Genomic DNA, 217,809 nt, shown 5'->3' on the forward strand with positions numbered 1-217,809 from the left:
AGGGGCTTCAAGGCAGGCAGGGCATATCAATCAACGTTGTGAAAGAACTCCATTGTGCGTTAACAAGTGGCACGTTGTCGGATTGATACACTGACTCGAAAGGGCGGTGGGAGGAAATGGGGCAGATCCACGACAAAACCCAAAACCTGGCCAACCGTGATGTATCTATAACTGGTGCACAACGTTTTCCTAGCTGCAACATTGCGCCGGAGAATCCCCCTACAGCTCACAACCATCGCCCAACTATCATTCCTTACACTTTAGGAAAAATCGATTAACTTTCACCAGGAAACTCAATACTTTTTAAAAATTAAAAAAAGGTCTTAATCCATTTCCCACTTAAATTATTTCTGAAACGTTTATTTTTGTTATTGTTATATTTATTTGTACATGTATATAATTCTTCCAATTTCATATAAATAAGTATAACAGATGTTTATTTCTAGTGTAAGCATCGGTTCCAACTCAAACATCAACAGTTGCTTTACTCCTTGCTGGCTCCTTCAGCTTCTGGACCAGGACCTGGACCTGTTCCTTTTCGGCGGAATATGTCACCGACAACGTGGCTAGCACACATGAGTTTGGCAGGACAAAAGATTGAAGAGCGACCGGGATCCGGGGAGCAGAGCTCGAACAAGTCATCAGCCATGTACAGGAAGTTAGTTAGGCGGGGCCCAGATTCCCATCCCAGCCACACTCATTCCCAGTTGAGGCTCTGCCAAAATGTCACCAGCGACAAGTTGTTCAAACAGCAAATTACATGCAGCCTTAGAGGGGTCGAGAGGGATTGGGATTCGGGTTGGGAATGAGAATGGGAATGGGGATGGCATCAAGGACTGACTTTTAAAGTCGCTCTGAAGCCTGCTCTGAAGACTTTTTTCTGTCATTCCCCGGGCGAGACAGCATTTTGAATATGATTTCGCCTCTCATTTTCCACTTTTTTGGCCCGTGCATATAGTTGCCATTGTTACTGTTGATAATACCTCAAGGCCCGCGCTCCCGAGTGTTACTTTTGGGCTTGTTGGGGCACAAAAGTGCACTCGGCTATTGAAAATCCAACAACTGATAGCAGCAGGCAAACTGCATACAAAGTAGCCCAGGGAAAAACAACTAGAGTGGAGTAACAAGCTCACCCTCAGAAGGACGAACATCTAATGTTCTATCCGTAATATAAGAAGGAACTATTTTAAATACAAATCGTAAAAGTTGTAAATTAAAAATGACTTTTAATTTCTTCGATTCCATAATTCCAATGCTTTATTAATATTTACTTTTGTTTAGTTCAATTTAAAGACTATAGTTTTGTGTTGTATTCAAAGGCTTCAGGGAAAGGACTTTACTAAATAGTCCAAATTCCCCACTACCAAGCTAGCTCCCATCCTTATCCAGCTGCATGACACAAAACGAGAGCTGGGAAAATTGGAGGGGGAGGAAAGGCGGGCCATGGAAAAATAGAAAATGCCACCAACAAAAAGGCGTGATAGGCAGAAAAACAACAGCAATCGGGACTTTCCTGCCGCCCCTTTGGGGACCGGCTTGCCATTTATAGTGAAGCAAAAGTTGCTTCCTGTGCTCTTTAAAAACGAAAAGTTTTAGGAAAAATAGTCAGCTCCATTCATTCATCATCGTTTGCTGACTAATTGATTTAAGTTTCCTTTTCGAACTCATTACGTTCTCTAATGTCCCCGAAGTTGTCAAATCCAACAAATACATGGAAATAATTTCTACTATTGGTGTAGGCGAGGAAGAGCACATGTGAAAAGTTGACTCAAAAGTTTATGGATAATTGATTTGCATGGGGAATAAGCCAATTTGAGGACACACAATATCAAGCTTGATTGCACATATTTTGTGGTAAAAGAAAAATTAAAATAACAAAAATATGAAAGAAGAAAGCGAGGTGATACTTTGAATTAAAAGCTGAATAGTTTCAGATTCGTTAAATCATTAAAAATGTACTCTAACATTTAAAATAACAACATTTAGCCTGAAGTACTGTTAGATTTCTCTATTAATTATTTCATAAATATCGATTGGTGTAGTATCCTTTAAGTCCCAACTGCAAATAAACACGTCATATAATTTTATTGTGAAAATTGCGCCAAACATTTCTGATAAGCATCAGGCAATGTACATACGCCAGTAAAAAAAAAAATACGACAAAAACAGAAAAAAAAATGAAACAAATTGTCTACAACATTTTTGACAGGCAATTTGCCTACACACATTTTTGCTTCTCAAATATACATATATATCTATATGTACTTATTCCCCATCCACATCCTCGGCCTCGGTCTTGCTTTTGGAAACATTTGAAATGAGCAATTTTCACATATTTGTACGACAGCATTTACGGCACACACTCAGACCAAACTGAAGCAACATTAAGTCATAAAAATAAATAGTTGGACACAGGGAGCGGCGATACGGAGCAGTTATAGTCGAAACGGAGTCAAGGCAACGCCCCTCAAAAAGGATCTCTGTATGTCCTCCCATCCTTCCTCGCATATGAACATTTTTCCCTCCTAATGCTGATGATTCTGACCCGACACCCGCACATCTCCCCATACTTGTCATGTGTTTGTGGCAACATTTTCAAGGCAAAGGCTGACTGCAAAATAACGTACAAAATATGTCCTGGCTTAAATTGCTTAAATTAATCAAATCCTCATTAAAACCATTCATAATTTGTACATTAAACTATACAAATAATTCTCGAGCTTTTTGCTTAGGAATACCAAAGTTTATTTTAAAGGAAAAACTAATAAGCAGCAGTTAAAAAACTTTGTGGAACTTCATCAATTCATTTACAATATGAAAAGGAGGAAGTCAGAGAAAAAAATCTCAGGACAAACTTCTCGATATCGCAGACAAATTAAATGCTGCACAGCAAAGTTTCGAATATCAGGCAAAAGGAGTTGCAGCGCAAACTTACAGGGAAGACAAGGAATTAACTTTAAAATAATCCCATTCAGCCAGACAAGACAATTAATAATCTTCGGGGATCCGGGATATCCAGGCAGCGGGTGGCAAAATGTTTGCTCTCCGATCCAAATGAACAGGCCATGTCAAAGTTGCACGGAGCGATGCCACTTGATAATTTTGTTTCGCCTCCCGTTTAATCCTTTCCCCGGCAAACGGTGCATCCGGGCAGGTCCTGGCCCCGGCCGGCGTCTCCAGAGCAGCCGGCTGTGTCGGCACCATCACCGGATAACTGTCGAACGAATTGATATTGTTTGCTTTTAATTAAAAACAATTTGCTTCGCTGGCCTTCTAGCCGCAGCGGATCGAACAGCTTCAGCTGGGACACCAGCTCACATTGGTTGACAAGGATCCAGCTTGGAGCTTCAAGTTGCAGTGTGCACGGGGAGAAAATACTGATGAATGCCTTGATTATCCTTATCCTTCCTTCTTATTATTTAAATCTTATATAACGCAAGCTTGCTCTTTTTAAATCTTTACATAAATTTAAAGTCATAGAATGCGAAATATTTATTATTATTATTTTATTACAAGCTTCTTTCCGTGACCTTCTTAGATTTAGCCAACCCAGAGACCATTTGAAATAGTCAAACCTCGAACCTCCTCCCAAAGCCATGAACACTGTCAGGGCAGGAATTCTACATATTTTATGACCATTTTCCACTGCCTTCTAATTAAAAGGCCGAAGCCAACGCTTAAACCCTTTTTAAACGGCTCAAACGCAAGTTCGCCCGCCAAAGTGTTTAGTTGTGAAAAAAAATTTACTTTGGAATTTATGTCGGGGAAAAGTTCTGTCGCGCTCTCAAAGTAATCCAAAGTCTTCTTAAGACTCAACCGAAAAGTTACTCGTAGTTTCTGGGCCCCTATCTCTTTAAAGTATCACCTGCCCAGAGATAAAGTCTAAAACTTTCGCATTCATTTCAAAATTAATTAAACGTTTAAGTCTGGGACGACGCGACAGGTGAATAACGAAAGTTTATAGAGATTTCGATGGCCAAAGGACAATGGCAACATTTAATTGGGGGTTGGTATAATAATTGGCCACAAGCGGCTTAATATGTGTCCCCGAACAGGACGGCAGGGAATCTTAAGCTCGAAAGTGGCAAATTCAAGGGAAAAATCCACGAAATTTCGGCTGAGACTTCTCTATTGTTTGATAGATCTTTGGGTCAAACTTCTTGTCTTCTTACATGCACACATATCAGGTGCAAAATGTTACTTATGTTATACTTATAATTCTGTCGCAAGGGAATTTCGCGTTACTTTGTTGTACTCTAAGCTGCTTACGGCTTAAACCTGTCTGTGCTTCTGTCTGAAAATCGACTTCATTTATATCAAACTTATAAGTCAATAAATAGTAATAAGTATATGAAGAGACGACGAATGTGACAATTACATAAAGTCTGAAATAGTAATATATTATGAACTGTTGTATATTTCATATAAATGTATCAACTTACGAGGTCTACTTAAATTAGTTTAATATACATAAATCTAGCTTTAGTTGTTTATAGAAATCCTTTTGAGATTATTAAGGGTTCCTTGTTTATTAGATATTTTATCATACGTTTAACTATGACGTTCTCCCCACCTTAATCCTCTGCCGTAAACTATAATGGTAGATGGTCGTCGCCCTACTTAAACCCGTCATTCGACTAATTAGTCCGCCCTGCCAATATTAAACTGACCGAAAGCTTAATAGGCATTATCCGAGAACTAAACAAATCAAACCATAAAATTAAAATGCAAACTCGACAAAATTTTCATACTGAAAATCGACAATGCCGTATGATTGATAGAATCGCTGAATGGCTGCACTGGATAAAACTATAATGAAGTAACCCGTACCCCGTACCCCCCAGGAGCACTTGTGCAATTTGCAGAAAATCATACTAAGCATCCTGCGAGTGTGCTGTGCAAATAGTTTGCGCAGATTTTAGCAGCAAAATAAATTGCAATAATTATGTTGCAATGTGGGGAGGGGGCATGTTGGGATAAGGTGGGACTAACCTGCGGCAACTATCGGAAAACTGTTTCAAAATAAATACAACGTAATTATTGAGCCATACACTGCACTGCACTGCACTGCCCAGCATAGTACACTCGTCGGTCCATTCACATGCATTTGCAATCAGGACTTTCGTAATTGTATTTGGGTAGCTGTTAATCACAAAATGCGCGGCCTATGCAAATATCACTGCCAGGTGAGCTGCAAGTTAGCCCCGAACACAATCCGAACTATGAATAATTGATGCCCTGCGACCAGCGGTTAATATTGGCTTGTCATTAACTTTGTAGCAAATAAACAACAAACTGAAACGAGCGATTCATGCATTTGTTAAAAACAATACAAACGAATAAGTTGAATTTAATATTCATTTCGAATGGTTAAATTGGCTTATTCCCCGAGCTCAATTAATCAGGTTGGCCTGAAAGAATTTTAATAAAAAAAGCATAAAAGCCATTTACTATGAGTTTTGCAAGTGGGATAAATGCAACTTTTAATATATAATAATTTACTTTTAAAGATAATAATTACCTTAAGCAAGATCTGATGACTTAATTATTATGATAGTAAAGCCACAATTTTAATCATTTTTGCATAGAGTAGATAATTGTCGCTTAGGTAGATTTCGAACCTAAAACTCTCGTGTTTGCATAAATATTTTATCACTTTATTATACAAAGTCCGGTACAGACTTTTGGCAGTTTGCATATGGTGTTGTGTAGCCCGTTAGCTGACATATTTGGAAATTAACCAAATATGCCGCTGATTTGTTGCAAATTCTGTTAATTTATTTGTTTATTAAATTTAAAGTGGGTTCTAGAGTCTGTGTATGCAATTTACGATAGCTCTTTACATGCATATGTAGGTATATACTTTATGATTGACATTGGCATCCAATTTTAGTCTAGTGACTGCTACTGGCAATATCGTGACAGCAAGCTTACATGCTTACAAATTTTAATTAGAATATCTGTAAAAATATCTCAGCCCCCGCACATATTCCAATTATTGGCTGATTTTTGACACCAAGTCAGGAAATGTCATAAATGCTGACAGGATATGGCCAATAAAAAATATTTATGATGCGAGTGAGGTTTATGAAGACAATCAAAATGCAGCTAAACGTGGTGATAAATATTTTAATTGAAGTATTTGCATTAATTTAAAATTCTTTATATGAAATAAAGCAGAATGTTTGCATTATTTTAGTACAGGGGAAATTAAGTATGTATTATATTAAATAATTATAATTATAGTAATATAATTATCGATAGGACAGACTTTCATAAAACAAACTAGATTTTGCTGTTCCAAAACATATGTAACTGATATAAATTGGTTATTAACTCAAGTATCTAAACCCTACTTGATTAATGTGATATCTTGCTGTCGAATTTCAAGTCAATTGGCAAAATCCCCCTGTGCATGATGACGAAGACCCACGCTGAGATGAGAATTAAGCCTAAGATGCCGAAAGGTGTGAATGGGGTATTGCCGTTGATGTGAAGGGTTTACCACGCCCCCGTAACGCCTCCCTTGGGTGGCATATGCCTAATACTGCCGTTGGTGTGGTGATGTTGCCACAAAATTCAATCAATATAATTGCAACACTTTAGCAAAGGACTTCGTCCTGCACACACACACACACACACACACTCAGAGGCGTACTCAGGGACTGTGACTGCGACTGTAACTACGGCAAACTACGTAAACAATGTAAAGCGTTTCAAATTTATACGTCGGCCCCGAAAACTTACCCCAAAGGAGCCGGCGACAGGAGCAGCAACTGATGACGGCACAAAAAGGAGTGAAAGGACACAAGCATAAAAGTGTGAACGGTATATATATGTATGTATGTATGTATGTAGGTGTGTATGATGTGTCCTTGCGTGGGAGTGCGTGGGCGGAAAGGTGTAGCAACACAGATAGAAAGGGACGACACGCGTGTATTTTCGCTTAGAAGTTTATGCACTTAATTAAGCCCCAGCTACTAGAAAGCATATTCGAGTGAAAGAGAAAGGTTCACTGAGGGAAATTGGCTATAAAACTATATTTAAAACTATTTATTTATTATCTTCATCTATAAGAAATGACTTTTAGAATGGATTTTAAAATGTAAAGTCTAGGTATATATTTAAACTTCCTTTCTGTAAGTTACTTCTAGTTCACAGATTTCTTTCGGTGCCAAATAAAATGGAAGCAAAGGAGACGACAACTATGTTGTGTTGAGGCGGAAGTACATCCACCTTAAGGTCCCCAGTACAAAGTTTGTCATTTCTTTGGCTGGGCGGAAAATGTGTTCACTGTGTCGCTGAATTACTCAAAACTCAAAACTTGAACTTTTTCGCCCACACTTATACACACACACACACACTTGCATATTGGGAAAAGGATGTGGAAAGTGCGGTGAACTTGTAGCCACAGCTGTGACTTTGAAAACACATTCAATCATTTTCGGAAAGTTTTCCGGACTCTTGTTTTATTTATAGCCGCAAACTCATGCCTGGTCCTTACACCCACATTAGTAAATCCAATTAAATGGGAAATTATCAATCAGCCAGGCACATAATATTCATTGTTTATTTGGTATTAAGGTTAACTAACTAATTTGCTTAATGGTCCCAGGTCGCACGGTTCGTTTTACGCTTAATTAATACGGCCAATTGGTATAATTTTTGTGGCTGTCAGCATTAAATAAATTTCGTTTTCAGCGTGTAATAATTCTCGCCAAAATTAAAATACTCATTTTAAGTGGCAGTCCGATCGGCGTACACAAACAATAAAAACTAGTTTTATTAATGAAACTATATAAGGTAATTAGCAGGTCAAATAAATGCGAAATCCAAACAAAAAACAAATATGAGATGTCAGGCAAAAAATACAGCTATTTGCTGAATAAAAATTTGTGTATTAATACGAAGAGTGATCTCTTCTTTTGTTTAACAATTGCCATTAAGCAAAACCCCGACTAACTTTAATGATTAATTTATTTTTTTCTACTTCTATATAAAAGTAATTTGTTCATAAATCCCCTCCTTCAGCCTTTCGCTGATTAGGAATTGCGACTCTCACGTACTACGCTTTCGCCTTGAACCTTTCTGCGAAAGTGCTGTTTCTACTTGTGTTATTATGTCCTTATTTTTTATATAAATCCATTTGAAATGCAACTTTTGCGCTAACGCATAAATCTTCGACACAAATTGCAAGTCAGAAAGAAGGCGGCAGGGCGTAGCTGCGAAGCATCTGAAGCATGTGTTGTGCCCCACTCCATACATACTCTCATCTATATGTATATATATATATATAGATATATGTATATATAGATATTCGTATACTGTATAAAAGTGTGTATCCAGATGCCTGCTTGTATATATTGTCGCAACATCAGTCAGGATTAGTTGTGGAACTTTACCAGTGCGACTACGACTAGTGCCCCCTCTTGTTTGCCATGCTGTAACCGTCACGCAGAACGCTCCAACATGCTGCCGGTTGTAGTCCCCTCTCCGGACGCCCCTGCAAAACACACATCCCGGGAGCCCCAGCCTTGAAGCACCATCCGTGTCCTTGCGCTGCGTCTTGTCCTGCGAAGTTTTCCCAGGCTATGCTGTTTTCCTTGTCTATTCCACCGAATGTGGAATGTTGCGAGGAAAGTTGCTCGCATTCTGTTTGCCTAACTCATTCTCGTTGAAAAGGCCATGGGAATTAGTTAAGCAATTGCGCCGAAAGTTCCATCAAATGCAAAATGCAAAATTGAAATTCACATTCGTTTCGTATTCGTAACCCGATTAGGTCACACTTATAATTAGTCCTTTTTGACGGCAGATATTACGATAAGTAAAAGCAAAAACAGAAAACAAATTAAATAATATATAGCGATAATATTATATAATAACATTGTATGGCGTTAAACATATTCGTATTTATGCAGTGTCCTCTTTTAGAAAGTTGTAACACCGGCTTTGATTTAATGATATTGTTTAATACATTTAACTGGTAACTTGTAACTTAATTCAATCTTAATTTAACAAAACGTGGTTATCTTAATTTAGAACGTCCAAGCAAAACGAGATTCTGGCGGCGAATGCCTTTGCGAGGAGATGCCAGACTTATCTGCAATCGATTACTCCCTTTCAGTATATTCTATCGAAGGGAATCAGAGACTTAGTATGTGAGTCCGCTTCTGGTAACTTTAGCCACCCTACCAACACTACCGGATCCCACATTCGGCCTTCCTGATGCTTGATTCGACCCGAATGGTTTCATATACTCTGCAACTGTCTTAGTCCTATATGGCCCTTCTCCTTGCCCTATTCTCTCCACGTCGTAACGTCCGTGATTATTGACCTTGACTACTTTGTATGGTCCTAAATATTTTCCTTTCAACTTCAAGCCTGTCCCGTATTGGGTGCGTTTAATAGCAACTAAATCATTCAACTCAAACTTACGTTCTACCTTTCTTTTAGAGTCGAATGCCCTTTTATTTTTTGTTTGAATATCCTGAATATTCTGCCTTGCTATCTCTCGTAGCTTTTCCCTTTCATCCTGTAGCTCAGAAATCAGACAATCTCCGATAAGTTCTTTCAATTCCTGATTACTTGAAACACGCATATCCAATCCAGTTAGCAATTTGAACGGGGCGACTTTCGTGCTCCTCGGCTCAGTGTTGTTAATCGCCTGTTGCACTCTGCCTACCTGCTTATACCAGCACCCTGGATTTTCCTGGCTCAGTTTCGATAGCAGCGGGACCACTATCTGATGCATACGCTCTACCTGTCCGTTACCCCTGGGAACTCCTGTCGCGATTAGCAAGTGCTGTATTTTCTCCTTTTCGCAATACTCCTTAAACAGGTGTGAAGTGAATGCAGCCCCTCGATCTGACACGATTCTGTATGGGTTACCGAAAAGAACTGATTGGCGCTCCAAACAACTCAAAACTTCTTCAACCCCAGTGCTCCGTGTAGGGTATAACCATACATACTTTGAGAAAGCATCAACTATGACGAGAATGTGGTTATAGCGCTTCTTAGTTACTTCCATCGGGCCAACATGGTCAATATGGTATGTAACCAACGGCTTGTCCCCTTTGTCTATCGGAGTTAAAAACCCTTCCTGCTTTCCAGCTTTTGTATTCACTAAAATGCACTCTACACAGCTCTCAACAATCTTCGCTATCTTCTCTCTCACCTTGGGAATGAAATAAGACTTCTCGACCAATTCTTGCGTCTTTTTTGATGAAAAGTGTCCTTGCTTGTGGGCGTTTCGTATGATTTCGTCTTCCATAAGCGATGGAACTACAAGCAACTCCCTATTCGGATCTTTGAATAAGATTCCATTTGATATATAGAAATCTTCATACTCTTTCGTTTCGACAACACTCTTCACGGCCTTGGTCCAATCATCTGATAGCTGAGCTGCTCGCAAACGGTGTATTAAGCTATCTGTCACAACGAAACAAAACACCCTGCTCAACGCATCTACATGTCTCATCTTATTACCTGACCTATGTTCAATTTCATAGTCGAAGTCTTGAAGGTACATTGCCCAACGCGAAACCCTGAGCGGAATCTCTTTCTTTCTCATAGTCATGGCAAACGCATTGCAGTCTGTGACTATTTTAAATCTTTTTCCAAGAACGTAGACTCGCCACTTAACCAAAGCTCCAATAACTGCAAGCACTTCCAGTTCATAAGAATGGTACTTCTCTTCGCACGGCTTGGTCTTCCGACTCATATAGAAAATTGGGTGCCACAAGCTATCTTCCTTGTCACGCTGAAGCAACACAGCTCCGAATCCAAATTTTGAAGCGTCAGTATGAATTTCCGTTTCGAGTGAAGGGTCATACAACTTAAGAACAGGCCCATTGATTAGCGCTGTTTTTAATTTATCGAACGCTTCTACTTGCTTTTCTTTGAACTCAAACTTAGCTTCTTTACGTAACAGATCGGACAATGGCTTAGCAATCACAGCGTAATTTTCTACGAACCTTCTGAAATACGAAGTCAAACCTAAGAACCTTTGGATTCCCTTTTTATCTCGTGGGATCGGAAAATTTGCAACCGCTCTTGTTTTCTCTTCACCTGGTTTTATTGTTCCCAACTCCACGATATATCCTAGGAAATTTACTCTGTCCTTCAATATCTGACACTTGCTCCAATTTATACGCAAGCCACTTTCTTCTGCCACTTTCAATACTCGCTTTAATTTCTCCAAGCCCTGTTCTACACTTTTGCTGGCAATGATCACATCGTCCATGTATACTACTGCATCATCGTTTCTTATCGCCTCTCGAAGAACAGCCATTATAAACCTGGTAAACACTGCTGGAGAATTTGTGATACCGAAAGGTACAAACATGAACTCATACTGCCCATTCATGGTTACAAATGATGTGTACTTTTGAGATTCTGGAGACACAGGAACATGAAAGAATCCATTTGTCAAATCCAAAGTTGTGAAAACCTCTCCACCTTGAAGTTTTTCTAAAACGCAATCCATGTGTGCTGTTGGGAAATTATCTCTGACAATCTTTTCGTTCAGTTTCCGGTAATCGCAGCATAAACGCTTCTTCCCATTCTTTTTATCTACCAAAACAATTGGTGAAGCAAACTCTGACGTACTTGGTTTGATTATTTTTTCCCTAAGCCATTCCTCCACTTGATCATCTACAATCTTTTGATCACAATAGGCCAAACGCCTTGGATGTTGAAAAACCGGCAACTCGTCTGTCAGCAAAATTTTCATTTCTACAGGTGAACGATGGTTTTTCATTGGTTTGTAATTTTCCACCAACAACTGTACTTCAACAGCGACATTTTCCTTTAAATGATCCAATTCCAAGCCTGACTTATGATCTTCGGTACTAAACATACAAAGGCTGCCAAATTCGTTCATAAGCTGCATGCAGGAACTTTCCCTTCCCTGAACCTCTGCTGGCTGCACACTTTGAACTCTCTTTGAAAACACGGTTCCTTTCTTTGTGACCATCATATCTACGTTTTCTAAAATTGTAGTGCCTAAAATTGCATCAAACTTCATGTCCTCATCTGGAATCACGTGGAACTCGATCCACATTTCTATGCCATCGATACTAACTGGTGCTTTGAAACTGCCAAAAGTCAGCACCTGACTTTCTCCAATTCCAGTCAAAACTCTTTGCCTGCCAATCAAACTGCCAACGCCTATATCAAGTTTTAAAAATACACACCTACGCATCAAACACAACTCTGCTCCGGTATCTACAAGTCCTTTGAATTCAACATTCGAACAAAATACGGACTTTACTTCTAAACCACAAGATGTATGAGAATGCTTCGGAATTATTTTCTCCGCCTGAACCACGTTAGTTCTTTCTTCCGTTTTGACTTGAGTCCCTACTTTACACTGCGCTGCTCGATGCCCTGGCTGATTACACTTGAAACATTTCGATTGTACTGGACAGTCTCTCTTCATATGAGACGGATCTCCGCACCTAAAACATTTCCTAACCGACTCTGTTGTCTTTTCGTTGACCGACTCTTTAAATACCTTACTGCTTTGGAGAGTGTACTTGTTGTCTGGCTTATACGAGCTTCTTGCCTTCTGGTATGCTTCAATCTGCCACTTCAACTCTTTCAGATTTCTAGCCTGATATAACATCGATTTATTCAATCTAGCATCTGGTATACCTTCTACGAAGTACTCGATTAGACTTTCGTCTTCCAACCGTATAGGCTTAGCTATCTCCATTAGGGCATATAAATACTCCTGTAAAGATTCACTTTTTTGCTGACGACGCTTTCCTAGCCTGCGATGAATCTCGGCTGTAGAAACCTGCACTCCGAACTCTTGTAGGAGAGCTAACTTCAAACTTTCCCAGTCCTTAATGTTCCTCTGGCTACGTACAAACATTTTGGCTGCTCCACATAGTAGCTGTTTTGCATAAACATACTGCTGCAAAGGGCTCCACTCTACGGTAGCCGAACAATCTTCCATCTCCTCAATCCACAAATCTATATTTGGGACACCTGAGCCAGAAAACTGAGAAACACTTCCTTCTACATCTTTCAAAGTAAACCACGATCTATGTTGGGAAACTTGGCCATGTTGGTTGTCTACTCTGTTGTGGTGGGTGGTTGGTGTGGCTACTGTTGACCTAAACTGTACGGGCTCACCCTCTGTCTCTGACTCACCCTCATCCATTAACCCAAAATGAGTTAGCAATCGTTGTTGTAATTCAGCTTTCAATCCGGTTGTATTCAACTGCAGCTCTGACAGCATCCGTCGCAATTCCTCCACTCGCAATGCCAAGATCTCGCTTCTCTCCATTTTACAAAAATATCCTGTTGAAAATTACAGTTAATATGATGACAAAATTGTGTTTTAACTCTAATCTTTCTCGATACAATTGTAAACAAACTAACAGTCCTGCTTTTGCTTCTTCACACATACATACAATCAGACTGTTACATAGCCTGCGACGACCCTGTTTCGCCTCGTGCTGTCTCGCTTCTTTTCACGTCCACCGCCTTCTGTAGCGTTCGCCTTCTTCTTCACACATACGATCAGACTGCTACTTAGCCTGCGACGACCCTGTTTCGCCTCGTGCTGTCTCGCTTCTTTTCACGTCCACCGCCTTCTTCTTCTTCACACAGCTACCTACTACTTCGCAATGCCTCCAATTGGAATCCAATTTCTGAAGACTTGCAAAACCATGTGCCTTTGCTATGGCCAATAAGGTTCTGCTGATGTTCTACTGCTCCTGCTCCGCACCTTATCCCGCTTCGCCTCTGCTTGTCGAACTCCTGATCTTCTCTAGCTTGATCTGCTGCTTGATCCTCGTGTTCCAGCTCTCTTCCTCCAAGTCTGTGTTCCAATCTTGACATGCACGTTCTTGTCTGCGTGTTCCTCGAACGCCACCAAGTGTCTTGCCTTTCCTCGCCTTGCTTCTATTTTCTCCAGCCAATCCGCTGCTTCTTGAATCTTTGCTCTTTACCAGCCTGATTCGATGCAATCTACATTTAGACGCTGCCACTCGGTTTCGTCGTCGTCACTCGCTGCTTCCGTCTCACTCGCCCATGTGTGTGTCTGCTTTCCGCCTTTCGAAGAATTTCCTTACGCTTTGTGATGAAATTCTTTGCGCGTCCCTTGCTGTCTCTGTCACTCGTTGACCAATTTGCGTGGCTTTTCCGAACTCTTAACCAGTTCCAAAATGTTCTAAATTTGTCATCCACCTCACTGCACAATGTTTCTCGTTGACCAAATTGCGTGTCTTTCCCGAACTCTTAACCAGTTCCAAAATTTTAATTTGTCATCCACCTCACTGCACAGTGTCTTGTTAATTATATTTTATTAAGGTTCAAGTTGTCAAATGCTGGGCAATATCCTCGGTCGAGCCCCTAAAATTGCAGTGTCCTCTTTTAGAAAGTTGTAACACCGGCTTTGATTTAATGATATTGTTTAATACATTTAACTGGTAACTTGTAACTTAATTCAATCTTAATTTAACAAAACGTGGTTATCTTAATTTAGAACGTCCAAGCAAAACGAGATTCTGGCGGCGAATGCCTTTGCGAGGAGATGCCAGACTTATCTGCAATCGATTACTCCCTTTCAGTATATTCTATCGAAGGGAATCAGAGACTTAGTATGTGAGTCCGCTTCTGGTAACTTTAGCCACCCTACCAACACTACCGGATCCCACATTTATATGAATTCAGCAGAAGCAATCCCCAAAAGTGCTTACATAAACCTACAAAATACACAAGAAATACTAGAAATATTACCAAATCTAATGTACAAAATCAACTTTATAAGTATATATATATATTGTATATTAAAAAGCCTTTGGCTTTTCTTTCTTTCTTTTAAGTAGTTGCAAGGATTCTCCCAAAGGCTAAGTGAGAAGAAATTATGCACATACTGTAAGTCCTGGCAACTTTAAGACACCATTCCTAATGCCACACTCATCCATTAAAATATCCTGTGCAACACTAAACTGTATCTTAGCGTGAGAACATAAGAATTAATTAGCTCTCCGTTAGCTAGTTCATGTAACACGGAGCGTTTGTCGCGCTCGCCTTGGCTAATTGTGGACTTGTGCGGGTCGTTTCATTGATTTATGGCTGCTAATTTCAACTCATGACGTTCAAAGTATTAAATAATAAACTCCAGTCCGTCCAGCGCCTCTCGATCCTGCCGGCTTCCCGGATCCACAGCCACATTGGACCCCATGCTGGGGCTTGTTGCAATGTGGGAGGTGGCGGTGGCGCCACGGAACATGAGCCCGACCGTATCTTCTTCGCCGCGGCTACTCGGCAGACTTTACAAGTGTTTCGCTCCGTTTTTATGGGCCAACGCAGAGAATGAGAGGGGCTTCCCCCGGGCTTGTAATGAAATTAAAGGCGTAATGCAATACAGCTGGCAAAGTTTTCGCAGCGGTTATTTCCATGGGTTCTCGTTACTCGGCGTTACTCTTTTGCGTGGCAGTAGCCGTCGCCGCTCCTCCAGACAGACATTAAATTTAATTAATATCCTCCGTTTTTCGAACCCAAAGCGGTCTTCAAGAAAAATGCAATACCGTTATTAGATTTTCTCCTGGTATTTAGACTTGTTAAATTTGTTTCACATTTTACTAAAGTATGAATGAATTGCTTAAAGGCAACAACAATATATTTATTTTTACTATACGCTATGTAGTAAGCGTTGAAAATGGAACAACAAAAAATCAGTTTTATTCTGAAACAATTCATAAATCAATAATTAATAATAATTGTATTACAATCTAAACAAATCATTATACAATTATACAATTACATCAAGAATTGCTTTAGAACAACGCTGAAGTTTTATTGTTCTATTTCCATTTGCCATTCTAAACACAACAATTTTGAATTAAATAGTGTTGAGACTGGAATAGCTGAAAATTGAACAACGCTTAAATTAAATTGTTCAGTTCCAGCTATTCCAACCATAACAATTATGAATTAAATAGTTTTGAGTCTGGAATGGCTAAAAACTAAACTCAAAAGTTCAGTGTTTTTTCCGAAATAAATCGTGATACAGTTGAAAAAATCGAAGCAAGTGGTTTTAGTATTAATATCGTGACTGGTTTCAGTACAAAGCAAAACTTTTTAGTTCCGTTTTCAGCCATTCCAGATTCAAAAATTATAATTGTGTCATGAAGCAAGTGTGTCATGACATTTCATAAAGGCTTTGACAGGAAAAAGAAATACATTTTAACTTGAAACTTTGCAGAAACCAGGCGTCCAGCTAGAAATCGAGTGAAATTTGTATCCTTTTCAATTATGAAGCGTTATTCTAATGGTGGTATAGCTCAACCTTCTGGCGAAGAGCCTTCGACCAGCAGGGCCCAACCAATGGCTACCTCCACACCGAGTACTAACACTAACCGCACCACTATGCGGAAAGTGCAGGTATCGTCGTCACCATCGCCATCGCCTGCAATCTGGGAAAATGCTGGATCATCATCGGGAAAAATAGCAATGGTGATACCAACAGTAAAAACCAAAGATGTAGCCAACAGTTCCTTGCCCCAACGAGTGCCAAAGACTTTTAAGCAGATCACAGGACGTCGGCCAGTCCACTTGGTGAGCTCTCCTAGAACTGCAAAGACGAACAGAAACAAATCGATTTCTCCGATTTTACAGGATTTAGTGAACTATGCCAAGTGTCCTTCGGGACGCCCTAACGAAAAAGTTCCAATGGCACCAAAAAATTACATCCCAAAACCGAAAAACGCGTGTCTATCTTCTCCAGAAGACACTATATCCTTGGCACCCTCTACTTCGGCCGCGGCAGCCAGGAACAAAGACATGTTCTCCCCGCCACCGCCACAGCCGCCGACCGATCCATACAAGGTGCTCGTGTTGAACATGCCCAACGGTCCAATTGGCCTCCTTCTTCTTAACTTTGATAAACTCAAGGAGCAGACACTTAATGGAGAGATCCCGGCTAATCTGGGCCAGGGAGACTCACCCCAAGTTGCGATTCCAAAGCCAGTCACAATTGGGAAGACCAAGGATAAGGGTAAACCACCGCCGCCAGAGACTCCTGACAACAACAACACCGACTCGCAACCGGAGGAAGAGCAGCCGAACACCAACAAAAAATGCTTGATTATGTAAATTATTGATATTTATGTGTTCTTGTTTGCGAAGCACTATCAGCAATCGCATTTAATACTAATTTCGATTTGTTTGCACTATTTTTTTCAACCTAAAAAAATTTAAAAAATATATGACCAAATAAATACGCAAAGTGACTCATCTATACACATTATTCTCGTTTAATCTCTTAGCTTTTCGTATTAATTCCGACTTGACTCAGGGTTCATAACTGATAAGGCTTGGGGACTAGATTCTTTGGCGAGCTATATAAGTGCACCATTTGAGCTACGGAATTTGAAGAGTACGATGGCATCTATTTGGACAATATTTTCTGTGATTTTTGCTTTTCTGGGAATCTGTTATTCCGTAAAGCCAAATTGCCCGAATAATAAAATACATCAATGTGTTCCAGCGCCTTATTGCCCGCGAGACTTAAATTCAACCACTACTTATAGGTGCTCCAATAAAGGTGAAGTTTGTTGTAAAGAGGAAAAGGTGAGTATTAAAAATGCGCTTTTTGACAGATTATATTGATGAATGCAAATAATTTAAGGTAATCTTTGGAGTACGGTACACTGGAAATAAATACGTTCCTGGACCATATATGCAGGGCGGCTAAGCTAACAAAGAAATCGTCTCTGTGAAAGTTACTATGTGAACACTATACACTATAACACTATATAAAATGCTAATGATTGTAATATAGTTTGCAAGATTCATACAAATTCAGGAGAAGGCTTTATTAGTAGGCATACAAATTACTTTGCTTTGAAATGGCTTATGGAGTATTTTGTATTAAGCTGCCCTGAGCCTGCACCAATTTTCCCATCTGCCGAGCACCAGCACTGGCATGATTATATAATCTAGACTTTTGCAGACAATAAAGTTCTCCAGCGCACTTTGTAAGCTGGCAAAATTTACAGAAATGGCATTATCACGTTGCACACAGCTAATTTGCAAGCGAGAGACAGAGATAGACACAGAGAGAGAAACAGAGACGGAGGCTGGAAAAAGCGGCCAAAGACAAAAAAAAGAAAACTGAATTATATTTACACAATAAACTTGGCACCCGCTGCCTCTCTATACTATTGTGATGCCGGTTGTTTTTATTTGTTTGTAAGTTTGCCGGCATCTACAGATATCTGTGGGCAATAGTAATAAGATGCTACCGAGGCAGCTCTCCCCACGACTCAACAAGGTAGACTGCGAGAAATAAGTTAGTATATTGAATATATAATCTACATTTAAGTCTTGTTTGTGTATAATTCTACTGCCTGCAACAGCTTGATTTTAAATTTTCTCCAGGGTCCCGAAAATAATCCTTTATTGACTCTTATCTATGTATGCATGTTTCAAAAATATCATAATTAAGATATTCGTGATCGAGACTGGTCAGGGAGAAGTGACAGAAAAGTTAAAGAATCTGTTAAAAAAGTCAAGGCATTTGTAAAAAACAGAGTTTTCGATTCATCTATTTGAAGACGTTAAAATTAGAGTTTTTCCAAATTTACCAAGTAAACTTAAATCAGCTTATATTCAATTATTTATCAGAAAGGATCCCCTAGATCTACCAACTGAGATTTCAATCTCAACTTATTGTAAATTTGTGTTGATTTGTTTATTTTTAAGCTTTCAAACATTCAAACAACAATTTAAAGAATATGTCAAATAATTCAAAGGATAAATCAAACCCTATAAGATTAAATTTAATTTGTCGCAAAATAGCATAATTACAGAGATACAATTCAGTAGGAATTATGAACCGCTTAGTTCAAAATTAAAAGATTCCCTTATATCCTTTCAATTTCTTTCAGCGTTCCCTGGGAAAGTAGCAGCACAAAGGATATGCAGTCCTATTTGGGCTAAAACTACTGCAAAGAAAGAAATTTGCATGGATTTTGAACCTAATAAGCAAATTGTGACTGCAAAATCCAATTTGTAATGAGAAAAGTAGTGCGAATTGTCTGTGTGAGCGGCTGCTACAAAAATATTGCAGCATATTTCTAGGCGTATTTATGAGTCGCGCATAGTTTGCCCCGCACAGCCGTGGTTAGGAGGAGCTCAGCGGGGAGGACCCTATGTGCGCGTGCTAAAATTATGCAATAAAATTATGCGAACAGGCCTGCAACTGTATGCGACTGCGTGTCTATGTGCATTTGTGTCTGTGTGTGCTTTGTGCCCCAAAACGTGACTTGTTTTTCGGGAGGCTTACGCCTGGAATCCTCCATTTATGTTATTTGCGGCAATTCTTTGTCTTTCCTTTAGCATGAAAAGTGCATGCAGAATCCTATTTTAACCTACAAATGTATATTATTTACGAAATGGTACTTGTTGTTTTAGGAAAAAAATTTAAAGGTTTGAAAACAATTAAAAAGGCATCCAAAAGCATGTTTTGAAATATTATTGCCATATTTTTAGTGACCCGTTAAAAGTTCTGGTTGTAGAAAAACTCCCCCGTATCTCTCATTTAAAGGACTATAATTTTCAACACGCGCCCGCAAGTATGCTATAATTCACACGTAGACCAAACAAGCCCAACGACACACCTGCTATTGTCATGGGCGGGGCAGGCCTTCCTGTTTACAATTCATAAGCAATTTCGGACTGGCGACAGAGGTCCGGTTCAGTGCACCCAGGCTCGCCATGCTGGGAAATCAACCTCAGCAGCACACGATTTTTAATTATTTTGTTTCATTTTCATTTCAGTTCTGTGCTCTGTTTTGTTGTGGTTACCCAAATAAACAAGGTCCGGTGGTCACCAGCGTCTCCTGTTTTTCAGAAAAGATTCTCAAGGATGGCATCTACCACTACCATTTCCCAGCCTGTTTATTCTCTTCTGTGTAATTACAAAACGTGATTTTCCTTTTGTTTGGTTCTCCTTTTTTTGCTGTTGCCAGACAACATTTCACGGTTTATGTTAATTTTCTCTTTCTATTTTTTTTGTGTATGTATGTGTCTTCTTTAGCTTACATTATAGAAGGGAGTCCCTGTTGTCCAGTTTTCTGCTTCCGTTTTTTCGTTGTTTTCCTTGCTTTGGGGTCGGTGTATTGTTGCAGCTTGTATGCTCCAAAGGTGTCGTAAAATAAAAATTCATAAATATTTAGTGCACGTTTTATGATATGCCACCACATTTATGCCGTCAGGCCAACCTTGGGCTAACTATAAAAATCATTTAAATTTGATTTTGTTATTTAATTGGGATAACAAAATATACATTTAAAATTTCTGCTTATTTTTATTTATTTTGCCTTAGAGCGGGCATCAATTCCAAAAGTTTATTTATAATTTAAAATGTAAATGCAGAAATCTTAGGAAAATATTCAATTTGTAATTTAAATTACTAATGATACTATTACTCTTAAATCTGATGATTTGTTTTATATTAAATTCATTTCATAATGCCATAGCATTTTTATTTCCGATAAAAACTGGGATATATAATATACTGAATTATGTCGGATTATTAGTTAGAAATTAGTGTAAAATTAAATTAATCATACGCACTGTGTACCCACCTTATTTGAATTTATTTTGCCCCTAAGCTAATACCAATTCTTAAAATTTATTTATAATTATATAAGTAAATTTAAAAAAATATTAAAATAATATAAAATTTATAACATCATTTACTACTGATAACATTATTCATAAAAGAAAATAAATCTTTTAATTTTTTTTATACTAAATAAAGCATTTTAAAAGTTGTATAAGTACACCACTACAACCTTCTTTATAATTTCGTGCATTGGGTAAATTTGTATGTGAATACCTGAGATATAAACTGATTGATGTCAAAGAAGGAATTGCTGTCAAATTAAATCAATCATACGCACTGTGTGCCCTACTCAGACACCGTTTAACATATTCGGACCATCGTTCGCAGCGCTCACTTGATGGAAGCTAGAAATCGAACCCATTGAACCGCAAATGCAATGTCAAGCAATTTCATGCCAGCGGAAATCTTTCAAAGTTAATTTTCAACACACGGGCAAACCTGAGGAGTCAAGACTAGGCTACTCTGTTAGGGGCGAGAAAATTGTACGACTTCCACAGACTTCAAAGCGTCAATAAGCAGACAAATATGGGCAAAAGGGGGGGGTAGACTTTGTGTGTGTCTGGGGGCGTGGCGTGGGGCATGTCGGCCAGGTGGGCGTGTCCGTTGGAAATGGCCCGACTGTCTGGCAAACAAGCTGACTGATAACGGAAGCTGGCAATGCACGTGTTTACCTCTGGATATTTGCTGTCTCCCATGGAACAGGATGCCCTCTGCCCTCTGTGTGCTCTGTCTCGCTCTGGCCGTTTGTGCTGTTGCAGGACGATAATGATGATGATGGTGATGCAGGGGAGGGGAAGTGGAGGGAGGGAAAGTGAGAAAGGGATGCGGGGGCTATAGCCCCCATCCGCTGCTGATGTCACACATTCATGGTCATTTTGCTGAGTCAATCGTTTGAAAAATTTATGTTGCCTTCAAAAGCAAAATTTGCCATCGCCGTCGTTTGATTCTCGGCAATCGACCACACACAGTGGGTTTAGGCTGATTAGGTCCTTGAATTGGCTCTCTTTGTTATACAGGAAAATAAGAAAATAGTTCTAGTTTTTCATTCCATTCCTCTACCTTTTGTTTTAAAATATAAACCCTACATGAAATAGGCATATCAATAAAAAGTTTTCATTTGTATGCGAATTCATAGAAATAAATATTAATTGCATTTTTAATTTTTATATATTTAGTATTTTTACATAGACTTTCAGACACTGTGCAGCATTGAGGGAGATAGTCAATAGATGCGGTTCATTTAACTTGACTGAATGCTCATCGACTGCTAACCTGGCTCCACAGTCTGCGATGGCAGTGTCTGGCCGGATCGGGTTTCGGCCAACTCGCCTCTGACCCGGCCCGAACTCAATTCAGGTTTATGAAGTGCTGATGTGTGTCTGATTTAATTGAAATTTGATGCACTTTTCAATGTCTGACGTTGAAGTCAGCAAAAGTGTTTCATTAAACTTCAGTCATGTTTAACCACTTAATTGTGGCACTTTGGTGAAACATGAGTATTTTTGTTGACTTACTAAAATGAACATTGGCAATGACATTGATAATGCATTTGAAATTTTTACTCTGGAATGTGAAAGAGTGTCTACAAATGTTTAATTTTCTATATATGTTCAGAGCTTATACTGATTTGTTTAAAGTTAAGATACTGCTGTGTTTCGACATATTTATCTAACATCTTGTTAAAATTCATCACAATAGCAAGGCATTCCATTCCTCTCTAGTTAACTATGTAGACTAAGAATCTCTGTTGGTTCCATTAACAGATGTCCTATGAAGCTACTACCTTTTATGTATACTATTTCTAATTACATATAGATAATTTTTGTAAAGCTAAATTAAAAATTTCCTGGACCTTATCCCTAGTCGCCAAAGAGTTCCCATTTTAATGCGCTTAAAGCTGCCAGCGCCACAGAAAAACACGAGATGTGGGCAGCAAAGTGTCAGCGACAGCCACGGGCTAGCCAATCCTTGCAGTTTCCACCAAGGACTCCACCCCGGGCTCCAGATGGGAACAAAAAAATAAAAAAGGACGAGACGAGACGCGAACTAAGGAAGAAGAGGAGGAAACGGCGAGTAAAACTTAACAAGTTCACTTAGAAGAAATTAAGTTTTCAGCATTTATGTTAGGAAAACTGTAAAGAAAAACTTTCTTAATGAAGCGACGACAATGTGGTGAGCAATGAAGAAATGTTCGGAAAAAATAGCAGTACTGAAAGAATAAAGGGAAGCGCATAAGTTTGCAATGAAAGTATATTAAACGAGGACCCAGGGAATTAAAATAGGAAACTTTTAAGAAAATATACAAAACCTTTTTTAATTATCCGAGAATACTAAAAGTATTAGAAAGAAAAATTTGTCGATAAGTAATGAATTTTGGAACCAATATTTCTTGGTATAAAGACTTGTATAAAATAAGTAACACGATATAGTAAGTATATTTTCACATTAGGTAATTTAGGGTGAAACCTTTCTTACCAAGGTTAGCACCAAGCTTCCGTTGTTTATTAATTATTTGCCAAGTGCTTTTGGATGGAGCCCATCAATCCATAGCACACCTAAAATTAACCTAATTTTTTACCCACTCAATGTTCGGGAGTGCGATTCCAAAAAGGTTCGTCCACAAACACAGGCGCAGCATCCCTGTTTTTAAACTCGGAGCAATTTTTTACCTTTTGTAACTCACACACAAACACAGCGAAGCGACTTGGACCCCTGGAGTATATTTGTGAGAAAAGCAGCCACAGTTGGAAAACTTTTGCAGTCGCCTCCTTGAACGCTAGCGTCTTTACTTTTTCGGTGGGGGAAAATTTACTTTCTTGAAGATAAATTATATGAGCATTTCCCAAAGGTTAACGTGATAAATTTTCGGCAGCGTAAGCAAAATATCCCACAGAAAAATCCAGAGTCTGGCTTCGATCTTGCGGCCAACGTGCAGAAAAGGACTCGTCGCATATGTGTGCGAGCGAGAGTGTGTCAGATAAATTGTTTATGTGTCTGTGGGGAAGCGATTAGTGTTAATGGGTTCCCCTTTCTCCCTCCCCCCCTTCAGTTCTTAAAAAATGTGTGATTCTTGGCCCTATTTTTTTGCAGGATATTTGATTCAAGTTTTCTTTTCAAACACTCCTGCAGCGCATATGAGCAATCGATAAGTGCACGCAGACAGCAGGACAGTTGGATGGACAGGCAGCCATATGGGAAGCAGTCGAACCCCGAACGTACATTGGGATATATATTTTCAATTTCTTTCTCCAGCAGAAAGAACGCATCTAAAGTTTGCCCCGACCAGTGAGGCGGTGCTGAGATTGCAGTCGGGCAGGGATTGCCAGGACATCAGGCGGATCGGGACGGACGCCGCACGACTCCGCTCCCAAAAGTGCCCCAGCCATTGTCATTGCATCGACTTTTGCCGGAGTTTCATGTTTAAATGTCAATTTCTCAACGAGCCAAAGTGACCAACGAGGAACCACTATTCTGGGCATCCAGTTGTTGTTGCCAGACATCGAGTCCTTGCGCATTTCGCAGACCCAGCTGTAATGCATGGAGGAGGCCAGGGCACATATTTTTTAACGCCAGAGCATTGCCATGGTCCAAGTTATTTTTTCAATTACTTCATTGTTGATAGGGGCTCGAAGGGAACCAGACGGAAATAACTGGACAGAGGATATGTGCTGGCTTTGTGGTCAGCTTGGCTTCTCTCTTTGTTTACCGGACTCGATTAGGGGGCCAAGGTGTTGGGATTTGGTGTGCGATACGATATACGATTAGATGGGTAAATATTTCGAATTTATATTGGAATTATATAGAAGTTTTGAAAGGGAAGCCAAATAGCTGGGAACTAAAGTTCTTCGGAGATATTTTAAAACCCTGGAAAAATAAAAATTACGATATCTGTAGACTCTTATCTTGTGGTGTTGATTATTAACATATTAGTTATTAAATTTGTTGTTTGCCTCTTCAAAGAAAATTGTCAAATACATTTCATAGAATATATTTAATTCTGCTTTCAGAACCAGCTAATCTAGCACAAAAAAAAAATACAAATAGAAATCTCTTTCGTCCGAAATCGGACAACCTAAACAACTCAATAAATCAGCTGTCGATTGTGGCGTTTTTCCTGCCCCTGTCAGAAGGAAATATAAGCAAAACACACAATTGTCAATCCTTTTTGGCGGCGGGGCACGATGGCCAGGGCAGGACAATTAGTCCTGTCAACCGACCAGAGTGGGTGGGGGAGTGGGGTCAAAGGCTTACAGCAGCTAATTTTCAATTTGCATGACACGCCGCCTGCCATCGATAGGCAGTTGATGGTGATCCCCATGACGACGATTACATCGGGCGGCGAAATATAAATAAGTTTGGGATTTTAATTGAAATGGGTGGGGTGGTAACGGAGTCCGAGCCGGGGGCCAAAGCTCACGGAAACGACTATTTTGAATGAATTAAATGGCCGTTGAAAATCTTTATTTATAACAGCTGCGGGTCGCTAGCTCCAAATACCCGTCGCGTAACCCCTCACCAACCAAAGATCCCAGCTCTGTCTGCTGGCATCGGAAATATTAAATGAAACGAAGCAAATCCCATTGTCACCCGGTTTCGGGATTCGAAATTGGCAAATAATTGACAAGCTATTTGGGGCGTGTTGATTGGCAAAAACTAATGCCAGCAGGACGACACTGCGCACAGGGGGACAAAAAGGCGGCGAGAGAAATCGATATACATTTGACTGATGGACAATGGTTGGTCCAGGCGAACAATGGCACTCTGAATACCCTCAATTTCAAGCGAAAAAATGCCCCAAAAAAGTCTAAAAGCTATTCCAGGAGATCAGTATGTAAAAGATGCTTGAAGATTGCTAACAAAATCATTTGAAATTAAATGCAAAGGCAGGCTTAAAGTTCCACCTAAAATAATACACTTTGTTGTTTCTAAATCCCCACCTAGTCTTGAAAATAATTTAATTACATTTAGGCAAGTTTTATTTTAGTCCACAAATATTTAAAAAGTCACCCAATAAACCAATATACCCTTAAATAAAACACTGGACACAAAAAAAAAAAAGAAAGACGTGACAAGACCGCATGAAACAATGTGACATTAAGCCATTTCAACGCAAAGGGGATTTACCCTGCCCTTCTGTTTCCACTTTCTTTACTGGCTGATGGTCTTTTTCGGGCCAGCACATGGCGGGGCACAATATGTATTCAATATGTATTCATATCAAACAAAATCTGTCTGCGGAGGGATCCGTGCACCTCAGGTGGATAAAGCGGAATGTCCGGCACATTGCATACATTTTCTGCTCGGAACTCGACAAGTCCGTCTAAGCTCCAATACCGGCCCAATAAAGTCCGCAGTTGATGCGTTTCGTCTTATTAAAATAATTGACAGGTGGTTGTGGTAGCCAATGTTCTGGTCAGTCTCAACCAGGAGCCAGGAACAGAGCATTAGTGCCCCTTTATGACAATATCGAACAAATTGCGGGCATTGAAATTGATTGACCAGATTGTCCGCGGACAGGTGGGCTGGCGTTTAAGTCCATATTGAATAAAATACTCTCAAAACTTAATAAAGCAGTAACAAACATCTTTACTTATACTATTTCCTTTATATTTTATATGACAATTTAGAAAACGATTTTATAGTCTATTTACATTTTATTCTTAAATAGATAACATTCCTAATGCAGAAACTATCGATTTATAGGTACTTTTCTGACATAAATACATATTTTATATAATATAAAACTATTTTTTAATAATACATATAAGAAAAATTTTAACGATATAAATCTATGCGATATAGCGATATTTTGAATGGCTTATTGATAATATGTATCCTAAACTTGGTTTAAATTAAAAGTATTGGTAATAAATATAAAATGCTAACCAGAAGTTATTTTTAAATAATAAAAAAATCATCCAACAATAAAACCAAATGAATTATATAATAACTTTAAGATATTTTCGATAAGGTGTTCAAGGTGATATATTTGTCAAAAATATTTAAAATATGAAAAATAATAGTAATAGTTAAACGTTTATTTAACATTACCATTTTGTGAAAAAAAACTTTCAATGCAAACTCCTGCCACAATATCCATAAGCCAAATATTTATTCGAATTAAATTAGATGTCATGCGGGGCAAGCAAATGAACAAACGATGGTTCCCAGGATAAAAGGACGAGATGAAAGATTTGACCAAACGAACTCCCCATAACATCGAAATCAAATGTTTTCATTGAATTTCATTCGAGACGTGTTCATGAAATTTTAATTAGTTGGCAAGCTATAAATTATTCAATGCCACGTCGCTCTATGGCCAGTTGTAATGGATCTTTCTTTCCCTTGCTGGTATGGCCCCTTTTCTCAGTTCCTTTTTCGCTTTATAGAATTTGGAGAATATAGACATAGAGCAAACTATACATAGGAAGGAAAACTAGTGGTAAAATAAGAAATTATAGGAAAAATACAACAAACAAATAACTATAATAAGTAATATTTGTTTAACTATTTAGTATCACCATCGATTTAATAATATTACTGAAAATATATATACTTCTAAGAACCTTCCTCTTTTGCCCTTCGAACTATGATTTCGAATTTTTGTAATTATATTATTATCCCTACATCCTGCCACAGCTTAAGTCAATTAGGAATTCAGCTCAGCATTTCAATTTTCCCTTGCCACTCATTCGGCTAATAACATATTTTCAACTGAGGAAAGCCCAGCCGCTGGCAGAAAAGGGCAAGTTTTAATTGACTTGCCACATGCGGAATTGTTTTGTTTGTACCTGTTGTGTGTGCCCGAATGCTAGAATGCCACAGTGCAGAGCTTCAGATATGGCCCTGGGAATCCCGGCGAGCCAAGACAACTCCACATATCCCTCCGACGACGACGGACAAGAAGCCAAACGAACGGGCGGGGCTGCACCGGGAAAATAATGATATATAAGGTAGTATGATAGTAGAAATGTTGTTTAAATTACATTTTTATATACTAAAACAGTTAAAAACTGGTTTTTTTGGTACTTAGAATCACTGGGCTGGCTGGGAAACAAATTGTCTTAACAAATTCACTCAAAAATAGGAACCGCAGAAGTAAGAATTTCGAAGTGAAACTAGAGTTTTACAATAGTAAAAATATGTACCAAAAATTCTCTAAAAATATAATTTAAAGAAAAACAAGAAAATTATTTAATGCGTAAGACCAAAGCCAGTTACTTCTTAAAATCCAAAGCCACTTTAAAAATATTTATTTTCTGTACTCAAGTGTATTGTTACCAGAAACCTACGTATATCCTTTCCCTACTGTCCCTACTTTTAATATTATTTTTTAATGTTTACATATTTTAAATGCTTTGAAGTTAAGCTGTAAAATTTGCAGTGCATTTGCGGTTCCCCTGCATGTGTGTAGTGGTGCGTATTTTATGCTTTTGCGCCCTGCGCCAACTTAAATGCTAACTTATGTTTAGATTTTGCCCGAGAAGCCCGAGAACCAGAAAAAAGACGCCTCCAAGGACGAAATGGACGAGAGAGGGAAAAGGGGCAAAAGCAGCTAAGCCGGCTGCCACATTGTTGGCCTGGTTGTATGTCGGGGTTTTTGGCAACTGCAACTGCAACTGCAACAGCAACAGCAGCAGGAGCAACATCAGCAGCAGCAGCAGTTGCTGGAGCAGCAGTCAAATTGCAAAAGTTTCTTGCTTTAAGCATAAAATATTTATGTCTGCATTTAGTTTAGTTTTGGCTGGGTTTTTAGTTACTTCCCCGGCTGAAGGAGATTTCTTTGTTGCAAGTTTGTCTGGCTGGTCTGCCGTTTTATTAAAACGATATTTGCTTGGTCAAAAGGAGGCAGTACAAAGCCGGTGAAAGTCATGGCCTAAAATGTTCAAAGAGGTTTTGTTCTTAATTAAATGGTCGGAACGGATAGACAAAACAGATTCCTGATTGAAATGCGATTGCCAAATTGAAATTTCAATCAATGTTAATTACAGAGAAACGAATGTCTCGGCGTTGACTAAGAAATAGTTGTGTAATTGTTCAAGCTACCTGAGCCCCTTCAAGTTTTGTTTACTTTATTCCCAATTTATTTGGGAGAAAATGGCAAAAAAGGTTCTCAAATTAAATCTTTAACAAACGTAAAGTTCCTTATGTGTAAAACTAAATTAATTAATGTAATTGTATGTTGTATTGGACAATAATTTATGATCTTAGGCATAAGTATATACTGCACAGTCTGTGTTAATTAACTATTGACCTTGAGTAGTGACATAAATATATATTTGGTACATTTTTCTTATGGTAAATAATCAAAATACGAGAAACTAATTGAAATGAATTTGGTATATTAATTAATCAACCTAAAAGAGCCTCGGCCCAAAGCAAAATATGTTATCGGAAGGCTAAGAAAACATTTGGGTATATATAGAATATGTACATGAAACAGAATGTTATAGAATCATATATAAATGAAAGAACGAATTATATTACTTTAATTGTGTTTCATACCAAAGACATTACAAGGTTTTGAACAAAATTTCCTTTTGGGTCTGCTCTCCTCAGTTTTCACCAACTTTTCTTTAGAGCATTCTTCTCTGTGGGCTGTGACTGCCCAAGCGATTAATTTACTAGCCACCGTAAGTCCCATTATCCAGATTCTTGTGGTTATTTTCGCTCCAGGCCGTTTGTCAAATCTATATTTTCTATTTCCTATTGCGCTCCATTGCGGCGCTCTATTGCCTGGCGCCCGAAAAACTTTTGCGAAAACAAATGATTTCTGTTTACACACTCATTTCTCAACATGTTACCTATTTAAACTTTTGTGGACAGGAAAATTTAATTAAAACCAAAACACAGCTGCTCCTCAAGTGAACCCCAATAAAATCAACAACGGTTGGAATATGAAGACGTAACGGAGAGCAGTTGAGGAGCGGCAGGAGAAAAGCCCAGACACTCACAAAAATATTTTCAATTATAACTCAAGTTTATAACGGAAAACTTGTGAGGAAAATCCAAGGAGGAAGGACCGGAAAACCGGTAGGGGAACGGGCTAAATAGAAAAGCTTTAAACGCTTTCAGGTTCGCATGGTGAGGGGGAAGAGAAAAAGAAAGAAAATATAAAGAACAAACTCCACAACAATAAACTGTAAAATGAAAACTGTGCGAACGAGATATTGACACAAATAAAAATACAACTCAGTTCGAATTTCAGTTAATTTGAAGAGTTGGTTTTCCGGCTTCTCGAGCAGAGAATTTCCATTGTGAAATAAATTTACTAAAACAAATCAAAACTTTTCACATAACTTTCGCATCAATCGAGGACGAGGTCCTCGGAGGTCTTGGGCAGCATGCATGGCAAGTAAATCGAAACAAAAAGCCCCAAAGAGCCGGAGCAAATTGCTGGATTGTGGATTTATAATAGTACAATCTCATAGGGAGAGGGAAACCTCATGAAGACTTCGCACAAATTTCAAGCTCAAGTTTAACCAACATCATTTTGTCCTTGAGCATTGTTATTTTTTCTTACATTTTCCCATTCGCATACCCTTCCCGAAGGAAAGTTAACAAAAGGTTCTGAAAATCATTGAGTCAGGGGAGAATTTTAAATAATAACCGGGTTACGGATTAGGGCAGAAAGTATTTAAACCGATATATTCAAGGCTATTTTAAATTTGCGATAATAACATATTTGATTTGAAGGTAGGTTTGTATTATATATATTTTGTAGAAAAATCTATCAGTGAACAGGAGGAAACCAATGATATTGAAGTCTTTGAAACAAAATGGAATGTAAATAGAAATAAAGTAATATCAAGCAACAGTATATCCGATAAGTAGGTATTAAATTAAATTCTAGAGCATCCCGACATCGGTTTTCTATATACAAATAAATTTTGTTTTCCAAAGATCTATCAAGTGACTTGTGCTTTATGCATTTCATTTTCAATACAACATTTGGCTTTTCCAGGAAAAGCTAGAGAAGGGGGAGTGCCAGTGGGCGAGACGAGAACTTCTTTGTGTTGATGACGTGTCAACTTTTGTGGAACTGCAAAGTTTGCGCAAAATGAAGCGACAAAGCAAAACCTTCGCAGCATAAAAAACTCGACAAAAAAATCCTACAAAATGGAAAGGGAAACTGCACGATAAAGTTTTTTCTTTTCCTTTAAATTGAATTAACGTGAGAGCAGACCGGAAGAGAGAGGGATGCCCTTTACACCGGCGGAAAACTTACGATGATTTATTTGCTTCACATGGCAAAGTTGAGTATCACTTCTTTCTCATGCTCCACTTTTTCCTCCGAAAAGCGACAAAGCAAGAGATGCTAACACACACAAAAGAGTCCTGGCCTCGGAAAATAGAGGGGGGTGAAACACCTGGCTGACCGGTTAGTGAAAAACTCTTTAAATAAAATAAAATAGATAGGGTGTGTTTTTCACATAATAATTAAAGCGCGTCGTAGAATTTTATTACATGACCCTCGGCTTCTGGAAAAAATTGCATTTTACTTAAGTAAATAGAGTCGAAGAGCTCTCTTTGTTACTTCTAGTGACCTAAAAAAATATACAAGCACATATAAACATAATTATTTAAATATCGTTAGTTTTTAATATTTCACACTTAGTTCTAAAATATTAGAAAAAACATCAAGCAAATTCCCTTTCCAATGAACATTTCTGTTGAACATTTCTACTAATCAGAGCATCAAGCATATCAATTAAAAGTGAAAAGCTTGAATTATAAGAAATTCGCTTTCTTGGAATTCTCTCTGAGATTCTTATTTCTTGCCTGATAAGGCAATTTTTCTGTCTTCAGTGCTTTATATACAGAATTCAGTCGGTGGCACAGCTCAGTCTTGATTAATCTCTTGTCAAACTAGAAATGTCTATAAAATTCGTTCTTGCAGTTTCATTTTTCTGTTGTGTCTTTCTGGCATCCATAAATGCCCAGAGACAGGATTTTGTTGATCGAAGATTTCAATTGGCAAAGGTAAAATAAACCAAATTCCTTATACCCAAGAACCTATATTAACTGGAAACTTTTACAGGAGCGCGATAGGAATAGGACCCCAGTCCCACTGCCGACCCTTAGTCCTGAAAACCAAAAACAAGACGACACACGGAATCCGCTGCAAAATGTGAGTTAAAATATATATTTATTAGGGGAACATAAGTAATTAGTAGTTCTTAAAGGGAAGCAATAGACAGCCAACACCTAGGCCCCACTATCAGCAACAAGGCAACCAAGAAAATTTGCACCAAAATGTAGGTTAAAATATGCTATTAATGTCGAATGTTTTCGATTATATTGATAAAACTTAAAGGGAACAAATAGGCAGACAACTCCTAGGCCTCAAACTCAGCAACAAGGCCACCAAGGAAATTTGCACCAAAATGTAAGTTAAAATATGTTATCAATGTCGAAGACCTTAAATGATTTGATAAAACCTAAAGGGAAGCAATAGGCAGACAACTCCCAGGCCCCAAAACCAGCATCAAGGCAACCAAGGAAATTCTAACCAAAATGTAAGTTGAAGTAAATCACGAATGGAACAATAATTAACTTGCGAATACTTTCAGAACTTGTCACAAAATAGACAGCCATTAGTGGCACTTTATTACTACTCACGACTTACTTATCAGCAAAAGGAAACCGTAAGTTAAAGTATTAATGCCTGAGTAATATTTATAATAATCCAAGTCCTTAAAAACCAGCAACAATTTACTACCTGTGTGAGCGGTTCCTGCCAGCATCAAGAAACTGTAAGTAAATGGAGGTTTATAATGCCGAAATCCATAAATTAATTGGTCATTTTAGGGGAGTGACTACGAAATGAATTCCTTGGCTTCAGGTAATACCGACAGATTTAGTAGACGTCACTTTTAATTTGAATGTAATAAGAAAAACGTAAGCCGATAAACGAATATTTTGTAGATTATCTAAACAAAATATATAAGTATGCATAAACACTTGTATATATTTTGATTTTAATTTATTGATTTATAAAGTTTCTGAATAACTTTAACTTTTCAGTTTTCAGTTTCAGTTTTGAAATTAAGGACAAAATGAAAATATTACTTATTATATGGGTTGACTAGAAAGAAAAAACAATGCAATTTCTGCCGCGGCTTTGATAAGCATTTCGGACTGCATGTCTCCATGGAATTAAAAAAATTAAGAGAGCATAAGAAAATATATTGACCGTCATTATTTATGACAACAGCTCCAGGACTAGAGCGTTTACATAAACCATCTACACCAATCGAAAAAAATGTCGAACAAGAGCCACATATGTATCAAGCTTGGCTGGGAGCAAAGCAACAGCCTCGACTTTTCCGGCTTATCTGCGGAAAACTAATTTGCTAAAATGTTGCCTGGCTTATTTGTCGTCGTCGTTGTCGTCGTCATTCGGGAAATTTTTAAAGCTGATGCCAAATCCAGTGACAAAATCCAGCATCTCCAGCATCCATCATAGAGCTGGCTTCTGGGGATGGAGTGGCTCAGACTGCGGACGACTTTTGGAGTCTGCATTTTTTGGATGGAAAATAAGAAAAAATTCTTCATCCACGGACGCGGTGTCGCCATCAAGGCTTGAATGAAATGCAATCCAAATGCTTTGTTGATTTTGCAAAATTTTCATACTTGTAGGTTAAAAGACCATTTAGAACAAAACAATTGTTCCGTAACATATTACATTTTTAAGTGGCCTTCGCTTCACAACTCCCAAAGGCGCCACAACCGAATGCGGTGCGTTAATGGTTCATGCAACATTGGCCCGGACGAGGTCATGGTGGTTAAAGCTCAATGAGGTGTTGCCATGATTTAGTTGGCTTAGCTTCCTTTTAGCTTCCAAACCTCTCAGTTGTTGTTGCGGTTGCATTTTGTGGTTAATATGAGGTAAGAGGTTTGCATCCAAAGGAATAAAGGGTGACTTTGCCACGCACTTGAGCATTTAAATTATGACCACATAGCATTCGAACATTTGCATTAAACTTAAAGAAGGCAGGAAATATAATTTTTTAACAAAATACTAAATGCTTAAACACAAGAGCCTTTAAACTTATTTTCATATTTGCTAACGCATTCCGCGAAAGAAATTATTCATTAGATCAGTCACAGAGCAATCAAACCATAACAGATTAAATATTTATATATACAAAGCGCATACATTTTGCAAATGTAATCAACTATATATTTTTTTCACAAACACGAGGCATCTGAAATCAGAAAAGCAACTTAAATTTTGACTGCTCTGACCTTCGGCTTCTGTTATAATAAATTGTTGGCTCCAAGAAAAAGTTTTGCGCTTGTCAGCGAGTTATCTACGTGGCGGCTGCCTTTGGTGTGGGTAACTGTGTATCTGAGTTTTCACTGTTTTCCACTGTTTTGGAAAAACTTGCAACTGGCCAAATCCCGAAAATAAAAAAAGGGAAAAACTTTTCCATCCTGCAGACATATCACTCTCTTGTGTGTACGCGTGTGTGCCAGCTTTGTTGTAATATATTATGGTCAGCGGAGAGTTTCATCCTTCCATGCCGGCCCGGAAAAGTTTGCCAACAATGCCACATTAACACATTTGTTGAACGTATAATCAATTTGTAATTTGTAGCCGCAACAAATTCGTGGTATATAAGTTTTTTAAGGTTGAACTCTTCCGTCTTAATATCGTTCGATCATAGAGTCTCTTATCCATGGTTCCGACGAAAATAGAGCTCAAGTATGAGAACGGTTCCAGCAAATATCACAATATACATATATTATGGTTTTCTTTATTAATTTTTCATCAACAACTTTGGTCACCCTTCCCCTGGAAACTCAGGTCTCCAAACTTTATGTAAATTTCTGCCATCGCGGATTCGGTTCTTTTCAAATTTCCCAGTATCCTGACAATGACAGGCTGGAAAAGAATATAAATCCAATGTATAGATAACCTGTGACAACTTCACAAACTGATTTTCAAAAAAGTTTCATAATTTATATTGCCATGTATACACATACACACACATCCAAGTGCAAAATTCGTCGCATATTCGAGTGTATAAATTTGAACATTTTCGCTTTCACACTTTTTTCCACCCGAAGCGTGTGTGTTATGCAAATTGAGTGCAGCTGTTATCTCCTCAGAAGCCGCAGAGGGGAAAATAAATATAAATAAAGAAAGTAAAAAGGGAGACGGGCGCAAGCAGATAATGCTTGATAAATGTGTGTAGGCCCCATATACAAACAAACAAACGCACAACAAAACACAACACACACCCAAGTCAATGGCCACCAGATGACAATCGGGATAAAGAATTTTCCTCTTCACATTTTTCCTGACAACATAAAGCGTCTTTTAACAGCCTGCCTGGCCGCCGCCCCTCAACTCCCGGCCTCTTTATATGCAAATTTGCGAAAGGGTTAACATTTGACTGAAGGTCAATTGGCATTTTGTTCGACTTTTCCACAATATATAATAGATTGTATATCATTTTTTTTTTCAGCCTCCCACCCACAACTCTGTCTTTCTGGGTTGTTCATTTTTAACGACAAAATTGATTGACATTTTGCACCCTCGAGGCGGTCGTATTCAATATTCCGAATGAACCGAAACGGAGATGAGTTTGCGCTGATAAACCCTTTAAGCCATTCTTAGTTGATTGTTGTTGGGCAACCGAATATATAAAGACCAGGCTATGCATAACGACCATGATACCCATGGAAGTAAGTCTCAAAATCTTACAATACAATCTTAAAATATTACAGAGAATATCAGTTTAAAATCATAATATTAAAGAGAGAAGTAAAGCATTGTTTTAAAGAAGATTGAATTGATTAATTTTTTACCTTTTTTTGAAAATAAAGCTTTGAATAGGTATTAATAAACATTTCAAAAACTTGTAAATACAATTTAAATTGCAATAATATATAGAGGTATATAATTAAACCTATAAAAAGTCAAAGTAATTCTTATTCAATGCCCATTTAAACAAATATAAATAAAAGCAAATTCTCATAAAAATAAATACCATAGACGACACAGAAGTATTCGTATAGGATTTATTTAAAAAGCTAAGGGGAAATGGTAAACTTAAATTGTTTTTGAAATATTTTTTGAATACTTTTAACAAATTAAAAACAAATTAATAAGAATATGTAGCTAAACAAAGGTCTTAAAATGACCTATTCTCATTGATCAAACTTTATTTAGTTGGGCTCCAATGTTTTTTTATCAATAAAATTCATAAAATACCAGTAAACTTCAATTACTTGAATATTTTATCAAACCATACAATGACTTGTTGTTGGTAAATCCACAGAGTTCTTTCACATTGTTCACCCCCTGCATATCGCAATATAATCGTCATATCCATCAATTGGCCAGATATATATATATATATACATCTCGCCCTGGGCCAGCAGCATTCATTTAGTTACAGCCATTTGCCGCTTAAGCCCATAAACCAGGTCCGGAACCGGACCTAGAATAGAATCCAAGCCAAGGGCGGGGCGGACCACCTGTAAGCCGCATGCCAATCGCTGACAGCCAACGCTTAACGTGAAAATCCCCTAAATCGCTACAGCTGCAAACGAGTTTCGCCCCCAGCCTCCAGCTCCAGCATCAGCTCTTTCTCTTGGTCTGGATCAGGATCTGGTCTGTGTTCGCGTCTATATCTGTTTCTGTATCTGTATCTGTGTCCAGCCAGAATCCAATTGAATCGAGTCCAAAGTCCAGTCGGGTCGCAGCTTTTGCGGACTTGAGGCTGCCCCACTTGGCTTCCTGCTGCCATCGGCAGAGAGAGGTAAACAAAAATGTTTTCATGGACACAACCGGAGCTCCCTCTGGGGTGCCATTAGCACTGGATGTTATAAATACTGTCTTTGCGGTTATTTGTGGGTCTGTGGCTAACCAATTGGTGAGTAATGCGCTTGGTTAGATTTATAGAGTCAATGGGAGCCAATGCTCCTTGATTCGTTAACAGTTCTTACCTGATATATTTGAGGGTATATTTTCAACGGAATGCGCCCTAGGGTGCTCTCAAAAAATACCTAGAAGTTCAGGTTATTTTTCCATTTGCTACTTTTCAAAAATTTCCATATAGGTTTCCTTTTTGAATTTTAAACATGACACATTAAAGAACAAGTTGAATTTTGTTTGTTCTTCTTTTTTTTCAACCCACTTTCTAAGTACTTTTTCTTATTACACACCAAGATATGTGGCTTCTTTTTGTCATTTTAAAAAGTATTCTCCAAAAAGAATTGATAGACATATGGTGTCTGCCTAACAAAGTCCCAACCATATGCTTTTTAACTTTCTTTGTTTTTATTTCTTTGGCTAGCCGCAAAAGTTTCCCACTTGTGACGAAACTCGTTTTTTCTTAAATTTTTGAAAATATTTCCACTGTCTGGCATTCTAATTGCTCATTAACTGAATGAAAAACAGACTGGGGGGTGAAACAACGTACTCAAAATAAGAACAAAAAGGGGCACGGCCATCGAGAACGCGCAAACAGCATTCAAAATTGCACACACATACGAAATCCGAAATGCAATGAAATGTAATGGAAATGCAATAAAAAGAGGAAAACGATTTGCGATTTCCGGGGCCCATCTAACTATCCGCATATATGTACATATATCCCTGTGCATATAAAGTTGTAAACGTCTATATAGCCCTGTCCTATCGAACTCTGTGTGATAATTCATTAGAGGGTTCAGCGGGCCGTAAAATTGAATTATGCTTTTGTTGATGATTTTATTTCGTTTTAGCCAGCTCTCACAGTTTTCATTTACGAATTTCCATTTCCACTAAAAGTTTTGTATAATTAAAATTGGGTTCATCTTTGTCTATAGGACGAATGTGTCGTTTTTAAGGTTATTCCAAAATCTGATGTATTGAGGAGATTTTAAAGATTTTAAGATTTAAAAACTAAATAAAATAATATACCTTTCTTTGATTATGTTATTAATTATAAGTTTTTTGTATATTTTTTTCCGGGAACTTCAATATTAATACTAAAATAATATTACTTTAATAAATTTACAAAAAATTTAGTTACTTCAAAGTATTGAAGTATTTCTTGAACGGATTTTGGTAGTTAGTGATAAGCATTCCTTGATATTTAATATGCTCAATTTTGATTATGTATTCCCGGAAAATAACAAAGTATAATTTATACAAAGAATAAGTTTAAGATAATATTTATTTAGTATCTAAATTATTGTATTTTACACATACATGTATGTACATGTACATCTATTTACATTTATAAGAAGTTAGCAGCTACACTTATTTTTTCTATTTTATTCAGAAATTATCGTCCATATTTTGTATTATATTTGTGAATTATCTTGAAAAAAAGTGTTGCTCTCATATTTTACTTGAACTTGTGGTATTTCTGAATTGCGTTCTCATGAAATTACTTGTTTGCTAAAATTCTTCTGTGAAGAAACAAAGTTATGTAAACGAATAAATGAATAACTCAAAGAACAATTAAAGTTGAGTGTTTTAAGCCAAAATTGTTCCCTATTTTTAAATGAATACCACTTATAAAAGGCATTTTAAATTGTACTTAATCATAATATACAATATATTTCTTTCTTAAACGAAAGCTAATACGAGTAAACATTCCAACATGAGACCTTTTTAAAATTAAGCTACTTTAAAGCTGTCTAGCCCCAAACACGTTTAACGCAACATTTACCGAACGGATGTGCCCCAAAAACACCATCGACCCAATGAGGCCAGAAAGGGGAAAAAAAACCATAAAAGGCCAATTGGATGATGGGAGAACGAATGAAAAAAAGGGTAGCAGAAAAGGCCAAAAAGCAGCTTTGATGTTATTGCCGCAAATTAGCTAGAAATCTTTTGCCTACAGGTCAGCTTTTCCCACACCAAATTTCCCCATTTTTGGCTCATTCGACTTACCTTTTTTTTGCACTCTGCCCAAGCCAGTTTTCCCAGTCCAGGATGAACGATTATTTTTCTTGTACACCTGTGGGGATGCGTAGCAAATAGAAATTTGCCAAGAAAATAATTTAACTTAAATTGAGTGCGAGCATGTGCAGAATTTCAAGAAGTATTACAGTCTTCCCATAGACGAAACACATAAAAAAACGAAACAAAAATAAAATAAAATAAAATAAAAGAAAAACTTTTTGATTCTTCGACTTTGGCCAGACTCCATGCTCAAGTTAAAGCGGATTCCCATTTTGCTTCCTCATATTTCTCCTTCTGTGGAATCGAGGACGAGCAGCAGAACATTTTTGCTGCTTCAATAGTTCAAATACTATTTTATGCTTAGTTGATTATTGACTGCAAGTGGAAATTTACTTTTGCTTCAGCTGCAAGAGACCGAGAGACGGTGAAGGATAGAGAACTCGCTTTTTGGGTTAAGTCTGCCAGAACGTTAAAAATTGGCAGTCGAGAGAGTCGATTTTGTTTGTTTTTCAACTTAGCACGGAAATTGTATTTTTGCCGGCACAAACAAGAGCAGAGAAAAAATATATAACGAAACTTGAAAACAAATTGTATGCACAAAGGCACTAACTAACAAACTACAGACTTGATTTTATATATTTATATATGTCTAAAGTGTTTGCTTATGTTTTAAGATCAGTAATTGGCAACTGGCCAACTTGGAGGTGTCTCATTTGAAAAGTTCTTAAGTAAAATATATAAAACTTGGCTTAGGTTGAAATGGAATGAAATGGATGAGGAACTTCTCGAGTTGTTTGCAAATTATTTTCTTTTTCCCGCTCTCTAACAATGCAAATTGCATTCGTTTTCCCAAAGAATTCTTCACTTTTGTGGCCAACATGCATGACCCTCTCCTTTCTTTTGGAGGTCCTCTGTTTTTTTTTTTTTTTTTTTTTATTTCACATCCAACTGGCCCACACTTCAAACTTTCGCTTTCAGTACGCTTTCCATAGAAAAGCATTCGCAGCATAATCTGGGTTAACGAAGGTTCCTTAGAAAGCCTGTTCGTTGGGGTGGCAGAAAAACCAGAATCAGGGCTTCAAAGTATGACCTGTTCACTTTAATGATTCATTCTGAAGGCCAAATAAGTTTGACCTTAAATAGACCAAACATAATTATAGCCACAAAAAATAGTTTAAAGTAAATATAAATTAATCATTCTTGTGCTGTGAGAAATTATTGTTAAGCCTCACACTGCCGGTGAGCAGAAATTAATCAACTTTGAAGTGGTGAACCCCAAGAGACAGAATCTTTAAGTTTGAATTGAAAAAAATGCGTTAAAGGTCTAGGAGAGAACCACTGGGGACTTCAGACCGCCGCAGCTGTCACCATTGACAGGAAGTCAAAAGTTGGCGTCCCCAAAAGCGGAACTGAAACTGACAGCAACAACAAACACACCCGGGATGCGAGGCAAACCAAAATAAAGGACACAAATCTGTGCTAAGAAAAAAAGAAAGAGAAAATTTGATTTCCACAGACAACTAAAATATTTTTTACCTCACCCGCCGCCGAGTCCGTCGAAGAGCAATGCCAGCTGCTGGAACCGAAAGAAATCAAATTTTAATATAAGAAAAAAGAAAAGTAACCGGGGAAGAAAGGAAACGAAAAGAATAAGGAAAAAGGGAAAACAAGTGAAGGCACAAGACCTTCTTCCGAGTGCGTTTTCCAGCTGTTTCCCTTCAACGAGTATTTGTCATTCCTCCTCGCCGGCTCCTGTCTCCTTCTAAGCTTGTTTGCATGTGTTTCTCTGTCTGTTTGTGGTTCGTCCTTCCTGTGTTTTTATTATTGTTTTTTAACACAGGAAATTCGTTTCCGCCATTGTTTTGTTTTCTTTCGTATTTTTGGTAACAAGTTTTTCTTCTTTCCATTTTCCAATTTCTTCAACTGTCTGGTGCTGATTTGGGAAATAGCCGGTCGAGCCTTGCTTTCCCCTACTTAAAGTATCTCCTGAAGATCCCTTTAAACTAAATGAATTTTCTAACCTTAATTAAAGTGATTTACGTCAAGCTTTCGAAAATCGTAATCCTATTGATTTCACCTCAAGTTCCGCCCCCTAAATTACCCAAAAATCATTTAATATATAAGTCGCTCTCACACTCAATTAAATCAACTTATTTTTGGTCAAATTATTTTGCATAATGCCTGAGGGAGGAACAAAAAAAACACACGAAAACCGGAGATGCTGCGGGGCAGCAACATCTTCGAGCTCATTAATTTAACTTACCGAAAAAAAGGAAAGTTGCCGGGGAATGAAAAATTCAGGCCAAACAATACAGAGATAGAAGACCAGGAACAGGATGTGCGGCCAGGTAAAGATGGAGGTGGAGAAAGATGCGGACCCGAAGGACGAACGAAGAAAAAGTAGCACAGAAGCGGATTTTCATTCAAGGTAAAAGCAATCAATCAATATTCATGAAATCAGATTTAATTTTAAGCGCATTTAAGTTGCCGTCTCCCAGCAGCTCCTCCCCTCAATTTTCTTCTTGGTAATGATTCAGCATGAAATTCGGGTGACTGGCGAAGGGCAAGAAAAACAACACAAAGTCGGCAGCAAAATCAGCAGCAGTAGCAACAACAATAAACAAAATCAGTAAAATGAAACGATGTCGACGTCAAAGCAAATGAAACTGAAGATGAGGCCAGAGAGGAAATTTTCGGACGAACATCATTAGAAACTTGGCGGATCCCCGGACTTGGAGTTGGATAGCCTTGTATATATATAAATCCATCCGACCCTGCTAATTGTATGACAACAGGGTAGAGGGAAGAGTGGGAGCCACCTGGCCATGGGTGGGTGTGGACCACCTGCCTTCCATCCATCCGCCCTTCAAGGAGCTCTGAGCGCATAAAACTAAGCTGCCAATTCAATTTTGTAATCAGAGTGGCATGAAAAATTAAATAAAACATGCAAATAAAATTATTACGCGTAATTTGTGTGCACAGGGGAGAGAGGCCCCGGCTGATGTGGGTAGGCAGGGAATACGATTTTCCACCACGCATTTCCTTCCGGTGGTTGAGGCAACGATTTCATTTTGGTTGGGATGATTCTTGAGTGATTGGTGGCGAGATTTTCCCCCCAGGATGGGATCTTTTTTTCTTGTCTCTTTTTTCGGGTGACATTTTATTTTTAAATTTCACTGGAAAATGTTGAGATCAATAATGAAGTTTACTTTACTGTTTGGTATTAGGCTTAACATTATACGAATTTGATTAATAAGATACAAGTAAAGGCTAAGCCTATGCCTGAAAACCTTTAATATAAAAAAATATATTTCAATCGGAGTTTTACTTTATTTAATTTTAAACAACATATTAAGAATAGATTTAAGTTAGAAGTTATTCCTTCTGAAATTTGAATACAAGAAACTAACAAGAAACAGCTAATACAAGAAGTTTGCTGTTAATTAAGTGGAAAAATACGATACAATATATCGACGAAGATATGAATATGATATCAAACTTATCGTAAAGTATCATGAATCGAAATTTGAAAGAAAAAAAAAAAACAAATAATATTGCTTTTAATGTTAAAATATCTATCATATTTATACAAGTTTTGAAAACGAATCCACATTAATTAATTAAATTATTAAATATTTGTATTTCCGATTTATATATCGGATTTCCCCTCAAATATCGATAAATCATAAATATATAAATATTTTTCCCCTCCCTACTCTCAAGTAATAAAACTAATAATTAAGAACCTGCCAAAGGACATAGCTCTACAAAACTATGAACAACAAACAAATGTTTAATGAAGTCTTCAATCAAGTTGTATTACATTTATACACCCATCTAGATATATACAAACGAAAATAAACATATGTACTCTCGTGTGTGGAAATGTTTGTGGGGAAAATGGTCTCGGTTGGAGAGGCCACAGCTATTTTAGGTATTTCAGGAGAGGAGGAGGAGGAGTAGGACCCCTTAAATTCGAAACTAAAAAATCGTAATTGCGCAGATTTCATTCCGAGTTGTTGGTTTGGGGCTAATCTAATATGTGCATCTGGGATTGAGGTCGGGGCGCAGGCCATAAACCTTTGTACTGGCTCATTTTTCAGCAACCCTTGCCCTTGTCGTTGACCTTTTTCTGGTCAATCTACTCTGTGCCCCGCCCAACTCCCTCTTAATCGGCCATTTTATCTCTGCCGGAGATTTGTAAATTTGCGAAGCATTTTTTAATGTGCTTAATTTTATTTCAGCCTCCGACAGCATCCCATGTTTCTCGCTCACTCTTTGGGCCCCGAACATGTGTTGCTGGATAAACTTTTTCCATTTGTTGTTGTACATCACGCAAGCGGCTTTATTGGTCAGCAGGGGTTAAAGTAGCCGAGTTAGTTTGTCAGCCTTGGCATTAAGCCACCCACCCGGTCGTCCGCCTCATTTCCATTTGCCAGCGTTGCCGCGCCGCGGGTTATTTGTTGGGTTCAAAAGTTCTGGTCTAGTCTGGTCGCCGTGGGATTCGAATTGGGGATCGGAAGGATGGCGGGGTCCGAGCCTGGGACAGAATCTCTGGGTCTCCGGGTCTCTGGGTCTGTGATTCCAGAGTCTCCGGGTGGCTCTTTTCCCCCTGTCTCCCTTAAGCCACCGTCGCTCTATGCTCCCGCTGCGGGGTTTTGCACCATTTTTCGCTTATTTAGAGCTCTAATGGGGCATAAGTGTGATTTAGCAAGTGTTTAATGAGCTTTTCACTTTTTCCCCAAGTTCTTTGAATATCATTATTAGCATGTATGCAAACAAAACTTTGCTTCTCGTTGCAGGGACATTATTTTGACAATTTATTGTCCGAAAATGGTAACCATAGGTACGAGATATGTAGGTGAAAAATGTATACATACATATAAAATAAGGAACATTAATAACAAGTCTTGTATATTGGTTTAAAATCTTTAAAATAAACTAAATTAAACTTGCAGTATAACTCCTTTTGCTAATTTTATATAAAAATAGTTATATAAATAAAATGCATCGCTCCTATTAATTTCTATGAAAACTAATAAAAACATATTTTGTTGTGTTAAAATAAATCTAATATAAACAAATCAGGCGAAACCACATTAGTGGCATAATTGAAACTACAAACAGTGCGCATAAATAAAATTATGAATATAAAAATTAAAAAATATATTTATTTATATTTATTTAGAGTTCAGTTTCCACTCTGTATATAAATATTTATATTAAATTTGTAGTGTGTAGTATGCCACATGCAAAAGTTTTTATATAATATTTTATGGACACTTTACTTAATTTTCAATTAAATCTCTACTGCAATCGCTTTGAGCCAACTCCTTGGAAACAGGCTCTGACCCACAGTCCACTTGAGGAACAGTATTCATATTAACTTGGCTCAGAGCAGCAGCACAAAAGTAGCCCGCAACCTATCACAACAGTTCCTGAAGTACGTAACGCTACTCAGTTTCAGACTTGGAATCGCTAGGCGGCTATCGGCCATGTTAACAGCGGAACTGCCGTTGTAGGTCACTGGGAAAAACTCGGGTCACGAGAGAGAGAGACGAGATGTCAGAGAACGAGAGAGAGAGAGCATGGAAATGAGAGAGCCCATTCTGGGCGGTCCGAATTGTAAAATGCCAAAAGCTTTTCAGACTTTTTCGAAGTCGAACCAAGAATTTCCCACGTCAATGGGAAATTGTCCTAAAAATGTTAGGCTCAGGGAAATGTTATTTTCTATGTTAAGAAAACAGTTACGAAGTTGTAAGAAAGAAGGTAAATGTTAAGAAATTCATATAAATATAAGTCTAAAATGCTATGATATTATATAATACAATATAAATAAATAAATGAACACATAATATTCACTAGCATTATAATGGATGCTCCAGAAATCATTACAGTATTTTAACCCGTATAAAGATGCAGTGCCATATATGAGTTATAAAATTTAATGTAAATTTCTTTTATTTTTTTTTTACAATGGTAATTTGTGTAACCTGATTTTGTAATTCCTATTGATTTCTGTATATAGCAATCGCTGAAGGTTATTGTTGGTAAGACAAATTTTGATGAGATTTCGATTAATAATTGATGTCACTTTTGTATATAAATGCTCATTATTTATAATTTTCTGCAAGTACAAAAAAGCAGTTCAATAAAATTATAAGCTTTCAATAAACAATTTTATTTTATTTTAATATTTATATCGATTTCTTTCAAGCTTTACAGTATTTCTATTTCTACTAAAATGGTGCACAAGTCACAAGAAATTTAATTTGAGAACTATTTTATTTGCATGTTATCCTAGTTTATATATTTACTTGTTTTGAACATTGATTAATATTTAATATTTCTTCTTTGTTAACTCTTCTTTGTATCTTTACGTGTGTTGCAAAAGTCAGTCTAGAATCAGTTTATACAACTCTCTTTCACTAGTTTTCTAACATAGTGCTTACTTTTTCAATTGATCATGAAAAACAGAGTTAACAAACTTAACTAATAAAGAATGTGATTTTTTCATATCCTCATCTCAATTATGCTTCTCTAAACTGTTAATGTCCAAGTAAGTTTATATAATCTCACACACTTTAAATTCCTTAGTATTATAACTATTTACTCTATTTATTTTGTGTTACATTTTCTTAACTTCACGTAGTCTCTCTCATTAAATTTAATTTTAAGTTGCCTTGAAGCGACTTGATGAATTAGCCCATTCCCAATCTGTGAACGAAGACCCGATTGAGTTCATCTTCGTAAGGAGAAGCTGCCACCTAAAACAACCATCGGCATGCAGCTGGGGAAGGTCTGCGCCGTAACTCTATACTAAATACGCTAATATTTGCACTAATTTGATTAAAAGCATTTTAATGGCTTCAAGATTCGGCTGCCTCGCAGGTAAATGCTCGCACATTCATTTTGTTTGGGTTCCTCTGGCAGTTCTCTCTGCCCCAGCAGGAAGTTTAGCCTGCTGCAGCGGAAGTACACACACACAAACACACACACCCAAACACACACATCCTCACACACACACACCCAGCACCTTTCAAAATGGCCGCCCATTTAACGCATGTGTTTGCACGCCACAACTCTCAATTCCCAAAGACGAAGAAGCCCGGAGAAGGCCAGCGAATACACCAAGGAATTTTGGGAGCGATGGTTTACGGCTGCCGGAGCAAGAACCCAACTCCAAGGAATGTTCGACCGTCTTTTCAGGCTTCGCCTCCTTTTGCCTGCGTTTTTTTTCTGCCATTTCAGCAGAAAGCCCGAGTACCCACCATCCCACCACCTTCCCTTAGCCAAAAGACTAAAAGTTCAAATGCAGCAGCAGCTCTGCCATTTCACCTGACTGCAAGAAAGTTTTTCATTTGATTTTTCACTTCCAACCAGCACCGGAGCACCCAAAGTCGAGGTAGAAAGCATTTTTCTGGTATTTTGGCTGCCTGCGGGCACAAGTTCTCATTGGCTCATACCACTCGCCCTCCCCTTGCTTATCGTTTTAGCCAAATGTTCGAACAGTTTGCATTGGATTACTTGCGGATTTGTCCATGTCGTTATTTCGCCGGTCAGCTAAGGTCTCCATAGCTCCTGGAGCCGCTCCTGGCGCAGGCCTGGCCCACGTCCCATTTGGACCCTTCTCATTACGTAGCGAAAGGGGACCCCTCCAGCTCCATCTCCACCTCCACCACTACAGGAGTCCGTCATACTTTATTTGTTTTTCGAGCTAAGCGAAGAAGTTCAGCCATCAACCAAAACTTCAACTGCAGCGTAAAGTCAAATTTTTGACCAGACCAGACCCAGTAAGTGGCGTCAAACTTTCAAAACCGAGCGTCTTGGCACTTTTGCATATTTCCGCAGAGGACTGCACAAGGGGGCATCCAGGAGCGGTTGGTTAGGTAAAGATCGTTAAAAGGAGAATAGAGGAAAATACTTACTAAAACAGAGAGAAACTGGAATACTCTAATGGAAAGGAAAACGTTACTAAACTTAACCTAAAAATGCAAGGAAATAAATATACAAGATATACGTGATGCTACAGATATCACTAAGGTATTTAAAACCCTTGAAAACTAATAAATATTTCTTCGTAAGAAAGTAAACAGGCCACAGTAAATTTGGTAATAAACGATTTGTTGCTCAATTTTTTAACGATAATCATTAAAAAAAAAACAATTGAAATTTCATAAGCATCCTATATATGTAGTTATAAAAATAAATATTTACTTAAACATTGAAACAACAATAATAATTAATAATAATATGAATATGAACATTGTTGAAAGGTAATAAAGAATAAGTCATTTATAAATTTAAGTTAACTATCAAAATATATAAATATTATTAATATAAACATCGTAAACAAGATAACAAGAAAAGAAAAAAATGTAAGTATTAGTAATCAAGGCACATATTTAATAACAAAAACTAAAGGTAATTTATTGTTGAAGGTTATTTTTCTTGGTGTTTTAAAATGCAAAAATATTATTAAATACCAAGAATAGTAAGTAAATTAGAGAAAAATGTTTTCTGTTTAACTAATTTTAACATCTTAATCATAGTAATTTCGATATGTCCATGTACTTCAAACAAAAATGTAAAATAAATCCTATATTTAAAAAGTTTGGTTGAAGCTATTTAAGTACAGTAAAATATCAGTAAAATACAGAAAATATCTTTTTCAATAAATAAATTATCCCTTTACTTACTCCCTATGTTAATAACAAATCCCCTATTAGCACAAATCCCCTAACAAAATCACTATACCTGCAGCTTTGACCATTTTAAGGAATCTTTCGTAGGAGCCCTTTCCCTTTTATTCTTATTTCCTCAGACATCGTTTATCAGATTTCTGGTGCTGTCTTCGCTCGGCTGCATCTTTCTTTTAAACACTTACTTAAGTGGAAATTTATGTTGTTTTTCCAACCGTTCCAACCGTTCCCAGCAACTGGCAGGCTATTGGTGCGCAAATGTTGCATTTGATATGTGCCAGACAGGGGACCAAAGCCCAACTGAGCCCGAGTCCAAGTCCTGGCCATTTGTTGGTGCACCCAGATAAAGAATTTAGTATCTGCGTGAGGGTAAAGACAAGTTGGCAAAGTTAAAGTTTTCCTTTAACAAGATAACACGCACCAGCATGAAAAAACTGTGGCCAGAACTTTTTCTACAACTCTGGTGCAAAAAAAAACGAAAAGGAAAACTATCTTAAAAACCGGAATGCAGGCGCAAAATAGTTCGTTTAAATGATAAAAATGGGATAAGGCAAAGAAATGTTCACTAAAAAGCTAAACATTTCCTTAAATTCAGGTCAGTCTTTTATAGTTAATTAGTTGATTAACCTCGACAGCTAATGAAGTGCTCACAAAGAGGCACACGAAAATTGCACCTACAGATCAGCGGGTACTTAAAAAATAACGAAACACGATCAGAACTCATTGAAAAAAGAGTGGCAGCAAAAAACCCTGCCTCTCGTGGCTGACAGTCAAAGTTACACCTCGTTGGCAGACACAAAAGTAACAAAAACATCATCATCATCATCAGAAGCAGCAACGGCAACGGCAACGGCAGGAAAACAACTAAAAACAAATCGCAAAAAAATACAACAGCCGAAAAAATCACAAAACTTCACACAAAAAGTACTCAAAATATTGTTGATTATACCAGAGCAGCAGACACACCAAGTACACAAAGTCTCTGGAACATTCTGAATTTCAAAATCGATAACTTTGATAACTAAACTTGAAAAGAATACAAGTTAAATATAGTGGCTGAAGTTAATATTGTGCAAAACATTTTTGGTAAAAAAAAGGACTAAAGTTAGCTTAATAATTTATAGGCAATATTTCAACAATTTTTTGTTACGTTTTTTATAAAAATATTAAAGATTTTAAGAAATTTTTTAGGAGTCGTCATAAGCTTTTGACCATCGAAAAGTAAACGACATTAGTTTAACTATATATAACGTTGTATATTTTTCTTTGATTAATGGAACCTTGATAAATTAGCATTACGATATTGAGTCATTATAATTCTACTAAATAATATTTTACAAAATAATTTATTAATTTTTAAAACACATAACTGGCACAAGAACCTGTTTTAAAAGCAAATTAGAATTTGTAAAGCCTTTGGGTTAATTTTTAGGCAATTTTAAATATTAAACTTAGTCTTTGATTCTTTTAGAATACTTGTGCTACAAAAAATAAAGTTTTTTATAGATATATATAGGTTTTCAAGTAAATAGCAAAACATATTGTTTGCTTTTTGCGAAGATGTAAATTCTTTTCAAATAAGATTTCTCTGATTAGCCTGTTTTATGTTACCAAAAAGAGTTTTAGTAAGCCGGAACTGTCTTGATAGACGCTTTCGGCTCGTTCCGTGTGCCTCAAAAAAAAACAAAGAAAAAATGTGGAAAAAAAAATCTGAAAACGTTCGCAATGAACGTCGTCATATGGCTCTATTCCCGTTCCTCTTTTTTTTTCTTGTGTGGAAAGCCCCTCCTGCACAACCATGAAAAACAAAACTGAAAATGCCGCGCAAATGTTTTTTCTCCGTCCGTCGCTCCATTCATTTTTTGCTGTTTTTCGTTTTTTTTCGAGTGTCTTCGGTGTTTAGTTTTGGGTCATTGCGCATTGTTATTGTTTTGCCAGGGTAGAGGGCATCGGCTGCATATTTGCCCTGCCGCCTGCACCGCCCCCAAAAAATAGCCCGAAATGTGTGTAGTTAAGGGGGTGTACAGCTCGATACAGTGCAGAGCAGAGAGTCTCGTTATCCATTGAAAACTTTGTCCCTGTACCAATTCTGTTTGCATTTCTTTTTCAAGCCTCTTCACATTCAAGAGAGCATCCTTTCGAAAGTGTGTCCTAGCCGAATTTTTTCGGGAATAAAAAGATTAAATAAAAAGAATATGGTAAATAGAAAATTATTTTAGACAACAGTTGAAGCAATTGAGCAGATATTTCATTGTAATTTTTAAATTGTTTTAAAATGTATAAAGAAAAGGGTATCAATAATTCGCCTTAACCTTCTCGATATGTTCTTTTTGGGCTCTTTTCCAAATAACAGTAATTGCTGCCGCCATGTTTTGCCCTGTGTATGCGTGTGTGTGCTTGAGAATTAGTGTGAGTGTGTAGTATGGCGGTTCCTTGAATTGCATTTCACAAAATGGCGATAATTGCTGTTGACTTTGTTTTTTTCCAAATTCTAAATTTCGAAATAACCCAAAATCCTTATCGCCCCATTCAGGCCAGAAATCGCAGACAAACTTGATAAGCTTAAAACTATATTTTAAGCCTTTTGTTTGGGCAGACACACTCTAATTAAAGGGGAAGTTGAGAAAGCTTTTTAGTGAGCGTCCAACCCGTCAACTTAGTTAGAAAGCCAACTTGGCTTTTAATGACTTTGACTTTTAATTTTATTAGAGCACCTGAAAAGTGCTCCCGCTCCCCTCCCCAAAACATTTTCCATCCAACTCCGCTGTATACTTTTCCCTCATTGCAATAAGTTTACAAAATGCGTTTTCATTAAAGCTCACTCGTAACTCGCAAGTTTTTTCCAGAAACTCTATGCCAACATTTTCCAAAGCCTTCACTCTTTGTGCTTAAAATATCAACAGAAAGGATATGAACGAGAACATAAAGTCCCGTAACTCAAATTAACTCAAGCTGCTAAGACTCTCAAGACTCCACTAAAATACAAATTAATATTCCCAAGTAATTACAATAAAATCAATAATTAAAAAAATGTCTACAATTTAGGTAATTTTAAGTAAACAAAATCCTTTTTATAGAAATTTCATGTTCTCTAATCGGATTTTAATGTATTTCAATCATTTTTATACCCACCACATTGCTAATTTAATTTACGTCCCATTTTTTTTATTTTGAATGCATAAATTAAAAATCCTGAAACAGCTTCAGTTAGGCGCCTCAGTGCTTGAAAGTACCTGAGAATGTCCCCCTTTCACCTGGCACTCAATCACTTTCGCTTAATCAGCGGGTTGTGTCCAACCCCCCTGAAAATACAGACCCAAAAATGGAAAAATGGGGTTGTCCTGAGCCCAAAACAGAAGTTGATTGCTTAATAATATTTTGTGATGATGTGAATTTACTTTTATTTCTCATTTGGGAGAGGGCCAAACTCCCCTTCAAGTCAGCTCCCAAAAGACTCCTTTTCCCTGCCCCCCGTATTCATTGGCTTTTGGGTTCAAATCAGCTTAGAGACCCAAAACAGGTGACAAAAAAATTTGTGTTTTTTCCAGAGTGTGAAGAATGCTGCAGTGCCAAAACATGTGTAAATATTCATACGGGTGTTGTGCGTGTGTGTGTGCTGGTATCTGGGTGTGTTTTCGCTTTGTTTTCTTACATGTTGAATTGGTTTTCTGTTTCCGTTTTGGGGTTGCGATTTCCAGACCCCAGTTCCATTTCTCTTTCATTTTTTTTTTTTTTTTTTTTTTTGCCTTCTCTTGTGGCATTTGTTTGCCTCAGCGATAAAAATGTAAATTTATGAAGTTTTAATCAATTTGGGGAATTCCCGCTTTCTTTTCTGTGTCCCTCTTTTTGTGCTTTGTTTTGCCATTTGTTTGTTGGCCCCAAAAGGCACACAGACACAGCAGTAAACAGAGAAATTCCATTTTTTTTATTTTTTGAAACATTTAAAACATATTCCCAGGTTTTTTCTCACTTGATCTCCCTTTTCGCTCCCTGCTTTATTTACTTTTTTTCTCTCTTTGGGCCGTCGTGTAAAGCGACGCACAATAAAGACCCTAATAAAATTTTAATTTAGTGTTATTTGTCACCAGAGGCCGAGTAGGAATATATATATATATTCTGAAATATAATGCAGATGAATGTATCTCACTTTGTAGGTCGCTTTCTGCTTAGAGTAAGGGTGTTAAGTGGTAAATGTTCGCCCCAGATGAGTTGTGAATGGGATTCGTTTTTTGGCGTAGGAAATATCCTCCGGGTACTTGGAAACTCAGCTCCTTAATGCCCAAATACACCCTATTTTGTTTTATTGAACTAATTGACACACCAAGGCACAATACATAAATTTTTGGCCACGTAACATAGTATTTATTATTTAATTACCATAAACCAAATGCAGAGACCTCCAGCAGGCTCTCGAACAAATTGATTGTTTATTGCGAGCACACATTAGCTCTCGCCCTCACACTTCACACAGTTATTGTTATTCGCCATTGTCACACGCTGCGTATACGCAATGTTTGCGGCCCACCTAAAGGCAAGCCAAAAACCACCACAAATAATCCCCAAAACAGGCGGAAGGACATCGGGGTGTGGGAAACATGGGTTATGAAACATGACCGCAGGCCAAGGCGAATTATGAATGCGACCTGGGAGGAGGGGATGAGAGAAAGCTGGGGGGAGGGGAAAGGGGAAAGCTGTAAGAGCAGGAAAAGCGGAAGCTCTGGGACCCTGACAGCCGCGGCAACGGTAATTGCCAATGTCCACTGTCCAAGCGAGCGGCAGCAGCAGGATCCTAGCCCTTTGGACCATTTGGAAAGCGTTGCCTCTCCCTTATTTATGTTCTTTACACTCTAAACAAATATTCGAGGAATTTTAGAGAGAAAATCATGTAAAATAGCGACTGACTTACTATGTAAGTATTTTATATATTTTTATTTGTATTTATATATTTAACATTTCACATATATTCGTTTTCCAAGTTCATAAATTATATTTTTAAGTATAAAGGAATATTATTGGTGTTCAGAAACAGTAAGAAAGGTGTCCAAAAGAAGGTAATGCAATCTATGAAGTACCAATTTTAATATACTTTTTTTAAGGATGGCAAAAAACTCTAGTAATTTCTGTTCCACAAGGTTTCATTAAATACCTTAAATATTTATAAAATTTGTTACCCATCTACCTTTAATTCTGTTCTTTAAACTTTTTTACTCAGTGTATGGCAGCCGGAAACGAGGAAAGTGAGGCACCATTGAGTGTACGGAGGATGGCACTAGGTGCGGACTATATTACTCCGAGCATAATTTTAATGTGCGTAGTAAGCGACAGCAGTGAGAACTAACTAAACAACAAACATAAAACAAAGCCACTGGGGAACCATGGAAATGTATAAGAATTTTAAAATGCTCTATAAAAAGTATGCGAAAATAAAATTTAAATAAATTACTTTGCTTTGCAGTCGGAAATATATACATATATTATAAAAATTTAATAATTATAAACTACAATTTTTTTACAAAACAATTTCGTTCATTTGTTAATCATTTAAAAATTAACCTTTTTCTCTGTCACACAATTTAAGTAAACTAATGCTTAAATATTTAGTGTACAAGGTCAGACCCGAGGTACTGGTCGTGTTGTCACTTTTTGGTTAGTTCTTGTTATTTATGTGCCATTAGTGAGTGCCGAAACGCATTTGGAGGCCTAGAAGGACTCGCTTCTCTCGATTTATGCCCTTTGAAGCGACAGGACGAAAATGGATCATAAATTCTTGGCGGCGCGCCGAAAAGTATGCAACTGGTTTCAATATTTCGCACGCTTTTATATCAGTGGCAATCATTTATACCTTTCAGTCGTCTTCCTGTTCGAGTCCTTCGTTTTTTTTCCATACACTCACTCACACTCGCACACGCGAACGTGGGCCTGTTTTATCGGCGTTTGTTTTACTTCCGACATCGGAACCAGAAACGGAAATTTCTCATTTCAGTACATTTCCGCCTCGCGCACTCTCACACACACAGATAAACACTCGGTCTGTGTGTAAGTGTGTTGGTGTGTAAGTGTGTGCGTGAGATATACATTTTGGGGTTTATGCGAAATAATTTTATGATTTAAATTAAGAAACTAAAAATAAATAAAAAAGGGTTCTTAAGTAAGATCAAAGATACATAAAAATATAACCATTCTATACTTACTTAATTATTTTTATTAAAAAACAAGGATTGATTGATTTCTTGATTTGATTTGATTTTGATTGATTGATTTTTTTAAATAAGCAAATTTATTTTAAAAAATAAAAAGGTAGGAAATTCCAATATTAATTTAACATATATATGAAATTTACTAAGGGTAATATATATTAATTAATTCGTAAAATTAGTTTATTATCAGTAAACTATTGAACCAGCATAACTTACAAATTCAAGAATTCACAAAGGCATAAACGTAGTAAGAGAGAGCAGTACATATGCAGATCATATGCAGAACAAGTTGGATAGGTCGGGGGCCCGGTTTCAAATAAAAAATAAACAAGGACATCGTATCCAGAAGGGAAGGCGAAAACATTCTATAACAAATATGCGAGTAATAGCAACGATAAAAGGATACAACCAAGCTAGAGTGAAACACAATGGCAACAACACCAAAAGGAAATCGCCAGCAAAATGTTTTAAAAAGTGCCAAAGGCATAATTTTTCCTTTCATGTCTTTTTCTTTGTCTTTTGCTTAGGAATTTACCCAGAACTTTGACTTGATATTGCAAATGATGTCGGCGAAGGGGCTTTGGGTTAAAATGGGCTGGCACAATGGGTTCTTTAGTAGGTTGACGGTAGTTGACATCGGTTTTGCATTTTTTTTCTTCTTATTTATTGTGATTTCGACTTTGTTGTTCGTTTGAGTTTCAGTGATTTGTCTTGTTTTGTGTTTTACCGTTTCTGCCACAAAATGTTGACCACGCGTTGAGGTTGTCACAAATGGGTGCAAGTTTTCGCAATTTTAAAGAAATATCTAAATAAGGTCGCATTTAAGCTTTACTCTACCCTTTGAGTTTGTTAAAAACATTATTTTATTAAAACGAAGGCTCAACATTCGTAAAAGCGAGTTGTAGGAAATACAACTTTTTAACTTCCATTCACTTGAACTCTTTGGACATTAATTAATTTAAATTCAAATACCTTCAGGGAAATCCCAAATTCCTTCTGCTGCTTTTGAAAAAAAAAGGTCTTCCGAATGCGCGTTAATTTGACACGAATATTGCCATAAAGGTATACCCTCTCTCACCTGTTCAACTCCTTTTATTTTGTTGCCAAGAACTTCCACTTGAGTGAGTTTCTGTGAGAAACAAATTCAATTTGCATATTTTGACAGCAGAGCCGAAGAGCTGAAGAACTGAAGAGCACAAAAAAATGTTGCCCCAGAAGAGAAACGAACGCCTGGCGCTAATTACAGGAATTTATTGAAATCAAAAGTGTCGACTTACGCGACGCGGAGCGGTCCAAGGAGATGAATGAGAAACTGTGGAAATCGGCTTTGCAACGGATCGAGGTTTTTGGGAACGGGTCTCCTTTGGGTTCCAATTATTGACACTTGACCAAACGGCCAAGCGACCAAAATGGTAATTTCTATTAAAAACTTTACGAACAATTTTTTGTTGAAAAGAATTTTTTCTTTTTCCACTTTTAGGGTCATTTTTGTTTGAAGCCATCGAAGTAATGAAAGTGCTGGGACGAACAGAAAAGTTTTCGATTTCACTGCTTTTACAAATTGGCATTAATTAATTTTCAATGTTTTTTCTCGCTTTTTTTTCGTAACTCTTGAGAGTTTTTTGGTGAAATTGCATTTCATTTTTAATGAAAAATATTTAGCAATTAGTAAGGCAAAGTGAAATTGTTTCTAATCTTGCTTAAACGTTTGCCACTCCCATAAGCTCTGGCGCATGCAGGATATAAAGCCAAGATCATAAATGAATATATTCTGGCTCAAAACTGATTATATTTTTAATTAAAACCCAAGGCTTTGCCCTATTTAAAGCCACATGGAAATGTGTTTTTCTTTTTATATCATTACTTATTTGGTTGGTTAAGCCACAGAATATAATATTTCCTTTTTCCTGGAAGCCTTCCCTTTAACTCTGCCGTTCATATAAATAATTCCTTTCATTATATTTTTGAATGAAATTTCGCGCGTGTTCATTTTTTTGTACTTATTTCATATCTTTCCCCGCTGGCCTTGTGCCTAATATGAATTTTATGCAAAAACCGCTATGGGTGGGCAGTGTGCGGCTCGGTTTTGGCCATAATGCTCACCCAGGTTGGGTTTACCCTTTTTCCCCGGCGTGTGGCATTAAAAAATTTAATGTTGTTATTATGGCACGCGAAACTGTAAAAAAGAAATTCGTGGGAAATATGGGAGAGTCACAAAAAGGATAACATAATTTATTTGCACTTGCATTTAAAAAAATTTAAGGTCTTAATTTGGAAAAAATTTACCAATCTCTCGCATCTTATTATGGTTCTTTAAAATATTATTTCAGCTGAGATACAAGTTAACAATTTTGTTTAAATTCAAACCCATTCCTTAGCATCATGTCAAACATTACGAAAATTTTCAAAACTAAGTGGAAACTTTTTCTTTTAAATTGTATCCAACATCAGTTGGGCAAATATAAAAACTTTTCAATACATATATTTACACATATATGTACATAGAAATATATGAAAAAAGTGTCCAGCAAAGTCGTGTGTAGAAAAGTTATTTTCACCCAGATGAAGGGCAAGTGGAGGTATCCAGGACGAAGACGGAGGACGAGGCAATAAACTTGAGTTTGCCGAGTGGTTTTTGTTTTTCCAACACGCCGCTCTCCCTGAAGTTCGATGTGGTCAAGTTTTGCGCACTAAGCGAAACTAATGTCGAAGTGGCGAAGCGCGAAAAGAGCTCCTCTTGCCCGCCAACGCGGCCCCGGGAAAATGTTGGAAAACTAAGAAAAATGAGACGATAATGGTAGCGATATTACTCCGAAGGCAAAGTGCTCTCCGCTTCCCATAAAGAAGTTGGTTTTATTGCACAAACTTCGACGAGACAGCCATAGAAATGAATCCGCTAATAATCGAAATTGACTTGGCTAATAGATAAAGGTATAACGTAACGAAACCAGGATTAACCAATGATAAACTTATATATAGGGCTTTTCTTTTAATTATCGTAGTTTTAAATTTACCGATATTTAAAATATTTCAAATATCGCGTTTTAAATAAGATTATAGCTCTTAACTTATCTATATCTATGATATCAAAAATAGACTCAAAATGCTATTTAATTTAGTCTTCTTTCTATCGATTATTTTACTAAGTCTATACTATCTTTACAGCTCCATTTTTCAAAGCCTATTTATTATTATTAACACCAATGTTGGTTTAAGCTAGGATTAAGCTCTATTATCAAAGAAAATTAATAAATGAAAATAAAAATGTTCTGACATCTTATTTTACCAAAAGCTCCAATAAACAAAACAATTTTATAAATGAATACATTTATTTATTAGAACAAGTTTAACTTTTATTTTCTAATTTCACTTTTGTATGTCCATTGGCTTTGTTTAAAAATAGAATTCAATTTGAGCGATTCGACAGAAGGGAGCTGATAAGCCAAGTCTTAGCAAACAAAGCAAAACAATAAATAATATTGGAGCTGTCTTTGTATTTGATTTCAAAAGAGCCACGTTCGAATTCCCCGAAAGACCCTTCGGTCTGAGTCTGGCATTGTTTGGACCTCCTCCGATGGCAATAACAACTTTTGCAGCAAATTCCACTTCGTGGAATGGCTAAATTTTATTGATGAGCTCGCAATTGTTTGATATGACAAATAGCATGGTACGAAAATAACAAAATTGTACTTAAAACGATGCTACTATTTAGTTCCACCAATAATGTTTTAATGTTATTTTCTTGCAAGCTTAAGTTTTATGGTATAGAAACGGGCTTTTTTCCACGACCATATGTCACAAAGACCAGGCTTAAAAAGGTGTAGCCAAAAACAAAGCCACATTTTTAGGCGAACATAAATTTCCAATGCCAAAAGTCGAAAACACACCAATTCCATTGGATTTTTTGTTGGTTTTTTTCGCAAGATGACGACGCAATGCAATGCAAACGTTTTTACTCAGAGGCCAAAAGAAATGGCAGGCTTTTGGGCCAACTGCCCGGCTTTCTGCATACCGACATGCTAATGCCAAGCCACTAAAACACACATTTTGCTAGACCCCAGACCGAAAAAAAATCTCTGGCCAAATTGAAAAGTACGCGCTGCTCGCGTTTCTCGGAAGTTTCTCATATAAATCTGGAACAGCTGGCACTATAGAAAGGAGGTTATGGATATACGTATAACCAGAGAAATATTTAAGGAAATTGAAAGTAAGCAAATAAAATAATAAAAGTGCCAAGTCCGACTGGGTAATGGCGATTTCGCTTAAAAAATGTTGGTAAAACAACTTAAAATAAAGGTAGCAAACATTTAAATATGTATTCTAAACACTCTTACTGTTAGTTTCACAGCTTAAAATTTGTTATTACAATTAACATTCCCTATTAATTTAAGTATAATTACTTTCAAATTAATAAACATATTCATTCATATCTCGCTAAATGTTCACTATTTTAAATCTTAAAAATATTATTAATGTTTCAAATCACATAATTAAACATAATGTGACCATTTTCCCCTCTTTATTTTATATTTTTCCGACAGCCAAGCTCGATCTCCTGCGGAATCCTTTCAATCATGGTCGCACTTTGTCAGCTAATAATATAAACTAAGGATAAGTCCTGCCAATATGAGCAGAGAGTTAAATATCTTAAAACCAGGCCCAAGTGCCATCAAAATTGCTGCCAGAGTAACACGATTGAAAGCCCCGGAGGGCTCATATGGCTTTAAGCCGACAAAGAGAAAAGCCCGCACACACGCATATCACATTTGAGAGGATGTACCCAATTCTTAAGACTTCTCCTGTTTTCTTTCTTTTTTTTTGTTGTGTCGGGAAAATAAATAAATAAGAAAAAAAAACGCTCAACTGAATTTAAGCGCTTTTCAAATACGCCTCCAAGCACCACCCATTACCAAGTCCCCACTTAACGCATTTATGTTGAGAACGTGATATAATAAAGAGAAACAGGCGAAAAGGAGAGGAATTCTGGTGCTAAGAAAGCCGGGGCAGAAACCCTAAATCCTTCAAAGCGGACTTACTTACTTACTTATTCTTCTTTTGCTCGCGACTATCAATATCAGCGATTCCTGGGCAACCCTTTGCACAAATATTACTCATACACCGGACCACGCCTCCACGTTCGAAGGACCTCCTCCGTCGTCTTCTCCTCTCCTCCACTCAAGTCAAACGCGGCGCTCGAAAATATGCTATAGAAATTTTTTCGCACCCTTAGCGAATGCCTCGCCTCGCAAATTGAATTGAAATTCGATGGCACTTTAGCTTTGGATTGGAATGGGGCCCGGGAAGGTCTTGTCGGGGGTCTTTTGGGGCATGTCTTGTGCTTGTCTATATTAAGGTCCCTCAAGCTCAGCTGCCTTTCGCGTCATCATCATCATCGTCATCGTCATCGTCATCGCCATCATCGCCATCCGAAGGGGCGCATTAGGCGCGCATTTTCGAGTGCCTTTTCAAGGATAAACGTAAATTTTATTAGTTTTTTTTTTATGCCACCATCCCAGGCTGCCAGAGCCTGCCTGCTTCTTCTTTGCATTAGCGAAAATTAGTCAGTTACATCTCAAAGGTTATTCGGGGCAACCTATGTGTATTCCGAGCTATTTTAAATTCTTTTGCTAGTTCAATGGAAATTTCATTGAACGTACAATCTCATGTTGATCAAGGTCCGAATAAAAGCGATTGGAAATCGGTCTGATTTTCCCGGACACGAAATTCAGCCAAACAAGCTTTGTCAATATTTGAAAGAGGCGGTCCCCTGCTCCACCAATGCGTGAAATCCAATAAAGTAGTAAGCTAATAAAATTTAATAAACTCCAAAACGTCAGGAAATTAAAAATGGAATGTGTGCAAATAAATTGTGGAGCACAACACGGAATATGAGATGGGTATATGGCTCTGGGTATGGGTATGAATAAACAAATTTAATGCTTGGAATACATTTTATAGGCCACTTATGTATTTAGTGTTATAGATTTAAATACTCTGATTACTTTAAATATAGCATATTTTCCCATTTGGTTGTTCTAAAGAGTAGAACCTGCTGAAAAAGAATCCAAATTAATGTAATTTAATTTGACACTTTAGCTTGTCAAAATCAGTTGAAACTTTTTCCTACCGTTTAATGAATTGAAGGAAAGCACATTTTTTTCCTTTTATCACAGCGAGACTTTATTTTAATGAATTCCCTTCGAGACAAGTGTCGGGAATGTCGCTGAGTGCGTGATTATAGCAAATTGATATTGGATATCAAAATGTAAGCCTGACGTTTATTAGACAGTTTTAGGGGAGGCGGCAACGGGCTCGATGGGATGACAAAGTTGGGGAAAATGCAATAGCCGGGAATCATTTCATTTGAATGGACTTAAAATGATTCGTATATGTATTGTTTAAATCGAATGAAGAGACTCAATTTCAAAGCAAACACCTTGAAACAACCTTCCCATCAAGGCACCCTCTATGTCAGCACTTGGCAACCCATTGAAACTAAGACTGGCTACTCTACGCACACTTTTACCCCTTTTTTGGTGGTGAAAAACGTGTAGCATAGATTAAGGAGCTGTCCTCGCCTGCATTTCCAAGCGCTTGGCAAATACAAGAAATTCCAACTAAGACCATACACAGGGCAAGGGCTGAGATAAGCGGACGTACGGAGAGCAAACATTACAATTACACTTTTGCGGACAGTTTTCCTATGGCAATTGTGAAATTTATTACGTATACGCAGCGTGCACCGCAGCCAGCAACTTCGAAGACGTTTCTCCCTAAAGTTTGCGGCGGAAGGGAAGGAAGTCAACCGTGGGCGAACTAAGCACGAAGAACGAATTTCCCCGCTGACAGGTGGAGAAAATGTGCAGCGAGAAAAAAAAATAACAAAAACGAACAACAAACTTTACTCGGGATTTGTTAAGTTTATTTTAACATTTTGATTGCGTTTTGGGGTTTATGCTGATTGTCCGCCCTCCTCGTAGGTAAACACAAACTAAGCTGAGCTAGCTTTTACATACCATAAACTATGGTTAGCTTTCAAGATTTCTGAGCTCATTAGGAGCATGCTCGTACGCGTCCTCAAGCACCGCAGTTGATCCTTGAAGGAGTGTGATTTAAGAGTCGGGTTATGATTCCACACTCAATTCTGATTTACAGGAGTAACACTGCAAAAATTTGACTTAGATTTATATCAAGTTACAAAAATAAGAGACGAAATTGTATGTAACAAATAAGGGTTCGAGTTTTTATATTGAAAAATATAAATAAGTATTTACCGCCAATCCCAACATTTTAAACAATGAGTATGTTTAACTGACCACTTAAACTGTAATTTAAGGAACTCTTAAAACTTAATCGTACTCTTAGCATGTTATGACCGATACAAAGTTCCTTTAACTGGCCATAGTTACAATTGCCGTTAGAATAAATTAGCCTATTTGCAACGTAAAAGATTTCAGTTAGCCCAACTTAACCAAAAAGCCTCCCCATGGTGTGCTTTCCCATATATACCAGGCTCATTATAGTTAACCGCACATTAATGAAATCTCCAAAGAGAGATGTGTGTGTGCAGATGATTATATAAGGGAAGGGGAAGCTTGGCAGAAAGCAGCTGAAATTTATATGCCACAAGATGCACCCAGCAGGGGGTTTGGTGGAGATAATCCGAAGCCCCGGGAAGTGAACTGAAGTGAAGACGATGCCAATGACTTGTCCTCTCCTTTCAAAAGAGCCTCGGTCTTTGTCCTCGTCTCCGCTTACGTCTTTGCCACCGCCAACGCCTGCCGTCTGACGCTGATTGATTTGAATAAACGCGTGCATATTTATCAAATTAGCCACAAGCACCGCACAGCGAGACATATCGTCTTGGCCAAGTTGTGGATAGGGGAACTACACACCCATTGAGGCGTATATATTGTAGTGCCAGGACTCGTTCCCTCACCCAAAGTGTCATCAACTAATCAAGGACACTCAGAGAAAACCATTCAAACAACTTCATTGTAATTAAATTTTTTGAAAATGAAAAAGGTTTCTCATTATTGGGTGTATTTAATAAAACAATAATGTAAGATAGTATTAACTTAAGATAAACTTATATGTTAAGTACAATAATTATTTAAGGACATTTTAAAGAAGTTTCAAATAATGTTACTAACAGAATGTAATGTTATTCCAAATGTTCAATTAAAATATTTAAACAAATATAAGAGCTATAAATAAACCCTTGAAAATGTTTTGTAAATATAATATTTAAATAATAATATAAGATAATATTAACTTGCGAGAAACTTTTAAGTACAAGAACTGTTTCAGGACATTTTAAGAAAGTTGTAAATAATGTGACTTTATAATGTAATAATAATGTTTGTTTGTAAAATAGGTAAACAAATATAAGTAATACAAAGAAAAATTCAATAAACCTTTGAATATGTTTGGTAATTATAGGTCTTAAATATTAACAGCAAGAATTCAAAAAGTCATTCTAATACCAAAGGAGTCTTCTTAAGGAAGGTCATACCCTTTCACATATGGTTCCCATTTAGCAAACATTTTTTCATAAAGTATATAAATATTTTTCGCTCAGTGCATTACGTGGGGTTCGACCATTGTAGTCGGAGCATGGACAGATGAAATGAAGATGAATCTTTCGTGGTCAGCGAAGGCATAAATTTCATCGGGGACGGGGGGTGAGATACTCGAGCGGTGAAAAGTACAAACATCATAATAAATAGGCATATCAAATTGATAAAATGTTCAGCATTCTTGCCTTGATTTTGATTTAAATGCCAGGCCATAAATCAATAAATAAATAAATAAATATTACATCTTTTGTTCTCGGCCGTGGCGACGTCAGTAATAAATAATATTCACCGGAGCAAACTCTTTTAGCAATTCGCGCTGTCCATTAGCGCCTGGCATAAATAAACAGCCCGAAGCAAAACCACCACATTGTCCGGCGTCTGACGCCATTAACTCGCATTGTTTAGTCGGGGTAGAAATAATAATAATAATAATAATAATAAAATGGGTTAAGCCCCCCGCTCTTTTCACTCGCACGCAAGCCTCTGACAGAAATTTTAATATTTACTTAGCGCCTTTTTAATGCGTTTCCTAAGATTTCCCTTTTGCAGAGCGCCTGGGTTGAGTTTAATAAAAACTTGGGATAAGTACTATATTGTTAAAAAAGGCGGAAAATAAGGCGCAGCTCCCACACACACAAGGGTTAAGCTGGACACCAGCCAGAGTTGGCCCATAATTTTGAATAATTCTTTTATTTATTTCTTTTCCTTTTTTTATGTGGCCAAAACTCGGCGGCCACAAAGGAAGACCAACAAATAAAAAGAGGCCCATGGGACAGCGGAATGGGAGTTCCTTTGATGGGCATTGCATTATATTTTCATTAAAACCCATAATATTTAATGGTCTTTTAGCAGCACGAGCAACTGTTAAAGCCTTTTCCGTCTAATTAAACGGGTAAGTTAATATATGTAACAACAAAATAATGACTAACTTTAAGGCTCCCAGAAAGTTATTCTTTGTGGGGTGTTAAGGCTTAAGAAAATTTTGAAAAAGTTGCTAAATCCTTGATTAGCTATTTTTAGCTTAAGAAATATATTTTATTTTAGATAAGCAAGGAAGCTAAAGTAGCATATTAGTAGCAAATTAACAATTTTCCCTTCTTTTTGTAGATGTTTTTGCCATGATACTTCTGTAAAAATAGTTCAACAAGAAAAAATAAGTTTAGCAATCACATTAAAACTAAAGAAGTGCAACAACAAATGTAATGTAAAGTTATGCTGACGAAACAATTAATGGGGTCATGGCGCGGTGGCGTATACGTAATGCCAATAAAACTTACAAGCCCCACACACAAACACTCAAATACAAAACTACAGGCGAAATAAAGGGAAATACCAAAAATGCCATTTTATTGAAATTTATGGCAAAAGTTTTGCCCACTTTCCCTTCTAGTCGCAGCCTGCTGCCACCATATATTTCAATTAGTTTCAATTTGGCTAAAAAGCCAAACACTCACACAAACATCTATATATGTGCACATATATAGTGGTATGGGGTTTTTTGAAAAAGCCAAAACAAGCGTTTCAATTGTAGAATCAATTTTTGATCGCCACAAATACTGGATAAATGAGGATTATTGTGTAGGCACTCAAAAAATGATAATAAAAATAATAATCGAATATTACGCATACGCACCATGTGCGCGGCAAAGGCAAACCCCTTTGTTGTTCACACAGTCGGAATCCAAAAAGTATATATATGGATATATATTTATAGATATATAAATGCACGTATGGGAGTATCTATGTCACATGGCAACATCCGATGAGGATTCAGAGAGACGGCCAGCTGCATTGGCCATCGGAACGGAAATGAGAACTCAACGCAGCGGAAATTTAATAACGACCAACAATTTAGCCAGAACGAGGGGAAGCAGAGGACTGGGGGCCACAAGATCGTTGGCAGGACCAAAAGGACATATTTATGCGGCCATTTTGACTGACCGCATAACTGTGCGGCAGTCAACCCATCTCCGAGCTCCCAGCATCAAGTATCCGCCATCGAGACCAGCTGCGACCACGCCCTCCAATTGTTGTTCATTGACAAATGACCATTTCATATGTGAAATGGCAATTCAATTGATTTCTCTGCGCAAACCGTTTGCAATTGAAATGAAAATAGTTCAAATATGTTCGAGCCATCGGTCGCCGGGCCCACGTTTCCCACACAGCCCCGACCTCAGTAATGAGAAGTATTTCATAAAGCCCGCCACATAAATTGCTTCATGTTTGGGCGAGAAAAACTGACAACAAATTGTCAATAACAATGGGAGGGAGGGAGGAGGCGGTGAGGAATTGTTGAAAGCCAAAATGGAGACTTTGTATTGGAATTTATTGCCTAGAACAGTTCAAGCATGTCAACGGGCATAATAATAAATTTTACAGTTTAATTTGACATTGAGGACAATGCGCTTGATGAGTCAAAGATAATGTCACTGATATTGCAATTTGCCATTAATTAACACAGAAGCTAACAAAAAAAAAGAAAACAATGTGGTCAATGTGGTGGGAACTAATTAAATCTATCACCTGATTTTTAATTACAATTTGCTGGAAAGTTAAGCCACAGAAATAGAACAGAATATGACTTTAGTATAAAATACCTAAATCCGCTGATTGCTGATTTATTTCTTCGCTTTATTAACTCCTAAAATTAATTGTTTGCTTATCAACAAAGAACGCATCCGAGGGAGGGCAATTTTCCTATGAAATTAATTTCCCTAATCAGCAGTCGAGCAAGTCACCATGTTAACATTTCTTTTTTTTATATTTTTGTCGCCAAGCGCACGCACGTCAGGACCTTGTCAACCTTCCCCCGGGGTGACACTCCTTCGCATCGCCCGAATCAAGTTTATTAAATGCCTGCTGCCTGGGCTCAATTATCTTCTTGACATTCTTTTTTGAAGGAAGCCGGTTGTGCTTTGTAATTCATCCAGCTCGAAGCTCCGAGCTTCGAGTTCTGAGCTCCGTCGGTGATATGTGGACGACTTCTGAGATGACTGCCAGCTGTGTTTGTCAGATAACAAAGGAGCTCAACTGTGGGCCATCCTTTCGCCATTGTTCATTTCAATGGCAGAGATTCGGGGGGACAGATATTTCCATGCGGATTCTCTGGAAATTAAGTTATGCAGATGAGAGCTGTTATAAAGTGTTGGCATAAGTTGTTAATAAAAAAATATGAGAAGTGAGGACCCGAATTTGATTTAATTTGCGCCAAGCAATTACAATTCACACGACGAAAAGTTCTCCCCACTCGAAGCAGCTGAAAGTTCTATCTGGACAAAGCTTAAGCCAAAAAGTAAATTTTCCATTATTATTTTTAATTTAAAACGAACTGACAGTCACTCACTCGGATTGCCGCCTGCCTCCTTCGTTCCAAATTCGCACGGGACCACAAAATAAAGGACATTTGCATAACAAAAGGCTTTCCCAGTTGCTGCACAATGCAAACATTGCTTAGTCGATTCTTAAATTTCAATTAAAATCCAATTTATATAAAGACAAAGCGGCAAAAATGGGTTTTATGTATATCGTGTATGTATATCCGCTTTGCTAAATGAATAATAACTCTTGAATGGAGTTAAAAGTGAATAATACATTTATTCCTTGAATACCAGCAGATGCATAAGGATTTTACACAGACTGGGGATACAACTTTTAAGAAATGTATTTTAAGCTTGAAAAGAAACGTTATTTTAAAACCAACTAAATATCACATAATGTTTATGGATAAAATCTAAATGATTTATTTGATTTGTAACTGCAATACAAAAACTTTTATTGTTTGCTATAATGGGTATTATCTCTCTTTCTCTTAAACTCGAATCTTTGTACCAACTCCAATCTTTCGTCCATTCGTTCATAATAGCCATTTCGATCCAACCTTTGAGCCAGTCTTCTAAATGATTCTATATCCTCCAACTGAAGGCTAAACAGAAGGTCGAGCATTGTATTTTGGAATTTGTCCTTTAGGATAATAAGGACATCTATGGAATCCCGGCAGGACCAGGCAAACTCACGCTTTCGATCTGTTAACTCATAGCTTGGTAATAGAAACTGATTTACACCACTCGTTTGTCCACCATATCTGGTCAAATAGTCCCTAAAGTTCTTCAGGATGCTGTGGAACCTCTGTTCTTGAAAATCAAGCTCCATAATGCCATCATAGAGTTGCTCCAGATACATGTTACATTTGCTTAGACCTTTTGTTTGAAAGCAACCCAGACTTACGGTGTGGAGATAGGTTCTATTGGCATTTAGCATATCATCCAGGGTGTTGGCCTCTTCACATCCCAGTCTCAGCTCGCTGTAAGCCGGTTCCAATAAGGTTGTTAGCAGATAATTCTTCAAAACATTCATTGCATCCAGAAAAAGGTCGATAAGGATGTCAAATTGCTGGTCCACTTGGTCTATGCAATCAAAATGTGTGGCTCTGGTGTGCTTTTTATAATGCAACTCCCAACGAGCTACCATTTCGGAGAGCACATAATTAGCATAATGGAATTTCCACAATCCTGAAAATATAGCCTCGTACTCCTTCATGTTCTCACCCAGAAGAGCTCTCCAATAGTCTGGCAACTTTAAACGAATCAGAAAACATGACCAGCACTTGGATCCCTGGCTTTCGCTTCTATCTATATAAATATCGGCGACCTGTCTGGGCAACATCTGACGTAACATGATATTGAACAATTTGGTGTTAAATGCAGAAGCCGGCTCTCTGAGATGACCTTCCAGTGTCTGCATTAGCTCCCTGTAAAAATGCATATCCGTGACCATCAAGTACTTATGCATCTGATGGAATAGAACCTTCGGCGAAGGGTCCTTGTCTCGCAGAAAACTCAACACCTTTCCAGAGACATCAGAGTGCAGTTTGTGAAGAAAGTTGAAGAGGGCTTCCTGATCCCCATGCTGATAGAAATGACTAAGCAGGAGAAGCAACTTTTGGTTGAGATCTGTGATACTCAGTGGAGTCTCCACATTGCGATCCAAGTACTTTTTTGAGTAGGCTACCATTTTTCCTACACTGAGTATCATTTCGGCAAGCTGACTATTGAACAATTTGGCAAATGAGGCTGTTAGTCGATAGCGTTGCTGCCAAAAGTCATCAGTGACTGCGTTCAAGTTACGCTGAACGATGAACTCATCGTTAACCGAGACAGTGAGCTGACCCAACGTTAACCAACAGCAAAGACTTGAAACGAAGGGTTTGCTCGCTTCCGACAGCCACATTTGTAGTAATCTCCATTGTTCTCCAGTTCTTCGGCATGATTCCCTGTATAGCGTGACGATTATAGCCTGATCCTGACTCTGGTTAATCTTCATAAGCAATGCCTGAAACCACTGGAAAAACAACTGGTATTCACGAGTCTGCCAGTACAGGCAAAGAAGGCTGCAAGGTTGGTTCCTCCTTCGGTCCAGGAACTCCGGAAAGTTCTGTAATCTCTTTCGCATATCTCGCACAAGGTAAGCACCTGAGTCTCCCCGATGTTCAAGCTTCTTTAGCTGATCTTTCACCGAGTGATAAAGGTACCCCAAGAGACCCAGAGTTAATAGGAGGTAGGACTCACTTACACTCTCCTGGTGATGTGGCGAGCGTATTTGCAGTCGGCCAGTTACGGATGAGGCCTTCAGATGCGGCGACTCCTGGCCCATCATGCCACTCAGGGCATCCCTGAATCTTGATTCTTCACTTCTGGGGTACTGACTGCAGTCATCTTTATCATCCCTTAATTGCCGGCACAAGGACTCGTAGGCACGCATTTCTTCGGAGCTGAAAAGCTGACTCAGCTGGTATTTTCCCACTGCTGCCACCCATCCGGAGTAGCTTATATTTCTGGGTAATTCTCGTTTCATTTTATGTAGCATTTGGATTAATCGCGACTGAATCGATCGAGCCTCAAATGGAAGTTTCTGAGTCGAATTCCCCTGGCCTATGACCTCGAATAATTGGTTGACTTGCTCGTAGAAATTTTGAGGTTTGATAGATTTGTAAGCTGGGTTTGTCTTGAAGAGTTGAATCACAACTCGTGGAGCTATTATGATGTGTTGCTGATGTTCCCAATGAACCTTCTCTAAAGAGTTAATTTTAATGGTTACTGTTAACGAATGATCCACTTTGCGTTTTAATTTTCCATGTTCATAATTATCTGGGATGTTTTCCATAGAGACCTTGAAATTTTCTTCAGATAATTCAGTCCAGGATTCATCATTTGTTGTTTTGTTTGTCTTAGAATTACTTATCGAATAATCAGTAAGTAACTCACTCTCACTTGTTTGCCATTGCTCTTCAGGATCTTTTATGTTAGATTTGATTGTTTCATTTTCTAAATATTGAATATTTTCCATAAGTGTATAAATGTACTTTTTATCATTATTTTCCGTTGTACGAGTTGAAGAACTCAATGTTTCAGTATCATATTCTTCGTCCAAAAAAGAATTTATTGAATTTGTAGACGAATTGTGGTTGAGTGTTCTATGAGAAAGGTTTGCGAAATCGTCGTTCTTTAAAACATATTTACCAAACGATTTTTTTCTACCCAGTTTGTAATTTAGAATAGAATTTTCATCGTTGTCAATAGTATAGTTACGAGTATTATAAAAAGGACTTTCAAATGAAATTGTTTCCTGTATTTTATCTTCTTCTGAGTCTATTAATTTTGTCAAAGTTTGTTGCTTACATATTTGAAAGTCTTTGGAATTTTGCAAGACCAGTTTTTCATTTTTCTTGACACTGCTACTCTCAGCAACAACTTTTTCGCATATAATTCCCTTTACCTTTCTATAATCTTTAATTTTTTGCACTTTTATGCTATTTCTTCCATTCAGCTTTCCCGATTTTCCAAATGTCTTGATCTTCTTATGTTTTGAGTGTTCAAAATCGAAGAGTTCATAAAGGAGCGACAACTGCTGGCATCGCTTACCCTCATCTGGCTCGAGATCTTTCAGCTCCTTGTACAGTTGCATTAGCCTGTTACTCCTTGCTTCGTACTGGACAATCTCCTTAGCCGTCGCTCCTTGCTTTAACTGCTCGAATTTCTGCTGGAATTTTGCAAGAAGAGTCCTTTCGGAGTCACCGCCCAAAGGTGTCGGGTGTTGCGCTAAGATCTTCGTGGACTTGCACACATCATGGGTTAAATTACCCAAGGAAACGCTCAGCTCACAGACATCTATCAGCAGGTCATTATCAACATCCTTATTTGAATTTAACAACGGATATTCTTGATCCATATCGGGGTTGTAATAAAACTCTGAACGATCAGGAGAATATTAATCATTCAAAAAGTTTTGAAAATCTTTTAACATTTAAAAACAAAACCGTATGTACCTTGAAACTCTAATAAAAACTGACTGACTATATTTTCAATGCTACATGTATGCAAAGGAATTATATTTCTTACTTCTTGATTGCCCCTGCCTGCTACACGGAACAGCCATTCACAATAATTAACCCATAAATCTGTCGCAAGATTGTCGACAAGTACAAAACTGAACCAAGCCATTCAGCAAAAATTGCGGCATCGCCTTTGCACCTTTTGCAGGAACAAGAGCATTGCGAACATCCCATGAACAGGAGTTGCAGCCGCCGCAGCCTCCGCAACCTATGGAGCTCCCCGGCAACTTTCCATTCATTACATGGCTCTCAACGCGCCGCGAATCTCGAGTGGCTGTGGATGTGAAGGTGCGGGAAATGTATGACGCTACTTTTAACCTCAGACCGTAAAAAGTTTTGCTGCAGCAAAGGGAAACTATGCAAAGATAAGTGAAAAAGATTATATATGCATTGTACTAATATTTACCGCCGACATGAGTGAGGCAGTTGAGCGAATTCGGGGGGAAGTCCCCATTTTCTCTCGCACAAAATGGCACAAAATTTACGTGCAGGCAAGTCAAACGTAACGGAACAGGAAACGGAAGCAGCCATTTAAAAAGGCAGCTCAGCAGGCAGGAAAGGACAGGCAGAGGCAGAGGAACAGCAAAAAAAAGTGATCAAAATGAACTCCACTCCCCCCTTTTTTTGGCAACAGGCCTTTTCCATCCTGAATGGCATTGCAAATGGCAACTGCAACAGGGTTTCGGGTCAAGCGGAGAACATTTATTTCCATTTCAAGATTCGTGTGAGGAAAATTGGTTGCGGCAACCTGACAGTCACCAACTTGGCAAAGTGATTTCCTTAAATAATGCGAGAAGCATTGTTCAGTAATCGCATTAGGCTGAGGGAAAATTTTTAGACTCCCAAAACCCCACTTAATACGCCACTGATATTCATTCATAATCATAATATAGAAGGAATGCTAGGCTTTGCATTTTCTTAAAATAATTTGCTATTGAGTTCGTTAATGCTAGCACATCAATTAAAATGAGTTGTTTAATTAAATGTACTTTAGGGAAGACAATCAAGAGGTTAGTCGAACCTAAATCCCTAATATCAATTTAACTTCGATTCGCAAAGCCTCAGTAATTGCAAAGCCAGGCCACTGGTCTTAGACTTAAACATTTTCCATACCATTTCATGTTTAACCTACTTTTCGGTCTATCTCAGTATTAACTCCCACTCTAAGCACCCGGGAAATTCAATGGACAGTGCACAATGGCGACGGGCTCCCCGGCAATCCCTGGGGGAACTATAACTACGGACTCACTTATGTTGTAGTTACCGATTCATGTGCATGTTGAACAAACGACTTCAGTGAACAATGCAAATAATTGTCAAACTTAGCCGGGCACAAAGAAAGTCAGCTATAGATGAAGCTGCAGAAAGACGGAAAAAAAACTAAAAGCCAACCCCTTGCAATGAAGGGAAGCATATGATTTTTATAGCCCTGCCGCCAGGCATTGTGCAGAGTTGTTGGAAATCGCGAGCTAATATACTGAGGGAAAAGATTGGTTAGTACCTTAGTACGAAATAAATTATACATTTTTTATTCAAAATATTTTATACCCAAAATTCAACACCAATAGGTGTTGCTCAACGTAATTAGCAACATTTGTCCCTATGTTGAGTGTTGCTCAACATGTTTTTAGGTTTCTTTCCCAACATATTTCTCTGTGTTTTAGCCTGTTTTAATTTAAGTTTGTCGTAAATTTCATCCACAAAATCAGATTGGTGTTTATAATGCAATTTCTAGACACATATTTTTCTCGGTGCATGAAATCTCTGTACCAAAAGGCAGAGTGAGAAGAAATCTGCGCTGATTGTCTCTGGGAGTCCTGAAATCGGATGGCAGGCATTCAAACGTGCTAAGCGGCGCTTTAATCGCGCGCAAATACGAATGGAAAAGTGCAGGACAAATCGACAAGTGCCACAAGTAGAAGCCAGACATGATCGAGCGACAGACAGAATATAAAAAAAAAGGTGCACATTGTTGGCCCGTCGTCCGCTGTCATTGGCTTTTCACATTTCAATGAGCCCGGAGCTGGAGCTGTAGCTGAAGATGGAGCCACTGCGTCCCCGTCCCCTCCGTCGAACAATGAAAGTCAATAAATTTGATTTGACATTTCCTTGAGAGACGCCCCACCGTTTTTTGCGCTGATTTTGCACATTTCCCTTGGATTGTTTGCCGCCAAGCCAGCGATTGTAATTCTATTATTATGCCTGACAAAATGTCACACATTCCGTTTTTTAATGATCTGGGCGTTCTTTGAGCCATGTTTTTATCAATTGGAGAAGCGGTGTGAGACCAAGTATTGCACTCCATTAAGCAGCCACAGAAGTGTTTAAGGAATAAGGAGCCACCAAATTTCTATTCCAACATATTAGAGGTAGTATACGACTTCATCTTTAAAGCATAGCCGAGATGAGCTTGGTTATTGAAAACTAATATTTATCAAATTGGCAAGCACAGGGACTTGCTGATCAGACCGATAGTGGCTCACCTGAGTTGGCTTGATTATAGGCATCCTTAATGTCCGTTTGCTAATATCGAACTGCACACCACACAAAATTAATCATTGATTCCTGCCCCAACCTGGGACTGAGTGTGTGTGTGTATTCTCGAAAATTTATGCACTGCAGCAAGTTTGCGATAATTGAGACTGGAAACGGGAAACTGGAAACTGCAATTGCTGCATATGGTAACCAGGAAATTAATTTACATTTACTACGAACTTTTGATTGCCCAACATCGCCGGCTGAAGAAGGGATGGTATTTACTGAGCACATGTAGAGAGAGAGCGCTTAAAGAATCAAAACACCGGCTTAGAACCCTAATACTAATTAAAATCATACAAACGACGAGGCACTGCCGGCAATTAGAGAATTGCAAGACAAAGGAGTAAGGACTAAGGACTAAGGGCTAAGAGGACCCGGCAATTACGTGCCACATTTTGAGCGTAATTTTATGGCAGACATTGGAAGCCAGCTCATATCGCATCGTATATTTACGGCATAAGCTGCTGCTGGTGCAGCACCACCTCATGCCACTAATCCTTTCGGGGCGTTCTCACATTTAGACATTTGCTCGGCACATACAAAATTTAAAACGTCTTGCGACTGTGGCTTTTAATTGCATTGTAATGGCAACTAGCTGTCTGCCTCCGTTTCCACATTCCCTCCCCAAGCTGCAGCAGGTTGCAACAAAATTTAATGCTTATTACATTTTGGTATTTAATATGAAAGGAAAACACGCATAGAGATTGTGGACATGGCATATGCCCTAAGTGGGCTTGTCAGCACAGCTTTTCATTCTTATCTCGATTTAAATTAACAATATTTATAGTAATTATTTAATTTTTGAAGAGTTTTTAAGTAACAAATGTGTGTATAAATTTAAATACCTTTACCTTTTGCTTGGGAAATCCATTAAAAAGGAGAGAGAGGGTTAAAGCCCTAGGGTATTTTAACTTTGAGTCATTGCCTGGCCCAAAACACACATCCTTTGATGTGCATTATAATAGCAGGCGCATTTGGGATTAGCCATATTACCAGGCCTAAGGACAACAACATGCTATACTTTGATATTATTTAAGTATTAAGCCTTTCGGCAATTGCATAAAATTAAATTGCAATTTACTCAAGAGCCGAACAATTCGAATACATGTATAGTTCACATTGCACACAAACAAACAAATGTGAAGTTTGTTTTGTTTTGTTGTGTTTTGTTTTGTGGCCAACTGAGTTATTATGACGTTGTTTGCCATTCGACTGCGTGAGCTAAATATGTGCGGGCTAAATATGTGAAAATTGTGTGCTCATTTGTGGCTAGTTGAATACATTTATCGGAGTCGAAAATATCCAGGATTTGTGACATAATGCCGATTTAATTGGAGCAGGAATGGCCAGGGATTCAGCTAAATACCAATTGGCGAGCCTAAAACAATTATTAAATTCCAAACACGGCAAGTGTCGGAAAGTGCTTCGCATTCCAGCCACCCACTTTAGATTAAAATTCCCAAGGCGATGGATGTGCAACTCTTGCGTTTCTTTAGCCACGCAACAAATTAAAAAATTGTGCAACAATTGAAAGCAAGCACTCAAAAAGCACGAAGAAGCAGTAGTAGCATCACCAGCACAACCAGAAAAAAGCCGAGAAATTGTCAAGAAAATGCAACGATGTTCATGCCACTTACAGGAAGGACTAGAGCAGCCAAGATAACGGCCAAAGTGCGACAAGAAATTAGAAAAGGAAACCAAGAGCATGTTAAATTGGAGTTACAATCGACCAAGAAATACCTAATAATAGACATAATACAAAGAATATATAGGAAGGCATTTACGAAAAGCATTATTGGACTTTATACAGAACCAAAAAGTTTATTTAAGAGCTTCTTAAAGTGATGTATAGTTCACTAGTAATTCCGAAGTCTAAATTGTCGGAGAGACTAGTATATAACCCCTTGAAATGATGTTCAAGTTTGATCATTATCTAAATTTACTAAAGATATAAGTGGTTGTAAAAGCTATAGTATATAGTCACAATAGTCAATTCTCGATTTCTGTGCTATGAAATCTATACTATAGCCTGAAGACTTCGACTTGGGAAAAACACTCATATATAAAGTTAAAAGTAATACTCACGGCACTTCCTTGAATACAATATACTCGTCCACTCTCCGGTTATACTGGGCATAAAGAGGGAGAAATTGGAAAGGAAAGCCAGGCGAGCAAATGCCAAGGAACAAGGAACACAATGAGATGAGCAAGCTGTCCTGCCTGGATGGTGAGACCTAAGGACTTCCAAGGTGCCCGGAAGGGGAGATCCGAGGAGTAGATGTCGGTTCCCGGACCGGATCGGTGTCGGTGGCACGTGCAACACTTGCCACAGTAATTGATAGCACGCTAGAGTGATTCGTAGTGCAATTCAAGGCAGCTTTTGCTTCTTTGCAACGCTGCGCGACAAATTTATTTGTTATATTTTCATTTCAGTTATTTTCATTGTTGTTTGTATGAGATTAGAAGGATGCATTCAATGTTCAGAGGATTTAGGAATGACAGTGGAGATGGACTATTAAATCCTAAATTAATTTACCGTTCTCCTCAATTAATCTAAAATGCTAGCTAACATTAGCTTTTTGTAATTAATATTAGATAATTAAGAAGGTTAGTTAGCTTCGAAATTTAAAATTTCGATAAATCGAACTGTACGATATTTTCGATATGATATTGAGCGAGATATTTTTATTCCGATATATATCGAACATCCAACGCTACTTACAAAACATACAGAATCAAGTCAACGCTGGAACTGTAGTAGATTAGTAAATTTATCTTTTTTCTTCTCTTTTACATATGTCACAGGATAAAAGCGTATCCTAGTGAAATATTCCTTGACCGTATCTCGAGCAGTTGATGATGATGACGGGACACTGATTACGATCAGATCCATTGTTGTATGCACAATCAAGTCCGCATGAATAATTCCCTTCCACAAGCAAATCCGCTATGAATTACACACACTTACGTAGACATTCCGCAGCCAGCATCCTACTTTAGCTTTTGGCATACTTTTCCTTTAGATTTTCTTTTTTCTTTTATGACTCTGTATGCCGTCTTGGATAGAGGAAAGCTGGATGTGATTTACCGTCAACATCTTGGCAATGGAAATCATCTGTGAGCTGAATAGACAGGAAGAAAATGTGTAATGATAGTGAAGTCCTTTTTAAATAAAAAATATTGTTTGTAAGATTAAATTCCTTTTTATAATACTAAACTTTAATTCTAAATTTAAAATTTGAAAATATATTTATGGTAATGTATTCTAGGTTTTTGTATCATTATTAATATAAATCATTTTTGCTTTATTTATATAATAAAATAAATCCAAGATGGGAGGTTTAGTTTCTGTTGCACATCTTAAAAAGTTTAAAATAGAAAAAAAAAGAATTGGAAATTTAATTAATAATCATTTTAGCACTTTAAAAAAGATAAAATAATTTTTGATTTTATTCAAATTGTCTCAGTGTAGTTGATAAACCATTGTCTTTGCGTTCAGAGTGCACAAATCTATTTTAATATTTTCTTATTTGCCACTGACATTTACGAAAAAATCACATAAATTGCTGCACACAGCCTTTTTGCCTCCAATGATGGGGAGTGAGATGAGATGAGATGAGGTGAGGTGATGCTGACTACCTTAGGAGTTCCTTCGTGGATTTTGCCCAGGGAGTGCGATGCCACTAAAAAGGTTTTTTTTCTCTACTATTATTCCCACGTACTTAAATTTCCTTTCCTTTTTTTTCTGGCTGCAGGAGCTCACACGCACACACACTTTAGCACACGGAGGACAACGACGATGACGTCGACTGAGAGATATGCAGAGATATAAAGCAATTTTCTACGTAAATACTTTGTAATGGATTTAGTAAGTAGTAAAGTATGACGCGCTTGCCATCTAGAGCATGTCGGCATATATCTACGGGGAGTACGTGTCCTGTGAGTGAGTGTGTGTGTGTGCTCAAAGTCCTTCCTGTCTGTGTGTGTGTGTGTGTGTGTGAGCCATGTTTGGTATTGTAAATCTCAGCATATATATTTTTGCGCATCATATAATTGATGAAAAAGTATTACAGCGATTTTCAGCGGCATTTGTTGTTGCATACTTATGTGCCCAGACAGTAATGCGCCGCCTTGTGTGTGTGTGTGAGCGCGCCTTCGTATAGCCTTAGTAAATGGAGCGTAGTGAGTGAATTATATTTAATGCTTTGTGTAATTTAAATATAATAAAACCGTCGTACATCTCTTCCTCTTCTCGGGCGGACAGGCAGAGGAAAGAAGTACAAAGTATGCAAACACACAGCCAGTCAGACAAATAATAATTTTACATACTTTGGCAGACATCATATAACGCAGTCGTAAAATGTATTATGCTTATGCCCTTATTCTACCCATTTTGAAGTGTGTTGCGCCAAAATAAAAAATATATGTAATATCTTTTAAGTGCCGCTGTATATATGTTTATGCATAAATACATAAATATGGTAAGCGAAATGTGGATGTTGAGGTCTATTTCTTGAATTACTTGGTATCTTACTGATTTTCAAATCTTTTATAAATTATCATGTCAATGATTGGTAGAAATAACATATTATGTTATGTAATGTAACATACCATATTAGTAAAAACTAACATTCACAAGTCTTTAATTCTTTTTTCTCTTCCTAAGACAATAAATACAATGATTTCTTTGTTATTTAGATATAAATATTATTGAGATAAATAGGTGATGTATAAGTTATATACAAGTAATGATCTTTAATTAGCATTACTGGTAGACTTAATTTAGAAAGTATACGCTCTTTTAATACACCTGTTTAATTATTACAGCGTCTGTTTAACATTCGTTTAGGTAAAGTTGGTTACCTAAACTAACGTTACCTTTTATGAAAACAGAAATTATTTTTGTGTATTTGTAAGCAAAACAAAATACATATGTATATATTTTTGTATAACCAATATACGTATTGATACCGTTATCTCTATTTTTGTTAAGTTTTTTAATTTCACAGAACTTTTAACTAGTAGAAAATGCAATATATTGCCTTCGTTTTGCATATTGTTGTTGCAATTGTTTAGTATTGCATTCCAAATGAATGCTTTTCATTTTATTCAACCTTTTGTTGTTACATACACACACAAAATACACCCTTGAACGAACACACACACATCCCTCAGAGCAATCGGTTTGCCAAAATTTGTTCGCATGCCACTTGATTAAAAAACCACAATAACCCCTATTGGGGAAAAAAGGGAATAAAACAATGGGGGGAAAAAATGGTCAATGAGCATTCGATTGTGGATTGCGGGATACGATACAGTACCAATATGACGCCACCGCCATGTTGTGACAAGGAGGTCAGCCACAGGGTAATTTAAATGAAATGAACAACAAATGCACTCGCACTCGCACTCGCAATCGCACTCGTAAAAGAAAAACAAAGCCAGAGCCAGAGCCAGAGCCACTCCATGCGACATGTGCCGCAAATGTTGGCCAAAAATAAATAGCTGCTGTAAATTCGAACCATCTCTCGATGTGGCAGCAGCATCCGGAATAACAGGGAACGGGTTGACTGGTTTGAATCCCTCTGATTGGGGCCAATTCGCCCCACATATTGCTCTTCAAATTGGTCATCGACTACAATAAAACGGAAATCAAACGAGAAACAAAACAAAAAAAAAAACAAAGAAAAGAATAGCCGGGTCAAGATTTTATGGCGTTAACAAATTGGTTTTTATAACACAATTTTCGTTGAGAACCACACAATAATACTCACCCATTTGCCTATATTATTTTTTTGGTGGATCGAAAAAAGATTTCCCATTTCATTCTATTGAAATTTAATGTATAAAAGAGTGGGGGAAAGAAAAAATGTATATTGTTTTAATTTTTTATTTATATAATCTATGATACTTTTTAAAAATAATTAATCAGAAAGGAGCTTACCTCGGCCGTGTTTCTTCTTTAACACTCCATACATAAATTTTAAATAATACTTAATATTGATAGGTATCGTTTTATAATTTATCGTTTTTCGATCAATAGCTATCAACCCTACTGCTTAATTTCAGTTTTCAGGCATTTTCCACACCATCAAAGTAGCCTTTTATTAAATTATCATATTCATACAATTTATTATTCTTTTTCAATTATGAAATTGGCTAATAAGAACTTGTACAGCATTTTCAAAGATGCTGGTCTCGACCTGGCAGCTCTTACATTCCGTCGCCAAGTGGAAATTATTACGGTGTATCTTACCTGGATACACCTTCTAATATATACATGGCAGGTGACTTTCTATTGTGTGGATGGCATAATGTCCTTCTTTCATACTATTATGTTTTGGATTGGTCTCTTGATTGTCGGCCAGGTTGTATTTTTTGAATCCTTAGCTTTACCTGTGTTGATACGATAATTGTACATTTCAGCGTGAATTTGGTGAGCCAATTGATGGGGATGCCAAAGGAGTCACAGATGTTACTGCTGACTATATATCCCAACTGGCTGAAGGTCAAGTTATTACGCCCTACGATTTTAACTATATTCTGAGGGAATTCACTCGCCCAAATAATCTGCAGAACTACCAATTGCATTCACACCAAATAAGTCTGGTCCTCGATTGAGCCTGGCCGAATCTAAGAAGTTGAGGAGGCTGCCAGGAGTTGCCTTTTTAAAATATATTTTTTTATTTAAATTTAGCCCTCTAAAAATTAAATAAAAATTCTTATTTTAAACTTCCATCATCGCAGAATCGCCCACAATTTAAGATTTAATATTTTAAATGGCTTTCATTTCGTCTTATGGCACTGCATTTAATCGGACTTTTGCCATTTTCGACAGCTCTCCGGGCTGTGTGCTTTTTCTATTATAAATAACAAATCCCTAAATACGCCACTCAAAATTCAATTAAAACTCTCGAAGCACCATCGCCGGCAGATTTCGTGAACCCCACAGCCACAAATCCATTTGGGGGAGTCTGTGTGGGCTTTGGGAATATGATGCTGCCCGGGGGATAATAACAAAAACCTCCTATTCCATCAGCTCTCGCGAAGACAACGCCAATTGAGTGGCTCTGGGTGTTATTTTCTTTTTTCTATTCTTTTAGATTTTTGAATTGTGCTATTTTATTTTGTTTTGGCAAATATTTATCAACTGTGCCCAGAGGTATGTTGTTGCTTAAGCAATAAAAAATGCCCTGGGTATCGTCTTCCACGGCACTTAGCATAAATTCAAGCAATCTTTGCTCTCGATTATCACCAGTATACAAAATTATAATCGAAGTGACAAAATAAGACCACGTTTAAGTCCAACGCAATGAGTCCTCAAAGTGTGCCAACTTTGTGTACCAGAAAGTGGAATGGAAAATTGGCAAGCTTGGGGCTGGGTTCCATGGAAGGTAGAAAGAAGTCTGTGGAGCAGTTTTTGAAAGCTTTGTATTTCAGATCCGACAGTTGCACATGTCTGCAGCGGCAAACAAATGTCATTAGGAGGGAGGTCGCAAGCAAAAGAAACCTGATTGTTGGCATGGAGTTAGCGATGACACCGTGATGTGGTTCAAGGAGTTCAAAGTTCTTGAAATATTTTGAATTTACTTTCAAATTTCAAATAATTTTCTATATCTTTTTCGAACATTTTAAAATACTGAAAAATGTAGAACTAATTATTATTTGATAGTAAGGAATAAACAATAACCCTAAACCACATACATATTTCTAGAATGTCCTTTTTATACTGAATACAGAAATAAACTGCTCCTAACGAAAATGGCAATACGCATCTTATTAATCATATTATCTTCAGTATATAAATGTTCCGATCCTATAAATAATGTAGAATTTTTATTATATTTTTATTAATGTGTATTTAATAGCAATTAAAATTTTTTAATATATTTTTAATTTATTATACTTTTAGTAGATGATATTCATATAATTTTTTAAATCAAATTGCAAGTCCAGCCAGGTAATTTTTAGTACATTTCAGTACAGAGCTATGGTTAATCCTAGATCGGCTATATCCTTTCTTAAGTTTGAAACTTAGTTACCTCTAGAGGTTCATCGCTAGCGACTCGGTTGTCCTGGCCAGTATGCCGGCGTAGTTTGAGCCATTGCGAGCAGCTGTTTCCCCTGCTGCTTTTTTTTTGTGGGCCTGTTAAGTATGCAGTTTTTCCACCAACAGCATCCCGCCCCGGGGTCCACTGTGTGCGTGTTAAATGTGTGCGATTTGTCGTGGTAGCTCTTTAATGGCCACTGCTGGAGGGGGGTCCTCAGTCCTCAGTCCTCAGTTCTTGGCCCTCGGTTCCCGGATCCTGATCCTGTACGGGGTGATGTGGGTGGGTCCCCGTTATGCTTATGGCTTTTGCATGGCGGCACGTGTGGGGCATGCAGATGGTCGGTCGCTAGTGGGTTGAATTTCGGGGGTCATTCCATCGTTTCCATCCATCCCGGACCACCGCAAAACTAAAATTGAACAAATTCCTGACAAATTGGAATTTGGTTTAGTTTTTTTTCTGGTTTCCTCTGCTTTCTCGGCCATTTCTTGTGCCAGCGAAATTTGCTCACATTTTTCTTGTTTGCTTTTTTCCCGCAGTTCTTTTTTTTGTGTGCTTGTCGTTGCTATTGTTTCTACAACATTTCCACGCAAGATTTCGTCTCAAATATGCGCTCGGCCATTATGATTATTTCTACGTTGCGTTCACCGACCCTAGCCCCCCCCTCCTCGCCCAGTCGTCCTGTTGAAAAATGGCACTTTACAACACTTGTAATTTGTTCTCTACTCCTGGTTTTTTTGGTCTGGAATGGTCTGGGAGTGAGCAGGAGGACTGAAAAGACCATACCCAGTGGAGTACAAGAGTATATTGTGTTTGTTTAAATCATGGCAATACATGGGCATGGTAGGATTGCATTTGTGTGGTTGAGAAATAGTACAAAGTGGCTAGAGATGAGAGAAAAAAAATTTATTTGTAGTAGTATTATAATTTTTGTATTAAATAAATGGGTGCTATCCTATAAATATCTCTGGATTGAGCCAAATTCTGCATACATTCTATTCTAAATAGTTTGCTCTGATAGGCCGGGCAGAGAGCAACATTGATAAGAACCTATTAAACATTAAATTAATTAATTTAATTAAATAAATCCCAAAGAAGTGATCAAGAAATGTTTTTATGCTCACTGAAATCTTATTTGATAAAACATATATTTCCTAGACATAAAAATCAAACTTTTAATATGTAAAATATTTTTATTTATTAGTTATTTAAGGAAAAAAATATGAATAAAAAATCCTTACACTGAAATTGTAAATTAAGGATAAAAACTTTTTATAAAAAAGTAATTTTTATTAAAAAGTAATTATTTATTTATGCCTCCCTATACATAGCAGATGTTCTGGTTAATGTAAAAACCACAAGCTTTCAAGAGTATCTAGAAGTCGATATTCCTTAATTAGATTTTTTTTCTGTTGGTCCCACAAATATGTGGCTTCGAGAACGGAAGAGGAAGTGCAAATTGTGGGTGCCATTGTGATTTGTTACTCGCCATGATGACGTGGGCGTGTCTGCGAATTCAGTGCTATTTCTGAAGATGAAATTAAATTATTCTAACAATGATTTGAATATTTTTAAAATTTGTTTCTCTTAAGACTTACTTATGTAAATACAAATGTTGTCTATGATTTGGTTTTTATTTTATTCTAGATCTTTGTACTGGTAAAGAAAAGAAAGCAAATAAAAGAAGCAATTTGTTAAAGCCTTCTGACTGTATGTGCCATAAATAATACATTTTTAATTGATAATAATTTCTAATGTAATTATTTTATTTTGACATTTAAAACTCTGTGCAGAAATCAAACTACTTACATTTATTAGTTAATTTTGTTAATAAACAAAACTATTGCAGAAATTAAATGAAACTCTTGGTTACTGTCACAAGGACCTCCCATCCTTGTAACCGCAATGTAATCAGCATGCAACACAATCGCCACTCAGAACCGAATTTCCAACCACACAAACCAAATGTTTATTATTCAGCATTCAAATTAAATGCATTATTTATAGATTTTGGATAATTACAAAAAGTCACTGCCAAAAATATCGGAAAACTACCAATTTAAATAAAATCAAATGCTTGAAATCAAGAAGAGCGACCAGTTTTTGTGGTTATTTATTGACTAACTCCCAAAAGAGGGGGTGAAATTAGTGAAATGGATTAAATTGCATTTCACTAAACCAACATTTTATGAATGTCAAAACCAAAAATTGATTGTTAGCTCATTTTACCAACTAAATATATTTTATTATATACAAAAATAAAAATTGTGAAAAGGCATGCATTTGTCAGTAGTTGTCAGGGTTACATAATACATATGATGTGATAATGGCTTAATATATAAACAATTACAAATCATTTAATATGCCTATACTATGTAAATTTGAGCAGTTACAATGCCACCACGATAGCAAAAAACAATTCTTATAAATTAGCTATTCGTAGTGCAATGTTAATTTAAACATTTCCATCACATTCACGCTTTAAGCGCCTATGGAAACTGCTTTTGATGGACATCACCCCATCTTCCTCCCTGAGTATGATCACATTTTGCTAATTAAAATAGTATCTAGATTTTCTTGGTCCATCTTGGCTTTTCCTAGCCCGTCGATCGATAAGCCGTAATGAAATGGAAAATTACAAAAAATCCAAGAAAAAACCGAAATGAAACTGTAGAACTTCCGGCAAACTGTGGCAAAAAGATGGGCCAAATGCGGAATGGCTGTGGGAATGGAGCAACACGTTGTGACCGTTATTATGAACAGACAAGGGGCATTATTAAGTCACGTAGCAGCGTGTGTAGCTGACATTTTCTTCAATTATCGTACTTATAGTTTCCTTTCGCGTTTTGTTGACTACTTTCCGAGTCGACTTTTTCTCCTTTGCTCACTGCCTCTCATTTTTTTGCCGTCTTTCGGGTTAAATGAATTGTGGTCGGAGTACGTGGTAAGGTCAACTTGATGGCTCTGCTGAAGATGGTACTTTAAGACGTTTCACCAACCGGACACTTAAGGAAAATAAAAAACAGACATGGTTCCCATAATTTTAAGCAAATGTTTTGTTTACACTTTATCCTCACATGGCGAGTTTTCCTAAGAGCACTTTCCATACAACTTGTATCGAAAATTCGATATTTTTCGCATCTATTTCAGAGCTTTACAATCGGAATCTATTGAATATCGAATAGTATCGAACTTTTTTCGATGTATTTTTAATAGAATTGGTATCATAATGGATATGTGAGTATAAAAATAATAACAAATAGAATATTTCTTGAGCTGAAATAAATAACAAATTTATTTGGTATAAAAACCATAACAAATTACAACTTTTCGAATATTAAAAAGCTTAAAAAAGGGTAAACTCTTGTTAACGGAAACTAAAAGGATAAATAATTTAAAAAGTTGTTCCAAATTCAAGCTTTTCACAATTAAATAAAAACAAATAAAATAATTTACCACAAGAATTTCTATATAATTATGTATGTAACTTAAACTCTCTTTTTATGTTATGTACATTTGTTTAATGTTAATTGTTTTCTGATTTTTTCTAGTTACATAATTCATTTTCAATCCCAAATATGTCAGTTTTAATCAACAAAAACTTTAACAAACACAGACATACACAGACAGCCAAGTTCAAGTTGACAAGACAATTTCAATATATATTTTATTTCTGATTGGCGTCCATTAGAATTTTGGGCACGCGCTGGTTATAAAGCCAATAAACAGTCTGCACCAAAACAGACTTCATGGCTACCTTAGTCAGTGAGTGACGGTCGCGTTGTGAGTGCGGATCGTCAGCGGGTGGGAATTGAAAAGTGAAACTTCGGTCGTTGCAAAGCTAATCAGTATAGAATCTCGATACACAGTTTGTAAAAATTCCAAATCAATATGCTGTTCCTCACCAGCCGGGTGGAGCACACGGCCGAGCAGGTCTTCAAAATCAAACAACTAAGACAGCTGGTGGAGAGTAAGCAATTCTGTGCCAGATCCCAGATCCCTTGAGCTCAGTGTCAACTTTTTCAGAGTGCGACGAGCTGCGAGTGGGCACGGAGGACACGTTGCTGACCAAGTTCCTAAACTACGCGCACTGGGATACAATCAAGGCCTACCAGGCTATCCACGCCTACTATGACTTCAAGAGACGCCACCCCACCTGGGTGGCGAGGCATCCCATCGAGCATTATCGCCAGCTCTTCTACGGCACCCACTGCCGCTACGTGATGCCACACGTCGATCGTAACGGACGAGTGCTGGTGGTCTTCAAGACGGTGGACGGATTCCAAAACTACCCCGACTACTTGCAGAACCTTGTCGAGATCGACGATTTGATATTCGAGTCACTGCTGCTCCTGCCGCGTGTCCAGGAGAACGGCATAACGGTCATCTGTGACCTTCAAGGGTACGTCTATATATTTGACACCTCTTAAGGTAACAAAAATTAGATTTGCTTCGAGATCTCGTCCTATTTTCAGATATTATTCAAATTCACTTTCAAATCGCAATTAGATTTAAAAACTTAACCTTTAAATGTTATATAAAAAACAAACAATTTCCTCACTTCTTTGACTCTCTTCATATACAAAGCAGGACCACGAGGAACTTTCTGCGTCAATTTTCGCCATCCTTTATGAAGGTGGTGAACGAAAAGAACGGAGTCCTGCCCTTTAGCCAGCGCGTCGTCCACATCATACAGCGCGGCTTCCTCATGCACATCACCTCAACGCTTTTTATGCCCTTCATGAACAAGGAGTTCAAGGAAAGAGTATGCATTTTCGACCAGAACATAAATTAATTAGTATTAACTTTTTTATTTTCAAAGATATTCACCCACGACGGACGACATCTCAGCAAACTTCGAGAAATGGTGGGCTATGAGTGCCTGCCAGCGGAATATGGTGGTCCTGCTACGAATGTTCTCGACACGAATTTGATCTTCAACCACTTGAGCCAAAATGCTAAGTACCTGGAAAAGATACAGCACTATGAGAAGCTATAAAGTATTAGAATTAAATATAAATTTAACAGAGACATATGGGGATATAAAGATTAAAATGAATGGATACAACAAAATAACAGTTTTTTTATTAAGAAAAATATATTTTTGGGGACTCCCAAGATTCTATTAATTTACAATAATGAGAAGAATAACTTATAAATTAAATAAGAAAGTATTCAAATATACCGGCATAGGGTAGTTTTGCCAGACTATGCCTCTGCAAGTTGGCAACGCGAGGTAAGCTTGAGCACTCATTTTGTTCAGAAAATTTGTTGGGGGGGAATTGGTTCCGGAAGGTTTCCATTAATACTTTTTGCTTCGCATAGCCCTCAGGATACCAAACACAGCCCGAAAGTATTCCAGGTACACCAAGACCGGAAATTCAAGATAAAGTTAAACATTTTCTTACTCAGTTTGGCAACGCTAGTGGACTTCAGTGTGACCGGTCGCCATTGAAGGGTATAATACAGTTGGTTGGAATTTGCCTCTCTATCGTAAACGGTCATACTGTTGTGAAATTTGTACGCCGGCCGCAATTCAAAATCGCAGTAATTCTTTAAATAAACTAATTGATGGCTTCTAACAAGGTAAATACTCCACATATTTATTGCCCCAAAAAAGCGTTAATTTTGTTGGTCCCTAGGAGTGCCTAATTATCGTGCTGGATGTGCGCACCTGTGCCGACGAGGATGTTAAACTGAAATCTGTGAAATGTGCAGCGGAGATTCTTAAGGAAAAGGTAAGTACAATCGTCTGTTGCCTTGTGGACTTCAATAATTTTTGTTCCCCCAGATCGTGTGCGACAAGAAGGATCTGGTGTCCTTTGTTCTGGTGGGCTGTGACAGCAGTGTAGACGATTTGACTGCGCCAAATGTAGTGCAATTTGGAAACGCCCGACTGTGCTCTTGGCATCTTCTCCTAGAGTTTTTCCAATTTGTAAACAAAACCGCCTGTGAGGAGGGACAGTGGCTGGATGGACTGAAAGTGGCATTACAACTGCAGGAAGAGGCTTTGATGTAAGTGGAACAATCCTGGACTTGGTTTAGTCCAGCTAACATGGACAAACATTCCCATGCAGATTCAAGCCCGCCAGACGGAGGATCCTCTTGCTCTTCGATTTCAATGCCTTTCCGCAGGACTATGAAAAGTTCAACACGATCACCGACACACTGGTCAACGAAGAAATAGAATTGATTGTGGGGTGAGTAGCGCGAGAGCCACAACTGAATGTAGTCTTTCTATATTCTCGAACAGCACCCACAATATAGCCTACATAGACAACTCGGAGAGCGGTCTGCCTCAGGCCATTTTCAATTTCTCGCGTAAGTGCAGCCCCGAGGAGCTAGAGAACCAGAAGTACGCCCTCAGCCTCGTGCCCCGCTGCAACGCCACGCTGTGCAACTTTAAGGAGGCCCTACGCACCGTCTTCAAGGTGACCAATAGACGGCCTTGGTCGTGGAATGCCAAGTTGCATATTGGCAGCAAGATCAGCATCAACCTGCAGGGTGTGATCGCCATGAAGAACCAGACGACCGTCAAACTGAAGAAGGTCTGGGGGGAAGACAACGAGCTGGTCTCCCGCGAGACACGGCATTTTATCAAAGGCACTGAGGTGACGCCGTTGCCGGAGGACTTGGTAACCGGTTACATGCTGGGTGGCACCCCGGTGCCTTATGACGACGCCCTGCTTGAGCCGAAGGAGCCGCATCCGCCGGGTCTGCACTTCTTCGGATTCATCAAGCGCGATGCTGTCCCTGATGAGTACTATTGCGGAGATTCTCTGTATCTCCTGGTACACCAGAAGGGAAACACTGCCTCTGCTAACAAACTCGACGCCCTGGTTCGCGCCTTAATTGCCTCGGATCGGGCTATACTTTGCTGGAAAATCTACAGCTCCAAGTTCAATACACCGCGTATGGTAGTGCTGCTGCCACGTTTGGCGGACGACTCTAATCCGGCCACACTCTACATGCTGGAGGTGTCCTACACGGCTCAACATCACTTTTGGGACTTTCCAGCTCTGCGAACCGCCAAATCGGAGTGCAGCGAGGAGCAGCTTCAGGCCATCGACCGGCTGATCGACAGCACGGATCTGGAGTGCTCACTACGAGACACACAGCAGTTGCGGCAGTGGCCCGAAAACGATTTGCTGCCTTTCGACGGACTGCCCAGCATCTTTGAGCAGAACGTGATGGACGTCCTGGAGCGAAAAGTGACCAATCAATCTAAAGTCATAGACAAGAACTTTGCAGATGTGTTTTGGCGAGTCCCTGAGCCTCTGGAGGAGAAGTCCAAGCAGGCTGCTTCTGCCGTCAAGAAGCTCTTCCCGATGCGTTACAGTCGCGAGTGGCTGGAGAAGCTGAAAGCCAAGGATAAGGCTGAAAATGGCATGCTCGTCAAGCAAGAGCCACCAGAGAAGGAGAACCCAATGCCCAGCGACGGCGTTGGCTTGTCCACTCCAGCCCAGGACTTTACCCGCATTCTGGCCAGAGTTCGCTCCATCGCAAATGCCACCCAGAAGGATGCTCGCTTCCAGGCCCTTGCCGCCCAGGTCCGCGTTGTCATTTTCACGCTGCTCGAACGCAAGAAACTCAACAGCGAACAGCTATGCGAAATCATTGGTCTGTACCGCCAGAGCTGCATAGACTTTAACGCGTTTCAGGAGTACGACAAGTTTGCGGATGAGCTTAAGGCTGTTGTGCTAGCAAAGAACCTCAGGGCGTTCTGGCAGGATGTCGTTATGGACAAGCAATTGGGTCCACTGGTACTAGGCGAACCCACGCTGGATGATGAATTGGCTCTAAAAGACTACTATGCCATCGAAGATCGGAGAGAAGCGATGGAAGTTGAGCAAGGGGATGTTGAAACGGAATCCTAGTACCTAAGCACAAATTATATTTTATGTTTTATCATTCCTTGTTTTTAATAATACAATAAACTTGTTAAAAAAAAAAACTCCTTTTTTAAGTAAAATTAAAATCTTTGTTGTTTTAATATTTAAAACAAACGCTGAGTATATATCTTAATATCTGAAAACATTTTAAATATCAAATTTAGTTATATTGCTCTAGAAAATTGGCGTTGAGTCAGGATTAAATAATTGATGTCTTTTATTCCTTTCGTCGTATTTTCCAAAACACACTAATTTTGCAATGAAAAATGGCTAATGAGTCCACGGTGCAGCCGCGGAACGCTTTTATGGCTTTATAACAACGGCACAAACTCTGGTCACACTACCGGAACAGGGGCACTCTTCTCAACAGCTGTAGCATCTTTGGGCAGCGTTCAAATTATAAATATTTCGTCGAAACTTAAACTTTACCTCGAGTTTGTCGTATTGGCACTTAGCTATGGGCATTCCCAAGAACGAATGGCTTTACTGGTGCCGGCTGTGCGCTCGCGACGATGCCGGCATTAAGGTACGGGATCCGGACATAGTGGCCATAATAAGCAAGTGTTTTGATGTGGAGGTAAGCCGCGTAATTCCCACTTAACCGGTGATCTTGATCCCTGATCCTTGTTTGCCGTAGATGACCTACGAGGAGCCGGAACTGGGCAGTATGTTGTGCGATGACTGCTTCTCGGCGATTGGACAGCTGGTCACCTTCTCAGACAGCGTCAACAAGGTACAAGCCATCTTTGAACTACTCCGCCACTCGGAGCCACATGATAATTTGGACGTAGAAGCTCTACGGAGAGAATATGGGCTTTCATCAACTACCAGCAGACGCGATCAGGAGCAGGAGTTTAGGCGAAGGGAGTACGAAGATGACTTCAGCTCTGACGGAGGACGGATATCCCCTGCAACCCAGGATTTGAAGGAAGATCTCAGCTGGAGCGAACAAGAGATGGAAGAGAAGAGGGAGGAGAGTGTTGATTTCGATGAGGAAGTCGCTAAGCCGCCGCTGCCTGTGAAACGGAAACGAGGACGACCAAAAGGCGTTAAAAACCAGCGACGAAAGGTGGTCAATAAAAGAGACACAGTGACCTTAAAACCCCAGTGCATTCTGCCAGATCTGGGAGACGCATCAATGCGGTCTTCACCAACAGGAGGTCCTTTTATCAGCAACAGGTTTGCCTGTGAGCATTGCAACGAGTCCTTCATCTCCAACGTGGCCTTGCGATCACACAAGCACGACATGCACGGCGGTCCCAAGCGATTCGTTTGCGACTGCTGTGGCAAAGGACTAAAGACCCTTACCTTGCTGGCGGAGCACAAGCTGGTGCACACGGATGCCAAGCCCTGCATCTGTCCGGTTTGCAAAGCTGGCTTCAAAAACAAGGCCAGACTAAGAGTAGGTTTCTCCCTAGACAAGTTTTTCCCTCAATAAAAACTAAATCTGCTTCCAGGTGCACCTTGAGACGCATGGAGAGCCTAGATTTAAATGCACCATTTGCGGTAAAAAGCTACAGACCCGTGCCAACCTCAACAAACACAAGTTCGTGCATGTAGAGGAGCGCCGGTTCAAGTGCGAAATTTGCGGCGCCGGCTGCACGAATTCCACAGCCCTGAAGGTTCATCTGCTCAGCCACACGGGTCTCCGACCGTATGTCTGCAAGTACTGCGGCAAGGGATTCTCTAGCAACACCAACTGTCGGTCGCACAAGTGGAAAAAGCATCCGAGGGAGGCAGAAAGGGAGGATGACAAGGAATCATCGCGTATACCCGTGCCAACGCTGGAGGAACTGCGGGCCATGTAAGTTGAAGTTTTTTATACACATTTAAATAAATTGGGAAGTAGAACTGGAAAAAATCTATTCTGAACGCATCGATTTGTTTTTTAACTGTCGACCCCAAAATATCGATGTTAAAATCCATTTTTTCTTATCTCTATTGAGAAACCCTGTGGGGGAAGTTCGATATATCGAGACTATGTCAATATTTGACGCAAAATCGTGTATAAAAACGAATGTTTTAACATTGCAAGAATTATATCTTGTGTAATATTAGATACATCAATTAGTAAAACTAATAAACTAAATTATTTATAATAAGTTATTTCCAATTAGAAATTGTATATATCACATTTAAGTATGTACCGGAGTTTCTCTCCCTATATCTATAACCTGTTTTATCTTAAAATCTCATCCAATTTTTTTCTAATCGTATTTTCAGAACTCGTGAGATGGCAAAATCCAACAACGAAGAAGTTTAGTACATTATACATATATCTACGTACACTTGAAATATACTTTTAAATTTTAGTTTAAATATCTCATGAGTTTATCTGTGACACTTCTACATAAATTAGAATATAACAAAAAAAACTAAACAAGAAGTTTTTGTTTTTCTGTAATTGAACCATTATCCTTGGTAAAAGCATTTAAATAGACTGACGTGAAGTACTCATCCACAATTCCTGTAAATCAAGACCCGCTTAAAACAGGCTTCTCAAGCATTAATAAATATATCGTATTGAAGTTTTCCAATTACGTTTTGTTTTAATTAATTTCAAAATACATTTACATTTTTTCAATGCACACAAAAATGGGGAATGAACGTACGATTGATTATAAAAGAGCAAATGTAAGAACTTGAAGAAAACCACGCAATTAGGGTATAAATAATTTAACAAGAGAATAAGGCTTAAGGAAAATTAAAAAACAGTTTACACGTAAATCAACGCACATGTGTGTGAATGAGTGAGTCTGTGTGTAGGTTAATTTAAATATGTTTCCATTTCGATTGTTTTCATAATCTTTTCTTTAAGTTTTTGTTAAGTTTAACACGTTGAGAAGCAAAAAACTTTTGGCATAACCTTCCTCCAGACAGGATTCCACTGGCTCCTCCAACGCTCTTAATCAATGTTCAAAGAGGACATCAGCTCCTCCACACTAGGGGAAAAAAAGAATAGTGTTTAATATAAAGGAAAATCTTATGCTCCCCGCGAGTCAGACACGAATTTTTACACTGGCACGCACGTGATATCTATATCCTGGAAGGCCACGCCCAGCCAGGCCACTACCAAGCAATAGTGCTGGAAGAGCTGCAGCAGCAGCTCGCCCTCATCGAGCATCTCCAGTCGCTCTATGCGCTGTCGCTCGGCCGCCGAAATACTTTCGTACACCTGCACCATGTCCCAGGCCCGGGCACCGCTCCAGCCACTGTCCTTGAAGCGGTTTCGCTGCGTGTCCAGCGACAGGCAGGACTCCACGCCGGCCAGGCTGCAGCCCCGTCCGCGCAGGTTGTTGAGCATCACCTCGCCGAAGCGATCGTTCATGTTCACCTGTGAAAAAATGCGAGAAAGATGGACAGGATTGCATGGCTTTCTGCTGGAACACCTGTACATTCAAGGAACATAACGTACCTGCTCATAGTTGACAAAGACGGCGGCCTGGAACTTTTGGGCTATCCACTTGAGCAGATTCCGACAGTTTTGCGCCTCAATATATACGAGCACGCACTCGGCGAGGAAGATGGTGGGCAGGGAGAAGTCCACTTCGGCCTGCTGTAGCTTATTGTCCACCTCGTCGAGGTTGCGCAGGTCGACGCCCATCAGGTGATAGCTGGGCCCGTGCAGATCCGTGGGGCTCAAGCGCACCTCGCCGTCCTCGTCGTGAATCTTGGCCAGCAGGGCCTTGTTGCGTTTGATTGTGTAGCATTTGCGGGCAGTGACCGTGGGGAAGTCCAGCTCGATGAAGTTCTTCACCTGGTGGGCGGTGTCCCTCAGGCGGAAGTAGAGCGTGTCGAAGCCGCAGCCCAAATTGATGATCTGGCAATTGCCAGACGTTTTCTGCAACACACATAGAAGGAGTTGGATTAGGATATAGCATCAAGGCCATCCAAGCCAGCACGGACATGCGCATGCCAGTGGCCTTGGGGTGCGGTGCAACAGGACGCGGTGGCTTTCGTGGTCGCGGTCTCGCCTTGGCACTTGACCTAGGCACGTGCCAGACAGCTGGGCGCCCGCTCCACCCCTTTCCACTCTCAGTGACCGTTGCATCCCCAGCCTCCCCACACTGACCTTCAGGAACTTCTCGACGCACATCTCCACGCCCTTGACGCGGGCGAAGTAGCCGCGATTTATCTCCGGCGCCTTCCGTTCCTGGTTGCGGACAAAGTAACCGATGTAGTCGTCCTTCCAGTAGCCCAGCCGCACGGCACAGCGCTTGCAGTCACTGGCATCGTCGTTGGTGGCTATTACCGCCTCGTCGCAGGGATGGAACTTGTGTGTCGAGTGGTTGCCGGCACCTGACGCAATTCCGCCCGTCGATGGCGGCTCCATGGCTCGGCTGCAGCTGTGCGATGAGATATACGGTCGAGACTTGGTCCGCAGTGAGTCCTGCGAGTCCTCCCAAAATTTGTGTTTTCCTCGGTTCGTTTTTTCTCGAATAGTAAACAGCTGCAGGAGTCGATTACGATGTGTATCGTGCTTATCGATGTCAGTGCTTTCGATTTCGATAGATCAATGCTTTACGTTTGGCGGCGCAATAATTTAAAATGAGTATTTGAAAAGCAAGCAGAAACTAAGGAACGTTAACAGAAGTTTTACTTACTTAAGATTAAAATTTAGATAAAAGTCTTACCTTCATTAAAGTCATGCCCTAATAAAAATATATAATATTAATCTTGATTCCTTATTGAAACAAATGCGCTATACTTAAATAATATATTAATTGATTTTTGTAGATTAGGGCTTTTTAAAATTTAGTTGTGTAATTAAAATCAACTTAGGGGTATTGAATAATATGCATTCAGTAATTGTGAAAAATAAAAAGCATTTAAGTGGCATTAAATACATTTATTAATTAATAAACATCTTAACTTACCCAAATGATGTTCCACTTTAAACTGCTAAAGGTTGAGAGTAACTCAAGACCCAATCAATGATTGATATTTTCCACAAGGCTTATGATCATAAGCCCAAATCCACCCCTTCTCGATAGTTAATTTCAGTTTTCCTTTAGCCTAATTGACTTAAGCACTTCATTAATAAAGAAAGGGTCAACATTGTAAGCAAAGCGTGTCCACGTCCAAGTGCTTTAATTGCTTCCCGCATCTCTGACATCGGAAGCATCGCCGCCGTCGTTTGACTTCGCTCATAATTAAAATTAGCAGCTACGCCCAACTGCGAACGGACCGCTCAATAAGTCGGGGTCAAAATGTGAACTGATCTCCAATTGCGCTTGAGCTCGGTGAATCACGACCCTTCTTCTTGCCAGCGACAAATACGTAGACTCCTAATAGAAATTTATTGGAAATTATGCAAAGCACATTTAGGTTTTGTCATGCAAAAAAAACCCATTACTCGTTAGAACGGAAGCTGCTTAGATGTTTGAAATTATGTCAAAAAGGTTAGTTGCTTTTATGAGCATGAACTTGTGATATTTTGAAATTAAAGTGTTTAATTATGCTTTCAAACTGTTTTCTTTTTAATGTTTCCAAATATTATTTACTGGAAAATTATGATTAATCAATATTTGTCCGTTCACTGTATCGAGCGAACCCAGTGTTTAATTGGTCGATCAATTTCGGTATTGACATAGTAATGGAATTAATAATCCCAATAAAGACTTTACCTTGAGTTTAAATAGATTAAATTGATTAAATAGTTAATAAAGTACGAAATAAATACGTTAAAGTTTGTTTACTAATGGAGCAACGAGTAAACTATTTTCTTCTTTTGGAAATGAGTTCCTATTTGTTTTTTTTACAAAAGGTGTGTTTTCTTATCGTTTCGCAAAGACATACCTGCCTGTTTTTAAATTCAAAAGAAACTTGTTAAAATGAAAAGGGATGACCGTATTTCTTTTCGAAAACAACAAACGATAAAAACTTTTGGAAGTAAATAATGAAGCTCGATTAATCATTTTAATGAACCCAATCTTTAAGCCATTAACTAATTAACATGAAATAAAATATAAATAATGTGTTAAGTAAAAATGTATTTGTTGTGTTAAAAATATTGCTGAGATTATGACCATTCTTTATATTTTATATATGTGTCGTCGGTCAAATCGTTTGTCAAAGGCTTTTAAATATATACAATTATTTCAATATCCCCATAGAATGCTCATGAAGCAATATTATTCTCTCAAAATGTTTAAAAAATGTAAAAAAAAAATAATAATAATTATAACACCATAGGTAACTATAATTTAATTGACTAACAAAATCAAGAAATTTCCGCTTTATGCTGTCATCAAATGTGTATAAATTGCTTTCACTTGAAAATTTTGCGATTTCTTAATAATCAAAAAAAAAAGTAAATCGAAGAAAAGCTACCTAAGAAAGTGCAACCTCAAGCAATATAATTGAAGGCGGATAAAAAAATCAAACAAGAAAGAAAAACAACAAAGTAACCAGTATAAATGCAAGTGCACTTTTATAATTTTGAGAACCACTGTACGTATAGTGAGTTGTAAAAGTATTTGCCGTAAAAGAGGTTATGCCAATTTTAAGTAACTAATAACTTTAACTTTAAACACATTTTAATTTTTTTGATATTTTATTGAGCCCTTTTTAAAGTTTCAAGAAATTAATAAATTAATAGTTTCAAAGATAAAATTTGTTATACAATTTTTTTCGAGGAAGAGCTGGAAGAGATATTGCTAATGGAATTGTTAAATATATCCGAAAAGAGGTGTGGAGTCGAGTAGTGTCAATCCCAAGAGTCATTCCAAGATATTTAACAAATCAAAGGTTTTACATAAAATTTTAAAATCAAAAATTATAAATAAATATGTAATAGAATAAGAATAAGAATAAGAATAAGAAACGAATGACACGACATTGTGTAGTCCGAATGAGTTAGTTAGAAAAACCAGCAATTCATGTACTTAAAAAAAAACTTTCGTCCTAAAGTTAAATATCGGTATATATAATATATAAATTTGTTCTTTCAACGAATACTTTAGTAACTCATTGTAGATAGGAGTGAACGTGCTCAGAGGCCGGCATCTGTTGGCTCGCTCTATTCGACTCGGTTCGAATCGAGTTTGGTTTCTGGCCTCAGTTCAGCGGCAGCGTTCGAGAGAGTCGGTCGTTTTTATTCACGTGGAAGTAAAAAAAAACGTTCCAAGCTGCGCGCGCTCCATACTGCGACCAATACAGGTGTATCTGTGTGAGCGTTGGTAACAGCCAGCACCTGAGTGTGAGTGTTAACAAAGCGGCGGGCGTGTTTGTGTGTGTGTGTGTGCGTGAGCCGTCTTTTTGACGTTATTACGCTACCTGGCCTACCTGGGCCTGTGACTCAAAAACGGTCATTTCAGCTGCGTTACGTTTTTTCTCGCTGGCTTTATGTTTTTTTTTCGTTCCTATATCTTGCTACCTTTTCGGGGCGTTGGCTAAGAAAGTTATTTTGTGAGTGAAACATTGAAATATCGCGATACGAAGATGGTGGCAGTGGTAATGGTTGGAAAATCGCGATTAGATAGTGAAATGAAGGCTAGAAGCCGCAACAAGTTGCCACGGCAACGTCATCAATTGGAGCATAACTGTAAAAAGTAGTGAGATTAAAACACAGAGAAAAATATAATACAATATAAATGAAAACTAAAGAGTTAACTTGTCAACTTAGTGATCGTTCTTAAGGAATAAGTTAATAACAAATAAACAAATGTGTTTATAGAGACGTAATATGAATAAAAATATCAGTGCCATTAAATACAAATTCACAACAATGGATATATAAAATGATCAAATGAAACAACCCCAATTATTTCACTCAAAGTGCCTGTTTCTTTCCGTGTAGCATCAGCAACAAAAACAGCAACACCTGTGCAGTGGGCCAACACACACAGATACAAAACGCACACCAGAAGCATTCATACCTGCGCTTCACTTTCAGCGTTATCGTTGCGTTTTATTTGTTTGCTTCGGTGATTGCGAAAAAATAAAGAAAATAATCTAAAAAGTGGTACTACGAATCCATGATTCACTCACTCACTACTCAGCGACAAACAGAACGACAACAAACGAAATTTCGACACGAAATTTGATATGAAAGTTCCCAGCCAGTCTCGAGTTTGGAAACTAAACTTGGCGCATTTTTTGTGCAGGCGTTTGCACTTCCGTAAATTAATAAGAACCCCTTTTCTAGAGGGTTCAGCAGCAATCGAGGAGTAACTTGAGGCGTCCGCAAGCAGGTTAATGCACTGCACTCACACAGGGGTCTCGTATCTGTGTGAGTCCTTGTGCCAGTTAGCAAACAGCCGCCGTCAAGATGATAGCATCAAAGAAGATCCAATGCAAATATCCATTACATATGATCAGCGGTTTTTTTTTCACTAACTAAAATTAAAATTTGATATAAATAATATTTTTAAATTACTGATACATTTAACTTTCGGCGTTGCCTTACTTACTCTTCGAAATAATAGAGTCGTCGTAATTTTTTTTTTAAGAAAATTATACTTAATAAATATTATTCATAATTAAATATTGACATGAACTCTTAATAATATTTATAAAATTTAATATTTAACATTTTAAACGATTCAAAATTCAAAGCGTACAAAAGTGTTAGACTCTATAAATGCAATTCATTAGCTTGGAACTTTTCCCAAGCGTTTTATTTAATGCTAATCTATGCTTCAGTAACTTAATTAAAAAATTTGTTTTACTTTTTCTATATATTAAAAACAAACTTAATGATGAAAGTAAGCAACTCATATTTTATGGTGTCATATTTTAATGATCATCATTGTATATGTACATGTTTTGTAACCGGGGTAACGACATCAAAGTTGCATCGATACTGCATTATAACTGAATAACTGCCAATAAAGAAATTCAAATTTTAACAGTCTTTAAAACTACCAGGTGTTTCTTCCTTCTGACTTTTTCTTTTGTTGCATTTTTACATGTGCCAAAAAGTTGGAGCTAAAGGAAATACCTTGCATTATTTAAATTAATTCAGTTTTATTTACGGCTTAAAGCTTTGTTTCTTTTCTAGTTGAATTACAATTTAATAATATGTTTATCATTGGTGTATTTGTACACATTATTGAAATACACGTATACTTACGAGTTTCTATTTTCTCTGTGTAATTTGTGTAAACTCTTTATAGCCAAGTTGTCTATCCGTATGAAATAACAGATGTTAGAGACTATAGGTTGTAAAGGTACGAAATTTGATTGCAATGCAATTGTTTTAAATTTAGTTAAAATTACAGAAAATTAGATACTTGTGTGAAGATGTACTTTGTCAATTTGAATCCAATCTTATCATCTACTTGAACTGGACTTATGGGAGTTTTCAAACCACAAAGACTCTTTCTCGCTTGCCTAGCAGTGACTATCGAACCGAGGTTTTAAGATGGGACGGTCTAAAATTAAATTTTTAACAAATTTCAACCTAAATATTACTACACATTCAAAATATATAAAAATACAAATAATTAAACATAAATGTACTTGTACACATTGATAAAACTTTGTTAACATTTGAAAAATGTTATCAGAAAGTGCTCCCTCCAACATCAACCAGAAACACTTGAACTTGTTGGAACTTCAACAATCCCTTTTCTTTCTTGCTACCCTAGTTTTCCCCTTCGCGTTTGGTCCAATTTACACCGATGACCTTTCTTTGCTGCAATTAACCCATTGACGCCGATGCCAGCGCCCCAGACAATGCACACACGTAATCGCTCCCCATTGGAGTAACTCCCGATCACATTGCCACCAAATTGAAGTCGCACTTTGTGCTGTAACTTATTTTTAGCGCATTTTTTCGAGCCAACATTCAAACGGGTTTGAGTGGGTCTCTCGGCTTTTTCTAATGCCGGAGAGTCAAGAAAATTCAGCGAAACAACGTCATGGAAAACCAGTTTGGTCACTCTTACTCGTACCCAAAGCCGAGATCTGTTTTTATTCTGTTTGTTTATACATTTATGGAGTTGAAGATTTGTTTGCTTGGGGAAGCCAAGGCGAAGATCTTAAACATTTCTGATACTTTACTTTACGGAATTTTGAAACTGTTAAGCGCTTTTGATGATTCATAGAAATTTGGAACCAAGAAGGAATACTGTTTAGTCAGCAATTTTAATCAATTTTTTATGTTGAATAGCTTAATTTACTTTGAGAAATGTTATATTCTGATCTATTTTATTAACTTGAAATAAATGTTATTATTTTATATTTTAGATAGCCATGATGCACATATTAAAATATCGCGACAAGTTAAGTTGGCTTGTGGCCCTTCTCATTTTAATTTGCATCTGTCTTGGCCAATTTGCTGAGGCTCAAACTAGGGACCCCAGATTTTATTCACGTCCCGGCGTTGACTATCATTGGCCCAATCCAGGCGATCCAGACTACAGGTGAGTCAAGGTAAATACCGTGTCTTATCATTTTTGATAACCCAAGTCACTTCCTTTCAGAACTTACACGTTCAACGATCGACGATATGGTCATTATCAGCCAAATGGTTTCGGTGCCAACTATCCGGGAAGAAATCCACCCGGACAATATCCGCAGGGTATGCCGAACGAGGATCGTTTTCGATTTGATCCGGTAATAATAGTTTCTTAATGATCATACTTTTATTTATCTAAAATCGCTTGCTTTTTTGTGATCACTGTATTGATCGGTTCACCTAAACCCCAACTTGCTCTTAATTAATTAAATTCTTTGACACGAAAATCGGTCATCTATGGTTAAGATCTTAACCGGGGCAATCTTTGGACGAACAATGACCAGTCATTGAGAGATGGGGAGTTCACCCCGATCATCAGATCGCTCCAATATCAAAGCAATAATCTTAATTAAGTTTCCATGCCATCGCGAGTGGAGCCAAAGGCGACTTAATCAATTACACATGTTTCCCATTCGCTGATCGGCTCACTGTCCCCCACTTTTTCATCCATGGAATGGTGCTAATGATTCCCCTTCTCCGCAGAACGACCCCAATGCACGGACCCAGTTCCCGGGAGTTTTGGCCGGTTGGCGAGAGGATCTCCAAGGCAAACAGCGTCGCGACTCGTTGACCCTGGAACGAGATGTATTTGTGACCACCAACTATGGTCAGGTGCAGGGCTTCAAGGTGTACATGTATGACAATCCTGATCCCAAGTCCTTCTACCGTCCCTATCACTCCACGGTGGACCGTGTGATGGGCGAGTGTTCCGCCTTCCTGGGCATACCCTATGCCCTGCCGCCCACTTTCGAGGGTCGGTTCAAGCCACCCCGCATTCATCGTGGTTGGCAATTGCTCCAGGCAGTGGATTTTGGACCCGCCTGTCCCCAGCCCGTGCGATATACGGGAGCCACCAAGGGAGTGATGGACATGGACGAAGATTGCCTATACTTGAACGTGTATTCACCCAAGGTAAGGCGGATTTTAGAATAAGGTTTTAAAAGAATTACAATTATCCTTATTCTTATACTCGTTTTTTTCCTCTAAAGACTGGAGCTGGCGTGGCCCAAAAATACCCAGTGATGGTGTATATTCATGGCGGCGAGTTCATCCGCGGAGCTTCTAACCTGTTCCAAGGCCACGTTTTGGCCTCCTTCTACGATGTTGTGGTGGTCACACTGAATTACCGCCTGGGTGCCCTGGGATTCCTCTCCACGGGGGATGAGAACTCGCCCGGAAACTACGGTATCCTGGATCAGGCAATGGCCCTGCGTTGGGTCCACGACAACATCGAGTTCTTTAACGGCGACCGTGATTCGATTACGCTCTTTGGCCCGGGTGCTGGTGGAGCCTCTGCCGGTCTGCTGATGGTGGCGCCAAGGACACGCAATATAGTGAAGCGAGTGATCGCCCAGTCAGGATCAGCACTAGCGGATTGGGCCCTGATCCAGGACAAGTACAGGGCAATGAACACGAGTCGAGTACTTGGCCAGGTCCTAGGCTGCTCCATCGAATCGTCATGGAAGCTGGTGAACTGCCTGCGCACTGGCCGCAGCTTCTATGAGCTGGGAAATGCCGAGTTTGATCCCCAGGTGGGCAGTTTTCCTTGGGGTCCAGTGCTGGATCACAACTTCACGCTGCCCGGCGATGACTGGTATGAAGGCTGGAGGGAGCGGGACTGGCGGTTCCTCACCCAAACACCTGAGACCCTCATTCGGGCTGGCAAGTTCAACCGGAACATCCAGTACATGACGGGCGTGACCACTCAAGAGGCAGCCTTCTTTGTGGCCCAAAACGAGTCCCTTGGTCCGTACTATGAACTCGATGGACGCTTCTTCGATCAGAAGATACGCGAACACGTCTTCCGATACAACTACACACTGAACCCCAATGGGGTGTACGAGGCCATCAAGTACATGTACACATTTTGGCCCGATCCCAATAATAACACCATCATCCGGGACCAGTACATCAATATGTTGAGCGACCTTTACTACCGGGCACCGGTGGACAAAATGGTCAAACTGATGCTCGAGCAGAAGGTGCCAGTGTACATGTACGTCCTAAATACCACTGTTGAAGCTCTAAACCTGCCACAATGGCGCAAATATCCACACGACATCGAACGATATTTCCTCACCGGTGCCCCCTTCCTGGACACCGAGTTCTTCCCCAAGAAGGAGCACCTGCAGCGCAACATGTGGACGGATAACGATCGCAACATGAGCCACTTCTTCATGCAGACCTACTCGAACTTTGCCAGATACGGGTGAGCCCTTAAGAAAAGGCCTTAACTGATAGTTACTTACTTGGTCAAACCCTCTTTCCAGCAATCCGACGCCCCAACAGGTCCTGGGCATGCACTACCAGCGGGCCTATCAGGGCGAAATTCGTTACCTAAACATCAACACCACTTTCAACTCCTCCATCCTTCTCAACTATCGGCAGACGGAGTGTGCCTTCTGGACTCAGTATCTGCCCACGGTGATCGGGGTCCTGGTGCCCACATATCCGCCCACCACAGAGTATTGGTGGGAACCCAAGGAGCCTCTGCAGATTGCCTTCTGGAGCATGTCGGTAACCTGCTTCTTCCTCATCGTGCTGGTGGTCATCTGTTGCATCATGTGGCGTAATGCCAAGAGGTGAGTGAAGGGATAAGAAAAACGTATTTAGTAAGATAAAACTAAACAATATATGTGTATTTATATAAATTTATCAATCCTTATAAATTATAATTCCATAGACAATCCGATCGCTTCTATGACGAGGACGTCTTCATAAACGGCGAGGGCATTGAGCCAGAGCCGGAAGCTCGGGGCGTGGACAATGCCCACATGGTGACCAACCACCATGCCCTGCGCTCCAGGGACAACATCTACGAGTATCGTGACTCACCATCCTCCAAGACACTAGCCAGTAAGGCGCACACGGATACCACCTCGCTGCGCTCGCCAAGCTCACTGGCCATGACCCAAAAGTCCAGCAGCCAGGCATCCCTCAAGTCGGGGATCTCGCTGAAGGAGACCAATGGCAGCCTGGTTAAGTCCAATGAGCGGGCAGCGACGCCGCGATCCCAGCCAAATGGAAATGGCAACGGACCAGCGGTCAAGGCAGCGGCATCTGTGGAGGAGAAGCGTCTGCTGCAGCCCCTCTCCAGCACACCGGTGCCCCAGCTCCAGGCGGAGCCAGCGAAACGGGTCCCAGCAGCGGCCAGTGTCTCCGGCAGCAGTCGAAGCACAACGCCCGTGCCCTCCGCCCGGAGCACCACCCACACCACGACAGCCACGTTGAGCTCACAGCCAGCGGCACAGCCCAGACGCACCCAACTGGTGGAAGGTGTGCCGCAGACATCCGTCTAAGTAACCGCTCTCTAAGCGCGGGATGCGCTTAGAGAGTACGCCGAATCGTCCAATCACACAGCCTGGAACCAGGAAGTAAAAAAGCAGGTAGGTTCAGTGTTTGTTAAATAATAAAATCCAAGTTTAAATGCAACCATATTCTTATGAGAAACTTAATTAAATATTTTATTTATTTTACAGATCTTTCTGGGAATCCAATTTAACAAAATTTTTGCATAAATTATATTCTAAGTTTATGTTTTAGGACGTTTTTTCAAACAGATCTTTAAGATCTCAGTTTTGAGTTGTAAGTTTTAGAAACCAATTTTCTTAAGTTTCTTAAGTTCACTGTAAGTTTTTTTAAGTTCGATAACCCAACGAATACAAATCCATATCAGACATTCCATAGCCTTAGAATTGACCATTAAGTGTACATATAAAATAAGTTTTAATAAATATATGTAAATTAGAAATGTTTAGATAAGCTTAAGGCAAATAATTGTTCATATAAAAAAGGTCATTTCAAAGAGATTAGCTAGACAAAGTTTGTATTGAAGTTTATTCTAATATTCTGTAACTAAAATTATAATATTAAGACGATACACATAATACAAAATCATAATTTCTGTATATTTATATTAATCAGAAGCAATTCCCTGCTCTCTGTAGTATCGAATCAAATCATCATATAAAGAGAACAAAACGTTGAGCTAAAATAATAATGACAAAAATTAAATAAAATATATTTAAATTATTTAAAACATACTTTATTTAAATTATCATAACTCTCCATAACTTATAGTTTATCATTAGAATTTAGCCACTCCCACACATCATCAAGAGCAATACCTAAAGTGCCTTCATTATTGTAAACGTCTTTGATGGATAAAACCTAGTTGTAACCGAATGGTGCCACCATCCGCGTGTGCCTTTCTTATATGTATATCTATATTTTATTATATATTTTAATTTTGTATATGTTTTATGTGTCGCATATAAGCCAATAATGACCATACAAATTCAGTGTGAACCGTCCAATAACTTTATGTTTTCATCCACATCGTGTAAAAGTTAGTTTTTTGTATATATCTCATAATTTTGCATGATCGAAAGCATATTGTATTTACATTTTATATGTTTTATATGTATTCTACAGTTAAGATTAATGTGTTTTGTCCCGAAATAAAAATTATAATGTAAATGTACTTGGGGAGCTGTCTTGTGATGTCTTTTAAATGTCTTCTTTTAGTTGTCTATTTTATTTCCTAATTTCGTACCAGGGATTTCAGAAAATTTGGATTCATCGATTTTTTATCGATATGAGACGAAAATCTCGATAAATTAACAAAATTTCTGAATTTTTTTAATTTAAACTTTACGATCTTTTCGATTTATTATGAACGATATATGAATTTGAATAGACTTTGACCTTTTTTAAATACTGACATACCTCTCTATTTATAAATTGTCTTAAAATAATGAATTAATATATTAATATAAAATATAATTGATAATGAGTGTTTTTTGCTGATGAGCTTTAGTAGTGGAAGCGAAAAATTCTGAATAAACAGCCGATAGACTTTTGCTATCTGGCATTAATGCATTTAAAGAAAACACTCACAAATTAATTTGAAACGGGGTTCTTATTTATTCTGGTATTTCGGTAGTCATATAAACATAAAATATACAAAGTAATTCCAGTTTTTCAACAATCCATAGTGGGACTGCCACCTCTTACACTAAAGTTCGTCCAACATAACTTTTTTGCTTATAAATGTATATAGAGGGTTTGCCAGTCTCTTCCTTCATAATAATTCCGACAGATTAACTTGGGTGCACATAAACTAGCTTTCTCTAAGGTCCTACAGATACAACGAGGCTGCGAATACTATGTCGCGCTTGAGCAAACGGATTCCCTCCGAAAACTTATTTTCCAGGTCCGTATTGCCGATGGTCTTGGAGGCCTGGCACATCTGCCGCAGCAGCTCCTCTAGTCGGCGCATGCAGCGAATGATGGAACCCTCAAAGATGTCGGTCATCTTGCAGACAGTCATGAAGCTGGAACCCTTGCACCAAGCTAGCACAACGTCCATCAGGAAAGGCTTGAACTTGTCCACATATGTGTCCTCGTCCAAATCAAGCTTACACTCGGTGGACACCTTGGCAATGCGTCGGGCCAGGTCCTGCATGGAGCGCAGTGGTCCCGATAGCTCTGTGGCGCTCTTGGGCGACTCGGCGGACTTCTCGTCACAGACAAAGCAGGAGAGCAGGGCCACCGCCTGAGGGGCAGTGAGTTCGTTGAACACGCCGTTGAAGATCATCTCTGTCATCAGGAGTTCGTCCGCAGAGCTCAGTTCGCAAGCTACGCGGCCCTTGAACTCGATGACATCACCCGGCTTGCAGTAGCCCATCCGGCGAAGTACACGTTTCCGGTGCTTCAGCTCCTCCATTTGCAACAAGCTCCTGGCGGCCTTCAGTTCGGCCTTCAGGTCGGCCAGTTCTGTCTGCAGCTTAACCTTGTCCTGGTAGCTACGATGAATTTTCTCCAACTCCGGCGACTGGTGCAGTGGATGATCCTCCAGCCGCTTTTCGAATTGGGCGATGCCGTCCACAATGTCCCGAAACTCGCGTTCCTTGATGTTCATGTCATCAATGGGATTAAGGACTGGCGGCCCCAAGGGAAACCGCTTTTTGGCCTCCTGGATGGTCTTAAGCACGGCTCTCCGATTGTCTGCACTGCGCAGATCGTTGGGGAAGTACACGCGGATCGAACTGATCTGAGTGATGAGTGTATTGGACACCGGAACCACTTCCATGCAGCCACGTTCGTTGGGCCGGCACGGCTCCGTGTCACCGGATTTGGCGGCCGCTTCGCTCACATGCAGCAGCACGTCGATGGTAACGCTTGGTTCATCCTTCAGGGGGTTTTTTCGTTTTTGGTCCTGCTTTTTAAAATTCAGAATGATGCCCCAATCGTATTCCTGTGTGCCTACAGCCACCTTTACCAGCCGACCGGGCTGCAGGAAGGGCAGCAAGTAATTTGGCTTTGTGATCCACTGTCGGAACTGCTTGCCGCGGAGATCCAGCTCGGAGCGAATGTGGTGATAGGAGGCAATATTGTGCTCGTCCTTAATATTCATCTTGTTCAGCTCTTGAGTCTTCTTCTTCACTTTCTCATGCAGTCCGGGGAGGGCGGCCTGATTCTGAAACTGGTAGAAACTCCGCTCCAGCATATATTCCGGATTGATCTCCTCCACGCGCAGCAGGTTCAACACCATGTTGTATGTAAGGTGAAAGGCAGAGTTAATGGGATCAGCCTTGCCCTGCACAATTTCTCGACCAACGGCCGGAGATACCTTCTCGTCAATCATCAGGATCACAATTCCCTTGTCATCCAAGCCGCGACGACCGGCACGACCCGCCATCTGGATGTACTCGCCGGAACTGATCCAACGGAAGTCCTTGCCATCGAACTTTCGGGGAGCTGTGAACAGCACCGTTCTGGCCGGCATGTTGAGGCCCATGGCAAAGGTTTCGGTGGCAAAGAGGGCCTTGATCAGACCCTCACCGAAGAGGATCTCAATGGTCTCCTTGAGAATGGGCAGCAAGCCGCCATGATGGATGCCAACACCTCGACGAAGCAAGGGTAGCACATTCTCCACCTGCGGAAGATGACGATCCTCCTCGCTGAGCACGTCCATGGCGTTATTGAAAACCTCGTCCACCAGCTTCCTCTCATCCGCCGAATTGAAGTCCAGCTTGGCCATCTGCATCGCATAGACCTCGCACTCCTTTTTGCTGAATGAGAAAATAATGACCGGAGCAAAGTTGCGCTCCATGATCATCTTGACGATCTTGAAAATGTTCGTCTGATCCGCATTCGCGCCTTTCATGCCGCCCTTGCGTCCCTTCTGATCGCCCTTGGCAGCCTCACCTATTGGAGGAGGGATTTAAGACATGGCAATCTGATTAATTAGAATTTTCCTACTCACCCGCAGTAGAAAGCACCGCCATTGCTGTGGTGAAGTTGTCCTCCTTGAAATGTCCCTTCTCGTCGACAATGAGATGGATGCCATCGCCACCGGCTGGGAACATGTAGTGCTGGAGCGGTGTTGGCCGGTAATCGGTATAGACGACATGACACGGCTGCTTGTGCAGGTGGCAAACCCACTCGGCGAACTGGCGGGCATTCGGAATGGTGGCCGAAAGGAACACATAGCGCACATTGTCCGGCAGCAGGATGAGGGTCTCCTCCCATACGACGCCACGCTCCTTGTCGCGCATGTAGTGAATTTCATCGAAGATCACCCAACCCACTTCGCGCATGATCTCGCTGCCCCGATAAAGCATGTTCCGCAGAATCTCAGTGGTCATGATCAGGCATGAGGCTGACGGATTGATGGTTACGTCGCCCGTGACCAGACCGACGTCCTTAAACTCGTCGGTAAACTCGCGGAACTTCTGGTTGGACAGAGCCTTGATGGGCGTGGTGTAGATAACGCGCTGCTTGGCGGCCAGCGACTTGGCGATGGCATACTCGGCCACAACGGTCTTGCCCGCCGATGTGTGGGCGGAGACCAGGACGCTGTGGCTGTTGTCGATGCACTTGATTGCCTCGCGCTGGAAGGGATCGAGCACAAAGGCGTATTCCTTGGCCGGCACACCGTTAAACGGCTCCAGGGGTATGAACTCCTGGTCGGGATGGACGGCCACCTCGTGTGTACACGATTCGGGTGAATCTATCACGTGGGTCACAATGCGCGTGCTTAAGGCCTCCAGGTTAGCCAAATCCTCCTCTTCTTCATCCTTAACGCCATCGTCCGCCTCCGCCTTCGACTCCTCCTCCATTTCCTCGCTGCTGACTTTGCCTTCCTGCTTCAGCCGCTTCGTGGGCTCCTCCTCGGTCTCCTCTTTATCGTCTGCCTTCGCATCACTCGCCTCATGTTTTTCCTTCACTTGGCGTTTGCTCGCCTTCTTCACGTCTTGGGTGCCGCCAGTCTCCGCCGGTTGCTTCAGCTCCTTGGTGAACGCCGGTGGAGGATCTTTAAGGCTCTCCGGTGCCACCTCGTTGAAGCAGTCAAAAAGCTCGTCAATGTCCATGCCTTTCTTTGCGCGTATTCTTTATTTTTAATAAACTATTTCAACGCACGCCGCAAAACATGTGAACCACCGATTGCCGATAACGCACGTTATACGTTTGTAGAAATTATCGATTATGGTTAGTGCTGCCAATTTCACTGGTTTAATGCGGGTTCTAGCTATTTCTAACTTAATATTTTAAAAGGGTGGGGCAGTCAGAGCAATATATTTTTAAATAATATTTAAATTTAGTAAAACTAAAGCTTTAAAAAAAATAATTAATTAAAAATAAAAAGAAGACTGTTTCAAATACATTTATTTGTATTTCCACTGCTTAAATCTCAATTACAACTAAAATAGCTAAAAAGTAGGCATTTCTTCCGAACTAAACAACGGCCACACTACCGAACAGCTGTTCTGGTTTTTCCATTGCACGGTGCCTGGTAAAATTATACAATTTGTTGCCGTTTTTAACAACAATTTCCGCAGAGTCCCAGAAACAATAAGCTAAAAATGGTGGCTGGTGGTGCCTCAGATACGGGCGGCGTGAAGCCGATGGCCATTGCGGGCCGTATGGTGCGCGAGCGGGAGCGCCTGATCGGTATGTCGCCCGAGGAGCGCGCCTGGCGCAAGAAGTGGCTGAAGGACCAGGAGCTGCACCACGGACCGCGCAAGGTGCCCGCCCTGGAGCTGGAGCTGAACAACCCCATTAAGCGTTTCTACCGCGCACCGCTGGACAAGGTCTGCAACATATTAACGCCAGTCCTGGTAAGTTTACGCGCTGAGCCCGCTTATGTAATCAAGACAAAAACGGGCTGAATTGTTCGATCTGAGGCGGATCTTAGGTACAGAGGAGTAACTGTTGCTTGCTGCATTTCAGGGCTTCCAGCGTGCGTACACGGTGCGCTTCTGGACCGGAAAGGCGCTCCTGGCTCTCACCGGAATCTACGCCACCGCCTACTACTTCAAGTACAATCAGAATGTGAGTAAATGGCGCTTATTTTGACTAGGAAGGTAGTTCGGGAGGTTTTAAGATCTCAAAGATATTTTTATTATGTTTCTCTGTCCTGTCTCTGCTCACAACGACAGATAAAACTTTACTGTACATTGTTAATCATGGAAATGTAGTTCTTATGTGTAAATGGATTGTCTAGTCTTCAGTTAAGGCTAGGTTTTGATAGATTGGCAATACTTACCCGAAGCTTATTTAAATATTATAGAAGTCTGAACAACTAACCAATAGGATATAATCTTAAACACCCATAATTCTTAAAGTAACTTTAAACTCAACTAAGAATAATGAGATCTAAGTAATTTTCCGATGGTTAACAAACTATCTAGTTTTATATTATTATACCCCTGCATTTTTAACATTATTTTAATAATAGAAATAACCGATAATATATTCCCCTCTTAGGATTGGACCCGCAAGGGCGGTTGGCGCGTGATTTCCTCCCGCAAGGCGTGCGTTCCCGGAGATGAGGGATATCCCAAGGTATCCGATCGCTCGGCGCCCTCCGATTACGCGGCCCGTGGTTTCAAGCAGTCGCCCGTATAGGCTGCAAATCGTTCTACTGCTGGCTTAGTGATTTTTCTTAAGTTTGAAACACGTAAATTAATGATATCAAAACAAAAATCGCAATAAATATGGAAACGAAAACACAGATGAAGACGAATGAGAAGTGATGGAGTGTGTGGATTGGAGATTTGTCATTACCGCGGCGTTGCTGTGAAAGAGGTTTTTCTGCTGCGTTTGGCGGATATTCTTTTTTGTTGGCTTTTACTTTGCCGAAAAGCTTCCCCAGCACTTTCCGAGTGTGCTCAATTCGGTTGAATTGTTAATTATCGGTCACTTTCTTTTATTTGCATTTTCGAGCTTAACCAGGCACCAATGGTGCTGATCAAGCTCTCACAAAATGTTAATTTCTAATAAAAGTGTGGTGTAAGTAACATACAAAAAAATAATATATAGACAAATTTAAATCGGATTAAAAAAAATCTTTTATTAGATTATAACGCAACTTAATGTGTGTTTACATTTCTAAAGTGTATGTATCGGTCTAAATTACAAGGAAAAATAAACAACAAAATAATAAATTTACGTATATCCGAAAATTTATTGAAAACTAAAAAATATATTGATTTTGTAATCATTTTAAGTGAATACCTGAAAAATATAAATTACTAATAACAAAGCAATATTTGCATATAAGAAAACAGATTAATAAAATTAAAGAAAGAATGCCTTTGAATTAAAGTAAGTCGTATAATAATTAATAATCCTTTTAAAAAGCATAATTTCAAGTTAAACCAAGTTAATACAAGCATAATAATAATAATACAATGTATTAAATATAACACATTAAAATACCACATTAAACTAATACAATGGATATGTTTATAGTTGAAAGATGATATAAAAATAAAAGTTGTAAAAACAATTGGCAAAATGTGAGCTTAAAATATTCAATTTAAAAAGTGATATAAAAATGTTGAAAAAATCAACAAATTAAAAGAATATACAAATATATATTTAAAACCCATTATGAAAATACATAAAGCGTCGCTTAGTGCGTCTGTATCTCGTGTCGATATGATGAATAATCCAAAAATGAAGTTTTTATAATACAAAAATGGCCTAATGAGTAGGTTTAAATAACAAAATTCAAGCTCGGCTTGTTAAAAAAAAGAAGAAAAGCCTTATCTGACTTAAGTGGTTAAAAATATGTTTGTATGTGCTACAGTGAAAACCAAAAACATAATGGTATTACTGTGTTGTAACCAATTGTCAATTTAAGCTGCGCGCTTTTCCATAAGGGCGCCACCTTCTATAAGGTGGCAACGCTGGGCGAAACTGAGCAAACGCGTAGAGCACATTGGAAAACATGTCAAAATACTTGTTTATTATATTCAAAAAGTTAATGATAAAGGGTATAACTATTCTAGTACATCATGAAGTTGATTGTAGGAATTTTTATTTAATTTCATTTACAAATCAGATCGGAAAAAAAGGTGGTAAACATGGCTAATTAAAAACGGCGGTTGTTGAATTTCAAATTTCGATCTATAGTAGCTTCGATAGCCGCATGCTCGAGACTATCGATTGACTTATAATCTGGTTGATTCTTTGAATCGGCTCTCGCAAGGGTATAGCTCAGTGTTGCCAACCGTTATAAGCTAGATTCTGAGAAAAATAAGCTAAAACCTGCTAAATTATACACTTTATATTATACATTTTGTATATAAATTATACAAATTACACAGTATACATTATTATTTATCTTAATTACGCCAGATTCGGTTCGAAAACAGCACAATTTGGAAACGAAAAAACAATAGATTTGTTGAAATATCTAAAGAAACTCTAGTCGTAACCGCTGCATTACATTTGTTGCCCCAATTATACATAGTATTTTTTGTCTTATTTTAAAAACTTTTTCTTTTTCCTTAAGATAAAAGTCTAATAGTAAAGTAAATGACTGTATTTACATACATATTTTATAAAAAACCCACGTAGTATTAATATTATCTATATTTTTTATCTATATTTGTCTGATATAATATATAATAGTATATGCTCTACAGGAGCATAGAAATAATTAGGAACAAAATATGTTGCATGTAAATAAGTTTTTACTTAGGTAAAAATATTATACATATATTTCAAATTATATATTTGGAAATAGTTTGGCGGGTAAAATATTAGGGCTTTCTAAGTTTCTTCATGAAATAGAGGATCTTATGCATAGCTGTACACAATTAAAATTGTTTTTATATTAAATTTTTGTTTTCAAGAAAGCTTTATATTCATTTAGAAAAATAAAGTCTTCAGCGATAAATGGGTTTTTAGTATAGGTAATTTAATATAAAATTTAGCGAAAATTCTCTTTTGTTCATCATCAGCTTGAAACGCTTCTACAAAAACGACCGAAACAATCATTAATAAACGGTTAAGCATATGTGCCGTTTTATCAAAACAAAAAATTATTTAAAGTGAAATGCCTATGGCTTAATATAAGTAGAGGGCTAAAATAGGCAATTTTTAAGGCTACAAGCTAATTGCTTTGTTGTTTTCAAATATGCCAGATATAGCCAGAATCAAGCTAAACTGGCAACATTGGTATAGCTGTAAAGAGAAAAAGAGTGGGGACCACGATCAATCGATTCGCTCTCTCTCGTCGCACGTCGCCAATAGTGTGTTTCGTTTCGTTTGAGTTTGCTGAAAAACGGGCAGAAACCACTCCGGACCGCAGGCGGATTGCTCCGCAGACAGACATAAAGAACTCCCTACGATCTGGCCTTGACTTGCCGGAGGTTAAGCTGCCGAAAAACTGAAACTGCGGACGGACGTGGCTGTGTGTGCTGGTGTATGTGCGCGGCGGTGTGTGCAATTTTTTTCATCATCATCCCCAGTCTGAGATCCGAGCCGCGTGTGTTTGCTATATGCCGTACTGTGTCGTGGAGTGGAGCCCAGGAACAGGTGAGTGATCGCCACCTGGCAGTTAGTCGTGGGGCGGGTTCGAGGAGCAGGTGCAGGCCGCCGGATTCCCCAATATTCCGTTGGTTTTAACATTTTTTCTTGCCCTTTATTCCACATTCTACCAGTGAAAAAACGTCGACGTCGCTGCTGCCTCACGTTTTTATTTTTTCCTCTGCCACCGTTCGCTCTCTTAATCTCGCTCACTCGCTCTCTCTCGCCGCTCTCGCACCTCGGCTCTGCGCGCGCAACTCGGCCTCAGCTGTCAGTGCTCTGTCAGCAGCGCGGCATTCCCGCGCGCGGGAAATCGTCAACTTTGAATGTTCCTAATTTCTCTGTTTTTATCCTGATTTTCGGTTTAATTGCAAAATCTGATTCTGTGGGTTTTCCGCTTTCCATTGCATATAAATTCGGCTGGGGCTTTAGTCATTTTAGTGGTCTGGCAGGCGTTCGAAGTTGGTGCCAAAAACGATGAAATCGTAATCGATGACAACAACAAAGTGGCAGCGGTTTGTTTGGGTGTCGGGCAGAGTTGCCACCTGGGTGACACTGAGAGCGGCAATCATGTGTTCTTGCAGGTTATATTTTGACAAGTTCATTCAATTGATTAAATATTAAATATTTGCTAAAATTTGTAAGGGCAAAGTTTTACGGGATATTTAATTGATTCCTCGCTGGCACGTTGGTAAGGATTTTAATGAATTAAGGCGTATATTTAGCCGTTTCTGGTTGATTGTAGTTTTTGAATTTTAAACATTTTTTCGAAATATTATATTCTGGCCATGTCTAGCAATTTAATACAAGAAATGTCTTCAAGTAATTTTGTATCAGTTTATAATCTTCAATCTTCGTGGCTTCTATTTCCGCCCTGCTGGCAGCGCTGTCAGCTGTTTAACCGTTTACCCCCATCCAATTGGAGTCTGGTGGCTGGCGTCCCCATTTTTTTATGGCAGGCTCCAATTGCAGACTCCATTCAATAAAATGCGAAGCCTGCCACCAGCGGAGATGGCTCTTCCATCTCGCTCTGCCCTACGCATTCCTTCGCTTTTTGCGGCTGCTTCGCGCGGGAGAATCGCCCGCTCTCACTCTCTCCGCCGCTCTGCCGCGCTCTTCCTCTGGAAATGTCAGTTGAGCTACCAACAACTACAACACACGGCCGCCGTGTGGTTGTTGCAGTTTTTGGCGCTTCTGATCAGCTTGTTTTGGCGCGTTCCTCTTGCACACTCGCCGCAGTCGACGTCGCCGCCGGCAGAGCGGAGAGCAAGCAGCAGCGCCAGCGACAGAGGCCGGCAGTTCCACCAATTTGGGGGATCACTCTGCTGCCGTCGCTCGTGAAGTTTTCGTGGCCGGCGTGTGACGACGACGACGACGGCGAAAAATCGGTTCAATCTATCTGGAATCCGTTGGAAAAGCAATCTAACGCCTTTTCCCAACATCGATTATCTGTTCAAAGGTAAAAGAATTGCACAATTCCGACCAATTCTACGGTGAAAAAGTGAGGAAGAAGTAGAAAAAAAAAACCTATGACGCGAGTGTGTGACAAGTGTTCGGGTGTGTGTACATGTGTGTGCAGAGCGAGGAGAGTGTGTGAGTGGGCGGTACGTGCGGGGGGAAAGTGGGAGAGAAGGCTGCGTGCGGTTGTCGTCGTGTCTTTGCATTTTTTGCTACAAATACAACACATTCCGGCGAAGTGGAGGCTCATAAGAAAATTGACACGCTAGGGGATTTAACCGTTGGATTCTGATTGGAAGCCCACGGATGTGCAGTTTCAGAGACCAAAAGTGGTGGGAGATATCCTAATAAGAATACAATTACTAGAAGTGTTGACCAGATACTAATAAGAAGACCATTACAAGTCCAAGTGGGTATATCGAGTTCAGTGAACTGGTTTCTCGTCTAGTGGAGATGCAGGCCCAATTGTCGAAATAGTGTGGTTGTGGCTAAAGCTTGCTGTTTGCGCCGCAGCGGCCGGGGACGGGGGACAACTTTCTAATCTTTCTCCCGCCCGAATTGCACTTTCCCGCCATTCGCATAGATTTTGGGCGGTAAAACAAAACTGCGCCAGCCCAAACGCCTAATTCGCGCCACTTTGTGCTTCTCCATTCTTTCCCCCATGCTCATTTCATTTATATACGCTCCTCCAATGACACACACACACTGGGATCCGCTCTCCCACTAAGAGCGCGCGGTCTCTCTCTGTCTTTCTCTTTGTCATGCACACACGCACACTGTGAAGAGCGCTCTTCCGTTCTATTCCAATCAGAACAGCAGCGAGTCTGCCTTTTTTCCCCTACGTCTTTCACCATTCTCCAGCTTGAATATGTTTGTGTGTGTGTGAGTGCGAGCTGCAGCAACAACAAACAAAAACCTTTTGGGCAGCGCTGCTGTTGTTGACTGCTACAGCGCTGTCGCTGTCGCTGCCACTGCCGCTGCCGCTGCGACGGCGGGAAAAGTTCAACGCAAAACTTGGAACCTTTTGAAAACTTGACGAAGACGGCAAAGAAGCAGCGAGCAAAGCGGGCAGAGAAACAGAATTATGTCAAAAGTGGCGCAAAAAAACGTTGGTAGTAACTCTATGTACATACGAGGTGGGAGCGAGATGGCGCGAGGGCCAGAGCGGTGCAGAGTCAAGAATGGAGTTCATTGATATTTCTCTGTGCTTTTGCTTCGCTATTGCTTCTCCCTCGCCCACTCCCTCTCTGCCCCCGCCTCTTGTCGGGTCCTCTTCTACTTCCATTTACCTGCTACAATTTCTTTAGGTGTTGTCTTTTTTTTTGTTGCTTCTACTTTCTACTCGTTTTATTATTATTTTTTTTTTTTGTGTTATTTTTTGCGCGCTTTTTCGCATTCTTTTTGGCAAGCTTTTTTGCGTCTTTGGTTTTTGCGCTGCTAAAAAACTTGTTGAATTTGTGAGTGGTGGCGTGGAGAGCGGGCGGGGGTGGGTGGTAAATTGTTGATGGGGTTGGTTTTTGTATATTTAATTGTTTTGTGTTTCGTGTTGGATTATGTCATGATCGGCCGAAATTTGGCTTTTCGTTAGCCGTTAAAGAGAGATCTTGCCAGTGGAAGATATTGAACAAGAACTGAATAATATATAAAGTAATTAGTATATGAAATTATAGTATTATTAATATCAAAAGAGATAAGTTAGCTTATTTACCTGAACCTGATTTCTAATGATTGATCGTTAATAAATATCGTTTATAAAGTTATAATAAATTACTAATTTAATAAATAATTTTTATTATTCCCTCGTAGGGTATTATAATTTTAGTCAGAATCTTGTAACGCTGTGAAGGAGTCATTTTTAACTCTATTAATTATAAACATTCTTGATCAGCATCAGCAGCATCTTCGGCAGTAAAAAATACCAATTAAGGTTAACAGTTAATATTCCTTAATTTTGTAAAATTAAAATTTATGCTTTTTTGGTTTATATTTTAAGCTTAGTTATCATAAATTATAGATTCCACTTTCGTATATATATTATTTTATAAATTAATTGCAAGCTGCAACGAATATAGTTTCATTCTTTTTTTTTCTAAAGAAGTTATTCGGTTACAGAAAATGTTACTTATTTATATTCTCAAAGAAAAGATGGTGTGTGAAAAGCAAATAGAAATCCTACAGCTTTGGCATGTGAATTTTGATTTTTCAATCAAAGGTTTTAAAAATACTGAAATAATTTCTTTTTTTCTTAACCTTTTATTTTCCTTCATTATATTTACATACTTTTTCACAATTTTATTTGTAAACATTTGAAAGTGCTCATTTGTTTTCCCCAAGTAAACATTTCTGGTATACAAAAACTATTCAAATCCTGGCCAACACCTTTTCCCCCTTCTTTTCCATGTGGAGGCTTGACCAACACTTGTCCCAATCAAGTGCTTCTTGCCACCTTGGCCAGCGGCAGGATTTCAAAAGGATTTGTGGATGATATGGGAAGCAAAGAGTCATTTGTAATATTTTCTCATCATACTCGAGATCCTCATTCCTCATCCTTTGTAGTCACACATATCACCTGCCCATATTAACCCGAATTCCTGGTAAAATACCAAAAATATTTCTCAATTACAAGTGCGGAATGGCTGGCCAGATATTACAAGCTATCCAAGGATGAGTTGTGACTACTGAGTGCCTCCTCGTACCTAAATGGGAGCATATATGTAGGCATTTTTATTTATTGTCTATACGTTTATCGAAATTTATGCCGCATTTTTGTCGCTCTCCGAGGAGATCTTCCAGCAGAAGAAGATCCGCTGGAAATCAAAAGAAGCCCTGCGACGACGACGACGACGGCGGAGCAGAAACAACAATGATAAACAATTTCCAGTTATTCCCAGGCAAACAAAGGATAGTCGTCTAGTCCGGCCAGGAGAGTTGGTGGGAGGGGTGTGGAGGGGAGGGGATATGCAGGACAGGACGCAGGCCACTTGAGCTGGCAGTGGGCATCCTTTTAGACGCTGCTAAATATAAACTAAATAGTCAATTGAGCTCGACTGTGTGTCCTAACGGCTACTTCAAGGCCGTCGATTCCTGGAACTGGAACGCCGTCGCCGCCGCCGCCGCTGCCTTCGCTCCATTCAAGAACTTTGATTCGCTCTCCTCGCAGTCCCTTTCCTTGCTTTACTTTCACACGCCGTTGCCCAGACGGCGCTCTTTTTGGATGCCGGACGCACAGATACTCAGATACACTTACACATAGATGCTCAAATACACAGATACAGATACAGGAGAAGACCTCAAAGAGATCGACTTTCCTGTTTTCGATTTCTGTTCCTCTTACTTTTACGAAAGCAGGGTATATTCAAGTTCCTTAGACAGTTGGGTTGCTTTAAATAAAGCTTTAAAATTGTATGTATTTTGAGAGATTTAAATTGTAGATTTGTTTTACAATGTTTAAATGGAGTAAACCTTGTATAATTAAGTTTGAAAAGTCCTTAAACCTTAAAATGCTATTGAAAATTGTTAATTTGCAATGCACCCATAATGAAGTCTTGAAATTACCATGGAAAATAAGGAAGTCAATTGAAAAATAGGTATTTTCTTGGAGTTACTAGTACATTTCGGGATTTATAAGAATCATAAGATTTAAAGAAACATATATTTTTAAATACCTATAACCTTAATTCTCATCTTTTATCGATTCTATCGATAAATGTTCCAGTTTATAATAGTTATCGTTGAAACTTGCTCCCTTGCCCCCTACAGTATGCAACATTATTTTAAACCCTGATCTGTTCATTGTTTAAAATCGTAAACCACTATATTCGTTCGATTCCGTGATGTGTAATATACTAGATGTTCGATCATATTCCCTTTTGGTTGGAATTGGAGTCCCAGTCGTCGGCACTTGGACTTCCAACTAATTGCAGAGATGTAGCCAAAACCACAACAAAAACACAAAAAGGCAGAGGGGGCAGAGTGGCATTGACAACGCAGCATTTACTCATACCAAGACACAATGTGCATTTATCTCGAGTATCTCTGGAATGTATCTCATCGTGTATCGCATGTGCACAGCCCAAAATGTAACTCGCACTCACTTCGCCCGACCCGAAAAAAGGACGCACAAAAATCGCAGGCCCAGACGGACTGAGGACGAAGGACAGAAGGCGTCTCAAGAGGGACCCCCGGATAACTCGAGACCTGTTTTCCTCCCTATATACAGATACAGATACTCAGATACATACATATTGTTTTTTGTTTTTGCGCTCTCCTTTGCACATTTTGCGCATTCTTCTTTGCATTGCCTCAAGTTGCATTGCATTTCAAGAGAGAGAGAGAGGAAGAGCGGAGTCTCTTTTTGTATCTCAGCTTCCTTCTGGTCCATTTCCCTGTGGGAAATCTTCCGCGCAAAACAAATACAACATTTTGGTGGAGGAGCTCCTCGGATTTGCCGAAAATCCTCCAGTTTCCAGTTAAATCCGTTCGCGTTTCTATTTGAATGACCTTGGACCCCGGCCAGGTACACAGATTTGGCTATGCATCGCTTCATAATTAGGCGCTGAGAGGAAGCCCTGGGAAGCCTGACCCGGCTCTTGAGATATCTTACCCAGCGCTCGATTTGCCGGCATTATTCATATTTGTATACCTGTCGCCGCGGAATTCTTCGGAACTCGCAGCGCTCTTCACTTAATCTTCATTAGAGGAAGCTGTGCCAGGGGTTCCTTTGGATTGCATAGCCTGCGTGTGGGCAGTTCATGCAATTAGTTAGTCCTTTATCCATGTTAGTCGATGGTATTTAGACCTGACGTTGTCCCTAAATAAAGTCATTTGTTTGCAGCTTACCCCTGTCAACTCGGGAAGAGTGTTCCTTACATAAAAGTATGTAGATACATTTTCTATTTCCTATATTGTTTATGTCTGTTTAGCAGCATTTAGTTTGTTAAATCTCCTGTTAATTGATTACTTTTCTTTTAAGATAAAGAATCTAGGAATTATTAAGAAAGCATGAGCTCTGTTTATGTGCTTTTCGAAATATGTATCTCAAGGGTTGATCTTAATCTATATTAACCCAATTTACATGCACACAATATATGTATCTGAGTTCTATTGCACATTATTTCAAGAAGATATATAAGATATAAGATGTATTGCAGATCTTTGAGCTCTTCTTTAGTAGAAAACATTCTTTTCAACCTTTTTTTAAAAAGAAAACTAGCCCATGAGGGTTGAAAACTCAAAAAGAAAACACGAAGCAGAAACAACATCGGGAAGGAAGAGAGAACCCAATTAATTAGAAGGCATATCAGCAATTAGTGTGAAAATGATGGTTGGAAAAAGCAAAATATTGTGCATGGGAAAACCCGAGAAAAACAAGCGAAAATAGAGAGAAAAATATAAAAGATCGTTTCGTTGCATAAGAATAAGAAAGCAAGAGAAAGCAAGTCGTTAACTAAAAAGCATTCGTTTATGGGGTAGGAAAAGGTGTCGAACTGAATGGCAGGCCGAAGGGAGGTCCATAAATCGTGGCAAATATAACGCCAGGCCCATATGTCACACAGCCGACTGAAAAAAAGAAAGAAAGGAAAATAGAATATAAAAAAGGAAAATAAATGAAGGAAGTAAAGGGAAGCTAGGAGGAAGGAACAAGGAAACGCGACAGGATACAATTAGCGAGGGGGAAGTCAATTGAAGTTACAGCAACGCGTTGCAGAGACACAAAGCCGGGAATCCTTTTAAGGTGTGGGGTAGGTCCCCGACCAGCTGCCGCTGCCACTCTCTTCCCCTCTCACTCGATACTCACCTGCCCGCATCCCGATCTCGAACAGAAGGCCAACGATCAACTCCTCTAGCCACAACAGGTGCATCTACGGGGATCTACGGGCAATGGGATCCGACTACTCGATATAATTAAGCGCGTTGTGTATAAACCACTGGAAATGGTTGACGTTGCGCATGCGCCGAATGCACCAAGCACCTGACACTCGAACACTGAGAAAATGAGCCCCCAAAATATATGTTTTTGAAATATCCTTCAAGAAAATAACAGCAGATGCACAAATAGTTAGTTAAACATTCCCAGAAATCAACAAAACTGTTAATATTCATATAATTTTTGTTTATTATGTACAAATTTCTTGGGTGTATTTTCACATATTTTACAATATAATATAATATATTATGTTTCATACATTTTCTTGAGTGTAAAGGAAACTCTAAGGCAGCTGTAGCAGAAGGCATCAATTGAGACTCGTGGAAATTCGATTATATTAAGGAAAAATGACCATCACATGTCTACCTGTCCTAGATGACCCAACCCCAAGGCATTTCCTACCAAAACTCAGGTCCCATAATTTGAATATCTTTGCACCCATTGGAAAATATTTACTTTACGTTTGTGTTGCTAAAAGCAAAAAGTTCTCTCGTATTGTTTTTCAAGAAAAACTCACGTAAACAAATTTGTTTTGGGTTTTCGAAAAAATAAACTGGGAAACTCCCTGAGACCACATGCTGTGTGTGTTCGATCTCTACTCTCTGCTGCTCTTAAGGATCATATGTTGTTTTTCTCCTGCAAGGACCTATAGAGATAATGCGGGACTAACTGTTGATAGGTTATGTCAAGTCGTAAAAACTAAAGTAAGGATCACATGTGATGACCATATCCTTGGCATTTGCTGGAAAACCATTTTGATTTCAACTGTATATTATTACTTTTGCTATTCTTTCAACTCAATTAAAATTTATTTATTTTCCTTGCAGATTCTTTAAATAATTTTAATTTCACAAAAACTATAGTGCTTTTGGAGAGCACTTTACTTAAAATACAAGACTAAAAAACCTCAACGGCTTATCAAGGCCGTACAATTATGGGTGTGGATACCAAGAGGTAAGTAATCACTAATATTACATAAATATTTATTTATTTGAATATTTTAAATATTTCTTAATTGATAAATAATCTTTACTCCTCTCTACACTTAATTAGGTAAACATTATACCCAAAAAACGCTATTGTAAAAATATTTAAAAGCAATAAAGATGTTTCCAATGTTGCATATAAAGAACAACTAATTTCTCGTAAATCCTTTTATAAATATCTCTATGATTTCAGAGTTTCAGGAAATTTTTGGTAAAAAACCATACAAATTATATTGAAGCCCTTAATCTTGAACCTTTCTTATAGTTTTCGTTCAGCAACCTGCATGTTTTCCCTAGCCTTTTGTATTTCCCATTTCCCATCAGCACACATTTTCCTGACTGCAGTTTCCTCTTCTGTCTTGGCCAAACTAATTAACACCCCACATGAAAGCCAAAAAGGCGACTATCTAATACAAAATTTCAATGCCGCTGCGCGACTTCCTGTGGCGACATCCGATCGACTTCGACTTCCTTTTTACCACCAACTATCCTGGTAGTGTCTCCACCATCGGGTCTCTTTAATTCTCCTAACCAAAAGTGATGTTTATCTAATAGCCATTTCGTAATTATAAAGTGACAGGGCCCACAACTGGTTATGCCCGAATACCCCCCGGGAAAACCGAGAGACGGAGAGACCCGCAGGAGCTATAACCTTCGGGATCATACTGTTCCAACTCAAGTGCGATAATCTAAAATGCATTTTCACTGTCAATTTCAGAAAAGTTCTGCCTGTCCCGAAACAGATGGCTTCTAGGTGTTGATAACCAAGTGTCGCATTCCTCTACACTCGGCATACCTTTACAGGACTCGAATGTCCTGCGTGTGATTAGTAAATAATTGCGCGCGAAATGTCATTAGAAAAGTGTTTAGTTGTGGGTCGGTTCTGGTCAGTTGGGAGTTTCCCTAAGAGAGGGTTGCATTTGCCTAGGGGGTTGCATGGGTTGATAATGTTGTCATTGCCGAGCACTTTTCTGTGTGGCTTTTTCAGGCAAAATGTCCTGGCGGACAGAAATTAATTGAGTTTAATATGTTTCACTCGCCTTCTCCTAGTATTTTCCTTTCCTTTTTTGCTCGTGGGTGCCTGCGCATGACCATAATTGCATAATTGCCCAGTCATTTGGTTATGTCAGTTGCGTCCCCTTAGCATTCTACATCATCATCATCAGCAAAAGCACCCACTGCCGACCGATCACTTAAGTGATAGTCCATTTTATGGACATATTTCGTGGTTAAAATGTGTGCGACATAATTATTGGTATGTGTTGCGAAACTATTTCAGAGCCATCTATAACGGAATTTATTAAAAAAGGAAGGGGAAGCTTGTAAATAAACTGAATGATTTTCCAAGCTAATATGCTATCTCACCCGATTTCCATAATTTGCTTCTTATCACTAAGCATCTTCTAAACCTTAGTTGTGTGTTTTTGAACTGAACTAATAAATCAGTAAATCCTTGCCTCACAGTTTGATATAATTTATCATGTGAGAAAGATCGATCCTTTGATAGTTTGGACCATATATTCCTGGAACTACTAGTAAGGGTTTTCCCTTATCATATCACCCTAAGCCCAATGCTACCTACAGGGATTCGACCTGAGTTAAAGGGGGAAACCGCACTGAAACCAGGTTTCCCTCTTGAAAGGAAACTTTCACCTCGAAATGACAAATTTCAGTTTGAACCTTTAGCCGCGGACATGAGCAGGAACCCTGACCCCGAGCAGCGGAACACAAAGACAAGAAGGGAAAGGATGGAAAAGCGGGAAAGAAGAAAAAAAAAAACTTGAACTCCTCGTGCACGTACGCTCCATTAGTCCTTTCTCCTTTCTCTGCCGGATGAGAAAAATTTCTCTCGCCATAACTCATTTTTAAGCGATTTCATTTCCTCGTAATTTACAACGTGATTACTTTTTCTTGTTCATTAAACCATTAAACGCGATCGATAGTGCAGGGCCCGCCGGGGCAAGGATCAAAACAGGAGGCTGCGATCCCAATGGCTTGGCAGGCCTTTTTAGGTTTTTTATCCCCTTAGCTCGGCTTCCGTGTTGCCAAAGAAGGGTTACAATCGGTTCCTTTTCTTGCTCCTTGCTCAAATTGCAAAAATTCGCGCATCGAATTGCTTGAAGTGCAGTTCCCTGGCTAGGCGGCACTTGAGACGATGTGGATGGAACATCTGCCTCCGTTCAAGGAGGGAAACTCTATTCTTTTCTTCGTCCTTGCCAGCCTTCTAATGCATTATGCATAATGTGCATGCAAATTTGCCAAAATTGCTCAATCTCTCGGCTTGAGGAGGAAAGGCTTTTCCTTGGTGAACCCTCGCGATCTTATTTCCCTCGATCAGTCATCTCGATTTCAATTTCCCGGATGTTAAATATTAATGTATCCGCTGGGCGCCTTAATCTCGAGCCTTGCATCGCGATTCATCGAAAGCCGTGTCAAAATTCAATGAATTTATGTTTCATTTGGTTTCGTTTGTATCTATTTTAGAAATGAACGCCCCTATGTGATTTGCTGCCTGCCTCCGTGGCATATTGAATTTCTCTATTTCGCAAATGAGGAGAAATTTCCAATGGCAATTCTCTGCAGTTTCCCTGGAATTTTGCACAGTGGTCTTACTTTGGCATAAATAAGAGAGAACATTTCATTTGGTAGACTAAAATAGAAACTCATTAAACATGTCTTATCAGTTTGATTATTAAATTAGTATACATTTCTTTGAAAACTGAAGCGTTTTAAAGTGTTTATTCTGATGTATTTTAATCTCCTCTATTCTAAGTAAAATATATACGCTTTTAGTGTATTTAAAAACCCCTAAAAACCACTGTTAATTTAGTTTACTTTCTCTTTGTTTCAGTGTCTCTTCTACCAGCAGCACTGAGCCCAATGGAAGCATAGCCAGCAGCAACATTGTCGTCGTCGTCAGCAGCAGCAGCAGTGGTATTAGTTCAATCCCATCGTCATCCGTTGCCCCAGCCACCAGCACCGCATCATCGGTTTCATCATCTTCCGCTCAGCATCAGCACCAGCAGCGGGGAACTGTGGCGTCCACCAATAAAGGAGTCGAGATGTGCTCTTGTGATAACCAGAACTTTTCACCATCCGCCGCCACCACGTCCAATGGCAATAAACGTAAACGGCGTTTAACCAGCGACTCAAATGATGATGCTAAGGTGAGTTTTCATACGCAAATCCGTTGTTCAAATGTCTGTATTTGTACGCGATAAGTTTTATGAATGAAGTTGCATTATCATTGGTGTGGGGATGTGACCTCGTTGAATGTTTGCAATCTTATCAAGGAAATGCCTAAGAGCGATAGAGAGGAGGAGGAGAAGAGTGCCAATGACCCAAACGATCTGAGAAGAAGATGATCAAGCTACTTAGTTGCAAAATTATTCGTGTCTTAAATAAGCCTTTGGACTTTAGTTTGGAATCTCAAATTGATTTATAAATTGATGTTGGCATTTAATGCTGGTGGCACTCCTTTGTAAGTTTTGGGTATACGATCAGTGATCTTCATAGATTAAAATATAAGCTTGAAGACTGGATTAAAATAAATAATTTAATTTAATGTAAAATAGTTTAAAATTTCATGATTTTAGAGACCTTGGTGTCTCTAGGAGACGCCTTGGCACATGCTCCCAAAAGTATGCTATGCTTTACAGGACATCATTCTTACTTTCTTGCATTGGGATTGCATGGATTTTAGCTTATTTAATGGTTTACCATGGTAATTTTGTAAAGACAATTAATACTTGGGGAAAAATAACCCTACCTCCTCCTTCTCTTACCTTCTCAGACTTCCTAGTTTGTTTTCATTGATCTCTTCAAATAACAGGATCTGATATTTGTTTGGAGATCGATCTTTTATTTGATTGCCCAGCCCTTTCATGGCTTCCATTCGTTTTGGTTTGCCCGGGCGAACCTCATTTGATCTTTTGATGCTTGAGTTAGCTGGCCAAATAAGCCATTGGGCACGTAGTTGCTACTTGAACAATCCAAGGATGAGCCCAAAAATAAACGCTACTTACCGAAAAGGCTCATTTAGCAGCAGCACATCCTTGGAAATCGGTAGTTCCTCCCGCTGTTCTGCCTCGAGAGTCAGAATATCGTCTCTCAAGTAGCTGCAATCAAAGCGGGAAACAATGGTTTCTTCTCCCTGCGACAGGCAGCTGTGTTGGTGCAAAGGATTTCTTTCAGTGCCCAAAGAAATATTGAAGGGAGAAATTAACTTGCTGAAAAAAATATAGTTTTGATACCCTAGCTAAGGTATCTACAATGTAATATATCATAAAATAGGGATCTGATGGTGATTAAATTATAAATGGTTTTATTAAATAAACTAATTTAATAGTAACTACAAGACACTTCTACTGCTTGAAATTACTCACATTCATATATTATTTTTCTTATTTTCAACATAAATTCCATTAAATTAAATCTCCCCTCAAGGGTATCTACTGATTCGACCAAAGAACTCTCCGATTGTTTGTTTTTTGCCATCGAGTTTGGGTTGTTTTCTGTTTTTGCAATATTTCCGAGCTTACTTCCCTGCCAAACAAATGTCATTTTCATACGAAAAAAAAAACGTATGGCAAGGTAATGTTTGCCCCCCCTTGTCAGCCGTTTGTTGTTGGGTAAGAAATTCCGAAGGGGTCTTGGCAGTTATGCTGAGCATATGCACGGCAGGACAAAGGCGACCAAGGACAGACGGCGGCGTTGCGCATGCGCGCACACCTTGAGCCGGAGTCGGACGTCTCCCGATGGCCAGGGGTGGGTTTGCCAGCGCCAGAAACCGAAAGTCAAGGCGCAAATGTCCGTTAAGGAAGAGTTTGAAATTGCGATAGTTATAGGTTAGCTTGAGGCAGAGGAACTAGATCAAGACGGGATCGGGAGTCGGGATGGGTAAGGGATCGACGGCTACCGGAATGGGACAGAGCTGAAACCGCAGACACGAACGGAGAACGGAGGGGTTGTGCAACGCCTTATCCTTTTCAAGGATCACTGGCCCGGCAGTTTTTCCATCGTCTTCCCTAATTAAATATTCATCGAGACGACATTTGCTTCTGCTCAAAGAAGAAGTTGTGCGCGCCATCCCAAAAAAAATGGTTACCGACCCGGTTGCATTTTGCTACCCCGTTTCAGGACATGTTATCCTTATGCAAATGCTCATTAGATTTCCGTTAAACTTTTATGCAAATCATCCGGCTGGGCTCCTTGCAGCAAAGCCCAGTGTCATCTGTTTTCGGGACACGCATAATGCCGCTGCTCCTGCGGAATGCGGTCTTGAAATATTATACAATATTTGTTTTGCTGCTGGCACAAGGATCAAAATTATGGTATTATTTTACCAATTTGTCAGTGTAATGTAAACCCTTTTTCTTCCATTTTTCGTTGTTTTTTTTTACATGGCAAGCATGAAATCGCTGAAAGTTTTCCCCTCTTTTTTTCTTGGGAAACTTCATTGTTTCTTTTATCTCGAAACAGTCCAGGAGCGAGTTGCCTTCAAGGGTAAGACCAGGATCCTTGGCGATGCAATCAAGTGCGGGGCTTGATTTCTGTCAAGTCAGTTTCGGCAGATTGTGGGAAATTGAAATCTAGTTTCCCAGAGTTTCCCAGATTGTGCATCCTGACATGGGATCTGGGACAGCTTGTTTTGTAATTCAAAGTTTTTGTATAATTTCAAATCGGATCTAATTTAGCTGATGGTAAACAAGAGATATAGACGAGATTGGTTAGCATTGAAGTTATTGATTCGATTGTAAATGGTGCAACCTTAAAAGATATTCGAAGATTTAAAGTAATAATACAAATCTTTACATTTCTAGCTTAACGTTTTTGAATTTCAGCGATTTCTTTTCGTAGACATCATAAGAGTTTAGTTTATTTGGCTAAAACTCTAATCGGTTCGAATTAATCTATAATAAACCGAAGCTTGTCATATCAAATTCTTTCATATTTCACCCAAAGGACAATCCCTATAAAGGACATGAAATTGTACTTCAGCTAATTTATCATTTAAATTTTTCGCATCCAAAATTCATTCGCGGTTTGTCCCTTGTCCACTTACCCTCCTATGGTTGGGTTATGCTTTAATTCCTTTGGTCATGGATCTAACCAATTGAATGATTAATTACATGTCCGAGAGTTCTCAACATTTATATTTCCCTAATGAAAAATTCAGCCAAGTGACCGCGAAAGGATTGTGTTGGATTAACCCCTTCCGAACTGACCGAGGGTCAGTGGCGCAGCTAGGAAATATGAGTGTTTGTTATTATCCTTCTGGGATTTGTCCGTTGGCATGTTGTTTGCATATCATTTATTAAAACGAGAGCAGTGAGAGAGGTCCCAAAAGAGTGGTCAGGATACTTGAGCTAGTTTGTGACGATCATCAAGGGATGTTGTAATTTGTCAGCTGTGAAGTTGATTGAAGTTCTGTATCTAGATTCAGAAGTTCCAGGAACCTTTCCTCTTATCTCTTAAGATAACTTCTTTTAATTCCTAATGCTTCTCCCCTCTACTGAATATAAAAATATTAACAATTATCGAAGGCTGCCATAGAAAAAAATGAATTAAATGTTATCAAAAGACCCTGGCGGGGGAAGTGGAAGGAAAGAAAAAGAAAGGAAAATAAAACGAAACAACAATGCAGCATATTACACGACAACGGCGAAAAAAAGTTACACCTGGACCCACGCCAGGGTCTGAAAACTAAAGGTGTTTCGGTTTCGAGCAGACGGCGGCAGTCGAAGATTACGACACATAAGCGCAGGACTTTATTGAGAGTGTGAGGGGACACCAAGTGAGAGAGAGAGGGAGATGGCACAATGGGGCAGCAGCAGGATATTGTTGAGGTTGATGTCGCATAACAATCGCTTCTTGACTGCTTTGTATGTATATGTACCCATAACTTGAGGCATTGCATCATCTGCTCAGCTCCCTCCCAGCGAGATCTCGAGAGATGTTTGGGTGTCTTGTGGGCTTCAAAGATCGAGATTTCTGCTGCAGCTGCCGCTGGACTTGGGCCCGAATCCTTAAGGCGGCTTAAGGGCAACAACCCAGTTTAACCCTTGTTAAACTTGGGATGCAACCCTCTCTCTCGCCTTGGTCCAGATTCCAGCCCACTTTACAGTTCACTAATTTCTCACACTCCCATTCACTCACTCGTCTTCAGAATCCGTCATGTCATAAAGCGAAATCGTAGTTTTCTCCCGATTCCTTAACGCTTGACCAAATCCCTCTGGCAGATGCAATGTCCACGCACCAAAATGTAAGGAAAGATGTGAAATAATAAGGCTAGAGGAATGCCCCGTCCATTGGCCATTGTGTGTGGACCATGGCTTCTTAGGCCATTGCACGCTTTGATTTTAATTGCATTGCATCTGGGTGCCTTGACATGTGTCCATATCCATGTCCATTTTCGTGTTCATTGCCATTCTCTCTTACCTACATCATCTGCCTCGACTCTGGAGGGTTGTTGGCCAGAAGAATAAGAAATTAAATTTGTCATGCGTCTTGGACCTTCTTCCTGTCTTGATGCCAAAAAAAAAATTTATTTACTTGGACTCCGTGGAGGGAAGCTCTATTCCTCCCTTCGCTGGCGGGAAGGCAAACCTACTCAGGCAATTAAAATTGTCACATAAATATCGTAAAATTTTCCCTCATTTTTACGCAACAAATTATGTGAAAATCTTTAATGAGAATCTGTCTTCTACGCAGGAGGGTTGCTTGCCACACATTATTGTTAAGCTTTTATGACGTGTGAGATTGTCAGTTAAGAAATTGACGAAAATGCATCTAGTTCGGATATGTGCGAAATGTGATAAAAGTCACTATTCTATACGACTTGCATTCCTTTCTCATATAAAGCAAAGATCAATTGCAGTCGTTAAATAAAATAAATAACAGAAGGAATAATAAAAGTTCACAAAATTATTGATTCCGAATGGATGGGCATTATGATTGAAAGTCCAAGATAGACAACAAGAAATGTATTACAAAAGCACTAAAAATTTGAATGAAAAGTAACCCCTAGGATTTAAAATAAACCACTATGTGCCTATCTCTGCAATGAAGCTACGAGATATTCTTAAAACTCCATTAATATGAATGTTTATTTAGCTTTATTTATAAAATATAACCCAGTACCCAATCTAGTACCATTTTGATAAATTTCGGTACAATTATTTACCATGATAAAGGTGAATACCTTTATTTGCAATATAATAAATATTAGGTCAGACATGATATATTCGTTTCCACTAACAATTAGTTTTTTAATAAAATTTATGATTTTCCACTAAACGGAATATATATAGAGTAATTAATTAATTATAGAAAGCATAGTAATTAAAACTACACAAACTTTTGTCATTATTTGATGCCCAATTCGATATACATATAACTCAATTTCTTAAATAAATCGATATTCTTTTTGACAATTGTAATCTGGAAAACTGAATGATAAAATAACTTTTCTCCAAAATATGTTATAAGATCTATATTTATAGATATTTTTAATTTGATATATAAATATTTGCAATATTTTTATGTGGTAAATTTTGTCGATAAATCATATCGGACTTTTATCAGACAACCGAGCGAATTGTGGAAGCCAATACATGTACATGTTAGAATTTATGAAATAGAATAGATACGAGTTAAAAAATGGCAAACCTTTATTTTTTATATTGCATTAAAATAGTTATGTTTTAAAAAAGTAGCTTTTTAACGGAGGAAATCTCTAGATTTAGTTACAAACTGCGAGGCCAGGCAGAGAAATTATCAGACTCTTGAGTCATGGCTTTGGGCACCACTATCTTAGGGTACTAAGTGCAGAATTTCTGCTGGATAATGCAATCTCTGAGCACAAAATACCATATTGTATACATTTTTCTTACTTTATGGACTTTCTGATCTTGGCTTCTGTTTTCCATCATCTGTCTGCAGGGAACAATGGTCAAGGATTTCAATTGTTTTGGGTTTTTCGTCTCCATTCCATTCGTTTTTTCCCTCTTTCTTTCTTTGTGTCATGCTGTAATCTTGCGATTCCGCAAAGGAGTCTGGGCCGAAGGATTCATTAGCCTCGCTCTACATTTGGCTTTCGCCCCGCCCCATACCACATCACAATCTCAGATTCATGCCAAAAGATAATTTATTAGAGAAGTTTGCCTCCAAGATGCATAAGGCGATTTTAATGCAGCCGCTGGCCAAAGTACTAGCAGAAATAATTCATATACACACTACCTACCTAAGGTAGTGATTTTTCCAAGCGTCTTGTCTACCTGGGGACACACACACAGTCACAGAAAAATGTTGACAAAAATAATTGTGAAAAGGATCGGGTCGGGGGGATTTGTTGTTGGGCTGATAAACACCCAAAGGCGAAAAATGCAATGCAAAAACAACAACGACAGCGTCTCAAGAAGTCCCGGATACCAGATCGACCAGATCCCCGGGAACTACCCCTGAGCCAGAGCCTGAGCCTAACTCTGAGCAAATGCCAGAGCAGCGAAAAGAGACGGCTAGCTGCCTGCCAGCGATCCTGTTTTTACCGCTGTCGTCGGGCTGCAACAACCTCTGTCGGGGCAAAAGCAACCCCTATTCGAGGCCGTTGCATTCGGCGGACAAGGATAACGACGATCGGGGACCGGGGATCGGGGATCGGCGATCTGGAACGGAGCACAGCCAGCTTAGTTGCACAGCGAACGTCAACGCGATTGGTACTCGAACAAGCCAAGAGCGAAGTGAATAATAAAATTCTATAAAGTCGAGCTCAAGAAGCTGAGAAGTAAAGACTGAAAAATATTTATGGATCACAATTGAGTGCAAAGAACTAATTTAAGAACCGGATTTGCCAAAATCATCATCTAACAAAAGCAGCAACAACTAGCACAACAGCTAAACGAAAAACAAAACCAAAAATGTTATAACCAAAAATCACGTTGTACAATTATTTAAACACACCAAAGAAGAAACAAAAAACAAGCCAACAATTTATAACCAAAGACTGCTGCTACTCAGTTATTTGAAACATCAAAGCAAAAGTGCAATACAAAGATTAAATTGAGGGATACACGAAACAAACTCCGCTCCCACGAGAACAAATCAACCAAAGTGTTATTGTTATACCTCTATATATGCCAAGACTGATCCCGAGTCCTTGATCTTTTGTGTGCAATCTCCCTGGCTCAAACATTTTTGTGCGGGTGCGAACAGAGAACCAACGGTCCATCTATTAAGGATTACGAATTTTGACAGGCGTGCCCACATAAATTTCCACTCGACGTTTCATCCTTGGCTAATTATATTCGAGACACGTCCTTAATTCACCGCCACTCGTGTGATCCTGTTTACTGACTCATATATCATTTTCATTGTGCTGTTCATGTTACTATGAAGTTGGAACAGAAGCGCAAATTTATTGAAATGGTAATGATAGGTTTTATTTACTTTATATATCATATTTACTTTAGTATACTTAAAGAGAATAAGGAAAAGTTATACTAAGATATATAATTCCCTTTCTAAAATAAATATTTACTTTGCTATTGCAGGATCCCGAACTCGGTTTTGAGCCACCATCGGCTAAGCGTCAACAGCGATTGCCCGCTCTCTATGGCAGCGACCAGAGCAGCAACCTATCTTCAGTGGCCTCCTCGGTCTATACCTCGCCCGTGGTCTCGGCCGATGGCCAGCACAGCCAGGAGTTGCTCAGCATACGCAGCTCACCGGCCGAGGAGTTGTCGGAGCAACCGCCACACAGTCCGCTGCCGGACAGCCCGGACAGTCCGCCGAGCCCGGATCGCGGTGCGAAGCAGGCGCCAGTCATGGTGCGTTACGCCGGAGTAGAGACAACAGTGAAATCGGTCAACAACAGCTCGCGGGTGGAGCAGCAGGAGGACGATGACCTATTGGACGACAGCTGCGAGGATTACTCGTACGACGAGGACGATGGGGAGGAGGAGGATGACGACGATGAGGATGAGGAGATCAACTCGTCCACCGTTTCGCCAGCATCCTCGGGCTGCAGCCAACAGCAGGCGGTTAATGGAGAGCGTACTCCTGGCCTGCAACAGCACCAGAAGCAGCAGTTCCAGCAACAGCAGCCTTCGTGTCCGGTTACCATGATGCCCATCAAGGCTGTGGAGTCGGATTCGGCTGCCTTCAATTGTATGTCGCCAGCCGTGGAGACCGCGTTGCGCCAGTGCCCACTACCCGCCTTGGCTTGGGCCAACGCCGCGGATGTGTGGCGCCTGATGTGCCAGCGAGATGAGCAGGATTCGCGTCTTCGTTGTGTCTACATGCTGGAGCAGCATCCTGGACTGCAGCCACGTATGCGCGCCATTCTCTTGGACTGGTTGATCGAGGTCTGCGAGGTGTACAAGCTGCACCGGGAGACCTTCTACCTGGCCGTCGACTACTTGGATCGCTATCTGCACGTGGCGCACAAGGTGCAGAAGACCCATTTGCAGCTGATCGGCATCACCTGCCTGTTCGTGGCCGCCAAGGTGGAGGAGATCTACCCGCCCAAAATCGGGGAGTTCGCCTACGTTACGGACGGCGCCTGCACGGAGCAGGACATTCTCAATCATGAAAAGATCCTGCTGCAAGCGCTCGACTGGGACATCAGCCCCATCACCATCACCGGCTGGCTGGGCGTCTACATGCAGCTGAATGTCAACAATCGCACACCGGCCTCGTTTGCCCACATTGGCAGACAGAAGGCTGCAGAGGCTGACGATGCCTTCATCTACCCGCAGTTCTCTGGCTTCGAGTTCGTGCAGACCTCGCAGCTGCTGGACCTCTGCACCCTGGATGTGGGCATGGCCAACTACTCGTACTCGGTACTGGCAGCAGCCGCTATCAGTCATACATTCAGTCGGTGAGTTTAACAGTTGTCTTTCTGTCTACTGAGTTTATTTCTAATCAATTATTTAATATCTTTACTAATAGTGAGGCCGCTCTGCGCTGTTCTGGCTTGGATTGGCAGGTGATTCAGCCTTGCGCTCGTTGGATGGAGCCCTTCTTCAAGGTCATCTCCCAGAAGGCCACATATCTGCAGCTGAACGAGCAGAACGAGCAGGTCAGCAACAAGTTTGGCTTGGCTCATATTTGCCCCAACATTGTCACCGACGACTCGCACATTATCCAGACCCACACCACCACCATGGATATGTATGTAAGTATCTGAAAGAGGTGACGAAGCCTAATATCGAAATATCAAAATATGATATTATTGGATTCTTTCCCTCATTATAAAACATTCTAATTTGATGTTGTTTCATTTAATTTTCCAGGACGAAGTGCTAATGGCCCAGGATGCAGCCCAAGCCATTCGAGCCCGCACCCAGGCATCCCCAGCCACCGCGCTGCGCGCCCCAGAGAATCTGCTCACGCCTCCCGCCTCTAGTCACAAGCCCGACGAGTATCTCGGCGATGATGGTGACGAGACGGTGGCCAGGAGTGGCGCCTGCAGCAGCACCAGCACCAACACTATCGCTGCGACCAGCTGCAGTAGCAGCAGGGGAAATCGCTGAGGCGATCCCCTTCCTCTCTCTCTCAACCATAACACACCCGCCCAAACAGTCTCTACGTTAAGTGTTTCTTATATTTAAATTATTTTTGTTAAGTGAAAAGTTATTTAGTTAGTTGGCTAATTCCTATGCTAAAAAAAACATATTTAATTTGAAATTTTCCGCGCGCACCTTCTGTTTCTCCCAACTCGCGTTCTTAATTTCCCTTTTTGCTCAGTTTATTATTTAAATTTTTTGTGTATTTATCGAAAATCAGAAATATAATTTTAAATGTAAACTACACTATATATATATATAAACAAAACCACACACAAATAACTATATATATATATATATATATAGATTATAGCAGACAAGGCAAACCTGAATGAACTATTTATGAGCAAAATTTAATCTCTTTGGTGGAAGCCCTAAAAATGAATCGAGAAACAAAAACAGAAATCCACAAATGCTGTCGACAGTCAATCATCAATCATTGATCACTCATTAAGAGCTTGATTAACAAAACTAAACTAAAATAAAAAGCAGCGCAGAGCAAAAGGACTTGACTAATACACTAAAATTAGCTTCTAAGTTGAGGGAAAAGCTACTTAAATATAGACACACTAAAACGACTAATGCTAAGACTGGCATTTGCATTTACATTCGACAATTAACCAAACTAACCATGAAACAAACATACAAACAAAGACAACAAGTCCACAGCTGACATGGAGTGACAAGCAGAGAATTATTTGGCATTTGATGAATAAAAGAGAATATTAATACATGAATTGAAGAACACAAACACAAATTTATATTAAACTTATCAATGTAACATTTTTTTAATTTAGACTAATCTGCCATAATTTGCTAAGCAAATAAATCCTGTACATATACGTATAAAGAAAGAAACGCACAGAAACAAGAATTAAACGTAACTGAAACGCATATAATATATTATTATATAAGTGTAATATTTCTTTGATCGGCTTAGATATGTTATGCAATGTACATTCAAACGGCAAGAACGACGCACAATAGGAAATTATTATTATTATTATTATTCGGTAGTGTAGGTATAAATATCAGTTAAGTGTTCATACGATTAAGGCTGGAATGAAAACAAAAAACCAACAAAAACAACAACTAAAAGAAAAGCAAAAAAAAAATAATGTATTTATGTTTTATTAGTAGTTTTTAAAAGCAATAACCATTTTAAAATTATGCATTTAATTTTAAAAAATATTTTCACAAGTACGCTTATTTTTATGATTTGATGTCAGCAAACAAAACGGAAAAATCATAAACTATAAAAACCAAGATGAATGCAACAAATAAATTAATTTTTGTAAATAAAATGGAATCGTAAATCTTTTATTATTATTTGGTGATTGAACCTTTGGAGCTGGAAATAAACTTTTAACAGCATTGGCATTGAACAGACCGGTGTGATGTGTCAGATTCTTTGTTAATACGATACATAGAATCATAACAAGTCTACAAGTCAACAAGTCCAAAAAGTATTACTAAATATATTTCAATTTTTTTACAATGGAGAAATTCTTGAACCCTCGAAAACGCCGAAGGGACGATCTGAGCTGCGATTTGGCGTCCCTAACAAAGCGCTTCAGAGATCTGAACTTGAATCCTGATGAAGGCGGTTTCAACAACTTCAGAGGTCTCTATAACTATCCAACAAATTTCAATTTAATAGATGCTGCAAAGTTCACAACTGGATGCCCAGCTGCTGCTTATAATGACTACGACCCGGAGCTTGGGAAGGATCTTAATCCTGTCTATTATGAGACAAACAAGATTCTGTACAATCTGCATGCCGAGCGTGTTAGGCGGTGCTGCCGTCGTGCTGGCCACATTGGATGTGGACGTACCCTGGCGGATGATATATATACTGCAGTTGAGCTACAATCAAATCGTTTCAAAGTTAAAAAATTATTTTAATTCATAGTTTACCTTATTGTAATTTTATTTTAATAAATGTTACTTATATTTTACATATACTGAACTAGCATTATTTTCTTCAATGGTACACTTAGGTTCCCTGTAAAATATAAAGTTTACTAGGAAACCTCATTGCCCTCTTAAGTTGCCTAAAAATGTATTAACGGATGGATAATTATTAAAAAACTCGTATAAAAATATTTTATATTAATATGGTATAATAAACCAGTTTCCGTTAATGCATTTGTTTAAATTTACCCTTTCACTGTTCGAATTTGAACTAACCCGCCAACATCTGTTTATCGCCATTGGATATATCGATAGCTTTGCAATATTACCAGAGGCGATTTCGCCGACTGGCAGCCCTGACAAATGAACTAAATAAATATAGAGAAATGCAAGAACTTCCTTTTGGCTTTAACATTAAAATTAACAGCTACATCAATTATTTTTATTATTACCAATTGTTGTGTCATAAATATATAAATAAAAAATTTTAAATTATTATTTAAAACATAACTGTTGGATCTGATTCTATAAATATCTCCGAGGAGATTGGCCTTTTCTTGTTCTCGAAGGACTTTGGGTAGCAAAAATAAGTTCATTTAATAATGTAACTTACTTTTTCTGGTAAAAAAAATATGTTTCGATTAAAAAAAAGCAAATAAAAATAAAAAAATTGAAAAAAGGCCCGACGTGAGTACCTGTACAAATATTTTAAAAATTTACGTACAAAATTAGTCCTGAAGATTTTGAATCCTATATGCTTGACTTCGACAATTTTAATAGTTAATATATATGGTAAAATAATCTATTTTTAAGGCTATAAGCTAGTTGCAAATTTCATAAGCTTTTCCATTTTAGAAATATGCCAGATCTAGCCTGAAATACGCTTAACTGGCAGCGACTGCGAAATTCGAATTGAGAGGAATCGAAACGGTTTCGAAAGCCCCCAAAAGCACGCAACCTTGCCCCAAGAGCCACACTCAGTTCGTGGCGAGAATCTGGCGAGTGTGGATGCGTTCCGAGCAGAAACCGCGACCAAACGAATTCAATTCAGCCCCAATGCAAGAGGGCTGTGGGAAAATAACATCCGCAACGCCGTTTCCGAGCAGAGCAACAACCAACTCAATGTGCAATCGGTGCCCCCAAATGGAGTTTAAAAGTGTTAACAGTCAGAGGCGCGGCCAAAATTAAACCGCTGCCAGTGATAGTTCAGTGTTTGTAAGGGCAGAATTAACACAAATCCACTTCGAAATCTCTGTACCCCCGCAGGATATACCGTCGAAAGCCAAACGTTGGAAAAAATCCAATACAGATATATGTGTGTGTATATATGTGTATGTATGTGCGTGTGCATGTGCCAGTGCGTGCGCCTGTAGTGGTGCAATATTTGTGAGCGCCAAAAAGCCGAAGAGACGAAGCCGCGCAGTCAAATAAATCTCTCGTCTCTCCGTTTCTCGAAACTCGAAACTCGAATATCGAATCTCGCCTCTCGCGTCGCTTTCTCCAGTTCGAAAGTCGCGTAGTAAAAAGTGTCGGCAATTCTTTTTGGCCCTCTCGCTGCGCCTCGCTGCACCACCCACTGAACCACCACCACTAAGCGTCTGAAGGACTACTTTGTTTTTGGTCAAGCTTTTCGCACTCGTCTTCGAAATTGCGAAATTGGCGCGCACGGGAGCATCAAGTAAGTGAGAGCGAAAAGGATATGAGAGAGTGTGTGTGTGTGTGTGAGAGAGAGAGAGAGCGAAGAAATGCTCTCGCGTCGATTGCACAATAAAATGGGCAAAACAAAGGGCCAAATACCTAACAAAGGCCAACGCAAAATCACCAAATTCACATAAATTAGCCAAAGTTTCAATTGCGAGCCGCATAAATCAAAATTCGAACATATAGTCGGTGCGGTGCGCGTCTGTGTGAGTGTGCTGGCGTCCGTCTCTGTATGAGTGTAATCCTGTGATTGCGCGCCCAAAAAAGTATGCTATGCCGCTTTACTATTTACTACTACGCACGCTCCCCCCATCACACGAACACACTCGCAGGATCACATGCACTCACACCAGCACATGGCACATAATAACGGTTTATCGTGTACTACAGCCCCACGCAGCTTACGCAGCTGCGTAAAATCTCAAGGCTTGACCAATACCTCGTAACCCCTGGTCCTTGCCAGCCTCCTTCCCCTTGAGCTCTTGCCGCTCCCTGGGGTCCTGCAGCCATCAAAAAGTGGGTTTTGTAGTGTTTATAAATATATATCTGTGGCTTATGGATTAATTATAAAAAGGACTTGGTCTATTATTCGTTTCAAACTCCCTTACCATATAGTCAAGAAGCCCCTCTAAAAACATTACATAGAGCAGATTAAAAGTATGTTTTAATTTCAACATTCCTTTTTACTGTTAGATGTACCCTTATTAGATTTCTTTATTCCTGTGATATTACAATAGCTAGAACTTTAATTAGAATACTTAGCTTTTTAAAGGGTTAGCAATAATGTTAAATTAAGTCAGTTTATTTCTTTTCAAAGTCCGTTTGGCTTATAATAAGAAACGTCTATATAAAAAAACCTCAATTAGAAATTAAATCAAAATATTCCTATCACTTTAGGATGCCTAAGTAATATTGACAACAGCTTTTGCATCAATGTATGCACATATATTAAGAAAAAATAGCAGATTCGAGTGTCATTGCAGTTATAACTAAGGCTGAAATTATTTTTAAAGACACTTAAAATAACATAATAATAAACTAAATCGGAACTACAGCTAAAACGGTGCATTTAGACGAAAGAAGATTTAAAATAACAAAATTGAAATAATACAATTTTGAATTTAAGATAATAACGATCTAAAAATGAACTTAGTAACATATAATCTGCAAATATTAATGTTTTTTCTACTAAATCAAAATTATGGGACTTTCGGATTACTATACACTATGATTACAAAAGTACAACAAATAATATTCTGTTGTTACTTAAAAGAGAATTACAGCATGCTTTTGATTTATTCTAAGCAAATAGTTTTATTAATTCGACATTAAAAATCCAAAACTCTATTCAATGCAAATTAAATCAATCTCATGTTTACGTTTTTATATTTCTTATTTATTTTATGAATCAGGTATATTTTCAATTTTATTTTTATTTATTAAATCGGCAGATCTTAATTTTAGTTACTTATGTACGCTTATATGTAGTGTCCCATATGATACCTAAATCACGTTATGTTAAACAAAGAGTCTGGGGGTATGATACATGAAATATGACATGTGGCCGGCTTGCGTATAAGCAAACAGAGAACAGATTTATAACTTATCAAACCGTTGTGCGGCCAGACACACAGACATATCCGTCTTTGGTTGTAAAAAGTTTTGTACGCGGCCTATTGAAATTTTCAGAGGCACATTAATTCCATTACGAAAACTCCCAAGGCCATATTGCTTTTAAGCTGCCTTTGGTGCTGCCGTTGCTGCTTTGGGCCAAACAAAAACGAAAAGTCAGTCCAAACATAAAAAGGCAAAAAGCAAACAAAACAGAGTGGCAAAAAAAAAAAACAAAATGGAAAAATGAAAAAGGAAAAATTGGGGCGGGCGGTGTGGCGTATGCGCAGGATGTGGAAATGGAAAAAAGAACGGCAGGAGCTAGCGATATATGCGATATAATAAATCTTTTGTATAACACGCAAAACTTTATGAACGTGCGCCAACTATAAACTTTCACTTTTCAACAATAGCTCCGCCTCCACTGGCTTGATGTTGCCTGACGTTGCCAATGTTGCGTATACGCCATGTTGCACATGCTTTTATTTTTATTATCACTATTATTTTGGTTTCATTCTTTTCCCCCTGGATGGATACCCTTGCGCAAAATGGCTACTTTGATGGGTTGATCGGGAATAATCGATCTGTTGGGATAGAATATGCGATACTTTTGAGGGATATCTGGCAAATGAACTATGAATTATTTTAAAGATTTAGTTGACAATACCAAACTTTGTCTCTTTATTTATTTAACTCGAATTTGATATAAATAAATAGAAGAGTCTAATAAATTTTGTTTAAATAATTGTTAATGAACACTAATAACACAAGCTTCTAAAGATTAATTAAGACTTACTTTAGTTTATGCAAAACATGCCCTATGTATCATCATAATAATTTTGACAGTGTAAATAGATGTAAAAAAGTGTTTTTTAGAAATTATATAATAATAAAAATATATTTATAATTCTGAAGGCTTGAATATATATTAAAATAATCACAATTTGCTTATATCCTTCTGGAGTTAAAAGGAGGTGTTTATCTTTTAATTGGTTTGCTTGTAACCTTCCTGAAATATATTATTTAATAGATGAAGCAATGTTATTTAATCATAATAGATTATTGTCTAAGCATATAATTTATACTTGTATATGAATATTACTCATAAACAAGTACTAAAATTCAAAATATGCACAAGGAATGCCTCTAGTTTTAAAAACTTATTTAAGGAATAGGTTTTAGCTATTTAGATTATTGAGAGGGCATTGATATACTATTGCAAATACTATTCCCCGAGAATGGAAAACATGTGTAAATGGAGAAGCATCTCTGGTAAGCCTGTTATTCAGAGCTGCATATTGTTGAGAGCTCGCTGATGTAGAGTCGTTGACTTTGCCTCGCCTTCTGTGTGATGTCGCATCCCAAACGTTGGGATGGCGGATGGCGTTCCACTTCTGTCAAACTTTTTGATGTTGAGGCGGAAGGGCGACGCGAAGGGAGTCGGAAAAGCGTGCGAAATCCGGTTATATACACATTTATTTAGATATGTGGCAGAGGCATGCACATGCGAGTAACTGTGAGTGCGTATTGGCCGCAATAAATTGTCTTTATTTCATGAGGATGTGGATGTGGCTGTTGCGAGAGAGGGGCAGGCAAGGCCTGCAGCATGTTTAATGAAAATTATTACGCGATATCCTTGGGGAAGCAGCACAGCACAGTACACTCACACACACACACAGAGAAGCCCGAACACATTCGCATTCAGGGTAGGATGTATGGCTATGTGCGCCTTTTTAGGGGGTGGCATGCCCATACAAAAAGTCCTCGCACACTCGCACACTCGCACACTGGCACACACCATTTTCTGGCGAAAGGAGTCCGAGTGAATGAGTAAAGGCGGCTTCCCACACCGCGCATGTGCAGCAAACGGAGCAGAGCGAAATTCGATTCGATTTCGAAAACATCCCGAAGTTACGAAGTGAGTTATGTGAATGGAGGAGGGTGGGTGGGGGCGATGTGGGTGGAAAACGCATTTCTAGGTCAAATTCACAGGGAGCCAGGGAAACAGCCCGCTTCCAAAATCCCATCTACAGACAACATGGTCGAAAATATACTCGTATTTTCATGCATTTTTTTGGTCTTTTGGTATTCAAAAATTAAACTATTTGGTAACTAATTGAATATGAGCATGCTTTGCCTGGAAAATATGCCATAACCGCAAACCAAATAAGAGAATATTTGATGCTTTAATTTTGTGGAATATTCAAATGTATTATTAACCTATATAAATTCGCAATTAAACTCTTAAAACTTGATCTAAACTTTCTCCTTTTTCCTTTTATTTTCAGGTCAAACAAATACACTAACCTTAGCCACATATCAAACTACCAGCTCAATTACCATTTGCCACCAAACCAAAATAAAAATAACTGACCAAAAAATAGCTTCGCAACAATGTTGAACGTACACGGAAAAAGCAATAAAAACTTTTGGCAGCACCAAATGTCCGGCTTAAAAGCGCTTATAGCAAGTATATGAAAATCGAATTGAAATTGCAATTAAGCTTGGCGAAACCAACTGAAATAAGAACTTAACTGAACGAATTTTAGTTTATTTTTTTCTCAAATCGATAAAAGAATCAAAAGTGTCAATAAATTAAAAAGGAAAACAATTTAAGCGCGAATTCGGTTTAATTTGTGAACTGTTTTTTGTGGCTTTATCGGCATATGTGCGCCGTGCACGCGAATACACCAAATAATTATACATTTTGGAAACCGAAAACCAATCGATACCCAAATAGGGGATTAAATCTAAAAGTATTCAACACCAATTGATCCACATAGATACGTACGCACACAACCGGCCCAAATACAGACAGAAATGGAGAGCAAACAGTGGAGCTGCTTTGTGGCCATTGTGCTGGGCGTGCTAATATTCAAAATGCACATATTTGTCGCATTCGGCGATCAGGATGAGGATATACCGCACAACGAGTAAGTTTTATTCCATCATCCGACAGGCAACACCAATATATTCAATTATGCATTTTGCCAAACATTTTAGCAATTTCCTCAGACAGGAAATTAATTGTAAATTTGTTTATTCTCTGCCAACATTCATTCCCCTTCTCTCCCTGCTCAATTTTCCATCTATAATTTACCTAGTTGCTCGTCAATAGTTCAGCATACAAACTGCTGAAACATTTATACCAATTGTTTATTGTATCAAGTGAAGGCCATTGGCATGTGTTTCGGAGGAAATTATTTGGTTTTAGTTACTGGTGAATAATTAATACAGTAACTGGTACGGTTAGTTGTATTTACTTATGAATTGGGCTAAGCAAACTAGCCAATTAATTCGAGGAAGTTGTAAAGCAATTCATGATCGAAAACTCTTTAGTTTAATTTGCATGAGTTGTAAAACCTTAGATGTGCCTTAGTCTAGGTGTGGCAATGTGGTGCCCAATTGCCCATAGGCATACCAAGGGCCAGTAAAAGGAGTGGGTGTAGTGGTCACTCTTGTTGGAGGTCTCCTTGACGTTGTTGTTTCAAAGAAATATTTATATATTTGTCCCGTAACCTGTTTGGGGTGGTACTTCTTACGAATGCACTGATTGTACCTCAAATCCAGGTAGTAGCCTTCCTGCAAAACAAGATCTGAAGGATTAAGTTTTCTTTATTCCTGAAACGATCTCACAATGCATTGTCGGAAGCCAACCCGGAGCTGCAGACCGCTCTTATCGGGCATGCAGGAAGCCAGCTCAACGATCCAGATGAATCCCAGGGGACACAGAAATTCTGGTGGCGATGTAGTGATTTCCGGCAACACAGTGGTTGCAGTCAACACTGTGGATTCCACCAGCGGTGGTGCTGTACTCTCCAAGGTAGTCATTGTTCTTCAACTGACCACATTGAATACAGTTGGTCTGAGTATGACTAAATCAGCTTAGACACGCGTTAAGGCCAAGTTATGAGCCAAAGATCAGGTACAGTGCGTTGAGATCTAATATCTCTAAACATTATACTTTCATAAGGTATATTTACATTGATAAAATTATTAGTTTACTTCAGAGGTTTATCACTACTATTCAAAACTAATTATTAATATTGTTAGGTAGGTTTTATAAATTTGTTCTAAGAAACATTTTGTTCCTATATTCCTTGAATTTTATAGATTTCTAATTTAAAAAATGTATTTATGTTAGTTCAAAATATATGACGAAAAAAACAGTTTTCCATGAAATTTGGAATTAGTCTCTAAAGCTGCGCTTTTCTGTATTTCTACCAATATTTTAGCATAATTCGAGACTTGATCTAACATATACTAGATCCCATTAATGACCTAAATTAAAAAATATAATTAAATATCTCGTAAAGAAATATTTCTCACTTACTCTTGATATTTTTTCCACTCAAAATAATTCTTTACGATTTATCGAATAACAAGAATATACCAAATAAACTTATGCCAACATCTTTCTTGAATTTATATATAATCTTAAAAATGACTTTCCATCGCCTCATTAAGTTTAAGTATAGCAATTATTTTGAATATAAATTTGTTCATGCATCATCAGGATTTTATGTATACCAAAATCTCGTCTGTGTGAAACTTTAGCCATTCGTTTGCCTTTATGGACCAATTTATTTATGATTATTACACTGTTTACCACATGGAGATTGAAATAAATGTACCCACTCTCTGGGTTTGCTGACATTCATAGTTATAGTTATCGGTTTAGTGCCAGAAACATATTGAGGAAAATGTCCCCGAATATGTGAGGATTCATTAAAAATGTGAATAAATGAAAAATAATGAGTGGCAGGCCATCAAAGGAAGAGGTTCTTCCTCCCATTAAGTATACGCCACAAAGACGACAAAGAACTTGATATGAGTTCGAATTATGTTACTCGAAGGAGAGAGGCGATGAGATATTTTTTGGCTTTCAAATAAGTACTCAGTATGGCACTATATATGCGTATCTAATGGATACATAATAGGATTTTGCAATTAGCTTCGCACGGTGACTGCAAACGTGTGGCGGTGGGGGAGTTGATGGGGTGGTGGCGATGAGGAGCAGGGGAAAAGGCAACACACGTAACCGCAACGTTCACTTGGCTAATTAACCCAAAAACCGACGGCCATTTGCAGGCAAGGACATTTGCCGGCTGATGGAAACGGAAGTTTGGCGGGGGACACAAAAACCAGAAACCGGAACAGACACACTAAGTGATTTTCTTTTCGTTTGCCGCTTTTATATCTCTAATGTCACATTTATTTATTGAAATTAGTTTCGACGAGCGGTTTTTATGGCTAAAATTCAATTAGCTTGCTGAAGCTTCCACCTTTTGCTTTAATATTATAATAATTATTGCCTTTTAGGGTCTGTATTTTATGATTGCCATCAATCAGCTTCGATTTCAGGCTTTTATATTTCCCATCAAAACAGGGACTGTGTCAACATTTTTCAACTCTTTAACTTTCGTTCAATTCTCGTCCGTCTTGGTCCTCTGACGTGCTGTGGCACATGCGTAAAATAAATTTCATTAATTTGAAAAGCAAACTTTTGCTTTCGCTGTTGCTTTGGTTTCATTCGGCTTCGCTTTTCTCTTGCCTCTCTCCATGTTGCCATTTGCTTTATGTCACTGCAGAAATTCAATTAAATTTATTTCAACTTTTGCTGGCAGGCTCAAAAAATAAAAAAAAAAGTAAAAGAAAAACAACTTGGGCCTTCCAGTTGCTTGACGGTCCAGCTTTGACGATTATGCTTCGGCATTGGGCGATGATGTTGAAGAAGAAGTTGCTCCTGATTCCACATTCTGCTCCTGGCCGAGATGGTGGTTAGTCCTTAGTCCTCGGTGCCGTACTCATTGCTTTTGATGTGACTGACCCACATCGGGCTCTCGAGTCGAGAGTCGAGAGTGTTGTTTTCTCTCGCCTGGCCCGGCCTTTTCTTGGGCGAACTGGGCCCATTCATTTGCCTCATTTTCAGTTGCAGTTGCCATTTTAATGCATGCCTCGTTTGCTTAAGCATCCGCCAGGTCCTTCTCTTCCTGCTCCTTCTGGCGGGGCAGTTGCATTGACAGCTTCCCTGCTCCCGCTGCTCTTGACAACAAAATGCTTCTCTGGGTCACGTGCCATGGCCAGAAACTCTTCTGCGAGGACAAAGGGGGATAGGCTGTGTCAACGAGGATGTTACATGATTCGAATTCTGGCCGGCCTGCGGATGAGCGATCGATTCAAGAGCCAACTCTTACTCGGCTGCAAATTAATCGAATTGGAAAACTTTCCTTACGTGTCCTTCTTCTTATTTTTTAATTTTAAAGGCTCTCATTTAAGGGAATTACTATTGAAATGAAGAAAGTTCCCCATGAATTAAATGGAGGATCCTTAAATTTGAATACTATACGAAAGTTGCATTGTCTCTGTCATAAAATAAATGACATAGACAATTCAACTTCCGCCTTTTTAGCCAGATTTCACAAAACTCACACAGACTTTCGTTAAATCGTGTTGTTTTTGCTGGCAAATCTGCAAGTGGCACAATTGCTGCTTAAAACCATTCTGCATTTGGAAACACTGCGCTGTGGGTGCTTCCCGTTGGGGCGTGGCAGATCTAATTACCGTCGAGGCAGCTTAAAAGAATAAATAAAGCAAAATCAACAGAGAGGGGAGCAAACAGAGCGCTAACTACTTATGACAAATGACAGTGAAAGTGCATTAAGCAGCAGTTAAGCCGGAGACACAAACAGAAGTGACTGCCGTGCCCCGTCTAGCGCATTATTTTGGTTTTTATTTTTCGCACAACAAAGTGTGTGTGTGCGTGTGTGTAGTGTGTAATTTACCCCTAGTTGTGAGAGCATTTAGGTGGATTCTAGCGTAGAACACGATAAATTAATTTGCAAAATTAATTGGCCTGGGAATTTGCATGCGAGGCTCCGAGATTAAGAACAACTATATAGGGGTAGGCTTCTAAACATCAAGTCACATTTCTATTCAAGTCAAACCAAAACACACTGCTTAACCTGTGTCACTTTAATAAATTTATTTCTAAACTTCGGCTTAAAAATTAGGGAATTCAAACAAGTCAACGAAATTTTGTAGTGAAATGAAGCGCCAGAGAATTATTTACACGGATATAGCGCTCGTTAGCAAGGCTATGAGGGCCATGGGAAAGCCAGTAACCATCAAGGAGATTGCCGAATACATGGTCAAATTATTGGGCTTAACTGGCAACGGACTTGAGATTGACATTCAACTGCTGTTGGAGAACTACCAGCCCTTGGGATACTTCAAACGGAAAGGTGATCTGTACAGCATTCCCTCCGAGATATTGGCCATAATGAAAGATCTGGACAGTGAGAAGAAACAGGGAATTGTCACTCCCGAAAAAGAAGCAGCAGAGCCCCAGGAATCAAATGAAGTTTATGCCTACGCATCCCATATTGATATTTCCAAGTCCTTGACTCATCCATACTACTATCGTTTCAACTAAGTCAAATTTGGCTCCAAGGGCTTTAGTTTGTTTGCAATGTATTTATTTGCTAAGATTTATCATTTTAATAAAATTCCCTATTAACTGAAAAGTGGATTCGAAATTAAACCCCCTTGAAACCTTAGCATATCTTTATGCAACTCCCTCTTTTTAATAACTAACCCCCCATTCCATATGGGTGAGCTTGTGTGCTTTGATATAGTTAGCTATTTGATGGAATCGGATTTAAGTTCAGTTGAAGACAGTCGCTCTCTGGGGCATATGTACATACTAATCCTTGTACACCGGCACACGTGGAGGGCGCATTGAAGTGCGCTCTTGTGATTGCGCATTCAAGTCTGCTGGCAGCGGCACAAGGGGACTCATTTCAATTTCAATGATGCAAAATGGCAAAAACCCATTGACCTACTCCTCCAGTGACAACCACACTCAAGGAAAATCTAAGGAACAATAGGATATAGTGACAGAGTGGTGGCAACATTTAAGAAATGGAGATTAAGATGTAATTTGTTGTATAGGAAAAGACGTATTGAAATATTTAACTAAGAGAGGGTATACTTCAAGCTTTTCTAAAGATGTTTTATAAAAATATAATTAATATAAACTACATTTCTTTGAGTGCACATCCATCCTATTTCCACCTGCCTCGGCATAAACTTACTTGGCCGAGCAGGTCGGCAAGAAAAGTGAAAAACTGCACAGACAAATGTGGAAGGAGCTGGGGGGTTGGGGGATGGGTAAAAGTGAAAAATGCAATGGAACGAAACTAGTTCGATAGCTTCAGGTGTAGCTGCACAGGTATATGGTACTTGAGCATGACGTACGTGGTTGGTTCGTGCTCAAAAAGCTGAGACAGAATAGAAAGTCACTACAGATACACCTGGAGCGCTCTTCGCCTCATTTTCACATGGACATAGTTATAGCCATTGTCAAGTTTCTGGCCGTGCAGCAAAAAACTAGGTAAAACAAAATGTGACTATTTTGATTTTGTTTTCTTTTTTGTGGCTAGCGGCAAGAGGAGGAGTCAAAAGAATCTGCAAACAAAAAAATGTCTTCTACTTCGGGCCAAGAGGATGACGTTGATGGCCTTTCATTGCTGTTTGCTGCTCCTGGACCCGATTCCCAATGTTTTTCTCTGCTCCTCCTTCGGACGTGTGCATTTGAATGGGGCTTCTCCGCCCTGCCAACCGTATCTCCACAGAGATTTTCCGCATCAGGCGGGTGTGGCGACGATTCGGCAAGGTTCTTGATAGCATTAAACTGGCACAGAATGTTAGATTCAGTCTCAGGGCGCATTTCGTTGTGCATGCTTTCTTATATGTTTGCTAAAGAAATTGCCCGAAAAGTTAAGCAAATATTTCGCAAACATAAGACGCCGGTATTACCTTTTTTGGAGTACTCTCCGTGAACGGCCTTTTATGTTGTTTGAACTCTTTCTAATACCCGGTATTTATAGGGTTAAAGGGGTATAACAAGTTAGTGCAAACCAAGAACGTATTAAGGCAGAAGGAGGCTTCTCAGTGAATATATACATATATTCTAGATCAGCATCACCAGCCGAACCGATGTAGCATTGTCCATCTGTCTGTTAATCTATCCTTTTGAAACAAAAGATTTTAGAGAGCCGGAAACCTAGAGCTACCAAATTTAGTGACAAACTTCATATTCGTTGCACTCAGAAAAAGTATGAATCAATATTTGGCCATGTTCACCCTCACAAATCATTAAAAACCGTAACCAATCTATATGAGTTATGGATTAATAATATTGAATAATAAAACCAGTGTGTTAGTTTTCTAAAAATATATATGGGTGTTATTTGATAGTAAAGTTTTAATGTTTACCAAACTTCTGCAATATCTACATTTGTATTGGCATAACCAATTGGTGTTGCTTAACATGTTCCTAGCAACATTTAACTTTTCTTTAGTGGGGGGTAATATGTTCTTTAGAAATACAGTTTCTTCTCCCATTCACTCGTGTTTTTTTTCCTGTTTTTAAATAAACAAAGAAAATTAGGTATTTCTATTTGACTTTACCCTACTTCCTCCTACTTTTTATAACTTATGTGGACAAAAAGTGAACTTCTATGTAATATATATTGTATTTCCTTTACAGGAAATGCATATTTATGTACTTTTCTCTTTAAATATAGAATTTAAGGGTGTGGACTAAAGATTACAGTGGTTTTTTAAAGCTTTATCCAACTATTGATTTAGATAGCATTACTTTCCTTTAAGATTAAACCATTCTTGTCGATAACTCATATCATTTTAATCGAATGCCACTCATTCAGCAACCTCTGTCGATTCGTTTCTTTTTTTTTCCCCTGCATATATGTATATATGCATAGTGCATGGTGTAAGTCTCATTTAATTATCATCACTTGACCCCGGCATCTCTGAGCCGGCTCTTTGTTGTTGCCCACCATCAGCATTATCCAATTTCAATCACTTTGTTGGCCACTTTATTTCGCTTCATTGTTTACGCTTTCATTGCTGCGGGCCACAAGGATCCGGGGCGAGAAAGATGTGGTCCTGCGTCCTGCTTCTCGGGCTTCCGCTCATAATACAATTTTCATATAATTTAAATTCATTTTTGGCATCGCCCGAGCCATAAAACTTTGTCTGCCGCCGCTTGACTGCAGTTGCACTTCCGTCCCTCTCGCAATCTGTTGGCCTCCCCTCCCCTCCTCGCATCGTATCGGTGTTTTCAGCCCCCTCCTCCTTTTGGCCATATAAACATGCGCTTATTTTGTATCTAGATGGGGAAGCTCCTTCGTCCTTCGGTTCCGCCGATTGCTTCGTTCGCTCGCTCGTTCGCTCGTTCGCTCGCTGCCGCCGGCTCAATATAATGAACATTGCGTATACGCAACGTTGCTGCGGTTACTGGCGCCCGAGCAGGAGTTTCCTTCGCTTGAACTTCCAGTGTCTCCAGTGTTTTCAGTGTTTTCAGTGTTTTCAGTGCCTCCCCTCCCTGCGTCCCGCCCTATTGATATTGCAGATAATGCCATAAAATTGTGCAAATATTTTCGGGGGCATTATTTTGCATGGTCTTTGCTCTGGCTCAAGTTGACTTTGTTTCGTTCTGACTTTTTCTTAATATTTCATTTTTTCTTGTTTTCGGTTTTTGGCTGGAGTCTGCTCTTGGATTTTGCGTGCTTGTGCTTTATTTTCAATTTGCTGTTGCTTTACACAGTCGCAGTCCCCCGGCACAGTCTCCCTCTGGTTTTATGAGCACTCGTTGTGTTGCTTTTGTTTTGCTTTTGACTTTCGCGTTTAGATTATAAATGTTTGGCAAATGTTTTCACAATAGTTGGCTGTTTGGTCCTGTCGTTGTCCTGGCAATTTCCCCTCCCCTACCCCCCAGTCTAGCCGTAATGAGTTTTGTCGCTGTCTTCAGTGTTTCTCAAGTGAGTTTTACTGAAATCTTTTTGTTGGTTTTCATCTTTCTTCCCCGGATAACGCAAAGGAACTTGTTGGCAAATATTGAAGATATATTTGCCTTAGGAGCATTTCGCTTAATGATTGCGAGTCCTTGCTGGAGCCATTTATTGCTTAATGAAAGATTTGTATGCGTATGCGTAATGAGATGGAAATAATTTATGCGCAATTTTAAATCCATTTTAATTGATTTTTAATAAGCCACGTATCGATGAGTTGCACTTTGTGGGGTGTAATGGATGTATATACATACATATATATAAAAAATAAAGTAATTTAAGCGCTTGTAAGCTTGATGCGCTACTTTCGCAGATTCGCTCATTTAACATTTTAACATTAAACATGTATAAAGGTAATTTATATATATTTTGTATCTCTCTTTGCAGAGTTCGCAACTGGGCCCTGAAGTTTGGCGTCGACTTGTGGGAGTTCGGACGTCAATTTACCAAAATGAATGAGATCAAAAGTGTAAGTAATTACTACTGTCATATGGCCAGACTAAGCACGCGCATTTGTAGGCCCGATAATGCGGACATATGTATCAGAAAATCCAGATACATACATACATATGTATGTACATCGGCCTGGCTAATGGCCCCGTGTCTGGTTCAGTTTTAGCCCGGACAAATACATTTAAGCTCTGCGGGCACTTAGTTGAACTTATCGATAAGGCAGAATTTATCGATAAACGCTTTGAATGGCAAGGCTTAGTCGGAAGCTTAACCCAACAAATGCGTCAATTTTTCGTGTTTTCTCTTTGGCGCTCTTATTTGGCTCCTTTTGTTGCTGCCCTAATGCAATTTAAACACAAATAAGGCTAATTGGGGGGCACTGCGGGCCAAAATGAGACTCGGGCCCATATACGCATGAGTATATGTATGTGAGAGTGAGCTGGGTGCTATCTATGTTAATAAGCCCGCCCTCTGTTTGGCTTTGCTTGACTGCGTGGTCTGTGGTGGAAGATGGCGGATGGCAAATGGCGGCGGATAGCGTCTGTTGGATGTTGGATGATGGTGTCCTCCATGGAAGGCACCCCATCCTCCAGTCGGTCGCGTACTTTCGCGTTTAATCAGACGTGCAGTCGTGGGTTGCCTTTATTGTGCGAGTGTGTGCTGCCAGTGATTATGTGCGAGAAAATCGCTTTTATGCGGATTTACATACTCACAACTCTTGCGGCAACTTTCGTTAACAGCAGGCTTGCTTTTTATATATACCCTGCAAGCCGATTAGTCGGAGGTAAGTCTTACCGCGTCATAATCAGGCGAAATCTGCACACATTAAGTTATTCTTTCCTTTAGGTTATGCAACATATAAGGGACGAAACTGGATTCTATCCTCTAAAACTCTCCTGGAATAATATGACGGCTATAAATTTATCTTAAGGGATGACTTAACCCGCTGAAACTCATATTGAAACGATTAATATTTGTATCGTTTTATAGATCATACCATTTTAATCTTATACGAATTTGTATATACTATTTCCGTTGAATCCATTTTAGAATTTAAAAACGGGAAAGTTTTAAAAAATAGATCTAATTGAAAATGGAAAGTAAAAGTATATATAGTAGAACTATGATATATTCTATAATATTCAATTGTCTTGAAAACTGTTCTTCAAATCTATTTAAAGTATAGTAATAGCTTAAGTACTATAATCCGTAGATCCGTAGTTCAAGTTTAAAGTACAGCACAGCCCAGTGGAACTCATAAAACACTGGACGATTTGGCTAAAATTTCGACAGTCCTGCACTAGGGTATAAATATCAGTAAAATTATACAGAAAACCAGCCACATTCAAGCTGGATTCGGGGGTGGACTTGGGGGAGATGGAGTCTGAAAGGCGGCTAAAATGCAAATAAATTTGCTGGCTGTGACTGTCATTGAGTCTGTAATTGTCAAGTGCCTTGTTGCTGTTGCTCTCCTCTGGCCTGTTGTTGTTTTTCTGCCTGCGTGTGTGTGTGTGCGGGTGTATGTTATCATAGGTCCTGTTGTTGATGTTGTTGTTGTTGTTGTTGTAGTTGGGAGTGGGTGGTGTCGGTGGTACTGCTGCCGCTGACAACGTTTGTTTGTGTTAATTTAAAGCGTACTCCGCTGTACGAAGGCAAAAAACGGAAACTTACGCCCAGATTGAATTAAATATCAAGTATACGCGACGTTGTACGTGGGGAATATGGTCTGTTTGTGTGTGTTTATATATATATGTATGTATATGCTTAATAAACATTATATCATACCATTTTATGCGTGTGCAAGTTGATCTGTCCTTCTGTCCGTCTGCTTGTTTGTTTGTTTGTATCCTTGCGTGCGCTGTCAGCGGTTGGGAGTCTGTGCCACCCTTGTTAACGCCTTTCGCATCGGTATCAACCTTCGATACCTCGGCCTCTGACAAGGGCTAATAAATTGAAGGCAATATAAAATTATTGACACGCCACAATAAAATAAAGAGCTCACTTTGGGCTTCGAATACGGTTTTGGTTTACACAGCGCTTTAAAATTCAAAATTAATTAATTTCGATCTACTGAATCAGCGGTGAATCCTTCAAATTATTTACATGTCCCGTGCGCTCAGGTTTCTAAGAAAGTGAGCTGCTGTAAGGACAATGCCAGGAGCAATTAGTGAGCCTACGCCAAAGAGACTGAAGTTATGAATTAGAATTACAGCTCTGATTCGGATTGTTGGGATTGCTTTAATCACATTTCAGCTGAAGAATATATTCATAAATGACAATATTGCATATTAAAATAATAATTTTAACGCTTTTCTCACATACTTCTTCTATACCACGATCAAAAACTAGAAAAGTCTGTAGTCTAGACATAATCTAGAAAGTAAAACATCAAATGTCCGTGTCTATTTATTATTTAAATATTGATTTATCAGTAAAAGAAGCAACAATTATAAGATTACTTAGTTTATTCACTTAAAAAACTACGAAATATTCAGTTTATATAAATCTCTTAATGTCATATAAATCCTTGCGATAAATAAGATTAAATCTAAGAGAAAGTAATATAAAATCTAATATATCTATATATATAAAAATGCTCTGTTCGTGTCTACATCCTTCATAGACTCGAAAAGTTCTGAACCGTTTAAGCCCAAATTTTTACACAACATGCGTTGAGGTTCCAGCTCGGTTATTGACTACTTTTGATGTTGATAGCTTATCTGCGGTGGCGAATATATCTATTTTTTTAGCGTTTCCAAGTGCCCCTACTGCTGCGCCATCTACAGGCAGCCAGCTGAATCAAAGCATTTCCTGTCCAACATTCAAAACATATTGAAAGAAGAAACTTGAAAAGTTCTGAACCGTTTATGCCCAAATTTTTAGAGAAGATGCGTTGAGGTTCCAGCTCGGTTATTGACTACTTTTGATGTTAATAGCTTATCTGCGGTTGCGAATATATCTATTTTTTAGCGTTTCCCCGTGCCCCTACTACTGCGCCCTCTACAAGCAAATCAAAGCATTTCCTGTCAAACATTAAAAACATATTGAAAGAAGAAATTGGAGATACAAATTTTATTTTTTGTTCAGATTCAGTAAGAAACGAAGTCATGCCACCAAAGAAGTCGAGATTGGGTCGTCGTATTCGCAATACAGAAGCAAAAAGACGTAAGATTACGAATATGACTGACGAAGAACGGGCCTCCATCCGAGAGACGCGGCTGCGCGATGAACTTTTACTCATACAGGTTAATGGTTCGGAGGACCGATTGCAATCATATATTGAAATGTCGTCAGTTGTTTCATCAGTACATTGTCGATATGTATGCAAAAATTGAAACAACGTTAGCTGTTCCTCCGATTGAATCAGAAGAAACTTCGGTCCGAGGAATTTATACATTTGCGGGATGCTGTGATGAATGACCGTAATACAACCAACGTTGGAAAGCTCACGATTTTGCCATCCTCATACATAGGTAGTCCGAGCCACATGCATGAATATGCTCAAGATGCCCAGGCATATGTTCGTTGCTACGGCCGTCCAGACTTATTTATCACCTTCACATGCAATCCAGCTTGGGACGAGATAGTTCAGCTGTTATTTCCTGGACAATCATATAGGGATAGGCATGACATCACAGCCCGTGTTTTTAGACAAAAGCTCAAGTCACTGATGGATTTCATTGTGAAACATGGAGTTTTGGGATCTGAGCGGTGCTGGATGTATTCAGTAGAATGTCAGAAGTGAGGATTGCCGCATGCGCACATACTGGTTTGGCTGTATGATAAAATTACTCCAGACGAAATTGACAATGTGATATGCGCTGAGATTCCACGGGCAGAGGTTGATACAGATTTGCATGCAGTTGTCATCAAGAACATGATCCATGGCCCATGTGGTACCCTCAACCGAAGTTCACCATGCATGGTAGACGGGAAGTGTTCCAAGCGATATCCTCGAGCATTTACAGCCAACACCGTAACAGGGGACGATGGATATCCTCTGTATAGGAGACGGTCAACTGAAGATGGAGGGACTTCGGCAACTTTAAACATGAGAATTGGTGATATTGAGGTAGACAATCGTTGGGTGGTTCCATACTCAACACTATTGTCAAAATCATACAAAGCGCACATCAACGTAGAATATTGCAATTCCGTGAAATCGATTAAATATATCTGCAAGTACGTGAATAAAGGCAGCGATATGGCAGTTTTTGGTGTTCAGGCAGAAAATGGGGACAGCAATGCAGTACGAGTTGTCGATGAAATATCTCAATACCAGGCTGGAAGATACAAAAGCAGCAACGAGGTTGCATGGAGAATTTGTTCGTTCCCCATTCATGAACGCTATCCAGCTTTAGTTCACTTTGCAGTCCATTTGGAGAATGGTCAACGTATCTATTTCACAGAAAGAAATGTGCAAGAAAGAGTCCTGAATCCGCCAGCGACAACTCTGACTCCCTTCTTCACCTTATGCCAGGAAGATGATTTTGCCGGAACATTGATGTATTCAGAAGTGCCCTCTTAACCACAATATGCCACAGAGAAACGTGGCAGGGTACAGCTAGTTACATATAATAACAGGTTTCTTGACTAAACCTAAACCCTTAAATATAAGTCTCAATATATTTTATAAATAAAATATTGACATACGACAATATTAATTAAATAATTTCACTTCGGTCCAGACGTCATCTTCCTTTAGATCCTTTTGCTGACACAGTTTTGTTGTTCTATTGACTTGACTGTTGTCCTTCAAAAAAATGTTTTGCAATATAATATAAAAAAGGAGAAAAAAGGAAAATTAAAAAGGAAAGCGGACAATGCTGTGGGTGTGGTCCATCCACCCTCCATCCTCTGCTCCTTCGCATTTGTCCGCTTTTTCTCGTTGTTATTGTTGTGCTGTTGCTGCTGGTTTTTCTTCTACTGAATTTTCCATAGCTGCTTTTTCCATTTGGCATTTTAAAGTAGCATAATAAAATGTAAAACAAATGCAGCGCACACGTTCAGTTATGCGAAAGGCGTCGCACAAGGCACAACAAAAAGGAACAACAGGCCAAGACAAAATGGCTGCCAGGACTAAGAGCCACGAGCAAGGAGGCTGCTGGGAGGCGAGGTGAGAGAGTGTGTGGGGATGCCTGTGCGTGGCGCATATTCATTTATTTTATTTTCCCTATGCCTCTAGCTTGGCAGCGTTTAGCGCTGACTAGCTGAAAAAGTATCTACCTAAGCCATGAAATATGTTCTTCAGACAGAGGACAACCTTCAGCAGGATATAGGCCGTTTCCTGTTTGGTCGAATGTGGAATGCTCTGTACTTCATGGACTTGCGGTTTTTTTAAATTGTCAAATAAAGTTTTGGAGAATCCCAAATGAGAAGAGATAGTTAAAAAAAATTTCATAACATAATGATGTTGAAAAACTGTCATATTGGATTAGAAGAAGGATAATTTTTGCCAAAATAAAATCTGTTTTTAACTAAACGTTAAACCGGTCTTATTTACAAAAACATCTCAGATAAAAGTTAATTTAAGGTTATAACTTATTTTTGGGGATAAATCAAGACAATTTTTGTAAAAAATATATTTTAGATATCAATCATTAGATTTAAAAAGCACCTAATCGTCGATAAGTATCCCCTAATTTATTTTGTCATTCCAGCTGGTTTTATTATTTCCATTGATTTCTCATAATTTTCTTCAAAGCATTAACCTAAAACAGTAAAATGCATACATTATCTAGGTTCTGGTTTTGTATCACAAGGTCAAGCTATCTATTTATTGTTCCGATTTAAACGCATACCTTTTCGATCATAACGGGATGTGACAACCGCAAAACATAACCTAAAAACAAGAAAAGGGCTGCCATGTCTGCCTGTCAAACTTAATGGCCCTGCATAAAGAGTGACAGGGACGGACAGACTTCATCGACAACGTGACAGTACATAAAGTGTTGCACATTTACGCAGAGCAAATGACAGGAGAACGCTCTGTCTCTGTTTCTCTTGCTCTTCTATTTCCATCTCGCTCTGCGTATGTGCCGCCATAACGGCAAATGATGATGTGTGACTAACGGTGTTTGTGATAATGAAGTGGAGCTTGTGTGATCATTGTCAGCCATCTCTTTCGTTGCTCTTTCTCTCTCTTTCTCTTGGTCTGCGTTGAAATATGGGTCAAATTTTAGTGAAAATTGGCTTTCTCGGTCTCTCTGCTCCTTGCAGGACAATAAATTTAAGCGTGCTCTCGTTTTGCACGTAATACAAAACTTTTTGGCTCAAAAAAAGTGTAAGAAAACAAAACTGGTGCGTGCCGTCGTTTTTCTTCAGCGTCCAGCCTTCGCTTTCCCTCTCTATTTTCCATTTCCCTCCGCCACCCTCCTGTTTCTGTTTCCTATTTTATTTTCACCAGTCGGTTCCGCCTGTAAGTGGCATGCAAATTATTGTTCCCGGCTCTGTGAGCCCCTTTATCCGCCTGTACTTGGCATTCTGGTCGCAGCTGATTGAAGGTAAAAGTAAACCAACTGCGAGCCGAGTTCAAGCTGATTGCAATCGCAAATAGGGAGAATCTCAAGCTGGAAAGTGTAAAGTGAAAGTATTTACCTTTATACAGTATTGTGGAAGACATGATGAAATCATTTATCTCAAGGTTCATTTCCATTTTCATGGTTAAGTCATCGCAGTCGATTGTATATCAGTTATATTATTAATTTTTGATCATTATATCTTTAACTTTGTAATGGTAAACTTAACTGAGATTAAGTTTTATTTTCATATGAAATATTTACTAAGTATCTGCCTCAGCAAATTCTTCTTGGATCCCAAAGAAAACTGAATGCTAGCTGATAGTGATTATAAGGCTGCTTGGCACCTGAAAGAGATACTTTTAAATATTTGTTATATATAGTACATCATTAATTCGCTTAATTAAGGTAGAAAACATTTATTTTACTTTTAATGGTTTCAATATCACCTAAGCTGTTGCTAAAAAGTAAGCTAAGAATGTGGTACCATAAGAGAAATTCTATGCTTCTGAAATAACCAGGGATGATTTTCTCAAAATGTTTATTAATTGGTTACTTAAGTAATTTGTTTGCTTACATTTTATAGTATTTAAGTTTTCTAGTCCTTTTAATAAATAGAGTTTATCTGTATGAAAAAACTTTACTTACACTTCGGTTAATCTTTGTATATAATACAATATTTTATACAAAAAATGATTTAGTTAATACGTTAATGCATATTTTATATATATTTCAAATCAGCTTAATTCAGAATGTCCTTTTAGTTATAAGGACGAATTCAAGGGTTTATAATGCTGCCATGGTCTTTCAATCTGCCACCCATTTGGTATGTCTATGCAATTATAATTTTTGTGTGCCGGGTTACTGCAACCCAAAATGCAGATTGCTGGTCATTTGTTTAGGAAAGTGGTTACCCACTCCACCGCTATCCACTGGCCACCACCGTCGGGAAACTCCCGCACTCCATTTGCCGGATTTTGGTGACAAATACAAAGGCCTTGTTGAGGGCACAGCGATGAGCTTACGCCTTGTGGGCAGAGTGGATAGGATGAGCAAGGAGACTGGGAGACAGGGAGACTGGGACTGGAGATCTAGGTGGTTTTGTGTGTTTGGCTAACTAAGTGTGTGGCGAACAGTGTTGCGGACTGCAAAGAGACTAATCGTAAATCAAGGCGACGACTCGGCGACGCACTTGAGGGGTCCTGGTGTGCGGAGTCCGAGCTACACTCCTTCGAGGGACAACTCCTCTGGTCCAAAATGCACTGGGGCTGCAGAGCCACAGAGTCCTTGATCTGCTCCCTATACATATACCCATATATATTTATATATATATATATATATATATTGTGTATGCATATATATATTCGCAGATGTACATATGTCTGTGTACAGTCAGGGCTTGTCTATGCAAATATTTAAGTCTGTTGTTGTCGTTTGGTTACGAAAATGCGAGCATGACATACAGCTGCCGACAGGGAAATATTTAGCGGGGCGATGCCTTTCAGGTCCTTACTGAAAGTATAAAGTAAATTAAATATTAATTTCAGCATATCCATCCGGGGATTCTGAACGTTAAATGAACGGTGGAGGGACCTTACGTCCCTAAAGAATATGTGCTTTATTATATATAATATTGAAGCCAAAAAGTGACTTGGTAGTTTCTGATTTTTGCAGTAGTTTGGGTTTAAATACAGTAAGTGAAACTTTTATATATTACTAGCCGGCCCGTCCCGGCTTCGCACGGGCATATTATGGTTAAGAGGGCACTTCTGAATACATCAAGGTTCTGGCAAAATCATCTTCCTGGCATAAGGTGAAGAAGGCAGTCAGAGTTGTCGCTGGCCGATTCAGGACTCTTTCTTGCACATTTTTTTCTGTGAAATAGACACGTTGACCATTCTCCAAATGGACTGCCACGTTTCTCTGTGGCATATTGTGGTTGAACGCATAAGAAATAAGTCACATTGAAATGGTATCCATCGGCACCATCCCAGAAGATTAGTGGATACTGCAAAGCATCGTAACAACGGTGAGTTTCTGCGACGTTTACCAATCGATCGTTTCGTCGATGGAGAACAATATCTCGAGGTTGAAACTGATCCCCGACTATGACAATTGCCACTTCGTCTATAGTTGGAGCATTATATCTCCTGATATGTTCTCCAGCAGGCGTTTTGTCTGCATGAATGACAATTTTATGGGTATCCGAAGGCATCATATCGATTGCTGTTTTGAATAAACGCACCAAATTGTTCCGTTCGTGAAAAAGATTCTGTAGCTGCGAAATAATTGGCCTCTTCAGCGATTTATTGATTCCATAACGTGCATCTACTTCATCTCCATCATCACCAATGAAGTACATTTGAAGAAATTTGTGTTCGCTGTCTTGGAACGGAAGCAGGGAACCGGCTTTATGATAGATTTGTCCTTTGATTTTAAAAGTTGGCATGAATTGCGCAGTTATAATTTCCGCACCAAATGACGTCATTTGAAAGCAAGAGTTGTATTTCCTAATGTTCGACAGGGAAATGCTTCGATTCAGCAGTAGATCCAGCGAATAGAGAGTGCAGAGGCTCTGGTGGTGCTTCAAGTTGAGGCAATTCCACTTTCCCGGAAGCGCAACACAATCCTTTTGGTTCGTTTTTGAATTTGAGAGCCTGACAGTATATGCAGACCTGATGCATCTGGCCAATAACGACATTGCGATTCGAGCTATAATCAACAGTTGGATTATATCTGAATGCAAGACGATTGTATTGCAGGGTTTGATCTGCTGCAAGCTGTAAACGCGCTTCAGTTACCCTTGCCCTGTCGCGATCATTATTTTGAGAGTGAATCAAATCGATTGCTGCAGAACGCGACTGCCTAACTCTCAATCGTTTTCTCTCAAGCCTATCTGCTCGTCTTTCTGCTGATTCCTCTATGTGCATTTGCATTGCTCTCTGCCGCTCAGTCTCTCGGAAGGAGGCCCGTTCTTCGTCAGTAATATTCGTAATCTTACGTCTTTTTGCTTCTGTATTGCGAATACAACGACCCAATCTCGACTTTTTTGGTGGCATGACTTCGTTTCTTACTGAACCTGAACAAAAAATAAAATTTGTATCTCCAATTTCTTCTTTCAATATGTTTTTAATGTTTGACAGGAAATGCTTTGATTTGCTTGTAGAGGGCGCAGTAGTCGGGGCACGGGGAAACGCTAAAAAAATAGATATATTCGCAGCCGCAGATAAGCTATCAACATCAAAAGTAGTCAATAACCGAGCTGGAACCTCAACGCATGTTCTCTAAAAATTTGGGCATAAACGGTTCAGAACTTTTCAAGTTTCTTCTTTCAATATGTTTTGAATGTTTGACAGGAAATGCTTTGATTCAGCTGGCTGCCTGTAGATGGCGCAGCAGTAGGGTCACTTGGAAACGCTAAGGGTGGACTACCCCTAACATTTAGGGGGATAAAAAATAGATGTTGGCCTATTCTCATAGATACCGGATAAGCACAAAAAATTTCATCAAAATCGGTCAAGCCGTTTCGGAGGAGTAAGGGCACGAAAACTGTGACACGAGAATTTTATATATTAGATTTTAATATTAATTTAAGTTAATTCATAAATCCATATCTCCTTTAGGTAATGTGTTTTATGAATTAAAGTACTACTCTCTGCCTTTTTAATGCAATTAAAAGTTCTGGCATCCTACCTTCTTTCGAATATGAAAAACATGGTAATTAAAAGTTAAGTGCAGCACTCACGAGCTGAGAATTATGGAGCTTATCAATTAAGGGAATTCAGAGCCTCAAAACTAAAAATAAAAGATTTAATTAAAAAACTAAAAACAAGACATGGAATAAAAATAATCCAGCAATTAAAATAAGTTTGTTTGGAAAACAAATCTCCGCTTTGCTGAACAGGGAAACAAGCGCGTTGATCCGGGACACTGTTGCTCCATTGCTGGAAGGATTCGGAGAGACGGAAACTGGGGCTGAAGGGCGCCAGCGACATCTTCATTAAAATCTAATTAGCGCATTTTTTGACCAGACCAGAGAAACCAGACCGTAGCGCTGAGGTGCTCCGGTTTCTGAGCCCGCTCCGCGCACTTGAGCGCATAATCACTTAGACAGGAGCAAGCCAGGACGAAAGTCAATATACCGAGCAGTCTGCCATGCACTGAGAAAATATACAGCAACATAACTATATTTATTTTCTCTAAAATTATATAATATATATATTTATTAGGGATTAAGCCTTTTCTTGATTAAATTATTCGGGCAGTTAAACCATTTCTTTTGAGTTATGACTTGTGTCCTTTCGGAATCTATTAATATAAGTTCTTTTCGCTCGGTGTTTGGCTTCAGGTAGCCGATGCTGCTGTTGCATCTGCTCCTGCATGCGTAAGCTGCTTAACTTGTGCTGGAATTCAACAGGAGCAGAAGCCAAAGCTCAGGAATGCTCCTTATTCGCTCGCCCGCCCTCCACTCCTTCGGATGTCCTTGCTCCACTTAAAGTTTTGCACCAGCTGCATACGCACCAGGCTGCAGGGGGGCGGGCGGAAGAGGGCGGAAGGGGGTTCGCCCGAGGGCTCCGCCTTGCGCAGCATTTTCGAATTCCAGAGTCAACCGCAAAATGAAAAACTTTCTATGCTGCTGCTGCTGCTGCTGCTCTCGCTCTTCGAGTGCTACCCATATTGTATACATATTGTATATAGTTTTTGTACCCCTCCCCTCCCCCCCCCCTCGGCAGGACTCTCTCATACACACACGCGTGCGTCCTTCAGGCGTGCATTGCATTTCGATGCTGCTGCTCTCGTGGAAATTGCTTTATAAAATGTTGCCATCGCATAAAAGTTGGGTGAGGTTTTTGTGGGCGTGGTTCCCAGCCCCAGCCCCAGCCCCAGTTGCAGCAGCCACTGCTATGCCACCTAGCCTGGCTAACATCTTGCGCGTCTCCTCACATATACATACATATAGAACACACAGCGTTTTTCTCCATTGATCCTTTTTGCGGCTTGCTCTGCGGCTTGTTGCTTGACATCCTTTTAATTTGCAATGCCTCTTCTTTGCCACGTCCAGCGCCTTTTCGATTTTTATTACGCTCCACTTCACTCTCTCTGCTTTGCTATTTCTTTTTTTAACTATTGGCTTTCATTTGGCAATAGTTTGCTAATGGATTTCCAGATGCTATAAATCATTTTTAGAAGGCAAACTTTGGCGGAACGAACGCCTGTTAGGGGGGGGGGGGGGAGAAATGCCTGGAAATTGGCTCAATTTAAAAGTTGTGAAAGCGTTAAATGTTTTATTACTTTTACTACTCTGCCAGGTCTTGTTGGAGAATTCTTTTAAGGTATTTTTTAATCAAAAGATAAAGCAATTGGTTGTTCTTATTATAGGATTATTTATAAATGTGGAGTTAAGTCTGGGTTTTAGTAAAATTGTATTTACATTTAGTATATTTAAACCAAAGTCTCAAAGAAGCATTTTGTAGCAAAACAAAGGCTTACCCAAAATGTATTAAGTAAGGAGTTTATTAACGAAATTATTTCAGAATATAAAACAAAAATCTACAATCCCATATACATTTCTGAACTGTTAAAGTTTAATTATTTATTTGTTAAATTATAAGTAAATTTAATTTGCATATAAAGCTTAAGAAATTTGCTTAAGTTTGCAAACTAAAGTTTAATGTTTTGTGCCACAGAAATTCTTGGTTTAAAATATTGAAAGATAACTCTTTCTAGTCAATCTCTAAGATCCCATTTTTGGCTAATAGCTGCCTAATGGCGCCATATTAACCTTCAAATGCCGGATAAATGTCTGAGTCTGTGAGTCAAGTGCAGAAGACATAATTTGGGCGTTCGAAATCCTCGTGTAGAATTTATAATGCTCAATGGCATTACAAGGAAGACAGAGAGGGGGCGTCTTTAGGGAGCTCCCTTGTGCCAGTAATACTTTCTTTCTTTCCTTTTTTTTGCCAGCCTGTGTGGGTGACATTTTCTTTAGCCAACTAATGAATGCCTCAAAGAGTTTCCCCTGCAGTTTTAGTTCTGCGGTGGCACACACCAGCACACAAATGGTACATGGTTAGGTTTTGGCTTCAGCCACAAATATTTGCAGCGTGTGTATGTGTGTGTGGGTGTGTCTGCAGACACGTACGTGCACTCTAAAAAAATATAGGGTATTAATGTGATTCAAAGAGTATAAAGTTTTCAACTTTGCACCCTAAGAACGTGACACTAAATTGTTTACTTACTAAGATATTGCAATAAGCAAGGTCTGATTTCTTTTGTTTCTTATTCATATAATGCGTATTGCAGAGAAATTAGCTTTAAAGCAAATAAGAGCCATGGGAATTAATAATTTAATATTTAAACCTTAAATAATTGTTCAGAAAAGCATCAAGAAAGCTTAGACCACAAGCAGGAAATAAAACTTTAAGGTAGTTAGTTGTTCTAAAGATGAGTATGAATATGAATATGAAATTAGAGGCATTTATCAAGTGTAGCAACATTTAATGTATAATATTTTATTTTTAATATTGATAAATTATTACATTTTCTATAAAAACTAACTATAATTCTTTCAATGTCCTTATTTTTTTGTCAGTGAAAGTATGTATTCGCTGCTTATTCTTCTATGCCCAAGCAGTTTCTCGACTGCTGCTGCTGCTGCTGGCACTGAATCAGTTAAGAAAAGTTTTCTAATTAATTCGCTGGAGACATGTACAGGGATGCACACACACACACACACACACACACAGGCAGTGCTCCTTCGCTTTCGCTCACTATCTCCATCGTCCTTTCTCGCCAGGATGCAACGGGACGCGAATGGGCAAAAATATAATTTAAGTGACAGTTTGTTTGAAAAGTGACAATTGGAAATGGCCACGCCTCCCTACCCCACGTAAAACTCCATTTCTAAATTGCTAATTTTCGGCACTTAAATGCATGGAAAAGTCATAAAATGCATTTGCTTCCGGGTGACATTTTCGTGCCGCTTTTCCGCACTTCCGCCTCTTCATCGGTCGCCAGTGCTACTTTTTCGATTATGCTTATGGGAATTCATCAGGGAAAACAGAAAAGAAAACTCATCAGAATTTCCCATTAAACCAAATGACAACACGTTCAATGGAAAAATCATTATAATGGCGCAGGGCATCTGCTCTGTGTGTGTGTGTGTGTGTGAGTGGGTTCAAGTGTGGGACGTGGAAAATCAGAGACGGCATGCCGAAGCCATTAACTTGGCCACTAAATGCGTGTGTCTTCTGGCTCCAATCTTCCTAGAACTAGAATGTGTGTGTGTCACAGGATACTTGCTGAGTGTGTATGTGTATGTGTCCCTAAGGATAAGTGCAATGGAATGTAAAATTTAATTACACTTATTTGTCACATCTACGAATGCTAGCGTTTCTTCAAGCTTCATGTCTCTTGAAACAAAATATAGATAGCTAAAAAACCTCACTGATAATTGAATTATTTTGAGCAAGGACGAAGCTCCTTGTCTCATTAAGGATGTCTGTTGACTAATGTGATTTATTTAAATCAAATATTTATACGATTTTCTTCGAATCTGCTGACAGAAATGTATCCATAGGTTCAAGTATTTTCCATAGACACATTTTCATGAATCGACTTTCGTGTCCTTGCCCAATCCCTAAAAGTTTACCTCAAAATTCAAACCAATATTTCTGAATCTCTCAACTCATTTTAATACGAGCCACAAACCGCGGGCATAGCCAATGAATACCTAATTAAATTAATAAGATACATTAAAATAAAATTTTATATCAATTTGAGAGTTGCCCGAAGCCATGGGAACTGCCTTCTGCTCTTCCTCCCGCTCCTACTTCGGCCATTTCTGGGCCGAGAACCATTTCAGGAGTACATCAGAGTTTTATGTTGGACAATGAGAAAGCGGAAAAGTTTTACGACCCTTTAACCCTTTTTGTGTACTGAAACCGGCGCCCATCGGTTTTATAGTTTATAGCTGTAAAATGTACTGAGAATTGTGTATCTGATGGCTCTGGTTTTTTGGTTTTTGTTTCATTTGCAGCGCTTCAAGGACAACGACATCGAAGTGAAGCGCAAGGACGGCATTATCCTGCTGCGTGAATTGGCCGCCGAGGTGAAGAACTTTATGGATTTCAAGCGCAATGCTGTCATGGTAAGTGACTACTCGCTCTCAGCTTACATATTATACTTTCTGCCCAAAATACACTTGGAAAAATATGACACAGCCCTGATTTACAGATTGATTGATCAAGATTGTTAAGTTGTTAAGGAAATAAGGTTAAATTTTGATATCCAACGACATAAACTACATTCTGAAGTCGATTGAAAAGGTCTCTTAAATAAATCAAGTATACGCCCCGTTCAACACAACTACGAATTATTTTTTCTGAATGTATGAGAGGAACATCTCCAGAGCTTCCGATCCCCCCAAGCTATCTACAATTGACAAGTGGCTCAATCGCTCAAAGCTCACGGGGAAAAGCGGCGGTGGAAAACTCTCAAATTTGAGGACGGCACTAAAAACACAACAAAACAATAACAAGCGGACAGGACACCGTCTCCAGTGGGAAACTGGCGTAAAGTGGAAAACAATAAATTGCCGGAGGCCCAGTGGCCAGGGGTTGGCCACCACGGGGAAAGGGAGTAGGGATAGGGACAGGAATAGGAAGAGGGACAGGGACTACTCGTGGTGGTGGTGCAGGTCGGCGACAAATTGAAATTAAAGTGCGCCCCGCCACAAGCACAAGTTTTTGATGGCGCCCGCAGCTGCTGCGAGTGCGTGCCCGCCCGCCGATGTCACGGGCCCAAAGCTCAGGTCCTGGCCAATGGATGAGCCCTTCGTTCCGCCCCCTGTCTGCGGTCCTTGCGGTCTGTCTCTCTAACTCTCTCCCTGTGGTTCCCCAGTGGGGCCCACGAAGCAATGGAGTTCTTCCGCTGTGCGGATAATTTGCTGGATTCCGCCAGAGGCTAATGATGCTCAGTGTATTATCGAAGGGGGCAAAAAATAGGCCAGATTCTAATTGGTAGTCAGTAGCATATTTATAAGCAATAATCGAATTAATTGCAAGACAATTCAAGACTTCTCCCTGTAAATATATAATTAATCTCAATGCTTATCTCTATTATTGGAACTTCGGTTTATTTTTCGCTTACTTCTTATCAACAGCAACTGCAGTTAGCGATCTTTATGCCAAAGAGAATAATATTTTTTTAATTTTTGTAGGGTAAAAAATAATATATGTTGGTTTGCGGCTTGAATCTTTATTCTCCACATAATCATCCGATATATACACATTTAATGATTTCACCTATGTGATTAGACCAGCACTCTGGTAATTGTGAAATCTACCTCCGCTTGTCTGTTGACTGTCTGAAAAAAATGGACTTAATTAACCGTGGAACTTCGCATCGAGTATACACTTTTAGAAATGGATTTACCAAGTCAAGACGCAGCTCATCCCATTGGGCTTGTCTATAAATGCCAATGGCTCTTTTTGAAGCACTGAAAACGATTTACTGTATTTCAAGCGAAGCATTTTGATTGATTGTTTGGGAAAAGTGTCTCCTTAGCCTGCCTCTTCCTGCTCCTGCTCCTGCTCCTGCTCCTTCTCCTGCTCCTTCTCCTCCTACTCCGTCGTCATTCGTCTTCGATGTCAGGCCATTCATCTGGTTGGAAAGTTTTCCTCTGGGACCCTAATGGCAAATTGTTTTATATGCCCTACTGCATCAACTTCTCGCATCCATTTAATTTAATTATGAAATTATTTACAACTCGCTGCGAGTGCTGTTCCAACGAGCCACATGTACGGGGTACAGTCATCGTTGGTAAGCCCGGCTCAACAATTAAATGTTATAATCATCGCATGGCCGCCGACTTTATGTGTATTCCGACGGGGCCCAAGGGACCGACGTCCAAGTGCGTGGGTATACATAAATAATTTTTTATGATTTCCGGAAAATATCGATTAAATTTGTTTTGTGTGCGCATAAATATATATGTACGTATATACATATATATATTATTTTTTTGGAGTTGGCCTCTTTCTGGTTTCTTGCGGACACGCACACATCATCCTACGCATCGTTTCAGATTACGCAGATGCTGTCCGCCCTCCTCGCCACTCCCCTCAGTGACTTCCACTGGCCGGAAGTTCGGGTCCTAAAGCAAAGCGCATAGGAAGCACCATTAATTAAAAATCAACCTACATGGACACCGACCACAGACGTGGCAACATCAAAAACAGTCAGAAAGCAACGCGAAAGGCGCCACAAGCAAAAGGACATTGGGAGTCGAGATCTTGATACCTGTTATTTGAATTACATTGTTTTGTAATGAATATAATATAGAAATAATACTGTCGTACATATTTAATTGGCTGTCATAGGCATAATTTGAAGCTTCACTTATTCTGAAAGAATAAGCAAGACTCGTTTCTCTAGACAGTTCTGAATTTCAAAATATGTAGACAATCTTCCTGCAATACTTAATGAAATTATTATCAAGAATTCAATTCAGTATATTTCATATCTCAAAAAAGAGAACAGAGAACATAAAGCTGACGTTTTATAATGAGAAAACACCGTTCGCTCTCGTGAAGCAGTTCCATTTTTTTGGAACATAATTTTGATGTAATTATTTATTATGTTATTTATGTTATTTAAGGGTCAAGTATTTATTAACTAGTATTTGGATGGATCTTGAAAAGGAACTTTAATAGATTTTAGAATTTAAAAATAATAAGGATAGTCGCTTTTATCCTGGCGGTATTTTACTTTGTAATTTCTTTGTATGGCATGGTATCTTCTTGAGGGATTTATAGACTCTGAATACAGTTCTCCAAAAATATGTTCAATTTAACTAAATATTTCAGTCGGAATTCAGGGTGAAGTCAATTTAGAGAGTTCTAAAAGTGTTTATTTGCTTATTTAAAACAAAGATCCTGGTATCAAACTGGGTGTTTTCTTTTAAATTTAACCGAAACCAGGAAGCAACCAGAGCTTCCTGGAATCGAAGTATATACATCCCAATGTGACAATTATGCGAACTGAGTAAACATGATACACACATATATTATTAAACACTAAGGTTGTACTTTCTACCTTTTTTTACAAGGAATTTCATCATGTTTTCACTTTGTATACATTTTTTGTTTTTTAGGTTAATTTGAGTAATTGTTTACATGAATGTAGGAAAGCAAGAAAACGTCTTTGTCTCTTAATTTAATAAACAAAGCTTTGGGTATATCTATATGAGTTAAAGGAATTCTGTCTTATACTAATATATATTATAAAGTATTTATTTGAAGACCAGTCAACAGAAAAGATTTTCCAGAAATGCTACTAAGTGTCAATTGTAATTTTCATAACCAGAAGCATTACTGCAGAATAGAAAAGAGATACGGGGCGATGCCCAGTTTCTAATTGCGATATGAAAGATACAGGTTTTATGAGGCGCCTTAAGCCTTAAGCCGCTTGACCAGCTCTGACCAGCTCTGACCAGCAGAGGCGTCCCCAGAGGGGGGTTCTTTAGCTCGAGGCAATCGTTCTTTTTTGTGGAGAATACCTCACTTGACTGGGTAATGGCAAACACAAGTCCAGTCGTCATTCAATTGGCTTTTGGAAATTCCTCCGGCGAGCAACGAGTTTTTTTTGCACGGGAAGAGCTATGCGATTCCCAGCGATTCCCAGCACTTGTGTTGACCTGTTCCCCGGCTGGTAATTGCGGCACTCTAGCTGCGCAGTACGCTCGCGGCTCTCGAGTGCGGCCCTGGACTGTGGGAATCTCCCCGATTCGATTACGCCGGCATATAATCTCGGCCGGCAGTCACCCCAAGCGGACAGTTTCACTCCGCTGATTGCAACGAACGGCTCGCTTTGGAAATGGATTCGCACACCTTCGTCCTACTGCTGCTCATTGGATGCCTCTGCCTGATGGCCGGATCCTGGGTGGCAGCTGCTCCCGCCTGCAATGGTGGCTTCTATTCGAAGAACGGAAACCTGGTCATCGATATTCAAAACTTACAGTCTCACCTGAACTGTGTTCAGAATCAGCATCAGAGGGGATAACATACGCGGATTGAACTTAATACATATATAAACAGATATTGGTGCCATAATTAGGGCACTGTGAATAAAATAAAATAAACAAAATCCAATGTTACACTAATCGTAATTTGTGAAGCCAAAATATTTGTTAATAAACCACTGCACATGCAGGCATTGAGCCACGGGTAAAATACAAACAACATTGCGTATACGTTATATTTATAGCACGCGCATGTTAGCAACTAAACTCGTTTCCCACTCGATCTGTTTTGTATCTAAACAACATCGTATATATCGATTATCTGCGCAATAATTATACTTCGTTCATCGACTTGATATCAATAACAACAAACATGAAACACGTGCTTATACAATACTATAATTCAATACAATACTTTAAAGTAAAGCAACAAATGAGGTGGTCTTCAGAGTGATTATTTTTTTTTTAATTTTCCAAGAAATCAAAGCTTTTTACAATAAAAAGTAGATTTCTGTGTTATCAACTTATAATTAAATTATTTGTGAACTCGACTTTTGACCTCAATTTTCATTAATGAGCTGCAACATCAGTCGAGCCGCTCTATAGGCTCCATTTGTTGTATTGATTATTTATAAGGGATTGCAAATATATAAACAAAGACTATAAATAAGAAATATTAAATCAATTTAATGTAGCCATTTCTGACCCCCATAATATTCATAGCTTATTTAATTAGCTATGGCTTTATAAGTTATTTTACCAACCTTAAAATGACTTTCTTTGACTGGAGGTAATCGAAGTGAATCTAAAGGGAAAGGGCTGGCACTATGAGTTCCCGGCACTTGCCGTCGACAATTTGCGTTCATGTCGAACATGGAAAATAATGAAAACCAACTCGTGCGCGACCAGGCGAGCACCTGCTGGCCTCCACCCCACCCCACATGCACTGCCCCTTGTGGCATCTTCCCCCTCTGTCCCTTCCCGTTCCTCGCATCATTCGCTCGGGCACCTGCAGTTGCCTTTTGTTTGGTGCGGCATTAAAATGCTAATTGCCTGTAAACATAAAGGCAACTGCAGATGCCACACACACTCGCACAAGGATACAGACGAATACACACTCAGTCACAGCCACATGCAGGCAGGCTCACATGCATCTCATTTTCCACTTTGTTCGGTGGCGTATGCGTAATAATTTGTATTCCTCCCTGCCCCCCGCTGGCCTTGGCGGGCGGAAGGAGCGGGGGTTTTGGGTCTGTGCAACACTGAGTGCTGGCAACGTGTGGCAATCGCCGCTGCTAATTCGATTTCTATCAACGCCTGTCAATGCCGCTTTAACTGAACTGTTGCCAGTGCAGTGGCAAGTTGCCACCTACGCGCCGCCACTCTGCCCACTAATCGCTGTGTCCTGACTCTCTCGTGTCCTGTCGCTGACAGCATTTATTTGCATTCGTTTCGCAGTTAAAATTGACTTTAAAATTGCATTTAATGGCGGGAAAAGGGGGCCACTGCCACGCCCCATTCTGCCCTAGCAGCCATACATTTTCCGCAGTGTCTCTGCCGGGTCTCGTATTCCTTTGGCAAGAGGGCACTCCATACCATACCCTCCCCCTGCCTGCCTTCCTGTTCGCTGTTGACTTCTTTGCTATAATGCCACTTGCACTTTGACGTTGACATTGTGCAAGCGAGATGGCAGAAGCAGTTAGAGCGAGACGGATGCGAGAGAAAATGGATGGCCAAGAAGAGATGGCTGTGTGTGTGTGTATCGAGTGTATTGGAAAGCTGTTCGGGTGTTTTAAATAGAAACATGCAACAACGTGGCAAGTAAATGTCTTCACACTAAAAGCATTTGCCTTTGCCACAAAAAAAATGGGCCAAGAAAGGAAGGCCAATCTTCGGAGCCTTCGTTGCAGCGTAAATATTTCGTAACAGTTTCTACTTTAACGTTGTAATTGCACTTGTGAGAGAGAAGCTAACCAGATCACATTTATGAATGTCAGGAGATCTATGATCTTTGATATTATTCCTTAACAATTAATGACTTAAGTATCTAAACATTTACATCATATTTCATATATCAAAGGAAACGTTAGACTCAGTTTATAGCTCTTACTTTTCCTTATTTTATACCCCAAAGGCTTAAAGTAGTTTTTATAGTAATTTTTCATTCTAAACAACACACACATGTAACTTTGTGTAATGTGGCTTAAAGTTATGAGGTTCTTTTACTTGCTGCTTATGCCAAACTGAAACCACACAGCTTAGCAGGATACATACGTGCTCAAGTCATTGCCGCCCCGGAAGAAAAGAAGCAAACCACAATGCAAAGTTGCACTTTGGCCCGGAAAAAAAGCGTTTATAATCCCCCAAAGAAGACCGCATCAGATGCGACTGTGACTGTGACTGTGACTGTGACTGTGGTGCGGCAACTCAGTCAGACAGTCATACTTGTGGCTGAAAAAATACCCAACAGATTTTGCTGGACAGACAGAGGAGGCAGAGGCAGACACAGGTGACAACCACTCGATGTCAGTCTCTACCCGTTCCCAGCCACTAATCATGGGGTTGGCACAAGGAGAATTCATGCATTTAAGTCCCATCATCAAATATTTAGTTGAACCCATATTAAAACGTAATATAAATTTCTCTTTTGGCTGAAAAACTTATTGCCTCAACATTTGGCACGTCCATTCAGACGGCAAATATATTGAGCTACCAAAAAAATGTGCGCCAAAGAAGGAGGTGGAAGCCAAGGCTAAAGCTGAGCAGAGAAAGGACTCAGGGCGGACAGAAATCGTAGCTTAAACACACATCTTGCATTATCCAGCGAAGTCAGCGGAGGACTGGCAAGGAGTAGGGATTGCAAGGAGTGCAGTCACTCGGCTGGCTCTGGCTTTTCACTTGGCAAATGGTAAACGCGGGTTTCGTTTTTTCTTCCCCAGCATACTTTCAGGCTGTTGCTCCAGCCAACGCCCAACGTTGCCTGCGAACAAATTGCGTGCAAGTAGCTGCATTTTGCTAATTCCGGCAGAGCCCAGACACTGCTCCGCTGACATTCGAGCAGGTCTCCTCCAGCCGCAGCCGCAGTCTCAGTCTCCGTCTCGATCTGAGAGACCCGCCTCCCGGGAGTCCCAGACCCCACTCCTTGGGAGCATTGTCATTGTTGGCTTTTGAATGTTAAGATGTCGACAGCTGCACGGACGAGCGACAGGGAAGCCAGCTGGTGTCAAATGAGAATTGTGTGCGAGAGAGGGCATTGCTCAGGGTCTGTTCCAAGACCCGGTCCCCATCCACGCCCCATTGTCACCCGGCGCACCACCCAGCTTGATCCACGCAACCCTTTTCTGTCTCGCAGCCACCCCACTTTTGGCGCCCTTCCTGTGCACTTTGCTTCTGTGTCGGGGCTGCCTTGACCTTTCCATAAGTGCATAATATTGTAAAAAAAAGAACAGAAAAAATGTGCAACAAATATTTCATAATACACGGCCATGTTTTGTCTGCCGCTCTTGTTTTGTTTCCCCATCTCGAGCCATGTTAGACAAAGCGACTACGAATGTTGGAAATTATTTACATGGGTATGACATAGCTAGACTTGGAGGACATCAAAATGGGGGTGTCTGAGAGACAGCCAGCCACTTGCATAAAATAATTGATGAATCAATTAGGGATGAGAAACTTCTCAATAAACCTGGATTTCCTCGTTGTAATGTTAAACTTGCGAAATAACTCAAAGTTATTTAGCTAGCAATTTGGGAATACAATCAAGTTTATTCTTAAATATGAAAGGATTCATATCCTCTTGCAAAGTGTAAAGAACATCCACCTTAATTATATTTTTAATATAACTTTGAACTCTCTTAGAAAACTGAGATACTAAGGATAATAGGTACAAATATAAATTTATATTTTGTCAAACAAAATCTTATTGCAAATGAACTATTAATTCATGAACATTTATTTTCACTCGAGGATAACAGTATTAATTGCATTTTTCCAACTCCAAATGTTAAAGCTTCCACCTCGCACATTTACAAATGATTAAATCTCCTAATCTACTTTTAAATTAAAACTTTAGTCTGGTAAAAACTCCTCTGAAACCCCCTTATTTTCCACCTACCACAGACATCTACGAGAGCAGCCAAATTGAATAACTAGTTCGCAGCAACTTTAACTACTTGTACCTGCCCTGGGGCCATGGCAACCAAGGACTCGAAATCCGATTGGAACTCTTCCCGCACAAGGAAGTTTCCACCCAGATGCCAGGATCCGCTCACTTACCCAGACTCCTGGCGTGCTCCTTTCTCTATTGACTCACTTTTGGCAGTGTTTATTATTTAATGCCTTAACTAGCTTGCCACTCAACACCTTTTTGGCCAAACTTTAAGACTCCTTAACTAATTCGAGCGCTCGAAAAATGTGCAAATAACTTTGGAGAGCAGTGGGAAAGGAGTTTTGGAATGGGAGTAGGAGTGGCAGTGGCAGTGGGAGTCGTTCCACCTGGAAATAAGTTTTCAGGGGCTCCCCTCTGGTTCTCCTCTCACTACCATTTGTCTGAGCCGCTGACACATTCCCGTGGCGCCAACGTTCGCCCAACGGCAGCCAATTTACATTGAAATCTTCTTCGGGCTTGGACCCCAGAGAGACTCTAGCATTTTTATTCCATCTTGCAGCCTGTCTTCCCCACTCCCAGCTCTCCATTCCCCCTCCATTCCCCATTGTGCCAAAGTAGTTGAACTATTTCAATGCACCCACATGCAGCTCGAGCTCTTTGGCCACTGCAGCATCATCTTCAGGTGGAAGGGGGGAGATGCCAGCTCCAACGATTCCTGCGGGGACCAAAGGAGAGTAGGAGGAGGCCCACCCTTCGGTCTGTGTCTGTGTCTGTAACTGCAGGTGTTTGTCCTCCTTCGGAGCAAGTATCTGCCCCCTTTGGGTCTAATTTCGCTGCAGCTAAAGTTCTTGTTTGCGTCTTATGAAAATGCATACTGTGGGGACCGTCGGGCTAAACTTGTGAAAATAATTTGTGCGCCAAGTTGCAAAATCCCGCACAGCAGTCCCAGTGATTTGTTGAATCTGAAATGGGAATGCCATTGCTATTGAACAGAAGCTTATTTAAGCAGGGATTACAAATTATGAAATGGTATCATAAAATCATAAAGCTATATAAAAATACTAAAAGCAAAGATAAAGCTTTGTTTTAAAACTCTCCAAACTCACTTAATAAAAGTCTAAACAAGTATATTTAGCATCAATTCTTTTTGAAACCAATTTCACAGCTTAAGAGAGAAAAACACCACGATTTCGAATTGATATTGTGGATCTAAGTAAACCCTAAACATGCTTCTGGGGGGTGAATAACGTACATGGTAGCATACTTTTAAGCTGCACTGTGCACAGATACTACTACGAAACTCTGCATTACATCCTCACACTTACTGCACACACACACACACACACACAGACTCTCAGTGTACACAACCACGCTGAACTAAAAGTTGGCCAAAAAGAAAGCAAAGCAAACTCCATTGCTTTGTGCAATTTAAGTCTCCGCCAAGAGAATAAATTGCATAAAGCGTGGAAAGTTTTCCAACTTTTCCGACCCACGCCCAATCTTATATCCGCCGGAGAGGAGAAATGGGAAATATTTAAGCAGATTGATGTGCAACAACTCTCTCTCTCTCTCTCTCTCTCTCTTCCTTACTCTCTTGCAGCGCCTGATGGACTCCGCCGAGCAGGCGGCACTCTCGGAGCTGGAGGGCCAGGGACAGGCGGAATCGCCGGCGGGTGGACAGCAGCACTATGATGCCCGGCGGATCAACGAGTACAATGCCGATGGCAAGCTGGCGGATGGAGCACGCCACATGGACATCCGGTTCATGCGGCGCTTCGAGCGCCTGCCGGTCAATCTCAGTCTAAGCTCGATTCTGGTGCCGCACGGCGTCGACTTGGACGAGGCGGATGTCAAGTCGGCGCTGCAGTGGAGCGCCCACTTGGACCCGCTCTTCCAGAACAACTTAGAGCAAGATCCGGCCCTGTCTTGGCAATACTTTGGCTCCTCCGCGGGTTTCCTGCGGCGCTTTCCGGGCACTGCCTGGCCCCCAGAGGGCTCCAAGGGCAGCAAGCTCATCCATGACTTTCGCACGCACAATTGGTTTGTGCAGGCAGCCTCCTCGCCCAAGGATATAGTGAGCATATTCTATAACTAATAAATATACGTAATATAATATAAATCAATCCCGCAGATGATTCTCTTGGACTCCTCTTCGAGCATGTCGGAGAAATCTTTTGACTTGGGCATGGCCACTGCCTTCAACATACTGGATACCCTGGGCGAGGACGACTTTGTGAACCTCATCACCTTCTCGGAGGCGGTGAAGACGCCAGTGCCTTGTTTCAAGGATCGCATGGTTAGAGCCACGCCGGATAATATCCAGGAAATCAAGTCAGCCGTTAAGGCCATAAAGCTGCAGGATACAGCCAACTTTACAGCCGGTCTGGAGTATGCTTTCAGCTTGCTGCACAAGGTAAGAAAACGCATCCGGAACAGGACAACAGAAGGAGTAACTGAATTCACGCCTTTCTTTTAGTACAACCAATCTGGAGCTGGGAGTCAGTGCAACCAAGCCATCATGCTGATCACGGAGAGCACCTCGGAGTCACACAAGGATGTGATCAAGCAGTACAACTGGCCACACATGCCAGTGAGGATCTTCACGTACCTAATTGGCAGCGACTCTGGCAGTAGGAGCAACCTGCATGACATGGCCTGCTCGAACAAGGGTTTCTTCGTCCAGATCAACGACTATGAGGAGGCTCGCCGCAAGGTGATCGACTACGCCCTGGTGATGGCCAGACCTATGATCATGTACCAGGCAGATCATCCCGTCCACTGGAGTCCGGTCTTCGTGGCCGGCAAATCGGGCGGATTGGGACGCGACTCGGAGTACCAGCGCCGTTTAGTGACGACAGTTTCAACTCCGGTCTTCGATAGACGAAACCATTCGGTGCGCGTCGCCAATCTGCTGGGCGTGGTGGGCACCGATGTGCCCATCGAGGAGATCCGCAAGGTGATCCCCCAGCACAAGCTGGGTCCGAATGGCTATTCGTTTATCGTCGATAACAATGGGCGGGCTCTTTACCATCCGGATCTGCGGCCCCTCAGCGACGCCAACCAGTATATTGATCAACTGAAGCCCAAGTATGCCTCCGTCGATATCACGGAGTTGGAACTGCCGGAGACGGAGATTGGCAACAACAACGAGATTATTGAGATGAATAAGAATCTCCTCAATGAGGTGGGTTGATGGTGTCTTTTAAAATGGATAATGATGTTTGCAACTGATATGCAAAGGATATGAAATAAACAACGATGAACCTCTATATATTTTAATTTAGATCATATTTTATATTAGATCTTCTAATAACTTCTCTCTGAATCTTAGATGCGTGGTGACATGATCAGACCCAAGGAGGGCGAGACCGAGTTTACCGTGTTAAACCATTACGATGAGTCGAAGCGAGTGTCTACCAGGACACACAGATACTTCTATGGTCCCATTGAGGATACTCCCTTTACGCTGGCTATTGTGCTCCCGGAGAAATACGGTAGCCATGAGTTTGTCTCCCAGCAGGAGATCCGGCATTCGCGTAACAATGGTGAGTTTTCCCTGGAAAAGTTCCACTTCTGAACAGGGTTTCAATCTTATTATTTTGTTTTCCAGTTACCGAATACTTCAAGGGAGACAACTGGCGCGTACACCCGGATTGGGTGTACTGCGAGTACAATAGCGTAAGCGATTTGGAGAAGGAAAGGGAGAGCTCTGGCGAGTACTCCTCGCGGGATCAGGAGCCCAGCTTCGGGTCACCAGAGGAGCAGGTATTGCACTTTCTGGCTCGTGCCGGACGCCCAGGTTGGAAGTGGATGTCGGTAAGCAATCGAACTCTGGAGGAATGGGTCTGTGCACCCAATCGAGAATAATGTTAATCCGGAAAAATCTTCTCCTCCACAGGTTCGACCCAAGTCACCGCAACCACATCACAACATGCACAGTGGCTCCAACGGCAATGCGCCCGGATCGAGCCACTTTGGGTCGCAGCATCTGAACTCTCAGGGATCTCGCAAGGCTGAACCCTACTATTGCGATCGAACCCTCATCCAGAGCTTGGTGCGCGACGCCATGGTCACCGATGGTCTCGATAGGAACACGACTGGAACCTCCAGCGGCAAGGAGGATAAGCAGTAAGTTTGCCGAGCATTTGGAAATTAGATTTTGTTATTTCTTTGTTTAAAAGCACTCAATATATTTTATTACATTTTTAAATATTTGTTTATTATTTATCACAATATTACTTGTTGTATACATTTATTAACTTGCTTCTGGCTTTTCGTTTATAAACTTTACTAAAGCACCGAAAAACCGTTTTCTCTCCGCACATATTTTCCTCACTCTATTTCTTTGATGGCCAACATTTCTCTCTTCTTTTGCTAATACCTTGTACTTTTCACATGAATAACCATAATACGAAAAATTCTTCCCCACTGCAAATAATTATTGAATGTTAATTTTCTGACTTTAAAATGCACAATTTTAAAATGAATAAATTTCTATAGTCCAATCGCCACATTAATGGCAATACTAAAGAGGTAAATCGATGAGTAATTTGAATGGAGTTGGAGTAGCTTTGAATAAATGCCACTGCCTTAGAGGACCAGCCCACGGATTAGGCTTGAAGGAATATCCCGTAGATCTACTTAACGCTGGCCCTGAATTATGAAACCTGAACCAATTCTGAGAAATCTAATTTGCATTTTCTTTGTTTTCCTAGGCAAGGATATCAGAAGTTTGTGGTTGCCACCTCGTTCGTGGCCACAAGGTCGGGTCTTCTGCGCTGGATTGACCACATCAAGAGACCCGAGGATACCCCCGAACCGTGAGGATTTATATACTCTTTCCATTTCCATTCATAAAACTACTCTTTCACTCATGTAGGCATTTTAGCGAGGATAATGTGAGAGCCATGGACACTTCCTGGTATAAGCGAGCCGTAGACCAGCACTCGGTGGAACCGGATAGCTTTGTGTACAGCGTGCCCTTTGGCTCTGGTTATGCCATCAAGTCCAATGCCACCTTGGTGACAGCCTCTCATGCCATGTTTGTGGAGCATCGCGGACACAAGGCACCGGCGGGCGTCGTTGGCCTCCAATTCCAGCACGATTCTCTGGCCAAACACTTTATAAACATCACCTCTGCCGTGAGTTGTTACTTATTCTTGTAATTATTATTCCAAACTAAGAAATTTTCTTACAGTGCACTGGAATGACGGGCTGCAAAAGAACCTGCGCCTCAGATAACCTGGACTGCTATGTGCTGGATAACAGTGGCTTTGTGATCATATCCGAGGAGATGGAGCATACGGGCAAGTTCTTTGGACAGATCGATGGCACCATCATGGACTCCTTGGTACAGGATCGGATCTACAAGCGGGTGACAGTCAACGATTATCAAGGGGTTTGCTCCGATGCGGACAATCCATACACGGCTGCCGGTGGCATCCTGAAACCAAATCGCCTGGGCTCCTGGTTCTTCAGTCACCTGGTGGCCCTGAGTGCCACCTGGATTTCCCTAATGCCAGCCTCACTGCGTGCCTGGCCACAGGACGAGTACACCTACGACAACGAGGATGTTGTGTTTGTGGACAACAATTACTCGGATGAATACGAGTTTGGAAATGAATACAACATGCCGGTGGATCAGGAAATGGATGAGTTCTTCACCACCGCCGATGTGGTAAATATTATACATATTTAAATTTAAAATAAATCATTAAATGTTGCTTAATTGTATAGGAATATACGACGCCGCCTCCTGCCAGGCAGCATAAACCCCATGCTGGACCTCGTTTCACGCCGGATCCTCAGAACGCCAGGCGTTGCGATCTGGCTACAGATCTGTATATGCTCCAGCCTGAACGGCTTAATCAGGGTGGCCAGAACAATCCACTCAAGGTGGGTACCATACATAACATCCTTGAATTGTAAACCAATATATATCTTCTTTCAGGGCAAGCTGACCAATTGCCATGCTTCCGGCTGCGAGCGTCCATTTAGCGTTCAAAAGATCCCTCACAGCAATCTCATTCTGCTCGTGGTGGACACTCTGTGTCCATGTGGCTCCAAGCAGCTGGACATTGAGCCGCTGGAGGATTCGGGTGTGATTGGTGGGTATTTTCCACGACATTACATCCGGAAAGCTTTACTATAAGTCCCATATCATTGATTTTCCTGCAGGAGCCTGCAGTACGAGACGACAGAGCCAGGAGCAAGAGTCCCGGCGACGACCCAGGAAATGCATAAACTATCATCCGGAGGAGATCGAGATCCAGCAGTGCGGCCGTGGCAGTCCCCTGCTGCACATGTCCGGCTCGGTGATCGTGGCCCATGTCCTGATGGTGACCGTGACCTTTGTGCTGGCCAATGCGTGATATGAGCACTAAGGATGCTCTGAGAACTAGGTGTGAGAACTAGGGTTTTGTTTTTTCATTTGGTTTGTCGAAGAGGAGGCGGAAGAGTCACTCTTGATCCGGGGAAATACGCAGTTTGAGTTAATTGATTTGATAAGCCGAAGTAGGAACTATTAGCAGTCCCTCAACCACCACATTAGCCGAGGGACAAAGGTAATAATCAAATATTTATTAGACGGATTGCTGCCGCGAGCAGCGTTACTCAAATAATAAGTACTAACGAGTTTATATCCATATGTTTGTAGACAATAATTTGCAGGAGATGTTTTAGGCAAAACGATAGCTAAAGGTAACTTCCTTAATCTGTACGTGCAATAACTTGAATACTTTAAATTAAATTAAACAATTATGGTACTTTATAGAGCGAGCTTTGTTTATCCGTTATCAAAGTCAGTGATTTTCTCCCAATTACAAAATAATTGAGACAGAAAAATACGCGAAAATATGAGTGCAAAAACCCCAAAAACGAACGAGAAATAGCCATCAGTCGATCAGATTGTGTATATAGTATCAAGAAAGTATTCAAAATGAACAAAATTCCTACCGATAAATAATTCGTTTCTTTCCTCTTTTTTCTATCGTACAACACGAGTAATAACTAGATTGAGTTACTTTTAAACTCAACTGCGTACGCACAAATATAAAGTATTATATATATTTTACAACCGAACTAAATCGAATTCACTGAACAAACGGAAGACTTGAATTACCCGACAGCAATGTAAAAAACAAAGGTACACAAAAAAAAAACAAAGTTATAGACAGTTAATATCGTACATACATCCAATTTTGAACATAAAACCAGCTAAATGATGGCGAAGAGAACAAGTCGATTGAAAACAAAATATTTTAATTGTTTTGCAGAAAATAAACAAAAAGAGCAAAGAAATTTAAAAAAAATAAATAAATAATAATAATTTATTTTGTATACATTTTTATACAAACCTCATATGCATAATATGTATAATACAAAATGAGGAAAAGAAAAGCAAATCGAATAACTGAGCTACTCCTACTTTCTGATTTACCTTTAAAGTTATCATATTTCTGTTGTTTACGTTTCACTTACTATTTAGAAATTAACATATCGATCGGAGTTCAGAAATACTTATGCATTCTTTTCTTTTCTAAACGAACATACGAAACTATTTAATGAAACAAAACAAATAGAAACACCTACATAATCACCTACACACATCTACACTCACTCATAGACACTCTCAACACCCTCAACACCTACGAAACACACAAAACAATATATAAAGAAAGAATATTTTCTGTGTCTTAAACTTGTATAAAAAATGTCTTCCATTAAAAATACTTAACGAAAAAAAAACAAAAACAAAACAAATCCATACTAAGTAACAAAATTTATAAATCAATAACTACTAATTAACTTAAATTATAAAATACGATTATGTAAGGAACTATATATATATAAAAACGAAACATTTAACTCGAACGTCATTAACCAAGCATTAGCAATTTCAAAGGTCACCGAGACCCTACCGCCTCGACGGCTATAAGCTGTCAACGGTGGAAGGGTCAAAGGTCGACGAAGGAAACCGAAAAAGCATTCATACAACCCATAGAAACCTAGATAATATTGTTAGTTAGGGCTGGGTGTTTCGCAGATGGAGACGGCGCAGGCAAGGGAAGATCCACACAAGCATTAGAAGAAATATTAGCAGAATACTTAATATAAAGAATACATACATATATGTAATAAACCCTATTTATAATACACAACTTGAAACCAGTAATCAATTGTAAGTCGTAACTCGTAAGCGCTGTTTGTTAAACGATGACAATGTCGACGAATTATGATCATGTTGCAGTGCGTGCATGTTGAGCGGTACACCAGTGCGTATACTTGATGTGCGTCTTTGGACCGAAATGTGTGAGTCGTGAGTGTATTTGGGTGTGTGATGCATGTGTGTGTGACTGGGGACATTGACTGACTTTAAGCGGCGAGAGTGGTGAGAATGTGAGAGAGCTTGTGCTGAGGCAGTTGAAAGTTTGAAGGACACGGAATACCTGGTAGGCCAGAGAAGGCATAACACACAATATAAAAAACCCCTCCCATCAATATCCTCTAAATCTCCCTCTCCCTCTCTCTCTCACACTATATCCATCGGTAACATTCTCACTCACTCCTGCTCTCATCGGATCCGAGCAAGAATCCATTGTAAAATTGCATATAGATTGCATCCTTCGCATAACTTCAACTCGAAAATAATAAAACATATTTATGTATTCAACTTTTTGCAAAAAAAAAAACAAAACAAACAAATTCCATATCAAAGTAACAAGTTAAAGGACACTCTTTACAGATGTATTAATAATATAATAAACGTTCTGCAACATTTTCTATGTTTGTTTATTTTTATAAGGAAATCGAATGTTTGTATGTGTAGTCCATAATTTTCTAAAGACATATGAATACCTATATTGAAAAAACCAAAAGAAAACTGAAAAAGAAAATGAATACGAGAACGAAAAACGATTGTAATGTTTATTGGTCTTAATGGAATGGAAAACAAAAAGAAAAACAATTAAAACTACCATTATTAACTTACCAATTAAATCAAATTTTTGACAATGCGATTTTTGCTTTTTGGAAATCGTGCTTTTTGCTAAAAACAAAACCACAAGAATGAAACGAAAATGAACTATTATTATAATACTAAACACACACTTTTGCTCTCTATAAACCCTATATACAAGCATCTTTCTATACGGAACATTTATAAAAAGCAATCCGATGCGAAATAAAAAGCACACAATTGCATAGAATATGTAATTGGGCGAATTCTTTAAGAACTCTCTCTCTCTCCTCAGACATCTCAGACACAAAGAAAGTAAACACTTCCTTATTTGCCGCTCCTGTTCTTTCTTATTATAGTTTTTATTTTTAATTGCCGCATTCAGAACATAAATTGAGACCAAAGCTCAAGAAAAATGGGAATTATATTATGGAACGACAACTACGCATACATTCATGTAAAATTAGAAAAACCAGTTACTGACTAAAATCGTTATTTGGAACTCAAGGCATTCTATCAAGTAATATTCAACGTAAATAAATTCTGTTATTGTTGTCGAAGGCATTGAAATAAAGAGAAAACTAAGCTAAACACAAGCAACTTTTAAGTTGTGAGAGAAATTGTTGTTTCATTAAATTTGTCATTATGAGATTTGAAAATATAAATGTTTATCGCAAAAGCAAAACAGTATGAAATACATATAAATGTGTAAACAAGTGTAATTCATATATATCTGTATATTCCAGTGACCCACAAAAACGGCTTACAAAAAATAAATATCGAAATTGTTCGAAGAAGCTTCAAATTTGGATAATTATAAATTAAAACACACACACCTTTTGTTATTAAACAAACACACTCACCTATGACACACCCCTACACACACACACACACAGATAACATATATAGACAATGCTTTTGTTAATTTTGGATGAAAAGTCTACAAAGAATTTCACCTAATAGATTAAAGTAAATGAAAACTTTTAAGAATTAGTAAAAGTAAAGGAAAAATATTTGCAAAAAACCTAACTGTTAAGATAAAAGTAAAAAAGCGCATACTTACATAAATTAATATAAACTTGCTCATTATTCTAATTAACAAACCGGAAATTATAAGTAAATGGTAATACATAAATAAAATAATTAAACCAAGTTAAGATTAATTCAACATGAAACAGGAAGATGAACAACTAAAAATATTATAAATACATAATATGACCGAAGGAACAGAAGAAAAAAACAAAGGAAAAGACAAAAAATAAAGAAATAAATGACAAAAGGTATTATAAAAATAAGTTGATTTTAAGTTGTTTTTAATATTTTTTTGGGTGTTTTTAATATAAGAGAGAATATAAAGAGGAAATCTAATTAGAAATTTCGTAAATTCTTGGTTTTGTATTGATTGTTCTTGGTATACCCTGAAGGTTTCCGGGGTAATCTACAATACCTTCCATTTATATATTTTTGGCTTTAAATAATTCTAAATTTAAAAGGGTTTTATATCAAGTAAATATCTCAACTTAAAAATACATAAATATCATGACTTACTAGAAGTAATCTATAAAAGTTGAGTAAATCACGATATTGGATAGTGTTTTGCCTTCACGACTCTATCATTCGCTTGCCCATACGCTTACACAAGAATAGTTCGTGATTTCCCCCCGCCATTTTGTTTATCTTGAGAACCTGATCAGTAATGGCCGGAAAAGTTAATTGAACGGCCATCGTTTTTGGCCGATCGCAATCGATCACCATGATTAATGAATGGTTGAACCGAAGAGCGGTATGTAAACACGCACTCGTTCACGCACTTATCTCCGCCGCCGCACAGTGGCTGTTATCGCCTTCGCACAGTGGGCAGTGGCACTTGAACTTGCTCCCCCCGTAGGCGATAAGCGAATGCGGCACGCGCTCGATCCGGCCGTGGTCAATTGCAATTGGGGTTGCTGTGTCATCGAAGGCAATCGATTGATATCGGGGCCATTTCTGTGTCAAATTGCGGCAGGTGGGGCAGCGCATCGGTGAGGGAATGCTCCACTTTCCCCTAAAATCCGCTTGCCTGCATTATTAGATTAGATTGTAGTTTTGTTCTGGTTTTTTCCTATGTTTTTTTTTATTTACTTTTTGTTTGGTATCAATATTTTTGGTGGTCGAGGTTAGGGCAAGGCTACACGTGCCTTATTCTAACTTATAAAGTGTTTGCATATTTATTGTTTATTTGGCTGCTGCTACATAGTGTATATATATATGCACCTTATCATGAATCTGAAGTCAAAATCTGCACTCGGCAGTTTTTGCAAAATTTTTTAATTTCTTTTAATCGTCGTCACTCGACAGCTGATAATTCTATCATATTTAGACTTTGTTTCACCAATCGAAATATATATGAATCATTCAGACCCTATTGGCTGATATTACAAAGGTTAATTTGGCTAATCAGAAAGTTTGAGACATATGGAACCATCGAGTTGTGGATCCATACGATTCAGATTGTACAAAAGTCCTTTTTTGAGACCTCAGAGTGAATACTTCTTCAGCCTCTGTACTCAGAATGACTCTGTAAAACCCCTTAAGAATGATAATCAAAGTATTTAATGAGATATTTTGGCACCAAATTCATTCTAAACAGGTAAGAAAAGCTATAGTACATCTAACTGCAAACTTTCTTCAAAACATCTTTATTGCCTCTTTGATAATATTATTATTAATCACCGAAATCAATTCTCAGATTGATTGAATTATTCGCCAAGTCAGATTGCTTCCTCATCGTCTAAATTTATCTATTTACACTATTTTGACAGTCAGATTGATTTGATTAACCCGCTGGGAGTGCTCGTTAACACCTTTCCCACTAATTCACGGCATGTGTGTGGCACCGCATGGCTCGAGTGTCTCTGGGAGAGCATAAAACTGACCACACATCAACCCAAAATAATTTAACAAAGTAAACGAGAATATATAGCGCTAATTTTAGATCGGACACTAGCCGGCGATAATAAAGCACCGATTTATTTATACATCACTTGGCAAAAGGCGTTGGAAAGAAAGGCAAATTGCGGGTAAACCACCGAGTGCCAACTGCGTCATCTCTTGGCCCAGAGTGGACATGGGAGGGACGTCACGACTTGGCATTCGTGGGGTCTGTTCTATGCATCATCCGGATTCCGGATTCCGGATTTCGAATTCCGGATGGTTAGGGGGTAACCCGCCCCTTCGAAATTCCGGCGGACACGAGCTGCATGCGTGGCCGCGTTGGCAATTCGCGTTAATTGCTCTTTACTGCAGCCAGATGATTGAGTGAATTGAGTGCGAGTGCGATTCGATAAAATTCGAATTTGGTTCACACGTCTGGCGCATGACTCGTAAGTGGACTTTGTCCCCCGAGAGAAAATCTAAATATACCCCCGCCGCCAAAAGCACAGCCCGATGGCGTCTAGCCTGTCTGTCTGCTGCTCCGAGTCAGAATTCTGGATTCCCAATGATTCTCCAGCGTCGAATGCAGGCGCCTCGAGTGCTCCAAAGTCCAAAGTTGTCAATTCGGACCATCACATCGAGCTGGTACAATGTCATTTGGGTCTTCGCAATTACTACTTCTCGGTCTTGGTTTCAATTGCCTCGCATTTACACAGCGAACGGAAAGTTCCCCCAGCGAAAACTGATTAAGTGCGCCCCTTCATTCAGTTGAATTTTTAATTAATTTCACTCCTTGTAGCCCGAGCAAGAGCTGGCTAATTATTTTTGGCTTCTTTTCGATTATCTCTTCGAGGATTCACGCTGAGCCCACATGAACAGACCACAATCGGAGCAACACCTGTTCCAACGAAAACCCTCCATCCGTGAGCACATGCTAATGAGATTGCTAAATGATTTTTAGCTTTATTTTAATCGAAACGAAAAATTTAACGAAATTTAAGCTATCTTAAAATGGAATTTATTAAGGCTTATAAAAACCAAAGATATTTTTTCCATGGAAAAGACGTTCTCAGAATCAATAATAAAGGTTTGGTCTTTAAAACCAAAGTAATCACAAGCAATTTGTGTCAAAAAAAAACACATTCTTCTTCCTGCCAACATAGGGCAAAACAAAAAAAATGTAAATAAGTAATCTTGTATTAAATATATAAATTTTATAGAATTTAAAACTCGATCATGTTTAGACATTGTTTCACCTATAGAAATATGTGAATCATTTGCTTTGTGTTTATAATTTCTAATGCTTATAAAATAAATTTAAAACTGGAATTTCAAATAATTAACTATCGAATCATCGAGTTGTGATCAATTCGATTCAAGTAGTATTGTCATTTATTGAGACGTCAGAGTGAATATTCTTTTAGAGTTTGTACTTTAAATTCTAAAGATCTACTTTGACCTTTTAATTTTTATTATCTATGACAAATAACTTGATAATGTTTATATATCAATAATGTAGATGGAGATCCAATGGTACTTTTATAATTTAATACCTCATTTGCATTCTTAGCAAGCAAATGTAAATAAATAATATTTCAAATCGCATTCAGCCTTGACGAATTGCTTAAGGCTCTCCTACACATAACATATACTACTAATCTGCGCTCTAATGATTATTTTTATTTCTGTGTACTTTTGTGTATTCCTTTTTATAATTAAATCGAAAGTCGTGGGTGTTATCAATGGTTATCAAAGTATATATAGAATTAATATTGTACATTTGTGTTTATGTCTGGCTACTTTCCGGTTGTCAACAAGAAATCCTCTGTAATCAGAAGACTTTGCTCTTGTGGGACCTATAAAACCAACCATTTTATTTGGTTAAAACCATATATTCTCTAATATTTTATGAATATATTTTAACCTTCTTCTTAATGAGCATATTTTCAATATTCGCATGCCGGAAATATTTTGTATTTTCAATTCTGGGGAAGGTGGCTTGGAGCCTGAACTTTGTAGCGCATTTTTAAAACATTTTTAAAGCGTATACGTAGTGCTTTCCAGATCAAATGCAATGACAAAGTCTAGACAAGCAAGGCCACCATTAATCATTTTAATGAGATGAATAATTCTGAAATTATAAAATGAACTGCAGTAATATATTTAATTCTGAACTATAATTCATCCACCAATCAAGTTTTTTTTTTAAATATTCCTTGTGCAAACCTTATTCGAAAGTCGGAATTCCCTAAGAAAGGGTACAACAAATTAGGTAATCGGTTCAGTTTAGATTTAATTATGCCACTAAAACATTGTTTCTAATAAAATTAGAATTTCTGAGAGGCCCGGCATCGATAAGCCTAGTTTTGTGACGTGTTTTTCAGCACGCGCTCCATAGTTCGAATTTAGGAGGAGCTCGGCAGGGATCGTGACTCGATCCTGAATATTGAATATTGAATCTGATTAGGTTTGAGTAAGGTGAATGATTTATTGAGATGTTTCAAGGTAAGCAAAAATCCGAGGCAGACTTAATCAGTCGCTCGTCATGTGGCCCGAAAGCTGAGCCTCAGCAAGATTTAATTTATATAAACAATTTACATACTATAGTCCTCCATGGTAATCTCGAAAGGCCCATGCTCGACGGGCGTGAAAACTCCGAAATATTCGATCACACATGCTAATCAACCGAAACAAAAGGCAAAACGAAAACAAGAAACCTCAAGAACGTCGTAAAAGCTCATCGTAAATTGGCCAAAATGAAGCGATTAGCTCGCCAAGGGACCAAACAAAAACAGACTTTGGCTTATCAGATGCAGGCGATGGGTATCGGCGGGGCGTGTGAGTGCGATTCGCTTTCGGTACGCTTTCGTTACCCACATTTAGCCCCCAAAGAGAAATGTCCGCTATCAAACGAGCCGGCAGGCGCTGAACTTTGGACCTGTTGGAACGAACACAGACACAGAATACCCCGGCCGACGTCAGCTCACGTTTCGGGTGACGAATGCCGCGCGCTCGGCTGGCGATCAAGCTCCAACATCAGACCTGCAACTTGTTTGACGCTGGAAGCTCGATGGCCGGAGCACAGTGGAACAAATGTGGATACAACACAGATCGTGCTATCTTCGATGAAAACATGATAATATTAATATTGTTAGCACAAAACATTGACAACAAAAAATAGTGCCTTGCCCAACTTGAAACACGTTAAACTATTTATCAACTTTCTTTGGCTTTAAAATACTTTATCTAAAGTAAATACAGCTCATAATTATATGTTGCTTAAATTATATCATTGAATATTTATATGGTCACAATAAATGTACCACAACTAAAACTGAAAATATACATACATAAAGACACTACAAAACTGTCTTGCTTTGCAGAAATTTGCATTAAGTTTTTGTAATACTAAAAGTTGTTACCTCGCCCACTGTGCGGCGTGGGTGTTCGACGCAGGAGGCGATCGGAACCGAGCCGAGTGTCAACCGGATTTTGGAGCGCTGCTGCCGGAGAGAGTGATGCCGTGGCAGAGGGGGGAAAGTCGAGCCTTATCAGATCACCGGTCTCTGTCGCTCCCGTTCTCGGGAAAAATAAAAAAAAATTGCGCATCACTTGGCAAATCACAGCTCTGCTGGCTGTTATCAAACAACTTGCCTGTCTACCGCCTGCAGACTGGGCCATACCCACACCCATACCCACACCATTGTCGCATATATTCCAGGGCAGCCTTTGCGGTCGCTGCCGTCCATCGTGGAATTATTCACACGCAGACGTTCCCAACGATCGGACCAAAAATTAAATCGAGAAATAATCAACCAAGTGGTGACACACAATACTTCTGAAATCTCAAAACATACTTAGTGACTTTGGTGGAATTCAGTGAAAACACACTTTCGGTCAGAAAGCAAAGATCGAAACGGATTTGTTTTGTTTAATAAATAATTGCTTGTCACTCCGAGGAGATCAAGTTCAAATGGTGAAATAAAAACAATGATTATTCTGTGCAAATGATTTGCAAAAACAGTTAAAAAGGAAAAATAAATATTCAAGGACGTTCGCAAGGCATCCGAGGAAAGCAGTTTAAATTTTTAACGGATTATAATTCAGTTAGGTGAGTTATATAACGCAAAGTATATATTTTTTTTACACAAATGTGCAAATGAGTGAACTAATAAATGGCGACTTAAAACAATCTCCAAGCTTTTAAGCAATCAATAAAGCTAGAAGAAAATCACAATCTCATGGATTCATAATTAATGAACAAGAGTGCGAACCCCAATTTAGATTGTGTTTTTTGTGGTGAAATAAAATTGTGAAGAGACTACAATATCATAAAATCGATATCAGAATAATTGGGCATTACCCGAAGCATGGAAATTTCTGAAATCATAGCGGAAACTCATTCTCTGATTAAAAACTAATCAAGGTGTTCAACGAACAATATATCGATCAGAGGCCTCCTCCTCCGTGATTGATTGCCACTCGTCCGCTGATGAATATCTTTTCTTTTTTCGAGCCTATTCCGCATAACCTACAAAAGCTCTTGACCGACGTGTGCAAATTTCAAAAGCTAATGCCGGAGAGCTTCCGAATTGGCCAAAATGGCCAAAATTTATTGGCAACACAAATCCCAGCAAAATCCTGAAACAAATTTATGAAGGCATCGCCTAAGAACGTGTGGCGAAAAAAAGTATTAAGACAGATTAAGTACTAATTTGCGCTGCGGCTGTCAATCTGGGCAATCTCCGTGAACGGTTCCAAAGGTCACTGCGAGGCATGCTCCCGGTCGATGATCGCCGTGAACAGCGTGATCGAGATCGGTATTGGGATCGGGATCGGAATCTTGGGATTTATTGCCGAAAACAAGAGAGGTGGTACCCCCATTTTGTTGCAGTGCATTCAACTGCAGGCGAGAGAAATGCAGCGGCCAGTGATAATGGCAGCCACTTACGATAGCCCCGGCCGCTGCCCCGTAATTAATGCGAAAATGATATGGACAGCGGCATGGAAAACCCCCAAGCAGAGCAGAAGGCTCCCCTTCTTTTTCACACAGAGCGAAAAAAATATAATGACACGTAATACGATCTGGTTTCATATGAAAATTTATGATATGGTTTCATAAATGATATCTTAAAATATGAGTTCTTTCGGAATTGTTGAATATCTTTATATAACCTATCGAAAACTTAGCTGTGGTAAAACCCAATATGCTCTAGACACGTGTCGTGATATTTTCCTAAAAATACTCATTAATTATTAGCATACTTGGTATAACATAAGGTCTTCCTAAGAATTCGTATTAATTAATACCATTTTTGAAAATGAATCTTTAGTATAATATTAATTTTATTTTCTATGTAAAATTTTTGCAATTACCTAGGGCAAGATTTTAACATTTAAATTCTTAAGTTTATTCTGAAGATAATTTTTTTGTGTGCATCAGCTGTACTTTGCACCTCGCTGAACGCATCCAGCTCCAACTCCAACTCCACACCACTCTCCACTCTCCACTCTCCACTCTTGACTCTCTCAGCTGCGATTTTGCATTGGCTTGGCAACCGGCAGAGTTGGGCTTTGTTTCTGCTGCGGATCGAATCACGCGCCGCTGGCGTGCTCGATGACGTAGCCCGCTGCCGCGAGCGCCGAGCGTTGAGTGACCTTCTTGAGCTTCTTCCAATCCGACCCCCTTTTCGTCGCCCAAGTCGACGGCGGCGCACGCCTCGGATCGATTTCTTTGATAAGTCGGTCAGGCGTTGCACTGCAGCAGCCAGTGCAGAGCTGGCATTACGTCAAGGAAAGTGTGCCAGTCCGTACTTCCTGATCCGACCGATCCAACCCATCCCATCCGTTCTGATCCGATCTGTTGTAATGGGCCCCCCAAGGCTGTTACGATGGACGTCACTTTGTGTGGTGTGGAAAAAATCGAGATTTTGGAACGTGACAATCTACGTAGATTGGTTGTGGAAAAATATGTGATGAGATGATAAGTGGGGCGACCTATGCTGAAGGCAAGGACGTAATCGTTATGATTGGGAAATTTCGAGTTTGAAATTTTCGATTATTGTGAAAATTACTTTTCATTTTGTGAGATTAAACTAATTAAACTGCTTCAATGAGTTGGTCAAAGTAGTTTCGCAGATAGTTGGAAGTTCGAATGACTCAGGAAATTGATCAGATCTATAACCTTTAGGTTTGCTGACAAGCGAATTTCTATGAAATATTCAAAACAACTTATTTTCCATTTTAAATATATAGAATGAAATGAGAATATTGTATATGAAAAAATAATAATAATAACAATTTTATGAACCATTAGCTACGGCCTAGAGATTAGAGATCCCTGATTCTATAGCTGTTTAGCTCCTTTATAATAAAGTCCTTATTAAGTCATATGCCTTACTTATCTGTCATTCAACTCCTACACAATGTTGCAATAAATTCGCTAATCTCCGAGGCCTATTCAGCCTGCCAACCACATACTTGATGGACATCAACATCTTTCTATACAATATTATTAGTTTCTATTAATTTTGATGATCTAATTGGCTTTAGAAAATCCCGGTTCGTGACAAGCACAGCAGGCACGTGTTCTGCTCGGAAATCGAACTGAATTGAAGTATAATACGACTATAACTCGTGATCTGTGCTAGCCTTCATATACAAAAGTTTGTACGTATGTACATTATAGACAGTTTTCTTGACCTTACTCGACTGTTCCACATTTAGCCGAGACCAGAACAGCGTAGTAAAAATAAAAGAAATTCAGCTGGCTGATGAAATTCCCCCAACGAAAATAAACATATAGTCGTGAAAGTCCCCGCAAATTTCCCCGATCCCAACACTTTCGTTTGTATTTGAATTGGAAATGGAAATGGGAAATAGTACAAGCGACAATTAAGGGGCGCCAGTCATTTGGAATGCGAGTGATTTTTTAATCGATTGCCGGAATCCGAATCCGATTAGCCGGGACAGCGTAAATCAAATAGTGGGCATGGTTAATGGCTTAATTCCATACTCCATGCCCTCGTTTGTGGACCATAAAGCATTTCGCGGTGGGCTTCGGAGCGCTTATCAGCAACGTGCTCACTATTAATTGATTGACACACAATCGGGTCGGATCATCAAAGTCAAGCTTGATAGCGCTGCGGGGCAATTAGCATGAATGGGCCACTCGATCCGCGATCCGCTCATAAATTCAATTGGTATCAAAACCCCCCGTTGCGGCCAAACGCTTGCCAAAAACGAAACCACAGCAATGCGATAGCGATGAGGGGCGTGGCGCCTCACACAGGTGGACAGCGGAAGCCTAAAAATAAAGTCAACCCAAAAAAAAAAAAAAAAGAAATAAAACAAGAAGCCAGCAAGAATTTATGCAGCTTTGTGCATCGAAGCTGATGCAATGACCGCTGCGATTTGCACATGCAATTGTCTTCGGCGAGAGCGCCGCCATGTAACCATAAACCATGGGAAGTCTGCGAAATTTAAAGCTCGCCATTACGACGATCGTGTGCCGGCTTCGGGTGGCGTCGGCTGGGATCGGGTAACATCGGGTACGACTTCGTCTACCCGTCGGGTGGCCTCGCGACTCATTCGCTCTCGCTCGCTGAATGATCAATCAGCGATCGTCACATAAATGGTTCTACTAATCACTCAACTGCTTCATTCATTCACAACTCGTTTGCGCTGCCGCATGTCGGAAAAGGAAACGCACTCCCAATAAAACAAAAAAATAATAATAATAAAGAAAAACATTGATACGCGGCCAAAACCCAAAGCAAAGCCAAATAACCAATCGCATTTCGTGTCCGGGTTCAAAGTGATCGAGTGCCAAGTCATCCGAATCCAATAAAATAATCACAGTGCGGTACGTGTGGGGTCCTACCTAATTGCCACCTAATTGCACCTGCTTATCAGCAACTCTGCGAAAACTACGCTCTCGGTCCGAGTCCTAGCCCGATTGGCGATTAACCTAAAGCTATAGCTTCACCTATGAATGTATATACATAGCTATAGCGCAATTTCATCCGGGCCGTGATAAGGCGCAATAACTGTGCTCGAGTATCTCTCCCGCTTTTGAAATCGAAACAAAATCTTATAGAAATTAATGTCAAAAAGTTTGCACTTTGCTGCCTTTGCCGATCTATGAATTTGACAAGGCAAAATAAAAATGATGAAATTCCGTGAAATATTAAGTGAGAACTCGGGCTTAGAGTGTGATAAATGCAGGTGCAAGTGGCTTAGTTAATTATATTCTAGTTAAGATAGATAGCTCAATGTGCTATATTTATTAGAAGCTATTTACTATATTTGTTAGATACAGGATTTCAACAAAATATCCTTTAAAACAGTTTACCAAATCGAACTTTCAATAATTAGCTAAAAATATGCCTTTGACTTCTACTAATTTCCAATTGCCTTCCCTTTTTTCAGTGCAGTTAGGACCAAAAGAAATCTCAAGGTTGCTCATCATGCATCCAAGCGTATAAGGCGCCTGCAATAATCCAACAAATTCTAAAATCAGTTTTCAAAAAGGGCTTGAATCAGGCTCTACAACGGCAACTAAAAGTGAAATTCGCTGCAATTCTATGAGTTTTGTAAATCGAAAAGCCACTACAATCGATTTTTTAATGCTGCCAAAGAGATAGCAATCAGCCCCAGCAGAAAAGTTTGAGTGAAAGCATAATAAGTGAATATAACTTGGTTAAATCAATCAATTTAAAGAGCACGTAACGCAGTTCAAACACAAAGATGGCCAAATATTTTATTATCCTGGTTCTGCTGGCGTGTCTGGCTTTGGAGAACAATAACATATACAACCGTCTTCACGCCCGTTCGCATCCCAGCTCCAGAGGCGATATTTTGCGCCCGAATCCCAAACACCAGCCCCATCCTCACGTCCAGCACACGTCGCAGCAGCTGCAGCAGGAGCACCACATCCGGCAGCAGCGTTCCCGCCAGATCAAGCACCTGGAACCGGATCCGACCAGCGAGGAGGATGAAGCGCCGATTACCAAGCAGGAGTATTATGCCCGCCTCAGGCTCCACGCCCTCCACAAGCGGGAGCACCAGCTAAAACAGGAGCTGAGCTACAACCATCCCGGCGAGCAGCTTAAGGTTCCCCGCCTCTGGCAGCATCTCATGGAGGAAGAGGAAAAGTCCCACCGCCAACAGAATCCCGTGGAGAGCGAGGACTATCCGCGCATGTTCGGTGATGCCCCAGAGGATTCGTACCTTCCGTCCGAGGAGCAGCTCGATCTCTCTCCGCTGGACTTTGTCCGCAACGAACTGATGGCGGAGGAGAATAAGCGGGATGAAGATCAGGTACAGGAACAGGATGAGGATCCTGTGGCACCTCCCTTGGTTCCCGAAGCTGAGCTGGAAAAGAACATTACCATATCGGTAAAGTCCAGCGGCGGCGGTTGTCCCAAATGCGAAAGCAATCGCCAGGTGGAGCACATCACCGAGGAGCAGTTGACACACCTGCGCATCGAGTTCGTCAAGCAGCAGATCCTGGAGAAGCTCCGACTCAAGGAGAGCCCCAACGTGTCCGCCGTAGAACTGCCGAAGCCAATCTTTGACGGCGTGAGCCTGTCCCATCCGGACGACAGCTCCAAGAACAAAGAGCTGGATGATTACTATGCGAGAACCAGCAAGAAGTTTATACTGCTTAAAAGAGGTAAGCAAGTCCTTTACAACTTTAAAATGTAACTTATATTAACAAAAGCCTAATCCTTTCGCCTTACAGAGGAGGTCGAGTGCAATCGCTTGAGTGGAAAACCCTCAATGTGCTTCAGTTTCAAGATCGATGATGCCGAGGGCTTTGATGTCAGCACCGCCGTCCTGTGGCTGTTCAAGAACAAGCAGAATCGCACCACAACCATCCAGAATGGATCCTCCTCGCTGAACAGCACCAGTTCGAGGCAGACGATTGTCGTCTCCGAGGTGGAGGTGGAGCAGAAGAAGGACAAAAAGTATTTGCCGGTGGCCAAGACCATAGCTCTGCAGTCGGTGAATGAGCAAGGTGAGTGGTGGAGTGGAATCCGTCCCCCAAGACGTAATCAAGACGCGTTTAGACCTTTGATCAGCAACGAAACAGCCAAAACTGACCCCAAATACCCTTAGGAGAGAAATCAAAGCCAGTGACAAGCATATAATAGATGGTTTTATAATAATTATTATAACGCTGACCGATAAGTGGCAGCGTTGACAGCCGCTGAACCGCCAGCTCCATCATCATGTTTGTGTTTTCAATTAGACAGATCATTGTGCAGATTCGTGATAGCAGCTCGAAGCTCTGAATTTCGGATTCGTGTGGGTGAATAACATGCCAAAATATTGTCAATTGAACTTTGCCCCGAAGCTGGAATTTGGGAGTTCCTCGGGTCAGTTGATTGATAGCAAAAACTCAAGCGGGTAATAGGAACAAAATATATAAAATGTTCTTAAATAAAAGCTCAAGATGAATGCTTTGAAACCATTACCGGAAAAGCCACTTAAAAAGTTAATTGAAATGGTATTAGAATTAGGATTAGGATTAGGAACTATAAACTATAGCTAACTCTATCTGTTTCTCTTTTACCTTCAGATGAATGGATGAAAATCGATATCGAATGGCCTATTAAACGCTGGATCGGCGATCACGATCTGAGCCATCTCATTCAAATCACCTGCACGGGCTGCGAGGTCGGCGACATGGAGGAGATCATTTCGGTGGACAAGGACTACCGGCCGTTCATCATGATCGATATGCAGAACAGGCGGAGGAAGAGCCGCCAGAAGCGTAGCGTCAACTGCTCCAGCGGCATGACCGAGTGCTGCCGGGAACACTTGTACATTTCCTTCAAGGACATTGGCTGGAGCAATTGGATCCTGAAACCGGAGGGTTACAATGCGTACTTCTGCCGTGGATCCTGCAGCTCGGTGGCGAGTGTGACGCAAGCGGCTTCCCACCACAGCTCTTTGATGGTAGGTGTCCTGAAAATATAATATTTTCTAACTGATATTAATTAAATCCTCTTTCTCTTTATTGCAGAAAATTCTCTCCACAAGCGGTGCTAACAAATCGCTGGAGCTGGTGCCCTGCTGCACTGCCAAACAGTATTCCTCGCTGCAGCTGGTCGTGATGGACTCGAGCAGCTCGGCCACGGTGAAGACCCTGCCCAACATGGTCGTGGAGTCCTGCGGCTGCAGATAGTCCGTGCTAGGGCTAGGAGTGCAACCAACCAAGATACACACATATCGGACAAATTAGACATAGCTCTCGTTCCATTTCAGTTAACGTTCAACTCCACATCTCTTCAATTAATTTAAACTCATTTGCAAAGCATTTACATTAGCGTTATTATTTAAAGCCTAATTAACTGTAGTGCATGTGCTGCCATTAGTTGTAGTCTCTGTTAAGCTAAAGCTGAATCAAAAGCTAAAGTCAATGTACTTAAGCACTCGAAGTATGTAGGTAGTTAGCAATTAGCTCCAATTAATTTAATAGCGTTTGTAAGTGCTAATTTTAATTATTTTATGTAACTAGTATCGTTATTTAAGTAGCGTCCATTGAGTCTTTGATAAGCAAATGCGAAAAATAGAAAAATAAAACATGATTGAAAGAAAATTAAAAGAAGTCGATGTTTTAATTTATGCCATGAAAAGGAAATCATATTGAAAGGGTAAAATTATTTAAGTTCATTATTAGTTGGTAATATATTGATCTAAACTAAAGGACAAGGGCTTAATATATTCATTAAGGTGGCTTTGAAAATGTTAAATTAATTTACAATCCTATTTTCATTTTCGTAATATGTCACAAGACCTTATATAAACTATAGTCAATTTTATTTTAAAATTAAGAAAACAACTTTTCAAAATTCTCTGCAGTAGTCTTATAAACCCTCCCCCAATTTGAATATAACCATGTCGTACTCCGCAAAGACCCTGCTCAGGGAGGGCTCCACCGAGCTGAACCACATCTGCGAGCTGGAAATCTCGAAGACCGCCTCACACCAACGTCTGGTGTCCCTGATCGCAACCATATCCACCAGTTCAAGGAATACGGACACCATATACAAAATGATCATGAAGGGCGTGAACATCTTCCGTCTAAACTTCGCTCACGAATCGCACGAGATGCACTCAAAGACCATCGAGCTGATTAACGAGGCGCTGGAGAAGATTCACAAGGAGACGGGACAGTTGAGAACGGTGGCTATTGCGGCGGACACCCGAGGACCCCAGATCCGGACGGGCTTGTTGGACGGAGATGTGTTCCTGCGCACCGGCGACAACTTGAGACTTTCGATCAATCGGGATCTGTATGACAAGGGCAACAAGGAGGCCGTCTACGTGGACTATCCAAACATTATTAATCTAACCAAGACCGGAGATCGCCTGTTCATCGATGATGGCAAGCTACTACTCCACGTCATGGAGGTAGGAGTGGACGGTCTGCTGTGCGAGGTCATCCAGGGCGGTCAGCTCAAGAACAACTGTAACGTGATTCTGCCCGAAATCGAGATCGATCTGCCGGCTGTCTCCGAAAAGGACATGTTCGACATCCAATTCAGCATGAAGGCCAATGTGGACTTCCTTTTTGCTTCTGCAGTACGTTGTGCCAAAAACATCAAGGAGCTGCGAGCGGTGCTGGGCGAGAAGGGCAGGCACATCAAGATCATCGCCAAGATAGATAGCAAGATCTCTCTGAGCCGCTTCTCGGAGATTATGCGGGCAGCGGATGGTCTGCTCTTGTCGCGGGCGGACCTGGGCACCCAAATACCCATCCACAAGTTGTTCATCACCCAGAAGAGCATCTTGGGGCAGTGCAATAAGGCCGGAAAGCCAGTGATTGTGGCCTCACACATCCTGGAGTCCATGCGCACTGAGGTGCAGCCCACTCGGGCCGAATGCTTCGACCTTGCCAATGCCATCATAGATGGCGCCGACTGCATCATGCTCTCTTCGGAGGTGGCCATTGGACCGTATCCTACCGAGGTGGTGGCTACCTGCGACAAGCTATGCCGCGAGGCGGAAAAGGTGCTCTGGTTCCGCGACCTCTTCTCCGACCTGGTCAGCGAGGTGCGCGGGGAGCTAGATGCGGCACATTCGCTGGCCATCGCCACCGTGGAGACGGCCAAGAGAACCAATGCCACATTGATCCTGGTGCTGACCTCCTCGGGTCGATCGGCCACGCTGGTCAGCAAGTTCCGACCTCGCTGCCCCATTATGGCCATCACCCGCTGTGAGCGTGCCGCCCGCTGGGTCTACATACACCGCGGAGTCCTGCCCATGTTGTACACCTCCGAGCCGAGCAGCGACTACGCCACCGATGTGGATGCACGTGTCCACTTTGGTCTTACTTGTGCCAAGAAGATGGAAATCATCAGCGATGGCGATCCCATTGTCATCTTGAGTGCGTGGAAGGATGGCGGCGGCTTCACCAACAACCTACGCGTTGTCTACTCCTTCTTCGAGGCAGATCGCGTCGATTGCCTCTTCCGCGCAGACAGGCGGCTATCCCAGAAGAACACTAATCTTGTGATGGCCAACCGAGACGGTAAGGAAAGTTCACTTAATAATATTATGTAAGCCCTATTGTGGTCTTCGACATGCAGTTCATACCAATTTGTTGTTTAATTTAATCATTAGGCTTATTCAAATAAAAGAATAAGAGTATTTATTTCTTGTTTGGTTCTTAATAGTATGATTATACATATGTCGGAATTCAAGACATGAGTGAGCAATAAGTTGTACATAAGTTATTCAAAAGTATTGGATGGAAACTTTGTAATATTCAATAAAACCTCTGATGCAGTTAACCTAATTTATATGTTTTTACTCTTTTTAAATGAAGTTTAAACCTTTAAACTGGATGCTTGCATTTTATAAAGTAATTAGTAAAAGGTTAGTTCTAAGTACTTATTAAAGATCTTTTTTTCATATGGAAGTTTGTATATCTCTTACATTTCTAGTCTACTTTATTTACATAAATTAAAAATAACTTAATCTCAGTCTAGTAAAACCGCATTGAGTACTTTAAGAGCACCAGCGAATGTAATGTGTTCCTAGAGAATTCAAAGGCCAAGAAAGCGAATCGGCCATGCTGCTTGGGTGTGGCCAAACGCAGTCCGTAATTAATTATCTCCAAAGCACCGAGGACACTGCACCTTCGCAAAAAGGACGAATTCTTGTTTGGTCTGCAAAAGAGATATGGAAAGTCTAATTTTTCACATTTATAATATATAAGATACTTACAGATTTGAGAGGGGTGAAGCCAATGCCAGTCCCATGAGATTACCCAAATCTCGAGCAAGCAAAAAGATGACGCTTGCCTCGTGACGCATATACGTGGGCTCTGGACACCATTTGAAAGCCTGATGGGGGAAAATATAATTAAGAAGCATTTACCGCTTAAAATTCTCTATAACCTCACCTGCCGCACAGACCAATGTGGGTCCAAATCCATATCCAACTTGATGAAGTACACTCCCACCGCCAGTCCTCCCAAGGCGAGCACCACACACGACATAACGAGACGTGGCCGCGAGTACAAGTAGCAGGCGTTACCCTCGAAGGTGTTGAGGAGCCTTAGGCCAATGTAGCTCCCAATGACACATTGGTGCAAGAACTCTGTGGCCAGATAGAGGCGGCTCAGCCACATGCAGACGACTGAGCCCACTATCAGCGGATACATCATAAACCGCCAAATGGGCGAGCGCCAGGACCTGAACCGATTCCAGAAGTGGACGAAGGAGAATGAGCCCAGGATGAGAACGAACACAGTGAATGTCATTGAATGGGCGCAGGGCAGGCCGCCGCTTGTCTCGCAGCTAAGCTGATGGCTCTCCAAGGCCACCGGTGGCTTGACGGATATCTTCTTATCGGCGAACCGCTCACGTAGCCACCACAAGGGACGGATTTCGGGATAAATCCTGTTGTAGACGGAAGTACTGTTAAGATCTCTGACTCCTTGTCACGCATGTACAAGAAAACAGTGGCATACCATTTCTCAAAGGAGTTGAGGGTGCTGACCAGACTAACAGCCGTCAGGAGATGCATGAGTAGCTCCTGGCTAAAGATGCCGCAAAACGGAATGAATACATTAAAGATGTTGCTGGGGTCCAGATATACGCTCATAAAAGCCCACAACGAGGCTCCAGAACTTAATCTAAAAGGATTATGTGATAATTTACTCCGTTTTCCAATTAATACGACAGAACTAACCGCTCCTGGGCCCATTCGTTGATGGCGAGCTCCCGATTGAGCATATTGGTGTAGGTTTCCATTGTAAAATGCTTGATAGCCTCCATTACGATTGAATATTTTATTTTAATTTTTGATTTACAATTCCATTTATTTATTAAATTGCTAAATGTGACAAATATTTATTTCACGTTGCTTGGTTTTTGATAAAAACATCCTTGAACAGCTGATTTCCGCACTTGCGTACTTCGTATTTCCTTTATACAGTGGTGGCACAAAATATTGAGTATACGGGACACCTCTTTTGTGTACTGCTTGACCATAGTACATAATTTAATTGCTTGAAAACTGCTTCTTGGTTTCCTTTAATTAATTAAGTTTCTTTAAATTATTTATTTAAATGTTTAAATTTAAGTTATGAATAATTTAAGAGAAATGTGGTTTTAAGAAACCAAAAAATATTTTCTCATATTATTGACTTTAATTTTAATGAGTCAATGTGAAGAACTAATTACACTTCAAAATATTCATATAATAGGTTGTTGAGGCCAGGTGTTCTATTAAAAATAAAAAATAAGTACCTTAAATAGAAGAAGGCACCGCAAAGCTTTCAATAAACGATTTTTTGTCCCTCTGAAAATGTCAGTTCATCTTTCGTAAGTGTACCGTGCCTTACCTTCCAAGACTGCACTGTACAGTGGCGCGCTCGTGCACTGCTTACCTGATGCTTAGCAAGCAGTTCAGCGCCATTTAAATAATATGAAAAAGCATTTCTCAAGTTTCGGTTCGTTTGCGGATAATCAATATAATCGTAAATTTTCAATAAATAATGCGAACGGTTTACAAAAACTGATAACAAATCATATTTTCAATAAATACACATATACATACATACATACATATACATAAGTAGAGGCCGTTTTGTTGTTGATCTTGCTTTTGTTGATCTTTCTCAGATTTTTTGTTACAATGGGTACAGGTGATACATTTCTCATATATAATACACTAAACAAAACATTTCTAAACTATGATTGTACGCGTAGCCTAGGATTAAGAGAGAGGGCGAGAGTTAAGTACAGGGGATTCTGCCGAATTCGAGTTGGCTTAGCCTAGTGAATGAACCTTAGGAGTACAATTAATTAGCTTTCGTTGAGAGAGAAACGGGCGGCAGGCAGGTAGAACGGGGGGTGAGCGCGGACAGCTGGCAGGTGTGAATGGGTTTTATCGCTGGCGCTGGCAGATCTATCCAAAGTTCTCGAAATGGTGTATGAAATAAGGCAACTTGCGTGTTTTGTTAACTTCATCACAGGCAGACATCACGCTCTTGGTCAGCGGCCGTGGGCCGCACGAGAAGACGCCTATTTTGGAGACCTAAAAAAATAAGCAAAGAATTAAATATATATTCGGCAAATATATAATCAATTTTAACATACATAAGAGTGCTTCTTTTGGACGAACTTCAGGAAGCTGGACATGTCCGGGCGACCGAAATGATTCACTGCCTTGAGGCCAGTGAATATTGAGGTCTTTGACAGCCGCTGGAAGTGGTTTTCACAGATGTACTGAAATGAGAGATTATGATGCGAAATTATTATGTATTAGAGATATAACTTTTTAACTTCCATCTCTAATTACCAGCATGGTTGTTCTCAGATCAAACTTGTGGAAGAACTGCGTGATGAATATGTGTATCTCCAGCACATTGGTCACGTCCTTCTTTTCCACATCGCGCAGCACATCGATAAACCACTCAAAGTGCTTGTGCGAGGGACAAATCCACAGGAAGTAGACCTTCTTGCAGGCAACTCCCGAGTACCGATTGGTGCTCGTACCAAAGACCAAGTCGTTGAGAATGGAGGCGTAGGGGGTCACACCGATGCCACCGCCCACCATCACAGCCACCTCGAACTTGTACCAGTCCTGATTGCCGCCTCCAAACGGACCCTCTATCCGGATTTTGGGCTGATCCTCCGGATTGTAGTTACAGGGATCAAAGTAGTTGCGCAGCTTCCACGTCCACGGGCCCTGGGCCTTGATGTGGCAGCTGAGGTAGTTCTCGTGCGGCGCCGAGGTCAGCGTGAAGCTGTGCATCTCCTGCGGCCGGAAGGCGGTGCAAGACAACCGCACCCATTGACCAGAGAGATACTTTAGATTGGGCGGCCGGTAGAACTTGATCTTGATAACATCAGAGGGCAGTAGATCCGTTTCAATGACGTCCAGTGCCATGTACTTGGTACGTAGCGAGACGATCTTGTCCAGAGTGTAAACGATGCCCGGTCCCAGGAAGAACATCCAGAAACGAGGCGGACCCGTCAGCCTGGCCAGTCCGTGGACCAAGCTGAGCAAGTACAAGCCGATATATAGGGTGTGCATGTTCCAAAAGAAGTTGTAGGCCTTCTTCCGGATCGTGGGATGCGCAAACACAAAAATGATGCACATGATGATGAACAACAGGACACCCGTGGTTCCGGTTACAGTCTGGAAGAGCCAGAACGTGATGTCCGGCTTATAGTCAGAGGCGAAGTGCACCTCCCGGGTCAGGCAGCGCAGATTCTCGTGGGATTGTGTGGACACGTGGTAGAAATTCACAATGTGGCCCACCGTGTGCAGCACCGAGAAGAAGAGAGCCGTACAGGCGGCGATCTTGTGGAACTGAATATGCGAGTCCAGGGGAATGTACTGCTGAATGGGAAACTCCTTCAGCTTGGTAATCAGGTTCCTAGGATATCACGTAAGGTTAGTTTAAGTGGTTATTCGGCTCGGAATGTACTTACCTGGACATGGTCAGCAGCAGCAGCGAGTAACAGAAGGATAGCGAGGCAGCTGAACCCCTGGTAATGGCAATGCCCACACCCATGATGTGACGCAGATCCGTGTGCTCCGCCATGAATGAGTAGTGGATAAAGCGCTCCACAAAGAGCACAATGGTCACAACGTAGAAAAGGAACAGATAGAAGATATTCTGCCGGTTCTCCTCGAGGAACGTGATGTAGGCATCCCACTTGGCCAAAAGCCAGTGACGGGGTTTGTCCTGCATGGGTTCAATGTTGAACGAGGTCATGCGGGCCACATTCGTGGAGGTGTCCAGGAAGTTCTGCTTGGCCCCCTTGCAGTCCAGCCCGATGGCCACGAAATCACCCTTATACTCCTTCATCATCAGCTTAAAGTCCTGGTAGGTCAGGTGATTCTTGTGCTCCAGCCCGACGTCCTGGAACATGCCATCGATCAGCTCGGTGACCTGGTCATCGCCCAGACTCGTTGTCCGCGCAATCTCCACCAGCGAACGCATCATTTCGCTCAGTTCACCCTTGTCGATGACCCCGTTGCGATCGTTGTCGCACATGTCGAAGATGATGCGCAGCTTGTCATCGGTCTTGCCGCGCGAGAAGAGCACCACCGTCTCCAGGAACTCCTGGAAGCTGATCCGTCCATCCTGGTCCTTGTCCACTATATTGAACATCTTGCGCACGAACATGTCATTGGGCTTCATGCCCAAAGCGGCAGCAAACTCCGCCTTGGACAGACTGGTCCGCATCACGGTCATCACTTCGCCATCACTGGAGGCATCCGATCGACGGCGCCTTTCCCCAGGCCGCAGGCCGAAGGTCAGGGCATACGCCTCCCGGAAGAAGTACTCCAGGCGCTTCTGACGTCGCTCACGAGTCTCGGCTCTCGCCAACATAATGTCCCTGTTCACCTCCATCAAGGTCATCTCTTTTTTGTGCAGCAAAAGGAAATCCTCCAGCTTCTTCACGAACTTCCGCCGAGCTCCGTATGACTCCAGTTCCAGCACCAGGTCGTGGTCGCTGGGCACGCGAAGCAGAATGTACGGCTTCTTCTTGATGTGGTTCGTGGCCGACTCCTCCACGCTGACCACGTCCACATGCTGCAGACTAAAGTTGCGCAGCTTCTCTCCCTTCCGGTCCACAGTGTAGATGGCAGCTTCCGGGCCAAACTTGACGGTAACCAATCGCTTGTGGTTGGCATGCAACCACTCCCTGGCCAGCATCTTGTCCACGGATCCCTTGTGGGGAGGTGCACGCAGTGCCTCCTGTCGAATCTTCAGTCTTCGCCGCTTGCTGTTCTGTAGTTTAACCACACAGTAACCAGCTCCTGCGCAAAGGATGGGCACAAAGCCCAGGAAGACGCAAACGTAGATGAACATCAGTTCGGAGCCAGAGAAGTAGTCATAACCCTCCAAATAGGTGCAAGGCTCCAGCTCTGTGGCATTCAGCTGCATGGGCTGTGGACAGGGGTCACCTTTGCGCCACATAAACACATCCTTCTGGATCTCATCCACGGCCACATCCGTGCTGTTCACAATGATGTCCCACAGCGTGATCTTCCGCAGCTCCACGATCTCCTCAGGCGTAAAGATGCCATTACGCTCATTCTCGAACCAGAAACGATCGGCATCACGCAGTCGCTGGAATTGCTCCCTGATCACAGCCGTAAAGAACTCACCCGGCTGACCGTATGATTCCAGCATGCCACCCACATAAACATCAACATCGTCCAGCTGATTGTTGTAAGCCTCCTTGAGCATGCTACAAAAGGTTAATTGTTACTCAATCAGTAATCCAATCCATCATTAAAAACTTACTCCAAGAGTTCTGGCTGAGTCTCAAACAATGGTGGATTAATGTCCGTCCAGGTCTTGTGCCTCTTTAGGCCGTAGGACTCCCTGGCAGAGTTGTAGTCCGGCAGACCGTTGTCTCGTCCTCGCATAATATTTAGAGCACCTAGATCCCGGCGTGTGAACTCCATGGGTCCGAAGAGTTTGTCCCGCACATCCGAACACAGAACCGGATCCTCACGCTCGGATATTTGCGAGGCCAGACCCATTAGCACCTCCTCCACGCTTGTATCGGTAAAGAAACCCTGTGAAATCGAATGATTCTATTAAGAGATCATTCTTTTGCATTCCCACAAACTTACGCTGGAGTCCCACCAGGTGGAGCACAATCGGATTGCCGGATAACCCATGGGCGTCTCCTTAAAGTTGCACTGACCATCGCGCCTGTATATGCCTGGCGGAATCATTGTGTGACCAAATCGAAAAGCAGCCGCCTGGAAGATGTGTCCTATTCCCGGATGCACATCCTGCTTGTACCCCTCATACGGTGGCAGAGAGGTGCCCAGAAAGGCGGGTAGATACTCGTAGACAATCACATTCTGGAGACTGGCAATAACCGTGTGCCTGGCACGCTGATAAATGTCCTCATCGCTCCAATCCGGATGCAATCGCTTGATTCGCTGGGCCAGAGTATTGTGCCACCGCAGGAAAAGAATAGCGAATGAGAGGACAGCTGGATTCTGGTTAGTGCGCGGATCGCCAAGAACTATAAAAGAACATGAACTTGTTAACTATCTTCAAACATCATTAGCTAAACTATATTTAAAATTGAGATTATATTACTTACGAAATAGCCGCTCCGGACTGAGCATTTTCATTACGCTCGGCACCGGATTATTGAAGAGCGGCACTCGCATGGTGTTCCGCACCGGCAGCTTGCCATCCTTCTGGGTGAGCAGGGTGCCGTTGTGGAAGGATCGCATGGCATTGAGCCAGGCCTCGGAGGTGCTGTAAATGAAACTGCCATCAATCCAAGCAGTCATTTGATTTATCTGCGGAGTAGGATTTAATGCTAGATTGATCACATCGTGATTCTGGGCGGCGGCCAGCAGCGTTACCCACCTGCTCCCTGGGCGCATTTGGACTCTGGCCCGTGCTCCGGTCGTAGGCCGCCCTGTGGAATGGTATGTACTTGTCGCCACGGCACTCTCGATCGTACATCTCGTCACATTTCTCGATCTCGATGCGATGCATCTCAATGGGGCACCCGGACTCCGAGGCCATCACAATCTCATTGGCCACCACTTGGCCAAAGAAGGCCAGCAGTGCGGTGCGATTGTACTTGGAGCCCAGCCCATCCTTGCCCCGCATGAAGAGGCGGCTTAGCCTGCGGGTCGAAGGTCGGTTGGCACCTGCCATCGCATAGACACCATCCGAGTACGAGGGGGGTGCCTTCCGCACCAGGTGGCTGTCTGGAAGTAAAGGGAGGTGCACAGGTGAGCTCTATCCAGGTGGTGACTATGCAAATCGAGGGCATTGCTAAAGATTACAGTCATATGCAAATCCAGACCGATTACATTTTCAATTGCGCACAAAGAAAATTTTATCAAGTTGATATTCTAAAGATTTAGACACATTTTATATAATTTGTATTTTAATTAAAATTATAACTATCTTGCAATAGCCAAGTCCCAGAGTTAATGTCTTTCAATATCAATTTTATATATTAAGTTTTACTTTAAATATGATTTCCTGGTTTTTTTCAGTGTGATTCTTATTAAGAATGATATCGGGGCTGATCTGCCCTTTTTCGAAAGTTGTCAGCAGCCTGACGGAAATTCCCGTCCCGTCAACCTCAACTTACCCACAGATCCCCAGTCGGGATGGGCGAGGTTATTGTACCAGCCATCGTAGCGCTGTTTCTCAGTCTGACTATACATTTTTTCTGTAAAGGGAAAGGTTAAACGGTTATATTAATATTAAATCTAAGCACATTCTAAGGGAAAGAAAAAAAGAATATGAATATAACGATTATATTAACATTTATAACTATAACAATCAAAAAACATAATACAAGATCAATGAAATTAAATCTTCTCTTGAAAACATTATAAAATAAACAGATAAAAAATAAATCTAAAAAGATACAAATAAGTCTACCTAACATATTATGTGTTGATAATTAAGAGAGAATTTATCAATATATGTTATGTATATGGTTTATTTTTGCTTCTAAGACCTAAAATAAATCATGTTTATCAATTTAAGAAACCGTTTTATAAACCTGCTCTTTTTATTAATAAAAATATTAAGTATATTAAAAATTATTAAAACATTCTCCTACTTAATTCAATTTCAACTCGATAAAAAAGAAAAATGTTTCATTGAAACAAACCTTAACCCACATACAAATAACTTAATACCATTTTGGTATTCGGGCAGAATGTGAATTTTTTTAGAAGCAAGCTGTTTGCCATCACTTTTCCACTCTCAAAAATAAAGCAATTAATTTGCATTTATTTGCGTAATTTCGTTAAATTTTATGCGTGTAAATAACGCATAAATTTGCGATAGTTAAGATCAGAGAATGCTTTAAATGTTCACCTCAAATTAGATAAATAATTTACGCACAGGCGAGCGGCGGACACAGTAGCAGCCGGTTTTTACCAAAGTCCAACTGATCCGATAAATTGTAGATTGTGATATTAGAAAATGTATTTGGCTGACTTAGTTTGGTTTTAATTGACTGGAAAATTGATTGACTTCGAGCTCCGGCCGTCGGAGATTGAGTCACACCCAACCGCTTTGCTCTATTGGCCAAACTGTAGGAATGTTAAGGCTTTGCATATTTGCATATTTGTCTATTACTTTGTGATTCGAATGAGTCGCTAAGCAATTTTGGCAAATTATCAACATTCGACTTGTCATCATAAAATGTAATTACAGTACCTACTTTGCTTGATTCTAATTGGGTTTGAGTAATCACCACACCCGGATGATTATAACGGATATATTCAGCGGATCGGTACACATGCAAATTAGACCAAGTAAAATAAATAAAGCTGGGAGTTTGTTGATCAATTGCAAAAATATACTTTCTTGTTGTCATTTGTTTATTTTCTGACATGAGCAATCTTAATTATTTAAAGTACAACCTTTGAGTCCCTTAATCTACCCTTTTTTCAGGCTGATTAATGGATGAATCACATATGAGAAACACGAAACAAGCATTGTAAAAAATAAATGTTTGTTAAACAGAAGGCACCTTAAAGTGATAAAAATCTGCAAGGCGTAATTGTTCTGACGCTAAACCTTATAATTATGGTTTATTTACTTATAATTGCAATGGGGAATGGTGGGGTTTCGTGGGAAACCTGTTTTAAAAAAATTACCAAGCCAATGCCCGAAACAAACAAACAAAAAATAAAAAGAGATAAACATACCTAAAACATTCTAAAAAGTGCTTGGCGGATGGGCTAATCGTAACAGGCATTTAAACCAGTTTTTTTGTTTTTATTTCCACAATTTAACTTTTGTTATTCATTTCATGAGGCAGCACCCGCAAAATGTCGAAATGAACTCATGCCTGGAATGAGATACATTTGGATAAATTCTTAACCATGCCACGGCTCTTCTATGACGTTTGACGGCTCAAGAGGCTGGCAAAGCTGCGAATCATGACTATATTTCGTACCATTTTCGAGAGCAATGATCGCCGCTGTCTGAATGGCGCACAGCTGTATGAGCGAATGAGTGAGTGATGGATAGATGGATGGATGGTTGGATGGATGGATGGATGGCAACAGCGAGCCAGCAAACAGAATTAATTCCCAGGGCGCCGAGATGGCAACAGAATCAGATCCGGTTAACCAAAAACGTAGCCAGCTGAGGAGAGTCATTCACTGCGAAACTGTCAGAGAGAGAGGAAGCCTCAGCTGACTCCGATCAACTATATATAGCTCATATATACACATATGTACACTCTGCGTTGGCGTAGTGCGGAATGTCGGCAGAAACAAAAAAAAAACAGTAACCAACACCTGCATGGTGGAGAAGCTTCCACACTAAAGTCAGGTCTAGCTATATGTTTTTTTTTGCTCGAAACATGCACGACATCACGGATTCCCCTAAAAAATACTAAGTACATTTACACACAAGCTCGGCGGCGTCATCAATTGTCGCATTGTACTTTCCGTCGCTGTTCGTCAGCTGTTTCGCGTTCGTTTTCCAAGTCTTTTGATTTATGCCAGTCTAGGCAGTAGAAAGACGCCGCTACGTCGCATAATTCACTTTCATCTCGGGCCGTGCGTGACGGTTTGCTGTTTAAACAAAAGACTCTGCTTTTCTCACATGGCTTTGCAAAAAAAGAGAGACAAGAGAAAACATACAGAGCTTGAGTTACATACCAGCTTCACAAAAAATAAACAAATATTTATACGATAAAATACAAGAGAAAACTAAACCTTTTGTGTTTTAACATTTTATTTTCTGATTTTTATTTAATTCACTGCAAATACACAAATAACTTGTTGTTTTAGTCCTCAAAATCTTCACTTTTCAGAACATTTGAGTAATTTGTCACATGTGTAATTAAGGACAAAAAGCAACCCGCTTTCGCTTTTCGGTTTGAAGCGAGTTATTAATAATTAACACTAATTACGAGAAACGAACAAAAAGTTATTAATGCAGACAGTGACATCTATTTGTTAGCTGTTAATTGGTTGCCAAATTTGTCGCAGCACATGACTTAATTTAATTTTACAATCCCGTACAACGTCTCGCCGCAGCACAAATGTAATACTAACGAAGCACAAGGAATTTATTTAATCTCTGGCGGCTTAATTAAGAGTTGTGATTCCCAAAGAATGCAGTCATTCCTAAATTGAAGTTAAATTGAAACACTAACCAAAACTAAACAAAGTAATGAATCAGTCGGTTGGTGTGCTTTTTTTGCTACAAGTATTATTCTTTTGGGCATTTTTATTCCATTAATCAAAATACCTCTTGTCTAATTAAAATCACCATTGTTGGCTATTCGAACAAATGTGTTGGTATGTAAACCAGTCTGTATGAGTATGAGTTTTTCACTTTGTTCAAATATATTTTTACTACATCTCCTAAACGATCTTTAAATGGTCGGTTTTAAATAAAATGGAAATATTCTTAGTAATGGTCTTCATTCTTAGTAAAACAAAAGTTTAGATGTGTGTTTTTAATAATTTATAATGAAAAAATCCCACTAAATATATTGAGGCCTTGATAAACTTGTTCAAAATAGACCAATGATTCGTTTTCGAATTAATAAATAATAATAAATTAATTAAAAGCCAGAAGCAGGAATTCAAATAATCAAACATTTAATGCGACAACAACTTTACTTAAATATTCATCCTAATTAATGCGTATATATAATTATGATTATTATATTTTAACTATTTTAATGTGACAAATACATTTATTTACAATAATTTAGAGTTGATTTGATGACTGTTCAACCTAATAGTTGTTCGTAAGCTCTTCGTTTATTAAAATAGGAGCGCGTAGAGTGCCACGTAGAAACCGAATTACCTTATCGTCATTAAACATTCGTACTAAATTCCAATTTACAGAAGAATAATGCAAATAGACGACTTTGATCAAATCGGATTGACTGCGTGTCTGCTTCCAGAACAAAGTTGCATCACGTACAAATTCCGAGGTAATTAAATGAGCGTTTTGAACACTGAGTAAAGTCAGGCGGGGGCAGCCCTTTAGCAGCTCCATTAGTTGTTCGTTGGTTATATCTGGCATGTTTATATGAAGGTACTCAATATTCTTTAGCTTCAAAAGACCTTCCAGGGGAACAGAATCACAGGCTACATGGAGTTCTCTGAGCGAGGATATTTCACACAAATGTTCCACCTGCTCACTCCTCAGTTTGTTTCCCATCAAAACGAGACTTTCCAATGGGTCGCCCACCTTTTGGATAAGCTTTTCGATGAAGTCTGCTTTGATAGAGACCGAATGCCACAACTGCAAGTGCTTCAGCCTGGGCAGCTGACTTATGATCTCATAGGGTACATTAAGTTCCAGGAGGTGTTCTCCAAACGCCAATCGCTCCAAATTTCGGCAATTCTGTACTATCAACCAAAAGTTTTCCGCCGTAAGGTTGTCAATGTACTTGCCAATATTGAGGTGTCGAAGTCTCTTCATCTTCAGGCAACAATCCGCCAGTTTTTCGGCATCAAATCCAGGATGACTGCCAATTTCCAGGAACTCAAGATGATCCAGGAAATACAACCCCTCACCATTATAATTTGGAGCCTCCAATTTCAATTTCCTTAGGCATGGCAAGTGCACAAGGTTGATAATGAATTTAAGACACGATTCTGCATTACCAAAATACAGACGGGCATGCAGGGAAGTCAACTGTCGCAAACTCAAGAGGTCCCTCGAATTGGGGCGTCGAAAAGTCATCTTCAAGTGTTGCAGCTCCTTGGTGTAAGTACGCAAAAGCCACATATGCTGCTCCCCATCGTCCTGAGGATCCAATGATGACTCATAGCTGATTACATTCTCGCCCATGAGTTCCAGAAGGTGTGCCAAATCGGTTTCGTCAATATTGGTCGTGACATGCTCATCAATATGCCTGTATCTGTGTCGTATATAGGACTTGTAAATTTCGGATATTCTTCGATTTGAACCAGCCAGTTTAAGTTGGTCCCTCAAACTGAGATAAGAAAATATGGCGATCCAGCAATATTCGTTTAAATCCAATATAGATTTAAGTGATGGGGATTCATTGCATTTCATTCCATTCAACTCCACCGCCGCAATATTCTCTGAGTTTCCATCAGATGTCTTGCGCCTTTTTGCATATATTTCAGAAGACTCTTCATTGTGTTTTCTCACCCTGCTCCCACTTGGCTGCTCTTCGTTGATGGAATCTGAAGATTTTTCCCCGGCAACTCCAGAAGATTTCTCGTTTCTTCCGCTCATTACTAAATGTTCTTCACGCCTTGCCACTCAAAACCCGACTGACATAAGCGTTATTTGTTCCACAATCTCAATGGTCAACTCTCTTTTTAAGGGATTCCCCTTTTTCTCTCTTTTTTGATAAGAATGAACGCCAAATAAAATTATTTGCGAGTGTATTATAAATGAGCATGAATTATTATTATTTATATATATTATTTATAGTAAACAAACATTTGTTTTCATGTGTATACTGTTTTATATTTTGTTTAATTTTGTTTTTTTTCTCCTCTACAATCAATATATTTTTATATACATACATACATATATGTAGGTACAATTTTTAAGAGTTTTTTTTTCTCTTCATGTGTTTATTAACGATCCTATTCACAATAACATTATTTGTGCTCACCGAGAGCTTAAGAGAGCTGGTCCAATCTAAATTCTTATCTATATTCAGCAGAATACATACATATGTATATATGAGCTTTCTTTATCTTGGGTCAGTTTTTGCCTGTCGTTGACGCATTCAAATAGATCGCTGCAGCGAATTATATTTGCAGTCTCTTTTTAGTAAATGTTAAGAAATGTGGTTATTATTAATATATATACTAGTATCCATCTTATTACCGTGTCTTATCTTATTATTAGTACTATTTTAAAATTTTAATTTGCGAAATAAAAACCTCCCACAAACTTAATCAAACGCAAAACTGAAACGAAAACAGACCTTCACAAATGCTAATAAATTGTATGAAAAGAAAACAAAACGAAACAAAATCATTTTGGTGCCAACAGGCGAAACGAATTTAATGTTCAACTTCCCCCCAATAGCCACCTGCTGAGATCGGGGATCCGGAGATCGAAGATCGCTAAAATCATCGATCTTTCAATCAGGAAGAAGCCGGCACGTAGACAGTCACTCCGCAGGGGGCATGGCTGGCCAAAACAATGGGATATATTTCACGTTTGTTTGCAGTAATTTCATTACGCTAAATATTGCAAAATAAAAGTATACAAAACGTGCTGGCTGTGCATAAATCAACTGATAGGAAATATAATAAATGAGAAAAATAGTGAAACAATGCGGATCGAATTGATGGATGGAGCAGGGAGGAGCGAGGGAACTAAACACATCCATTGAGAGTCAGTGAACAGAGGGGAAGCCAGTTGATCGTGCGTTGACATTTGACTTGGCTAACACTGAGCCACGCCCACGCCCCTTCCCCTGGCCAGGTGGTACGTGACCAGATCGCCAGACATCGTGGAATCTATAGGTTCCCTCCTCTACACCTCCCAAAGCTTTATGCTCGACAAATAACACTGTGAGAAAACCTCGAAAAACATACATGTATATAAAAAAAACTTCAAAATTTTATTCGAATTTTGTTTGGATTTTGCTAGAACGTCTGTAATTACTTGTCTACTGTTAAGCGGAAACTTACGAAGTTTATCATCAGTTTAGTATCTTAATTTCCTAAATTCTGTCAGTGCATTTTAAAACCTATATAGAATTTTATGAATAATAAATTGTCGAACAGTCTCTGATGGAATCTAATCGGTCATTTTGATGCCACGAGATCTAAGTTAGACTGATGACGTCTATTCTAAACAGACCTGCAGCCGTTTTTTATTGTGCGAGTGCAATTATGATGGGTTTATTTGACTTAAAAACCGTATAATTGTTTCCCTCCTTTCAGCGATTGCAACTACCATTTGGAGTGGAAATTCTATTGAGACTGTCTAATCTGTGTCCGAGGTCCGAAGCCGGTTACATACATATATCATACTGACATATTTAGTAACTTAAAATAATGAATGGGACAGCCATAAAATAAGGTAATATTTCGTATATTTGGGGGGGTGTTCAGAAATGAATGTAAGTACATTAAAATTTAGTAGGAATTATCAATTAGAACTGTATATAGTTAAGAGAGTGTCATTTCAGGTGAGATGTTGCTGTGACAAATATCTTTCTACTGCCACGATTCATGTCAATGCAAATATATCAAATTGAATTAAATAACCATACAATGAGATTTAAAAAAAAATGTTATCCTAAGGGGGCATAAAATCAAATGGGCACTAATTAAATCCACGGGTTACTATTTATTAAGTATTGTAGTAGGCCGTTGTGTGTTGGTACTCACCATAACAATGCACGGAGCCCAGGTCCAGGCCCAGACTAATCAGTAACAAAAGCAGAGCTCCTCCACAGGTTGCCCCCGGCAACCGAAGCCGGGATTTGTGTTTTGCATTTGGACATGGTTTTTGATTTTTACTTGCTGCCCGCTGATGGGGCGCGCTTGGAACACTCATATTGATTGCAAACAATTTTTATTTATTATATATTATTCCTTTGTTTGCTGCGAAGCGGCGCGATTGTATTGTTAAATTAATTAAGCAAACTAACACTGGGGGTGAGGACGGACTTGGGAGGGCATCGGCTTAACTTTGCATTACTTCGCGTTTTGATCACAGAGATTCGATTGAACTTTTTATTTCACACTTTAATATTTGCGTGGTTGAGATCCCATGATTTTCATTTATTGCACTGCAAAAGAAACTGATTATTCATACAGAGATTCCTCTAAAACGTTATTTAGAGTCATTTTTTGGGCATTTTTGTGGCTACTGATTCACTGCGATTCTCGTTTAAAATGTTTGTTAGAGCGGAACTATCTATTGAATTAGCATAAGATTAAATGAAGTTATCTATGCATGTACATATGTATTTGGCTGTGATAGTCACTTGTTGTTCGGTTTTTAAATGGCTTAAGTATTAAGCCTGATAATTCGAGTTATTAGATTGGTAAAACGAAAAGGTTGTTGAAATATCAAAGAAACTTCCCACCAAAGCAGTAGTTACCAGATATAGATTGGCGATATAGAAATAGAAAAATTATCAAAGCCTTTTTAAAGTATATGATTTATTATACCAGTTTTCTTCATATCAACATAATATTACCAAAAATTACTAAAATCTCATGTACACATTTATCATAATACAAAAACTAAATTAAATAAAGACAGCTAAAACTAATTTGGTTGTCTATTTGGTGTCTCCGTTACGGATATTGTAGTTTCTATGTAGTAAAATTGAACTACTTAATTTCTTGCTGGAAATATTTATGGAAAAAAACGGACCTAACCGCAGAGAAACCCAAGTAAATGGCGAAATGGTTCGTTAATGTCTCTAATTAATTATGAAGCGAACAAATAAAATCGCACTTATCGAGTGCAGTGCGGTGTATGGCCAAATAAATGGCAAAACAAATATAGGGAACCGGGGAGGAGGCTGAAAACGAAACGAGACGCGGTGTTAGGTAAACGGAATTACCCGCAAAACAATTGACCTTCTGCGAGCTTACGAATTCCATTAGTCATAATCGACAATAGTCGGGAAAGAAGCCGAAAAAAGGCAGAAAAAGCAACAGTAACAACCACGGGCAGCAACAAAAGCCGAAAACCAACAACTTTAAGCAACATACAAACGTATGTGTATTGTATGTTCAAATAAGCAACAAAGAGGAGGCACAGAGAAGAAGTAAAGACAAAAAAAAAACATATAAAATGCCATTGCACAACTGCAAACAATTAACATTACAACAACTGCCGAGTGCTAAAGCTAACAAAGTCATAAAGACAAGGAGCTTCGCATTTTTCCGCTTAATGCAATTCGGAGTTTGTTTAGAAATTATTATTAAGTGGCAGCAAAGGCAGAAAGCAGACTTTAGTGGGGTAAAAGCCAACTTCGAACGGACGGTAAATTGTGGGCGAGCACAAAAAAAGGCATGGGAATGGGGAGGAGGCGGAATAGATATAGATTTACCTCGTTTATGCGAGGACCACTTCATGACCTTTCTTTTAAATTACCGCATTTCATCAAGCGCCTATAAATAACTTATGAAAAATTAGACTTGTGGGTCACATTTCTTATTCTTTCGTTGAATTGCATTTGTTTTGCTTAATTAGTTTAATTTCACGTTTTTCAGAATTCATGATTTCAAACGCATATACCCAGTAAGAGAGAGAGGGAGAGAAAGCCAAGAAAGCGTGGAAGACTGAACGGCAATAATCACTGTGGAATTACGGTATAATACACCAAATTGTTTTGCGGTAGAAGCGATGGCTTTCTGAACATTAGCCATAGCCCCCGGATATTTCACATCAATTAATAAACATTTTTTGCGGCTAATTGCCAAAATTGTTGGGTAAAAATTTGAAGATTTATTTCAAGACGAAATCAAGTTAATTTCCAAATTCTCATTGAACAAACCGCTTCTAAAACCAGAAACAGCATCCTATTTAAATAACATAACATTTCTATTGGATCATTTTTGCCGTTTAAAGTTCAATATGTATTTAAGGTATGGTACAAACGAGTGAAGAGCATTTTTCTCTATCTTTGGCTAATTTGTCTATGATGCTCCGTGAGTTTTCTTGAGTTTTCTCTGTTTTTTCTTCGTTTTTTTTTTCTGCTCTTGCTAAAATTGCGCAAAAACCGATATTTCTTTGTTTATAATGTTGCTGTTGTTGCACGGGAGGCGAAGGCTGTGGAAGCGCAGAAGATGAAGGAGAGGCGGTCGCTAAACAACAAATATGAAACACGAAAATAAATTAAATTCATGAACGAAAACGTAAGCAAAGCCAAGACAGCGACGAAGCACGGGACAAAGAAGACTCCGAACACCAAAAGGGGACCCAAAAAAAAAAAAAACTGACACACACACTAGCAGAGCGACAGAGAGGGTGAATCGACGCCGTGGGGGAGCAAGGGAGATGGCAACGCGAACGCCAAGAAAGATCCACGAAAATAGCTAACGATCTCAAGCGGGTGGGTGGTGTTCAATGTTTATCGGGTTTTTGCACTATTTTCCAAACAATTTGAGCAACTTGGCATGGCTGCGGTCTTCACTTTGCATGGGCGATAAAACGGAAAGCAGCAGCCACACAATAACGGTGAAGAAGACGGCGCGCATGCGCGACACGTTTCACATTCACTCTCGTCCGCGATCTCTCACCAGCACACGCGAAGCAAATAGCGGAAAGAGCGGCGGCGGGGGAGCTGGTGGGCTGTGGAGCGGGCGAGCGACGCGGTCTCCAACACACACGTCCGCAGCGGTTAAGAGTTGGTTCGAAACTGAGCTCAGCTGTGCGGGGACCTTCCACAGTGGGGCTCGCTGAAATGGTTGCCAGCGGAACCGGTTCCAGTCCGGCTCCAATCCGCTCATCCGCTTGCTATTTTTTTTTCCTGAGCAGCTCCTCAGCTGCCGCTCCATTTCGCCTCGGCTGGCGGGATCTGGATCGGGTTAGCGTTCGGGGTGTGGAGACTGATTTCGGGTCCGGGATTGTGTCCGCCTTCTAAATACTTCCGTCATATTTGACATGACATGTCGTATTAATCACTCGCGTGTTTCGCACGCCCTTTCTCTACCTTCCTCGCAGCTTAGAGGGGGCTTTCCCAACCTGGCGGATGCGTTGGCTCTGGGAGACTGAGATAGAGAGAGAGAGAGAGAGCGGGTGTCGCTATTACTGTTAATTGCTTGCAACGAAGTTGGTTTAGCTTCGCATTTAACGGAAAGCTTAAAATCAGATTTATTTGTTAATATTTAGTCTGGTAAGTTGCTGAATTTTACCAGTTGATTAAAGTTAAGAACTTGCCTTATATTATATTCTTAACAATTATTGCACAAATTAACCCCCGCATAAACCTAGCGTCTGTTGGATTACATGAAATTTGCATAAAACCAATTTAATGGTCATTCATCTTTATGAGGTGGAACTGAGTGTTTATGATTCTCGTAAAAACGTGATCTTGGCTTGCAGAAGTCAGTTAGAAGATATACTAATTATGGTTCATTTGTAGGCCCATCTGTATTTAACTGACAGAACATAAACCAGTCTTCTAATTACTATATGAGGGTACTAATCGACAACATTAATGATTTATAGTTTTTATACACGGTACACGTAGGCTACACGAGTATCATAGCTTAGTACCAAGTGAGAATATATTTAACGGAGAATAGTAGGCATCTCTAGCCGAGTCAATTTAGACATATGAGTGTGTCCTTTTGTCTGCTCTTAGTGTGATCTCAAAAAATATAAAAGTTAGAGCTATCAAATTGTTTGATAACATGCATATCTGTAGCACGCAGATCATGAAATGCAGTTACTAGATTTAAAAGTGATTTTGTATTTAGATACAAATTGGTGTGGTAGTTATTTTTGTATTGATTTTGGTACTTTGGCTATTTGCGCAGCATATTCTTAGCAACATTATTCTTTATTATATATTCTTGTGCTTTTCACAATGCTTATTTTATTTTTAAATTTGGGCCATGTTTATGTTCCTTTTATATTAATTCACACTTTGTTGGGTACTCAGTATCCCACAGTTGGCATCACTGTATCTTTTTTACTTTCTTTATTACGTTCCCAGCACTTAATAGTTGATATCATCATACAATATTACTTCTTATTGTAAAAATGCCTAATAGACTTTATTGTTTCATACCTAATATATAAATATATATCATAAATATTAGTATGTAATTAAATATTCTGATCTCATGCACCTTACATTTTTTTTTTTTTCATTTCCAGTCCGTCCAAAAGTTATTTAGAAATAGTATTTAGTAAAAGGTATACTAATACATTGTAATACCTATTACCTAGTAAAATATTTATTTTATTCTTAACTCACAAGTTGTATTGTATAGTAACCCAAGCAGTTAATGATTAATTTGTGAAACATTTAGCCATTGTACAGAGACAATATTTTATGTCAGTTCTGCAATGAGTATGTCAACAGCTCACTTACCTCCTTTTCGCCCCTTGCTGACCCCGTACTAGCCTCTTCGATCTTTGTTTGGATGTCAGTCAATAGTCAGTCTCCACAGTGCAGCTGTGCACATTAAAATCAATTAAAATTCTTAGTATCTTCGATCCGAACCGGCCTTAACGAGTGCAGGCAGGCATCTGGCAGAACGGGCGCATCTATAAATATTTATTAGTGTAAGAGAACGCTCGCAGCCAACTTTTGACACGCATTGAAAAGCGTAAAAAATATAAATGCTAACTTTGAAGTGCACTCTAAATGAATCGCGAGGGAAACACAAAAAAACAAAAAATTTATGTACATACGTTCGACACATTCATGTGCAATTGTCATTAAAACAGATGAAGAAAAAGTATTGAAAACACACAAGCATAAGTTGGGCACTCGAAGCTCCAAAGCAATTCAGTTAGATAAGTAATTAAATTAATTAATTTCTATGTGCCGCCGATTGTCGTCGATTCTTGATTTATCTGTGCGTGCAATGAGGCAACTTGTAAATGATTTTTTACTTCACGATGGGGCCTTCTAGGCGGACAATTTGAAGTTGACTAAGTTCACTCGATTAGTATCTGCAGCTGTGAGCTGTTTATGGAATTTCGCGACGACAATTAACAATTTAACATGAAATAATTTGGACTAATAACAGAAATATAAATGCAGATGCTGGAATTTTGGGTTCTTTCTTTACACTCTTAAATTACTGTCCATATTTTCATAGCCAGGAATTTTGGTGTACCCAAAAATAGACAACAATTAAGCGTGCCCATCCGTCTTGAGTCCAGACCCGATTTTTCGAGCACCCTTTTGAAGATTTCTTGTGGCCACCAAGCCCAAAACACTTTCGGCGTCAACAACAATTACGTGTTCTAAACAAGCTCTTGAGCCTGACCAGCTCCGCAACCATCTACGCACACAGAACAACACAACAATAAGTGGAAGGCAACAATAAATACACAGCATTCCTTGGCCGCAAAAAGTGAAGGGTAGAAAAAATGAGAAATAATTTCAGTATTTATGTGAAATGAACTGAAAAT

The 217,809-nt window shown here is 39.7% G+C and overlaps 21 protein-coding genes and 1 long non-coding RNA gene across 34 annotated transcripts; 15 read left to right on the top strand and 7 right to left on the bottom strand.

Moving 5' to 3' along the window:
* Positions 1 to 16,138: 16,138 nt before the first annotated feature.
* Positions 16,139 to 17,261, top strand: LOC110185996 (uncharacterized). The gene is made up of 2 exons (XM_020955024.2): positions 16,139 to 16,575; positions 16,636 to 17,261. Exons 1-2 carry the CDS (start codon positions 16,273 to 16,275, stop codon positions 17,110 to 17,112), a joined length of 780 nt encoding a protein of 259 aa, XP_020810683.2. The 5' UTR covers positions 16,139 to 16,272; the 3' UTR covers positions 17,113 to 17,261.
* Positions 17,262 to 17,319: 58 nt separating this feature from the next.
* On the top strand, positions 17,320 to 18,188 carry LOC110186053 (uncharacterized). The gene is made up of 2 exons (XR_002319816.2): positions 17,320 to 17,589; positions 17,648 to 18,188. It is a non-coding gene; the product is annotated as an uncharacterized LOC110186053 (long non-coding RNA).
* A 13,277-nt stretch (positions 18,189 to 31,465) lies between these two features.
* LOC110185922 (uncharacterized) lies at positions 31,466 to 32,619 on the top strand. Of its 2 annotated transcripts, XM_086832176.1 has the most exons (8): positions 31,466 to 31,633; positions 31,692 to 31,781; positions 31,837 to 31,908; positions 31,968 to 32,039; positions 32,098 to 32,169; positions 32,224 to 32,298; positions 32,359 to 32,406; positions 32,462 to 32,619. In XM_086832176.1, the coding sequence occupies exons 1-8, from the start codon at positions 31,526 to 31,528 to the stop codon at positions 32,528 to 32,530; spliced, it is 606 nt and encodes a 201-aa protein (XP_086688302.1). In that variant the 5' UTR covers positions 31,466 to 31,525; the 3' UTR covers positions 32,531 to 32,619. The 2 variants fall into 2 exon arrangements, with proteins under 2 accessions (XP_086688302.1, XP_086688303.1); XM_086832177.1 differs by lacking the exon at positions 31,968 to 32,039 and having other exon boundaries at positions 31,496 to 31,633; positions 31,837 to 31,882; positions 32,144 to 32,169.
* A 33,142-nt stretch (positions 32,620 to 65,761) lies between these two features.
* On the bottom strand, positions 65,762 to 69,409 carry t-Grip91 (testis-specific gamma-tubulin ring protein 91). Its single transcript, XM_020955105.2, has one exon. It carries the CDS (start codon positions 69,267 to 69,269, stop codon positions 65,817 to 65,819), a length of 3,453 nt encoding a protein of 1,150 aa, XP_020810764.2. The 5' UTR covers positions 69,270 to 69,409; the 3' UTR covers positions 65,762 to 65,816.
* Positions 69,410 to 78,038: 8,629 nt separating this feature from the next.
* LOC110186056 (uncharacterized) lies at positions 78,039 to 78,706 on the top strand. The gene is made up of 2 exons (XM_020955094.2): positions 78,039 to 78,338; positions 78,397 to 78,706. The coding sequence occupies exons 1-2, from the start codon at positions 78,120 to 78,122 to the stop codon at positions 78,589 to 78,591; spliced, it is 414 nt and encodes a 137-aa protein (XP_020810753.2). The 5' UTR covers positions 78,039 to 78,119; the 3' UTR covers positions 78,592 to 78,706.
* Positions 78,707 to 83,168: 4,462 nt separating this feature from the next.
* Positions 83,169 to 85,091, top strand: LOC110185820 (retinaldehyde-binding protein 1). 2 transcript variants are annotated; one of them, XM_020954826.2, is made up of 4 exons: positions 83,169 to 83,988; positions 84,045 to 84,420; positions 84,609 to 84,783; positions 84,841 to 85,091. In XM_020954826.2, the coding sequence occupies exons 1-4, from the start codon at positions 83,910 to 83,912 to the stop codon at positions 85,015 to 85,017; spliced, it is 807 nt and encodes a 268-aa protein (XP_020810485.1). In that variant the 5' UTR covers positions 83,169 to 83,909; the 3' UTR covers positions 85,018 to 85,091. The 2 variants fall into 2 exon arrangements, with proteins under 2 accessions (XP_020810485.1, XP_020810484.1); XM_020954825.2 differs by having other exon boundaries at positions 83,677 to 83,988; positions 84,606 to 84,783.
* Positions 85,092 to 85,471: 380 nt separating this feature from the next.
* Positions 85,472 to 88,024, top strand: Ku80 (X-ray repair cross-complementing protein 5 Ku80). The gene is made up of 5 exons (XM_020954746.2): positions 85,472 to 85,604; positions 85,661 to 85,756; positions 85,810 to 86,033; positions 86,096 to 86,218; positions 86,272 to 88,024. The coding sequence occupies exons 1-5, from the start codon at positions 85,590 to 85,592 to the stop codon at positions 87,893 to 87,895; spliced, it is 2,082 nt and encodes a 693-aa protein (XP_020810405.2). The 5' UTR covers positions 85,472 to 85,589; the 3' UTR covers positions 87,896 to 88,024.
* A 199-nt stretch (positions 88,025 to 88,223) lies between these two features.
* Positions 88,224 to 90,447, top strand: wek (weckle). Its single transcript, XM_020954525.2, has 4 exons — positions 88,224 to 88,487; positions 88,548 to 89,312; positions 89,368 to 89,714; positions 90,134 to 90,447. Exons 1-4 carry the CDS (start codon positions 88,368 to 88,370, stop codon positions 90,171 to 90,173), a joined length of 1,272 nt encoding a protein of 423 aa, XP_020810184.1. The 5' UTR covers positions 88,224 to 88,367; the 3' UTR covers positions 90,174 to 90,447.
* Positions 90,434 to 93,129, bottom strand: LOC110185591 (leucine carboxyl methyltransferase 1). 2 transcript variants are annotated; one of them, XM_020954526.2, is made up of 4 exons: positions 91,983 to 93,129; positions 91,326 to 91,751; positions 90,940 to 91,244; positions 90,434 to 90,852 (listed from the first exon to the last, which is right to left on the bottom strand). In XM_020954526.2, the coding sequence occupies exons 1-4, from the start codon at positions 92,241 to 92,243 to the stop codon at positions 90,816 to 90,818; spliced, it is 1,029 nt and encodes a 342-aa protein (XP_020810185.1). In that variant the 5' UTR covers positions 92,244 to 93,129; the 3' UTR covers positions 90,434 to 90,815. The 2 variants fall into 2 exon arrangements, with proteins under 2 accessions (XP_020810185.1, XP_086688173.1); XM_086832047.1 differs by having other exon boundaries at positions 90,928 to 91,244.
* A 1,823-nt stretch (positions 93,130 to 94,952) lies between these two features.
* Gli (carboxyl ester lipase-like protein Gli) lies at positions 94,953 to 102,858 on the top strand. Of its 2 annotated transcripts, none has more exons than XM_020954868.2 (8): positions 94,953 to 95,111; positions 98,105 to 98,280; positions 98,341 to 98,473; positions 98,859 to 99,287; positions 99,365 to 100,584; positions 100,646 to 100,957; positions 101,059 to 101,761; positions 101,855 to 102,858. In XM_020954868.2, the coding sequence occupies exons 2-7, from the start codon at positions 98,111 to 98,113 to the stop codon at positions 101,672 to 101,674; spliced, it is 2,880 nt and encodes a 959-aa protein (XP_020810527.1). In that variant the 5' UTR covers positions 94,953 to 95,111; positions 98,105 to 98,110; the 3' UTR covers positions 101,675 to 101,761; positions 101,855 to 102,858. The 2 variants fall into 2 exon arrangements, with proteins under 2 accessions (XP_020810527.1, XP_086688174.1); XM_086832048.1 differs by having other exon boundaries at positions 94,964 to 95,111; positions 98,109 to 98,280.
* Positions 102,859 to 103,277: 419 nt separating this feature from the next.
* Mtr4 (exosome RNA helicase Mtr4) lies at positions 103,278 to 106,857 on the bottom strand. The gene is made up of 2 exons (XM_020954543.2): positions 105,646 to 106,857; positions 103,278 to 105,587 (listed from the first exon to the last, which is right to left on the bottom strand). Exons 1-2 carry the CDS (start codon positions 106,751 to 106,753, stop codon positions 103,516 to 103,518), a joined length of 3,180 nt encoding a protein of 1,059 aa, XP_020810202.2. The 5' UTR covers positions 106,754 to 106,857; the 3' UTR covers positions 103,278 to 103,515.
* Positions 106,858 to 107,030: 173 nt separating this feature from the next.
* Positions 107,031 to 108,396, top strand: ND-B17 (NADH dehydrogenase (ubiquinone) B17 subunit). Of its 2 annotated transcripts, XM_020954769.2 has the most exons (4): positions 107,031 to 107,168; positions 107,222 to 107,500; positions 107,613 to 107,714; positions 108,150 to 108,396. In XM_020954769.2, exons 2-4 carry the CDS (start codon positions 107,246 to 107,248, stop codon positions 108,288 to 108,290), a joined length of 498 nt encoding a protein of 165 aa, XP_020810428.1. In that variant the 5' UTR covers positions 107,031 to 107,168; positions 107,222 to 107,245; the 3' UTR covers positions 108,291 to 108,396. The 2 variants fall into 2 exon arrangements, with proteins under 2 accessions (XP_020810428.1, XP_086688176.1); XM_086832050.1 differs by having other exon boundaries at positions 107,147 to 107,500.
* A 1,274-nt stretch (positions 108,397 to 109,670) lies between these two features.
* CycE (cyclin E) lies at positions 109,671 to 133,448 on the top strand. Of its 3 annotated transcripts, none has more exons than XM_020954966.2 (6): positions 109,671 to 111,212; positions 119,415 to 119,541; positions 122,425 to 122,740; positions 130,124 to 131,451; positions 131,523 to 131,748; positions 131,867 to 133,448. In XM_020954966.2, exons 2-6 carry the CDS (start codon positions 119,522 to 119,524, stop codon positions 132,104 to 132,106), a joined length of 2,130 nt encoding a protein of 709 aa, XP_020810625.2. In that variant the 5' UTR covers positions 109,671 to 111,212; positions 119,415 to 119,521; the 3' UTR covers positions 132,107 to 133,448. The 3 variants fall into 3 exon arrangements, with proteins under 3 accessions (XP_020810625.2, XP_020810627.2, XP_020810626.2); XM_020954968.2 differs by lacking the exon at positions 109,671 to 111,212 and adding an exon at positions 111,761 to 111,894; XM_020954967.2 differs by lacking the exon at positions 109,671 to 111,212 and adding an exon at positions 112,102 to 112,662.
* Positions 133,449 to 134,901: 1,453 nt separating this feature from the next.
* On the top strand, positions 134,902 to 181,594 carry stol (voltage-dependent calcium channel subunit stolid). Of its 3 annotated transcripts, XM_020954498.2 has the most exons (17): positions 134,902 to 135,731; positions 139,654 to 140,298; positions 148,630 to 148,711; positions 163,252 to 163,362; positions 172,944 to 173,417; positions 173,475 to 173,756; positions 173,820 to 174,527; positions 174,675 to 174,888; positions 174,954 to 175,159; positions 175,242 to 175,471; positions 175,844 to 175,876; positions 176,059 to 176,163; positions 176,223 to 176,484; positions 176,541 to 177,020; positions 177,080 to 177,238; positions 177,294 to 177,450; positions 177,521 to 181,594. In XM_020954498.2, the coding sequence occupies exons 2-17, from the start codon at positions 140,186 to 140,188 to the stop codon at positions 177,712 to 177,714; spliced, it is 3,810 nt and encodes a 1,269-aa protein (XP_020810157.2). In that variant the 5' UTR covers positions 134,902 to 135,731; positions 139,654 to 140,185; the 3' UTR covers positions 177,715 to 181,594. The 3 variants fall into 3 exon arrangements, with proteins under 3 accessions (XP_020810157.2, XP_020810156.2, XP_086688177.1); XM_020954497.2 differs by lacking the exon at positions 175,844 to 175,876; XM_086832051.1 differs by lacking the exons at positions 134,902 to 135,731; positions 139,654 to 140,298 and adding an exon at positions 146,100 to 146,246.
* On the bottom strand, positions 140,683 to 141,455 carry LOC110185573 (uncharacterized). Its single transcript, XM_020954499.2, has 2 exons — positions 141,002 to 141,455; positions 140,683 to 140,947 (listed from the first exon to the last, which is right to left on the bottom strand). Exons 1-2 carry the CDS (start codon positions 141,194 to 141,196, stop codon positions 140,741 to 140,743), a joined length of 402 nt encoding a protein of 133 aa, XP_020810158.1. The 5' UTR covers positions 141,197 to 141,455; the 3' UTR covers positions 140,683 to 140,740.
* LOC110185574 (uncharacterized) lies at positions 143,053 to 144,891 on the top strand. Its single transcript, XM_020954501.2, has one exon. The coding sequence runs from the start codon at positions 144,414 to 144,416 to the stop codon at positions 144,798 to 144,800; it is 387 nt and encodes a 128-aa protein (XP_020810160.2). The 5' UTR covers positions 143,053 to 144,413; the 3' UTR covers positions 144,801 to 144,891.
* On the top strand, positions 167,052 to 167,452 carry LOC110185575 (uncharacterized). Its single transcript, XM_020954502.2, has one exon. The coding sequence runs from the start codon at positions 167,091 to 167,093 to the stop codon at positions 167,274 to 167,276; it is 186 nt and encodes a 61-aa protein (XP_020810161.1). The 5' UTR covers positions 167,052 to 167,090; the 3' UTR covers positions 167,277 to 167,452.
* An 8,898-nt stretch (positions 181,595 to 190,492) lies between the features above and the next one.
* On the top strand, positions 190,493 to 194,826 carry daw (activin beta chain dawdle). The gene is made up of 4 exons (XM_086832055.1): positions 190,493 to 192,888; positions 192,958 to 193,233; positions 193,798 to 194,177; positions 194,245 to 194,826. The coding sequence occupies exons 1-4, from the start codon at positions 191,961 to 191,963 to the stop codon at positions 194,404 to 194,406; spliced, it is 1,746 nt and encodes a 581-aa protein (XP_086688181.1). The 5' UTR covers positions 190,493 to 191,960; the 3' UTR covers positions 194,407 to 194,826.
* Positions 194,827 to 194,993: 167 nt separating this feature from the next.
* Positions 194,994 to 196,874, top strand: LOC110185719 (pyruvate kinase). Its single transcript, XM_020954698.2, has one exon. The coding sequence runs from the start codon at positions 195,120 to 195,122 to the stop codon at positions 196,785 to 196,787; it is 1,668 nt and encodes a 555-aa protein (XP_020810357.1). The 5' UTR covers positions 194,994 to 195,119; the 3' UTR covers positions 196,788 to 196,874.
* Positions 196,859 to 198,623, bottom strand: G6P (Glucose-6-Phosphatase). Its single transcript, XM_020954699.2, has 5 exons — positions 198,423 to 198,623; positions 198,202 to 198,366; positions 197,632 to 198,130; positions 197,454 to 197,572; positions 196,859 to 197,395 (listed from the first exon to the last, which is right to left on the bottom strand). The coding sequence occupies exons 1-5, from the start codon at positions 198,506 to 198,508 to the stop codon at positions 197,212 to 197,214; spliced, it is 1,053 nt and encodes a 350-aa protein (XP_020810358.2). The 5' UTR covers positions 198,509 to 198,623; the 3' UTR covers positions 196,859 to 197,211.
* A 563-nt stretch (positions 198,624 to 199,186) lies between these two features.
* On the bottom strand, positions 199,187 to 215,093 carry Duox (dual oxidase). Of its 4 annotated transcripts, none has more exons than XM_086832052.1 (11): positions 214,956 to 215,093; positions 212,082 to 212,613; positions 204,842 to 204,922; positions 204,100 to 204,449; positions 203,825 to 204,029; positions 203,340 to 203,743; positions 203,005 to 203,282; positions 201,176 to 202,948; positions 200,037 to 201,120; positions 199,835 to 199,963; positions 199,187 to 199,772 (listed from the first exon to the last, which is right to left on the bottom strand). In XM_086832052.1, the coding sequence occupies exons 2-11, from the start codon at positions 212,248 to 212,250 to the stop codon at positions 199,644 to 199,646; spliced, it is 4,602 nt and encodes a 1,533-aa protein (XP_086688178.1). In that variant the 5' UTR covers positions 212,251 to 212,613; positions 214,956 to 215,093; the 3' UTR covers positions 199,187 to 199,643. The 4 variants fall into 4 exon arrangements, with proteins under 4 accessions (XP_086688178.1, XP_020810294.2, XP_086688180.1 ...); XM_020954635.2 differs by having other exon boundaries at positions 212,082 to 212,485; positions 214,956 to 215,090; XM_086832054.1 differs by having other exon boundaries at positions 203,825 to 203,985; positions 212,082 to 212,485; positions 214,956 to 215,076.
* On the bottom strand, positions 208,318 to 211,617 carry LOC110185876 (uncharacterized). Its single transcript, XM_020954888.2, has one exon. It carries the CDS (start codon positions 209,953 to 209,955, stop codon positions 208,474 to 208,476), a length of 1,482 nt encoding a protein of 493 aa, XP_020810547.2. The 5' UTR covers positions 209,956 to 211,617; the 3' UTR covers positions 208,318 to 208,473.
* Positions 215,094 to 217,809: the final 2,716 nt, after the last annotated feature.

This window comes from Drosophila serrata, unplaced genomic scaffold, assembly GCF_035046125.1.
Source record: "Drosophila serrata isolate PLE 108 unplaced genomic scaffold, ASM3504612v1 contig_245, whole genome shotgun sequence".
In the NCBI taxonomy this organism is placed as follows: Eukaryota; Metazoa; Arthropoda; class Insecta; order Diptera; family Drosophilidae; genus Drosophila; species Drosophila serrata.

Bases quoted from the DNA above. Each gene is read 5' to 3' on its own strand.
- LOC110185996 (XM_020955024.2), top strand. From the start codon at position 16,273: ATGAAGCGTTATTCTAATGGTGGTATAGCTCAACCTTCTGGCGAAGAG. The intron at 16,576-16,635 runs GTGAGCTCTCCT...CCGATTTTACAG, and splicing joins GACGTCGGCCAGTCCACTTG to GATTTAGTGAACTATGCCAA.
- LOC110185922 (XM_086832176.1), top strand. From the start codon at position 31,526: ATGTCTATAAAATTCGTTCTTGCAGTTTCATTTTTCTGTTGTGTCTTT. The intron at 31,782-31,836 runs GTGAGTTAAAAT...TAGTTCTTAAAG, and splicing joins CACGGAATCCGCTGCAAAAT to GGAAGCAATAGACAGCCAAC. The intron at 32,299-32,358 runs GTAAGTTAAAGT...CTTAAAAACCAG, and splicing joins CTTATCAGCAAAAGGAAACC to CAACAATTTACTACCTGTGT.
- t-Grip91 (XM_020955105.2), bottom strand. From the start codon at position 69,269: ATGGATCAAGAATATCCGTTGTTAAATTCAAATAAGGATGTTGATAAT.
- LOC110186056 (XM_020955094.2), top strand. From the start codon at position 78,120: ATGAAATTGGCTAATAAGAACTTGTACAGCATTTTCAAAGATGCTGGT. The intron at 78,339-78,396 runs GTTGTATTTTTT...TGTACATTTCAG, and splicing joins GTCTCTTGATTGTCGGCCAG to CGTGAATTTGGTGAGCCAAT.
- LOC110185820 (XM_020954825.2), top strand. From the start codon at position 83,910: ATGCTGTTCCTCACCAGCCGGGTGGAGCACACGGCCGAGCAGGTCTTC. The intron at 84,421-84,605 runs GTACGTCTATAT...TCATATACAAAG, and splicing joins GTCATCTGTGACCTTCAAGG to CAGGACCACGAGGAACTTTC. The intron at 84,784-84,840 runs GTATGCATTTTC...TTATTTTCAAAG, and splicing joins ACAAGGAGTTCAAGGAAAGA to ATATTCACCCACGACGGACG.
- Ku80 (XM_020954746.2), top strand. The intron at 85,757-85,809 runs GTAAGTACAATC...TTGTTCCCCCAG, and splicing joins CGGAGATTCTTAAGGAAAAG to ATCGTGTGCGACAAGAAGGA. The intron at 86,219-86,271 runs GTGAGTAGCGCG...ATTCTCGAACAG, and splicing joins GAAATAGAATTGATTGTGGG to CACCCACAATATAGCCTACA.
- wek (XM_020954525.2), top strand. From the start codon at position 88,368: ATGGGCATTCCCAAGAACGAATGGCTTTACTGGTGCCGGCTGTGCGCT. The intron at 89,313-89,367 runs GTAGGTTTCTCC...ATCTGCTTCCAG, and splicing joins AAAACAAGGCCAGACTAAGA to GTGCACCTTGAGACGCATGG. The intron at 89,715-90,133 runs GTAAGTTGAAGT...TCGTATTTTCAG, and splicing joins CTGGAGGAACTGCGGGCCAT to AACTCGTGAGATGGCAAAAT.
- LOC110185591 (XM_086832047.1), bottom strand. From the start codon at position 92,243: ATGGAGCCGCCATCGACGGGCGGAATTGCGTCAGGTGCCGGCAACCAC. The intron at 91,752-91,982 runs GTCAGTGTGGGG...TGTGTGTTGCAG, and splicing joins GCGTCGAGAAGTTCCTGAAG to AAAACGTCTGGCAATTGCCA. The intron at 91,245-91,325 runs GTACGTTATGTT...ATTTTTTCACAG, and splicing joins TCTTTGTCAACTATGAGCAG to GTGAACATGAACGATCGCTT.
- Gli (XM_020954868.2), top strand. From the start codon at position 98,111: ATGATGCACATATTAAAATATCGCGACAAGTTAAGTTGGCTTGTGGCC. The intron at 98,474-98,858 runs GTAATAATAGTT...CCTTCTCCGCAG, and splicing joins ATCGTTTTCGATTTGATCCG to AACGACCCCAATGCACGGAC. The intron at 100,958-101,058 runs GTGAGTGAAGGG...ATAATTCCATAG, and splicing joins ATGTGGCGTAATGCCAAGAG to ACAATCCGATCGCTTCTATG.
- Mtr4 (XM_020954543.2), bottom strand. From the start codon at position 106,753: ATGGACATTGACGAGCTTTTTGACTGCTTCAACGAGGTGGCACCGGAG. The intron at 105,588-105,645 runs GTGAGTAGGAAA...CTCCTCCAATAG, and splicing joins GGCGGTGCTTTCTACTGCGG to GTGAGGCTGCCAAGGGCGAT.
- ND-B17 (XM_020954769.2), top strand. From the start codon at position 107,246: ATGGTGGCTGGTGGTGCCTCAGATACGGGCGGCGTGAAGCCGATGGCC. The intron at 107,501-107,612 runs GTAAGTTTACGC...GCTGCATTTCAG, and splicing joins ACATATTAACGCCAGTCCTG to GGCTTCCAGCGTGCGTACAC. The intron at 107,715-108,149 runs GTGAGTAAATGG...TTCCCCTCTTAG, and splicing joins ACTTCAAGTACAATCAGAAT to GATTGGACCCGCAAGGGCGG.
- CycE (XM_020954966.2), top strand. From the start codon at position 119,522: ATGGGTGTGGATACCAAGAG. The intron at 131,452-131,522 runs GTGAGTTTAACA...CTTTACTAATAG, and splicing joins ATCAGTCATACATTCAGTCG to TGAGGCCGCTCTGCGCTGTT. The intron at 131,749-131,866 runs GTAAGTATCTGA...TTAATTTTCCAG, and splicing joins CCACCACCATGGATATGTAT to GACGAAGTGCTAATGGCCCA.
- stol (XM_020954498.2), top strand. From the start codon at position 140,186: ATGGAGAGCAAACAGTGGAGCTGCTTTGTGGCCATTGTGCTGGGCGTG. The intron at 173,418-173,474 runs GTGAGCATATTC...TCAATCCCGCAG, and splicing joins CCTCCTCGCCCAAGGATATA to ATGATTCTCTTGGACTCCTC. The intron at 174,528-174,674 runs GTGGGTTGATGG...TCTGAATCTTAG, and splicing joins ATAAGAATCTCCTCAATGAG to ATGCGTGGTGACATGATCAG.
- LOC110185573 (XM_020954499.2), bottom strand. From the start codon at position 141,196: ATGACTACCTTGGAGAGTACAGCACCACCGCTGGTGGAATCCACAGTG. The intron at 140,948-141,001 runs GTGAGATCGTTT...CTTGTTTTGCAG, and splicing joins TTGGCTTCCGACAATGCATT to GAAGGCTACTACCTGGATTT.
- LOC110185574 (XM_020954501.2), top strand. From the start codon at position 144,414: ATGAAGCGCCAGAGAATTATTTACACGGATATAGCGCTCGTTAGCAAG.
- LOC110185575 (XM_020954502.2), top strand. From the start codon at position 167,091: ATGGATTCGCACACCTTCGTCCTACTGCTGCTCATTGGATGCCTCTGC.
- daw (XM_086832055.1), top strand. From the start codon at position 191,961: ATGGCCAAATATTTTATTATCCTGGTTCTGCTGGCGTGTCTGGCTTTG. The intron at 193,234-193,797 runs GTGAGTGGTGGA...TTTTACCTTCAG, and splicing joins GCAGTCGGTGAATGAGCAAG to ATGAATGGATGAAAATCGAT. The intron at 194,178-194,244 runs GTAGGTGTCCTG...TCTTTATTGCAG, and splicing joins CCCACCACAGCTCTTTGATG to AAAATTCTCTCCACAAGCGG.
- LOC110185719 (XM_020954698.2), top strand. From the start codon at position 195,120: ATGTCGTACTCCGCAAAGACCCTGCTCAGGGAGGGCTCCACCGAGCTG.
- G6P (XM_020954699.2), bottom strand. From the start codon at position 198,508: ATGGAGGCTATCAAGCATTTTACAATGGAAACCTACACCAATATGCTC. The intron at 198,131-198,201 runs GTATGCCACTGT...CGTCTACAACAG, and splicing joins CTCAACTCCTTTGAGAAATG to GATTTATCCCGAAATCCGTC. The intron at 197,573-197,631 runs GTGAGGTTATAG...TTCCCCCATCAG, and splicing joins CACATTGGTCTGTGCGGCAG to GCTTTCAAATGGTGTCCAGA.
- LOC110185876 (XM_020954888.2), bottom strand. From the start codon at position 209,955: ATGAGCGGAAGAAACGAGAAATCTTCTGGAGTTGCCGGGGAAAAATCT.
- Duox (XM_086832052.1), bottom strand. From the start codon at position 212,250: ATGAGTGTTCCAAGCGCGCCCCATCAGCGGGCAGCAAGTAAAAATCAA. The intron at 204,450-204,841 runs GTAAGTTGAGGT...CTTTACTTCCAG, and splicing joins TCCCGACTGGGGATCTGTGG to ACAGCCACCTGGTGCGGAAG. The intron at 201,121-201,175 runs GTAAGTACATTC...GTGATATCCTAG, and splicing joins CTGCTGCTGACCATGTCCAG to GAACCTGATTACCAAGCTGA.